The 243,793-nt window shown below is 54.0% G+C and overlaps 6 protein-coding genes across 6 annotated transcripts; 3 read left to right on the top strand and 3 right to left on the bottom strand.

Annotated features, from left to right (window-relative positions):
- Positions 1 to 558: 558 nt before the first annotated feature.
- On the bottom strand, positions 559 to 12,739 carry MCEE (methylmalonyl-CoA epimerase). The gene is made up of 3 exons (XM_056124608.1): positions 12,645 to 12,739; positions 8,917 to 9,254; positions 559 to 1,427 (listed from the first exon to the last, which is right to left on the bottom strand). Exons 1-3 carry the CDS (start codon positions 12,679 to 12,681, stop codon positions 1,275 to 1,277), a joined length of 528 nt encoding a protein of 175 aa, XP_055980583.1. The 5' UTR covers positions 12,682 to 12,739; the 3' UTR covers positions 559 to 1,274.
- Positions 12,740 to 13,855: 1,116 nt separating this feature from the next.
- MPHOSPH10 (M-phase phosphoprotein 10) lies at positions 13,856 to 24,599 on the top strand. The gene is made up of 11 exons (XM_056124432.1): positions 13,856 to 13,988; positions 15,574 to 16,258; positions 17,324 to 17,481; positions 17,923 to 18,154; positions 19,993 to 20,134; positions 21,050 to 21,117; positions 21,599 to 21,736; positions 22,236 to 22,346; positions 23,301 to 23,408; positions 23,913 to 24,143; positions 24,360 to 24,599. Exons 1-11 carry the CDS (start codon positions 13,900 to 13,902, stop codon positions 24,504 to 24,506), a joined length of 2,109 nt encoding a protein of 702 aa, XP_055980407.1. The 5' UTR covers positions 13,856 to 13,899; the 3' UTR covers positions 24,507 to 24,599.
- Positions 24,600 to 26,215: 1,616 nt separating this feature from the next.
- On the top strand, positions 26,216 to 38,436 carry FAN1 (FANCD2 and FANCI associated nuclease 1). The gene is made up of 14 exons (XM_056124348.1): positions 26,216 to 26,260; positions 26,884 to 28,194; positions 29,279 to 29,419; positions 30,327 to 30,528; positions 31,563 to 31,796; positions 32,761 to 32,892; positions 32,970 to 33,078; positions 33,836 to 33,955; positions 35,263 to 35,427; positions 36,205 to 36,355; positions 36,879 to 36,982; positions 37,450 to 37,644; positions 37,967 to 38,095; positions 38,237 to 38,436. Exons 2-14 carry the CDS (start codon positions 27,042 to 27,044, stop codon positions 38,372 to 38,374), a joined length of 2,973 nt encoding a protein of 990 aa, XP_055980323.1. The 5' UTR covers positions 26,216 to 26,260; positions 26,884 to 27,041; the 3' UTR covers positions 38,375 to 38,436.
- A 484-nt stretch (positions 38,437 to 38,920) lies between these two features.
- On the bottom strand, positions 38,921 to 69,423 carry MTMR10 (myotubularin related protein 10). The gene is made up of 16 exons (XM_056124358.1): positions 69,126 to 69,423; positions 68,810 to 68,870; positions 63,770 to 63,906; positions 62,104 to 62,176; positions 59,352 to 59,494; positions 53,025 to 53,115; positions 48,687 to 48,840; positions 47,771 to 47,858; positions 47,602 to 47,690; positions 46,597 to 46,727; positions 45,704 to 45,773; positions 44,879 to 44,949; positions 43,264 to 43,433; positions 42,407 to 42,577; positions 41,944 to 42,126; positions 38,921 to 41,533 (listed from the first exon to the last, which is right to left on the bottom strand). Exons 1-16 carry the CDS (start codon positions 69,183 to 69,185, stop codon positions 40,931 to 40,933), a joined length of 2,295 nt encoding a protein of 764 aa, XP_055980333.1. The 5' UTR covers positions 69,186 to 69,423; the 3' UTR covers positions 38,921 to 40,930.
- On the bottom strand, positions 69,413 to 135,923 carry TRPM1 (transient receptor potential cation channel subfamily M member 1). Its single transcript, XM_056124712.1, has 29 exons — positions 135,864 to 135,923; positions 126,588 to 126,667; positions 125,362 to 125,554; positions 123,175 to 123,388; positions 120,493 to 120,617; positions 119,016 to 119,187; positions 116,573 to 116,747; positions 115,419 to 115,542; positions 113,863 to 113,935; positions 113,068 to 113,168; positions 107,886 to 108,053; positions 107,384 to 107,518; positions 105,888 to 105,938; positions 103,943 to 104,083; positions 103,268 to 103,297; positions 98,344 to 98,636; positions 97,167 to 97,395; positions 95,018 to 95,137; positions 94,474 to 94,605; positions 93,155 to 93,283; positions 92,307 to 92,558; positions 90,830 to 91,022; positions 89,747 to 89,767; positions 86,903 to 87,047; positions 84,988 to 85,190; positions 83,761 to 83,893; positions 74,987 to 75,482; positions 70,316 to 70,511; positions 69,413 to 69,483 (listed from the first exon to the last, which is right to left on the bottom strand). Exons 1-29 carry the CDS (start codon positions 135,921 to 135,923, stop codon positions 69,413 to 69,415), a joined length of 4,455 nt encoding a protein of 1,484 aa, XP_055980687.1.
- Positions 135,924 to 194,813: 58,890 nt separating this feature from the next.
- Positions 194,814 to 225,895, top strand: KLF13 (KLF transcription factor 13). The gene is made up of 2 exons (XM_056124347.1): positions 194,814 to 195,882; positions 221,265 to 225,895. The coding sequence occupies exons 1-2, from the start codon at positions 195,324 to 195,326 to the stop codon at positions 221,552 to 221,554; spliced, it is 849 nt and encodes a 282-aa protein (XP_055980322.1). The 5' UTR covers positions 194,814 to 195,323; the 3' UTR covers positions 221,555 to 225,895.
- Positions 225,896 to 243,793: the final 17,898 nt, after the last annotated feature.

Below are 243,793 nucleotides of genomic sequence, written 5' to 3'. Positions count from 1 at the left end.
CTACAAGGTGTCACATCAAAATTCGGAGAGACAGGACAGCTTTGCCCATGATTGATCCAATCCAAGTCCCCAGCACCCAAGAGGGTACCAAGTCCCACCAGGAGTGATTCCAGAGCACAGAGCCAGGAGTCAGCCCTGACCAGCACTGGGCCAACCATATGAAAGTAAGGCCCTTGTCAACACCATTATTGCAACACGCACCAAGCTCCCCAACTTCCCACACCACCCCAAACAACTTGGTAGTGTATGAGCAGCTCCAAGCGGCCAGAATTCCCTGACCCTTGAGAATGCTCGGCTCAGTGTTCTCCTACTGGGCTGTGCATGCAGCTGCCTGGGCTCTGCAGCTGGGTAGTGGCTTGGGGTGGTCACTTCTCTCCAGTGCCAGGGATCAAACCTGGGGCCTCACACCTGCAAGGTGAGAACTCTCACACCTAGCTCCATCCCCGACCCATCGTGATGAGATATGCTGTACCCGACCCAACACACACACACACACACACACACACACACACACACACACGCAAGGACAATGCCTTTTGGGCAGGTAACACATTGAACTTGGCTTGAACAGGAAAGTTTATTTTCATAATGCTTGTGATTTGATAAAGCTCTTAAAGTGCTCAGAAATCTGTTTTCCCCAAAGTGGGAAATGTATGATAGACCCAAACATTCAAGTTTTATTGACTGCAATGCTACCTAAATCTTGGGGCATGGCTCTATGTCTCTGTCTGGGCATAGGACCAAGTGGACCCCCACCAAGCACTAGTGCCATGCCTGTGGCCCCAGCCTCTTGCCCCTTGATCCTCCACGATTCTGCACACCGGGAATCACTGTGCCGTGGCTCTGCAGGAGTAATCGCCCGGCGAGCCTCCCAGCTCCCCTGGTAAGCAGTGGGGGAAGTGCTGGCACCCAAGTGTCACCCCTCCATCTGCGGAGTCCCTGGTGCTCCTTTGACGCAGCAGTGTGGACCTCCAGGCCTCGAGCTGAGGAGAACTCAAAGGCTGTGGCATCTGACATGCATGGGGAGCCCGGGGGCTGAGCCAGCAGCAACCGCCCTGCCAGCAACCTCCTGCCAGCAGCAACCCCCAAGCACCAGGGTAAAACCCAAAACCCAGAACGAAACTAGTGACTTCAGATTCTTGGAGAAAAGCGAGGAGTGATATCAGGGATCGCTGGAGACGCCCACATTTTATTTTCTCACTAGGGGAGACCTCGGCATTGCTCCCGGGCCTACAGCGTCCTGTCTCTGTGCCTGTGATGGACGCAGACAGGCATCACGCCTGCTCCAGCTCCACCAGGACACCCCCACAGTCTTTGGGGTGCAGGAAGATCACGGGCTTCCCGTGGGCTCCGATTTTGGCCTCTTCACTGAGAATCCGGATCTTCTTTTTTTTCAGGTCGAGCACAGCCGCATTGATATCGTCCACCTGGAGGGAGGGAGACAGAGGGTGGTGGCTGAGCATGCCTCCACAATCACAAACCACAGCACTCACTGTGTCCAGGGAACAAGGTGCCCCCTTTCCCGAGAGGAACGACACAATGCTTAGGAATGTTCGCTGTAGGTGAAGCATTTCCTTATAACCTGAACCATAAGGCTACTGGCATTATTCTTTTCTTGTTTGATCCTGCAAGTCCCAGAGAGTCCCAGAGAGATATTGTTCACCCACAGTACAGAGACAGGGTCTCCCATATAAACGGGCTGAAAATTAAAATATAAGGGCTGGAGAGACTATGCTTATCTTGTGCATGGCTGGCTTGGGGGTTGACCGCTGGCACTGCCTAGGGAGGGAGGGAGGGAGGAAGGGAAAGAGAGAAAGAGAGAGAGATACAGGGAGAGAGAGAGACAGGGAGACAGAGAGAGAGGAAAAACATCTGCCAGAGGTGGGGGGAGGGAAAACTGGGAATACTGGTGGTGAGAAATGTACACTGGTGAAGGACTGAACAGTGTTGCCACATTAAATAACTGAAACCCAATTATGAAAACCTATGTAACTATGTATCTCACTGTTTCAGTTTAAAAAAAAATTTTTTTAAATCTAGAAAAACCCAAAAAACCCAAAACTGATTATTTTTTTCCCCAATTCACTGCAGACACAGACCAGACTGGAGCAAATGAGCGGGGCTTTCTGAGCCCTAAACACCCTGGCCATCACTTCACAGAAATGAAGATGACTCAGAATCTCTCCCAGTGCTTCTTTGCCCTAGAAAGATTCTCTGTCTGTTGCCTAGAGCAATCCTCCCCTCTGGTTTCTGTCTGAGGGGTACGTGGGTACAGTTCTGCCCTCCAAGGGCTGGTGACCCCTCCCATGGGCAGGTGCTGACCAGCCCATCTTGCTGTTCTCCCACCACCTCAGGATGGACCTGCTGGCACTTGTAGTTGTTCTTCTAGGTTCTTTTCTTGCCCTGTTGATCCCACCCCTCACCCCTAGTCTCTGGACCCCTAAGTAGGCCAGCCTCCAGAACAAGCCCATGAAGGCTGTCACGTGAGCACCGCCACAGGGAGCTCACAGGCCCCAGGATGGTCAGAGGCAGAGCAGGGGCTCCCAAGCAGGCCAACAGACATGGGACACGTTGACGCCCCGGCCCCACGCCATTAGGCGACACCCCAGCACGAGGGGGAAGACAGGGCCAGTGTCCCAAATGAAGCCCCCACTGTGACCCACTCAGACGGCCAGTGTGGGTCCCAAAAGGGCCCAGCTCCAGGACACATTTTCCTCTCTTGGCTGTGATCAGAACATGACTCAGTGTGGCCGGAGGAAGCAGGGTCCCAGGCCAGGCAAGTTCCTGTCCCTCGTGGCTCTGCTCTAATCATTCCCCTGCACACACTCTGCACCTCATCTTCTTGGGGCTCCAGGAGATGCCCTTGAGCTCACGTGACTGGCTCCATCTATGGCTGCCGGGAAGCAATTTGATTCCGAGCTCCACTCTACTCCCCGAGAATGCTGCAGACCTTCAGTGGTGGGGGTGGGGTCTCCTGAGAGCAAACTTCTCCCTGGTCTACCCAGTGCAACCCCGTATTTGCTTCCCTGTCATGATCAACCAAAGGTCTCCACCTTGGCTGCCCCCCACCCCCGAGGCCTGCAAGCTCTGGGGCAGAGATGGGGACTGAGATCAAGTTGTCATTTCCTCTCTGCGATCTATGGGTCCCCCGGTCCCGTTTGGACGCATGGATGTGTGTGTGTGTGTGTGTGTGTGCGCGCGCGCACGCACACACACACAATGTATGACCTGCCCTGTTAGCTGGGCAGGCCTAGAAGAATGATACCCTGCAGCAGCAAAACATCCAGCCTTAGACACTGGTGCCAAATCCTCTTCTCCACTATAAGGGCAGGAGGGCTTCCTGGAGGAAGGCTGCTGTAGGCAAAGGCAGGGGAGAGAGAAAACAGGTCTGGAGCATCTTAGGGTCCACACCGAAGCCAACAAAAAAGCCCCCCCAATGTTGTTGGAAGCTGGAACCACAAAGGGACCACGGAGTCTCAGTCTAAGTCTGCACGCCCGCACCCATGATAACAGCTGATAATAACTGAGCCCAGAACAGATGACGGGGTGGGGCAGAAAACGATGATGCAGAAGAATCCCACCATGCCACGGCCATTCCTTCAGTGTGGCCATGCCAACCGTCATGGGGAATGAGCACACACAACCAGGCCTCTGAGAGCCCAGGGCCATGCATGGCCCAGAGTCCCCTCAGTGCCAGCAGCAGCCTACACTGCTCAGGAGAAAAACAGCAGACAGATGCCATGTAGGACGGGCCACCATTATCACCTACCACAGATGCGACTGTGGGACAGGCCACTAATGTCACCTACCATAGGTGCCATTGCGGGACAGGTCACCAATGTCACCAACCACAGATGCGACTTCTGGACGGGCCACCAGTAATGTAAAAGATGACAAACCACAGCAGCCAGAGGTGCTGTCAAGGTAAGAGTTGGGGTGAACCCATAGAACAGGGTCCCAGGTGGGCACTGGGGCTGGCACTGGGCGGCAAAAGGGCACCTTCGGGGAGAACAAGGTCTATGGGCTAGTGGGGTCACGGGTGTCCATGGGGAGAATAGGACAATGGGGATCTCAGGGGGCTATGGAATAGTGATGACCACACAGATGAACCATTTATAACAAGTGGAATTGTCTCTTGTTTGATCGGGGGACACAACCAGCAGTGCTTATGGCTTACTCCCGGCTCTGGGCTCAGGCCTCACTCCTGGCAGGGCTCAGGGGTTCCATGGGGTCAATTGTGCGCAAGGCAGCACCTCACCCTCTGCGCTGTCTCAAGCTTCTAAGGACACACAGAATCAGCGCAACCCTGAGCCCCAACCATGAGTCCCTCATCCTGCAGACACTGATGTCACCATGCTGCTTGACTTCTCAAGGTTCGCTCTCTACTCAGGCATTGTGGTCTGGTGAGAATTATTGGCAAACCAAATTTTGTGCACCGATAATATTCCAATAAAACTTAATTAAAAATCAAGAATACAATAAAAAGGTAAAGCAAGGATGGCAAAACCTGGAGCGTGTGGGCTCGGTGATGAGGGGCGGCTGCTTGTGATGGTTTTCTATTCGCTATGTTCATGACGTTCTCACTTTTCTTCCCAAAGCTTTGATAATATCTACCCGAGATTGGACCTAAACTTTTATTTATAGAACATCCTACTCAAACACAGGTGTGCAGCACAATCTTGATACTGCATCCCAATATTTAGGCTATAGCATTTTTCATGTTCATATCCAAGAAGCATTTGAGACTTATTAGTTGTTCTGTTTTTTTTCTTGCAAATGCCTAAGTGCTATTCTCCTTGCTTCTATTGCCATAACTATTTCTCTCGTTAACTTTGACTTTAAAGACCTCTTACCATATTCCACCTTCTGTGAATGGTGGTATAAATTTTACATATTTGCTAAGAACACTCCTGATGTCTTATTGAGAAATAATAAAAACGAAATTTAAATGTCTTTTAATTCTCTGATGGCACCATCTACTTTATGACAAAAGAAACGCTTGTGGGAATGCAAAAACAATTTGACTTGGGGAATTACATCTGTCCCAGTAAGTCATAAAGATAAGTCACTAATAGCCTGAAAACCTTCAGAAAACATGTAATTTTATAATCTTTCATAGGAGAGTTGGGTGGCATCAGACAGCATGGTGAGCCCTGGATGCCATCAGCAAGAACTCTGCCATTCACTTCAACCCCTCACCAGCTCTTTATTTTCGAGGGCTGGGGGAACGTGTTAATCTGTGTCTGGGAAGTCATGTTGATCCCGCCGTCACCTGTCAATTCAAACTGACAGTGCCACAAACCAGTCACAGAGACATTTCAGAGACGTCTCCTCAAACCTTCTCTTCCCTCTCTCTGGCTGTTGGCTGCCCCAGTTGAAAGCCTCACTGAAATCTTTTTTGTTTGGGGCAAAGAGTCACACCTACTTAAGTCTTCATATGGTTCCCTGAGCCCTGCCAGGAGTGATCCCTGAGCACAGAGCCAGGAGTCAGCCATGAGCACTGCTGGGGGAAAAAAAAGCAAAAGTCTTAGAAGATGTGATTCTCAGGGACACATTTTATGAACAAGGAATAACATGTCACTTTCGTTTGGATTTATTCTAGAGGTGGGGGGTAGGCTAGCAGTGCTGAGGGGCTACTCTTGGCTCTGTGCTAGAGGATAGGCTCCCCACAGTGCTCAGGGCACCATGTGGTGCTGGGATCTAACCCCGCCCCCCCATACAAAGACTGTGAGCATCACCCAGTGTGGCTCAAACTCCCTCCTGCACCCCAAACTAATTCAGAGCATTACGGACACGTAAAAGTATTACTACCATTCTTTAAAAAAATACAGTGGACAAACCCAAGTGATGGTGGGGACACAGGGGCCCAGGCCCCCCCTCCCCCAACTCTCCCCTTCCAGATGCAGGGATGCAGGTTTCCAGATGTTGGAGCCCGGCAATGCAGTATGACTTGGGTCCTCCAGGGGGCGCCTGTGGTGTCTGGGGAGGCCAGGCCCACATCCAGTGGTGCTGGGACCAGGCACATGCTTGCAGGGGTCAAACTCTGGCCGACCACAGCCCCAGCCATCTCAGTTTTCACAGAGGCTGGTGAGTAACAATGAGGGGCAAGTTCGAGTTCATACCCACGAGAAACCACTTCCCGCACCTCCTACCACCCACCTTCATGAGGCTGGTCTATCTATCCTCTCCGTTCCCAGGCCCAACTCTGCTTCAGTCACATCACTCGACTGTCTGACTCTCCACTGAACTCCAGCTCCCGAACCTCCCTTTGAAGGCCCGGCTCTGATGTGAAGAGGAGAGCCTGGGTTCAAAGGCGGCCGAGTCACATCCATCCCAGGGGAGGGAGTGACTCGGGCAAACCCTCTAGCCCAGCCCGCACCTAGGGACCAGGGCTCACTCCGGTGCTCATTTCCCGGCCTGACACCTCTGGGGGTTGTCGTTCAGGATGGTGCCAGGCCCCGTCTGCCTGCCAAAGTCCAGGGCCAGAGGGGCCAGGTCCCGTGTGTGGGGCTCAGAGGGGAGTGATGAGAACAGAGCAGGAGGCACCCTGAAGACACGGCATCCCACTCCATGGCCCCCTGCTCACTGGCGCCCCGGGCAAGCCAGCTCTGGCTCACTGGTGCAGCTGAACAGATATCCAAGCACTAACTGGGCCCCACTGTGGCCTCAGCCTGCTGCCCCGGAAACTTCTATCCTGGGTTTCATCCAACCCACATGGCAGCATCACCTGAACACGGCAGAAAGCCCTTCCCGAGCCCCCAACAGTTAAGCCGGGGGTCACCCCAGATACTGCTGCAATAACGGGCAACATGAACAGCTGCAGCGCTGGTGTGGGGTGTGGGCCCTGGGCTTTTCCGAGGGCACAGTTTAAGTTCTCTAAACAACGGCCACGTGGCTTCAGTCAGCACCTCACGGAGGCGCGTGGAAGCCGGGCTCATCCCCACCAGAAGGCCATGTAGCTCCAGATATAGGCGCCATCCTGGCAAGCCTCTGGTCTAGCAGGCTGTTCTGGGGGGACCTTAAGAACACAGGGAGGGGCTAGAGAGACAGCACAGCAGCTTGGGCATTTGCCTTTCGGGCGCTTGCCTTTTGAGTGCCCGGCCAGGAGTGAGGCTGGATTATCATCCCTTGAGCACAGTGTCTGGGAACCGTGACAGCACACAGTCTTAAGACACCAAGGGCATTCGATACACTGCTGCCTCTGCCAGCAGGGAGGGCACCTGCCGAGCACACAGCCGACCCAGGCTCAATCCCTGGCCTACATCTGGTCCCCCAAACCCACCAGGAGAGATCCCTGAAAGCAGAGCCAAGAGTAAGCCCTGAAAGCACTGCTGGGGTGGCCCCCAAACCAAAAGATCTTTTCAAAAAGGAAATGGAAAACACCAAGCATCAGGAGAGTAAGGACACTGCAGCTCACAATGGCCAGAACCTAGGAAAGACCAAGTGTTCAAGAACAGGTGACCAGATGAACTACAGGACATCTACACAGTGGAATTCTGTGCAGCTGTTAGGAAAATTTTTGTTTTTGTTTTGGGGAGGTTTCTTTTCCTTTTCCTTTCTTCTTTTTTTTTTTTTCTTTGGCTTTCTGGGTCACAGCTGGCAATGCTCAGGGTTTACTCCTGGCTCTGCACTGAGGGATCACTCCTGGTGGTGCTCAGGGGATCCTACTGGATGCCAAAGATTGAACCCGGGTCAGCTGCGTGGAAGGTCAGCGCCCTCCCCGCTGTATTACTGCTCTGGTCCCATTAGAAAAAGTGAAGCAGGGCAGGTGCTGCAGGCAGAGCCAGGAGCTGGATGCAGATTCTAGACTCCTGGGGCTGCCTGGGGGGTGCCCACTTGTTTCTGGGGGTGCCCCCTGAAGATTCCTAGTTGGGAATGGGAAAAAAAATGAAGTCATGAAATTTGCCTATAAATGGGTGGACATGGAGAGTATCGTGCCGAGTGAAATGAGTCAGAAGGAGAGGGACAGACACAGAATGACTGCACTCGTTTGTGAAATATCAAAGAAAAAATAGTATGAAACTAATATCCAAAGTCAGGGAAAACAGGGGCCAGGACTGGTCAATAGTTGAAAGTTTGCCACAAGTGTACAAGTATGTGTGGGGTGGAGGGTAGTTAGGATAGAGAAGGGATCAGCATGATAATAATAGTCAGAAATAATTGATCTGGAGGCTGGAGCAATAGCATAGCGGGTAGGGAATTTGCCTTGCACGCGGCCGACCCGGGTTCGATTCCCAGCATCCCATAAGGTCCCCCGAGCACCACTAGGAGTGATTCCTGAGTGACGAACCAGGAGTAACCCCTGAGCATCGCCAGGTGTGACCCAAAAAGCAAAATAAAATAAAATAAAATAATAAAAAAAGCAATGTCCTTGAAAATAATTACTCTGGACAAGAACTAAATGTTGAAGGTAGATAACCTTTCAGTACCTGTATTGCAAACCACAATACCCAAAAGGAGGGAGGGAGGGAGAGAGGGAAGAAAATCGGGGGGTAGAGAGAGAGAAGGAGAGAGAGAGGTGCCTGCCATAGAGGCAGGGGGAGGGAAACTGGGGACACTGGTGGTAGGAAATGTATACTGAAGGGACTAGTGTTGGAACATTGTATGACTGAAACCCAGGGACAAGTGTTGGAACATTGTATAACTGAAACCCAATCATGAACAACTTTGTAACGGTATATCACAGTAATTCAGTTAAAAAAATTAAAATTAAAATAAATAAGTAAAACAGCAAAGAGCTGGAGATACAGCATAGTAGGTAGGGTGCCTGTCATGAATGCAGCAGGCCCCGGTTTGATCCCTGGCACCCCACCCTGGTTGGGTCCCCTGAACATCGCAGGGGTTATTCCTGAGTACAGACCCAGGAGCACCATTGGGTATGTGGACCCAGAGCCCCCCAAACACAAGAAAGAGTACCTCGATACAGACGTGGTGGATGCCCCCCACCTTGTTCTTCTGCAGGAACCCTTCGATGGGGCTGTCCGTCCCCAGCGGGTGCAGCAGCTCCATCTTGGTGTTGCCCAGGCTGACGAACACGACAGACACGCCGTGCTCAGGCAGAGGGACAGCCTCGCTCACCTCGGCGCCCAGAACATTCTGGTAAAATGCCTTGGCCTTTTCCAAGTCGGGCACGGCGATGGCAACGTGGTTGAGTCGGCCCAGCTTCCACAGGGAAGGTGCCACTTGGTGGGAGAACTGTGACGTGGAGTATGTCCTCACAGCCGGGGCAGGGGGCAGCTGTCTGCACAAGAGCCCTGGAAACCAACAGCAGGGCACAGCTGAGAGGGGCGCCTGCCCAGGAAGGGCTTCTCAGAGACAAGGCCCCATGCAGATAGTGACCGGCCTGTTTATCTTCAGCACTGCGAAGCAGGGCTCCCCGCAAATGCCTCACTCCCTTCTATTCCTTTTCTTATTTTGGGGGCTACGCCTGGTGGTGTTCAGGGAACTCTATTTGGTGCCTGGGACTGAAATCAGGTCTGCCACGTGTAAGGTAAGCACCGGACCCACTGTTCTCTCTCTCTCCGGCTCTGCCCTGATCAGCAAGATATTCCAAAGCAAACCCTGAGCTCCAACTCGACTCAGCACAAAGCCAGGCTTTCATGATAACAATTTCCACAGATGGTGAACAGAGAGATGGGCAGGGGGCACTGAGAATGACCGGCTCCAAAGACTGTGCATGGCACACAGGGGGAGTGTGAATGGTAGAACAGTTTTCTCCCTCACCCATGACTCAGCTTCTCTGTCTTCTACCTGGCAAGGTCTCACTAAAACCTTAATCAGACCCACTTTTTTTTCTTTTTGGGTCACACCCGGTGATGCTCAGGGGTTCTGGCTCTGCACTCAGGAATTACTCCTGGTGGTGCTTGGGGGACTATACGGGATGCCGGGTAACGAACCCAGGTCTGTTGCGTGCAAGGCAAACATGCTCCCTGCTATCCTCTCCCTCAAGCCCCCAGATCTGTACTTTTCAACATATATTTTAGTCAAATGATTCTCAACGAAGGGAAATCATCTCATGCAAATGCCAGGAGGGCAAACTGATGAGGATTCCCACCTAGTTTCCATTTATTTTTCTAACTCCCAAGGCTGAGGCAGATGTGCTGCCGAATGTCCAGGAACCTGTTTCATCTAGAAATGAGAAATCCCGCCCTCTGTTGCTCCCCTGCCGTGTTTCACAGCAGCTTCTCTGGGATGACAATCACAGTCATGTGGGTGGCCTGAACAGATTTCTCTAAACTAAAGCCACCGAGGGCTGGAAAGATAGTACAGGGCTTAAGGCACTTGCCGACTCGAATCGAGACCCTGAGCCCCTGAGCCACACGAGGCAGTGACCTGAGCACAGAGCTAGGTGTAAACCCTGAACACCACTGGGTGTGCCTCTGACACCCTCTAAAACAGAAAAAAGCATGATGGAACAAGAGTTCCATAGTGGCAAGCGGAAGAGCCCAACCTGATTGTTGATTCTTGTGAAAAACATTGTGGGCTGTACTTAGAACACCGGAGCTGGAACTTCTAGTTTGGCGACTTTTGGTAATGGGAAATGCTAGTGGCACTGTTTAATTTGACTGAAAACCACAGACTTTGCTGGGAAAACTCATCCTGTGGCCTGCAGGTATTGCACAAGGTGAGAAAGCACCCACACAGTCAGGCCTGGCTTCGGGGTCTGTCCCTTCGATCTCTGCACGCCCTGTGGGCCAGACCCCCTGTTCTAGCTCTCCTTTATGGAAGGGGCCGGGGTCCTGTTACTGGGGCACCAGCAGGTGTGAGGGGTCGAGTGCAGACGGCGTCCACTGCCAATCCCACATGGGCAAAGCATGCCAGAGTCAGCTCTGCGAACCCTGAGCCTCAGGGATTGGGAGGAGGCAGATTCTTCTGCCCTGTGTCCTAAAGGTTCTCAGTTGGCGGGCTCCATTAGCCTCTAGGGCACAAAGCCTGACCAAGCCAAGTATACTTCAGCAGGCTGAAGGACAGCACATGCAGAAATGGGACGCCTGAACAAAAATAAAATGACTGAGGCTGGAGTGATAGCACAGTGGGTAGGTGTTTGCCTTGCACGCGGCGACCCAGGTTCGATCTCCAGCATTCCATATGGTCCCCCGAGCACCGGGGGTAATTCCTGAGTGCAGAACCAGGAGTAACCACTGTGCATTGCCAGGTGTGACCCAAAAAGCAAAAAAAAAAAAAAAAAAAAGACTGAGAAAGGCTGACATTTTTATTTTTTAATTTCAGTTGTTTCTTTTGGGGTGGCAGGCTGGGCCATGCCAGGCAGTGCTTCAGAGCCTAAATCAGGGAGTATCAAGCAGTGAAGTGAAGTTATTAAGCCATCGCTTAACTTTCTAGTTCTGAAATTGTCCTAGTTTGGTCCTTGATTTTGAGTATCTTTGGTTTATGCTCTATGAGGAAATGTTACTGGGGGTGGGTTGGAGCCACATTCCGAGTTCCTCCTGGCAGTGCCCTGGACCACAGGACAAGCACTGTAATCCTTGAACTCTCTCTCTCTCTTTCTTTCTGACCCCCAGCATATGTTCTATGACTAATATCTATTTCCTAAGAGTTAACTTTGTTCCACATTGTTTTAGCCAAAAGCTCCTTGCAATGGTTTGTGGGCTAAGATGCTAGTCGGTTTTTATCAAGGAAAGTAGGAGAGTGCAGGAGAAAGTTAGTACCACAAATTAAGTAGCACCTGTTATTCATTTTGGGACAGCTGTTGGACCATTTTTTCATACCACCTCTTCAACCTGATGAAAAGTTGAGGCTCCTAAGACAATCACCGCACATTGCCTGTGGATCCTGGCTTAGCCCTGGAGAGTAGCACCTACTGAAGTACAGAAATTACGTGTCTGGACGGACAGTGCAGTGGCTAGGGCCATGCCTGAGGCCCAGGAGGTTTGATCCTTGGCACCATATATATTCGTCCATCCCCACCAGGAGTGGTCACTGAGTACAGAGCCAGGAGAAAGCCATGGGCACAAGCTGAATGCAACCAAAACAACATTTTTTTTTAATGGAAAGAAAAGAAATTAAGTGTCTAAGTATGCCTACAGTGATTGCAACAGACAACTTGTTCTGCTTGAGATGAGGCTTTAGGCGGACTAGGAATTCCTTTGGAGGAGAGAAACTACTTCTGAAAGCTTCATCATCCACTCGCGCCTTCCCTGAAGGTGCTAAGCAGAAGGATTTAGCACAGTTGTAGCCAGGTCTGCACGCGCTTCCAGGCACCGAGTCCCGGCGCGGGAGCAGCACCCCGACCAAGGGCGCGCGCGGGGCAGCCGCGGAAGTTTCGGCCACTCCGGCTCGCGAGGTCCAGCTCTGATTTTCCAACGGGGAGAACTCGGGGCCCTTGGGCCCGCAAGGACTCGCCCGTGGACTGACCTCCGGGGCTCCCAGGAGGACGCGGGCACTGCTGTGGCCCTGCCCGCTGCCCGGGCTCGCAGCCTGAGGCGGGGTGGGGGGGGACGCGGCGCGTCCAGCACCGGCCGCGGGCGGCTGCCTCGCCCCTGCCGCCACCACTGGGGGCCGCGGTGCAGGCCCCCTCGGGAAGTGCCCGCCGTGCCGACAGAGCTCGGGCCCGCGCGGCCGCCCCCCGCCCCAGCGGTCCGTCCCCGCGTTCTGCCCACGGGAGCCCGACGGCGCGGGATAATCACCTGCCGCACTCGCCGCCGCCTTCAGCACGCGCGCCATCTTGGAGAGCGACTCTGAACTCCTCGCCGGCCGCCGGGACAGCAAACCGCGCGGCCGAGGGGCGGGGTAACGCGCTCAGGGGGCGGGGAATGTGCTTAAGGGGCGGGGCAACCCGCTCCAGGGGCGGGGGAGTGCGCTCAAGGGGCGGGGAAACGGGCTCAAGGGGCGGGGAATGAGTTTAAGGGGCGGGGCAGCGGGCTCAAGGGGCGGGGTAACGCACTCAGGGGTCAGGGCAATGTGCTCAAGGGGCGGGGAAACGGGGCCAAGGGGCGGGGCAACACCCTCGGGGGGCGGGGAATATGCCCAAGGGGCGGGGCAGTGAGCTCAAGGGGCGGGGGAATGTGCCCTAAGGAGCGGGAAAAGGGCTCTAGGGGCGGGGCTACTTCTCAGGGGCGGGGCGAGAGAGGTCTGTCCGACGAGTGCCGGCATGCCCTTAATTTAACAACCCAAAGTGTTGAAGTCACCCGGTATCAGAAGCAGCCTCTTAACGCATGTGCCCATCACTCTCTTGAGGTTTTTGTTTTTCTTTTTTGGCTTTTGGGTCACACCCAGTGATGCTCAGGGGTTACTCCTGGCTCTAGCACTCAGGAATCACTCCTGGCGGTGCTTGGGGGACCATATGGGATGCCGGGGACCGAACCCAGATTGGCCGCGTGCAAGACAAACGCCCTACCCGTTGTGCTATCGCTCCAGCCCCCATCACCCTCTTGAGAATTCTTCAAAACTGCAAGTTTAACCATAATGTCCAAAAGGGGAGAAAGAGAGAGAGAGAGAGAGAGAGAGAGAGAGAGAGAGAATGCCAGCCATAGAGCCTTAGAGGCGGGGGTGGGGGCGTGGGGGGAACTGGGGACATTGGAAGTGGGAAATGGGCGCTGGACGGGTGGTGGAACATATGACTGAAATCCAACTTATGAACAACTTTGGAACGTGTAATGTGACTTAATAAAAAGGTAAAAATCTTAAAATGTTTTAAAAAAATGCTTGTTTGGAGAAAGTTCAAGGGCCCCTGGATCGACCGATGGCTAGTTCCGCCGTTCCGCCCCGCCCCACCCCGCCCCTGCCCGTGCGCCGCCCAGCGTCCCCGCGCTGCCGTTGGCTCTGGCGAGGGGTGGGCCCGGAACCTTTGTGCGGCGGAACCTTTGCTGCGCGGCTCGGGGTCGTGCCGGCGCGTGGCGGGGCGCGGCTTCCGGCGCCTCTTCCTGCGCGTCGGCCGCGGCGATGGCGCCGCGCGTGGTTCGGCGCCGCACCCTGGAGCGGTGCCTGGGCGAGCTGGAGCAGGCCACCGACCGGCCCGAGTGCTTCCTCACGTGAGTGCGCAGAGACCGGGGGCGGGCGCGGGAGGACGCACGCCCCCACGTTTCCTGGGCCCACGTTTCCGGCTAGCCTACGCCCCCTCGTCGCCGGTCGGAGGGTTTTGCACAGCGCGATCCCCACAGTCGCCGGGGTTTAGGAGGAAACCGAGTCCGGTTGTTAAAGCCTGGGTGCGTCCGCACTGACCCCCGCGCCCTGTCGCCCAGCTGCTTGCGAGTCGCGCAGTCGCTGGTTGCCTGCGACCTGTGACGCGACCGCCGCGCGCCCCGCAGGCCTCAGGCGTCAGGCTCCGCTCCACGCCCACGCCCCGAGTCGCCGACACGCTCGGGCCTCGCGGGAGCCGCCTCCTCCCTCGTGCCCCCCGCAGTCATTCCGACTCGCTTCTCCCTGGGAATCCCGTGGCAAGTCTCATCGGCGCTGTCCCCGAATCGGAGTAGAAGCGCCACGACTCAGCCGCAGCACTGTCTGCTGCCGCAAGGTTCCGCGGACCTCCGGATCACCCCGAACTTCTCTTCCTTTCCCGTTGGAGATCGGGGTTCCAGTCTAGGTCATCTGGCGCATTTGCTTCCCAATCCCTGGTGGTTTCTCTGGGTTTTGTAGTTTAGGGGCCACACCCATGCACAGGGCAGACTCCTGGCTCTGTGCTCAGAGATCACTCCGGGCGGTTCAGGAGGCCTGTGGGGTGCCCTGGATCCAACTCTGGGCAGCTGCTCGCAAGGCAAACCCCCTTTCCCCCTCCACTGTCTTTGGGCCCTGCTGTTTTCTTTTTAAGCGAGAATTAAAGGTAGCCCCGAGGCCAGCCTGCTCTCCCCACCTGTCCCTGCCATCCACCTCCAGTCCAGTGAAACTTTCCCCCAGACTCATCAAGCTCCCCAAAGCTCTCCCGGCTTACACGGTTCCAGATTTTGTTGTGAGCCTGTTTGTAGGCCTCACCTCAAATGTCACATCCTCAGAAACATTCTTACTCACTTGCGGTGTTGGGTGGGGGGGAGCAGAGGGAGTGCTCAAGTGGTATTCAGGACACCTGTGGTATCCCACCAGTGATTCTTGGCCAGCAGGCCTGGTGGTTCAGTGTAGGGGCCTGAGGATGTGGTGCCTGAGATCACATGGGCCACCCCAGCCATGCTCAGGCTCTCCAGGGCATCTTTTGGTGATGCTCAAGGCTCATGTTGTGCCTGGGACTGAGTTCGAGTTGGGAACAGGCTGGGCATCCACCTTAACAGCTGGATTCCCTCTGATGACCCTTGCCAGAGCCTGTTGCCCCTTGGCTCTCAGAAGGAGGGGAGCAGCGGAGAGTTTTAACAGCAGAGAATTCCAGACCAAGATTGACAGATTAACCAGCACCAGTGTGCCTGCCTCTAATCTGTGTCACAGATTCATGGATGGTTCTGAGCTTGTAAGTTGGATCTTATAACCCTCGTTACGAATTTAGTTCATGAGCAAGTGCCTGCAGTGAACTTTTTTTCCAATTTAATTTTGCACCAGGTTGGATCTGCTTTGCTTTTCTTTCAAAATGCTGTGAAAGTCTTTCCTCTCAACATCTCCATCTGACTTAACATCTTCCTCTTGCCCCCTTGCTAGGATTCGAGATGATCTGGCATCCCGCTTTACCTCTTTAACCAAAGTGCTCTACGATTTAAACAAAGCCCTGGAGAAGGGCCAGATCCACGGCAGCCCTTTGCAGAAGCTGGTGGTCACCAGTTTTGATGATGAGCAGATTTGGCAGCAGCTGGAATTGCAGAACCAGCCAATCCTGCAGTACCTGGAAGATGTCGTCAGGGCAACCATCGACGACGATGACCTTAGTCTCCTCCCTGAGGATGACAAGCAGGAGTGCCAAGAAACTGGCTCTGAAGTGGAGGCTGATGGGCCAGAGGACCCAGAACCAGGTTCGGAAGAGGAGGAGGAGCAGCATGAGGAACTGTCAGGCCTGCACGGTGAGAAGCCCCAAGGGGCCAAGAAGGCCAACAGATTGGACCTGAGCGCAGACCCAGACTTCAGCGACGAGGATTCCGATCTTGACTTTGATATCAGCAAGTTGGAACAACAGAACCAGGCGGCCAGGAAGGTGCCTGGGAAGACCCTGGAAAAGTCCGTCGTGGATGACAAGTTCTTCCGCCTGGCTGAGATGGAAGCCTTTTTAGAGAAGATAGAAAAGAAGGAGGAGCAAGGAGAGGAAGAGGGGGATGATGATGATGAGGTTGATCTTTTTGAAGATATGGATTCTGATGAAGATGAAGGGCTATTAGGAAGTCAGAGACTTAAGGTAAAATTTGGGAGAAGGAGAAAGCAAGTATTTCCTACCTCAAGGAGTTGTTTTGGTTCACACAGAGAGATTCAGAACTCACAAGGGTGGGAACCAATGCCATAGCACAGCAGGGAGGGCATTTGCCTTGCATGTGGCTTACACAGGTTTGATTCCCAGCATCCCATATGGTCCCCCCAATCACTGTCTGAAGTAATTCCTGAGTTTAGAGCCAGGAATAACCCTTGAGCATCACTGAATGTGACCCCCCTCAAAAAAAAAAAAAGCCTCACCAAGGTATAAATATGTTTAGATCATTTAAGAAAAAGAAATTAGGGACTGGAGAGATAGCACAGCAGGTAGGGCGTTTGCCTTGCATGCGGCCGACCCGGGTTTGATTCCCAGCATCCCATATGGTCCCCTGAGCACTGCCAGGAGTAACTCCTGAGTGCAGAGCCAGGAGGAACCCCTGTGCATCACCGGGTGTGACCCAAAAAGAAAAAGGAAAAAAAAAATTATTAGAAAAACAAGCCATCATTTCCTTTTTCACAAACCCTTTTTTTTTTAATTTTTAAAATTTTTTATTTTTATTAGTGAGACACTGTGAGGTACAGTTGTAGACTTACAAATTTTTGTGCTTGGGTTTCAATTATACAATGATCAAATACCCATCCCTCCACCAGTGCCCATTTCCCACCACCACGGATCCCAGTATCCCTCCCACCCCCCAGCTCCCCCATCCCACCCTTCCTCTGTGGCAGGGCACTCCCTTTTGTTCTCTCTCTCCTATTGGGTGTTGTGGTTTGCAAAAGAGGCAGTGGGTACAAAACCCTTTTTTTTAGAGCTTAAGAGTTGCAGGCAACAGATAATTTGGGGGGGGGGGAAGGCAGGGGATTGTGAATTCACTCCTTAGCCCTCAAAATAATTACTTAAGGATTCAGAATAATGTTAATTGCCTGAGTGTGTGTGTGTGTGTGTGTGTGTGTGTGTGTGTGTGTGAGAGTGTGTGATGATTCAGTGGGGTCCATCCATTTCCCCACCCCCCCCAATCCTTAGTTTAAAAGTTTTGGATTTCTTTTGTTTTAGTCAAGGAAAAGTTCCAGAAATCTGAAATACAAAGATTTCTTCGACCCAGTTGACAGTGAAGATGACCCAGCAGCTATCTGTGTAGAGGAGCAGGGTTCAGACGAGGAGGAAGATAGAACCGAAGAGGGAGAAGATGGAGAAGATAGGAGTTCAGAACCGTGAGTACTCTGGATTGTTCCGTTCTGAGCCAGAGCTTGCCCAGTCCTTTGGCAGATGAGTGCGTGTTTCAAGACGGAGTCTCTAAGACAGGGAGTTTGAAGATGTCTAGAGGAGAGAGTTGGAGTCCACGGGACATTTAAGGGTCCCCAACAAGGACCAGTGCCCCTGGGATTGCCAGTCAGAAGCTTTGATTGGTCCTTCATGCGAGTAAATACCTGGTGGGGTCATCATGGGGACCTGATTGTGTTTGGGATCGACACATGATTCTGTTCTGTTTTTCCTTGCTGATCCCTCTCGGCCCTTTCATCACTGAGTGCGTGCAGGTTTAGGGGTGTTAGCTGTTCTTAGTTCTGCGAGAGGCCTTCAGGACTTGGCCCTGCTTTCCTGTTGTCTCCCCGACATATGTCTCTCTTCCTTTCCTAAGCGCTTCCATCTTTCAGGGATGAAGATGTCGACCTGGAGGAGAGCAAAAGTGATCAACCACGCAGAGCCAGCGCAAAGAGAGTCACATTTGCTCTGCCCGAGGAGGAGGATGAGGATGAGGAGGAAGAAGAGGAGGACGAGGAAGAGGAGGAGATGGAGACAGAAACAGAGACGGAAGGCTTGGGCATCCTCAAGGGTGAGAAGGATGCCAATGAAGTGAAATCTTCTTTTGAGAAAAGACAGGAAAAGGTAACTTGGGGATCAGGGATCCTTTTTATATGTTAGCTGAGACATGGAGCCCAGCTTGCTCATGACCAATCAACCCGGGTGGCTGGGTGTCTGTGTCTGTGCGTGACATGAGTAATATGTCTTCTCTTATCAAGGAAGCAAAACTCTCAGAGCACAGTGTGGGGAGAGGCAAACGACGGCTAGTTCACAGGGCTCCGACCTGGTCTGGCGTGAAACCCCTGCTCACTGGCCTGTGCCTCAGACCTCACATGCTTTCCAGGATGTTTCATTCCTGCTCCCTTGTGCCGGCTGCCCGGGAGGACAGCTGACTCGGACTTGATTGAGTGCCACAGATTCAGTTCAGCCCTGTCTGCACATCGTTCAGAGCAGGTCTTAGACATGGAGTTCTGTTCTGCCACCTCATGCACACACATGGGCTACTTCTCTCTGTTCAGTATTTGGAAATCTCTTCATTGAATTCTTGGTCAAGGTCAAGAAGAAAATCCTCCTGGTGTGTCAGCAAGATTTGCTTAGAGCCAGTCTCCTATTTTTTCCATTTGCAGTGAAACATGTTTAACCCAAAGGTGTCTTAAAATGCATTTGGTGAATCTAGAAGTAACCTTTTAACATTAAGGATCAGACATTTTGGGGCCTGGAGCGATAGTACAGTAGGTAAGGCACTTACCTTGCTCACGCTGACCTGGGTTCCATCCCCTGCATCCCATCGGGCCCCCCCAAGCACTGCCAGAAGTAATTCTGAGCAGAGGGCCAGGAGTAAACCCTGAATGTCACTGGGTGTGGCAAAAAAAAACAAAACAGAATGGCCACAATTACAACAGTATTATGATTGCCACTGTTACTTAATCATTTTTAAGAGGATGAGATCACCACAATTATAGACAACATGAAGTTAAGTTGCAGATAAACGTCTTGCTATTTGCAAAGAACGTTGGAAAAACCAAGCAGATAATTAGGAAAACTCAGATGTTGTAGAAGGCAGCTGGGGATATCCATTGTACACTGTTGGCTTTATGCTTTTTTTACTTTTTCTTTTTTCCATTTTTTTTTGGGCTACAGGTGGTAGTGTTCAAGGGCTGCTCCCGACTCTCTTCTCAGGTGGCTCTGGGGACCAAGTCGTGCTGGGGCTTAAACTCAGACCTTTGTGCAAAGTATGCACTCAATCTGTTGAGCGCTCTCTGACCCAGTAATACTGTTCTTAAATTTTAATTACTTAATATTTATTTACTTCTAGTTTGGGGCCCATACATGCCAGTGCTCAGGCCTTAATCCTGGATCTGTGCTCAGTGATCACTCGTGGTGGGGCTCAGTGGGAGTATGTATGGTATTGAGGAAGGAACCCAGGTCAGCCAATGCACAGCCAGCTCAGTCCCCACTGTGCTGTCTCTAGGACCTCTAGGGCCCTGACAGTTGTTTTCAGAGAAAATCAGGATTCAGGTTATGGGGTTAAAGGTCTGCGTGGGGTTTGTGTTCTAATGAAAAGAAGCTGACTCCATGGGCAGTGCTCTGACGGTGCATCCTTATGGGAGCTCCTAAAGGCAACAGAGAGCAGTTTGATCCAGGTCCGCTTGGTGCTGCTGTGGGTGGGGGGTTGTGGGTCCTGGCAGCGTGTGCCCGGTGCTGCCCACTGGGGCCTTACGCTCCCCTCATCATCATCCATTCACCAGCATGGGCTGGTAGAGGGCCGAGTGTGTGCTGAGGGATCTTGCAAATGGGCAAGGGGCAACAGGTGTCTGAAGGTGATACCACATGCCTCTCCAGCTCTCTGCGTGTGCACCACCATCCACTGTTCCCCTGGGTCCGAGTCCATCCCTACAGGCCCACCTTGGTATGTCCCCCAGATGAACGAGAAGATCGCGTCTCTGGAGAAGGAGCTGTTGGAGAAGAAGCCCTGGCAGCTGCAGGGGGAAGTCACAGCCCAGAAGCGCCCAGAGAACAGCCTCCTGGAGGAGACGCTGCACTTCGACCACGCAGTCCGCATGGGTACGCGCGCGCATGCATACCTGTTTCCTCACCCTACTTCCTGTGTCCATGCATGCGCACCTGCCCATGCCCGCGTGCCCACCTCGCTGTTCCTGCCCCCTTGGTGGTTCTCTGCCCACTGAGAAAGGGGGGGACGTGCTGCTTCCTCGACTTGATTTAAAAAGCTGATGCTGAAGAGCACGGTGGGCCACACGCACAACGGTGCAGTCTCTGTGTGCGTGTGTCTGCGTATGTGTCTGTGTGTATGCGTATTTGTTTGCATGTGTCAGTATGTTTGGTATGTGTACAAGTGTCTGCATGTGTGCATACATGTGTGTCTACGTGTGCATGTATGAGTACATGTTTGTGCATGCATGTACGTGTGTGTGTGTGTGTATGTGTGTGTGTGTGTGTGTGTGTGTGTTTCTCCCTGAGTCATTGTGAGTGGCTCTAAGAAGTAGAATCTGTCCCTGACTGGCAGCCCAACCCTGATTGCTCATACCAAGTGTCCCCCATCCACGCATGGAGCCTAGCAACCAGTGCCTTTGCATTTTCTGCTGCTGTTTTGTGGATGGAAGCCGGGAGGGAGGTTTGGATTTGGAGCCCACCACACCCAGAGGTGCTGCTCATGTCGCCATGCAGTGCCTGCCGGTGAGCTGGGCTTGGCTCCTCCCAGACCTGTGCCCTCACCTCTTCCGGTCCATTTGCCCCTGGACTTAGGCGGTGACTCCAACCATTCCCTCACTGGCCCAGCCCGTTTCTTTTCCAGTACAGGATGGGAAAGGGTGACCTGGGCAGGGGTTGGAGGGTCACGCTCCTGGACAGACTCTGGTCTTGCGGTTCGCCAACAGGACCCTCTCCCCCTCCTTTTGTGGGGCGGGTGTAGTGTGGGGGTGGCTCAGAACTGGCCTCACAGTACCTGCGGTGTCCCCTCAGCACCGGTGATCACCGAGGACACAACGCTGCAGCTGGAAGATCTCATCAAGCAGCGGATCCGGGACCAGGTCAGTGAGGACTCTGTGTGGGAGCCCCAGCGTGTCAGGGCAGGGCTACTACCGTCTCCTGGCTATGGGGGTTGTGTCTGTACCAGCTCTGCACTGAGATGCCTTCCGGCCCGAACGGTGCTTTGGCAGAGCCAGAGCTGCTCTCATTGGTACCTGAGAGCAAGGCCAGCGCCATTGAACATCTCCCCTAGAGATCGGGGTACTGGCACCAGGGCCCTGGTTCCCTGAGGAGATCAGGGGACCTGGTCTATCTCCTGGCCTTGCCTGCTGTAGGCTTGGGGGCTTAGGAACTGTCCCAGTTCAATGTGGTCACACCCCACAGCCCATTGTGGATGTGGTATCTGATGTGGAAAAAGGAGGGTCAATTCCTGTAATCGTTTTTTGTTGATGAAACAACCTTATCTTGTGGACGGGGACTGAGGTGGTGTGTGCCAGGTGCTGTGCTTGGTTGGTCGGCCGCCCATATGCCTTTTCCATCCAGGCCTGGGATGACGTAATCCGGAAAGAGAAGCCGAAGGAGGACGCGTTTGAGTACAAAAAGCGTCTGACTTTGGACCACGAGAAGAGCAAGCTGAGCCTGGCTGAGATCTATGAGCAGGAGTACATCAAGCTCAATCAGGTGGGTGCCACCGGCAGGTGGTGGCTCTAGCCCCATGGGTTCTGCTGCAGCAGAGCCAGGAACCTGCAGTCACTGGGCTCACGGGCTGGTCCCCATGTGCTGGTGCGCCCTGTAGCAGGGCTGACCTGTAGCATTTGGGCAAGGGCTGGGGGTCAAACGCGAGGTGTTGAGTTTGTGATAATTTCAGTGACAGCTCCAAGTGACAGGATGTTGACATGCCCAGGATTGGCCGGCTTCCTCCTCCTCCCCAGCACCTGCAGAGGGAGTTTTTTGGTGGTGCCAGGAGAAGTTGTCCATTCTGAACAGAAGCCAGTGCCTGGCATGTGAATGAGCACATCCCAGGTGCTCTGCGTTGACCAGACTGGCCCATGTCTGTGCAGGGTCCCTGAGGTCTGCAGCCCAACCCGACCCTAGGATCAGGGACGCTGCCTGTGCACCCCGAGGACTAGGTTGTCGATGCGTCCCTGCCACCCCATCTTATGAGAACTTCTTTCCAAAGCAAAAAGCAGCAGAGGAGGAGAACCCCGAGCATGTGGAGATCCAGAAGATGATGGACGCCCTTTTCCTGAAGCTGGACGCCCTCTCCAACTTCCACTTCATTCCCAAGCCGGTAAGGGACAGCTCTTCCAAGCAGCCCAGGGCACCCTGACGCTTCTCTGTGCTTCGGGGCTGTAGGGCCACCATGGATGACGCCTGTCCCATTCCCTGCCAGTTCTGCTCCTGCTCTTCCATTCCCCTCCCCCCCGCCCCAAGCCACAGGCGGCCCTCCTACCCGATCCATTGTGTTCCAGTGGGGGGTCTGGGTCAGCCTGGCACGGAGTCAGCCACTTTTCGGGCTCAGGTCACTTGTCCTGGTACCTCAGAGCCCACGGGATGCTGTGCTGGTGCTGACAGTGGCCACTGAGCTGAGGAGGAATTGGCAACAGGAGGGTCTCTGTGACTCTGGGTGCCCACAGCTGGCTGCTCCCCTCCAGTCCTGCCCTCTGTGGGCTCCCTCTGCCCCCAACCCTGCCCTCGCCCCGCAGCCTTCTCTCAATGCCCCTCTCCTCTTCTCATCCCCCTTACCAGTCCCTGGAACCCAGGAAACCTGCTGGCTGTCCTGGGGTCCTACCCCCAGGGCCCCTGACTGTCCCCTGCTGCTTGTTGGAGTGTCACAGACCATGGGCTGACCCAGAGGTCAGAGGCCGAGCCTGGTTCCTTCCCCAGGCCTCGGGGTGGCGCTGGTGCTATGAGGTACCATCAGCCACTCCCGTCTCATGCCCCACATGTGGCCCCGTGTGAGATTACATTATACTACACATAGGTTCCTGTCAAGGGTCTACGTGACACTGGCATGTCCAGAGCCAGGTGGCAGCAGGTTATCTGCGTCCCCTCATGGCCAGCGGGGCTCAGCACCAAGGGGGCTGGTGGAAGGTCCTGAGCACTGTTGTCCTGGGGATCCCTGCCTGCCATCAGGACAGTTCCTGGTGCCGCTGGCCTGGGTTTCTGTCACTGCAGGCTCCCATTCCAGCACCTTCTCCTGGGCCTCCTGGGGCTCGATGCAAAACCAGCGTCTCTTTTCTAGCCTGTCCCTGAGATTAAGGTTGTGTCCAACTTGCCGGCCATCACCATGGAGGAGGTGGCGCCCGTGAGCGTGAGTGATGCCACCCTGCTGGCACCCGAGGAGGTCAAGGTGAGGAACCCCGGTGCAGGGCCGGTGGGGCCGTGGTCAGGCCAGTGGGTAGAGGTGTGTGGGCCCACCAATCAGCACAAGGCTAGGGCACTTGCCTTCCGTGCAGCCAAGCTGGCTCAGTATTCTGCACCCCATCATGGTCCTCCAGCCCTGCCCAATGTGGCCCCTAAAACAGAAACAGGAGAAAACGCTATTTAAAAATGCCGAGTTGGGATCTGGTGGGGATCCACTTTGGATCCAGTGAGTGGGGTCCATATCTAGCTGGTCTCTGTCCTCACCCTCCTTTCTTCTCAGGGGCCCCTTACATGACCAAGTTGGGCTTGTGTGTGACCGGATCTGGAATGGGGCATTGGGGAGGGCAGGGACCTTGCCCATGGGGGCTGCAGGCCTTGGTGCTGGCGCAGCCTCTGGGGAGAGGCTGGCCATGCTCCGTGGGACTTGCTTGGCACCATCTCCACAGTTGCTCTATCACTCACTGCTCTGTGGCTGGTTGTTTATCACCAGGAAAAGAATAAAGCCGGAGACATCAAAACAGCTGCAGAGAAAACCGCCACAGACAGGAAACGCGAGCGGCGGAAGAAGAAGCTGCAGAAGCGCCTGCGGCTGAGGGAGAAGGAGAAGCGCAGGAAAGCACTGGAGAAGACGAGACCGGAGCAGGCAGCCAAGCTGACCAAGGCGGCGGCCGTCAACAAGCTCCAACAGCTGACCAAGACCGGCAAGGCAGCACTGCTGAAGGTCAGGCCGTGGGGCTTGGGACTGGGGTTGCGGGCAGGGATGGCACCAGCACTGTCCCCTGCTGGGAGAGGCTGCCGGTGGCCCTTGTGTCCAGCCCTGCACTATTTCCCCCAGTCTGCCTGAGGTCCATTATCCCTCATTCCTCCTGGGCCCTTCTTGTGATATTCCTTGTGCTTCCTGTCCAGCAGAAACATGTGTGTGTGATTTTCATTGCAGGACGAAGGAAAAGACAAAGCCCTCAAGTCATCCCAAGCTTTCTTTTCAAAGTTACAAGATCAAGTGAAAATGCAAATCAGCGATGCCAAGAAGACAGAGAAGAAGAAGAAACGACAAGACATTTCAGTCCAGAAGCTGAAATTGTGACATCCAGGCTGCAGCGAGAGCACATGGCCATGTAGCTAGCATTGGTGTTTTCTAATAAAACTTGGGGTTTATTTATTCTGGGTCTACACCTGGCCATGCTCAGGGCTTACTCCTGGCTCTCCAATCAGGGATCACTCGTGGCTGGGCTTGAGGGACCCCCTGCAGCTGTGTCAAGCTGCACCTTGACAAGCGCCATAACCCCTACACTGTCTCTCTGGCCCTCGGAGACCCTGTCTTGGAGTGGGGCACAGGGTTCCACAGAGTTTGAGGACAGACGGCCTCTTTGGAAAGTCCTTTCAGCTTTCTTGGGGAGGGAAGAGGTGAGACCTAGTTCCCGTGACCCTTTCCACATGGTACCTTAGCCAGGGCCAGGCCCCAGCTGCCTGCATCCTGACCATCCCCCTTCCATCACCCTGGCCCTCATTCCCAGAACCTCAGGGTCTGTGCGCATGTGCACAAGCCATCCTCTCAACGTGGGAATCTAATGACCTGAACCTGAGCAAAGGCCTTGCCTGGGCTCAGCTGGGCTTCTTGTGGCTCCCTGTGGGCGTAAGAAAGGGACAGACATGGGGGGAGGGGGGGAACAGAACAGAAGGGTGGGGTGGCTGAAGGGGTAGGAGGTGGGACTAGCAGAACAGGCCTTTCTGACCTCACCCCTGCCGAGCAGCACAGTCCATGGTCCAACAGCTGAGAGCCACCAGCACTGTGAACTGGGTGATCAGTGGTCACAGTGGGAAGATGTCCTGGCCCCACACATTTCATACTGGGCTGCGGTGTGCATGCCTTAGTCCTTCATCTCTACTGGCTGAGAAGCCGTTGCTGGCTCCTGTGTGTGGACAGGATGTGGCCATGGTGTGTCGTGGGAAACCAAGCACAACACTGAGTCCAGATGCAGTGGAACAAGTTTCTGTCTATATAGGACAGATGCCCCTCGTGCCTCTGCTCACACTGATCTGTCAGGCCCTAGGCTCCCACTGACCTCAGTAAAAATGGCACTTTATAGGGTGATGACCTGTAGAGCTGTTTTGTGTGGGAGTTTTTGGGGTTTGGGTGTGTTTTTTTTTTTTTTGCCGTCTGTTTTCTTCTTTGGGGGCCACACCCAGTAGTGTTCAGGGTTCACTCCTGGCTCTGCACTGGGGATCACTCCTGCTGATGCTTAAGGAACCATATGGGATGTGGGGGATCAAGCGTGGGTCTGCCAGGTAGGAGGCAAGTGCCATTCCCACTGTGCTACTGCTCTAGCCCTTTCACTGATTTTTTTTTGTAATGTCTTAATTTGAAAAGAATATTAAATTGTGGACTTGTCTATTTTGATTGTGTGTTTATGCCTGGCTTATTTTGAAACTTCCTCACGTATGATGTTTATGTCTTCTCTGAGTTCACCTGGTTATATAAAATGGCCTCTGTTTTTGGAGCGGGTACACACCCCATGGTGGTCAGGGACCATGAGGTCCGAGGGTTCAATCGGGTCTCCCGCGTGAAAATCCAAGCCATTAGCTCCATTTTCCGGACCCTGTTTATTCTCTTGCAGACGCTTACTAAGGGGTGAGCATGCTGGAGTCCTTTCCCGGGACATCCCTGCGGGAAGCAGCCGCCCTGGGCCACCAGCAGGGGCACAGGATCCCCTCTGCGCCCGGTACTGTGCAGGGGCAGGGAATCCGGGGATCGATCGCTCGGAGCTCCGCTCGTCGGGCTGCGGCGGCCGGGCGCGCACGGGGATCGGCTGGGAACGCCTGGATGGCGCGCGGAGCGGGGTGCGGGCGCGGGGTCCCTGCGGGGCCGGGGGCGGCGGAGCGGGCGCGGGGATCCCGCGGGGCTGCGGGGGCTGACTTAGGGCCCCCGCGGGGTTGCGTGGGCGGGCGCGGGGTCCCCGCGGGGCAGGCGGGGGCGGAGGACGGAGGGGGGCACCAGACAGAAAGGGTCTCCGCAAAGCCGCGGGCGCGGGAGAAGAGCCCCGTCTCGTCCAGTTTGGGGGCGTCCGTCCCTCACTGCCAGCCTGGGTCCGGGGCTCGAGGCTCTGGGGTCTCTGCGGGCCTGGGAGGCGCGACCACGGTGGTCCCTCCACGCCTCTGGGACTTCACCTCCCGGAGAAGGCGGGGGATACGGTGGCTCTTCCCAAGCTGCGGGAATAGGATTCCCACAGTCTAAAGCGGAGGGACCATCCGGGTTCAGAGAAAAGCCTTTGGGACGCCCCTGCGAAGGGACACACCGAGACTGCGCTTGGGCGCGGCCTGGAGCCTGGCAGGGCCCCAAGTCCAGGATTCCTGCCCCCGCCCCCACATTTCTCCTGCAACTGCCAGCGCGTGGCCCCCGGCGCTCCCCTGCCCAGCCCCCTTCGCATCCAATTGTGTTCTCAGCCGCCTCTGTTCTTCCCTAGGAGCCTGCCCCAGTGCACAGCATGAAGTCACGTCGGAACCCGCCTTTCTTGCCTTGGAGCCCTTCAGCGGCCGCACCCCAGGCCCTAGCTCCCTTCCTGCAGGCGGAGACTCCGTGCCTCATCGCTGGAAACTTGCAGTTTCTCACAGACACACACGCATGGCAGAAGGGAAATCTCCCCAGAAAAAGAGACCCCGGAGAAGTTTATCCGCCAGTAAAACTAAAACAAAGGGCGCACCCTCCATTGTCTCTTTTTTTAACAATGCGCCTCCTGCCAAGTTTGCCTGCCCCGTTTGCTGCCAGATGGTGCCGAGATATGACTTAAACCAGCACCTGGACCAGGGGTGTGTGGGCACTGCTCAGCCCAGCACCGTGGACCCCGGGCATCTTGGTTCAAGGACTTCAAAGGAATCCACCGTGGATCGGAGCCATGTCACCTCCAAACAGCCCCCAGCAGAGACACTAGTGACCCCTGGCCAGAGCGAATCCCCTCCAAAGGGCATCAAACAGAAAACCAGCCCCTACTTTGATCGTGGTAACTTGACATCCCCAAACCGTGACGAGCATGGACTTCCTAGCGTGACAGTCATCCCTCTGGGCAGTCTGTCCTCCAAACTGTCCAGAAGCTACCAAAAAAACAAGAGGTGCATCTCCGAGGAAGAAGGATTTGCCCAGGACAGCCCTCCAGGTGCATCTTCCACGGCCAGGCCTTGCGCCAGGAACGAAGAGAAGAATCCAGCTTGGGAGAACAGTTCACAGAAGGAAAACCTTGCATGTGATTCTCCAGGGTACAGCTCACAGGTGACGGTTGGGGAAAGTGCAGCTGTGTCCCCAAGGCTGGTGGTGTCTCCCCACACCCCTGCCTTGAGTCCCCAGCAGGCACCTGAGTCTCTCTCCCCACATTTAAATCTTGGGACTCAGCTCCAGGCTGCTTCAGAGGGTGCTCTGGCTGAAGTGGCCAGCTCAGACAAGGTGGGGACCCAGGAAGATGTTGATGGCATGGGACCTTCAGAAGCTCAGGCGCGTCTGGAACCTTTGGAGACGGATTCTCATAGCCCTGCATCTGGCGATGCCCAAGAAGGCCCTCTGAGAGGGGACAGCAGCTGCCAGGGTGGTGTATCTGGCCCTGGCCCTTTGGAACCGGTCGATGGTGATGGGGATCTAGGTGTGGCTAGGGTCGCCCCATTGGACCAGCCTTACTACCTGCAGAGTTTCCTCCTGGTGCTGAGGACCGTGTTTGAGCATGAAGAAGACAGGACACTCTTTGACGCACATGAGCAGGCCATGGTGGCCCGGTTCCACCAACTCTCAGGTCATCTGCAACCCTTTGCTCTTTCCACCCAAGTTTTGGAGCTCCTTTCACTGTCTTGACCGGGTGACCACTAGGGGGCACTGTGGTGCCCTGGCTGGGGAGTATCTACCAGGGGGTTTGCCCTCAGCTAAAGAATTATGGGGAGGGGAAGGGGCACAGGGCGGCAGAGAGAAAGCATGGACCCCCCAGTTTGATCCTGGGCACCATGTGGGATGTCGTCCCACCGTTTCCCTAGTACCACTGGGTGTGGCCCTGGCACCCTCATGGACTCACATTAAGCTGTCTTGATCGGTTAGATCAGTGATCACCAGGCGTGTCTCCCAGGCTCCCTGAGCATTGCTTGGGAGACCACCCCCGCACTCCTCCCCCCCAAAAAATAATGGTGTTTATGATTGATAACAGCTTCTACAGTATTCCACCTTACAAGTCAGATTTGGGGTGTAACAGAAGTAGGGTGACGTGGAGAAGTGCCCTTTGCACTTTGAAAGCGTCACACCAGTCAGCTTCTGGTTGGCAGTTTCCACGCCATCTGCTCAAACATGCAAGTCAGAGAAAAGCAACTCAGGGTCTGCAGGTCTGGGGACAGCTCTCCTTCACCTCCTGTTCCCCTCACCTTAGCTTCAGGCCTCTGCCTTTGTGAACCCGAAACTTGTAAGCAAAATTACTACATTTCAAAATAGAGGGTAGAGAGCTAGTCCAGTAGGGAGGGCGCTTGCCTCGCACACGGTGGGCCTGGGTTCAGTGCCTGCCATACCATGTGGTCCTCCAAGCATCTTCAGGAGTGATCCCTGAGCACCACCGGTGTGGCCCGAAACCAAAACACAAGAGTAGTAGCTGGCCGGAGAGAGCTGAGAAGGGTGGTGGGCAGGCGCTGCCTGCTGGAGACCCAGGACCCCTCCTTGGCAACCCATGGTCCCTAGCACTGCTCGGGGTGTTCGCAGATGAAGCACGACAGAAAGATTAAGCCGGTCTTCAATTTCTGGAGCTGCCAGGTGGGGCCCCGTTTCCCGACTTACACCCTCAGCCCCCCAGGTGCTCCCTCCCTTCATTTTCACATGCTCAGCATGTCTCCCCCTTTCTGCAGCGAGTGGGCAGAAACTGTACGTGAGGCTTTTCCAGCGCAAGTTGGGCTGGCTGAAGGTGAGCAAGCTGGAGTACCGGGAGATCGCGCCCGACCTGACCCCTGTGGTCCGGGAGCTGGAGCAAGCCGGCTTCTTGCAGACAGGTAGGCGGGGGGCGGGGGTCTGTGTGTGTCTGTGCTTATCTGTGTGTATGTGCGTATGTGACTGTATTTGTGACTCTGTGTACATTACTGTGTCTGTGTGCATTTGTGTTGTGTCTGTATGTGACTGTGCATATGTAACTGTGCTTATTTGACTGTGCATATATGACTACGTACGTGACTGCATATGTGACTGTACACAACTTTCTCTGTATGTATGTGACTGCGTACATGACTGGGCATACATGACTGAGTATGTGACTGTGCACATGACTGTGTCTGTAGGCATATATAACTATGTGCCTGGGTATGTGATAGTTTGTGTGCTATGTAACTGTGTGCTTATGTGATTTATGTGTGTGCATATGTGACTATGTGCATATGTGACTATCTGTGTACATGACTCTGCTTATGTGACCATGTCTGTGTGTGACTGTTTCTGTATATGTGCGTATGTCACTGTGTGTGCATAAGACTACATGTCTGTGTGTGTACATGACTGTCTGTACATACCTCTGTGTGTGTGTGTGTGTGTGTGTGTGTGTGTGCACGTGCGCGCTGTGTGACTGTGGTTCAGTGGTTTGTGTTTGTGTGATGTGTGCTGCGTATTGTGTGAAGGTACCTGGTGTGTGCTATGTTGTCTAGGGGCCCCAGGGAGTGTTTGCTGGGGGTGAGGCTGTGCAGGAGGGTCGAGCCTGGCTCTTGGGTCCCCTGTGACAGCCTTGGGCTGTGCTTGTGTGTGACAGCTATGGGCCATGCCTGTGTGTAGCGTACATGCGACTGGTGTGCATGCATGGGGTGCCAGGGATTGAACCCAGGTCAGCTGTATGGAAGGCCAGTGCCCTGCCTGCTGAACTCTCTTTGCTTCCCCTCACCCCCCAAAAAACTACTTTAATGTTCTACTTCTTAGAATCTGAGTTGCAAGAACTCTCAGAAGTGCTTGAGCTACTTTCCCTTCCTGAACTAAAAACCTTGGCCAAGACGTTCCATCTGACGAGCCCCGGTGGGCAGAAGCAGCAGCTGGTGGATGCCTTCCTCAGGCTGGCACGGCAGCCGTCCATCTGTGCCTGGGACAAGACCCGGCCTGGAATCAGCGCAGTCATTCTCAAAAGGTTTCACTGGTCCCTATGGTGGGGGGCTGAGTTAAAAATGGTGACTGCAAGGAGCTTGCTTTGCACTTGGCTAAGCTGGGTTTGATCCCAGCACCCCGTAGGGTCCCCTGAGCCCCGCTGTTTCGAAGTGAGAATTTTTCAAGGAGTATCCATCGAGCTTGTTTCCCAAATTGAAGAAGGGGTATTCACCCGAAGGGGCTACCAGCCTGAGCGATGGTCTCAGTGCCCTGCACAGCCCAGATTCAGACCAGGCCAAGTCTGGCACCGATTCCTTATCACTTCCTGAGCAGCGTCTATGCTAGTCAATTTTCTCACTAGCTAAAGCAGCACAGTTTCAGTACAAGGAGCCAGAGGTCAGGCGGTTGTCAACTTCATTGGGTGTAACTTGTCCTTTGAAGAGGGCAGTGTGTAACAGATGTGGGTTGTTTCCAGGGCCCCTGGCCTCAGAGCATCCCACCCCACTCTGTTGGCAGCTTTCTGCTTTTCTGCTTGCATGGGTCACCTCATCTCACAGGTGTGAGCCCTGAGCGCAGAGCCAGGAGTAACCCCTCAGCACTGCCAGGTGTGGCCCTAGACAGCCATCGCCACCAAAATAATAGGACTCATTATTTTTAAAGAAACACTGCCAACACTTCTTAAAAAGTTTATAGTGGGGCCTGAGTGAAAGCATAGTGGGAGAGCGTTTGCCTTGCACGCGGTCAACCTGGGTTCGATCTCTGGCATCCCATAGGGTCCTCCGAGCACCACCAGGAGTAATTTCTGAGTGCAGAGTCTCCTGGGCATTGCTGGGTGTGACACGCCCCCACCCCCATAAAGTTTAGAGCTGTAGTTGTTTTCTTTGGAGGGGGGTTTCTGGTGGTGTTGGGACGTCTCTCCATGCTGTTTGGGGGACTGTGCCATGAGGGAGGTTCACCCAGTGTCTCTGCTAAGCCCTCCCAGCAGTTCCCCGACCCCCGCCATGGCTTCTCCTGGGCTCGCGTGAGCTGGGGTGCTGCTGTCCCGGCCACAGCAGATCTTCTGCCGTCTGTTTTCAGAGCGAAAGCGCTGGTGGGAGCGTCCTTGCGGGTATGTCAGGGCCCTCGGGCCGTGTTTGCCCGCACCCTGCTGCTCTTCTCTCCTGCCGACTCCCTGGAGGAGGAGGATTCTGCCTGTGGTGGCCAGGGGCAACTGTCCACTGTGCTGTTGGTCAACCTCGGCCGTGTGGCGTTTCCCACCTACACCGTCAGCCGGGAGACGCGGATCTTCCAGGACAGGGAGGACCTCATCCGGTGAGACCCCTAAGACTCTGCTGTCCCCGAGTCACCCTAGGCAGCCTGCACTGTAAGGCTGAGTCCTCCGTTTGGCTTGTGCTGGCCTTGGGCCCCTTTGTCCATTTGCATGATGCTTGGGATTCACACTGCACCATGTGGCCTGGACGCACACCCAGGTGCGGGCTCCGGACTGGGGAGTGATGCCGGAATTGCTGCCTGTGGACAAGGGAGGAGGAGTGGGTAGGGGACCTGGTCAAGGCCGGAGAGGGGGGTGTGGAGGACAGTGGGGAGCTTATGATATGCCAGCCCAAAGAAGGCTATGTCAGGACTGGCTGTCACTATTGCCTGTGCCCTGTGGTTGAGACCGCTGGGGAGGGGAAGGGCAGAACTGTGGAACTGAGGGAGAGATGGACACTCAGGGCCTGAGTGACCTGGAGGGGTGGGGAAGCAGGGTGATGGGGGTGCAGAAACCATTCAGGAAGCCGCGAGACACTTCCACAACTCCTGACGCTCCCTTTCTAAATTGACATGTATGTGTGTGCGTGTACTGGAATGAAGGTGTGTGTGCACTGGGACGTGTGTGTATGTGTGTGCACTGGGACGTGTGTGTGTGTGTATGTGTGTGTGCTGGGATGAATGTGTATGTGCATTGGGACGTGGAGGGAGGGAAGGTATGTGTGTGTGTGCTGGGACTTGTGTCTGTGTGTGCCTGTGCTGGGACTGTGTTGGGGAGGTGTCAGCAACATCCGTAATGAGGCACCATGGCAGAAATGAGGCGCCCCAGCAGCCCTTTCTGCCGTGACCCCCTCCTGTCCCTGCTCTGGCCTTTTCCTTTAAACCCTGCTGGTTTTTCATCAAACCTGTCAGAGACAGGATCAAAGTGATGCCCCTACTCACCCTCAGATGAGGGGCTTTGCGAGGTGGGGGTCTCCCAAGCCCAAGTGCCCGTCCTCCTGTGAGATGCTCAGTGGCCTCCCTACAGGTATGCAGCCGCTGCACACCTGCTGAGTGACGTCAGCTCTGCCATGGCCGCCGGCAGCTGGCCCACTGCGCTCCGCCTCTCCCAGCGTGCCAAGGAGGACTGGACGGCCTTGAAGGACCACCCTGCCCTCAGGTGAGGGCACGCCCTGCTGCTTCCCGGTGTCCTCACGCCGCGACCCCTGACCAGGCGTGCTGTCCTTGCTCCCACAGAGCCCATGAGCAGCTGCCCGTCTTCCTGCGCTGCTACACCGTAGGCTGGGTCTACACCCGCCTTGCGTCTCGGCGTGTGGAGATCCTGCAGCGCCTCCACATGCATGAGGTCAGTGCCAAGGTCTCGGGGATGAGCTATGAGGTGTGTCGCTGCTGCTCCGCCTTTCCACCGGCCCAGGAAGCGCCCTGTGCCAGAAGGACTGCTTAGTGGGGCAGCCTCTGTGCCTGGGACTCATTGGTCGTGAGGACAGGGATGAACCCTGAAACCCCAAGTCCCACCCCTGCAGCCTGAGCCTGGCCTCTTCCTGAACGCCAGGTGTACCTGGGGGTTCCCCACAAGTCTCTTAGCTGGAGCCAGCCCTCAGTGCCTGGATCCTGAACGTGATCGTGGACCAGGAAAGGGGTTTTAATTAGCCATGCAGTCAGCCAAGGCCACATACGGGAACCCTGGGGTCATTTTCCATGTGACAAGTGGCATTTTACAAACACTGGCTGACACCAGGGTTCCCGACCCAGGTCCACGAGCCCCAGGATGCTCCTAGGCAGGCTGCTGTGGGGAATCTGTGTCCCCTCTGATGGTGTGCTGAGGAGGAGGGCTGGTTCTTTTCCTGATGTTTCACAGAGATGAACATTATGTGTGATGGGGGGTGGGGGTGAGCTCAGTGATCAGTGTGGACCCCTGGGCTGCACAGCCCCCTGAGCACCATTGGGTACAGCCATGTGCCCCTGGCACCCCTCAGGGGAGCCCAGGCGCCCCCCCAGCATTGCACGGCTCTTGCAGCGACACTTTCTTGGGTCCCGAGCTCTGTCTGGGAGCCCCCCCAAACAAAAATGAAATGGTGAGTCACCTCCTCTGTCGCTGACAGGAAGCCGTCCAGGAGCTGCAGAGTCTCCTGGCACAGAACGTGTATTGTCCAGACAGCAGGGGCCGGTGGTGGGACCGGCTGGCTCTGAACCTGCAGCAGCACCTCAAACGTTTAGAACAGGTAGATCGGCTCTGCCCCGCCCCTCGACAGGCCCCATCCACCTTCGTGCCCCACCCCTCCCAAGCCCCCACCCTCCACAGGCTCCGCCCACCCCACAAGTCCCACCTTCTTTCCTCCCTTCCACCTGCCTCTCCATTTCACTTAAAACCTGTGGGTGCCCTAAACATCACAAAGTAAAGTGAGGCTTTTATTACAAAACAAACTTGTGGGCACGTTCTCAGTGCCTCTACCATCCTGGCATTCTTTTCCAAATGCCCCATTCTGGAGGACTGGGGAGATGCCCCCAGGCAGGGCACAGGCTTTGCAAGGGGGATCAGTCTTGGCACTGTAGCCCTGCCACCAGAGACTCCTCTGGGAGTGGCCCCCCAAACAACCTCTTTTTGTGTGGCTTTTCCACTCCAAGGGGAGTGTCAGGGCGTTGCCCAGTCCGGTGCCCACAGTCTCTGCCTCTCTCTCTGTGTGGGGAGTCAGGGTCTGGGAGTTAAGGAGGAGCAGAGGTGCCATGTGTCTGTGTGGGAAGTGGTAATAGATTCCTCCGCTAGCTGCCCTCTGCCCACACTGCTGTGAACCAGCTCCCCGCCCTGGGAAGTGGTGCTGAAAGCCCTTTTTGGGCGTCCACTTCTGGACACGAGCAGCCAGTCTCATCGCTGGCACTCTGAGGGACTCTGAGCTGGGCGGGCAGGTCTGCCCTGGCAAAGGCACTATCTCACACATATGGAGCTGCTGTGGTGAGCAGGCCAGGGGCACCTGCATCCTGTGCATGTCTGCGTCAGTCCCAGGCTCCTGCCAGCCTTGCCATGTCTCTGCCTGTTTTTCCAACAGCCCCGGAGGTAACTCTGGGTGAGGCGTGTGGTAAAAACACCAGTGGGTGTGGACCGGGATGAGCTGCCAAGTTCGCCTGGTGCCAGTGGGCTGCCAGCTGGGCAGGCTGCTGTGAGCGGAAGTGCCGGGCCACCAGGGCAGCTGGGCTGGCCAGACAGTACCAAAGGGTTCCATGCCGTGCCCGCTTTCTTCCAAGGGAGAGAAGGTTGTAGATTTGCGCCTTCCTGCCACTCTGCACACCATTTCCGCTCTGAACCTCGACTTCTCTCAGATGAGCAGGATGCAGCCAACCCCAGCCATCTCAGCCCGGGCCCCTTCCTGACCACACCAAGAATCTTACCAATTCAGTTGCTTGTGCATGGGGGCATTGGTGCCTGGGGGAACAGACGTTCCTTCCTGCCCCACACCCGCAGCCTGGGCCCCTGGGGTGAGTCCCCGGGACCAGGCTTCGTGGCACCCTGACGGTGGGACCCACCCTGGGCCAGGCTGTGGAGGTCATTGCAGCAGGCCTGGCGGACCCAGCAGTGCGGACGGGTCATCGCTTGGCACTCTGGCAGCGGGCTGCACGCCTCAAGGAGTCTTCGAGCGGCCGCAGGTTCCGACAGCAGCTTGGGCAGCTGCCAGCAGTCACTGTGCAGGATGTCAAACATGTGAGTCAGCCACACCCTTTGACCTTAAGTGCTTGGGAGCAGGATTGGAGGGGCTTCACACCAGGGGTGCTCAGGGGATTCTCCTGGCTAATGCTCAGAAATCTTCCCGGCAATGCTTGGGGTTGGGGAGAATCTGGGTGGGGCCCAGGATTGATTGAATAGCTCATTTTGCTGCCCGCCAGCCTGTGATGTCCATGATCAGGGAGCTGGAGCCATACCACAGTGGGGAGGGCACTTGCCTTGCACGCGATTGACCCAGGTTCGGTTTTTTTTTTTGTTTTTTTTTGCTTTTTGGGTCACACCCGGCAATGCACAGGGGTTACTCCGGGCTCTGCACTCAGGAGTTACTCCTGGCGGTGCTTAGGGGACCATATGGGATGCTGGGGCTCGAACCCGGGTCATCCACGTGCAAGGCAAACGCCCTACCCGCTGTGCTATCGCTCCAGCCCTGACCCGGGTTCAGTTCTTGACTCCACATACTGTCCCCTCTGCCTCTCCAAAAGTGAGCCTTGAGTGTAGCTGGGTGTGATCCACAAAGAAAAGAAGGGGGCCAAGATAGTGCAGGGTAAGGGGCTGGCCTTGCACACAGCCAGCCCTAGTTCGATCCCTGGCATCCCCTGTGGTCCCTCAAGCAATCAGGAGTGATCCCTGAGCACAGGAGCCACGAGTCAGCCCTGAGCACCACCAGGTGTGCACCCTTCATCCCCCCCAAAACGAAAAGAACACGATGCTCTAGGATTCTCTCAGGCCATGAGCTCACAGCCGCCTCTGTGTCAGGTGACCATCACGGGCCGGCTGTGCCCGCAGCGTGGGGTGGCCAAGTCGGTGTTTGTGATGGAGACGGGAGACCCTGCTGCCCCCGCCACCGTCCTGTGTTCGGTGGAGGAGCTCGCTCTGGCCTTCTACAGACGCAGCGGCTTCGACCAGGGTGAGTACAGGCTGAGGGTGCCCCCGTGCATGTTGGTGGGCATGGGTGCCCTTCCTGTGCCAAGGCCCACAGCCCCAGAAAGCAGGAATATGGGTGCTGGGTGGGACAAGGGAGTTGAGAGCCACAGGCTTCTGGGAGGCCGAGAGACCCTGCTCTCACCTACTTCAATCCATGCCTTCATTTGCTTCTGGGTAGGACTTCTGGGGGCCACTCCCAGGAATACTTCGCCAGCCAGGCCAGCGACTCAGCATGAGGAGCGTGAGGATGTGGTCGATTTGGGTCCCATTATCACCGGGATTGAACTGGGGCAGCCCACGTCCTCTCTTGGCCTGAGTCTTAGGTTTTGAGTTTGATTTCCCTGTTACTACTAAGATGTTTGCCCTCAATAGTCACAGATGTGCACAGAGAATGAGAATGGCCTCTAATAGCTTCAAGGGTGAACTGGGAGGTCGGGCAGGTTGTGGGCCGGAGCTGGCGCCGCAGGTGGCTGAGGTGGTTGTTGCTGTGCATGCCCTCATCTCAGGCATCCATGGGGAAGGCTCCACCTTCTGCACGCTCTATGGCCTCCTGCTGTGGGATGAGATCTTCATGGATGGGGTCCCAGACGTCTTCCGTAGCCCTTATCAGGTAAGGCCAGACTCCAGGATCCGCTCCGTAGGCCATGGGTCTGAACCACCCCCAAACTCACCTCTTGGGCCCTTTATGTTTTGGGGTCAGACCTAGTGGTGCTAAGGGCTCACAACTCTGCTCGGGGGCCACGTGCAGTGCCAGGATTCGAACCAAACCAGGCTCATCAGGCACCTTAACTTTGTGCAACCTCTCCAATTCCTGATTTTGGGGGGGGGGGGGGGTTGTGGGGACACACCCAGCTGTACTCGACGTCACTCCTGGAGGAGTTCAGGGCTCAGGAGACCCTATGGGCTGCCGGGGATCAGACCAATGACTGTCCTGGCCCTCAAGCTGCTTTCACTCTGGCAGTTTTCTCCTTTGAAGGAAAGGGGGCATGAGCACCCACCCACTGGGACCATAGCCAAGTGTCAGGGGTGGGGGGTCGTGTGGTCTCAGCCCTGCCCACCGCCTCCCCCATGGCACAGGCCTCCCCACTGGACCTGTGCACTGACAGCTTCTTCGCGAGCCGGGCAGCAGCCCTGGAGGCCCGGCTGGAGCAGCTGCACCGTGCCCCGGCCGAGCGCTTGCAGGCCTGGCTGGCAGCCACGTGGCAGGCCCAGGAGGGCCGGGCAGCATCGGTGGTCAGCTGGGAGCGCTTCGCATCCCTCCAGCAAGCACAGGTGAGCGCTGTGCCAGCCCGTCCGTGTGTATGAGCTGCATGTATGTGCACACGAGAATGCACGTGTTCTCTACACATGTGTACAGACACATGCGTGCAAGCCCACCCAGATGTCATTCAGGAACTTGTCAGTGTCCCCTGCCTTGACCCTTGACTAGGCCCTGGCACCCCCCAGTCCCCCTTTCTCAGTGGCTGCCGAGGCCCTGCGGGGCGGGAGTATGAGTGGGGAGGGGAATTCATGCCCCCAGGAGCCCCGTCTGTCCTTGCTGAGTTGTACCAACTGATGTCTCGGGGTGCTGACGGCTGGACTGGTGCCCTTGCAGGACCTGGTGTCCTGCCTGGGGGGCACGGTGCTGAGTGGCGTGTTCAGGCGCCTGGCGGAGGACTTCCGGCACTGCCGAGGGGGTCTGCCAGACCTGGTGGTGTGGAGCTCCCGGGACCGTCGCTGTAAGGTGAGGAGCAGGCCGGTCAGCAAGCACTGAGCAGGGGTGGACTGCACACTGCCGGTGTGACTCCCACCCCAAAAGGACCTCCGGCATCAGTGACCCCAGCACCCTTTCAGGTACATGCTAACTACGCGCCTTCTCTTCCAGTTGGTGGAAGTCAAAGGCCCCAGTGACCGGCTCTCCGCAAAGCAGATGATCTGGCTGGATGAGCTGCAGAAGTTGGGTGCGGACGTGGAGGTCTGTCATGTGACTGCAGTGGGCGCCAAGGGCCACGGGCTCACGTGAGCTGCAGGCCAGACGCTGTGGTCTACATTTGACTTCCTGTCATCAATAAAGCAGGCAGTCCCGACACAGCTGTGTCTGCTCTGTGCCACCCCAACTCACAGGGTAGGGAATGAACCTTTACTGAAGGGGGCGGAGTGGTGCTCCCACAGGTTCTGTGCACAGGGAACCACGTGGAGTGCTGGAGGTGGAGACCTTAACCACTATGTTCTCTGGCCCTCATGGCCCACCAAGGCAGCTGGCAGAGAGGATGCCAAGATTTCAGTGAAATGGGTTTCAAGGTGTGAGGTATGGGGGAGAGGGGAGCAGATGGAGTGTTTCGGACATCGACCGCTCCAGGGGACAAAAGCCCACCTTTGCTTGGACAGCACTGGTCAGGGTCAGTTAAGGCCTACCCACTGGGCCTGCTGTCCCTTCTCGGAATATAAATTGCCCCCCCACCCCACTGAAGCCCCCCTGCCACCTCCATGACCCCTGAGCTACTCCTGTGCACCCCCCACCCGGGGCAAGTACCTACTCTGGGAACTAGCCTGAGACAAGACAATGAACTGCAGATGACCCTCGCGGGATTTTATTTGCGGCCACGGTTCCTCAAATGCTCACTTGTGGCCCTTGTGCAGCCTGTGCCCCCCACGGGCCCATCCAGCTTAGGCACGAAGGTGCATCTGCATCCAGTCCGGACTTCCAGAGCTCCTGCTCGGCAGGCAGAGGGCAGATGCGTGAGTTTCCTCGCTTCGATCGCTCAAACTTCAAGCTGGGTGTCTGGGCTTTTAAAACTGGCTTCCACCACAGAATGTAAGAGCCATCCTCTTTTGCTTGGGGCCACACTCAGCGATGTTCAGGGATGATTCCTGGCTGTACTTAGGGGTCGCGCCTCGTGGGGCTCAGGAGACCTTAGGGGGTGCCATGGATGGAACCCTGGTTGTCTCTGCCTGAAGGGCTCGCTGTGCTCCCTTCTAGTCTCAACGCCATACACTTGCAGGATCCCTGCCACACTCCGGAGAGCTGGCCACAACTGGCACTGCACCTTTCACACTGTGCCCGTGACCTCATGACACAGTGATCATCCAGGCGCAGCTGCCTGGCAAAACAATGCTTATCGTACAAAAAGATGCACTCATTACTTCCCAACAGCATTAATAGTACCTGATCTTTGTGATCTTGTGCATTAAAAAAATATTTAAAAAAGCGGAAGTCATGTCTCAGGAGAGAAAAATATTTGAGAAGGAAATGATTTGCCCTCCCCCAAAATACCAAATTTACAACAATCTGTAATAATACAAAGCAGCTTCACGAAGAAGGGCCGAGGAAGACGACTGTCCAGACTGTCCCTGGCAGGCATGCTGGCCTATAAGGGCACGGGTTCCCACCAAGGGCTTTAGAATGGTTTGTGGCTCATACCATGCATGGAAACCTCCAAAGTCCTTCTCTTCAAGGCAATAGGTTTGCAATAACTTTGGATTCATGCAAGGGATGTTCCGAAGGGCCTGTGTGGGGGCTTCTGTCCCTCAAAGTCCACAGACGTTAAGATGCAGAGAAACAGCCCATTACATACAAAGGCACAGCATGGGGGAGTTTGTTTTAGAAAAGGAAGCAAGTGACATGGCAGCGCTGAAAGAAGGCAGTGTAAGAGCCCAGTAGAACACCCCCCTCCCCATCTTCCAGACAAGGAATGGGGTACATGTGGGGTGGGGCATAGGAGCTGCATGTATATAACACCCTGAAAACAAGTAGCTGAGACCAGGCTGTGCCCGTCTGTGTCTCAGCCTCCCCCTACGTTCCTGCAAGAACACCTGGGTACTCTCCTCAGCAACGCCCTGGAGCTGCACCCACCTGGGTACAGGTGCTCACTGCAGGGCCACACAGCGGGAGTGCTGCCAGGGGCTGGCATGGAGCAGGCAAATATGCCAGTATGTGCCTAGACAGCAGTGCCACCTCCCACAGGCTTGTGAGGACAGGAATGTGGTTCTGAGGACCCCTGGCTACTGCTACGACACTTGCTGTAAAAAGCTGTGTCCTCTATTGAAACAGGTTGTCCGAACACCCTGATTTAAGGAGGGGGAAAAAACCCACATTTGACTCAGGCATTGGCTCAGACATGGGCACTCGGGCCAAAGGCACTTCTGCGTTTCTACTATTACGGTGAACGCTTTAGAAGTCAAGGGCGCGTGTTCCACAAGAACAGCCACGTTATGAGCTGCAGACAGTGGCCGCTGACAAGCATGGCCTTGGAGCCCTGGGCTGTGAAGCATGTGACCGCTTCGGAGGCTTGTCTGGGGCCGGCGGTGCAGGCCTGACTGGTCCTCATTGTGCTCTAAGCTCTCCCAGCGCCTACTCTGGGGGGATGAGTCTGACTAAGGCCCAGCAGAGAACCGGGGAGTGACAAGTGACCACACACAGCCCTGTGCGCGTGCTTGTGGCAGAGCAAGGCGCAGGAGTACAGACAGGAAGCAGACAGGACATTGTGGGCTGGCAGCTCCCACCCCAAGGAAGTCTAATCGGACCTTTTAAATATTAGTGCAAATCCCAACTCTCCTGCCTGGCTGGACGCAGCGCAAATCAATCTTCGTTCGCAAGAGTTTCAGTCGATAACCAGATCTTGGCCCCGCTCAGAAACTTGCTCAGCGGTGTCCCCAAGATGCTGCGTCGGCAGAAATTGCCGATGGGAGAGAAGGGGAAGGAGGAAGAGAGGAAGTCGGGCGTCCCCGAGGCCTGCGGGCCACCACTGGCCCGGAAGTACAAGTGGCTCTGCTCCTGCCCAGCCAAGCCCAGCTCCAGGGAGCCAGCACGGGGCTGTCGAAGCGTCCTGCCCAGCATGTCCACCTCATCGGCCAGCAGAGAGAGCTTGTGGAAGGCCGTGATGAAGCCCCCGAGGTGGATCTGTGTCTCAGGGACCCAACGGAAGTAGCAGAGCTTCCAGAGTTTGATGTGGGGGGCAGCAAGGTGTGGTAGGAGAACGCCGTGCAGGTCCACAGGCCTGGAGCACCACTCGCGGAAGTACGCCTCCATCCCCTCGCTTGGCCTGTCCCTGTCAGTCTGTGGTGGTGGCGGCGGCCTGGTCCCAAGCACCAGTGAGTTCCTCCGCACCAGCGGCTCAGGGTCGCTGATGAGCCCGTTCTTAAGGGTGGCCGGCAGCCCTCTCAGTGTGGAACTGTAGCTCTTCTGGAGAGGAGACACAGGGTCAGCAGGGCCAATCTGCAGCATCCCTGAGTGGGGTGTTTACTGCTTCTGGGGCCACATGGACGGAAATGGACGAGACTGAGACTTGAGCCCACAAAGGCATCTCCCTGTCTTGGGGCTTCCCTTGCACAGAAAGATGAGACAGTGGAGACTCAGGGACAAGGAAGCCAGGGGCAGCCACTCCTTCCTGCTGGGCCTGCCTCCCCTCCCCTTTGTGGTCTTGTGGCCTCTCCCCAGCCCTATGGGGGTGCAGAATGGAAGTCAGGATGTGCCAATAAATTCCTGCAGCCAGGAAGGGCCAGGAAGACAAGCTGGTGGTGGGCACATAGCAGGGGTCTGAGCTCAGCAGAGATTGGGGTGCTGGGCCCCGGGGTGGCTGCCAGCACACTCACCTTAGTCCGCTTGAAGACCTTGGCAGCACCATTGTGCATGCAGGGCACGCGCTTTCCCACGTAGGCAGGGTTGTGGAACAGGCTGCAGTCCTTGGCCGTGAACTGCAGCGACCAGTCCCAGACCGATGGGAACTCCAGGCCCTTCTCATGGCCCAGCTGGATGTTCTTGCTGATGGCGAATTCCTGCCAAGCCAGCAGCACCTGGTCACGGTCTCCATCGCTCTAGGCTCGTCTCCGAGCTCATCCCACAGGGCCACGGGAGCAGCTCGGGAGCAGGTGAGCCGAGCACAGCCCCCTGTCCCTCCTCCTCCCACCCCTGCACGCCTGAATCTGCACTCCTCCCTACATGTGGCTGAGAGCCAAGTGTTCGGGCGGGCTACCCTAGGGACCATCACTGCCTCTCCCGGGCTCAGCCTTTTAGGAATCCCTCCACACTGGGAGTGCAAGTGACGCGGCCTCTTACCGTGCTCTGCTGCACACGCTGGTGGGGCGAGTTGAAGAGGAAAGTGCCGAACAGGGAGAGGCGGGAGCTATCCAGCACCACGGCCAGGTACGTTTCTGAGAACTCGAAGGCAGCGGGCTGCTGCTGCAGCAGCTGCCACGTGGCGTCCAAGAAGAGCAGGAACAGGGGGGACTGGCCAAGGGAGGCAGAGAGGGCACGTGAGGATGGGCAGACCCAGGCACAGCAGCAAGAGAAGGAAAAGTGCAGCCACCCTGTGTGGGTGATGCGACATGCTGCGTCCACGGCCAGGACAGGGCCAGCTGGGACTCCAAGTGCTCAGCGTGCAGCAACCGACCCACCTCAATCCCCGGCACCCCAGTGCCTGGCCCAACTGGCCAAGAACCTCTGGAGCACTGCTTAGAAGCCCTTCCTATCTCCAAAACACAACAGCCACACAGACCAATTCATGTTCAGAGCTTCTGCACTGACTTCTCGGGCTCAATCATGTCCCAAGAAGGGTAGTGGGCCAGTGGGCACTCCGCGTCCCGCCGGGGCCCTGGCACTCTGCGAGTGAAGCAGACCCTTGAACCCACCACCCACAGAGACCTGCAGAGACTCCTCCGCCTCCCCCCATGTCCTTTCCAAGGGGGATCACTCTGAATGCTAACATGTGCACCAGCTGCTGCCACGAGGACCAGAAGAGTGTCGCCTCCAGGAGGCACCAGCTCAGATGCCCCTCGGGTGATCTCAGAATGGAGCCCTACCGGCCTGCATCGTCCTCGCAAGGATAGCGACTGGGACTCTAAGCCAGCACCAAGCCCTCACCTTCCGGGCCCCGCGTGCATGAGGGTAGTAGCCATGGAGCGCTGGGCCCTCACCTCTTTCTCCGACCTCTTCAAGTGGTTGCACCGGTCGAGGAACGGATACGCAGCCATGACCCATTCCTTCTGGATCAGACTCTGGAAGCCCGTGATGGTGCGGAAATAGGGATCCAGCATCACTTGGATGAGAGAAGCCACGACACAGCTCAGGTCTCTCCCCTCCTCCTCTGTGAGGGACAGCAAAGGAAACAGTCACCACCTGGAACCAGGCTGAGAGAGGAAAGGGAAGGGGTGGGCGACTCTAGACTCTGGTGCACCCGGGTGAGGAAATTTACTGGCTTCCAGCAACTGAGCACTGTGACACTTCAGTGTGGCCAGTGGTCTCCTGGCATCAGTCACAGAAATCGAAAGAAAACTGCCACTAATATCTTGTATGAGATGTGAAAGTTTTATCAAAATAGGAACAAACCAAATCATCTCAAGGATTAAGAAATTACCCCAGGAATGCAAAGATGGCTTAGTATCTGAGGGTCAGTACGTTTCGTTACAGTCAAGAAAGGCTAAAAACAGCACAATAGTGTCACTGGGAATGAGAAATGCTTGGTGAAAATCCAATGCTCATTCTGGATGAAAAATCAGCAAACTAGACCCCAGGAGGGAAGGAAGCATCTCCCGAAACCAACAACCAGCAACAGTCTCAGCAGAGGAAGATCTGGCTTCTCTCCAGAGACCAGGACAAGCCGAGGCATCTGCCAGCCACAAAGAAATAGTGGATCTCGCCGGACAAGTAATGACCAGAGAAGAAAAAGTGATCACTGTTATTACTGAGTCGAGACTGTCTTCAAAGAGATCCGCGGGCTAATGGGGCTGGAGCGATAGCACAGCAGGTAGGGCGTTTGCCTTGCACATGGCCGACCCGGGTTCGATTCCCAGCATCCCATACGGTCCCCTGAGCACCACCAGGGGTGATTCCTGAGCACAGAGCCAGGAGTGACCCCTGTGCATTGCCAGGTGTGACCCAAAAAGCAAAAAAAAAAAAAGAGACCCGCGGGCTCAAAAGTATTCCTATCAAGATCACAGTGTGCTCTTCCGCAGATTCTGAATTTTACAGAGACACAAAGGCCTCAGCAGAGCCCAGACAATGTAGTCAGGCCAAGAGACAACAGTCTGGCACTGTCCTTCCCCCTGAAGCTTTGAAGTATCTGCCTTGCTAACAGCAGCTCCGTCTGACAGGCATAGACACTGATCTATACCCATCAGTAGCAGCACAATGCAGTCACACACTGTGCACTGTGAATGAATATAAAGCTATTGTGTCCTCCGTTTGATCTGCAAGTTAGAAATCTATTACCTGCCCAACTGTATTATTTAATTCAGGCCACTTCTTGACATCAAGCGATTTTTTCCTTCCAGTGTCACAATCCAGCGTGTGCCAGAGCCAGATTATAGTTTAATCACAGTCTGCAGCTTGAGCATATTAGACAGCTAGGTCAGGGAGAAAGGAGATTCTAGGGAACACTCTGAAGATTCAGTGAGGGCGTGAGCCACTCCAGGATGGCCAGGACCCAGCCAGAAACTGACCCCACATAGTCATGATGAATGTGACCTACGGCCACCAGGGTGACCTGTCAGCAGATGGCTGCAGGCACCAAGTGCTCAGTGATGGCCCTACCTTGAAGGACGACAGACAGACGCCTGCCTTCGAGCACATACACGAGTTCTGCTGAATGTTTAAGGAACATCCTGGACAAAGAAAGGGAGAGACACCATTACAGTCAGATTTCCAGCCCCACCCTTCTGGAGTATTAACAGTTGGCTGCCTGCTGCTGCGTTTAGGCATTACTAAAATTCCTGACATCAAAGCGGACCATTCGTGACATGGAAAATATTCTCGATGACCTTTGTAATGTCTTCAGCATTTATGAGTTTTTTAAATTTTATTTTGGTTTGGGGGCCACACCCGGTGGTGCTCAGGGCTTACTCCTGGGGCCACTCCTGGGGAGCTCAGGGAAGTATGTGGTACTGGGGATCAAACCCAGGTCAGCCACGTGCAAAATAAATGTCTACTTGCTGCACTGTCACTGTAGCCCCCAGTAATGATTTTTAATAGCTCATTGTGATTTTGTGTTTGTCTGGGGACAACATCTAGAAGTGCCCAGGGGCTTACTGTGATCAGTTCCTGGCTCTATGATCAGGAACCACTTTTGGTGGGGCTTAAGGGTGGCATGATCAAATCAGGCTGGCCATATGCAAAGCAAGTGCTCTGCCCACTGCACTATCACTCTGGCCCCTAGACGATCTCTGTACCTTGTGGGAACGCAGTCTTTTCAGTTAAGCAAATGGCCAGAGAGGGAGCAGGAAAGAGAGCGAGCTCAGAGCTTTGCCTATGGGAGCTCAGGTTTGATCTCTGGCATTACAATGTCCCCCCAGCAGCACCAGGTATGGTCCCCAACCAAAAACTACAAGATAAAAGAAAGAGGAACAAAGCTGTACAAACCTCACATATTCTAACCACCGAGTACTTTCCAGTGAAGAAAACCACTTCTCCTCAGTCTCTTCAAAAGGCTCTGTAACAAATATAGGTGTTACACAGAGAATTGCATGTTCAATGCAATCACACAGAACATACACAGAGAATGTAACAAATAGGATTTACATGCACACAGAATTGCGCATTTGATGCTATTACACAGACCATGTTTTAAGTTGTGAAAAACTCAATTTTGCAAACTATGTCAGAACTCCAGCAGGAGTCAGAATATTCAGAAACAGTAAGTCGGCACATTTGCCCTTCGTGCATGCTCAAGAAGACAGGCAGCATGGAGGTTCACCAAGTCTGTACCCCTTTCCCAGCTCCTCTGGGTGAGCTGGGAGTCCCCGGGTGCCCTGCCCTGCAGAAGCGAGGGCATGTGTCCAATCTGGTCATGCCCACCACCGCTCCCCGCCGTCTCGCTCTGAGACTGCCCTGGTTGGGAATGACCCTTCCCCGGGACATGTGCTGATTCCCTCAGGGCCCCACCTTGTCAGGTCACCCCCACCTCACCTCTGAAGCACCATAAAAGCAGGGGCACACACTTGCTCAGCCGTGGGGTACCTGAGCCCTACCCCGAGGACCCTGGGACAGTCCTCAGAACTGGCCACGCTTCTGCCATGGGCCTGCCTACTCAGGGCAATTTTGTGCTGCTGTCTGGTGCAATGGAACTCAGTGGCTCTCACACAAGCTCCATGCCCAGCCCTCGGTGGACATGCCCCAGAGACCCTCGGTGGACGCGTCTTCCTAAAGTCACCCACGCTTCCTTTCCTAAGCCCTTCGCCCCTCAGACGATAAAAGCTGTCCCACGGGTGTCCACACAGACAGGGCCCCGTCACCACCCACAGGCACAGAGTTACCATTGACACACAGGTGCTTCAGCCGCACAAAGGCCGCCTGGACATCCTGGATGCTGGGCAGGGCCTGGTCCAGGTCCGACTTGTACACGTCGCTCCTCTGGGGGTGGCTCTTTGTTACCGCGTTACAAATCCTAATGAACAGAGTCCTTTTGGCACCTCTCCTGTGTCTAGTGGCCTGGGGTGCTGAGCACAGTGGGACCCGGGGCCCCGCGAGGACTGCATGACATGGCAGAGCGGCTCCCAGGAAGAGGTCAGCACAACGGGCGCCCGAACACAGGAGCAGGCCCTGGAGGGAGGGTGGCCCTGAGGCTAGGTCGTGCAAAGGTCCTGGGCACACCTTGCCTGGTCACACATACCCAGGAAAAAGGTCAGTGGGGCCACGAGGAATGGAAGGCCGCATGTGGGGACAAGACTTGGGTGAAGGGACCCAGTGACCACTGTCAGTATACAAGAAAAAAATGAACAGAAATTATTTGAAGCCTCCTGGCTTCGCGGCACGACCACAGGCTCCCACCCGGCCCAGCTGCCCTGGGAGAAGCCCAACAGTCACACGCAGAGGGCCAACACGGCACAGCCCCAGGGACGGTGGGAAACGGGGACAGAGGCGGACGGTGGGGCCCCGGCTCAGACACTATGAGGAAGAGGAGCAGACACAGAGGCCCGGGGGCTGTAGGGGGAGAAGGACCATGGGAACACCACGGCCTTTGTGACGAGCAGGGGCTCGTGGCTCATCAGAAATGCCCACTGTCCCACAGAAGTCTGATCTATGTAAGCGTCGGGGAAGCTCTGCACGTCTGTCACAGTGGACCAGCTGCCCTTCAACAGACAGCCCGCCCCGCATTCCCGCAGCCCACCTAGTCCACCCCGGCCCAGGCCAGAGCCTCTCCCAGGAGCACCTCGGCCCAGCCCGCCACGTCAGTGTCAGTCCCAGATCCTCTCCCGGGAGCACCTCACCCCGCCCTGCCCAGAGCTTGGTGCGCTCCCGGAGCACCAAAGGCCGCTCACCGCTGGTCGATCTTCCGCCGCTGCAGCGCATCCTTGATCAGGGCCATCCGCACCAGAGCGCTGCCGTTGGCGTGGCTCCAGCTCCAGAGCTGGGGAAAGCAGAAGCTGCACTGAGCGGTCGGGGTACGGGCACCCGCACGCGCCAGGAAATGTGCGAGGCCTCACTTACAGGCGTCCTTCTTCCCACGAAGGAGTGGGCAAAGATCTTGAGGTCCTGGTCCGCTAAGGAGCTTGGCACCACGAAATACTCAGGCAAGCTGGAAGGAAAGAACGGCCGAGGTCAGAGTGGCCCACACGCAGAGAACCAACCCGCAAAGGGGGACTGGACAGGAACTTTCTCACACAGGCCAGAGGAGCCAGAGGCAGGAGGGCAGGATGCGGGGGTGCCCCCTGGTGAGCAAAGGACTGATTCGGGAACTTTTACCCCAGGAAGACATTTTTGGGGGTGAAGCCCATGGTGCTAAAGGGTTCTGGTGGGGATGAAGGGCCCAGTGCCAGGGAGGCTGAAGTCCTGATGAGGCAGCAGTGGGCAGGACAGGTGCCCAGCAACACCCCAAATGCAGTGGTGTGGAACCCCCAGAACCTGAACCAAGAATGAAGACTTGCATAGGACACACAGGAAACAGAGGGACCAGGAAAACGTGTGCGGCAGGGGACAGACCCAGGGGCTGGGCGTGGGGGTGACGGGGAGGGACAGACCTAGGGGCTGACGTGGGGGTGACAGGGAGGGACAGATCCTCCCTGTGACAGGGGTTATGTGGCTTGAATAGACCAACACAGAAGACAAAGCTGGCACCACTACTAAAGTACCAGTGCTTCCACTTCTCTCAGACCAGACCAGAAAGCAGGCTGAGGAGAAGACATGCCCATGCCTTCCCCTGGGCCCCAACCCTGAGAACCAGACCAGGGGGATGAGGATGACCAAGAAGGGCCCGGGGCCCCATGAGCGCCACTTGGGAGCCCCCGAAGGACCACGGGCACCACTCTCCCCGTTGTGCAGGGACTCAGCGTGCCCGAGTGCCCACATGAATGCAGACTCCAGCACCATGACCAGATAGATTCCGGCCACCGCAGCCTCAACTCACCAGGTGGATACCATGTAGCCCTCATTGATGGAGCACACACGCCACCCGGACGCACCCGTCCTCTTGACTTCGCGGTCCCAGTCCGAGTAGGTCTCAAACAGGGGCGTGTGCGGGCCGCTGCCACCTCCTGAGGGCACACCGTTCACTCTGTTGGCTATGACAGAGCAGAGGCACCATCAGCAACTGTGTCCACACATACACTCCTGCACTGCCACCGTGCAGGATCCCTGCTTTCCCAGGATCTCTGCCCTAGGGTCTCACCTGGCTCTGCCCGCTCCCTGGCCTACTGCCTGTGGCTCCGACACAAGGAGAATCCAGCCCTGCGCCCAACTCAAGCCCCTGCACCAGTGACCTGCTCCGGCCTATCTGTGTGCTCGAGCTCCTGCATCCCTGGATGACCCTCACCGGCCCATCTGTGTGCTGTTTTCTCCCCGGCACCTGGTGGCTCTCAGTGTAGCTCCACCTGTGGTTTCCATGGTGGGTCCAGGCACACCCCCAGGTTAAGGGGGGACAAGTCTACGTGTGTCCCTCCTTCTGCCATGGCACAAACAAGGGGCAGGCTATCCCTGTGCCCGCCACCTCTTTCTGAAGCTATCCCAACTGTCCCTGGTCTCGACTCCCTTCTCCACTGTTATTTTTTTCACACATTATGCTAACTTGGGGCTCCTCGACTCAATTTTCTCCTGATAAATCCCCAGGGGCTCTTCGCACACCCCCACATACACCCCCCTAGCCACAACCAGATGAGGACCTGAGCGGGCAGCACTGGGAGTCCTTAGCAAGAAGCCTAGAAAGAGGCAAAAGCGGCCCACAGCGACAGAGTGACCAGCTCTCACAGGGGCCACCTGGGATCACACTCCCCTGGGCACTCGCCTCTAGATGTGTGTCCCTGACATACGTTCTCAGGTGCCGCCCCCTCACCCCAATTCATCATGTGCACTTCCTGGGAATCAAACGAACCTGCAGGTTCTTCCGGGGAGTCCTCGCATCACATGACCACACACACACAGACATACGCGACATACACAAAGGTGAACACATGCACAGACATGCAAACACAAATGAACACGTGCACACAAGTGAGTACAGGCAGACACACAGATTCAAACACAGATACACACACACAGAGACACAGGCAAAAGCACACCCGCTCCTTGGTGGCACATGTCTGGGAGCTTGGGGTAAGCTTCGATGTTTTCAGGAGCGCCCTGCAGGGTCGGGACTTCTGCCACCTCTGCCCACTGCCCAACCTTTCCAAGCTTCAGGCAAGAATTGCTGAGAGCAGGGCCCAAGCACCAGGACGGCGCGGAAAGCAACTCAGGGAAGAGCAGTGTCCTGGGTCCTGAGACTGGAAGGAGATCCTGATCGGGCTCAAGGGCACTCGCGATTCAAGAGAGCTGTCCACCCGCCAACAGGATCCAGACAGTTCCCACCCGGAGCATCAGGAACTCAGAGGCGGCACACACCTGTGGAACCAGGGCCATGAAAACACGACGGTACCTCTGTGGAACCAGCTGCCACCGATACAAATAGAAAAGATGCATGTAGTCAGCTGAGCGGGCCCACGCCAGGCCAGGTCCACGGCAGACCACATGACCACCACCACAGAAGTGAACAGACGCACGCAAAGGGCTCCCTAATCCCACACGGCACCACGGCCGAGTCCAGAATCAAGTATTGGTCAGTGTGCTGAGTGAGAAGGCCTGGCCAGCAAGCTGTGTTCTCACGGCACTGCCAGGACTGAACCCAGGGCCTCTCATGCCAGGCACATGACCACCCGAGAGTGGATCCCTGTATATGAGACTTCCTTTGGACAAAATCAAGCCCGAGTTCCAACCAGACCCAAGAAACGCTTCCTGCACAGGACAGGTCATGCTTGCCTGGGCCCTGTCCACCTGCCCATCTAGGCACCAAGGCAGGGCCTCCGACCAGCTTGGACGCTTGTGCGGGGACAGTGCGCCTCAGGACTGGGCAGCAGCCAGAGTCTGGCCTTGGCACTTGTCCTTCTGAACACCTTGAAGACAGCCCCCGAGGTCTGTGGTCTGCTCTGTGAGGCTGAGGCGGTCACTATCGGGGTCCTCATGGCACAAAGTTCCCTGAGCATCGCCAGGCACAGGCCTGGAGGGAGGTGCTGGGCCCTGGTAGAGCTGCCCGCCTGCTGGCCAAGTCTCCTAGGCAGGGCCCCTCTCCAGGACCAGGGAGAAAGCCAGGACCATGGTCCCTGCTGACCCATGCCACGCTGCAGCTTTACTGGACATCTGGAACACTGCTGGGGCTGGGGGGGGGCCACTGATGCCGTGCAGCCGAGCAGGAGAGCCCAGGCTGCCCATGGCCAGCAGGAGATGCCAGGAGGAGCCTCCACCTCCCCGTCCTAGTTATACACACAGCCTCACACCTCCCTACCTGCCTGCCTGCAAAAGGACCATCTAATCCTGGCAGCTGGTCAAGGAGAAAAGTTAGGAGAGAGGCCCTGGGGCCTCACTCCCAGATGGATGATTCCGGCACGGTGTGAACATTTCATCTCCTTTGGGTCTTAAAGATGCCATTTATGCTTCTGCAAGGACACAGCATGGTGTCATCTGGGCCACACCTGCAGGCAGCTAGTGTGTGTTCTGTCCGAGCAGACAGGTGAAGGCCCTTCCCCCATCCACTCCTGGAAGGAGGACAGACCCTCCTCCCACTAATGCGGTGTGCTGCATATGCCAGTCATGAGTGATCGCTTTTATCCACCAGCTCTAAGGGACAGTGAGCCGAATGAAGCCAGTAAGAAAGCCCAGGAGTGGGGGAGATCTGGGTTGAGTCAACTCCTGCCTGACCCCCAAAATGCCCACGAGTGGATGAATACGTGAAAGGTCACCCAGCAGACACTCGGACCCCGAACACCTAAGGACCGACGTCCACAGTACCTGCAGGGACCACATTCCTACAGACCCTGGCCGTGGCCTGGAGTGAACACGGGGAGGCACGGCAGGGCCATAGACAGAGTACGCTCAGCACTTTTGGGGACTGGCTTTCCACTGCCCCCTTGCAACTTGGGTCAGGGTCTTCCTGAAGCTGACCTCGCGGGCACTGCTCTGAGCTGGGGCCCTGTTTGTGACGAAGGCTCTGCAGCCAAGTCCATCATCTGAGGACATCAGACTGCTACCAACCACGTCCCTCTCACCGCAATCCAGAAAGGCATCTCAGCAGAAGGACCAGGGCCTCCTCTGGCCGGGAGGACACTGGCAGTGGATATTTCGAGGCCACCAGACCCCAGGAAGGAAGCTGCTGACTAGAGTGACGCGGTGGACATCCCACTGTGCGTAAGTCATAGTAAGATAAGTAAGTAAGACAGTACGATTCCTTCCTCCTTCCATTTCTGCAAACTCCCTTAAGAAGAAACTTGGCTTTGGGGTCGAGAGAGAGGATGGAGGATGGGGTAAGGACACTGGCCTTGTATCCCAGCAACCCTAGTTCAAAATCCCTAACACGGCAGCATAAGGTCCCCGGTGTCCTGCCATGGTCATCTCTGTGCCCCACAGGGCATGGCCGAGCCAATTTCCCTCAGGAGCGAGCCCAGCATCCACACTGCACCAGATGTCGAGTGCTTCTGGGAAAGGGGCAGCCCCAGGACCCCGGATCTGCAGACCATCCGGCCTGCGCACGAAGTGAGGGGGTCACACTTTCAGAGCTGAGTTATTTCCATCTTGAAGGCTGTTCTGGGGCATTGGCTCTGGATCTGTAAGAGCCAAATCAGACCCAAGATGGAGGCTCTAAGAGCGGGAGCTGGTGTGAGCTCACAACTCCGCACTGGGCGACAAAAACACAGCCTCTGCCCCCTCCTTGCCCTCCCCACATTCTGGGCACAGCCTCTGCCCCCTCCTGCCCTCTCGCCACACTCTTGGTAAGGCCCCTTCCACCTGCCCAGGAGTTCCCCCCGCCCAGCCAAGGGAAGTCCTACTGGGAACCAGGGTTGGTGTCTGCCTGACTCGTCTCCTTCCCTCCACGGTCAGTGACGTCCCTTGAAAAGTGACTACTGCAGGTCTGCAGGCAAACGAACCTCCTGGAAGGGATCATTCTCTGCCGGAACCTTCCAAGATGACAAAAGGAGGGCAGGCAGGGTGGAGGGTGGGAGTGTATCTTTCCTCATCTTAAATACTAACAGCAGGAAACCCCATCTCATTCCTGAGTCTCTGCTGTGCCTTCTCAGTTTTCCCTGGTCACTGTAGCTCAGGCTTTCCTTCCCTAAGGGTTGTGGAGCAAGTAACTAGGCCATCGAGTATTTGAAAGCCGATAGATGTAAAAATAAGATTTATACAATGCATAGTTAGTCACAATAGGTAATGTTTTCATATTTACCTGAATTGTGGTATTTTTTCCCAACATATTCAAATGCAAAGAGTAGCTGGAGATCTGCTGGCTGGGAATAATGAGCTACTGCAAGGCACACCTAGGAAAGATTCTACATTTAGAATTTGATTTGAACACACTTAGTTAAACGAAATGCACAATAGGGCCTTGACTGCCAAGAGCATCATCGTGGGCCATGATTACAGACACTTAGGACATTTTCCTGTGGCCTCTGAAGGTCACCACTCACAGCTGGGCCCCCAAGGTAGTTTAAACTTTACCAAGTACATGGTAAACAGATTGCAAGGGTCTGAGTGAATTTTAACAGGAAAGCGACTTCACTGGATAAGAAGCCTGTAGAGTCTGGAGCATTCACTCCTGAAAAAGGCAGTGTGACGCCTCGCCCAAGAAATAAAGAGTTTCATTAGCGCCGGTGATTTTGGAACTCAAGAAGACTGTTCAGACCTCACGAACGGACAAAATCAACACTTAACAGAAAGCGACAATCACGTGGGAAACAAGATTGGTAAGAAACCCGGAGGTGGCCAGGTGGCACCAAAAGCCCGTTCGAATCCCAGGAAACGGGCTCCACGCCCGAGATGTCAGCACGTTGGCCAGGTTGGCCAGGTCCTCGCTATTCAGATGGGCTCCTCCAGGCAGGGAACCCGGCGGCTGTGCCCTTAAACCACACCAGCTACATGATGCAGCCTGGGAAGACCACCTGAGAGTGCTAGTAGAGCGGGAAGGGAGTCAAGGACACACAGCAGAGGCCCCCGGTTGGTCAGACAGGACTGGGGGGGGGGGGGTGCGGGGGCAACAGGAGGAAGGCCGCTTGGGGTGGATCAGCAGGAAGTGTTAGTGTATGTCAGCTTTCTAAAGCACGGTGTCCGTGTCGTGGAGTTAGAGCAGAAAACCACGGCAGAGAGTGTCTGGGCCCGGACAACCAGTGGAAGCCTCTGGAACGTGCACAGCACCGGTCTTCTCAATCCCTGCAGGACTTTCTCTGCAGGGCACTCAGGAAACAGGGTGAGGTGCTGACACCCCCAGTCCTGCCTTGCCCCAGCACTTCTAGCTGCCCAGCTCCTAGAATGCACCTTGGAAACGTCCCCTGCTCCTCCTGGTCCTGAGGCACCAAGTCAGCCCAGGACCTGCTGCCCCACTTCCAGGAATGGGTTCCCTTTTTTGTCTTGCCTGGTCATGTTATCGCAGCCACGTGACTGCAGCCACATCCTAAAGTCACTTAAGTCGCTGGGAGTCACTTCTGACACAATCCACATCACTCTAAAGGGCAAACCTTGGCTGGGACCCTGTTGTGGGCCCACCTGCCATATCCCCGGACACCTGACCGAGGTGACTCTGGCTCTGACCCTTCCTTCCCGCCAGTCTCCAGCCGAACTGCTTGAAGGGTCAGGCTGAGCTGTGGCCACACTCAGGGGGGTATGGGAAGTGGGATGCCCACATGAAGCTTGCTCAGTCCCTCGGGCAGAGGCCACATTTCACACATTCAACAGAGGCTCACAATCTCAGCTCTAGAGACACACCAGTGAACACAGATACAAATCCCCATCGACTGACACCAGACCAGACAAAGGAAGGGAGAGAAGGCTAAGGCAGGCGCTCGCGAGATAAAGGGCTTCCAGGGCAGGAGAGGGAGGCAGGCTTGGAGGTGCCCCGCCTGGGCCAACCCAACAGTCACGAGGCTGGGAAATGCTCTTAGCAGAGCTCCTCTGAGGCACACCAGTCACAGGCCTGCACACACACTGGACTTTCCAACACTTCACTGAGCGTACAAAACAGTTTACCAACAAAGCCGTGCAGGCCAGACTCCATGTAGCCAGGAGCTATCAAACTGCCCCGGCCTCATTCATTAGAGTTCCGAAATAAGCGGACACATCAGCCAGCAACTGCATTGAGAGATGATAGGAAGACAGTGACAGTGGGACAGGATGGCCCGCAGAGCGGGGGCTGGGCTGGGGCAGGGAGAAACTGCAGGGACTGATGCTACTGGCAGGAGCGTGACCAGGGCTGGGGGTCGCCTGGTCTAAGTCAGGGGGTCTCTGTGAACAAGTACAACGCGAATGCCCTTGTCATCTTCTGAGAGGAGGCGGCCAGCTGGGAGGCCTCTTTCCACATACTGCATCAAAGCTCTTCCTCCACACTTCAAGCTTCCAAGACTCAAGGACTCATAAATTTTTTTTGGCAACAGGCATTAAAAGTATTTAGAAAAACTATCTCTAAGGGACCTGCGAGAAAGCACAAAGGGCTGGGCACGAGTATCCATGCAGGAAGCCTGGGCTTCCCCCTGAGCACGGCCAGGAGCAACTCCTGAGCACTGTCAGGAATATCCCCCCAAAATCAAAACCAAACCAACACAAAACCAAAAATCAAACCAAAACAAAAAAAAACATTATTTTATTTTTACTTGGGCATCACTTTTCATTTTTTTGGGGGGTGCTCAAGGCCTACTCCTGGCTCTGTGCTCAGGGATCACTCCTGGCAGGGTTCAAGGGACCATCTTAGATTCTGGGTTCAAATCCAGGTTAGTCACATGCAAGGCAGTGACTGTCACTCCCAATTCCTCCCTCACTCTATTATGGGACCTAAGAAGCTTGGAATTAAAGACATTAAATTGTGATAAATATTTCACTGGACCAAAAACACTCAACTGCTTTGGAAGGCTTTTGGTGAGCCCAATGCTGATACTCCTCTGAGCAGAAGCCACAGCTCAGCTCGCCGAGGGTCTGTCACAGCACCACCTGTGTCAGGTACAGGGAGAACAGGCCCAGTCTTCTGGCCATGGTCGGCAAGCCACTACAGTCGCCTCACCACAAACAGGGGCAGTGAATGCTGGAGTGCAGGGCGGGAAGTGATTCATGTTCAACCAACATAAAAGGCAGAGACAAAAGGTAAGGGCTTCACTTGCCGTCACGTTACGTGTATACATACATGTATGTATATGGAAGAACTACAAAGCAATCGTGTGGGGGGCAGGGAGAGAGCTCAGTTTTGAGTAGAAGTTCATGGAAGTAATTGGTATCTCAGTTACCAGTGACCAGAGCTCAGCTCTGCACTGCGAACTTCCTTTTTCTTCATCTAGACCTTTCCCAAGGAGCCTGTTTTCCCAGGACAGCCTGAAGACGCCAAGAACAAGAGAACAAACAGCAACAAGGCAGCGGCTCAGCCACTGATTGACAGAAACAGGGAAGCGGCACCAGTCAGGGCACACAGGCTCTGCTGGAGGGGCTGTGAATGGAACGTGAAGCAACTGAGCATCCAAGAGTGTGGATTACGAAAACAGAAAGGCAGCGGCTTTCAGGACTTCAAAACAAAGCCAGGGCTCACTCGCCAGAGAACCCAGCTCCACATCTGGTCACTCTCAGACTTGGGAAACCAAAGCCTTTCCAGAGAAAACACAGCCTAGAAGATTCCAGGAGATAAAAATCAAGCGATCACTGCCCAACTGTTACTTCATTTTCAATGAAACGTTCACTTCAAAAGTGAGCTGGCTAGGGAGCTGGTTCCACAGGCCAGAGTGCACACATGGCCTTCAAGGGCCTTGATCTCAGGCACCACATGACCTGAGTGCCACCAGAAGCAGCCCTAGCATTAAGTCAGGAGAGATTCCAAGCACCACCAGGTGGGGCACACAAACAAAGACAAAGAAAGATTTAACTTTTAATTCATGAGGCAACTGAACTTTTACAATCACACATGTTAACATGCTGTCTGATACCCGTGGTCCTGGGGGAAGCGCTTCATTCTCACTGTGTTTATCTACTGACTCTTACAAGGACCACAGCCAGTAGTGCTGGGGCCCTGTGGCTCTGACAGTTCAGTGGCCAGGCCAACTGGACAGTGCCAACAGAAATGGAGGCTACTGACCACACACGGGTACGGTACTGAAGACTCTCAGAGCTGGGAATCAAACTTAGGGCCCCACATGTGCTGAGCATGTGCCTGACCAAGGAAGACCCTCCCCAAGCCTCACATGTGCTGGGCATATGCCCAAACCAAGCAAGCCCCTTCCCCAGGCCTCCCAGGTGCTGGGCATGTGCCCGACCAAGCAAGGCCCCTCCCCAGGCCTGTCTAATTCTGTTCCCTTCCATGCCCCCTTGGCCCAGCAATCTTCGAAAGATACAGAGTACTTCCTGAGAACACAGAAATGGCTTTGCTCTATTTCAGGACAGCATGAAACTTCTTTCTGCCAGAACCAGGTCTTGGGAGCAGGCGGCAGCCTCCATTGAAAAAAAGCGGCCTCATCCTTCCCAGCAACATGACGAGCCTCAAATCCTGCACGCCCAGAGCCCTTCATCCTGCTGCCCTGGTGCCTCATTTCATGGAAACACCTTTGACTACTCGGTGCTGTCACAGGATTCTCACTAAATGCTACATTTTCCCCACTACACTAAGTCCCATCTCCATATATCCAAAATGACTGGCAAGGGCTTGATCTGATCCCTGGCCTGGCTTGGTCCCTTGAGCACCATCAGGGGGTGACCCGGTGTCCCCCAGCACCACCAATCCAAATAGCAAGGCGCAGTGGGGCAAACACTGCCAAGTCCGAGGGTCACAGGCAGCGGCTTCTGGGCAACTGAGCGCCACTGGGGAGGGAAAACACCACCATCCCCAGCCCGCCAAAAAATAACCAACAGGTATCTAGATTGCTCAAGCACAGAAGCCAAACCATTGTGATTTTCAACTGCTGAGCTGAAAATCTCTATTATCAGAGAACGCTGAGAGAGATTCCTCTTCTGCTTCTGGTTTAGGCCACACCCAGCAGGACTCAAGGGACCACTCAAGCAGGAATGCAGGCTCCTGGGCTCCTGAGCTCCTGCATGCACCCTGCTGGGGATGGAGTTTCTGAAGACTACTGGGCACGGTACCCTTCTCTTGCTTGGAAACTACACCACCCGAGCACTTTCTCATGCTCCAAATGGAATGGAGTGGACAGAGAGCTTTGAGGGGTGCAACTATGAGGACGGAGCACGCGCGCAAAAGCAAACCAGATGGAGGACTTCACACACAGTACCCGACTTAATGATAGTCTACACTCTTTCTGGGGGCCAGACAAACTCAACAGCAGAGCACTTGCCTTGCATGGGTGAGGCCCTGGATCCATCCCCGGCACAGCAGAGAGGAAGAAGAGAGAGAGAGAGAGGGAGAGAGACAGGCACTTCACATTAGTAAAACACCAACTTCACCACCTATGGCGCTGGAGTGCGGACAGGGCCTGAAGAAAGGGCTCGTGGGGGGGGGGGGCAGTCACAAAGCTCCTTGAGTCCATCAAACCCACATTAAAGAGCTAGTCAGCCCTTTGCGGGGTGATCCATCCTGGGGGTCACTCGCACTTCTTCCAAGATTAGTCTCAAAGTGCTGATTCTAGCTCTACCAGCAACAGGAAGTAGGCTGCAGCCAGCCTACCTTCAGGACAGCTGGTGACTTGGGAGCCCCGGCCCTCCCCACCCCCTCCTGCTGCTACTCTGCCTTTCGGCCCCCAGGCTCATTCTGCTGAAGCCAAAAGTTCAATGAGAGGGATCTGGAGGCCAGAGAGATAGGACAGCAGGGCAGGCACGTGCCTTGCACACGCTGACCCAGGGTGGATCCTTGGCTTCCCACAGGGTCCTTTCAGCATTCATTGCCAAGAGAGATCCCTGAACAGACCTAGGCTGCCGGGCGTGGCCTCAAAACAAAACAAAACAGAACAACAAAATGAGAGGTATCTGCGCTGCCCTTCCTCCTACAGGCGAGCAAGGCAGACTGGTCATGGGAGGGCTGGCAGCTACCCTCAGGAGATTTGCACTGCCCCTTCCTCCCGCAGGCCAGCGGGTAGACTGGTCACGGACGGACTAAGAATCACTAGACCCCTCTATTACCATCCATCCGTCCCACCCACCCACCCAGGAGGGTATCTAGCTTTTTTAGTTCTGAGCACAGCTGGGTGTGCCCAAAGCCCCCCCAAAAATAAATAAAAATAAACAAAGGTACCAGAGTGTCTCAGCAGACCCTGATTACAATCCATTTTCATTCCCCCCCCCCTTTATTTTTAACCAAGAAAGAAGCAGCTGGGTCTTAAAACAAAAGATACTGATCTCCGAACAACCAGTTTTAGCATTTCAGAAGATGATTAAAACAACTGTAAAGTACAATTTAATGCAGCTCAAAACCAGGCGAAGGAAATCATCCTATTTACATTTTTTACTTATATTTCATTCAAGAAGGTTTCTGGTCACCCCTGCACCTCCAGCCCCTCAACCACGCACCTGAGAAATGGGAACTTCCACATGGAACTGCAACGGGTACATAATGAGCCAGGCGTGATAAAAACGTCAGTCTTACCTTTTTGGCACTTTCCGGACCAGATTCATCAAAGCGAAATCTGACGATTCTAAAATCTTTACAGTAGATAATTAACTCTGTTGGATTAAATTTCAGTTTCTGGTTAGGGCCTAGAACTTTCTGCTTCCTCTTGTGGTCATTCACTGAAAATTAAAAAATAAAAGTAATAGAAAATGAAATATGCCCAATTCTTCTGTGCTGCTCACTCTTCAGTTCCCTATGGCAAATACTTCCTGAGAATAGCCAGGAAGCCACCCCCCAACTGACCGCACCCCACCATCCTTCCTATTAGTCTGGAACTTGGGGAGAACCACTTCAATCTTGTTTCTGAAAATATTTTTATTTTAGGAAAGAAATGCCTAAAACCACCACCAAATAAATTTAATACTGAAATGCTAATAGGATGAATACTTAAGCCACAGTCTGCATTTCTATTTTAAAAATCATTTCTATTTAAAAAATTAAAGACTTTTCTTTCATTCAAGTTCCCAAAACCTCACGGTAATACAGCCAAAGCAAAGATAGAGACTCAAGAATCTGATCCTGCATGGAACAACAAACCCTCACAAATAGCTAAAGCAATTCTTGGGAAAAGAAAGATGGGAGGCATCACCTTCCCCAACTCCAAACTCTACTACAAAGTGGAAATAATTAAAACAGCATGGTACTAGAACAAAGGCAGAGCTGCAGACCAATGGAATAGTGCTGAATATCCTTACACACACCCTCAAATATATGACCATCTAATCTTTGATAAGGGTGCAAGAAATGTGGAGTGGAACAAGGAGAACCTCTTTAACAAATGATGCTGGCAAAACTGGACAGCTACATGCAAAAAAATGGGCTCAGACCTCTACCTAACACCATGCACAAAAGTCAGATCAAAATGAATTAAAGACCTCAATATCAGACCAGAATCCATAAGGTACATTGAAGACAAGGTTGGCAAAACTCTCCATGACATTAAAGCTAAAGGTATCTTCAAAGATTACACACCACTGACCAAGCAAGTGGAAACAGAGATAAACAAATGGAACTATCTTAAACTAAGAAGCTTCTGCACCCCAAAAGAAACAGTGACCAGAATACAAAGACAATCTACAGAATGGGAAAGGATATTCAACCAATACCCATCTGATGTGGATTGATAACAAGGATACACAAGGCAAGGTTGAACTCTACAAGAAGAAAACATCCAACCCCATCAGAAAATGGGGCGATGAAACGAACAGAAATTTTCTCAAAGAAGAAATCCAAATGGTCAAAAGGCACATGAAAAAAATGCTCTTTATCACTAATCATCAGGGAGATGCAGATAAAAAAAAAACAATGAGATATCATCTCACACCACAGAGACCGGCCGACATCCAAAAGAATAATAGCAACCGGTGTTGGCGTGGATGTGGGGAGAATACTCTCCTTCATACTGGTGGGAATGCCGACTGGTTCGGCCCTTTTGGAAAACAATATGGATGTTTCTCAAAAAGTCAGAAATTGAGCTCCCCTCCCATTTGACCAGGCAATACCACTTCTGGAAATATATCCCAGAGATCCAAAAAAGTATAGTAGAAATGACACCTGCACTTGCATGTTCATTGCAACACTGTTTACAATAGCCAGAATCTGGGAAAAAACCCGAGAGCCTGAGAACAGATGACTGGCTAAAGAAACTTTGGTACATCTACACAGTGGAATATTATGCATCTGTTAAAAAAACGAAGTCATGAAATTTGCATATAAGTGGATAAACACGGAGAGTATCATGCTAAGTGAAATGAGTCAGAAAGAGAGGGACCGACATAGAAGGACTGCATTCATTAGTGGAATATAAAGTAACAGAATGGAAAACTAACACCCCCCAAGGATAGTAGAGATAAGGACCGGGAGGATTGCTCCACAGCTTAAAAGTCAGCCTCACATGCTGGGGAAAAGGCATGTCAAATAGAGAAGGGACTACCAAGTAAAAGATGCTTGGAGGGCTCACTCGGGATGGGAGAAGTGTGCTGAAAGTAGACTATAGACCGAGCATTATGGCCACTTAATACCTGCATTGTAAACCACAACACAGAGAGAGAGAGAGTAAAAGGGAATGTGCCTGCCACAGAGGTGGGGGAAGGGGTCGCAGGGGGAGGGATACTGGGAATATCGGTGGTGGAGAATGGGCACTGGTGGAGGGATGCATACCTGATCAATGTATAACTGAAACATGAGCACGAATGTCTGTAAGTCTGTAACTGTACCTCATGGTGATTAAAAAATAAAAAAATTTAAAAAAAAATTTTGATCCCAGGCCAGTCGAGAAAGGGCACTGGCTCACTCGCTTATTCGCGTTCTCTCTCCCTCCCTCTTTCTCACACACACACACTCTGAGCTCATGTGCAAGCTACTTATTCTCTCCTGACTCTCTCAAGGACTCTTGCTCTCTCTTGTTCATATTCGCTCTCTCTTGCACATTCCCTCCCTCCCTCTACCTCTCATTCTCACCTCACTCTCTCTTACCGCTCACTCTTCTGTTTTATATTTTTTTTGGCTTTTGGGGGTCACACCTGGAGATGCTCAGGGTTTACTCCTGGCTCTGCACTCAGGAACTACTTCTGGTAATCATATGGGATGCCGGTGATGAAACCTGGGCCAACCACATGCAGGGCAAGTGCCCCCCCCTTTACTCCCCCCATCTTTCTCTCCTCTCTCTCCCCCGCTTCCCCCGTGCCCCCACCCCAGCTCTGCCCACTGTGACCCCAGTCCCACACACCTGTGACAATCTGCTCGATGCAGGTCAGAGGGACATCGTGCTCGCCGAGGAGGAGGTTTCTGTACTGGAACTTCTGTAAGAAGAGATCATGTCCTGTTAATTCTCCCTGGGGTACCAGGACCATTCTGACTCCAAGAGGCAGTTTCTGCGCCCACAGCTGTGACAACTGAGTCCCAGTGCAGTCGAGGGCGAGGAGGAGAATTCAGGTGTGTGCACGTTCCCCCACCTCCCTCTGCACACGGAGCCTTGGCACCTCATGGCACAGAGATGGCGCCACTTCAGCCCAACTCCCACACGGCACAGGGAGGCAAAGACGGGGGCATGGGCCGCTTCAGTCCAACCTCCACATGGCACAGGGTGGCAGAGATGGGGGTGCCAGGTGCTGACTCCGGCATGCCCAGAGCCAGGAAGATTACCACGCATCACGAAAAGGGGTCCCTCTCATCTGATTTCACCTTTCCTTCTCCTGGGTTCAGTGGTGCCCAGCAGACCCTGTGCTGCTGAGATCCAACCCTGAGCCCCCACGCACAGGCCAGCCCTCCAAGCAAACTCCCTGGCCCCATCGTGCTCACTGGGTGTCTGGTGCGCAGGGGGAACAGTGGGGCCACTAGGGGCTGGGGATAGAGCCCCTGGCTCCTACACAGAAAGTCTGAGGTCCGGCTGTCAAACTCATCTTTGACAAACTCATTTACAGCAGTAAATGACACTTTTTAAGGTGGAGAATAAACTACAATGAGATCCTTTGGCAAGCTGCAGAGGGTTTTTTTGGGTGGGTGGGAACATACCAGCTTTATGATCTGGAGGCCCCAGTTTTTGATCCCTGGTACCACCTGTTCTCCCCCCCAAAAAAAAATAAATAAATAAAAAACAAGACTGAAACCAGCCCCAGCACCACCAGGACTGGTCCAACACCCCCACCCTACTCATCCCCAAACCCCTCAAACTCAAAGCAGGAAACAGGGAAATCAAGAAAAAGTCCACGATTTGCAGCTACTCAAGCATGGAAAAGAACTACAAGGAGTGTTTCCCAGTAAACAGATAAAATAGCAAAAGGATCGTTAAAGAAAAATTACCAGATTTTTTTTCTTCATGCCAGCGGAACAACTGAAAAGTTGAAACCAGGCTTTGACAAGCGAGTAAAAGAATGAGCTAGTTTGAAAAACGAGTACAGGATTTACAAAGCATGTTAATACTTCTTTTTTTTTTTTTTTGCATGTTAATACTTCTAAGAAAGTTTGTGGAGATTCCATTCCTTTACAATGAGCAAAACCCCAAACTGTTGTAATTATTCATTTTTGGTTTTTGGGCCACATCCAGCAGTGCTCTGGGCTGACCTCCTAGCAGGGTCGGGGTCGTGCAAGGCCAGCACCCTGCCCACTGTCCTATGGCCCTGATCCTAGACAGTTCTCTAAGGAGGCTGGAAGACAAGCCAGTCAGGAAGGAGGTGCCCTTACTGTGGGCACCTATGAGCCGATCCCAGAGGGAGCCAAACAAGTGACCTGCCAGGCCCGGACCCCACCCCTCGGTCCAGCAGTCCCAGCCTCATTCTGACTCTCAATGGAACACAGTCTCAACACGGCTCAGCCAAGCCTGGGGAATGGCCTCCAACGCTTCTGGCCCTGTGCTCGGAACCATAACCTTTCCACTGCTCTGCCACATGACCCACCTGGAAGGGCATTGGGTCATCGGTGAGGAAGGAGATCCTGAAGTTACTGCAGACCAGCTTCCCCCACAGATCATACTGGCTCGTCTCGGCCGCGATGCATTTCCTCACAAAATTGACTTCATTGACGACAATCTCTCCTGAGAAACAAGAAGACAGTCACTTAGGGTCATAGCGAAGGCCACTCCATGGTGCTGGGTCATCTCAAAGGGCCCTTCACAATGGCCTCAGGGAAGGGGGAAGTGTTCACTCCAGTGTCACTGCAGCTCTGGGCACAGAACCAGACAGGCCCTTCCCCTGGGCATCCCCTCCAAGACACTGCCCTTAACAACCTGTCAGTGCCATCCTGCTGTCGCGCTTTCTGCAGACTGCGGGTCTGCAAGCAGACTGCTCACTGCTTCAACTGTATTAGTCAGAGAAGGTGATGCTCGCTTTGTGTATCTCCTGCTTGTAACTACTATACCACCTTAAACATTATTTATTTCTTAATACTAATAAATAAGTCAGAATCTATTATTATGGCTGTCACAGTGATCTACTGACGGGGCACCAGAACCACACCCACAGAATAGTGTGCCTGATCGACGAATATGGTGTTCCAAGTGTCCCACTGAAAATGAGGGAAGAACTGTTGTCTCCCACTGAAGTCCAAGATAGAGTAAAGCTCATAGATCACACAGTCAGGCTGAGATGGAACGGTCCATTGCCCTGTGCTCCTGAAATGGGGCCAGGTGAAACACAATGGCAAGAACAGGGTTGGCGCATGATGGTGGATGGGAAGACTTGGCTTGGACAGGGCAATGAGGTTCAGCTGCAGCACAAGTCTGACCGGGAGACCAGCTCCATTGCAGAGGAGCCATGCAGAAAATCTTGCTCTTATTGTGCACCGTGTGCTGCCCCTGCGCCACTGGGGGCCTAGCTATGGGGGCAACTAGGGCAGCTGGTGAGGGCTCTGTCCTCATGCATGCCAAACCACCAGGCCTGATGCTGGACCCAAGGGCCACAACGCTCAATTCAGTACAACCTGCAGCTTAAGGAGTTTCGATGCCGGGCAAGCTGGCACTGCCAACACCAACCATAAAGTGAAACACATTCCTAGTGGATTCTAGCCTCTTCCCTTGAAGGTGAAGCCCAGCTCAGATGCAGCCCTGTGCAATTGCAAGAGGGCCGGCAGGTAAGCAAGAAAACACAGATAAACTGATGTGGGGCTCGAACTTGTGTCTGCTACTTGAATTAAAAGTTCAAACTCTGGGCAAATGAAGCCGGATATCCTTAAACCAGGGCACCATGCCAAATCCTAACAAGCAATACTATCTCTCTGAACAATTACTTCTTGTTCACTGGGCCTGCTAACACCACAGGTGACCAGCCAAGACTCTCTTGGGCTCTGACCGCAACGACGGCTGAAACTATGCAGCCCTCGCCCTGGCCTTGACACCAATGCTGCAGGTACTCCCCCATCCCACAGATCTCCATGTGTCATTGATGCCCCACAGGTCATCAGAGCGTGACGTGAGATCAGGTAAAGCAGAGACCCTGACTGCAGGGTCCGAGTGCGGAAGGTCAGGGTGAGAGAAGCAGGGGGTGAGGAGAGGAAGGAAAGTCAGACATGGGCCTAGAATACTCTGGAAGAAAGGGCTGGAGTGAGAGCAAAGGCTAGAGGCACTCGCCTTGCATGCAGCCAGTACCACCAAAGTGATCCCTTGACTCAGAGAGCCCAAGCTGTGCGCAGTAATCACCCTGGCCCTGGGCCTGGTCCCAGCCACAACCCACATCCCAGAGGGTGTAATGCTGCTGAGGGGTCAATCTGGACCTACTGGGCGAGAGCATCAGCAGCCTGACGATGCCCTTGGGCTTTCTGATGACCCAAAGTCACCGCTATGCCTCCCACAAGACTCCAACAACTCTGGACCAAGTTTTCCAAGAAATCGTCACTGTCACTGTCCTCCCGTTGTTCATTGATCTGCTCAAGCAGGCCCAGTAACATTGTGAGACTTGTTGTTACTGCGTTTGGCATATCAAATATGTCACGGGTAGCTTGCCAGGCTTTGCCATGTGGGCAAGATACTCTCGGTAGCTTGCCGGGCTCTCCGAGAAATTAAACCACCAAAATTTAGATGTGCAGGAGCCATGCACACAAACCGCCAAGGTGGATGACACAAGCTCATTTATCAGCATTGCTCCAGAGACTCGTAAATAAATCTTGAAAGCAATCAAAAAGATGTAGCAAATCTCAGACTTTCGCACCGCTGAATAATCTGTGGCAAGTGGCGGGGGGTGGGGGTGGGGTGTCAGTGCCTACTCAACAGAGCCCCTAGCAGCCACTTGCTCCCACAATCTAAAATTGCCGCCATACCTCCAGCTGGACTCCACCATCTCAAGATGGGCCTCACTCTGACAGGTTTTGTGACAGAAATCTCAGGGTCAGGATGGGCTACCTCTCCCTCATTTCCCTGTACTTGCAAAAAAAGCCCCAGCAGTTACATCCACACCCCAAAGTTGCCACCCAGTTAAAAAGTTAAAAAAGTTACTCTACCTGTACCTTCCCTTTAAAGAACACTGAACTCCCTGAAAAAACACGATGACCTCTTAGTACCTGTGACGCAAACCATAATGCACAAAAGGAGAGAGCTAAAGAAAAAAAGTGCCTACTATAGAGTCAGGCACTGGGAGTGGGGGTTGGGTGATGGGGGGAAACTGGGGAGCTGGTGGTGGGAAATGCACACTAGTGAAGAGATGGGTATTGGAACATTGTATGGCTGAAAACCAATCAAGAACAGCTTTGTAACGGTGCATCTCAAGGTGATTCAATTAAAAAAAAAGGATCCCTTGAGCATTGCTGGGTGTGGCCCCCATATTACTCAGGGAAAAAGAAAAGAGAGGCTGGGAACAAGAACAAATGCACACACACACAAAAAAAAAAATAAAACACAGCCTGCTTGGTGCTAGTGCCATCAGCCTGCCAGCACAGGCCACCTGCACTGAGTCCCAGACAGGGAAGTGGACTCACCTGTCTCGCGGTAGGAAGGTCCCACAGAAAAGCTCTGACCACAGAGCTCCCTAAGCCCCAGAGGCCCCAGAGACAATACACTGTTCACAGAGACCGCGCCCCAACATCTGCATCTGCAGTTAAGGATGCGCTGTGCTTACCACCAACCTCAGACAGCAGTATTTGGGGGCTCTTTCCCATGGGGCACAGACCCAATGTCAGGACAGACCCAATGTCAGGGGGCTCTCCCCCACAGGGCACAGATCCAATGCTGGGGCTAGAGAAGGGCCCCTTTAGGCAGAGCCACGGAGCCCCCACCCAGAGCTTCCAGACTTCCCAGCTATCCTTCCAGACACAGGGAGCAAAGGGCACTCATGCATGCCAGGATCACTCAGTGCTCAGTCCGGGGAACCAGCATGAACAAGACCAAGGGAGAACACTCATGCCTCCCTCCATACCTGAGTTCAAACATCTTTTCAGAGTTAGCACCGACCACAGGGAACCACAGACAAATTTAAAGGCTCCTCCTTTGTTCCCTTACTACCTGGGATGGAACTACCATTGCTGCTCCTCACTTGCTCCATTACTAGCCCCATCACACAGCACTAACTACTGAACCTTGGGGGATGCTGGTGGTGGGGGGCTGCTCCAGGGGACAGCAGCTCACCTTTCATCTACCACCCCAGGCCCTCACCCCCATGATGAGTTTTAGAAAATGTCTAGATGGAGCCACACAGGCTGCTATTTAATTCCATTTCAGGTCAAAACAGGCTTTCCGAAGTATCTGTTGATCAGAGTAAACAAGTGGCTTTCCCTAATTATCATGCAATGGTTACACAACTCAAACTACCTACCAAATACCACAAAATACGATTCAAATTCTCTCTCCTCTCTCTCTCTCCCCCCCACCCAGCGGTGCTCAGGGCTTACTCCAGGCTCTGGAGTAAGGAATCTCCAGGAATCACTCCTGGCAGTGCCCAGAGGACCATAAGGGATGCCCGAGATCTAACCTATGCTGTCCTATAGCTCGGCCCCTCAAATACTACTTCCTGTGTTTTAAAATGAAACCACCTACCAGTCCCTTTCACAACCTGGAAGGAACCCCCCCAAGATAAATTTTTGTTGCAACTGAGTCTCAACTAGGGAAAAATTTTTGCTTCCAACCTCCCTCTACCAAAAAGAACAAAAAAGAGCGTAAGACATTTTGGCTGCGATGAGAAAATTCTTGGTCATAGCAACACCATGACCAAGAATTTTCCTGGGCCAAAATGTCCATCGTGCCCTCTGGGGAAACTGTTCTATTTTTCTCCTTCGATTTTTACGTAGGCACCAGGGCTACAATACTGCTAATTACCGGGTTTCAGGGACCCTGTTCCAACACCACACCCCAGACCAGTGTCGCTTCCCTCCACCACTGTCCCAACTGTCCAAACCCCAGCCCCCCCCCCCCCCACATACACACGCCCAGGGTCCGTGCCCACAGGCCATTTTGTCGCTCCCTTACTATTTCCTTATGTCTTAAACCCACAAACACATCTGCAAACACAGCGGAGACTTCCCAAACAACAACAACCCCAAACACCCAACTGCTGAAGGAATTCCAAAGTTCACCAAGCTCTGTCATTAGCCAGGAACCCGGAGGTGGTAAAGTGGCTTCTCTTACTCGGAAGGGGATGATGTGCGTATTAATCATTAAGGCCGAAGGTTGCAAGCAGACAAGAACTTTCTCTGCCCGAGCAATTAAAGATCGCTTAAAATTTAAAAAGATAATAATAAAAATAAACCTTCAGGAAAAGAAAAGGAAAAGCCGGGGTGACACTCGGGGCAGTTACGGGGCCGCGTCCGCGCCAAGGACAAGCAGCCTGAATCATTCACTCCTCGTGGCGCTTTTTCGCTGCGCTGCAACCGGCCGCTCTCCACACCCGCCGCCGGCTTTGGCGACTTCCAAGTCGATAAGAAGCTGCCAGTAAACACAAGAGCAGGCGAGCGGCCACCAAGACGGGGCGGGCAGCCGGCCCGACCCCGAAGCAGCTGGCCGCGGGGCCGCCCCGTACCTGGCAGAAGCACCGGCTCCAGTTTCTTGATCTTCGGTTCGGAATTCAGCTTGTCCTCGGGCTGAAAGAAAGAAAGCGGCGCCGGTAAATCAGACGCCCGGCCACGCCGCCGGGCACCGGGCACCGGGCACCGGGCGGGGCGGGGCGGGCATCGGCGAAGCGCGCGGCTCCAGGCGCGATGACACGGGGCGCCGACAGGCCCCTTCCCCGCGCCCAGCCCCGACGGGGGTCCCGGGCCGCTCGGCCGCGGGCTCGGGGCTCGGGGCAGCGCGGAGACCACGCCACCTCCACCACCACCACCGCGGCGCGGTCGCACCTGGGGCGGCGGCAGCAGGTAGGACCTGAAGGTGGGTCGCGGCGGCTTGAGGGAGAACATGGTGCCGCCGGCCCCGCGGCCTGCGAGCTCCGTGCGCGGCCGGCCGGGCCCGGCGGACTGGCGGGCGGGGACGCGGCCGAGCGCCCGCCCGAGCGGGGAGGAGCCGGGGCCGAGCGAGGCCGACGCGGGCGCCGCGGCCCATCCCCGGAAGGGGCCCGGCGCCCCGCCCCCCGGCCGCGCTGGAGCCCGAGCGCCCGGCTAAGGGCCGAGAACCCGCCGCCCGGGCCTCAGCGACGGCGCCGGGGGGAGCGCGGCCCGGCCGCCATCTTGGCAGAGCCGCCTCTGGGGGAGGCCTCGTCTACGGCGGCCGGGAGGGCTCGGCGCGCCCCTACGGCGGCCCGCGGGGGCCACGCGGCGCGGCGCGGAGCCCCCACCCCCGGACGGGACGCGCCCACGCGCTTTCTCTCTTGGCTGCTGGGCAGTCACCCGGCTCGCGCGCGTTTGCGGTGCCCAGGGTCACTCCTGACACTGTTCAGGGGGAATAACGATAGCGTCCACGCAGGCGCCCTCCCTGCCCTTAGGAAGTGATCCGAAGCAGCCCCCGGAGCCGGGGACTCGGCCGCCCGTTACACCGTCTGCACCCAGAGCTGGATGGTTCCGCCCCCTGAACCGAGATACGCCCCGAGTCCTGCGCAGTCTGCATTCTCCGCGGAGGATAACACTCTCTCCTGAGTGCCCACGCGTGGGGGAGATTTCTCTTCCATCTCGGGTCTGTTGTCTTTGCCCCGGGCTTGGAGTTGGTCTCCTGCTCAGCCCGCCGACTGCTTGATGGGGACTGTGAACCGCTGGCTCGGCTGGCAACCACACCCCCTGGATTAAACTGTTTAGCTGGACCGAGTCCCTCGCAGGTGGCAGCGCCTGCTGCACTGTGTCCTCGCCCCCACCCACCTAAACTCGGGAATGGGGGGGAGTAAGGGGCAGAAACCCCAGCACAGCAGAATCTTCACCGCCCCCACCCACATTGGAAGTATTAAGCAAGTTACTGGACTTTCGGGTAAACATGCCGGGAGGCAGATGAAAGAGTAAAGGGCTCCGGCGACGTGGGGGGTGGAGGGAGAGCAGAGTTTCGATAGGTTACGGATGGAATGATCTGACCTTTCTATGCGAGGATCAGATAATTTTCAGCCTACCAAGCACAAGGCATTTCTGAATTCCGAACATTTTTGAACTGGAGCAACCTTTGGTGGAAGGGGGTCGGGGGTTGTGCTGCTTCTTGCGGGTGGGAGCTGGGGGAGAGGTGCGGCTTTGCGCCGGCGCTCTGGGGTTATTCGTGCCTTCTGTATTCAGGGCACACTCTTCGTGTCGCTTCAGGAGGAGCTTGTGGCGCTGGGGAGGTCTAACGGGGTGATGTTAACGATTTAAACATCCAAAAGATGACTTTTTTTTTTCTCAAATAGTTTTTTTCCTGAAGTCAGTTTTTCTGTTGTGTCTCTGAGAACACGTTCCCCAGAACCCACAGAGGAACTTTTAAGATGTATATTTCATTGAGTTCCCAATGTGGAAAACACTGGTCCACACACAGGTTTTATTTTATTTTGGTTTTGTGCCTCACCCAGTGGTGCTCAGGGCTTAAGCTCTGTACTCAGGGATCCACCCTTGGTGGACCCCTTGGGGTGCCCAGGAATTGAACCCAGGTACTCTCTCCAGCCCAACCATTTCATAAATTCTCTGCACCGAAGGGTTTTCCACAACCCCTCATTAAATACTCTGCAAGTAATACATGGGCTTTTCTTTGTATACAAATGACAAGTGATTTGAGTTTGGCATTTAGGTTTTCTTTTGCATACGGGGTTTACAAGCATACTTAGGTAAATTATCTTCAACTTAGAATTATCTTTCATATATATGCAAACTAACCCCCACTGCAATGGCGCCTCATGGTAGAAGCTAGGAGGCTAATTGGAGGCCATTAGAAGTAGATCGCCTTGGGCTAGAGAGATGTTATAAATCCCCAACACTGCTTATGGCTCTAAGCCCCACCTGGAGTGATCCCTGAACACAGTCAAGAGTAAGCCCTGAACACAGCTGATCATGGCCCAAAAACAAAAAAAGTACCAACTAAAATAGTTGTGGTGCCAGCAGTGGAATGAACTTTAAAAAAAAAAGTGTTTTGGGGGGCCAGAGTGATAGCACAGCGGGTATGTAGGGCGTTTGGCTTGTGTGGCTGAGGCTGATTGGGGTTCAATCCCTGGCATCCCATATGGTCCCCTAAGCACCACCAGGAGTAATTCCTGAGTGCAGCCAAAAGTAACCCCTGAGCATTGCTGGGTATGACCCAAAAAGAAAAAAAAAGTGGTTTTGTATGCAGAAAGATAGCATTGTAAGACAGTTGTATTGCATATGGTTGAGCTAGGTTTGATCCCCAGCACCACATACGGTCCTCTAAGCACCACCAGGAGAGTGATCCCTTAGCACAGAGTCAGTAGTAAAACTCAAGCACAAGGACTGGAGCACATAGTCCAGTGGGTTGGGCATTTGCTTGCATGTGGCCATCCTGGGTTTGATCCCCACCAACCCATATGGTCCCCCGAGCATCGCCAGGAGTCATTCCTGAGTGCAGAGCCAGGAGTAACCCCTGAGCACTGTTGGGTGTGATCCAAAAAGCAAACAAACAAACAAACAAACAAAGACTCAAGCACAGCCAGGCGCGCCTCCCCAAAAAAGGAAGTTTTTTAAAAAAGTGTCTCTGAAACCACACCCTCTCCTGAAATATGGTCTTTTATGATGTCTATTAAGTAGGGTGGGGGAGGTGGAGAAAAAAAGTACAGGGATTAAGTGGTTTATCTTGTATAAACCAGCATTGCATGTATCCCTGAAGCAACACCAGGAATGATCCCTGAACACAGGGCCAGAAGGTCTGAGCACCCCTGGGTGTGACTCAATTATCTGTCACCCCCCCTCCTCCCCAAAAAAGAAAATTGTAGCTTCTTGAGGGAGTATTTTGGGAAAATGATAGCAGCCTAAATGTCCAGTTTCCAAGCAAAAATAGACAAAGGAAGTATAAACCAAGAACATGCAGACAACAGCTGCAATAAACCTAAGAGAAATGGTATCTCCACGATCTCCAAGAATGAAGCAAGTCAAAACCAACCTCGAGCAGTCATAGGACCTTATCAGCAAAAGGAAATCAAGGAGGCAGGGAGAGAACTCTGAGCGCTGAGAGGAATTCCCTGGGAGGCCCAGCCCCCATGGAGAGCAGAGTTTGCTGCCAATGCCAGAGCAGACTCAGGACTCAATAATCAAGTTCATGGAGCTCCTAAAATGACTTTGCTGGCTTCCTACGAGTATAGAGACCCAGACTGAGGACCAACTGCAGGGTGTGGAAGCAAAACAGCCAGAAATTTGTTGGTAACATTTCCAAGTCCAAGTTCAGTCATAGCATGTGACTAGGCTGAAATTGACCAATGGGAATGTTTAGGCCATTGAAAGTAGATCAACTTGAGCCTGAGAGATAGTATGGTGGTTCCAGGGCGCTTGCCTTGCAGAAATCCCCAGCACTACCTAGGGCCTGAAATTGACCAATGGGAGGGGTTCGTAGACTGAAATTGTTTAGAATGGGTGTTTTTAAAATTGACCAATGGGAGGGGTTAGTAGGCAGAAATTGACTGGGATGGGTGTGTTTACTAGACTAAAATTGACCAATGGGAGGGGTTACAAGATTGAAATTGACCAATGGTAACTGTTACTAGACTGAAATTGACTAGGATGGGTGTGTATTTTATAATAAAGTCATATATTTTGAGTCTTTCTTTGGTGTTGTTTTTAACAGCAACATTTTCTTTAAAACAGCATCCTTAAGTAATAGGATGATGATTTCATCTCTCTTCATTTTCTATGTTCAGCAAAATGAATCTTGATCTAGAATAACTATAGGAAAATACTAATTTTTACATTCTGAAACATAAATTATGAAAACTTTTCAAGTAGATTTTTTTTTTTGCGGGTCACACCCGGCGATGCACAGGGGTTACTCCTGCTCTTTGAACTCAGGAATTACTCCTGACAGTGCTCGGGGGACCATATGGGATGCTGGGAATCGAACCCGGGTCGGCAGCATGCAAGGCAAACGCCCTACCAGCTGTGCTATTGTTCCAGCCCCTAAATTATGAAAACTTTGAGTGCAGTTTGTATTCAGGAAGTAAGCAATCATGATAAGCTCAACAGAGAACAGTCTTGTATTCAACTCTTGATTCCCCTTGAATCAAGTTAAAGTGTGTTTAAGTTTATTTAAAATGTCATTTAACTGACTGACGAGTTTGTCAAGTTTGGGGAGGGAGCTGTGAGCTACCCGCAGCAGTGCCCAGAGCTTACTCCGAGCTCTGTGCCGGGGTTGAACCAGGGCTGTCCTCATACTAGGCAGGCGCTGACCCACTGCATTTCTCCAGTCTCGAATTTAAAGGTTTAAACCGGAGCCCCAAGCCTTGCAGTCTGGGAGGGGAGCAGCTTTTCTGTGGCTCTTGGGCAGGCAGCCTATGACCCAGCGTAGTCGTGTTCCAGCCATTGCTTAGTCCAGATACTTTGTGCTTGACCTCAGCCATGGTTTGACAACAGAGAGGTGGAGGCTGGAGTCTAAGCACGCTAACAAAGCTCTTGGTGCCCTTCCACAGTCACGATCTCCTTGCCATCAGTGGTGGCCATGTACTTTTGTTTTCATTGTGTAAAACTTTTGAAAACACTGAAATACAAAACTCCAAGGTTGGTCTCCTTGTCCACCCTAATTTAATCCACACCCCCCCCTTTCAGCCACCGCCTTTTGTTTTAACATGTTTGTTCCCGCTTTAATTTCAATTTGTCCCATCCGTGTCTCCTCCATTGAATAGCTTATTTGTAGTAGTCAAAGTCATTTCTTAGGCAATTTGGTAGCCCCAGGAAATATATTGTAGAATCTTGCATACTAATTAAGCAGCTGACCTCAATTGGAGAAACATCTCTCTCATCGGCTCCTAAGCCAACTTTAAAAAAAAAAAAGAAAGAAAGAAAGGAAAGAAACAAAAAAGCTAAAAGAATTTTTTTTAAAAAACTGTTTTCTAAATCAGCTAGCACAATATTACTTTAGTGCCTTAACACTTAGTAAGTTGTTAATTTCAAAGACTTTTTAAATGAAGATGTTTATAGAAGTGGGTGGTATTTAGCTGACTGGAAAGGCCCTGAGCCCACCTAGTGGCTGGTGAAAAAATCAAACCTCATTAGCATTCGGAAGTTTTCTCTTGTGGAAACTTCTGTTCTTCTGGGGCAATTCCAGACACCATCACTAAATTACTTGCACTGCCCGTATGCCCAGATCTGCATACTCCATCCTGAAAAGCTTGCCCGGTCCTCAGATGTCCATGTAAACTCTTGGACCTGGAAGTAAAGAAGCCCAGAGTTGGGCCAGATTTCACGGACAGTAAGTTTTCCTTCCCAAGCGGGTGTGGTGGGCACAGACAGGAAATGTTAGGGGTGAGAGTCTCGGTTTCAGACACAAAGCTCTCGGTGCTACGTGAGCGGGTGACCCGCTCCGCTGGACTCTTCCACGCGGCTATGGGGCGTGCCTTCACCCCACCCACCAGCTTTCTTCCCCGGGAATATGCAAAGCTTCTGGACTTGATGTTTCTGCGGGCCCTAGGTGCTTCCTCTGTGTGAAAATGAGCCAGTTTTGCCTCTCCCGGGGGCTGGACCAGTGTGCCTTCCATCCCATCACTTCCCACCGCAAACTGAGGGTTTGAGAAATCAAATTTGTTCTGTCCACATGTCGCCTGGGTTGGATGGAAACTCGGGGGAAGAGTTATTTCTTTTGGGGGGCTCCCAGCTTGTTGTTCCACGTCTTTAGCAGTGTTCCCTGTATTGGAACTGGCATTGCGCTCCAAAGCTGCCATGCCAGGGCCCAAGGCAAGTGGACTGTGGTCTGGGGCTGGAGTGCTGGCACTGGCCAGGGGGCTAGAAGGGTCCTTGGGGTCCAGCTGCATTTTCAGGCCCTTGTCTTCTCTGATGTGCGAGCCTGTCCCTGGAGGCATAGAATGAGGGTTCTCCTCACTCGCCTCCTCTCCACTTAAATGGTACTGGGACAGGCTGAAGCCATCAGCACTGCCCAGGCTGCTCTGCCGTTGAAGAAAAGTCACATCACACTCAGAGGCAGCTCGGGACCGCGTGGGCAGCAGGTCGGCCCGGTCGACCCCTGCCAGGCTTCCCAGCGTATCCACCGTGCGGTTCGCTAACTCTTCCAGCTGACAAAGCCGCAGGTCGACGCTCTGCAGGGCTGTTTTCATGAAATTTCCCCTTTCATTGATCTCATCCAACCTCACTGACATATTTTCAACTCTGGAAAAGACAGAGGGAGAGATTTTAATGAGGTGGAGAGTTCGCTACGATTTAAAAAAAAAAATCAAGGTAGTGCCCAGGAGACCGTCCAGCAGGTAAGTCACAAGCATTACAGGTGTGAGGGTGCTTGCCTTGCACATGGCCAATCTGGGTTCCATCCCCAAGCACCACCAGGAGTAGTTCCTGGATGCAGAGCCAAGAGCAATTACTGGCTATGGCCCAAAGTCCAGAAAGAAGAAAGAAGAGGAGGAGGAAGAGGAGGAGAAAGGAGGAAAGGGAAGAGGAAGAGGAGAAGAGGAAAAGGAAGAGGAGGAGAAAGAAGTGGAGAAGGAGGAGGAAGAGAGAAAGAAGAAGAGGAGGAGGATGAAGAGAATAAGAAGAGGAAGGCAAAGAAGAGAAGAGGGGGAGGAGGTATAGAAGAAGAAAAGAAGAAGAAGAAGAAGAAGAAGAAGAAGAAGAAGAAGAAGAAGAAGAAGAGGAGGAGGAGGAGGAGAAGAGAAGGAAGAGAAGAAGAGGAAGAGAAGAAGAGGAAGAGGAGAAGGAAGAGGAGGAGAAGGAGACAGAGAAGAAGAGGAAGAGGAGGAGGAAGAGAATCACTGAATTGGGCAGCGTGGCTTTTCTGGCAAGTGCATCTCTGGGTGAGGGCAGGCACCCTGGGGCCTGGTTCTGTTCCACTTGGACTCCCCCGAGCTTTCAGCATTCTCCAGACTTTGTCCCCTCTCTAGAAGTTTGCTTCCCTGCTTGCCAGTCCCTTATCCATATCCTTGTCCGTTCCTTCCCTGGTTTTCCTGGCCTTCTGCCCTGCCCTCTGCTCTTTGTTGTCTTCTGTTCCGTTATCTGCTGGACCCCAGCTCCCCTGGCTGCTTCACCCCTGACTGTTTCTGACCCTCCAGGGTCTGGTGCTTCCAGAACCATCTTTGCTGAGGCTGCAAACATGTCCTGGTGGCCATGCTGACAGCTGCTCAGGGCAGTGAGGGAGGCTCCAGGCTTCTATTCTTAACTCTTCTCGGGGAGAGGGCTATTTATATGCCTCTCGGAAACCACATCCTCTGAGCAGGAAGGGTCTGACTTCCTGCAAACTTGCCGCTGGGGGACGAAATGTAGGAGAAACCCCAACTTCCTTCTTTTCTAGTTTCCTCAACTAGGGTCCCCCTCGGTTCTAAAGGGACCAAACGAAGAACTTTCCACTATTCCTTCTCCACTCCTTGAGTTAGACTTGGTTTTCTCCTTGACTTCTGTGCTAACATTGTAGGGCCAAAGCAATAGGACAGTGTGTATGGCACTTACCTGGCATGTGGCCAACCCAAGATCGATCCCTAGCCCCCCATATGGTCCCCAGAGCCCCATCAAGAGTGATTCCTGAGTGCAGAGTCAAAAGTAATCCATGAATACTTCCCTATGTGACCCCCGCCACCCCCCAAATAACTCTACACTGCCCCATCAAAAGTAAGCTGGTAAGATACAAAGATGCTCCTTCTTCTTTAATCCATTATCATTTTCTGCCAACTTTCTCTCTTTAAGGTAAAAGGTAAAGGTAAAGGCCCTCCCGTTGATCGTCGACTTGCTCGAGCGTGCCCAGTAACGTCTCCATTGGAGACTTTGTTGTTACTGTGTCTGGCATATCGAATACTCTCGGCAGCTTGCTGGGCTCTCCGAGAGGGGCGGAGGAATCGAACTCGGGTCGGCCATGTTGGCCGCTTGTAAGGCGAACGCCCTACCCGCTGTGCTATCGCTCCAGAGGGGCTGGAGCGATAGCACAGCGGGTAGGGCGTTTGCCTTACAAGCGGCCAACATGGCCGACCCGAGTTCTCTCTTTACAGCCTGATTTTAATTACAGCATCGCCAGCTTCTCCACCATAATAAAGGAACTGCAATGCCATCTGCTCTTCAGGCCCCCTTAACTGGTCGACCCCGCCACCCCCACCTTGATTGCCCTATCAAGCTCTGTGCCGGGGGTATCTTTTAGGAGACCCAGACATTCTCCCACACCTACTGCCATTCCCTGGGGGCAGACAGTGCCACACGTCCACATGTGAGGCCTAGGCTTGAAACGTGTCCGATGCTCACTGCCAACTCCTGGAGAGAGCACCTTCTGTTGCATGCCTGTATTGGTTTATATTAGTCCTCCAAGTGAAGCTCAGGGGATCTAGGAGCCTCTCCCAGTCATATTCTGTCAGTCATGCTGATGTTCAGTGGTCCAAAGATGTGGTACTGCTCAGGCACTGTGGTTCTGGGGATTACTCAGGCCAAATCAGCAATGGATTACTCCTAGCTCTGTGCTCAGGGATCACTCCTGGCAAGGCTCAGGAGATTCTATGCAGTGCCAGGAACCAAACCCAGGTTGGCACATTTAAGGCAAGCATTGTAACTGCTGCACCATCACTCCAGTCCCATTTCTCTCCCAAGCTCTTAGCTTGGTCTCTCAATTGCCCCAGCTGTCACTTGTCACCTCAGGCAGTGAGCTCGAACAGAGTCGCCTGTACTCATTTGCGAAACATTCCTTCCACGTGGCCAACAGTTCAAAGAACAAAGAAGTCTGGGGAAGTTAAAAACAAGCTGACTGCGCCCGTCTTCCATGAAGCCAAGAAAGGGGACAACATAAATAATTACGATTTCTTCTGGGTGAAGTTCTTTCTGCCCAGAACTGAACTGAAGGAGGCTGTTATTCAGGTTCCCACTGAGCTGAGGCTGGGGGGGTAAGGGGGGGACAGGGCGAGGAAGTCTCCTGAAATGTCACAGGCTCACTTGACCCCCAAACAAGATGCAACTGCTTTTTTGGGGGGGAGGGGGAGGTCACACCCAGTAGTGTTCAGAACCTCCTCCGGGCTCTGCACTCAGGGATCACTACTGGCAGACTCAAGGGACCCTCTGGGGTGCCTGGGATTGAACCTGGCTCAGCCATGTGCAAGGCGAGCACCCTGCCCGCTGCCCTGCTTCTTCATCCAAGCCCTGCTTCTTTGCAGACACGCTCAGATGGTTGGAAACCAATGATAAGATCCCAGAGCTCTTGAAAAGGCAGATTCTGAAACCTTTTGCCAGGTTGGTTCCTGCTTTTATGACGATTTTGTTTTCGTTCTTTTTTTTTTTTTTGTGGTGGTGGTAGAGGGGTGATATGGGGGGATGGCAATGCTCAGGGCTTATTCCAGGCTCTGTGCTCAGGGATAACTCCTGGTGGTACTCAATGCGATGCTGATAATAAAACCCAGGTCTAGGCCAGTGCCCTCCCTGCTGTCTTGTCTCTCTGGCCCAAGAGAAGAATCTTTGCTGTGAATTAAGCCTGATCAACCAAGGGCCATTAAATACTGAAAAAGAAAACAAAACAAGGTGTGACAATTATGCAGTGAGAGGCTGACAGTATAATCTCATGCTTCCTGGTACAGGTCCCCAAGAATCTTTCCTCAAAATTGGACTTCGAGGGGTCGAGGGATAGAACAGCAGGGAGGGTACTTGCCTTGCACGCGGCCAACCTGGGTTCGATCCCTAGCACCCCATTTGGTCCCTTGCGTTCCACCAGGAGTGATTCCTGAGCACGGAGCCAGGAGTAACCCTGAACGGCACTGGGTGTGGCCCCACCTCCCGAAAAACAAACAGAAACCCCCCAGCAGCTCTATTTTTTGCAGCTCTGAAGGAAAGCAGTTATTAAAACTTGTTTTATGTACAACCATCTTTCCATGGACAACCACCATCATTCACCTGCTCAACATCTCATAAATTATACGGGGCCAGTTTCCTAATGGTGAGTTCAAGGGTAACCTTTTAATGAAGCAGCTCGATCCACTTGGGACTGAAAAGCAAACCCACATTTCACGGAACCACGGGATTTTCTGTTTGACTTCTAAGACACAGTCTAACCTGTAATCTTTTTTTTTTTTTTCAATTATCCCAGCTCTTTAGTTGAACTCCAAACTTTATATCCAGACATCTTCCTTCCCGTGGGTTTCTTCCTGCCTTTTCAGAGTAATTGCAGGGAGTGCGCCCAGAATAGACTCCGGTACTGAGGCTGACTCACGGCTGTTAGGGATGAAAGACTAAACCCAGAGCTAGACCTTAGTCTTCCTAAAAAAACAAACAAAAAATCTTGTGTTTTCTCATTCTGTCTGTTTGGGGGCCACACCTGGAAGTGTGCAGGTATTACTCCTGGTGGCTCAGGGAACCTTATGGGGTACTGGGGATTGAACCCAGGTCTGCCGTGTGCAAGGCACATGCGTTCTGACTGCATTATCGCTCCAGCCCTCCCTCATTCTTTTTTGTTTTTGTGTTTGCTTTGGGGCCATGCATGGCAATGCTGAGGACTGACTCCTGGCTCTACATTTAGGATGCCTCCTGGTGGGCTCAGGGCACTCTACAGGGATGCCGGGGATCAAACCTGGGCTGGCCGTGTGCAAGACCAGCACCCTCCCTGCTGTACTATCACTCTGTTCTTTTTATTTTATTTTTGGGCTTTTGGGGTCAAATCTGGCGATGCTCAGGGGTTACTCCTGGCTGCTCACACAGGAATTATTCTTGGTAGTGCTTAGGGGATCCTATGGGATGCCGGAGATCGACCCCAGGTCAGCCATGTGCAAGGCTGACGCCCTTCCTGTTGTTCTATCACTCTGGGCCCTACTTGCTCTTTAGAATATGCAGAATGCTGTAGTGACTAATAGCAGGTTAAGTTTAGGGCTTCCAGGCTGGGCCACCACGTGTGCATGAGTCAATATGGCTGTACTTTGGTCTCCTATCCCACGGTGATGGGTGTATGGATAAGCTCCTGCAACATGTTTTTATTGGTGGCTTGTGTTTTTGGGTTGGTTTTTGGTTTCTGGCCCGCACCTCACTCTGCGATCAGGGTGGGACTCGGAGCTCCTGCATGCCCAGCCTGTGCTCCAGCCCTCTGAGCCTGGGAGAAGTGTCAGCATTTCTCAGGCATTTGGAGAAAGTGTGTGGCCGGCCCCTGCAGAGCAGCAGGGAGGCGACGGAGACACAGGTCTGTGTGCTGACATGTTTGCAGGGTGAGACCCATGCCTCACACTACTGGCCCAGGCTGGAAAAGGAGGCGCCCAGGGAACAGCACTGGCAGGGAGGAGCAGGAAGAACTGACACCTGCAGTGTCACCCCTGATGGAGCTGGTGACTCAGCACTGGCAAAACTGGAGAATCAGCTCTTTGGCCAAGGGGACAGAAAAGAAAAGCCAACCAGGCTGGCAAGGGTGCAGGAAATGGCAGAAGCAGACACTCTGAGCACTCCAGGATGGTGTTTCTCGTGTGAGCCAGTACCCAAAGTTACGTAGAAGTAATGTGTGTTAGGGGCCAGGGAGGTTGGTGGTTGGTGGCTAATAGGTTGGTGGCTCTGAACTCCTGCCTTCCAATCATAAAGTCTTGAGTTCAACCCCTGGTGCCACCACATGGGCCCCAGGCTGGTGATACAGGCCATGCGATCTCTGACCACGCTAAAGGGGAGTGCCCCTCTTTGTGAGCCCCACGATAAAAAAAAAAAAAGGTGTGAGCCCCATGGCCTGGGCTTACTCCTGGCTCTGCACTCAGGAATAACTCCTGGCGGTGCTCAAGGGACCATATGGGATGCCCAGGATTGAACCCAGGCTGGCCGCATGCAAGGCAAACACCCTCCCATTGTACTATTGGCTCTGCCCCCAAATTCATTCATCATTTTTTAAGGAATAATTTTTCAATTACTACTATTATTATTATTTTGTTTCAGGGATAACACCCAGCAGTGCTCAGGGTTCTGTGCTCAGGGACTGCTCCTGGTGGGGTTCCAGGGACCCTATATGGTGCTGGGGATCAGCGTGCAAGGCAGCAACCTCCCCGCTGTCCTGTCTCTTCAGCCCAGAAGGAACTCATTTTATCTCCCTGCTCCCAGCCCTCTGGGTAAAGGAGGGGCGGACTGGAGAGATGGAGTCTCCTGAGCACTGCTGAGTTTGGGCCCAGGCGGCTCTGAGCACTTCCATGCTGGCCCTCAGACCCTCCTATTAAACTGTCACTGGCACTGGTCTTTGGACCCCTTAAGAAGCTCTTGGGAGAGCAGCCCAATTAAGTGTTTTTTTTTTCTTAAAGGAGGCAAAACAATCTTCTTCCACCCCCACCCCCACCTCCAACCCCCAGCTTCTTTTCCAGAAGGAGGTGTCGGAGAGCCTGAGGGACAGGAATGTGTTTCCTTCCCTCCCGGAGGTCTTGCTCAGTCAAGGGCAGGGAAAGTTGCACATTTCATTGCCAAGCCCGCTTGCATGCCTCTGACGCACGCATGGAACCCCGAGAGGAAAACGCAACCCTGGACTGACCTCCAGCTAACAGTCCTGAGCCCCAGGTGGAAGAATGGTGAAAACTCCAAGGCTTGGGAAAGGAGGAAGGGGGCGCGGGGCACAGAGCGAAACCAAGCCCAGTTCCTGTCACTCTTCGAAGACTGTGTTCCAGCTCTATTAATGCCTCACCGAAGCACAAGAATTCCAGCCTCCAGACCTCACCTTCACCAGGAAGTTATGGAATAATAGAATTGGACAGCAGGGAGAGCATTTGCCTTGCATGCAGAGTGAGGAGTCAGCCCTGAGCACCACCAGGTGTGACTCAAAACTAAAATAAAAGGGAGCTGGAGCGATAGCATAGTGGGTAGGGCCTTGCATGCAGCCGACCCAGGTTCGATTCCCAGCATCCCATATGGTCCCCTGAGCACCACCAGGAATAATTCCTGAGTGCATGATGAGCCAGGAGTAACCACTGTTACATTGCTGGGTGTGACCCAGAAAGGAAAACTAAAATAAAAGTAAAATAGAGCTCAAAAGCTTCTTCATGAGGATGACAGCAGTAAAGTAGCATCCCAGAGTTCCCTGTAAATGTACCTGCTGTAAAGGCGGAGAGTGGGCACAGCTCACGCTTCGCTTTGGGTGGTCAGATTATAAGGTGACTAAGTCATGGAGCAGAGAGAAGGCAGAGCTGTAGCTTCCAGGAGCTGCCTCTCCTGTCCTGCAGCCACAGAACAGCAACAGGGAACTGAGGGCACCGGGAGCATCTGCCCTGGCGCCTTGGCTGGCAGTGGTGGGAATCATTCTTTGGGGTGTCTGAGCAGAGACAATGATGACCTAGACATCCTTCCCCTGCCTCCAGGTCCATCTCCTTAGACCCATCCAGCTGCCTGAGAGGCTGGTGACCCTCTTTGAAATGATGCTGATTTATTACAGTCTTTAACACAAGTCCCATGAATCTTTTCTTTTTTTTTACAAGTTCATGAATCTTAGTAAGTGATAGATGATTACAAAAGGGTCCTGGTTTTAAAACCATCAGTACTTCCAGCTGAATAGCACCTGCCTATGCTTTACATTCCTTTAAAATACTTTTCTGGGAGAGCCAGAGTGATAGTACAGCGGGAAGGAAGCAGTACTATCTTTCTTGCACCAGCCTACTTGGGTTCAATCCCTGGCATCCCGTATGGTCCCCAGAGTACAGCCAGGAGTAATTCCTGAGTGCAGAGCCAGAGTAACTCCTGAGCATTACGAGGTGTACACACGCACAAAAAATTGTTTTTGCTTTGGAACTGTACCTAGTGATGCTCGGGGCTGACTCCTATCTCTGTCTCTGCTCAGGAATCACTTCTGGGAGACTCGGAGAACTAAATGGGTCACTGGGGATGGAACCTGAGTCAGGGTCATGCAAAGCAAGCAGCCTCCACACTGGACTATCTTGTTGCCACCTTGTGCTTTGCATTTCCCAGTGAAGTTTAGGAAAGGCTCCTCCTCCTGGCCCTCCCTGGCCACAGTCATTCTCTGCCTAGTTAAGTGCAGCCTGCAGCTGATATTGCTGGGCCGGGATAGAAAAGCATCTGAGAAGCCGAGCCTGGTTGAAAGGTCAGGGTTCCTGAGGTCTCTGTCCCTCTTCCCCATCTCCTGAGAGCACAGACCAGAGAGTCTTTACCTCTGAGATCGAAGAAAAACTGAAAAGACATGAGGGGGGATGAGAAAGAAGGTCAGTCCAGAGGGAAAAGTCACACAAGGCAGAGGCAGTGGAGTCACCCACCCCTGAGCTGACTGTTCTCTCCCTGAGAGCAGACTCCTGCTCTGGGGGAAGCCAGACCCATCACAGCTTTGGATTGTTTGTGTTCAGAGGCACCAGGAATAGCTGTGAGGTGTGGGGTCCTCATGCCCACGGCCAACACACCGTCGTCAGCCAAGAGCATCCACACTCTGCAGGAGAAACACACCAGACTTGCAGGCACACAGGAGGAGAACTGAAGTGGGGAGCGGGGTGTTCGAACTGCAGACTCCAGTGACAGTGGTGGCCACACCCCTCACCTCTCACAGGTGACACGGATGCGCTCATCGCTGGAGGCCTGTTGCTCATCCTCCTTCTCCTGGAAGTGCTCCTGCACGCACTGGGCCTCGAACTCCTGCAGCCGCTTCAGCTCCTCGTCACTGAGGAAGAGTTCTGTGCACAGGGGGAGAGCAGCTGCTGGCCTCCCAGAGCCCCCACAGGGGCAGTGTGGCCCGCCTTCCCACCCCAGGAGCAGGTCTCCGGGTGTGGACTGTGTGGCGAGATTGTAACAGGCAATTACCTCTTCCCACCCAGCAAGGCGCCCAAGAAACACATTAAAAATGAGAGCTGCTTGCTCTGGGGAACCTTTCTGTCCATATCTTACAGGTTCAAGTCTTCCCCACCCTCTTTTGATGAAATGGAAAGGAGGGTTGGGGGCTGGGCCACACCTGCTTGTCTCCTGGTGGTACTCTGGATCACTCCTCTGAGTGCCAGGGATCACACCCAGGTTGGCCGCCTACAAGGCAAGTACCTTCCCTACTCCACTCTCTCTGGCCCCACATTAAAATACTTTGAGGGGCCAGTGATAGTACAGCAGGGAGGGCATTTACCTTGCACAAGGTCTACCTGGGTTTGGTTCCTGGCATCCCGAAGGGTCCCCTGAGCACTGCCAGGAATGATCCCTGAGCACAGAGCCAGGAGTAAGCCCTGGGCACAACCAGGTGTGGCTCAAAAAAAAAAAAAAAACCACAACAAAACAAAAGGTTAAAAAGTAATAGTGAAATATTTTGAAAGGAACATTTCATCCGATAATTTTCAAGGAGTCTCTTGGTTGCTGTCCCTTTCATGAGTATGTTTGCAATCATGTTGATTATGGATCAGTTTGAGAAATGAGGACCAAGAGGACACAAAAAATGAGGAGGAATGGGCCAGGACCAGTAGGAGCTGGGGTAGGAAGTTATGTTTTCACATCGGAAGTGTTGGCAAGGGCTTCCAGAAGACTGTCTGCTGGGAGCGTGCTTTGGAATTTAGCCCAAGCAAGGCACAAGCAAAAACAGCACAAACTCGGGGGCCAGAGAGGAAGGACAGTGGGGGGGCCTTTGCCTTGTTTGCAGCCATGCCAGGTTCAATCCCCGGCATCCCATAGGGTCCCCCAAGCACCACCAGGAGTGATCCCTGAGTGCAGAGGCAGGAGTAACCCCTGAGAATCATTGGGTGTGACCTCCAACCCCCCTCCCCCACAGATAAAAACAAACCCCAGTGCATACTCAGCCCACGATCCTGCTCATCCCGCTCGCCTTCTCTCTTCTTCCTGCAGTGCCCACTGAGGCGCATAATGATCATGTAGAGGTGGCTGAGGATGATCATGGGCGGGGGCAGTACTGGCCGGTCATGAAAGGTCATGATCAGCTGGTAGCGCTGGAATTTCCACACCTGGTTGGATATTGATTTGACTTCGAAGAAGGTATTGCTTGAAGAAAGAATGCACAGTCAAAGTTAGTTCTATTAACTGGTACTGTGTATTCCCGGGGCAATTAGAGATGCAGTAGAAGAAGGTATACAATGAAATGACCAATTATTATTGACCCTGAGATAGCACCTCTTGGGGGGGGGGTGATCTATCATGGGGGTTATCTCTGCCCAACTGAGAGTATTTTATTCTTATCAGTAAGGAGGGCAGTGTATTGATATTACTATCTCCTGTCTTAAAAAGAAAAAATGACTAGTAAGATAATAGGCCTGAGTTCATCCTTTGCATGTGAGAGGCCCTGGTTCAAGCTCCACCACCACGTGGTCCCCCGAGCACTGCCAGGAGTGATCCTCAAGCACTTAGCTGGGAGCAGCCCCTGGGCATGACCCCCAAATGAGCAAACAGACAGAAACTCTAGTCCAACCCAGTGACCCACACTCTCAGAACATTTATTTCATAGGCTTGGAGGAATGAACTGACCTAGCCAACATTCGGAAATGTCAAAACTTTTGATTCAAACAACAAGTTGGTGACTTACTTTGGGGGGGGGGGGTGCTGAGGGAAGGGGGTAAACTGAATTGATTCATTATTGGAGTTATCTGAGTGGAAGGTACATTACTTTGGAAGATGACTAGGTACAGATCTTTTTTTCCTTTAGTTTTCAATCATGCAGCTGGGAGAAGCTGGGACTGTGCATTCAGGCGTGTTTTCTGCTACATGGGGCCTGGAGGACAAAGTGCACACTGAGCTGTTTCTCTGGCCTGGAATTTGAAATAGGTCTTCTCCAATGCCCTAGTCAGATCTAAGATTTTATATTTCTGTGAAGGATTTCCTCATCATTTTCAACATAAAAAAAGAAAGTTATTTTTGATGCATGGTCAAATTTTAACACATCACACCCAAAGAGGTGAGTTTTACAAGAACCTTGACTTCATATTATATGAAACATTATTTTGGATTGACCACCCTGACTCTGTGTTCAAGACTCCCCCAGCAGTACTCAGGGGTCAGGCAGTGCTGGGGAGCAAGCCCAGGCCTCCCAGATGCAAAGCATGTGCTACAGTCTTTTCAGACACTTCCTCGACTCAATCTTTCAAAAAAAATTTTTGGGGGGCTTTGTTTTTTTGTTTTTCATGCTACTGAATCCAGGATCACCAAAGGTGTCTGCCCCACCTACTGAACCACTTCCTGGCCTCGAAAACCATTTATTTTCTAGGTCTATTGGCCTCCTCTTCCCTAAGGAAGAAAATAATTTATATAATATTATAATTGCAATGGCTTGTAAAACAAGCATGACTTTCTTTTCTCTCTTGTTTTTCTTTTGGGTCACACCTGGCAATATTCAGGGATCACTTCTGGCAGGCTCGAGGTGCCAGGGATTAGACCCAGGTCAGCCACATGCAAGGCAAGCACCCTCCCCACTGTGCTATCTATCACCCCAGCCCCTCAACACTGCTCTCTGTGCATCTGGTCATGAATCAAAAGCAATCTCGGTCAAATAATTTCTCTGTCAGGAGAGTTACAACAAAGAAACCGTTTTCCTTGGCTTCAAGTATAGGCTCAGCTGTCCTAATTCTGAGCATGGATACATAGGAAGTGTCAACCCCTTGACTAATGAGCTGGAGGCCGGTGGGAAAAGACTGTTGGAATCTGACACCCCAAATGCTTGATTAAGACCTTGCATAAAGTCCAGATAGGGCCAGAGTATGTACTTGAAGACAGCGATGAGCAGGTTGACCAGCAGAATGTTGGCGACCAGGAGGTAGCAGGCCATGATGGCAGGAGTGAGCCAGGCACCCGGGATACAGGGTGGCAGCCTTTTGCCTTCTTCATCAAACAGGTTATCACCACAAGGAGCTGAAACAAAAGCCAATCTTTTCACTTTCTTGAAGACATACATCTGGCCAAGAAGCGTATGAAAACTGTCCATTATCACTTAAGAAGAAGGAAACACAAATCCAAACCTCACAACGAGAGTGGCCTCATCCAAAAAAAAAAAAAACCCAAAATAAAAACTAGGAAGTATTGGCGTGGATGTGTTGAAAAAGGAACCTCCATCACTGCTGGTGAGAATGTCACCAGTCCAGCCTCCACAATTTGGAGATTTCTCAGAAATGGGGCTCAGTGCTCCCATGTCACTAGCTGTGCCACTTCTAGGTGTCTCCCTCAGTGGAAGAGATCTAAGCTCAGCTACATTCATGGCCACTATGTGCAGTACCATACAATAGCCAGGATATGGAAGCAACACAGATGTCCAGCCACAGAGGAATGGGGAAAGAAGTTGTGAAACATCTGCACAATGAGAGATGAGGCAACCATGAGAAAAAAATAAAATCCTGCAGTTCATGGTGGTAACATGGATGGAACCGGAGGGTGAAATAAGCTGGAGCAGAAGGACGGATATGGGAACTTGCTTGTCTGTGTATCTAGAGCACAGATCAAAGGAAGGGAGACTCTCAAGTGCTAACCTTCCATGTGAGAATGTAGCACTGCAGCACTGTCCTCCCGTTGTTCATCGATTTGCTCCAGCGGCCCTGTAACGTTTCCATTTTGAGACTTGTTACTGTGTTTGGCATATTGAATATGTCACGGGTAGCTTGCCAGGATTTGCCGTGCGGGCAAGATACTCTCGGTAGCTTGCCGGGCTCTCCGAGAGGGGTGGAGGAATCAAACCCGGCTGGGCCGGGCTGGCTGCAAGGCAAATGCCCTACCACTGTGCTATCGCATGTGAGAATAAGACTAAGAATGCCAAGTTAGTGGGGAAACAGCAGGGGAACCAGCAGGCTGCCAGGAAGTAACAAAAATCGAGGGCCTCAGGCCGAGGCCATAGTACAGGGGGTAGCTTTTTTTGCCTTGCACACAGCCAACCTGGGTTAATCTCTGGGCACCGCAGAAGTAATTCCTACATGCAGAGCCAGGAGTTACCCCTGAGCATCACCGGGTGTGACCCAAAATAGTCAAAAGAAAAAAAAAAGAAGTGGAGGGTCTGGACCACATGGATGGGGTCACAGTCTGCACCAAAAACAACACTGTCACTCAACAAATAATATGCAGGGGTGGGAGAGAAGGAACACTGGACCAGAGTGGACATTAGGAATGGGGCAGGGGTGATGCTGGGCAATTAGGTGTGGGGGGGCATTAACTTCTTACATCAGTATCAGAAACTATTATAACCCTATAACCTGAAGCTATAATTAATGTATATTGAAGTTTGTCTTTTTTGGTGGAGGGGAAAGGTTTGCTTTCGACATCAGATGAAAATAATGGTGACACACATTTATTTCCATTTTTTCATTTCTTGTTGATTTTCATGAGCCGCTGTTTTGTTTTGTTTTGTTTTTTCCTGTGAAAAACATCAACTCATACCAAGAAGATAAGAAACTCATTACTGGGTTCAGAGACTTTTGACCTGTCCTACCTGTAAATGTGTTTCCTCTTCTTTTATTTTTAAATTTATTTATTTTTAATTTTTATTAGTGAGACAATGGGCACTGGTGGAGGGATGGGTATTTGATCATTGAATAATTGAAACTCTTCTTTCTTTTTATAAAAGTTTTTTTTTTGGTTAGGGGTTGGGGGATTATACCCGCTGATGCTCAGGACTTACTCCTGGCAGTACTCGGGGGATCATGTGGGATACTGGGGATCGACCCGGGTCGGCCACAAATAAGGCAAGCACCCTCCCAACTGTCCTGTTGCTCCAGCCAGTTTCCTCTTCTTTCTCGGAAGTTCTAAGCAAACTCTCTTTGTGCTTTTGTCTTTTCTATTAGAAATTATTATGTCTTCAAATGATTGAACTTTTTAGCTTATTGCTTTCAGTTTATTTTCCGGTAGACATTAACTTTGCAAATAACTTTGGGATTAGGTAGGAAGTAACAATCTTTCCCCTTTCCCCCAAATCTATTCATTAACTTTTCTGGATCATGTCTTACTTTATTTTTGATTTTGGCTTGTGCTCAGGGCCAGCTCTGATCTCTGGGCCTTCCCTGCAAAACAGGGTTGGCTGTGTGTAAGACAACGTCTTAACCTGTGTACTATCTCTCTGGCCCCTGGACCATTTTAAAAATAATCCTTGGGGCTGGAGACATAGTACAGCCGGCAGAGTGTTTGCCTTGCATGAGGCCAACCCAGGTTTGATCCCCAGCACCCCATACGATCCCTGATGCCTGGAGTGATCAGTGAGCACAGAGCCAGAAGTCAGCCCTGAGCATTGCTGGGTGTGGTTTTCAACGCTCTCTCTCTCTCTGTCTCTGTCTCTCTCTCTCTCTCTCTCTCTCTCTCACACACACATACACACACAATCCTTTCTTTCTCTGTTCATTTGAAATACCACTTAATTTTTTTCCTTCAGGAAATTGTCTCTGAAGAGGAAACTATTTCCTGAAAGACAGATGATCCCAATAGTGATTAATGAAGTTATAATTCTTCTCTCTTTTGACAGATTTTAACAAGCTATTGACAGCAAGAAAAAAGAGAAATAATCGAATCTCACGGACTAGAGGGAATCACAATACATACAGTTCATCAACTAGAGTCAACGAATCATGTAAACTTACGATTAATTTCCATGGCGTAGACTAGACAGTAATTGAAAAGCAGGAATTTTTTTTAGAAGTTTTAGTTGTTTTAGGAAGGAAGGAGAGAAAACAGGATGGCAGTGAAAGAGAAAGAAAACAAATGATTACCAACACAGGAACTGTCTTGCCATCAAAAAAATGCAAAGCATTAAAAAAAAATGCAAAGTATTCAAGGCCAGGGACAAGAGTCTTGTTGGGAACCAGTGATTGGGCTAGACACAATTACATACGTTATTAAAATCCAGTAAATACATATATTTTGTATATTTCTCCACCGTGTGTCAGAAGTGGTAACAAACACTCACAGTTAAAAAATACACAAAAATGAACATGAACCAGCTAGCAAAGGACCAATTTAACCATAGGGTTGACCAAGGTTACCATCCCCTTCATACCTCTACCAAGATCGCCCATGCACAAACACATACAAAATTATGCTGAATTAATCAGGCCAAGAATCAAAAAACCTACATTAATACATTAACATTCAGTATATATGTTTGTTTATCTAAGTTACTAACCACCTGGAACCACTTCTGATTCTTATAGTCTGGTTTATCAAGCTAACACTGTACGTGCAGGCTGGTGACACCTTCCCTTCACTGATCCAGATGATTGTCAGTACTGGGGGGAAATAAAAAGAACACCCCAGTTGCAAAGGCAAAATGATATTGCCATAGAAAATGTGAATGGGACTAGGGGTGCTATGGTTCCCCATCATTTCATTCTCCTGGAATAACTCTACCAGCTCTGTCTTGGCATGGAAAAGGATCTGAGTTGAAGGAAATGAGGAAATTGGCACTAGTGCTAGGTTCGCCTGATTGGCTGCCTGCCGGGCTCAGCTAAAGGGCCTCAGTATTCCAACAAGTGGATTTCAGAGAAGATATGATGTGTCTCAAAAACCGACATTCCCTAGGACGTCAGGAACGTCCCACGGATGTTGCCAGCAGTGAACTGTATGCCTATGCTGAATGAAAAATATTTTTTACTTCCAAATGAACGCCCACTCTTCCAGCCCCAGGAACTGGCCGCCGGGCTCGGCGGTAGGGAAGAGAATCTTACTATGAATTCTAGTCTTACGGTCTAGCTGATCGGCAAACACCTCCCCATAGATCATCCAGTACGGCATGTAGAATATGTTCCGAGCCAGCTTCCAGGAGGGCTCCTCATCGGGGTGCAGAATGGCCTGCCGGGCCACCCCAAAACTCATCAGCACCACCAGCATGATGACCACAAAGTACAGCATGTCGATCATCTGAGCAGAGAGAAAGCGAGGTGTGGTCGGCCAACTCCATCTGGCTCACTGTCCTGTCTTCCTCCCCAAACCCATCATTGAGTGTTTAACTAGGGTGAAGAGTGCTTGCCCCTTCTCTCCATCCCATCTGTGTGCTCTTAGTTTTTCTGTCCCACCCAATGCATAGATTGTGTTCTAGAATGTTCCTATCTTCATCATCCACTCTCCATTCCACTCTCCATCCTTCTTGCTTTTCTTCTACCATGGCCCTTAAAAAATAATCCTTCAGTGGCTGCAACTGCCCACGGAGGAAGGGAAGAATTATGGGCAAAAGATGGAAATTTTTTTGTGGGTCACACTCAGCAATGCTCAGGGGTTACTCCTGGCTTTGCACTCAGGAATTACCCCTGGCAGTGCTCAGGGGACCACGCGGGATGCTGGGAATCAAACCCGGGTCGGCCGCATGCAAGGTAAACGCCCTCCACGCTGTGCTATCGCTCCAGCCCCAAAAGATGGAAAATTCAAGGAAAATGATGGGGTAAAGGAGATTTCTAAGACAGGAACTAGCTGACTGACACATCATAGGTCATCACTCCTGATAGAATCATTCCTTGTATGAAGGCTGTGTGGACGCAGTGAACGCTGAGCTGCTCTGACGCCTCTGCTCAGAAGCTAGGACTGGCCATGCTCAGGAAACCCTACGCAGTGCTAGGATTCGAACCAGGGTTCAATCCCTACCCTCAGCTCTTGCTCTCCAGCCCTGAGCTGGTTTGATTCCCGAGTCTGAATGCCCCAGGGGGAGCACTGGGAAGGGCTCACTGGGATCAGCCAACCCTTTTCTTACACCTCTCTGCCCTCTGAAGAGTTATTCTCCACTGCTGTGGATTCCCTTCCTCTGGAACCTCTCCAAAGCTGTGGCTACCTTCAGGGGTGGAAAGAAGAGGAACAGTTTGATTTCAGTTTTAGTCAATGGCCTGTTTCCCAGCAAATGTTACCATGGCTTCGTCTCTTTTCTAATTACACAAATTGTCAGTGTCTGCCCAGGCTCAGGCTTGTGGGGGAATCTCCAAGGTTCTGTTGTCTTCTGTAGCTCCTGACTGTTAGGGAGTATCCACTGGCCTTTCTGAAGTCACCAATATCCAGAAGGACCATGTGTCTCCTAGCAAAGGCTGTTTCTCTGGTGAGGGTCCCAATGCAAAGGGAGACCCCAATGCAAAGATTACAGGAAATTGCATGGCATCCATGCCCGTGGTTTGCTCCGCCCCCTACCCGTGGCTGTGAGTTACTCTGGGGCTCAGTGCTCACCATCTTTCCGATCATCATGACGTAGGGCCCTAGGTACTTATTGACCCCAAAGATATCCAGGACTCGGATGTACCAGAAGATGATGTCCACACAATAGATCACCCGGCCATAGCCCATGTACGGCTGCTGCTGCAGGCGAAGGACCACGCCGACCAGGAATGTAGAGATGGCCACAAGATCTGTGATGTTCCAGTATTCCTGCAGCCAGACTTTGATTTTCTGGCTGAGTTTGCCTGGTTCTGACATGAGGACCTGCAAGTAAATTCCTGAGCATCACCAACCATGAGCACCAGGGGCTTGGGAGGTTGAGGCCGGCTGGAATATTCCAGGCCACCAGGTCCCCTTTCCTGCTGAGAGAGCTATCTAGAAAGGGAAATGCCACAGAATCCTCCCTACTCCTAGAGCCAGCATTTCCCAAATGCTCAGGAAATGCCTCCGAAATCACGTCCCGTTGGCTCCAATCAAAGCAGCAGCCTTTTGATTTTCTTCCCAAGTCTCTGGTCATGTGCCTGTTAGCCTGGTCCCAGAATTTAGTTGAAGAGAAACACTCCAGAGCAGAGAGCAACCCGTGTGGTCCCCACAGATGGGGCCCTACACCCTCCTCCCACTCCGTAGAGATGACGGAATTGGGCCAGGAAAATGGTTAGGCCAATATTCCCTTGTCACTGAGAGGGGAGTCAACAGGGGAACTTGATTTTGTCCTTTTTCCAGACCCAGCCATAAGTACAGGGCACATACCTCTCCCGCACTAACCCTCCCCTTCTGCTCCCCCCACCCTCCCCCCCAACGCTGCATCTGAATTGAAGTCAGTGATTAGGAGAGCTGGGAGAAGCTTTGGGGGCAAATACCTCTCGAACTTTCTCTAAGGCCAGGCTCAGGATATAGGCAATGACGATCCACTCCTGTGGACAGGGCCAGCGATCCATCCGCACCAGAATGACATAGTTGAAGAGCAGCAGGTAGGCCAGGTAGGAGATCTGGAGTAGGGAAAGAGTCATCGGCATCCGGGGAGATGCCACACACCTGCAACTGGACTTCCCAGCAGATGCAGCCCCGAAGCCCAGTGCCCATTTCCAGGTGGGCATCAGCATTGGCATCCAGCGGGTCACCATTGGCAGGGATGCTCCTGCTGACCTTCCCAGCATGGACAACAAGCTTGGAGATAGGCTGGAGGTTTGCATGCTTTGGCAAACACCAGCAGGGCACTGGCATCTCGTCTTGAATCTCCCAGTAGTGCTGGGAGAACCACGTGGTTCCAGGGACGGACCCCGGGACTCTTATATGCAGAGCCTGTGCTTTAGCCATTGGCATCGTCTTCCCATGCCTGGCATTTCTACTCCTACAGGAAGATGTCTGTTGTTGCTCTTGCACCCACAGAGAAACGTCACAGGCTGAATTCATATGCTTTGTGTGGAGGAGGTTGGGTTCCAGGCACAGAGCTGGGAGTAGCCCCGGACTACACTCGTGTGACTCAAAAAAAACAAACTCCTGTCACTATCAGGGATAGCTACTACAGGCAGGGAAGTTTTCACTGGTTTCCTTGGGAAACGTCATTGATTCCTCTAGTCTTGGATCTTTCCATTAGTGGTGGATGTCGGGTGAGAGGCAGGACCTACTGCTGTCTGTCCAGGCACATCGAGCCACCCTGATTGCCCTCCTCAATCCACTTGGATGTGCCTCTTACAGGCTGTGACCACAACAGGGTCTCTGTGTGAGAAGGAAGAAAAGGGCACAGGAAAAGGCATATTAGGGAGAGGCATTAAGGGGAAAAGGCATATGGGAGAGAAGTGTATGGGGGAGAGGCATATTGGGGAGAGGCGTATGGGGGAGAGGCATATGGGGGGAGAGGTGTAGGGGAGAGATGTAGGGGGAGAGGTGTACGTGGCCAGGACAACCCTAACTCCCTTATAGTTTTGATTTTTGGCAGTGCCAGCAATGGTGCCCAGGCCTTTCTCAGGCAAAGCTGCATTCATCCCTTGAACCATCTCTCCAGCCCTCTCCTCACACTGCTGAATAAACAACCATGGTGTATCTAGGCCCCATTATCAGCTGGAGAGCAAAATCCATTTCCATTCATTTTCACTAATCCAGGCAACTTCAATGGATGTTTAGACACTTTGCTACATTCTTGCCAAGTGGCGGAACCTCTGGAGGAGGCTGGACTCACAGTGTAGAACCAGAACTTGACAATGGGCGCGTTGTAGAATTCACATATCTTTGTTCCGATGGGAATGCTCTTCCGCTTCTTGTGCTCATTCTCTTCATCCCCCTTTCTGGAGCCAGCATCTGCATTTGCATCCTGGAAAACAGGACGCCTGGGAAGTGGGAAGTGGGACATAGTGGCCACCATCCTCACTACCCCTAGCCCTTGCAACATCTTAACCAGACAGGCAATGTGAAGACTTTGAAACAAAGATTTGGAAGGGTTCCCACATGACTAGATGGCTCTGTACTCCTGGAAGAGAAATGCTGGAGGCAGAGAGAGGACATGGACGCCCCTCCCCAGCCCTCACCCCCCCCCACACACACACACACACTAGCAGTGCTCAGAGGCAACTCCTGGCTCTGTTCAGGGGTGACCCCTCATGGTGTGTGGGAATTGGAACTGGGGTAGGCTGCATGTCAGGCAACCCCCTACACCCCGGTACTGTCTCTGGTCCTCCTTTGCAGCCTTCACAGGGTTGTAAATTGTGATCTGTGAGGCCACTGACCACATTCTCTTCTTTGTCTTTGCCATCTTCGTTTTCCTTGGCTGTTTGGTATGAGAAGTCATCAGAGGTGCGGAATTCCAAAAACAAGATGGTGGGGGGAAGAAGGATCCCCAGGATCACCTAGGAAGGGGAAGAAACAGAGATTAGATGTCAGCTCTCCACAGTTCTCCCAACTCAGCTCCACACCCATGAATCACTAATCTCTCAGCCCTGGAACATCTCTTTCTCTGCTTGGACACTCCGTGTCCCCTTCACAATGTTTCTTTGAAAGAATTTCAGGCAGCAAGCACTGTCCAAACCACTAGCAAAGGCTTTCAATGCCTAGCAAGAGGCATAGTAGAAAGCAGACTCCTTGGGACAGGCGCACTCGGGGAGCAGGGGCCTTTGCTTTGTGTGAACATATACTTAGTTCAAGTTCCAACACCGTAAGTTCCCCTCCCCCAAAACCACTGGGTGTCACCCTAAGGGCACCAAGTACTGCCAGATGTGGCCCTGATATCTCTCAGCACCCCCAGGTATGAGCAGATCACAGTGCCAAGTCCGAGCACTGAGGGCCGCGAGGGCAGACCCCAAAGGCAGTGTCTCCAACTTGCCCCCAGCACCACTGGGGTAGCCCTAGTAGGCCCCAAGCATGGAATTGTTATGTCCACAGCTCCAGGGTGAGGCCTGGGCCCCTGAAAGATTATCATGTTATATATGATATCCCTTTACCTACTTTCAACACTCGGTTCTTTCAGTATCCATATTGCAAACCATAATACCCGAGAAAGAGAGAGAGAGAGAGAGAGAGAGACAGAGAGACAGAGAGACAGAGAGACAGAGACAGAGAGACAGAGAGAGAGGTAGGGAGAGAGAGAAATAGAGACAGAGACAGAGAGAGAGAATAAAAGTGCCTGCAATAGAGGCAGGTGGTGAGGGGGTAGGAAGGAAACTGGGAACATTGGTGGTGGGAAATGTGCACTGGTGAAGGGATGGATGTCGGAACATTATATGACTGAAACCCAGTCATGAACAACTTTGTAACCGTATCTCACAGTGATAAGAAAGAAAGCATCAGTGTACTGCATTATTTAATTTAAAAAGTAAAATAAAAGACAGTAATACAGGGGCCATAGAGATAGCGCAGCGAGTAAAGGGCTTTTCCTGCAAGCCACTAACCCTGGTTCGATTCCTGGCACCCCCGATAGTCTCCCAAACTCCATTAGGAGTATCTCTGGGCACAGAATCTGGAGTAAGCCCTGAGTCTGACCCCCCCAAAACAAAACAAATAAAAAATGATACTGAGTAGACAGTCTGGAATTGACTGAAATACAAAGGTAGAGAACAAAAGGCAGATGGGCTCATAGGGAAGGACTGCCAGTAAATCACCCAAATTACACATAGTTAACAACACACAGCAAATGACTCTGGGTCATTCGATGGACACACACACAGGTAAGAGCTTTGGCAGATAGACTGAACGCTCGACGGAACTCTGACTCTGACACGCGCGTCTGTATTCCTGCTCCCTTTCTTGCTCAGGCCAGGGACTGCAATTTTCACAAGCTGAAGGTTTGTACACACCCTGCATAGAGCAGGTCAGCTAGGCATCTTTCCACTAGCACACGCTCCTTTCATGTCGCTGCCATGGTCAGGTGCTTCTCCCAATATTTCATACTTGGTCATCATTATTATATCTGTTCCAGAAACCAGTCATCTGTGCTTAATGATCTTTGATGTAATTATTATAATTGGGAGCACCACAAACTGGACCCAGAGGACATTTGGGAAAAAGTTTTTCTGGATTTTTGGGTCACACCTGGCAATGCTCAGAGTTTACTCCTGGTTCTACACTCAGGAATTATTCCTGGCAGTGCTCAAGGGACCATATGGATGCCAGGAATTGAACCCCATCAGCCACCAGCAAGGCAAATGCCCTACCCACTGTACTATTGCTCTGGAACCAGATACTTGGAATTAAACTGGTCCATGTGAGGGGTCCCCACAGCTCCCTCTTCCTCCTCCAGCTTTCCTATTACCTGAGACACAATGTTAACATGAGACCAAGTAATAACCCTGCTGTGGCCTCCAGGGTCCCAGAGAAAGGAACAGTCACCCTGTTTGAATCCAAAGTCGAGAGGTACCAATCAAGCAGTGACTGCCCACGGACCTTTAAGCCCGGGTTCTTCCGCATTCTCAGCCTCCCCATCCACATGTCTGTGAGCAGCATCTGGCTGCACGTGTGTGCAATGAAGTCCCGGTGCTTGGCGGCCACGGCCAGCTTGAGGCAGGTGGAGTTGCTCCAGTTTTTCAGTTCGTAGGTTAATAGCTTCATGGCGATCTGCTCATCATGCTTATAGGACTGGTCCAACAGTTCCACGGCCAGCTGCCCGAAGTCCCTGGGGGAAAGGAAAAGGAAGTGGAGGTGAGGCCACAGTTCTCTGTGAGTGAGCTGAGTCCATGGTAAGAGGACGGAGGACGGAGCCAAGGGACCCAGAAGCCTTGATTCCCAGGTCTTTGCAAGCAGGAAGCTTCCCAGGCCATGGTTTTCAACATCTGCATCACTGCAGACTGGCGGAAATAGGAAATGAGTTTGGGGATTATTAGAGCAGAAATGAAAAGGATGACTTACAATAATTATAGAGGAGCAGGAGTGCTAGGACAGCAGGGAGGGCACTTGCCTTGCACACAGCCCACCCAGGTTCCATCCCTGGCACTCTGAGCTCACCAGGAGTGATCCCTGAATACACAGCCAGGAGTTAACCCTAAGCACTGCTGGCTGTGGCCCAAAACAAAACAAAATAATACTTATAGATTTGGGGTCAGAGAGATAGTACGGTGGGTAAGGTGTTTGCCTAGCATGTGGCTGACTCAGGTTTGATCTCTGGAACCACATAAGGTCCCTTGAGCACTGCCAGGAGTGATTCCTGAGTGCAGAGTGAGGAGAACCCCTGGTCATTGCTGGGTGTGACAGAGAGAGAGAGAGAGAGAGAGAGAGAGAGAGAGAGAGAGAGAGAGAGGAAAGGGAGGGAGAGAGGAGAGGGGAGGAGGGAGGGAGGGAGGGAGGGAGGAAGGAAGGAAGGAAGGAAGGAAGGAAGGAAGGAAGGAAGGAAGGAAGGGAAAATCTAGATGAGAAGCTGGATTAGAAACAGCTGGATTAGGAAACCAAATTAGGAAACTAGAAATATAATAGCGATCCAGAATCTCCCCAAGACCCAAGGCACATGGACTAGGCTGATGGGTGAACATGCAGCTAACTCAGCTGCGTTTCAGTGAGAAACATTCCTCCTTCCCCCCAATGCCAGCAAATCATTTCTCCTGCTTCTTAGTTCCCCAAGGACACAAACTTGGAGTTGTTGTCCAGATCCTGGGAGATATCGTCCACCAGCTCGCTCTCCGAGGATTCATGGGCCATGGCCTTGTAGAGCTTGCAGGCCACCAGGGCCTTGGCCAGGCTTTCCTCACCACGCTGCCACAGGAAGACCGCCATGCGCTGGCGCTTCATCAGCACAGCCCACACCATCAGCTCGTGGAAGGGGAACTGGAAGCGGCTCACTGCAGGGTCATCCACGTCGATGTCCACCTCCTCCTCCTTCTTCTTCTTTTTCTTCTTCTTCCCTTTGGCAGGAGGCTCATCATCCTGAGGGGGAGACAATCACCCGTTGATGATTCTGCCCTCAATGTGCAAAAAGGCCCATTCACAACTCCCGGAAGAAAAACACTTTTATTTATTATTATTCTTGACTTTTTGGGTCACACCCTGTGATGCTCAGGGTTACTCCTGGCTCTACACTCAGGAATTACTCCTAGCAGTGCTGGGGGGACCATATGGAATGCTGAGGATCGGACACGGGTCAGACACATACAAGGAAAATGCCCTACCCACTGTACTATTGCTCTGGCCCAAGAAAAACGTCTCCATCTGAGCAGATGGAAACGGAAACGTTTCGGGACCGCCAGGATGGTCCACCTCTGGGGAGGAAATGAGGCAGAGCCCACTTCCTAACCCAAAGAGAACCCCTGTGATTGGCTGAAACTGTAACCAATTACCACTTGATACTTCATTTGCATATCACCACACCAATCATGGTTGGGCTAACCTTTCACCTACCTTGCATTTTGCTGGCCAAGAGCCAATCACGACTTGACTGGCTTCACCTAATTTGCATAACAGCCCTGCCAGGGGACCAGCTGCCTATGAGGATGTGAACTTGTAACACAATATTCAAGAGCATGTTGAGTCTGTGTCTACTGGGCTTCAGTCCTAAAATCGCCTCCCTAATAAATGCTTCTATTTTGCCTGAACAGGCTTCCTTTTCTACTCAGTATGTGACTTCTTTTTGCAAAGATGCATGTCTCTATTATGAAAGGCACCCCATCTAAAACCAAGCAAATGGAAAAGATTTATTGTGGTTTGAAGAACCTACAATCCTGAGTTGGTCATTCTTCCCACTCGCCCCGCAGAACTTTTAAATGGGGGAGAAGCTTGATAAATTCAAATAAAATCCCCTTCAAATACAAATAGCCTCGTGGCAGAGAGCCATTTCCACAGACATTTCCTCCGGGGAATTCTTCCCACGCAGCCAGCTATCAAGACGCCTCGTCAGACACAGCTGAGTCTGAGATTACCAGGAAAAGTGGAAAAGGGATGGAAAACAATGAATATCTTGGGCTTGAAGGAAGCAGATGTTGCATTCTGAATCTGCTTTGACCTTTAATGCACGTGAAACAAATGGAAGTTCAACACTCCCAATTTCCTAGGATAAGAAGGGAAGCTCTGAAAATGGTCCAGGGGCCAGGAGGCTGAAAGGTAACGACAGGGCTGCATGTACCCTCCCTATGCTCAGTCCCAGCACCACACAGCCTCCTGAGCACTGCCAGACATAGTGTGAGGAGCCCTCAAATATCACTAGGTACTACCCTAGAGACCCGAGCACTGCTGGGTGTGGTTCTGCAGGCATATCTAGGGTGACCCCAATCATCCCCTATACCACAGAGCTAGAGCAGTGCTGCATCCTTGGGCGCCCTTGCATAGAACCATCCAACCAGTTCATTGAGTATCTCTGGGAGAGGCCCTAGGGAGTTTCCTAACACCCCTCCTACAAATAAAAATAAAAATGGGACAAGTTCCAAAGAGAGATAACCACCAGGAATTTGGGGGTAACACACAAGTGTGGAAATGGGAGGGATTAGACTAGTCCAGACCTACACCTCACTCATCGCTGCATCTAGAAATGGATATTTGAGACCTTGCAAGCTGCATTCCCATGAACTGGCTTCTTTTTAAAAAATAGTTTTTCAGTGTTTGTTATTTGCAGGGTCATGTTCAGTTACGCCTAGGGCTAATTTCTGGCTCTATTCTCAGGGATCACACCTGGTTGTGCTTGGGGGGGCATAAGCAGTTCTGGGGACCAAACTAAGATCTGCCTTTTGCAAGGCAAGTGCTTTAGCCACTGAATTATCTTTCCAACCCTCAATCGCCTACTTTCACTCTTTGTTATTACTATTGCTGGCCTCCCAACCAGTGTCCAGGGGGTCCCAGGGACACCTCCACACTTATGTGGGGTCAATGCTTGACCAATCAGCAGTTCTCAGGGACCACCCACACTGTATGTGTAGGTGCTGGGGTCAGGGCATGCAGTGCCAGGGCTGACCTCAGGGCATGATTCTTGCTGGCACTCAGAGAATCTGGTTGTTCTTTTTATTGCCTCGAAAGGGCAAGTTGTGGCAGAAATGTGAAATACTTGCCCATGTGCCACAGCTAGAGTGGCAGAAACCCAGCTCTTGATGCCTAACACTGCTCAGAGTTCATGACTGTTCGATTCTTACATCATCACTCATTAACCATGTGTCTCCTGAAACTAGCATATCCTGCCTGGGTTGAAATGTGTTCACTCTCATGTTCTAGTTTTTTTTTTTTTTTGGAAGACCATATGGGGTGCTGGGGCTTGAACATGGATTGGCCACATGAAGGCAAATGTCTAAACCACATGCAAGGCAAATCTCTCCAACATTAGTAATTGAGGGACATTTGGTCTAAAGTATTTTAAATGAACATTATAGAGATTTAAAAAATAAACACAGCTTTCTGTTCAAGGGTACATTAAATAAAATAAGAATCCATAGGAGAGGATGTTTGCCTTGTAGGCAGCAAAACTGAGTTTAATCTCCATCTGGTCCCCTGAACCCCACGACGAGTGATCCCAGAGCACTGCTTGGTGTAGCCTCCAAAACAAAACAAAACGCCCAAACAAAGTACGATAAATGACTAAGAAAACATTGTGACAATAAGCCATGTCAAGCTTACCTGCAACAATAGGACATTATTAAAATGTTCCTGGCATTCAGACTGTCTTAAAATAATATCAAGATGGCTAGAAAGATAATATCCCAGCAAGAAGTGACATTTCCGTAAAATGTAAAGAGTGGCCAGGGATCATTAAGAAAAAGAGAAGGAATCTATTAAACAATCTATTAAACATTTACAACCAGAAAAAGTCTCTCAAAACTCAGAACTCAACTTGAAGAAAATTAGTAAATATGGAAGTTAATTGAGTCACACAATTACCAGGTTTCATAGATAAGTATAAGATTGTACCCAACATACCAAGAATGCCCAGCACACATAGATCATTAACAAAAACCACCCAAGCATTAAATCCCGGTTCTTTTTGAGATTTTCTGTGGCGACACATTTCAGACCTCAGATATCATGTAGTTTTAGTTCAAGGAATAACGTCAGAAATCAACAGTTGTAGGGTAACAAATGATTTTTGTGCTTTGTTGTCATTTGTGGGAAATTAGAAAAGCATCTCTAAATAACTCTTTACAGATAACTAGAAAATGTTAAAATATTTATAAATAAATGGCAAGAAAGATTTGACTTAGGATTAAAAATGAATGACCTTGCCTTTCAAATCCAATCAAAACTATAAAGTAGTTTTCCGTAGAGTATATGAAAGGAAGGAATAAAATTTATAAAAACAGATATTAGTGAAACAGGAAACGGGGGGGGGGGGGATAGTGGCCTGATAAAGCAAAAAAAAATTCTAAACAAATTATGTGGGAAAGTTTGGGTAGACCAAAAAGAATATATATTTTTTTAATTGGAAGAAGAAATGGCACAAAGGAATTGAGCTAGCTGAAAAATGAGAATATTAGGATTGGAGAGATCATATCAGAAGTAGGACACTAGCCTTGCCCACTCCAGATTGATCCCTGGCACACATATGGGTCTCCACACAGCCAGGAGTGATTCTTGAGCATGGATCAGAAGTGGCTCCTAAGCAGTGCTGGTGTGACCCCACTCTATCCCTCAAATGAAAATATTAATTTATAAAATTTAAATAAGCAGAAATTTATACCATACACTTGAAATTTTTAAATGCAGTAAACTGTTTTAGGGACTGGAGTGATAGTACAGTAGGTAAGGTGTTTGCCTTGCATGTGGCCAACCTGGGTTCTATCCCTGACACCCCATATGGTCCCCCAAGCACTGCCAAGAGTAGTTCCTAAGTGCAGAGCCAGGAGTAATCCCCAAGCATTGCCGGATGACCCAAAAACAAGTAAGTAAGTAAGTAAGTAAGTAAAGGCCCTCCCGTTGATCATCGATTTGCTCGAGCGGGCCCAGTAACGTCTCCATTGGAGACTTTGTTGTTACTGTGTTTGGCATATCGAATACGTCATGGGGAGCTTGCCAGGCTCTGCCGTGCGGGCGAGATATTCTCGGTAGCTTGTCGGGCTCTCCGAGAGGGGCGGAGGAATCGAACTCGGGTTGGCCATGTTGGCTGCGTGCAAGGCAAACGCCCTACCGCTGTGCTATCGCTCCAGCCCAAATGACCCAAAAACAAACAAACAAAAAAAAAATATTTGTCTTACAAGAAAATGTAAATGTCTCATCAAAGTAGACATTAGAAAATAAAAAGTTTCAAAGGATTCTTATAACAAAAGTTATCAAAGAGATGGCAAAAAATATGTCCATAAAAAAATAGGCCGGGGATTGAGTTATTTTACAGATGAGTTCAACCAAACCCTCGCCCAGTAGATACAGAAGCATGACAAAGAATATAAAAAGGGGGGGGAGTCTGCAAAGTTGAATATGAATAATGCAGGACTCTAGCCCAGCAATGTAGCAATCTCTGTCAACTGTGTTTCATGGAAAACAAACTTCCCCGTGAAAATGGTATGATTTTATGCTTCACCAAAACAAACAGAAAGCTGCATATATCTGACCAAGAGATCACAAAGCAGTGGAACACAAACCCTACTTACTTCCATTCCCAGAAGTTTGAGAGCCTTTGGCTGCACAAGGCAAGAAAACAATCAAGTTACTCAGAGCTGAGGGGTCTTGCTGACACATTACCGTGGTGAGAGGGGCCTGGCAATTTGCAGGAACGCAGGACTTGGGAAGGGCCATATTTGTGGCTAGGAAGCACTATGGACAGAAGCCTAAGCTTATGGAGCAGGAAAAATCAGCAGGCACAACCGTCACTCCGGGGGCACTCAGGGGGAGAACCAGGAAGGGGGGGCTCTGGACAGAGCGGACATGGTCTTGTGGGAAGCTTTGGGTTTTGTCGGGAAAGCCACAGTGAGATCAGGGGTCCTGTCTGGTTTGGGGGCAGGTTTGGGTTCTTGCAGGACCTAGAGAGCAGCTGTCAGACCATCCTGGCTGCTGTGATCACAAACTTGATGGTGCTTCTTCATGGAAGGTTAGGGTAGGGGCAGGGCAGATTGGTGAGGGCAAGGAGCTGGGCAGCAAGGGTACGAGAAGACACGCAGAGGCGCTGGGCTGGGCTGGACAGTGGACAGTGGGGAGCGGCCACTAGGCCATGAGAAGGTGTATTGCAGGGGAATGAGTTTGGTTTTGAACAGGGGCCACTGGAGAAGGATTGGAGCAACCCAGGGCCCGGCAGGCACCACCCCACCCCTGCATGCTCTCGGCTCTACCCTCTTGGGGCCAAACAGGTTGTTGTAGAGGGTCCGGAAGCTCTTTCGCGTGTAACGGCAGCGGTAGGCCCCACCCATGAGGTACTCCAGGACCAGCCCGATGTCGATAAGACTGATGTGGTAATCGGGGGGCAGGTTGCCCTGGAAAACAGGAAATTGGTCTCAGGTGTGGCTGCAAAGCTCTGGGTCATCCCTGGACCCCCAGGGAGCTGTGGGCAGGAATGTCATGGGCAGAACATGTACAGATGTCCCGTTTGTAACCGTGGATTGAGGCGAGGGTGGGGGAAGTGGGGGACAGGCAAAGCCAGGCTGTGGACAACGGGATACACATTCCCAGGGTGAGGAGCAAGAGCCCTGGAACATGCATGCATGGATGGAAGGCAAGGTTGCACTTCCTCTCCAAGGGCAGATTTGGTTGATCTGAAAGGTTCCATGATAGCTGCTTGCTCAGGAGAAGCCAGTTGGGGGGTTACAGGAGGATTTCCTACAGAAGAGACGTGGGACTCTGCGGGGCACAGCATGAGAACATAATGGAGCAACCCCCAGGATGGAGACATTAGCGAGGGTAGAAAGGGAAGTGTGATCTTTTTTATTTTTTGGTTTGGGGGCCACAACTGGTGGTGCTCAGGGTTTGTTCCTGGCTGTGCATTCAGGGATCACTCCTGGCAGTGCTCAAGTGACCTTATGGGATGCTGGGGATTGAACATAGGTCAGCCGCGTGCAAGGCACGTATTCTTCCCACTGGACTATGTCTCTGGCCCCCAGAAGTGCATTTAAAAATTATTATTAATATCTCATTGCTCGATAATATTCTGAACTTTGATGGGTTCAGCCTTTTGCCTCCTCCTATGCATAAGATTTGGTCCACCCACCTCTAGCGGTCCAGCCCAGCAGAGACAGTTTCTAATGAACTCTCTGCATGTGAGCATTGTATCTCCCCACTTCCTCCTGGTTCCAATAAGACCTTCTTAACCACCACTAGCTATGTGGTGTGATTGGGAGAGGGTGAACAGTCAGCGGGTGGTAGAGAGAAAGGCAGTATGTCTACGCCTGTATGCGCACACATGTATATGCACATGTGCGTGTGTACATTTCATGCATGTGTGTGTGCATGTGGGTGCGTATCTCGCCCCAGAGCAGCTGACTCAGCCCCACATCCCTGCACCATTGATGGCTTTCTGAATGTCACTAGTCACTGGGGTCCCTCTGGTGGTGATCCCACCAGTCAGATGTCTTCTCCTTGCTTTGGGAATGGCCACGTCCCCCAAAGGTATATGCTCAGCCCCTGTGGAGACTGTGGGGGGGTTCAAGCATAGAGCTGAGATATCAGCTCTGCTCTTGGGGGACCACCTATTCCCCAGGCAATAGTGCAAGACTCCCAACAGCATGCCCAGCTCCTCTGGGGCATCGAAAAAGATTCCTGGGAAAAGGGGGCATTCTAGGAAGGATCAGAGATTGTGGGGAGCAAGGAACCAAGGGGAGGGGCATAGTTTACGCACTGTGGAACAGCCTCGGGAGGGAGGGAGACCAGTGGGGTACAAGTTTCTGGGAAGAAGGCTCTGGGTTTGATCCCCAGAACCCAATACAGTTCCCTTAGCCCTGGCAGGAATCAGGCCGAGAGCAGTCAGGAGTAAGCCCTGAGCACTGCTGGGTGTAGCCTCAAAGCAAACAAACAAAAAGGTTATTGAAAGGTACCCAGAGGTGGGGGTCAGAGTGACAGAACAGTGGGGCGGGTGTTTGCTTGCATGCAGTCGACCGGGTTCTATCCTGTCATCCCATTTGATCTCCTGAGCACTGCCAGGAGTGCAGAGCCAGGACTGAGCCCCGAGCATCACCGGGTATGACCCAAGAGAGCAAAAAACAACAACAACTAAATACATAAATAAATGTTAAATGTTAAAATAACCGTTACCCAGAGGTAACGGTTACAGAACAAAAGACTGACCTTTTTCACATCCCTCACCAGCAAATGGAGAGTGTTTGGTGGTCCCAGTCTCTGAAAGTAAAATTAAAGGTGTTCTTTAGAGGTTGGTGCATGGGTGAAGGTATATGGCTTGCAGGCACTAACCCTGTCTAATGCTTCACACTAATGTTCAGTGTCTAAGCTTGATTCCAGCCCTGCACTGTGTGCTCCCCTGAGTCACTGCAGGGTGGGGCAGAAAAGAAAAGAAAAGAAAGGTGTTTTACACTTCTTTCAGAGAGAACTTCTACCCCACTCTCTAGAGTGAGTGAGTTTTTGGTTTTTTAGAGGGGGCACACCAAAAAAAAAAAAACCCTGATAGTGCACCAGGTGGTGCTCAGGGATGACTCCTGGCTCTGTGCTCAGGGAGCACTCCTGGAAGGGCTTGGGTGATAAATGGGGTGCCAGGGATGGAATCCAGGTTAGCTGAATACCACGCAAATACCCACCTGCTGTCCTATCACTCTGGTACCTCAACCTGTTCCTTTGTAAGACCAGAAAAGAGGCATCAGCCACAATTTAAAAATAGGCTAAATCCTTTCTACTGGATTATTTTACAAAAAGCAGCTCTGATGTATAATATTTGAAATTCACCAACCCAGCTGTAACAAGCAACTGGGGACCATTTCTTCCATGTAAGGTTTTAGAGGAAGGAAATGATCCTTCTCAAAAGTCACATGGTATTAGTACACCTGGAGAGAGTATTGTTATTCTAACACAGCAGAACTGCAGGAAACTTGGTTCTATATCTTTTTATTTAAGCTACATTAAAAAGTAGGGATCCCAGGGTTTGAAGAACTGTTGTCCCACCCCACTAATTTTGCTCTGCTAATGACTTAGGAAACCAGATTCCCTCAGTTATAAGCTCCTATAACACTTCTGAGATAAGAGTGTGTGTGTGTGTGCGTGGGGGGGGGGGGGTGACATTAGTGGACAGAGGTTGATGTTGGCATTGGGCGTAGGATTGGGGCATTGTATACCTGAAGCCGTTATTGACAGTATTTTAAACCATGGCACGCAAAAAAAATGGAGGGGAAAAAGTAGACAAGAGAAAGAAAAGGAAGGAAGGAAGGAAGGAAGGAAGGAAGGAAGGAAGGAGATAGCAAAGGAAGAAAGTAAGGGAGGGAGAGAGGGAAGGAAAGGAAGGAAGGAAAGAAGGAAAAAGAAGGAAAGAAGGTAGAAGGAATGAAGAAAAAGGAAGGAAGGAGGGAAGGGAGAAAGAGAAAGGAAGGAAGGGAGGGAGGGAGGGGGGGAGGGAGGGAAGGAAGGAAGGAAGGGAAAACATGAGAACCAGATGCTATAATGTCAGCTTGCCCAGGGGGACCACACCCGGTGACTGCTCAGGGCTCATTCCTGAGCCCCCCATACACACACACACACACACACACACACACACACACACACACATGCACGCATGCAGGCTCACGTGTAATGGACCTAGGAGATGGCCACGTGAGGCGACCCTCCTCCGGGACACTCACCGTGTTGTAAAGCTCTTCCAGCCGCGGAATGGTAAGGAAATGGTGCATGTTCACCCCGTTTTCAATCAGGAGCTTCACAAAGTCCACCCGATCCAAGACTAATGCGTCCAGCATGGCTTGTTCCAGAGCATTCACCTGCACAGCCAGTAGGGGGAGTGCCCGAGTGGTTGCGAATGTGGGGGAATGTTCTAGAACATTCTGAGCAACATTCAGAGTCAGCTCAGTGGAATGGAGCTCATGCTTTGCCTAAGGAAGCCCACATTAGATGTCCTGGGTCCCCCAAACACTATGTGGGCATGACTGAGTACTGAGCCAGAAGTAGCCCCCAGCACGCTTGGATGTGACCACCCCCCCCCCCCTCAAATCAGCCAAACCAAAGTCTTCTGGACATGGACCTTTTGCTTCTGTCTGGAATTAATGAGTCCCATCTCCCTTCTCCATTGGTTGCAGATGGGTCCCTGTGTGTCCCACCGGTGCAGCCCCCAAATGGAGCTCCCCCTACCCAATTCAGCAGCTCGATCTTGCGGGGGTCTGTCTCCTCCTCAGCTTCCTCCTTGCCTTTCCCTTTCTTCTTTCCTTTCCCTTTGGCTCTGCCCGCCTTGGCTGCAGCAGGGAGCTTCTTCTCCTCCGGGATCTTGCTCTCTGCAGGCGGGGCCAGGCTGCCCAGCGGCTGTAGGCAGCAACAGGCAGTGGTGGGATGAGGGATGGATAGACACTGTGCCCCAAATGGGTCCCCTCCCACTCGAATGTGGTGCACACACCAAGCACACATGTGCATGCAGATACCACACACAGGCTTGCAGAGCACTGTGTACATATGAGCATAATACACATGTGTGCGCACACACAGAAACATGCATGCATGCACACACAGACACATAGTCACACACTCATGCACTCACATACACATATGTGCACACACACACACCGATACACACATGTGTACAAACACACTCAGCATTGTCTTAGCTGTGTGCGGAGAAAAGCACTAGTACCAAACATGTGGTTATGTGCTTGGTGAAGTAATTTTTAAAAAATTGCTTTTGGGCCACCCCCAGGGGTGTTCAGGGCTTTCTCCTGGCTCTGCGCTTAGGGATCACTCCAGGTGAGGCTCAGGGGATTTATGGGGTGCCGGGAATTGAACATAGGTCAGCTCCATGCAAAGCAAGCACTCTATCCTCTGTTCTCTCTCTCTGGTCCCCTTGATGAAGCATCTTTAAGTGCGTCAAGTGACTGACTTTTTCATTTTTTTTTTCAAATTTAACAGGTCTCTCAACCGGTTCTCAGGGGCCTGAAGATCTCTTCCTGGTGATCGTTGGCCAACAGGGATCAAAGTTCTGGCCAGTGATGGGGACCATCAGGGTCACCCAAGCAGTATCTGGAAGCCTCCAGAACATTATTTTGTCATGCTGGGGTCCCTGAGGGGTGGCGATGCTTAAGGGGTCCAGACAGCTCTGTGCTCAAATCTATGTCCCCTGCCTGTGTAACAAACCCCTAGGAGCTGCGCAACAGCCTCTGGCTTCTGACAGGTATGTTAGCCCAGGGGAAACCATGTAGAGGTGAAGTCAAAGGTCCCAGAGCAATGTCTGTAGCTGCTGATTGGAGGAAAATCTCAGGACGAGGCCAGAGGTGACAAGCCAGTCACAGAGGTCAGTTGGGATAGAAATGGGAAATAGTTCAAATAATCTTTTGAGATTCCTTCTTTAGCTCATAAGTTCCTTAGAAGTATGAGGAATAAACATCAGAGAAAAATTCCTGAAGCTTTGGGAGGTATTAATTTCGTTTAATTATTATTCTCTTTTGTGAAGCAAGGATGTTTTTATTGAAACTTATTTACAGCAACATGAGGGAAGAGAGAGTCTGAAGAAGTACATGTTCCAGAGGGAATAGAGAGTAGAAATGAGCAAGCAAAGAAACATAAAGATAAGTCAGAGAGATGCGTGTTCAAGGGAGAACACGGCTCGAGGAGAGGGTCTGGGTATTAACGTAAAAAAAATGACAAAATAAAAACAATTAGAAGGCTTGCTCCAATCCTCCTTGTATCTCTGCATGCATGTGAAAGAGGATGACTCATTCATTTCTGCTTTCAATTTTATTATTCCGGTTTGCAGTTTTACCAAGGGCAGGCCTCACACATACGGATGAAGGCCAAATGAATAGTTTTTGTTCTGGAAAGTCAACAGACATTTCTTTCTGTGTCCAAAAGTCTCAACAAGGCTGGCCAAGGCTTTGGATTTTTGGTTTTAAAGTGGAAGCTGTCTCTGGGTCGGAATCCTGGGTGCCCAGATTATATTCACCTTATTTTCCTTCAAAAATTGTTAGTTCAACATTTTAAGACTCAGTCTTGGGAATTTTCAGTGTGTGCGTGTGCATGTGTGTGTGCGTGTACGTGTGTGCGTGTGTGTGTGTGTGTGTCTGTGTCTGTGGGTCTGTGTCTCTGTGTGACTCTCTCTCTTCATCATTGTTGTTGTTGTTATTTTGGGCCACACCCAGTGTCGCTCAGGGCTTACTCCTGGCTCTGCACTCAGGGATCATTCCCGGCAGTGCTGGGGGACCATATGGGGTGCTGGGGATCTAATCTGGGTCAGCCATGTGCGAGGCAAGAGCCCTCCCCACTGTTCTATTGCTCTGGCCCTCTCCTCATAGCTGTTAGGTTTTTAATTACTTCTTGTAGTTGTCATTTTTGTACTTGATAATAAAAAATATAGTTAGAAAGCATTTTATAAGAAATATTGTTAATTGGGCTGGAGAGATAGCACAGTGGGTAGGTTCGATTCCCAGCATCCCATATGGTCCCCTGAGCACCGCCAGGGGTGACTCCTGAGTGCAGAGCCTGGAGTAACCCCTGTGCATCGCCAGGTGTGACCCAAAAAAGAAAAAAAGAAAAAGAAAGAAATATTGTTAACCCAACTGGATATTTATTCCTCAGGCTGCAATTCTCAACTCCTTCTTGTTAAACACTCTTCATCTCTCCATTAGTTTGAGAATTCAGGGGCAGGCCTAGTACAACAGGAATCATTGGCCTTGCATGCAGCGTATGGAGGTTCCATCCCCAAGGGGTCCCCTGAGCCCCGCCAGGAGTGATTCCTGAGCAGAGAGTCAGTACCCCCAAGCACGCTGGGTGTGGGGTCAAGACAAAGCACAACTGAAAGTCAGCAAACCTCCACAAGCACTGTGCAAACACCCCCAACTGATGTGTGACCCCAGATGAATGCCATCGCCTGGCATGTGTGACCCATCGCTGCAGTGACAGTAGCGACAACAGTAATGAGCGCAGCAACAACACTGGGAAGGTGAATTAAAATTTATTCAGGGGACATGGGAATAGTCCAGTGGTTAGGGCCCATGCCTTGCATGCAGCAAACCCTGGTTTTATCCCTCGTACTACCTGGTTTCTTGAGCACTACCAGGTGAGTCCTGGTGGCCCCTTGAACATCGCTGAGGTGGCCTGGGTAACCTCTGCCTCCTTGGTCTTTTGCATTGAACTGCAGTTCAGTTGGCAGAAAATCACCAGGAAGGCTCCCCGCCCCCAGTCTGAACAAATAAATAAAAATATATTCATTTAAAATAAAAATTCTAGGGCTGGAGTGATAGCACAGTGGGTAGGGCATTTGCCTTGCACGCAGTCGACCTGGGTTCGATTCCCAGCATCCCATATGGTCCCCCGAGCACCACAAGAATAATTCCTGAGTGCATGAGCCAGGAGTGACCCTTGTGCATTGCTGGGTGTGACCCAAAAAGCAAAAATAAATAAATAAAATTAAAATTCTAAAAGCCAGAGATATGGAATGGGAGTCCAAACACTTGGCTTGCTTACTATGAGTGCTAGACTCTCATTCCATTCCTGACCTCCCATATGGTCCCCTGAGCACGGCCGGGAGTGATCCCTGGGCAGAGAGTCAGGAGTAGCTCCTGAGAACCCCCACGTGTGCCCCTCTAAAAAAAAATAAACAATAACTGTGATTTCTGGGGAGCTAGTTCAAAACACTGGAGGGTATGGTACACACATGAAAAACCTGGATTTGATCCCCGAGCACTGAGCTATGAGTATCCCTGAGCAGCATGGGGTGTGGCCCCAAAACAACAATAACTACAACATATACATAGATGCAACTGCTGACTATCAAAGCAGACGGGGGGGGGGGGGCGGGAGGTGGGGAACGGATGACAGATAGAGCGAAACTGATTTCTGAAACAAACAGCAAAATGACAGAGTCTGGAAATGAGAACACAGAGGGTGAATCTCGGGGACTGACATTTTGCTGGGCTAGAATGGATTCTAGAGGGGAAGTTAGAAGAACGTGAAGGCTGCAATTCTCAAAGGAACAGGAGGAGATTTCCTGCAGAGGAAGGTCATGAGCACAAAGGAACAGGCAGACTGAGCCAGGCGCGGGATGCACGAGGGGTCCGGACTCTCAAAGCTTCTTGCTGCCCTTCGGGCTTTGCAACACAAAACATGTGCATGTGACATTTCTCAGCTGCAAAGCTGAAGGGCAGACGTCAGACTCCACGGGAGAGAAAACAGTGGCTCATTCATGACTGAGAGTCAGATGACAAGTCGGACCTTTGTATGGGCAGCCCTTTCACCAGTGACATGCTCTGTTGAGCGAATTTCAGGACGATGCGTTCTAGCAAAATGCAGAAGAGCCAAGTGCAGGAAGACACGGGCCTGACTCAGGGGCCAAGGGAGGAATCGTCTAATCGGCTCTTGCATGACCCGCAGTTGGAGCATCCGAGAGATGGTGATGCTCAGAAGATTCTTCAGGGGGCTGGGATGGCTCAAAGGGCTGGAACAGAAGATTTGCTAGTGGAAGTCCTGGGCTCTGTCTCCAGCTCCTTATGGCACCTAGATTTGACCCACTACAGTCCCACCAGGAGTGATCCCTAAGCACAGAGTCAGGAGTAAGCCCTGAGAGCCAACTGCTGTGGCTCAAAAACAGACAGATACACTCCAAGCACTGTCTGTTGGATATGTGGAGAGAGAGAGAGAGAGAGAGAGAGAGAGAGAGAGAGAGACAGAGAGAGAGAGACAGAGACAGAGACAGAGACAGAGAATTCTTCAAGAAAGGATATGCAACTCAATAAGTAGATGGAATAGTGTTTGCAAAGGAAATGAAGAGAGTCCTGTGACCAGAGAGATAGTACAGCAGGTAGAATGTTTGCCTTGCACACAGCTAGCCCAGGTTTGATCTCCAGCCTCCTCATGCACCACCTGGGGGGTAATTCCTGAGTGCAAAGCCAAGAGTAAGCCCTGAGGATTAGGTGTGGCTCTCAACCTTCCTTTCCTTCCTACCCCCCCCCCCCCACCTCCAAGAAAAGAGAAGAAAGATAATCCATTAAAAAGGAATGCAAGGAACAGGAGCGAGCAATATAACAGTGAGGAGGGTGTTCGTTTTGTACGTGGCTAACCCAGGTTCAATCCCCAGCACCTCATATTGTCCCCGGAGCTCACCGGGAGTAATCTCTGAGTGCGGAGCCCTGAAGAATAAGCCCTAAGCACCACCAGGTGTGGTCCCAAAACCAAAATAAACAAATAAATAAAATAAAAGTCATCTCTCTCCCCCAGGTAAGGGTGGTGAGAACTATTCACGAGGTTCACAGGGGAGTGAGAAAAATCTGGACTTTGCGACATGTTACAAGGGAATCTGTCCAAAGTCAGGAGAAACAGAAAAACACTCTGTCACCGGCCAGTGCGGCCCGAAGACGAAGATCTGATTCTGCGCTATGTCCACACGGTTCCAAGCCAGCGCCAGGCCCAGCTGGTCCGGAGCAGATGCGTTTGTTCCTGCAAAGATGGGAGATGAAGCATTTCTCATGCGGCCTGAGGCAGCTCCATCCTTCCGATTGCATTGGCCACCTGGCATGATGTTGGCCCCCTGGCATGACGTTGGCTCCCTGCCTCTGCCCTTGCCTCTGAGTAACACTCAGGGGCCCCAAACCAAACACCCCGTATTCTCAGAGAATATCTGTGAAGTACCATCTTCTCACTGGGCTGCCAAGTGTGCAGAGGAGAAGCCCAGGGAATGTGAGGGGGGCCCATCTGCAGGAGGGCAGAAGCTCAGAGGCAAGGGGGCCTGCCCCCCAATATCTTCCATCTACAATGACACCCAGTCCCATCCCTGCCTCATTGTCCAGGATCCTCCCTGAGAGGCTTTGATGCTGCAGGGACATCAGCATGGTGGGTGGAGGCCATACTTGGGCCCCAGGGACATGAACATTGGTGGGAGGGCAGTGCAGAGAGTGAACAACTGGTCCCACACACCCCAATTCCGTCTCCAGCCATCCTAGCCCACCAGCACCCAGAAAAAACACCCCTCCCTCAATCTCTCTTGGCTCCATCACCCTGGGAGAAAAATTACGGGTGTGTGCGAGCATGCATACACACACACACACACACACACACACACACACACACACACATCTATTCCCATACACCAAGGCCCAGGCTGGGCCAGCAAGGAAGGGTCCTGTCCACTCACCTTTGAGTAGGGCAGTGAGAATGGCCATTTCCATGTCTGCCTGCCCCTCAGAGCCCATCCTGAACACTGTGATCTGAGAACAGGGTGAGAGACTGAGTCAGCTGAGGCTTTTCCTAAAGTGCAGGGTCAGACTCCAGGGTGGGATGTTGCATCCAGCCAGGACCTTGAGGCATTACTGCTTCCCCGCATCCTCCTCCCTTGCTCCTTCCTGACTTGATCCCTTGCCTGATTCCTCCCCAGTGCTAACACACATTCTCCAGCCCAAGAGCCTCCAGCACCCACATTCCAATAACTAAATTGGGGGCAGGGGCTGAAGAGAGTACAGTGGGGAAGGCACTTGCCTTGCACGCTGCTTTGATCCCCAGCATCCCATAGGGTCCCCAAGCACCACCAGGTGTAATTCCTGAGTGCAGAGCCAGGAGTAAGCCCTGAGCATCGCCAGGTGTGGCCCCCAAGCAAACACCAAAAACCAACCAACCAACCAATATCTAAATTGCTCTCAGAGGGGCAGAATCACTCCTGTGCACACAAGCATTTCCCTCTATCATCATCGCAGATTTTATGTCCAGTTTGGGAACACCATTATGTGGAAGTTTTTTTTTTAAATATCTGCCATCAATTGATCACTCTGGATAAGAGCAGAGGAACTGAGTGTTGAAAGTAGATAAAAGGATATACCTGGCAACCTTTCAGTATCTGTATTGCAAACCATAATGCCCAAAAGGAGAAGGAAAGGGAAAGAGGTGGAGGGGATACTTGGTGGGGGCAGGAGGGAAACTGGGGACAATGGTGATTGGTGATGGAAAATGTACGCTGGTGAAGGGACAGGTATTGGAACATGATATGACTGAAATCTAATTGTGAACAACTTTGTAACTGTGATTCAATAATAAATAAATAAATAAATAAATATTAAAAGAAAATCTGCCATCATTACTAAGAAACAGGGTACAATGATAACACCAGGGTGACATATTTGGTGAAATACAGTACAGGCAGTAGATGTTGAAGAGACTGGCGAATGCAAGGGGAAGCCCCAGAAGGGGCTGGGCATGGGGCTGGAGCTGACTCTGTGGAAAGTGAAGCCAGAGTGCAGAGAATGCAGTGCATGAGACGGTGGCTGTCTCTGGCCTTCCTTAAGTGCTTGAATGGAGAATTGGTGTGACATGGCATGATGTCACCCACATTTACTAAGATCTGAAAGCTCCCGGCATCTCATTTCTGTGGTTTATTCTGTTTCTGTGCCATCAACCAGCTTGTTACTGCCCTGCAAACTTATCCCAGAGAGGAATCACTGTGCTCTGCAGAGGGCAGAGTCTGGAAGCAGACCTGGGTCTCCAGGTATAGCTTGTCTAGAAATTAACTCAAGATGCTTATCAGAGCCAAAACAGTAACAGAGCAGGGAAGGCTCTTGCCTGCAGGTGGCCAATCCCAAGTGCCAATCCCTTGCACCCTATGTGGTCCCCCGAGTGCCATCAGGAGTGATCCTGAGCACAGAGCCAGAAGTCATCCCTGACTTCTGGTAAGCCCCCACCCCACCAATTTAAGACACTTACCAGCTCTTTCTTTTTCATGCACTCCAGTATAATGGTGAACAGCTGGTGCGATTGTGTCTTGGTGTAATTAAATGTTTTCTGGATGGTAACTAGAAGCTGATCTTTGAGGGATTCATTGATGACTCTGTTCACAGGAAATGCAAAAGAGAAAACAAGAGTTGAGTTGGAGGGCACTCCACCTGCATGTTTGATCGATCTGAGGCTTCACTGGGGAGGGCCTCCCAGGAGACAGTAGAATCCTGCTTAAAGCTCAGGTCACATTGGTTCTGAATCACAGGGAAGAAGAAATTTAAAGGAAGAACTGTGCCCATGCAGAGAAAGGATCTCCTAAGAAATCGAATGAGCTCACACTCAGTAGAGTAGCCAGGATACGAAACAACCCCAGTGCCCACCAACAGATTAAGTTGTGGTCTATATACACAATAAAAGACTATGCAGCTATAGAAGTGAGGAAACCTTGGGCTGGAGAAAGCCCAGTGGGGAACGCACTTGCCTTGCACGTGGCTGGTCTGTGTTTGCTCCCCCGTAACCCACCTGGTCCCCCAAGCACCACCAGAAATCAGCCCTGAGTACCACTGCTGTGGCCCAAACCATTTTGGGGAGGGCAGTTAAGATGTTCCCTCTGTGAGAATCGAGCTTCCATAGCACCCAGAATTTCCTCTAGTGGGCATCTACCCCATGGGTTGAAAACTACTAAGAAAAGTTATCTCACTCCGATGGTTATGGCAGCATTATTCGCAATAGCCAAAATCTGGGAACAACCCAAGCATCCGAGAATAGATGACTGGATAAGACACTTGGGACGGGAGTTGACACAGCCCCAAGAAAAGACATAAGCATGCCATTTGCTTCTATGTGGACAGATCCAGAGGGGAACGACTGAAGGAGAGGCACAGACACGGAATGAGCTCTCATAAGTGGGCTCTAGCAAAGTTTCTCAAAGGAACAGAACCTGAGAGCTGGTCTCCTGAGCTGAGCTGACCATGAGTGGGGAGCGGTAGCATGGAGGAACTGTTTTTAGGCGAGCTCTGAGACCTCGGGGGGAGGGTGTGGGGTCAGATGTCACACACAAGAACCCCTGTTGATCACGCAAGAACCCAAGAACCCACAGCAACTGAAGTACAAACCAAGTTTTCAATGCGTGAGAAGCCTACCCGCCTTCCTCACAGTACTTGTGTGCAAAAGACAGGATGTCTGAGGCGCGTCCACTGCCATCGCAAACCACCACGGGGATTGGAGGGTCTTCTCGGAGATATTCCAACACAATGGAGACTACGTTGGGACCCCCTTCCACCACAAGGCCCACCACAGGTACACCCTGTCCCAGTCCTGCAACACAAAGCAACATGGACCTCAGCTCAAGGTCCTAGCACTCAGCCAAATCTCTGAAACATGGTGGAGAGTGTGGGGTCATTGGTGGTGCTCCCTGCTCTCTGTGCTCCTCAAGAGACTCCAGGGAAATCCCAACACGGGGTGACCTTTTTCATTCTTTTATGCCACTTTTAAGTGGCTTCCTCTGAAATTCCAGAACCAAAGCATTGAGGCATTCAGTTACATGTTTGATCAGAGACCAGACCAGATGTTCAGGGTACATGGGCCACTTCACGTTGAGGTGGGAGAGATATTGGGTGTAGCCATTTGCTGGGGAAACACCTTCCTTGGGGTCCTGCCCCAGAGTCTGGGGTTCCCTAATCGCTGACCCCAGAAACAGGGTGTTGAACACAGGAGAAAACCTCAGCTCCATTTCTAGGGTGCCGGCCTTTGACGTTGGGCTCACCAGCCAAGCTGCCAGCAGCCCAGGTGACCATCAGCACAAAGTGAACCTCAGGGTCCCTAGTCATGTGCTAAAGAAGCAGCAGGCACACCATTGAAGAATGATTCAACTTTCCAAGGTTTGGTAAATTCTAAGTGGCTTGCAGGCATAGTTGGTTGAAACTGGGTAGTGTTACTGCCTTCAGATAAAACCTACTAGTACATGTTAGCAAGGGTCTCAATCCAGGGAATTCAAAGTTTCTGCTTTGCTTCCACCATTCATGTCAAAAATGAGAAATTCTCGGATATTTAAGCCACTTGGCTGTCTCCTACCAGAATAATTTCAACTAGTTGCATTTTACCAAACAGGTCCTGAGGGTATGCTTGGTGCTAGGTCATGGTAGGGAGTGGGCCAGACTGGGGATTTCTAATTCAAATAAGGTGTGGATGTTCTCCAAACTCAGCAAGAAGGTGGCCAAATGAACTTCTTTTGCACACAACGCTGTGGACTGCCTTCTGCTCTGTTTAAGGTCCGAAGGTCCAGGCCTTGAGGAGTGACCAGTAGGCAACCCTTTGCAGTCCCTGCCCCACTCAGAGCCCCAGGCAAAGGATGACAAAGGGAAGCCCACAAGTCACGTGGCAGGTGAAGGCAGGCATGTGAACAAACACTCACTGAGGAGAACAAACATGTCAGCACACAGAAAACCCCCACAGCATCATACGGAGGCCAGTCCCCGCTCTGACACTTGTGCTATTCCCAACATTATAGTCCCTTTCATTCTATTTCCTAATAACCATTTTCCAGACATGGTCTGTTTTTCATGGTCCAATCATAGCAGTAAAAACAGAAAATACTCGGGGCTGGAGCGATAGCACAGCGGGTAGGGCATTTGCCTTGCATGCGGCCAACCCATGTTCAATTCCCAGTATCCCATGTGGTCCCCCGAGCACTACCAGGAGTAATTCCTGAGTGCAATAAGCCAGGAGGAACCCCTCTGCATTGCCAGGTGTGACCCAGAAAGAAAAAAAAAAACACAGAAAATACTCCTGAAGACATTTAGCAACTGGCATTAAGAATCACTACAGGGCTGGAGAGATGGTGCAAAGGTTAAAGTGATGGTCTTGCATGCAGCCAACCCAGGCTCTATCCCAACCTCTACATTTGTGCCCCTAAGCACTGTCAGGGGTCACTCCTGAGCACTGAGCCAGGAATAGCCCCTAAGCACCACCAGGAGGTGGCCCAACCACCTGTACCCCACAAAAGTGTGAGCTATAAAACACATTCCAAAGAAACTGGTTATTTTCATTCTAACCAGTCATTACCATTTCCCTGCTGAAACATTTTTTCAAAATAAAATAAAACTAGGGCTGGAGCAGTAGTATAGCAACTAGGGCATTTGTCTCGCATACAGCCAATCCAGGTTCTATCCTCGGCACCCCATATGGTCCCCCAAACCTGTCAGGAGTGATCTCTGAGCATAGAATCAGGAGTAAGCTCTGAGCATTGTGAGGTGTGGCTCAAAAAAATATTTTTTAATTAGACAGTTAATTATAGGAAACAATAACCATTGGTGACAAAGGTCATCCCCATTGGCCTGCGAGATTGACTGGGCTGTTTCTCTATCAGCTATTCCTCAGAAACTTTGGGAGCATCACCCCAACCTCATTCAAGGAATACCACTGGGTCTTGACACAGGCTCAAGGCTCTTGGTGGACCACCTGTGTTTGAGCTAAACTTGAAACTTCCAGGTCCCGCCTCTGACACTCTTGGGCAGTTTCCTCTTCCGGTTTGGTTTTCTGGCCACAGAGGCACTGCCGACACCCGTGGCCTTGGCCAGAACTTACTCGTGTTGATCTTCTGCAGGGAAATGTGCTTCTCCAGCTGCCTCCGCAGCTTTGTCTCGGCCCCGTATTTGCCCAGTGTGCCGTTGTCGGCCAGGATGAAGTGCGTGTGGAAGTTGTTGAGTAACGCAAGCTTGCTGAGGGGATTGGACATGGTCTGGTACACTCTGGCCACCTGGCAAAAGGCACGGCATAAACGGAAGATGCAGGACCGAGGCCCAGACTCACAGTGGAAGTAAGGACAGGACACGGATATGGATCGTCTGTTTCACCCAGCTATGCCCTTAACCTGATCTCCCGGGGCTAGAGAGACAGTGCAGAGCCAAGGCACTTGCTCTGCATGTGACTAACCCTAGTTTGATTCGCAACACCACACAGAGCCAGAAATAGCCCCCGAACATGATGGGATGTGACCCCCTAGCCCCCACAAATTATAAAAAAAACTAACCCCCCCCAAAAGTTAACCTTTAAATTTAGTTTTAAATTAAGAAAATTAAAAACAATGCCAGAGAGATAGCACAGGGCTTAAGAAGCTTGTCTTATACACTGCTGACCTCAGTTCAATCCCCTGCACCACACCTGGTCTGCCATATGGTCTGCCAGGAATAATCCCCTGAGCATAGAGCCAGGACTTAAGCCCCAAGTACAGCTTGGTGTGGCCTAAATCCTCTCTTCCAATAAAACAAACATCAAAAATGTTTTCTTTAATATCACAAAGAGGGGTTCAGAGAGATAGTACAGAGGGGAGGGTGCTTACCTTATGCACAAGGGATTTCATTTTGATCCCTAACACCCCATGTGGTCCCCTGAGCCTTTCAGGAGTGATCCCTGGGGTCAGGGCCAGGAGTAAGCCCCAAGCACTGCTCAAAAGACAAAACCAAACCAAACCAAAACCAAAAACCAGACCAGCTATTGATCTCCAGAGAATGGCTAGAAGCAAAAACACCCAGTCCTCAAAGTCCAGATAAAAAAGACAACTCCATTTATTTTTATTTTATTTTGTTGTATTTGGCTTTGCAGCCACACCCTGTGGTGCTTGGGGCTTACTCCCAGCTCTGTGCTCACAGATCACACCTGGCGGGTCTCAGGGACCATGTGGGGTGCCAGGGATTGAACCCGGGTCGGTCTTGTGCAAGGCAAACTCCCTCCCCGCTGGACTATCTCTGGGGCTCAAGGACAATCCTGTCTTAGGAGAGTTTCCAGATGATGGAGTTGGAGGAGTGACAGGCAGAGTGGATCAGAAGTACGGGGTAAAGGCGGTCTGTGGTGGGAATTGGCTATAGATGTTCACAGGTCCTGCAAAGGCTCTCTCTGCATCTGTCTACCTAGAGGTCAGTCTCCTGGTCAAAACACTGATGCCATCTTGGAGGAAAGGGCAGGGGGCCCCATCAGAGGATTTCTTACACCTGCAGGTAATGCTCCCTTCATCTCTGCAGACATTCGTGGCAAACACTTGCCGCTGTTGGAGAGGAACACTCACCCCCTTCCCTATCAGATCTTCCTTGTTTTCCACCATGCCCCATGGGGCAATCCCAACGGCACACACGCGGCCTCGAGACTTGGAGGAATGGTCCTTCAGGGCGTCTCCCACATGCCGGATGACACCTGCCAACAGCATGAGTCAGACTTTTAGATCCTGCCAGGTCCCAGTGTGTGGGACACCAGCCTTAAATACAGACCCTGAAATCCTGAAGAAGAAGAAAAGGTTGTTATGGAGAGAGCAACTTAGAGGTTTGCACAGACTGACAGGGACGTCCCACAGATAGCCCTGCACGGGAAGTTCTACTAAGAGGAGAGCAGGCCGCGGACTTGAGCTCATCTGCCCCTGTCGTCCTGTACCCACAGCTGCGCTAATGAGATTCCTTTATTCTTTGTATGAACTCGAGGCAGGAGGGGTATGGAGGTTGAATCCAATCAAAAGGCCGATAAAGGCTCTGTTCTGAGCTGGCAAGGCCAGCTTGCCACTTGGATACACCACATGTCTGATTCTTTCTTTGTCCACAGGATGGAGCCAGGGGTGCTGCCCTGGCCAGATTTGGGGGTGATACTCTACCAAACCCTGGTACCACTCTCCATGAGCCTTAGGGTCCCCTTTTCCACCCTCCTGCTTTCTCTACAAAAGAGTATGAAGATATAAAAATATCCACCTGGGGCCTGGGATCCTACAGTGATCATCTACCCAGTCAGGGTCAATTTCCAGCCCACCTGATCTTCTGAGCAATGCCAAATTTGGCCCCGGAGATCCCCCAAGCACTGCAAGGGTGACCACGGTCATCCTTGGCATGAAAGAAGCTCAACACTACCACAACATCATCGGGGCTTGGCTCTGGATTGATGCAATTGGTAGAGAATCACCAAGGGGTGCACAAGCCCCACCCACCATACCGACTTCCTAAGCAGTGCTGGGAAAGCCTCACCCTCTTGTTTTCGTCTCTGGGGCTGAAATAATAGTACAGCAGGGAAGGCATTTGCCATACACTTGGCCAATCTGGGTTCAATCCCCGGCATCCCATATGGTCCCCCGAGCACCGCCAGGAGTAATTCCTGAGTGCAGAGCCAGGAGTAACCCCTGAGCATCATCAGGTATGACCCAAAAAGCCAAGCAAAAACAATTTTTTTTCTTCCCTAAAAGAGAATGCTAGGCTGGGAGATAGCTTTTATGGGGAGGCTCCAACTTTGATCCCCACCACCACCTGGTCCCCAGAGCACTGTGGAGTGAGCTCCTGGTGGCCCCAGAACCTCTTTTTTTTTAATATTTTTTTTTTTTTGCTTTTTGGGTCACACCTGGCGATGCAAAGGGGTTACTCCTGGCTCTGCACTCAGGAGTTACTCCTGGCGGTGCTCAGGGGACCATATGGGATGCTGGGAATCGAACCTGGGTCGGCCGCGTGCAAGGCAAACGCCCTACCCGCTATGCTATCTCTCCAGCCCCGGCCCCAGAACCTTTACATGTGGACATGGTCATTCTGGACCACAGGGTTGAGAAGTATTTTTTTTTTTTTGCTTTTTGGGTCACACCCGGTGATGCTCAGGGATTACTCCTGGCTCATGCACTCAGTAATCACTCCTGGCGGTGCTTGGGGGACCATATGGGATGCTGGGAATCGAACCCGGGTCGGCCATTTTGGCTGCGTGCAAGGCAAACGCCCTACCTGCTGTGCTATTGCTCCAGCCCCTGAGAAGTATTTCTGAGAAAGGGCTAGAGTGATAGTTCAGGGGAGAGGGCATTTGCCTTTTATGTGGCTGACACTGGTTCGATTCCCAGCGTACCATATGGTGCCCTGAGCACCGCCAGGAGTGATTCCTAAACCAGGACTAATCCCTGAGCAACGCCAGGTATGACCCAAAAAGAAAAAAAAAAGTATTGCTGGGATGCTGCCCAGACCCCCTGAGCACTGCTTGGAAGGACCTCGCCATCACCACCATGCCACAAACCTGCCAATAAAAACCTGAAAAGAGCACTAAGTCTGAGCCCTTTTGCTAGTCGTGTGGCATCAAAGCAATTGCTTCAGCAAGGTTGGGCTGCTGTGCCCATTGGCAGCTCTTGGCTGTTCTCAACTAACATTGGTGACCTGGCACGTGCCTTCCCCTCTCTGTAACTCAGCCTCCTCTCCCAGGTGACGGAAAAGAGTTGATCTCCAGAGTCCCTGAAAATGACGCTCGTGGGGGCCAGAGAGATAGTACTGTGGTTAGAGTGCTTGCCTTGCATACGGCCACCCAGGGTTCAATCCATAGCATCCTATATGGTACCCAGGGCCCCACCAGGGGTCATCCCTGAGCACCACTGGGTGGAGCTCAAAAACAAGTGAAGCTTGAGGGTCTAAATTAAGGAAAGAAAAGCACTGAGGGCCGGAAATATTGACCTTCCTTTCTTGCTCCCAAACCAAGCTACCTAATGAGCTTCCATCACAAACATGATAAGGACACATTAGTCTTCATTTTTGTTTTGTTTGGGAGGGCACACACCATGTTGAGGAGGCTGTTCCTCAGGAGTGCTCAAGAGTGACCCTTAATAGTGCTCAGAGAGGCGTAAATGGGGGGGGGGAGGCAGGGATGCAGCCACACACAAGGCAAGCACCATCCCTCCTGTACTGTCTCTCCGCCTCCGTGCTTTGAGCTTTATTCGAAAGTTGTGATGGGGAGTGACAGGGGCCATTCTTACCTGTGCTGACGCCCCCCGTGAAGATCCAGGCGCTTGTGGTCATGGCAGCTTTGATCAAGCCTTTCCCGAATACCTGCTTCAGCTTGGGCTGCATCTCGAAGTTCTGGAGACCACCATGCACCGAGATCAAGAGTTTGGGGAGGTCCAGGTGCCATTCCTTCACCATAAGATGAAGCAGCGAATCTGGCTTGGTGTCGCAGGACACGCGGATGTACTGCGAGAGAACAAGATGCTTGCTCGGCCCCCATCTGTAGCGTTGGTTGTTTTTGGTTTTGTGTTTTTGTTTTTGTTTTGTTTTTTGAGCTACATCTGGTAGCCCTCACAAGCTTCCTCCTGGCTCTGTGCTGAAGGATCACTGACTAGGACCGGAGTGATAGCACAGCCGGGAGGGCGTTTGCCTTGCAGACAGTTGACCTGGCTTTAGTCCCTGACATCCCATATGGTCCCCTGAGTAGCATTGGGAGTAACTCCTGAGTACAGAGCCAGGAGTTACCCCTGAGCATCGCCGGGTGTGACCCCAAAAGCCAAAAGAAATCCCTAAAAAAGAATCACTCATATAAGATTTGGGGGATGCTATGGGGTGCCAGGGTAAATGCCCTGCTGCTGTACTATCATTGCAGCCCCGACTCGATTGGGTTCTAATGTGGAAGGGGGACAGGGCAGCTGCTCCTGTCCAGGGGTAGCAGCCTGGAGTTTACTCCCTTGGGTTCAGAGGTTCCCTGTGTAAGTCTATGGGTGAGCTGTGGGAGAGAACTTTGGCAGTTCTGGACGATTCTGGGAATCAAAATATAGGATGGCCAGTTTCGCTGAATTTTCTATCAACAGATGCAAAATGTAAGTTAAAAAATAAGATTAAAAAAAATTCAGGGGCTGGAGCGATAGCACAGCGGGTAGGGCGTTTGCCTTGCACGCAGCCAACACGGCCGATACAGGTTCGATTCCCAGCATCCCATATGGTCCCCCGAGCACTGCCAGGAGTGATTCCTGAGTGCATGAGCCAGGAGTAACCCCTGAGCATCGCCGGGTGTGACCCAAAAAGCAAAAAAAAAAAAAAATTTAGAGAGGACGGAGAGATAGTACAATGGGTAGGAGTTTGTCTTGCACATGGCTGACCTGAGTTTGATCTCCATCATCTTATAGGGTCCCCTGAGCACTGCCAGGAGTGATTCCTGAGTGCAGAGACAGGAGCAACCCCTGAACACCCCTGAAAAAAAAAAAACAAAATAAGACCCAAACTAGTTTCTGGTTGATCTGAACTAGCTTCCAGTACAACTGGTTCTGTATTTTCTTTCTCTTTTTTTTTCTTTTTGGGCCACACCCAGAGATGCTCAGGGGTTACTACTGACTCTGTGCTCAGGAATTATTCCTGACAGTGCTTGGGGACCCTATGGGATGCTGGGGATCAAACCTGGGTCGGTCACATGCACGGCAAATGCCCTCCCCACTGTGCTATTGCTCCGGCCTCAGTCCTATATTTTCTGATGACTCTTATCTCAGAGGAATCAGTTGGGAAGGGGCTCAGAAACTTTGGGAGAAGTTGCTACCAGTGTAGGACATGGGGCTTCCCCTCAAGGTTTTACCTTTTCGGGAGGGAATGGCCTTTGTATGTTAACCTTAATCCTATCTCAGCCCCTGGATGTCACTTCTTTGACTGTATGTCCACATGTCAATGCCAGGCTAGAAGACCATACCGTGTGTTGTTCAGACCACAAGTGGATTTGCTTTGCCAGCACAGTCAAATAAAATAGTAAAAGAAATGGTCTGACTGGGGGCTGGAGAGATAGTACAGTGGGTAGGGAGCTTGCCTTGCACACAGTCGACCCAGGTTCAATCCCCACCACCACATATGGCCCTCCAAGCCCCGCCAGGAGTGATCCTTGAGCTCAGAACCAGGAGTCATCCCTGAGCACAGCCAAGTGTGGCACCAAATCCCTCCAAAATAATAAAATGAAATTTAAAATAATAAAGAAAAGCAACCAAAGAATGATCCTTAAAGAACGAACCCCAAAGGAGAGTGGGGGTTTCTCACACCAACCTCTGCAGGGCTGGATCCAGGCACTGGGAGGTTGGAAATGTGGCCCAGCTTCCAAGCCCTTCATTTCCAAACTCCCCAGAAAGACAGAGGGCCCCTCCATGAAAGAAAAGAAATCTGGGGGTGCTGCGGGCTCGCACCTCCCTCCCTCTCACCAGGGCCTTGTTGCAAGAGCCGCCTCCCTGGAACTCGAGCAGGCCATACGAGTCGGTCGGGACCCTCTGCGTGTGCTTGCCCACAGTCCACTTCTCGGGTTGGGCCTCGGCCTGCGTGCCTTCGTCATCCTTGCTGGCAGTGACACTCGGCAGAGGCGGGACATGCTGGTGAGTGAGCTGGCCACAGCAGCACCTACACATGGGGACAGGCAAAGCCAATCTTTGAGGAACATGGTTCTCAGCTCTTCCAGGGGTCCCCTGGATCAGTGCCTGGACCCTGGGCAGGGGTGGAATAACCCTGGATAACCCAACTTCCGTGCATCCAGGTAGGCCCTGCTAAAGCTCTTTGGGGATCCATGTGGGTCTGCATCCAGTCAGCTGGATTTTAGTGAGCTGGATTTTATTCTAGCTCAGGCCCACAATTGCAGTGACTCAAGTGATGCTGCCATTGGACACACTTCTTTCATCTCATCCCCAGAATCTACCTTTTGTTCTACCCCTCCGCCCTTCTCCTGCCTGGTGATCTTGATTCTTCACCAGGGAGGTGCTTCCGTGGGTGACACTGGGATTAGGAGTCACCCCATGGAACACGAAAGACCTTTGGGCTTCGAGACAACAGCACTGAGACAACAACAGGGAGAGATGTGGGGTGCTGGTATGGGGAGTTGGGGACATATGAGGGCAAACCCTCCAGAACCAGGACAGCCTGTGTGCTCCATACCCGCCGTCCTGCCTGGGAACCCTGCCCACTGGGAGACTGCATGCGCAGACAGACCCCTGTACCCCGCACCCCTCTGCTCCACCTCAGAGAGGAGTTATCAAGACCAAATTCCCTCCAGTCGCCTCCACGGCTTCCAGGGGCCTCTGCTTGGCCGATGGAGCACTCCTTTTCTTGGAGGTGAATCATTTTGTATACAAAATCGGTCCTTGGTGAAGTTTCAGAAAGTTGACACAGACACCCTGACATTGACAGCAGTGAAATATTCACTGTCCCCAAAGACATGAAACTGGGGAAAGGAGTCAGAGCAACAGCACAGTGGGAAGGGCGTTTGCCTTGCATGCAGCAGACCCAGGTTCAAAAATATCCCATAGGATCCCCCATGTGCCGTCAGGCGTAATTCCTGAGTGTAGAGCCAGAAGTAAGCCCTGAGCATCACCGGGTGTGGTCTCAAAACCCAACCCCTCCACACCCCGTAACAAAAGACTGTTTGTGGCTTCCACCTTACCTGTTGGGATCCTTAGTGCTGGGAATTACAAAGACACATTCCCGTTTGCAGAAGGTTTTTTCTAGCCAAGCTTTCTGACTCTGGAAGGTTGGAGGGTGGGGGTGGAGTAAGGGAGTAGAAATTAGACCAATGTACTTCCAAGAACCTTCAGAATTTATCTTTTTATTAAAAGGTGCATTTATTTACTCATCATCACCATCAGACTATTGCAGTTGGTGATAAGCAGCCTGCATACAAAAACAAAGTCATTAAAATCCTTTGCTAAGGGTCCAGAGAGATAGTACAGTCAGTAGGGGGCTGGCCTTGCATGCAGCTGACCCAGGCTCAATCCCCAGCACCTGTGTGAGCCCTGAGCCCCACCAGGAGTGACCCCTAAGCACAGAGCCAAGAGTCAGCTCTGAGCATCAACATGTGTGGCCCCCAAACAGAAACAAAACAAAAAGGAGACTGGCCTTGCACACAGCCAGCTCCTTACTGATCCCCAATGCCACATAGGGCACCCCCTTCCCACCCCGAACACTACCAGGAATGATCCCTAAGCACCACCAGGAATTTTTATTTTGTGAAAAATAAATATTAAAATAAAAGAATAAGAGCAAAAAGGCAGGCTAGGCGTTGACTGGTCAGAGTCCTCTGCTGGTCATCAATGGCCAACTAGGTTCTGGGTGCCATTGACATCCAGGACATGTGGACCAGAGGCATAATACAGCAGGGAGAGTGCTGGCCTTACATGTAGTTCACCTGGGTTCGATCCCAGGTATCCCATAAGGCCCTCAGTGCCTGCCAAGAGTGATCCCTGAGGACAGAGCCAGGGTTAAGACCTGAGTACCCACCAGGTGTGATCCCAAGAACAAACAAAAATTCAAGTCACAAAAGCATTGAATGAAGATTTCTAATGTCACACACACACACACACACACATTACAGAACATTTTGAAATTACTTTTCAACTGAAGCAAAAGCGAATTTTCTGAAAATATGAACGAAGATCATTCATGACTAGGAAAAAAATTCGGCTTTGTGCTCGCTCAGAACTAAGGCGGCGGCACTCAGAATGCTGGCGTGTCCAGTTCCTCCCTTCGCACCCACCAACTCAGCAAACAAGAAGCAGTTGCAAAGGGCCAAGCCAAACACAACTCCAGTCTTCTCCCAGAAATAACCAGCAAGACAGAAAGACTTGCAGCCAACATGTTCCACATTAGTTGATGTTTCCAGAGACATTTTCTGGGGCCTAAAACACTCTCTGGAGAGTGTCAATGGGCACCTCGAATATCATGGCAAAGACTAGGAGTGAAAATGCTGTTTGATTATTTGCTGGGTTTTTTGTTTAGTGGGAACTCCCAAATAGTGCTCAGACAGCCCTGGGAACCCCACCAGCCATTCCCAGTCAACTGGCCCAATGCTTCAATGCAAACATCTGAGAATGTGGTACTTTGGGGGTTCTGTGGACGGATTGGGGGTCCTTCAAGGCCACACTCTGCAGTGTGTGGGCTAGGCAGGGTTGCACCCGGGCATGTGTCCTAACTGTTGTCTGTTCTCTCTCCTAACCCTGTTAGGTAAACATCTGTTACCCAGAAACATCTCCAAATATTCCCTCTGCAAAACCAGCTCCCATTTATTAAAGTCCAGGGCAAGAGAAGCTCCTGTCTCTTCAGTCCTCCCTGAATATTCCATCCCAAGCCTATTGGCTGCATTCTCTTCCCCTCTCCCCACACCTTCGCTCTCAGTTCCTGTCCTCAGCCAACACTGTCACAATTCCAGCAAATATTTTCATCCCCACCCCCTGTCCCCACTATTTCTGCTAAATTGGGCTAACAGGTACATATTTTTAAAAGGATATAACATTTGGCAACAGAAGGAAACTGTATTGGTTATTAAAAAGCATCTGAGTAAAAGAAGCGTGACAAAGGAATAAAAACACAGCACCTAAGGGCTTTATCCAGAAATAACAAGGGATAGTATTTTGATGGGTGCTCTCTGGGCCCAGAGCCATAGGACAGTAGGTAAGGCCTTGCCTTGCCCATGGCCAACCTGTGTTAGATCCCCAGCACCCCTTAAGATCCCTCCAGCACCTCCGAGAGTGATCCCTGAGCACGGAGCCAGGAATAAGCCCTAAGGACCGTTGGTGTGACCCAAAAGCAAAAATATATAAATAAGTAGAAAAGAATCAGCCCAGGCTCTTTCTGTGAATAGCTGAGGGGTATGTATTTCTCTGTCCTGTGTATCTGTCTGTGTGTGTCTGTGTATGTGTGGGCAATGGACAATATGATCATTCTCCACACTGTCATTTGATTTCTGACCGTTGCTTTCAAAGTAACCCTACGATAGCCAGCACTTGTCTTGCTTGCCACAGACCCTGGTTCCAACCCGAGCACTGTCCATAGCCCCTGAGCAATTCTGGATGTGCCCAACTCTCTTCCCTGCCCCCCACGAAAAAAATGATGGCATCTATTTCCTGCTATGCCCAGACTGTGGGTCTCCCACAGAAACATGACACCCGTGGATTCAACCCACCTAAGGCCTATTTCCTACCACTCCTAGAGCTGAGTTGCTGGGTGTGGAGGCTGCATCTCCAGACTGCTCCCACACCCGATCCCCACTTCCACAGGCAGAGAAGCAACTGCTTCCCACCTCCCTCCCAGTCCTGGGAACAGGAACTTTCCCCTGAGGTTTAAAATTAGAACATGGGCAGTAGCGATGGTACCGCAGGTTGGGCATTTGCCTTGCACGCGGCTGACCGGGGTTCGATCCCCAGCATCCCATATGGTCCCCCAAGCACTGCCAGGAGTAATTCCTGAGTGCAGACTCAGGAGTAACTCCTGAGCAATGCTGGGCGTGACCCAAAAAGCAAAACAGAATAATAATAATAATAATAAAATAAGAGCAAAGGGGCTGAAGACACAGTACAGGGGGAAAGGTGTTTGGCTTGCACGCAGTTGATCTGAGTTCGATCCTCAGCACCACACATGGTCCCCCAAGCACCATCAGGAGTGATCCCTGATCAGGAGTGATCACTGAGTGCAGAGCCAGGAGTAATCCCTGAGCACTGCCAGGGGTAGTCCACAAACCGGTCAATCAATCAATTAATTAATTTTTTAAGTATTGCTAAAGTATCAGCTGGCATGAAGGACAGAAACCCAGCCCTATGTGTGAGACCTCATATTTGATCCCTAGCACCCCGTGAACCCCTGAGAACCCCAAGCACAGCCCTGGGAACCCCTAGTGTGGCTGACCCAAGCCCATCACCTCTCTGTGAGAGTATCAGTTGAGCCTTCTAGATCTGTTGACTGAGAAGCAATGGAACTGGATGTCAGGTCCCCTGAGCACTGCTTGGGAGCCCGTGTGCCCTCCCAAATCAGCTAGAGGCTGTAGAGACTTGTTGAGGGGCTGAGCACATGTTTTGCTATGCCTGAGACCCTCCTGCATCCCCAGCATCATGCACGGTCCCCTGAGCACTGCTGGCAGTGACCTCCCCCCAAGCAGAGAAGCCCTTGAGCAATACTGGGTGCAACCCCCAAGCCCAAAATCAAGCCCCAGTATATGAGCCAGCCAAGGCCATCATGCACAAACCCTTGATTTCTGCATACCCACACTTTCTGGGGTTCCAGAAAGCAAAAAAAAGGAGGTCGGGACCCCCAAATGATGGGAGGGGGTGGAGACGAACCCTGTGGGGCAGGGGCAGGATCTCTCACCCACCCTACATGCTGCTTGGAGGAATCTGGGGTGCGGGTGGCCTGGGGACGTCCCTGTGAGCTGTTGTACAGGACCTACCTGCCCAGATGCAGCCAGAGAAGGCCCAGGAAACAGGAGCAGCACCTGGATACAGCCCCACCTAAGCTCCCCACCAGCTGCAACTTACCTGCTGCCACAGCAATACAAGAATAGCCGTCTCCCTCCTCCTCCGCCTCCTCCTCCTCCTCCTCCTCCCCCTCCACCTCTTCCTTCTCTCCTTCCTGGGCAGCAGGGCACTAGCCAAAGACCCCCCCTTTTAGCGGAGGATTTCCCCCACCCTTTCAGCAGAGAAACGCCCCTGAACAGCATGTGAGTGTCTGTGCTCAGCCTCGTGACTCGGTGAGGCAAAGGCCCTGTGATCTGACTTCCAGGCCAACGCGGTGGAAACCAGCCCCCTGGAACTCCAGTCTGCTCGACATTGGGGGGTGGGAGGGGCTCCATAAAAGAGGCCCCTAGAGGGTGAGAGATGGGTCCACTCCCACATTCCCTTTGAAGGGGGCCGGCGGCAGGGCCAGCCTGGCTCCCCAAGTGGGACAGGGACAGAGAGATTCTTTCAGAAGCCCCTCCTCGGGCAGGGGGGCTGTGCCCCAGGCGATGAGGCATGCATCACCCCTGATTCCTTTTCAGATCATTTGAGAGTGCCCCAGAGGTCACGGTGGCCTCATGAGTGCCACATGACTCTCTCCCACTGCATCCCTGCAAACCAGGGTTGGAACAGCCTGAGAGGCCCATAGTCACCCCCAAAACACTGACAATGGGTGGTGTTGGGGACTTTTCTTTTCTACTTACATTCTTTCTTTCTACCTCATTCCTTGATATTGTTTTGTTTGTTTGTCTCAAGGCCACACCCAGTGATGCTCAGGGCTTACTCTGGCTCTTCACTCCGGAATCACTCTGGCAGTGCTTAGGGGACCCTAGGGGATGCCGGATATCGAACCCAAACTGGCCAAGTGTAAGGCAAACGCCCTTTCTGCTGTACTGTCACTCTGGCCCCATTCCTGGATTTTTTGCACTTAACTTCTCTCCACTTCTCCTAGGGGCTACTTAGTTATTCTTCATTTCTTTTTGTGGCCAGGGAGCACTAATCCTTTGCTGAATGCACGCAAGTTGATTCAGCCAATGGACGGCGGCCTACTGGCAGACTTCACACGTGGCAGAACAACAGAAGCTTTGCCACGTGCCCTTCTGCATTTTTTCCAGTAATCTTCAAGCCAGATTCCTAGAACTGAGTTTGTAGGGGCTAATGGCCACATGGGCAATTTTGTTAAGAGCAAAACACTTCTAACACAGAGATATTTTGCGTTTCCATCAGCATTTTGGACTGTTCTTCCTTCTCTTCAATGTCACCAACAGAATATATGGTCAGAGGCTGGAGATACAGTACAATGGATAGGGAGGGCTCTCGCCTTGCATGTGCCTGACCTGGGTTCTATCCCTGGAATCCCATAAGGTCCTCCAAGCACTGGCAGAAGTGATCCCTGAGTGCAGAGTCAGGAGTGAACCCTGAGCATCACCGGATCTGACCCAAAAAATAAAACAAACAAACAAACAAAAAAGAGGAGGGTGAGATATATGGTTAAACTTCAAGGTGTTTGCAAGAAGACTCTTCTGAGCAAACTATGGGGTCTTAGCATGTTGTTCGACAGCTTCTGGGCGGCTCCTGTCTAGTTTTTATGATTGGGTAATACTATTAATGTAGGAAAAGTTGGGAAATGTCCCCTGTCTTCTATTTCCTGTAAGAGTTTGTGAAGCGTGGACAGAATTCTTCTTTCCAAATTTGATGAAATTGACCACATTTTGGTAGAATCCCGAGAGAGACCATCTGGGGCTTCCATTGTGGGAAGTCTACATATTAATCATTGCATCTTACTTTTTCTCCATCAATTCCAAGTGTTATGTTTCTTCTTGAGTCCGTTGTAATCAATTGTGACTTTCCAGGAACTTAACATCTGGGCCTTCAGTATGTCGAATACAGTTGTTGTGACATTCTCTTAGAATCTTTCATATTTCTAAAATATCAGTAGGGTTGCTTCCTCTTCCATTCTTCATTCCAATCATTTGAGTTAGATTCTCTTTTTTCATGGTCTAACTAAAGGTTTTTTAATGAAGTTGATCTTTCCAGAGAACTGACTTTCAATTTTATCCATTTCTGTTATTTTTCTAATATTTCTTTTATTTATAATTTCAACCCTAGTCTTAAGATTAGTTTCATCACTTTTCTCTATTTTTCAAACCTTGAAGGGGAGAGCTAGAGAGATCATACAGGGCTTAGGGCAATTGCTTTCCATGCCACTGATCCTGGTATCCTGTATGGTCCATTGAGCAGCACCAGAAGTAACCCCTGAGCATCACTGGGTGTAACCCCAAAATAAAAAATAAAAATAAAAATAAAATCAGAACAAGGTGGGACTGGAGTGATAGCACAGCAGGTAGGGCATTTGCCTTGCACACGGCCAACCCAGGTTTGATTCCCAGCATCCCATATGGTCCCCCAAGTATCACCAGGAGTAATTCCTGTGTGCATGAGCCAGGAGTACCCCTGTGCATCGCCAGGTGTGACCCGAAAAGAAAAAAAATAAGAAGAAGAACAAGGCATGGGTTGGACAGTCAGTACTGCGAACCAGATGCTGGCCTTGCAGTGACTCGGGTTCCATCCCTTGCACCAAATAAGGTCCCCAGAGTCCCACCAGGAGTGATCTCTGAGCACAGAGTCAGGAGAAAGCTCTGAGCATTGCCAGGTGAGGCCCACAGCAAACCAGACTAAAAACCTCCCATAGCTGACATTGTGTGGGATCCATGGCCACTGCCCAGGTGAGCTGCTTTCCCACTTGAATGTCCCTGCCTGGCCCCAGCCCTGTCATAACTGGCTGTGGTCCCCAAAACCCAACAAACAAAGCAATTAAATGCAGAACAGATGAGGGAAACCCAATCACATTTTCCACCTCCCACACGGATACTTCAGGCTATTCCTGAAAGAGGGGCCTCGTGAGGGAGCTCCAGGGACCCCAGAATTCATCTTTCTTAGGGGTTTTGTGTTGTTTCTTTGGGGGCATGGGTAGGACCACTCCTGGCGGTGTTCAGGGCTGATTCATGCTCAGTGCTCAGGGATCATGCCTGGTGGGGTCCAAGGGCACTGTGTGATGCCGGGGATCAAACCAGGTCTGCTGCGTGCCAGGCAAGCATGCTCCCCACTGGACTATTGCTCTAGCCTTGGGTTTTGGGTTTGGGGCTCAGTCTGTGATCACAGGACCCCATGCTGGTCAGTCACACAGGCCCAAGGTGGTAGAAGGAGTTTTTGACGCCCCCCCCCCTTAGATGACATATGGCAGCGGGTGCTTTTTCCTAAGGGTGCGGGTGGAGAGAGCTGATGTTTGAGCCAACAGGTTACAAGACAAGGAACTGGCAAGGAGCGAGCAATGCCGAAGGAGGGCAGGTCCGAACCGGTGCCCTGGACCCTGGCGGGCAGTGGGGGCACTTCCTCTGACTCCTCACAGCCTGGTTCCCTCCGCACCCCCGCCAAGTATGTTCTCTTTCATTCTCCATCAACAATTTTATTGCCCAGCTTGAGGGCTGTTGTAGTGGTGGGGAAAATGTTGCCATTAGACTCGCAACCTGCCAAGACCTCATCTGCTCCCTGAGAACGAGAGCACCCCATTCCTAGCCATTTCCAGAGTGCGCCCGCTGAAACCGGGCGCACATGTGAGTGAGAGGCTTTGTTTGAGTTTAGTTTGGGGGATACAGTGCTCAGGGATGCCTCCTGGCTCTGTGCTCAGGGATCACTCCTGGCTCTATGCTCTGGGCTCACTCATGGCTCTGAACTCCAGGCTAACTCCTGGCTCTGTGCTCAGTGTTGACTCCTGGCTCTGTGTTCAGGGCTCACTCCTGGCTCTGTGTTCAGGGCTCACTCCTGGCTCTGTGCTCAGGGCTCACTCTTGGCCAGGATCCCCAGCAGATTGAAACCAGGTTAGCCCAATGCAAGGCAAGCAACTTCTCACTGCTTCAGCCCCTGGTTTTCTGTCTGGAGCCAAGTTCAAGGGCTCTGTTCCCAGGGACAGCGATTTCTCAGCCCTGCAGGCAGGATCAGCAGACTCTGCGCACAGACCAGGCCAAGCCCAGGGACCCTGGTGGTCAGTGGGTCCTTCTAAGTGTGGCTCTCGCATCTCAGAAGCATGGGAAGCTCTTTGGGGGAGATGAGGAGGGCCCCTGGATTTGGCCAAAGGCCCTGCGAATGTGAGTGTAAGAGTGTGAGTGTTGGAATGTGAGAGTGTGAGTGTGAGAGTGAGAATATGTGAGTGTGTGTGGATTCACTCTAGACCTGGGTGGCTGCTGACCCTTTAAGCGAGTTGACTGGGGTGAAGGGGTGTCCTTTGCAGGGACCCTCCCCTTCCACTTCTCCTCCTTCATGATTCCAGGCACTGCCTGGAGCTGTACCCTGGCATCAAGCCAGTGTGATCCCAAAACTGAGGAGAGAGGGATGAGAGGGGATGAGAGGGGAGGGATGGGAAGGGGAGAGGGGGGAGGGGAAGAATGATGGAGAAGGGTGTGTCATTTAAGGTCCCCCCGGGTACCCAGGGCCACCCTTCCCAGCATCCTGGCAAGCAGGACTGGGGACAAATGGGGCCAGAGTTCCAGAGTTTGGGGGGACCCTAGAGTGTGTGCAGGGGCACCACATCCCCTTCCACGCACTGCTCCTTCTGGGAACAGAGCAGCACCCACCCCCACCCCCATCCTGGAGGTATTCCAGGGCCTCAGCCGACCCCTGAGCCCCTCTGCAGCTCCCACAAAGGTGCAAGAGAGGGGCTGGAGAAACAGAACAGTGGGGAGGGTTTTGCACACAATGAACTGGGTTCCATCCCCAGCACCCGATATGGTCCCTTGAGCCCTACCAGGAGTGAGCCCTGAGCACAGAGCCAGGAGTGATCCCTGAACCCAGAGCCAGGAGTGATCCATGAACTCAGAGCCAGGAGTGAGCCCTGAACTCAGAGCCAGGACTGAGCCCTGAACACAGAGCAAGGACTGAGCCCTGAGTAGTGCTAGGCACGGCTCCAAAACAAAGACAAACCCCCAAAATTCAATTAATTAAAGGGGGGGTGCAGGCAATAGTGCAGGAATGAAGGCGCTACCTGGCGCACAGGTGACCCCTCATCAACCTGGCACTAAAGGAGGTTCCCAAGTATGGCCAAGTGTAGCCTAGAGACCCCCAGCACCGCCAAAAATGCCCAGGGAGTCCCCTGTCCCGAGTTCTCATCTTCAATCACAGACCTGGTTAGCAGAGAACCAGTGGGAGGGCCCCCCTCTGCCTGGTCACCCCGGAGAGCTGTCCCTGGAGCTGTTGGGTCCACTGAGGCAAGTATGCCAGGAGCCAGCTGAGACGTCTGGCCACACCCCTCCTGCGCCAGCCCCCCCACTGCCCTCGGGAAGGTGGGACCCCTCTCCCAGACCTGCATCAGGCACAGAGGAAGGAGAGGGTCCCGGGAGGGTCTGATGGCCCTGCCCACCTCTGCCCCTCCAGCCCGTCCATCCTCGCCTCCCAGAATCACTGACCTTCTGAGAGCCCGAAGAGGCCGCGCTGCGGAGTGAGCCGCGCTTGAAGGAGCTGCTCATGGTCTCAGAGACCCCCACGCTCCTGCCCCGCTCCTACTGCTCTAGGCTCTGCCACAACATCTGGAATCCGCCTTAATCCCCCCAACACACCCCCAGGGTTTAGGGGGTTGGGGCGCAGATTTAGCAAAGGGAGATTGAGCGCAAATCCACTTTGAAAAAATGGTTTCCAGGGTCAGTCAGTGTGGGTGGGGGTCAGAGCCGTAGGACGGTGGGGAGGCCGCTTCCCTTGCACGTGGCTGACTCGGGTTCAATCCCCCGTAAGCCCGATGGTCCCCTGAGCACTGCCAGCCGTGATTCCTGAGCGAAGAGTCAGGAGTAACCCACGAGCATTGCCGAGTGTGACCCAAAACAAACTATTGTGGGGAACTCAGGCATTGCAAAAGGGGTCTTGCAGAAATCCCACCGATGGGTGCCAGAGCCCCTTGACTGACACCTGGAGTCCACTGAGTGGCCCCCCTGCCCTGCCCCACGGTCATGTCAGAGCCCAGCATGGGGAGACACAGCAGAATCTGGGGTCTGAGAGATAGGACAGTGGGGAAGGCGTTTGCCTTGCACACAGCCAACCCGGATTCCATTCTGGTTCTCCGAGCACCTCCAGGAAGAATTTCTGAGTGAAGAGCCAGGGGTAACCTGTGAGCCCTGCTCAGTGTGGCCAAAAAGGGCAAAAAAAAAATGTGGGGGAACACATGGGCCAGAGCAATAGTACAGTGGGAATCTACTGTACTATCCAGCTTGCCTTGCATGTCACTAACCCTGGGTGTGATTCCTGCACACCCCAGAGGGTTCCCGGAGCACCACCAGGAGTGATGGCTGAGCACAGAGTCAGGAAGGATCTCTGAGCATCACCGGGTGTGGACCCTCTAGTTATCCCCCTGAAAATACGAGCTCTAATGGCTGGGGAAGAGGGCTCAAAGTCCCAGGGTCCATGCTTTGCGTGGTGGAGCCTAGGTTTGACCCTGCATGGTCCCCAGGTACCACTATGTATGCCCTCGCCCCAAACACAACAAGTCTAGAGAGTATCTGACTGCGGGTCCAGTGAGCAGGGGTCAGGCCCGGACCCAGGCTCGGCCAGCAGAGGGTTCACCTGAGTCCAGGAATCTATTCTGAAAAGAAATAACCATTGAGGAAACCAGCCCTTGTGGGTACAACTCTGGTGAGAAGCGGTCCCCAATACTTCCCATCCCCTCTGTTCTCCCTTCCTACTGTGACCCCATTTCCACCGGGCAGGTGCCGTCTGCCCCAGGACAGAGCTGTGAACTTGCTGGGGGGAGTGACGGCGGTGGTGTGGAGCAGGCGTTTCCAACCCCCCATTCCTCCCCAAAAATGCACTTTTCCTGGAGTCTCTGGGGACAAGTCAGCTTCTTTCGACTAGTTTGCTGCTGTGGGTGTGGTGCACCCACACAAATCAAGGCGAGCGTGGCCAGGATTCCACCACCTTCCAACGTGCCAAGAGCTGCTGCCTCTCCAGAAGCCCCGAGTTCCATCCCCGGCATTGCATGAGCCCCTCATCACAGGACCGCTCAATACCACCAGGTACGGCCCAGGGAGGGCCACAGAGAAGGGGGACAGGGCAGGCAGCGATTATTTTAGGAAACGAGGAAAGAGCAAAGCCGATCTCACAAACCCCGAACAGCTAAAAGTACTAACTGCGCTAAGCCCAAACGCCATTACTCTGGTCCATTGCAGGCTTAAGTGTCCTGGATTTGGGCGCACCCTAAGTCAGGATTAGAAGCAGGGAGCAGGAGCGGCCAGGCCAGGGGTAGCCCCCAGTGAAAAGTGGAGATCATCCTCTGGATGAAAGCAGCAGAGGCTGGGTGGAATGTGCACTTCTATCATACCCAGGCCCATCTGTGCTCAGGACAACCCCACCCTGGAGTTGTTCCCGTGTGCCCAGGGCGGGGACTCCTGGTTCTGCCAGGGAGCACTCGGGCATGTGGCTGGAAGAACCTGGGGGTTGCTCAGCTAGAGTAAAAGCCCCCCAGTAGGAAGACATGCCCTGCAAGATGGGGAGTGGCCCCGGTTCCACATCTGGGGTCTCACTATCCCCAGTGAGGCTGCTCAGCTCCTGGGACTGAGCTGGTACAGTGTGGAGACACGCATCATTTCAGTTCCTGTGAATGTCCAAAATGCTCAAGGGAGAGCATGTGGCTGGTGGGGGGTGGAGAGGAGACGCCCATAAATTCATCAGAGTGGGGAGGCATTTTGCCATCATTCTGTGTAGTGGGTCCAGTTGTTCCCTCCTTAGGGAGGGCCAGAACCGGACCACAGACCAGATGCTCCTCAGCATGTCCCCTGCATCAGACACTTGGCTTTGCTGGGAACCCACGGCAGGACCACCTTTGGGTGTTCCCTGGCTCCTACCTTCCCTCTCCTCAGCGCCCACAGGAGCAGGAGGAAGTTCCTCCACCCTGTGGCCCGGGCTCTAAGGTGGGAGAAGGGACCTGAGGCTGGAAAGGCAAGAAACTCACTGGGTCCATCACTGATGAAGGTGGTCTCCCAGGGGCAGCTGGTGGAGGTCCGAGTCCAGAACCACTGAGAGTGGAAATGACCATGCTGGAATAAACTATGGGAATTTATTTACAAGGAGGGCACAGCTGGCAGTGCTCAGGGCTTCCTCCTGACTCTGCACTCAGAGATCACTTCTGGTGGGGCTTGGGGGACCCTATAGGGTGCTGGGAATTGAACCCAGGTCAGTCACATAACAAGGCAAATGCCCTTCCTGCTGTACTATTGCTCTGTCCCCAACACTGCGTCTATTAGCTGTGGGTTTTCTATGTACCAAGAACCTTTGTCATACCAAGGTCCTTTAACATCTTTATTCCTTTCTGAATGGTTTATGATGAAGACTGCTGTCAAATGCTGTTTATCTGAGGCCAGAGTGATAGGACAGTGGGTAGGGTCCTTGCCTTGAACATAGTTAACCCGGATTCAATCCCTGGCACCGCGTGCGGTTCCCTGTGTACCACCAGGAGTAATCCCTGAGCGCAGAGCCAGGAGTCAGCCATGAGCATTGCCAGATGTGACCCAAAGCCAAAACCTACCTAAGCAGCAATAAAACCGTTCATTTGTCTCAGTCTTCACCAATCAGCCTATAGAAGGGGGTGACCCTTCTGTAGGAGACAGCAGATTGTGGCCCAGCACCACACCTTAACACTCAACCCGGGGAACACCACAATTGAGATGCGGAGGACCTGGCATCACAAGCCCCAGTCAACTGGATTCTCCCAGTCTTTTCCCAGGTTTTCTCATGGAGTCGGTGTCAGGAACACCGTAGTCTGTTGCGCCCTCTGGTGTCCTTATGTGGTACTGCAGCCTCCCTGGCATTGCGACAAACTGCTTGTGGTTCTGTCTAATACTTTCCCATGAGACAGAACCAGGGCAACTCCCCAAAGCCAGGACTCTGGCGCCTGTTTCTCTCTCTCTCTCTCTCTCTCTCTCTCTCTCTCTCTCTCTCTCTCTCTCTCTCTCTCTCTCTGCATACCCTTCTGTTCGTCCTGGGGCACTCCCCCACTGTTTTCTGGGGGCCTCATATAGAGGGCTGGGTTCTAAGTTCTTGTGAAGCAGCTGTCTCGCTAATGGAATTGAAGTCTCAGGCTTCTGGCTCTGTTTTGCTAAGGTCCCTTCCCAGGGGAGCACCTTTTGTAAGTAAAGTTTTACTGAAACTCAGTCATATTCATTGGTCTGCAAATCATCGTCTGGCCAAAGCTGAATGGTTTACACAGAGATTCTGTGGCCCACAAAACCCAAGAGACGAACTGCTGTATGAGGGAGGGGGGAGCGTGTTTGGATGCCACACCCAGCAGTGCTCCAGAATCCAGCCAGACTTAAACGGCAAGTGTCTTAACTTCTGTGCCATCTCTGACTCCTGGACTGCTTAGCTATTTATGGAAGAATGTGTGTGAACCTCTGTACAAAAGTGAAGGCTGATTTGTCTTTTAGGTACATTATAGGAAATATGACTAACAGACTTCCACATGAAAAAGGTGATTGGGGCGCTGGACAAATAGTACAATGGGGAGGGTACTTGCCTTGCACATGACTGACGGAACCCCATATGGTCCCCAAACCTGCCAGGGTTAATCCCTGAGCACAGAGACAGGAGTAAGCCCTGAGCATGGCTGGGTCGGCTCCCCACCCCCAAAAAAGTAATCAAAAGGTCTGAAGAGATAGCTCTCGGTTGCATACAGCTGAACTTGGATTTGATCATCAAGACCCCATATGATCCCCTGAGCCCTACTAGGAGTGATTTCTAAGCACAGAGCCAGGAGTAAGACTTAAGGTGTGAGGGAAGAAAGAAAGAAAGGAAGAAAGAAAGAAAGAAAGAAAGAAAGAAAGAGAGAAAAGAAAGAGAAGGAAGAGGAAGCAAGGAAGGAAGGAAGGAAGGAAGGAAGGAAGGAAGGAAGGAAGGACGGACACAGCCCTTGGTAAGGAGCACTGTGGCCAAATGCTCGAGCACCCACCTTCATGTCTGACCCTCAGGGACCCCAGCTGAGCTGTGTGAGGTCCTGGCATACAAGAGCCACAGTTATCATGGCAGCGACAATGAGGTTGGCCCAGTAAAGTACTGAAACATGTCTAATATGAAACAAACACATGCATCAAAATCATGCCTAGACAAAACCGAGCCACACCTCTGACCCCCTTTGGAAAGTCTATTTCCTGGAAGTGGGCAGGGAGGCAGCACCCGCCCTCTGTGTGGGAGCTGAGCACAGTCCCATGGTTGAGAAGCCTGATCCACAGCACGATCCTTAATGGAGACCAGGAAAGGCCTGATCGCATTTCTGAAAAGACTGATGGTCGGGTAGAAAACTGCTCGAATCCCTAGGTTAATTTTAACATCCTCAGAAGAGATACAACCAGACCGTGCTCATCTTCCTACGAGCATCGCCTAGGAAACGTGTCCAGAAATGTCCACTGTAATGCAATGCGTTCATGATGTAATGAGCCTGGTCCATAAAGGAACACTAGGAGCCGGGAAGCACATTTAACAGCACAGACTGCAGACACCACCCTCTCACACCTGTGGAGCAGCGGAAGTCCTTCCATTAAGCTTGGAGAGAGCCCGAAAGAAGCAGAGATGAGAGGCGCAGCACTAAGTCTGCCGCAAGAGAGCTTGAATGAGGGGAGCTTGCGGGTTCGATCCCCAGTGGCCCGCAGCCCGCCAGTCACCTTGGATGTCACTTGGTGGCCCCAATACCTCCAGCATGAGTGACATCATGATGCTTGGCCCAAAGCAAGCCTGCCCCATAGGGAAACCTCCTCCTAACACACATACACACATACACTCACACACTCTGCGGAGATCAAGTAGTGGGTACTTACGTAGGGCCCAACTTGCTCTACTGTCATTCCAACCCCCAGAACACACACATACACACACACTCTCACATGTGCACAAACACACACACGCACATACATACTCACACATACGCCCCCCACTCCCAGCCGTACCAAGGGTGGTCACTGAGCCCAGAGACAGAAGTAAGATCTGGGCACTGCTGGGTGTGTTCCCCAAAACAAAGCAAAAAGGACTTGTGCCTGAGAGACAGTACAGGAGCTAAGGCACTTGTCTTATATGCGGTCATCCCTCGCTGAAATTTTAAGCACTACACATAGTCCCCCTGAGCCCTAGAGTACTTGCTCTGCAGGTGGGAGGCCCTGAGCTTGATCCCCAGCATCACACAACACACACACACACACACACTCATGCACACACGTACACACACTCAAAAGTAAAAACAGTATGTGGGCTTATTTGGATCCTGATTCAAACGCAAATTGCAGTAATAGTAAACCATAAATATTAATGTGCCAATTGTGTGACCTCAGCTACTGACTGCACATTGTCGATATTAACATATGTCGCTCATTAGATAGGCTGGGATCATGGAATTGCTACATATTGCAAAGGAGAGAGGCCTTAACTCGTAGGAGTATTCCTGGACTGGACTCCGGCATGTCAGCCCTTGAATAAACTCCCTTGTTTCTAGAAATTGAACATTTCTGTTTTGTTTTGGTTTTTGGTTTTTGTTCCGTACATTTGTGGTGCCAGGGACCAAACCTGGGTGGGCGTGTGCAAGGCAAATGCCATACCTGCCGTACTGTCATTCCAACCCCCAGAAACATACATACATACACACTCATGTGTGCACACACACACGTGCACACAGACTCAGTCACATATACATGTACATACTCCCACACACAGGCACACACACACGTGCACACACAGGCACACACTCATACATATTCACATGCATACACTCACACTCACCCCCACACACTCACATCACATTCTCACACACACACTCATGCACACACACTCATACAAACTCACACTCATGCACACTCACACTTACACACACTCACACTCACACACACACACTCACACTCTGATTCTACTCCTCAGCTCCCTGACTTGTTTTGGCTGCGGGACATGAGCAAAGTGATGCAAGCAGAGGCTTGAAACCCTGGACACATCAGGGCTTGCTCTCTCTGGCCCTGGAGCTCCTGGAATTCCGCCAGGGGGAACGGGCCTGGCTGGACTGCCCAGCCCCCCTTGATGGTCTGCGGGCCCATGTCACACACACACAGGGCCATCAAAGACCAGAGAGACCCAGCCCGCGGCCACAGCCCGCGCCAGAGCAAAGCAGCAGAAGAACCAGCCCACTGAGCCCAGCCGAGCTCTAGGCCCCAGGCCTGTGAGCTGACACCCAGGGCTGGGCCAAGCCCCAGGGCAACGGGGGTGGGGAGCAGGGGTAGACTCGCTTCCAGACAGGACAGGCTGAGGGAGGAGGCAGGTGGAGGCAACATGCCAACACAAGATGGGGAGCTGCTGAAGAGGAGGTGAGAGTTTTCCCTATCTTGGCTTCTGGAAGTTTCCCTTAAAAAAAAAAAGTCAAGAGAAGGAAGGAAGGAAGGGAGGGAGGGAGGGAGGGGAGGGAAGGAAAATCAGTTTTCTCTACAAAGAGCAATTAAGGCTCAGAGATGGACTGGAGTCTACAAAGTTGCACAGCCTGGTTATACACAAGTTCAAGGCAGAGCAGAAAGCCCTTAAGGCCTGGGCCAGGCCCTTTTCAGCTTGCTGCGAGCCCAGACACAGTCCAGCATCCTAGAAGCCCTCAAGGGAAGTTCCACGGCGGGTCTTGTGTGTTGGAAAAAGGGGAGCCCTTTCATGGTAGACGGTTTTCACCCATGGGAATTTGAGGTTCTCCAAGCCCTCCCTTCTGCCCCGGGCGCTGTGGAGCCCCAGAAGTCACGTCTGTTTTCAAAGGTGTGCAGCGCCTATGTGGGGGCGAGGCAAGGAGCGCAGGACCGCCACGAGCAAGGGCCAAGGCGCGCTCCCACACATGCACGACGGCCAGAACAACCATTAGTCATCAAACGGGAGAGTGACGCGCGGCAATTACTGTCTGGGCCCCCCAGACCTCTGCGCTTCTTTTAATCAGATGTTACTCCCTTGAACCCACAGGCGCATGGGAGCGTAAACAGAGATTAAAGGGGTGCACTTGCGAAGATTTCTTCCAGCACCCATTAGCCAATGGCTATTTCGCCGGCAACTTCGGGACCTCAGAACTCAGGAAGGAAGATTCTGGAAGGTGATAACTGGGCTGGAGACCAAAAAAAAAAAAAATTGAGAAAAACAGAGCTGAACTTGGCTGAGCTTCTCACCACCACTTGTGAGCCAGCCCCCCACTCCACCTTCCCCGGCTCTGTCTGTCTTTCCTGGTTGGCCTGATCCTTAAGCCAAAGCCAGCACAGGGGGGAGGCGATCACCCAGGGAGGGAAGAAATTCAGCCTTGCAGAGAAGTGTAATATGCAAGGGAACCCCCGTTCTCCTTCCTCACCCAGCCCCAGGACCCCTGTCCAACCCCATCCCCTACAGCTCCTGCATCTTTCTGATTTAATTGTCATTTATTTCACCAGTGAAATTATCAAATAGAGGAGTTCTAGAGGTGGATTTGGGGGTTTGGGGGGGGGAGGGGGAGGGTTGGGGGCCACACCTGGCGGTGTGCAGAGCTTGCTCCTGGTTCTGCACTCAGGAATCACTCCTGGTAGGCTCAGAGGGCCCTAGGGGGTGCTGGGGACTGAACTTCTGTCAGCTGCATGCAAGGCAAATGCCCTGCCCCCTGCACTAGCCCTCCAGTCCCATGGAGTCCAGGGTTTAAGAATGTTTGTTTGTTTGTTTGTTTTTGGGCCCCTGCAGGTGGTGCTCAGAGCTCACTCCTAATGGGACTTGGGGGACCCTGTGGGGTGCTGGGCATTGAACAAGGTGATCATCTTTACCCGCTGTGTATCTCTCCCACCCAGCGATTCTTTTCACTCCGGCAGGCACCCAGATCTGGTGGGTCAAGGGTTGGGATGCAACCTAGCCCATGTGGAGGAGTCTGGGGGGCCCGTCCACCCTCATGGCACCCAGAGGGCCACCAGGCATGCAGGCCCAGGAAGCAGCATCTAGCTGGCTTGACCAGAGTACAAGGGCCACTGAAGATGGTAAAAAATGGCATTTTGGGGGCCAGAGAGAGGGAGAGAGAGAGAGAACAATGGGGAAGTGCTTTGCTTTGCATGAGACTGACCCAGATTAAATCTCCAGCACCCAACCCCTGCCAGGAGCGACCCCTGAGTGCAGAACCAGGAGTAAGCCCTGAGCACCTCTGGGCGTGGCCCCCAAACAAAACAAAACAAAGATCACTTTCCACCAAATTCCTCTTCCAAGTCTCTGCTTACCTGCTTGCATTCAATTGCCCTTTTGGTGGACATGTAGAGTGGCCAGATGCTGTTCACTGGGGCTCCCACTGTCAGCCCTCAACCTCGGGTCTCCTGAGACTTGTCCTCGGACACCCTCCCCCGCCACCACACACACACACACAGATACACACAGACACACACAGACCCACAGACATAGATACAGAGACACAGACACAGACACACACACACACACACACACAGGTCCATAGGTTTCGAGGAACAGCCCCAGCCCAGCCACTGGGCCCTCCTGGGCTCCCATTTTCCAGGCAAGGCTCAGCTGGGCCGGAGGCCCACAGGGGTGAGGGCAGGCAGTGAGAGAGGCTGTCTGGTGAAGGGCCAGCCGTGGCAGACAGAAGAAAGATCCAGAAAGCATCTGTGAGCAGGGAAATCTGTGAAAAGGTGCTGATGGGTCTAGAGAAACAGTCTGGCCTGGGCAGAAGCAGCAAAGCCAAGGATGGAGAGAGCAATACCCTCTCCCCCCCCACACACACACAACATCCCCCAGCCCCCCCCCCAACACAGGACTGTGGCCCAGGAGAGGAGGAGTTGGTGGTGTAGGACACCCACTCTCACCCCTGTAAGGGTCTGGGGATCGATAGCAGCTGGGCATGTGGCAACCACAGGGTAAGGCCAGGAGCCATCCGGGACCCGACCCTGGGGTCAGCCCCACCCACGTGGGGGTCTCAGGTCTCTGCTTGGACGGGCTCCGCGTGCAGAGGCCCGCCGCCGACACCAGGGGGCAGACTGGGGGCGCCCCGACTCAGGGGGCCCAGGAGGTGCCAGCCGCAGGGACCCACCCGTGCGCCCCCCACTTTCCCGCCGCGGGCCTCATCGTGTCCCCAGGCCCCGCTCCTCAGTCTCCCGTGACCCTGAGCCCAGAGGACCTGGGAGACGGAAGGGGGGGCAGTCCCTGCGCTGACCCACTTTCTCCCCCCTCCCCCTCCCCCTCCCGGCAGAGAATGAATGAGAATTAACGCGAATTAACGCGCAGGGGAGGAGTGAGTGTGGGTGCGGGAAGCGGAGGGCGCGGCCCCACCCACCCCTGCCAGGGTGGGGACCCAGCGGGGTGAAGGGGAGGACGAAGAGGAGGAGGGGGAGAAAACTGGGGCAGGGAAAGGGAAGGGAGGGGGAGGGGAGGCAGAGAAAGAGGGGAGGAGGAAGAAGAGGAGGGAGGAAGGGAGGGAGGGAGGGAGGGAGGGAGGGAGGGGTGGGAACCCCCGCCCCGGCCCCGACACCCCGCACCGGACTACCAGCCGGGGCGGAAATCTTGAAATGGGTAAATGGCGGAGGGTCCCGGGGCTGCGTCTCGTCACCCGCACCCCAGGGCCCCTTTCTCAGCGGGCCCCCTCTTCCCTCGCAGCGCAGCCCCAGGATGCATTTTCACGGGAGCACAGGCTCAGCCGCGACTGTCTGCTGGGGCCATCTGGCCTCAGCCTCATTCAGCACCCCCGGGAGGAGGGGCCCCGGGGCCAGATGGCACCGGGGAGCTGGGACGCGCCCCTCCCCTGCTGCGGCGCCCTCTGGCCTCTCCCCGGGCGTTCAGGCAGAGGGGGTCCACGCTGTCCAGCCCCACTCTGCCCACTGGGCTGGGTCCCGCCCCCGCGAGTTACTCCTTGTCGGCAGAAATTAAAGGGATGCATCCGCAGACCCGTCCAACCTTGCCCCTCTCCCTGAGCAGCCCCACCTGTAGCTGACCCTGTGGGTGGCCGGTGACTGCTGGGCACGCGGCAGCCTCCGCGGAGAGGCAGGAGACAGGCTTTGCACAGCGCAGTGGGAAGGTGTGAAGACTGCACCAGGCTGAGGGCGGGGAGAAACTCCCAGATGGTCACTGTGTGCCCTGCTGCGGCCAGCCTATCTGTCTTTCAGAGCCTGAGGCACCCAAGGGTGTCTGCCCCCACCCCTAGGCCCCACAGCAGCCTCTGGGCTCCAGTGTTACATGTACAGAAGGAGATAAGGCAGGGCTGGGCTCCCGGCCGACGGGGATCACAAGGTTAGTGTGCTCCCCACAGGGCTCCCCAAGCACCACCACCAGGCCCCATCATCTCTGTACCCACTACTTCACAACCTGTTCTTTCTTTAAAAAAAAAAAATCTATATTTGGTTTTCCCACAGCTATGGCTGTGACGGTCTCCGGGGCAAGAGGCTCTATCAGACATGAGCTCACCACTTCCTTTTCTTTTTTCGATTTAGTTTGTTGTTGTTGATATTGCTTGTTGTTTTAGTTTTTGGGTCACACCTGACAGTGCGAGGCTTATTCCGGGTTCTGTGCTCAGGGATCACTCCTGGTGGGCTCAGGAGGCCCTATGGGTGCTGGGGATCGAACTCAGGTCAGCCAAGTGCAAGGCAAACACCCTCCCTGCTGTCCTAGGGTTCCAGCCTAGAGTTGGCCGCTTTCTGACCTGCTGGCCTGGCTGCTGATCAGTTCCTTCTCAACCCTCAGTGCTCCTTTGTTGGGGGGGGGTCTCCCCAGGTCTGCTCCATCCCCCAGAACTTGGAAACCCTCTCAGCATCCTCTCAGCAATTAGGCGGAAGGCTCAATGTGTGGTTTGCAGGTGGATATGCCCTGCTCAGGCCCTGCAGGGCTGGGGGTTCCCAGTGGTACTGGGTGCTCGGGGGACTCCGGGGCTACCCCCAGCAGCTCAGGGAACAGAACTGCACTGGGCCAGAGGAGGGGAGGTGCCTCAGCCCCGCCCATCTCTCTCTCCATCCTCTCTTAATCACCCTCTCTATCACGTCTCTTTTTCTTTGTCTTTTCTTTCTTTTCCATCCTTCCTTCATTCCTTTCTTTTAAACTTTCTTCGGGGATAGTACAGTGGAGAGGGTGTTTGTCTTGCATGCTGCCAACCTGGGTTTGATCCCCAGCATCCCATATGGTCCCCCGAGCACCACCAGGAGTAATTCCTGAGTGCAGAGCCAGGAGTAACCCCTGAGCATCACTGGGTGTGACCCAAAAAAAACCCCAAAATTAAAAAATAAACTTTCTTTTTTTCTTCCCCCCATTTTCATTCATTCATTCTTTCTTTCTTTTCCTTTCCCTCCCTCCATCCCTTTTTTTTTCTTTTTGTGTCACACCTGGCGATGCTCAGGGGTTACTCCTGGCTCTGCACTCAGGAATTACTCCTGGTGGTGCTCAGGGGACCATATGGGATGCTGGGGATCAAACCCAGGTTGGCAGCATGCAAGACAAACACCCTCTCCACTGTACTCCTCCTTACTCCTAGCTCTGCACTCAGGAATTACTCCTGGCGGTGCTCAGGGGACCATATATGGGATGCTGGGAATTGAACGGGGGTCAGCCACGTGCAAGGCAAATGCCCTACCTGCTGTGCTATCACTCCAGCCTCCTCTTTCTTTTTCTTTACCTCCCTCTGTCTTTCTTTCTCTTTCCCTCCCTCCATTTCTTTCTTTATTTCCTTCTTTCCTTCCTTTCTGCTTTTGTGTTTGGGGCCACACCTGGCACTACTCAGGGCTTACTCCTGGTTCTGTGCTCAGGAATCACTCCTGAGGGACTGGGGAGACCATATAGGATGCTGGGGGTTGGACACCATGTGCAAGACAATTGCCCTTCCCACTGTCCTACTGCTCTGGCCCCAAGTTCTGTCCACTGGAGCCCTCTGAGGAGATTGCTCAAACTTAGCTTTCTGTCTTTTTCTGATGCCCACATTACCTTGTTTTCTCCAGAGTATTGTCTGGGTCTTGTTAGGAAAATGCATTTTCTTCATCTCTTTGAGGATTTATGGCTGTGAGATTCCATTTGGAAATGCAAGTCAGATCATGGAGGACAGTGTAGATCCCTGGAGTGCCTGAGCCCTTTGGAGGTGCCCACAAAGTTGGAATGATGTGACGGGCACACCCAGACACATTTCTCTCCTGGACTCTGCGGGATTCTGTCTGCAGATATGTGACGTGTGACGTCCTAGCAGACTGACATCCGAAATGAATCTCAGACTCCAGCTGTCTAAAAAGTCAGGCATCACTGAAGTTTTCCAAAATTGCAAGACAATGTCACTCTTCTTACTAAAAGAGCTATTTTGAGCAAAATAGAACTATTTTCATAAATGTTAGGCTATTTGTGTCCCTGAAATACTTGAAATTTCAAATACTTGAAAGTTTTTCATCTCCATTTTAACTCCCATTACAGTGACCAGCAATCGGCTTAGATTAAAGAAAATCTATTGAATCAATTAAAGAAAATCCTCAGGGGGCCAGAGAGAAGGGACAGTGGGTAGGGTATTTGCCTTCCACACAGCTGCGTTTGATCCCTGACACCCCAAAGGGCCACCCTTGCCCCAGTGCCTCCAGGAGTGATCCCTGAGGGCAAAGCAAGAGAAAGCTCTGAGCATCACAGCTGCAGCCCAAAAGAATGAAGGAAAGAAGGAAGGAAGGAATGAAGGAAGGAAGGAAGGAAGCAAAAATTCTCCTGCTGCAGTGAATGTAGCAATAAACTAAGCACAGGCTTTTCATGTGGATCTAAAACATTAGGTGGTCCCCTGAGCATCACCAGGAGTGACCCCAAGCACAGATCTGGGAGTAGCCCCTGGGTACCAGAGATGTGGCCCCAAAACCAACCTAACAAAAATAAGAGGCTGGGGCCCTCGGATATTGTGAAGAAGATAAGGGTCCAACCCAGCAGATTCTTGGTTTTGTCTTGGCAGTGCTGGATCTGGGGCAGGGTCTGGGGTATAGTCCGAGGTAGTCTGGGGTACAGTATGTGTATGGTCTGGGGTATAGGGTCTGGGGTAAGTCTTGGGTACTAAGTCTGGTGTATCGGGTCTGGGGTAGGGTCTGGGGTAGGGTCTGGGGTAGGGCCTGGGGTACAGGGTCTGGGGTTGTCTTGGCAGTGTTGGGCATGGATTCAGGACCTCCCATGCTCCCAGCTCAGCTCTGACCCCAAGCCGTGCACGAGGTATATTTAAAGAAATTTTGTTTGTTTGTTTGGGGGCCACACCTGATGGTGCTCAGATCTCACTCCTGGATCTGTGCTCAGGGATCACTCCTTGTGGTGCTCAGGAGACCCTATGGGGTGCTGGGGATTGAATGTAAGATGAGTACCCTCTCCACTGTCCAATCACTCCAGCCCCTCTTTTTTCACTTACCGGGCAATTTCAGGAAACCTAGAAGGGAGTGGGGGCGTAGCAGTGGAGAAATACCTGTATGTGATTAAGAAGTCACTTTGAACACTGTGGCTGAATTAATGAACTAGTCAGGGAGTGAGTAACAGTCCAGTCGGGCATGGTGTCCACATAACTCTTCCTTGCACACAGGGTGAGACAGAGGGGCAGTCAGGGGATCCTGGATTCTGATTGCCCCCTTTGCTGTCCAAAAGTTCCCCCCACTGGGTGGAAACTCAACAGTGGGGTGTGGGGTGCATCCAGGGGGGGCCCACATTCTGTTGGTGCTGCTGCTTCTCCCAGGGCTTCATTTAGGGTTGAAACCTCAGAGACAAAACTGTTGGAAGAAGAGAAGAGGGTGTGTGGGCGTTTAGGGAGACAGCTGAGCAGTTTGGGGGGCCTTGGAGCAGAAGAGACCTCCTTTAGGAGTTGGGGGGAGTCACAGGGTAGATTGGGGTGTGGATGTTGATAGGTTCCCCTAGGAGTTCAAAGATTCTGCTTCTGGGGCTGGAGCAATAGTCAAGCGGGTAAAGCCTGGCATGCAGCTAGACCTGGGTTCGATCCCTGGCATTCCATAGAGTTCCCTGAGCACCACCAGGAATAATTCCTGAGTGCAGAGTCAGGAGTAACCCCTGAACACTGCTGGGTGTTACCAAAGAAAATAATAAATAAAAGATCCTGCTTCCTTCCTCAAGCCCAGCAGCAGAGCCGCCAGTAGAACCCAGGCCATGCCACCGGATGCTCTTGGGTACCCTGTCCCAGCAACCCTGGATAGTCTTTTTTCAGATTCATGTGTTTATTTGATCTGGCTTTGAAATATCTCTATGCAGCTGAAATAATTCCTGGTGACCACTTCCTGAGCTTCAGGGGAAGCTTAGCTGAGCCCCTCAAAAGGGACGGGCAGGACCCCTGGGGGTGCAAGGGGAGGGTGGGGGGCGTCCCCCACACAAACCAGCTGTGCTATTCAGGAAAAGCAGACTCCAGGCGCATTTGTGAACCAGCAGGTGTAGACATCAGCCACATGCCTGGGACATGGCCTGGACATTCACCTTTGTGGTTTACAGGACACTTTGACCTTAATCCACACCCTTTAGGGCCAGCCTGCTGGAACCCACAATAGGGAGAAGAAAGTTTTCTGGGAAGGATTTTTGTTTGATTCTTTGGGCCACACTCGGAAATGCTCAGGGCTTACTCCTGACTGCACTCAGGGATCACTCTTGGTTGTGCTCAGGGGACCCTATGGGATGTGGGGGATCGAACCCAGGTTGGACACATGCAAGGCAAATGCCCAACCCACTGTGCTATGGCTCCAAACCCTCTTTCTGAGAAGCACTGCGCTCTGAGTCAGATATTCAGAAACCGCAGTTCCAGTGTGCATGTGTATGTGAACCACGTGGCTGATGGTGTTGGCCCTCAGCCCAGTGCCTTGGACCTACACCCTCCAAAGCACCAGCCCATGCCCACAGAGGTGACACTTGTCATGGGAGCATGCCTCCCCTGTGCCAGAGGCTGTCTTAGCATTGCCCCATTTTATTTCTTGTATTTTGGGTGTGGGACCCGTACCTGGCAGTGTTTGGGGAACCATGCAAGGTCAGGAGTGGAACCCGGGCCCCAGCAAGCCAAGTCTCTGTCTCAGTCTCTCTCTGTCTCTGTCTCTCAAGCCAGATGCAAGTCTGAATCTCTCTCTCTCTTTCCCCCTTCCTCCCTCCCTCCCTCCCTCCCTCCTCTTTCTCTCTTCCTCCACCTTGCTCTCTCTCCCCCAGATAGAGTTGAGGGGTCATATTTCCTACCTCTCCCCCATGGGCTCAGGGCACCACCCAGGTACTTGGCCAGGAGGAGGTGGCGCACCCCCTACTGGCCTGGAGTCCAGCTGCCCAGCTCAGCCCTGGCACCCTGCAGAGTGGGTGCCCTGTTCTGGCTCCTGCCTCATGTCTGGACTCTCTCGACCACCCTCCTGCCACTCCTGCTTGGTGCCCAGATGGTGCCCTGCTCCCCTGGATAGAGGTACCCCCAACCACCCTCCTGCCACTCCTGCTTCATGCCCAGATGGTGCCCTGCTCCCCTGGACAGAGGTACCCCCGTCCTACATATGAGCTGATGCTCACAGTCTCAAAACAGTGCCCTGAACAGGCGAGCTCTGTTTGCGGATGCACCAGCCTCCGCAGGTGGGTCCTGCACTGAGTGGCCACTCCACATGGGCTGCAGAACCATGAGGGGGAAGAGGAAAGAGAGTGGAAAGAAAGAGAAGGGGAAAGAGGGGGAAGAAGAGAATGTGGCAGCAGTGAGTACAGGTGATGGGAGTGTTCATGGGGCACTTTCAGCCTCCCTGCTGGGGCGGGCAGTGTCCTGGAGACCCATATGCTAGTATGTCCCCACCCACTGTCCCTCACATTTTCCTTGCACCTCCCTGGGCTGCCAGAGGCTGGCCTGGGCCCTGGGCTGGAGCTGGAGGGGTTGGTATCAGCAGAAGACAAGGATGTCTTGCCCTTGAATTTGACCTTGAGCACAAACTCGAAAGCTGGGCACCAGACACCTCTCTAGGTGGTGAGTTTTCCAGTTTCCTGGAGACACTTTGAGACCTGCTGTGCCTTAACCAGGGGCTGCTAGGAACGGATGTCAACCGCACAGTGGGACGAGTCTAGGAGCTCAGGCAGCTCCCATTGGAAATGTCCAGGGGATAGATTTCATCTCAGTCGGCTAGGGGAGGGTCATTCCCTAGCCAGTGCTGGCAAAAAAGAATAAAACCAAATGCCCAGTTAGTATCTGTACCAGAATCAATCCCAAAGGCATCCAGATGGAGCAAAGATTTTGATGTAAAAAGATGGAAGCCATAAAAATACCAGAAGAAAACCAGAAGCAAAATTGTGATTCTCAGAGTGAGACTGACTTTTCGATTCTGTTACACAGCCCAAGGCCGCATGATTGATGAATTCTAGCAAACAGGGACCAAACAGTTCTGCGTGGCAGGAAACAGTATGTGTAAGTTCAAGAGGCAACTGATAAATAGAATCAAATGATAGCTCCACCCTAAAACAGAATTATTGCGCATTTATTAAAAAACAGCAAGGTGTATTTATATCTATGGCCAAACAAGAACATCAGGTCTATAATAATAGGTGAAATGTATGTCCCAGACTCATGGCTGCTATAAATCAGTGAGAAAACAATCTAATAATTGAATTGAAACCTGGCCATGGCTAGAAATTCTCCATGGTGGGGGCCAAAGAGTTAGTACAGTGGGTAGGGCATTTCTTTGCATGCAGTCGACCTTGATTAGACCTGGCACCCCATATGGTCCTGCAAGCCTGCCAGGAGTAATTCCTGAGTGTAGAGCCAGAAGTAAACCCTGATCATTGCCAGGTGTATCCCAAAAACAAAGGAAGGAAGGAAGGAAGGAAGGAAGGAAGGAAGGAAGGAAGAAAGGAAGGAAGAGATAAATTCTCTACAGGAAAGGGAAAGGCTGTAAACATTTGTAAATGCACTTATGGAACTTCAATATGAAAAATGCAAACTGGACATTCAGAGAAACTCCCCTCCACCTTTTAGAAGGACAATGTGGGTTGTGACTATCCAGGAAGCCAAAGCGATAAGCTTACAGTGTGATCTTGTCATGTGAGTTCGAATGAAAATTGGTGCCAGGGATCAAAACCAGGTCAACCACATTTAAGGCAAGCGCACTACCCACTGTGCTATCTCTTTGGCCCTCGGGAAGTACATTATCAGATTCCATCAAGAAGTGCATTGCTGGGGCTGGAGTGATAGTACAGCGGGTAGGGCATTTGCCTGTCACATGGCCGACCCGAGTTTGAGTCCCAATATCCCATATGGTCCCCTGAGCATTGAAAAAAAAAAAAAAGAAGAAGAAGTTCATTGCTGGACTCCAGTGAGAAGGTTCCCTCAGTCAAGGCCATGGCTGCCAGGATCTGCATTCTCCCTCCCTCCCTCCCTCTCTTTCTCCCTCCCTCCTTTCCTCTCTCCCTCCCCCTTCCCTCTCTCTCCCTTCCTCCCTCCCTCCCTCCCTCCTTCCTTCCTTCCTTCCTTCCTTCCTTCCTTCCTTCCTTCCTTCTTCCTCTCTCCCCCGTACTTGAACCTTTGCACTGCACCATTGGTCCAACTGTCTACTACAAACTGTCATTGAGGGGCTGGACTCCCTGGAGAGGATGAGGGGGGAGGGGGGAGCAAGGAAAGAATAGAATCCAGCACCTTCCTCTGATCCATAAATGAAGTTGCACCCATGTGGGGTGGGGGGAGTAGAGTCCATGGCTCCCTGGAGCCAGGGATCAGGGCATGCAGTTCTGGGATCCCCCCACAACTGGGCCCCCCTGGCCTGCCCCTTCCTATGTGCTGCGTCCATCTGGTGATCCTGACTGAGACAGCAGGTCTGGGGCCGGATGCTTGATAATACCTGGGAGCTGCTGGGGCTGCAGAGATGTGGGGAGCTGGTGTCTGGGTGAGCTACAGCCTTGGAACAAATGGACACAGGGTCCGACACCACACGGCTCTCTGGCTCAGGAATCCTCTCTGGCTCAGGAATCGGGGACCATGGTCTGGAAACTCCCAGGATGTGGCCAGGCGCAAGTACCAGGGTAGTGAGGATGAGTTTGCGTTCCCGGTCAGGAGAGAGGAGAGGATGGACGCTAGTCCCGCTGCTGCGGAGACACGATCACGTGCCCGGTACCGCTGGGAAAGGGGGTGCTCGGGAAGGCTGTGAATGGGGGGCGTGGCTTGGCGGAGGCCCAGCAGCACCTAATTCCTGGTTGTCACTAGTCTCGGTGAGGCCTCAGACCACTCATTTGCGTGAGGGCTAATATTAGCTCGAGCGATGTGCGGAGAATCGACTTTTGCTCACCAAATGTGGTTCATACGGCGGGGAGAGCGCCAACAAGTCGGAGCCCCCAGAGTTAGGGAATCAAATAAATAAGCCCGTGGCGACACCTCCCGCTCCCTTGGCGCCGCAGAAGCGCCCAGCAGCAGCGTTTAATTTTAGCCGCACCATCTGCAGCGGGAAATCAGGGGGAGCATCATCACTGGCTTTCAGGATTTTCACCAAGTCAGAACGATTTGCTAAAAATACGCGCTACTGGATCCGCAAGGCCCCCTGATGAGGCGAGGTTCCCTCCCTGCAGGCTGGGGGTGCAGTGGGGGTCCGGGGCTCTTTCTTTAGCAGCTTTTGTGTCCTGACCTCTCTAGGAGAGTGTCCGGGGTACAGGTAAGACTGGGCACCAACCAGCCATGTAGGCTTCGGGGTCCCTGGCTTGGATGGAAGGGATCATCGGGGAAGTGCCCAGGATCAGGGTGTCTGAGGCCCTGGTACCCTGCACAGCCCCCCAAGACCAAACCTCTCCCCCACAACACATACTTACCAGACAAAAGTGCATCCGCCAACTCACTTCTTTTCCACGAAGGACCATCTAGATCTGACTGCTCAAGATTTAACTGAGTTAAAGTGAATTCTGCAGAGCCAACAAGAGCACCAGAGACGGTGAGACCAGCAACAAAAGTCAAGGGGACCATTATGTTGTTCCAACCTGATCTAGAGGTACAGTTGGTCTTCAGAAAACCTTTCGCATGAGAAGCCTTGTAAAGTGTGCAACCTGAACCACCGGCCAGGGCACCTTGGGATTCCCATGGGTATAACTGTTGAAGTCAGAATAGCCCCTGTATTGCTGGATGCAGTGACGCCTCCCTGAGCTAATCGGGATGAACGTGACCGGGGCTGCCTCTGGGTTTTCTTGGGCCCTGCTGAGTTTATGTGAATTTGTAAAATTTTAGGTTCGTAATTTGGGAACTGTACATTCTTTGGCACTTCCATAAAGAGCTCAATATTGATTGGGGTCAGGGCTGGAGTGAGAGGACAGCAGGGAGGGCATTTGTCTTGCATGTGGCCAACCCAGGTTTGCTCCCTGGTACCCTATATGGTTCCCTGAGCCTGCCAGGAGTGATCCCTGAGCACAAAGCCAGGAGTCAGCCCTAACCATGAACACTGCCAGGTGTGGCCAAAAAATAAGTAAAAGATTTATTGGGGTAGGGAGAGGGTGGTCAATGAGGATTCAGAACATCCTACCTCACCTCAAACAGGAACTCTCCTCTCCTTTGTGTGTGTGTGTGGGGGGGGGGCACACCAGATAGTGCTGAGTCTGTGCTAAGAAATCACTCCTGGCTACTTCAGGGGCCCATAGGGGGTTCTGGGGAACAAACCCAGGTTGACTACACACAAGACAAAGGCTCTCTCTTTCTTTATCTCTCCCTTCCTCTCTCTATCCATCCTTCTCCCCTCCTTCCTTTCTCTGTCTCTCTCAATCTCTTTTCCTCCCTTTCTCTCCCCCTCTCCCCACCTCCCCTCCTCTCATTCTCCTCCTTCCCTTATCTGTTGCCCTTTTGTGCAAGAGTGGCTTTGGGGAAAGGACCCTATATAGGCAAACTCACCTAAAGGAATGTTTCTGCTGGAGGGGAGGTTTTTCCAGCGAGAGCATGAGCTGAGAAAGTTCCTTACTGGGGGATGGTGTTAAAGGGCGTGTGGAGGACAGCTCAGAAGGAGGAGTGAAGATCTCAGCCCGGACTCGAGAGGATGTGCTGAAACCAGGCCAGCAAGGTCTGAAATGGCCCGGAAATGGGGCTGGAGTGATAGGACAGCTGGGAGGGTATTTGCCTTGCATGCGGTTGATCCAGGTTCGATCCCCGACATCCCATGGGGTCCCTGAACACCACCAGGAGTAATTCCTGAGTGCAGAGCCAGCAGTAACCCCTGAGCATCGCTGTATGTGACCCTAAAAGCAAAAATAAAATAAAATAAAGTGGCCCGGACAGCCCCGGGTGGGGCCAAGAGGGTGAGACTAGGTTTCAGTACAAAACAGGTGCAGGCAGTCGGAGTAAAGGATTCTGGGCCTTGTTCTGGCTGGCAGAAGCTCATGCTTTAACAAACATGGGATTTGGGGGCAGAGGGCTAGCTGGGTGAAGGGCATCAAAGGTCATGGGAACGTGGCTTATAGCATATCCATGTGTGCTGCATGGTACTTTTGAAAGTAGCTCAGGGAGCAAGCTTCACAATTTGATTCCAAACAGGCTTGACATATGGGGTGCTCAGGCTGGATCCCCAGTATCACGTGGTACTTGAGCACTGCTAGACACTACTACTGAGCACTGAGTCAGGAGTAGCCCCCAAGGACCACCCCCAACACACACAAGGTTTTCATCTCAAGGGTAACAAATTAGGGTAACAAAAGAGGGATAGGACAGCACGGAGGGTGCTGGCCTTGCATGTAACCTACCCGAGTTCAATCCCCGGCATCCCATATGGTGCCTTGAGTCCTGCCAGGAGATATCTCTGAGCATAGAGCCAGGAGTAAGCTCTGAGCACTGCCAGGTATGGCCACCCATCCACCAGGGGGAAAAATTGTAATAAACTATGGTGATGGGTGCTAGATAGATTTGTTGCTGTGCTCATGTTAAAATGTATATCACTGTATCACTGTACCACTGTCATCCCATTGTTCATCGATGGGCACCAGTAACGTCACCATTCACCCCAGCCCTGAGATTTTAGCAGCCTCTCCTTACTCGTCTTTCCCAATGCTGCCATATTGGAGCCTCTTTTAGGGTCAGGGGAATGAGACCCGTTATTGTTACTGTTTCTGGCATTTTATATTCATTTCTATCAAACTGTTATTTTATATACCTGAATCTAAGACAACACATTCCCTTTTTTTTTTCTGCCCGCCTTGCAGCTTGTGTCGTTTGTCCCTTGCAGAGAGGACCATAGCTCTGCTTCCAGCTTCCGTGTATCAGGCTGAAGGTTCAAGCAGCTGCCTCTGGCCTCAGAGCTGTGCCAGGGGTGAAGGCTCTCCCGGCAAGTCCTGGCCTGCAGCCCGCAGCCACGGGGGTGCAGGCTGACGCATTTGCCAGCAGCATCCCAGATTCCCCTTCCTGCACAGTCCCAAAAGTCAGGTCCAGGGAGGGGAGGCCTGTGATTTTGCTTAGAGTGAGGTCATTTGTACCCATGCCACAATCTGGAGCCCCAGATTCTCCCCAAAACCCCTCAAGGTCTCCCTAGGTTTTGGTTCACACCTGTTGCAAAACCAGACCTTGTTCCTGGCTTGTGGACTTTATCTAGATTCACAGGATTATGGCCCCACTCTCGCCCTCCCTCCAACTCCCTCCTTCCTCCCCTCCCTCTCTCTTCCTCCCTCTCTCTCCTTCCCTCTCTCCCTCCCTGTCTCTTCCTCTTCCTTCCTCTCCCTCTCCTGCCCTCTTTCCCTCACTCTCTCACTCTCTTCCCCTCCCCCCTCTGTCTCTTTGTCCTTTCTCTGCTTCTCTCCCCCTCTCTTCCTCTCTGTCCCCCTCTCTCCCTGCTTCTCTCCCTCTCTTCCTCTCTTTGTCTCTCTCCCTCTCCCTCTTCCCTCTCTCCTTCTCTCTCTCCCACTCTCTCTTTCTCTCTCCGTCTCTCTTTCTCTGTCTCTTTGTCTCTGTGTTGGGTACAGTAGGATGTGCTCAGGGGACCCTACAGTGCCAGGGAAGGAACCAGGGTGCCCCGCACCTGAAGCATCTCTCCAGCCTGAGCTCCAGGACCTTTTAAGACCTTGCACCTCCTCTGGGCCAGCCCTCCCCCAGCACAACCTTTGCTCCTGGGCTGCAGGCACCGGCAGCCAGGCAGCCAGGCAGCTGGGCAGCCGTGACTCAGCAGAAGAGGCCTTTGCCTGGGCACCGGGAGGCGTGGCCACTGGGCCAGGAGCCCAGAAGCTCTGGAGCAGAAACCACGAGAGGGCACAGCACTGGGACGAAGTGGAGGTGTCCACGACAGCGGCCCCTGGGGGAATGGGGGGATGGCTATCCCACCTCTCCTGGGGAGCCCAGTCCCATGCCAGGGGGCTCAGGGGCCCTGCCAGGTAAGTGAGCAGGAGAGGAAGGCCGCTTGTCCAGGAACTTCAGGTGTCCTCTCCTCCACCCCCACGAGGGAGCCTGGAGTCAGCCAGGTGTGTTGAGTTCCCTGGGTTCCCACGCAGGTTCTTGCAGACGCTCCCGGTGTCAACCAGAGACTCTCAGAGCCGGTAGGTGGATAGACCTGATCTAGCTGAGACTGTGGGGCAAGGTCAAGGTGACAGCCATGGGCCTGGTCAGCCTCGGACCCCCGAGGGCAAAGGCCAAGGGCAAGGTCACTCTCGACCCCACCTAGATGCAGGACCGCAAAGGCAGAGCCACCCAGCTTCTCTCCCTCTTGCTGAGTTCAGGTTTCCATAGAGACCTGATTACATGATTGATGGAGTCACGAGCCACTGATAAATGATCGCAACCTCTAGCCCCGCCCCCCCAGAAGTCTGGGAATGGGATTGGACATTTCAACCCTCTGATCCCATGGTTGGTCTCCTGGCGACCAGCACCATCCTCAGGGGCTAGCCCTGAAGGGACCCCATTAACCTTTCACAAGAGGAGCCTCTAACAAAAGACATCTTTTCTGAGTCATTGTTAAATGACCTAGAAACACCTAGAAGATTCTAGAAGTGCCTAGAAAATTCTAGAAACACTTAGAAATTTAAAAGGGTTTGGGGAGGTAGGAGCCAGGAACTCTGTGTAAAGACCAATCTATATGAAAAATATATGGCTTTTTTGTCCTTTGAATGTATCTACATATATATCTGTCCATGTAATATGTAGTATATATATATACATGTGTATGTGTGTATACATGCTACATATGTATAATGTCAAACAACAAACACTGTCCTCCAGTTGGTCATCGATTTGCTCGAGCAGGCCCAGTAACATCTCCATTTTGAGACTTGCTGTTAGTGTGTTTGGCATATTGAATATGCCACGGGGAGCTTGCCAGCATTTGCTGTGCAGGCGAGATACTCTCGGTAGCTTACTGGGCTCTCCAAGAGGGGCGGAGGAATCAAACCCGGGCTGGCTGTGTGCAAGGCAAAAGCCCTACTGCTGTGCTAGGGCTTGCATGCGGCCTTGCATGCGGCCGACCTGGGTTCGATTCCCAGCATCCCATATGGTCCCCTGAGCACCACCAGGAGTAATTCCTGAGTGCAGAACCAGGAGTAACCCCTGTGCATTACAGGGTGTGATCCAAAAAGTCATGGTCACGGTCCTCCCATTATTCATCAATTTGCTCAAGCAGGCCCAGTAACATCTCCATCATGAGACTTGTTGTTACTGTGTTTGACATATTGAGTACGTCACGGGTAGCTTGCCAGGCTTTGCCGTGCGGGTAAAATACTCTCAATAGCTTGCTGGGCTCTCCGAGAGGGGTAGAGGAATCGAACCCGGCTCAGCTGGTCTGGCTGTGCACAAGGTAAATGCCCTACCACTGTGCTATCGCTCCAGCCCAGAATGTATAATGTACATGTGTATATACATACTACATATACATGCATATGTAAAGATGTATACATGTGTATATATGTACATATGTATATGTGTACATACTACATATGTGTATATTTATATAGCTGGGACCTCCTAAGAAGAGCTCAGGAGAGCCTGGAGGTCATTCCAGGTGATACACAGCTAACGAGGCCAGGTGGTTCAATGCCAGCCTCTGAGATTCTGGTGCCACTTGGGATCTGCAGTGCTGGGCACTGCCAGGGCCACCCCAGTGGAACTCAGGGCACATCATGGCCATATCTGGTGGGAACAAATTAATTGTCTTTGAACTGGCCAATGAAGAAATGAAACATGTTAAACCCACCCAGTGGATATGATTTCGCTATAGAAAGGAGTGAAAGTCCCATCTGTGCCCCAGCTTTGGAAGTGTCATGAAAGAAGGCAGTCACAAAGGCCACACACAGTGTCACACTATTGATCAGAAATTTCCAGAATAGAGATTTTAAAATATATAGATTCAGTTTCCAGGTACTGAAGAGAGTGTGGTGCGGGCAGTGATTGCTGAGGAATGGGGGGTTCTTCGGGGGATGAAACCTGTGTTCCCACATTGCTTGCTAATTTGTGGTGGTCTGGCTCCAAGGAGACTGAATCCATGTTAAATGGGTGAATCTGGGCTCCACACACTGAGAGAGGGTGAATGAGAGAGAACTGAATGTAGAAGGGGAAAGATCATGAGAGGAAGAGAGAGGGAAGGTGGGAAAGCAGGAATGAAAGAGATAATGACCACCCCAAACCAGCGCCATCCACCAAAAAGAGAAAAATATGAGAATTCTGAGCACTTTGTAGGGTTGGAGGGGAGCTGCAGTCTGGGCTGCAGGAGGAGGGCAGGCAGAGCTGGGAGCTGTCACTTTGGGCAAAAGTTGTATGACTCAAACCCAACATATGGGCTCCGACAGCCAGAGGCTCCACTGCTGGGAATCTACCCGACAGAAATGCAGTCTGTCTCCCAGAGAAACAGCCCCCGGTCCTGAACCAAATCTCTTTCTGCCACCTGAAACTACCCCAATGCTCATCCATCTCAGATTAGCCGAGAACATACTTCAATCTACGTAAGAGACCCGAGCATCAGAAGCAGGAGCCATTGGCAAATGAACGAGACCTCAGTGATGAAGATTCTGTGGGTCCAGGTGGAGGAAAGATGGTGATGCTACAGAAGAAGTGAAAAATTTAATTGGGGCTGGGGTCCGGGGGGGAGAACAGAGGGCTTGGAGGGATTCCAGAGGACATGGGGATGCTGGCCATGTTCTCAATCTGAAAGCTCAGATTGGCAAATTCAAGAGTTGATGACACCAACCTCTTAAGTGCCCCCAGCCCCCATTCTTCTAGGCCAGCTGCCTCTGTAGCTCTCTGGGATGCTGTCTGGGACCGGCTTTTTGGGGGGGGAGGAGGGGCACAGCCAGCAGTGCTCAGGGCTTACTCCTGGCTCTACACTCAGGAATCACCGCTGGTGGTGTTCAGGAGACCACAAGGGATGCCAAGGATAGAACCCTGGTCAGGTGTCACGATCAAGATCATCCTGTTGTTAGTCGATTGTCTCGAGCAGGCACCAGTAACGTCTCCATCGTCCTAGCCCTGAGATTTTAAAGTGCCATATTCAAGGCCCTTTCAGGGTTAGGAGAATGAGATCCATCATTGTTACTGGTATTTGGCATATTGGGTATGCCACGGGGAGTTTGCCAGACTCTGCCATGTGGGCAGATTACATTCAGTAGCCTGCCAGGTTGTCCAAAGTAAGAATGAGATAAGATGTCGTGCGGTCGCATTTGCGGCCGCACGCTTCCAGGAGCTAGATTTTATAGTCTCTGGGTCTTGGCCATTGATGGGATTACACGGCGCTGGGGGTCAGTTGGTGGGTGTGACCCCTGCCTACTGGAAGATGGAGGATCTGGGTGGAGGATGCTCAACCTCGATCCGAGCAGGCTTGGAGATCTCAGACCCAGATCAGGTGTAGGCAAGGCAAATGCCTCCCGCTGCCCTATCTCCCAACTCCACCAACTTCTTCATCCATTCATCCTTAACTGGGCATGTGGGTTGTTTCCAGATCTTGGCTATTGTACTGAGAGCACCAGTGAACATAGATGTGTGCATGTGCTTCCAAATTCATGTTCTTGTGTTTGGGGGGACCAATGCCAAGAAGTGGAGTCACTGGGTCTTATGGGAGTTACATTCCTGTTTTGGGGAGAAAACTCCTATATTGATTTCTGTAGAGATTGAAGTAAATGACATTTTCACCAGCAGTGGGTGAGGGGTCCTTTCTCACCACAGCCCCACCAACAAGTGCTGTTCCCAGGCTTTGTGATATGTGCCATCTCTCTCTGGTAGGAGATGGTGTCTTGAGGTTGTTTTGGCTAATGGGAATTATGTACATGGGAGAACGGACTATTGGGGGGAGAAAATTAGTATTGGAAGAAGGAAGAGGAGGGGAAGAAGAAGGAGGAGGAGGAAGAAGGACAGGGAGAGGGAGCAGGAGAGGAAGAAGAAGGAGGAGGAGAAGGGGGGGTAGGAGGAGGAGGAGGAAAAGAAGAGGAAGAAAAGGAAGAATAAGGAAGAGGGGGAGAAAAGGAGGAGGGGAAGAAGAAAGAGGAAGAGGAGGTGGAGGAGGAGGAGGAGGGAATGGAGAAAGAGGAGGAGGAGGAGGAAAATAAGAGGAAGAATAAGGAGGAGGAGGAGGGAGTAGGGTGCCCAGCCTCAGCTCGCCATCAGCCTGTCCAGGCACTAGGCAAAGCTGCGGTGTGTCTGCTCTCCACACCCCTATTCCTGGTGCCCCTCAGGGAGGCCCTGAGCTCAGTGCCATCTGCCACCTGTCCTCAGGGGTTCCTTTGACAATTAGGGGTTTAGGGCAGATTTTTCATGGGGCGGGGAGTTTGTGAGAAAGAGGACAGAATCTCGGGTATGGGTCCAGGACTGGAGACCCCTTCCCTGCTGGTCAGCACAATCAGAATTCTCCTCACCCTTGCTCAGGAATGAGGGGCTGCTTCCAGAGAGAGTAACGCATTTTTTGTTTTTGTTTGGGCGTCACACCCAGGAGAGCTCAGGGCTCGCACCTGGAAGTTTGGGTGAATCATATGTGGACTGAGCCCAGGTCAGCTGTGTGCTCAAGATGCCCTGCCCTGCCCACTGCACTATCTCGCCTGCCCCCAGAGCGTTGCTCATTTGACAGAGGCCAACTTGGGGGCAGGCCTAGGCCATCGTTTGCGCAGTGGGAGTAGAGCATGTGTCTGACTGACAGAGAAAGAAGCTTCGTGGCCAGGAGGGGTGGGGGATGGGGTGCTGTTTCCCACAATGCCCTGCCCCCACCCCCCCAGCAGCTTTGCACCCCACCCCGGGCTCTTGAAAGCCCCACTGCGGTTTTCTCTGAGTTCCTCTTTCACTTCAAGCTTGCTAGCACTTTGCAAAAGACCTGAGTGATAGAAGGGCATTTTTTTGGTTGTTTCTGTTTTTCTTTTTTTGAAGGAACAGGTGTTCATTTGCGGTTGCTCTTGCTCAAGAAGCTCTGGCCTGAGGACCAGAACTGTGGGGTATGAGCACTGTGCCCTGAGCACCCATGAGCGTGCCCACCTGGGTTGTATGTGTCTCTCCCAGAAAGGGGTGGGCCTTTCCTGGCCTCAACTACGTCTTGGCATGGCTTGGCTTGGCTTGAGCTGGGAAATTCCTGATGCCATTTGAGGGGACCCATTGGCCTGATTCAGAGACCCAGAAAAGCCTCCTGAGCCCCCCAGGTGGCCAGACACTGCCACCCCCATCTCTGCAGCTCTGGTCTCCCCTAGTGCTTCCCTGGTGCAGATCTGGGGTTTCTGTTGTGAGAAAGTCTCAGGCCTGACCTCCCTGTCCCCTCTGCTCCCACCCCCCAACTCTAACTGTCCACCAGGTCCTTGCGGGGTCCCTCATGCGCCTCGCTCCTGGGCCTCTGACCTCCGTTCCTCTTGGCACCCTCCCAGTGCTGACCTGCCAGCCCTGGCAAGAAGCTCAGCTTCTGCAAAGGCAGCTGAACTGAAACCCCACTCTGCTTTGGGGCCCAGCTAATTCCTGATCTCCTTCCCACACTCCGCTCCCAAGGGACCAGGCAGAGGGCTGGTGTGGGCGGGATCGGGGCACAGACAGGGTCACCCTATGCAGGGGCTGGCAGGACAGACCTCCCTGGCACCCCTGGTGCCTCGCTGAGTTGTCCGGGTCCCATGTTCAGTTCCGAGATTGCCTTCAGGAATCACACGCCCTTAACACACAGAGGCTCCCCCAAGCCCGGTGGTTGTGTTCTGGACACTCTTAAGGACAGAGAGGCAGAGCTTGGACCCTTTCAGTGCTGTGGCTGGAGGAGGGAGAGGTGGGTCCTGAGCTTGCAACCCCTCGGGAAGGAATGGGGCAACTTCAGTGTTCTGGGAAGGGGCCCCTTGAATGCCACTGTGGGGACCTGGGGGAATGGGGGTGAGGAAAGGTAGACTATCAAAGTCCCCAGGGAGAAGGAGTTTGTAAGGAAGAGGTTTCGTCTGACTGGCCAAGGAGTAGCACAGTAACAAAGTGCTGACAAAGTAGCAAAGTACCCACAGTATTTCACAAAGTAACAAAAATCAAAAACTAGCACAAAGGAACTGACAAATGTGCAGAGTAACAAACTAACTTACAAAGTGACAAAGTACCTCACAAAGTAATGAGGTACTTCATAAAGTATCTCACAAAAGTAACAAAGTATCTCACAAAGCATCTACAAGAACTGACAAGGGTACATAGTTAAAAAGTAATGTACAAAGTCACTTACAAAGTAACAAAGTAAATCACAGAGTAACAAAGTAATTCACAAAGTAACTGACAAAGTCACTTACAAAGTAATAAAGTCACTACAAAGTAACTCACAAAGCAACTTACACAGCAACAAAGTCAGGTGTGAAGTAACTTGCACATAGTTGCTCAGTAACCCTGAACCCAAAACCTAGCTGAACACAGCTAAGTGCTCCCTGACCCTGGACAGCCTGTCCTTGCCCCCTTCCTTCTCTGTCCTTTCTACACTCTCAGCCAGAATGATGACAGAGAGAGGGTGACAGAGACCTGTCTGGGCTTGCACAAAGGCAGCTGAAATGCCATTGTGTCCAGCTTGGGCTGCCATGCCTTGGGGAAAAGGGGTGCAGGAGACAGGAAAACCCAGGCCAGGGAGCCACCCCTGGAAATCTCAGGAATCAGAACCTGGGCCCTGGTCAGGGAGGCTCTAGCTTTCGCTGGTTCCAGAGACTTCTCTGACCTTCTTCTCAGGGGACAGCTGGTACCCAGGGTCCTGTGATGTAGCAGGAAGGCCCCACTCTGGGGTGCAGGGTTGCATCAGGGACTAGGGGGAGCCATTTCCTGTCTGATGTGTGTATGTATGTGTGTGTGAATGTAAGTGCATATGTGTGTGCAAGTGTGTGGCCATGCGTGTGTGCTGCGTGTGCATGCATGTATGTGTGTATGTGTTTATGCATGCATGTGTGGGCATGCATGTGTATGTACGTGTGTGGCTGAGTATGTGTGCATGACTGCATGTATGTGCATGATGGTGTGTGCATAATTTGACTGTGCATGTGTCTATGTGTGTGACTGTGTATGTTTGCATGTGTGTGTGTCCACCACTTGGAGATCAGAGGGAAGGGTTCTTTATACATACAAGACAGAGGGTGGGGGCTGTGGTGACCTCTCCCTCCAGTCTCTGAAATGATTCCCCTGGTGTCATGCACCTGGTGGGGTTCCCCTGGGGGAGGCAAAAGCGTCATGGGGGCAACCAAAGGGGATGAAAGACAGGAAAAGGAAAGGGCGGGGCTGGCTTCCAGGAAACTGGGACATGGGGGCGAAAGGGGGGGGCGGCCCAGGCCTGGGGCTTCTAGTTGAGACTCTGATCGGTGTCTGTGCCAGGGCTATGCATGCTGCTTGGCACTGCCCCTCTAATCTTTCCAGAACTCTCTTCCACAGACAGCGATTCTCTCCTCCACCCAGGAGCCTTTTGGGGTAAAGGGGTTTCTCATGACTCCCCGACTAAGCAGGCTCAGAGCATCAGGATCCACGCACAGCCCCCCTCCGCCCGGGCAAGTCCCCCTACCCCGGCCTGTGCTGAGCAGCCAGGCACACAACTCTGGGCTGAGAAATGAAAATGTTGCTTCACCCCAGAAGAAACCAAAGACTCCCCAGCTGTGCCTGGCAGAGCAGGAACATAAGAGGGATTGTGGGGTGGGACTGTCACGAGTCCCCAGAGACCCCACGAGGCACGCTGTGGCGCAGCAGGCCCACCAGAGCATGTCGCCCTCTCTGGTCCCTGGCCACTTGGCACTGTGTGGCTGGGATTCGGGGAGTCCCTCATCTCCACCGTCACACTTTGGGGCTTGGCACCCTCTTTTGTCTCCCAACCCAGCCTGAGGGTTTTAGAGGTGCCCCACAGCCCCCCTCCTCCATGTGAGTCTCACCTCAAGGCTTCAGAGAGAGGCGGGCTTCCACTGGTTGTAGGAAGCTGCATCTCCATGATCCATGGATGAGGATGAGAAAGAGCCCCCCAAGGTCCAGGAGTACCCCAGACCCCTTCTCTCCCCACACCAGCATCCACTTCCCTTGAGAGCCCAGGTTCTCCCCTCACCCCTCCCCGGTTCTCTAGTGAAAAGCTGGGGTGCAGGAGAAGCCCTAAGTGCAGCCCCCGAGAGTTGAGGAGTCTTGTCCCCACACAGCTAGTATACTCCCAGCACAGGTCCAGCACCCCCACAGGCAAAGGAACCTGCATCTCAGCCCAGTGCTCTATCCTTGGGACTGTTTATTTAATTTAAAATATTGGGAGGTAAAAAAAAATTTAAAAAAATAAAATAATAAAATATTGGGGGGTGTCAGAGCAGTACAGCAGGAACGGCATTTGCCTTGCTCACCGCCAACGTGGGTCCGATTCTTGGTGTCCGATAGGGTCCCCTGAGCCCCACCAGGAGTGACCCCTAAGAACAGAGCCAGGAGGAAGCCCTGAACACAGCCGGGGGTGGCCCAAGGACCAAAAAAGAAAAAATGAAAGAAAAGAAAAGACAGTCTGTGGGGCAGAAGATAGCTCACAGGATGGGGTACATGCAAGCTTGACCCCTAACCCAGGACCTCCATAGCGCAGCTGACCCCAAACTCTTGAAACAAGCCTTGAGATTCTCAGAACCTCCTGATGCCGCCAGTCTTTACAGGAGTGGCCCCTGAGCACCACTCGGGGTGGCCAACAAATTGAAAATCCAAACCAAACCAAAAATTCAGAGCTCGACAAGTGCAGAGACCAGGAACGGGAAGCAAATGCCTTTACTGAGATTGCGGACAAGGCGATCCCCGACTTTCTTCCCTTCACCCCCCCCACAACATCCTCAACCCTAAGTGAGTCAGAAGCTGCCAGATGTGGAGCAGGACCCCCCAGGGCCGGCCACCTCCTTCCCACGAACCCCCCCCCCCTTCCATGACCATAGGAAGGAGCCCAGCATGCCCCCTGGAGGTAGGGGCGGGACTCCCCTGGGTTCACTCCAGATTTCTGTGCCTCCTGTACACAGCCCTGATGGGGAAACCCACTGGGAACCCAGACACAGCCCTCTGCAGCCCCCCCCCGAGTCCCCTTCCACGCCGCCCCCACTGAGGTCCAGATGTAGCCCAGACATGGCCTCACCCGTGGCCAGTGCCAACTCCGAAGTGACTTAGTAGGCACCTGGGCATGCTGTGGGATTTCTTTCCCTGAAGGGTGCCCAGAGCTAGTGGGGGGGGGGGGGGGAGGGACACACAGAGGCGCAGACAGCTGAGCTCCCCTCTCCTGTCTGCAGCTCAGGGGGCCCTGGGGGCCATGTGCGCTGTTTGTTTGGGTGAAGGCCCAGCCGGGTATTTCTAGGGCCCCTCACCCACAGGCAGGCGGGGCACAGAGCTGTGGGGAGCAACAGCTGGTCCCGGCTCCTGATGACTCAGGCAGGGGCAGCTCCCCCGCCCCACCCCACCCCCGCCATCCTGGGGGAGCTGCCTCCCCATAATCCCCCTCCCCTAGAGGTGAGGGAACACAGGGCGATTGTAGAGGATCATGCGCTGGGGACATGAAAACAGCCTTTGTCTGGACTCCCGGCCACCCTGGCCTCGAGTCCCCAGAGAAACATTACACTGGCACATCAATTATTCAGATTTTACCAGGGAGGGGCGCGGCAGCCCGCCCCCCAGCCACCCCCTTGCGGGGATGCCTTGGCTGTGGGTGGTGGCAGGAGGAGAGAGGGCAGGGGAGGTACCCAGCTCAGAGCTGACCCCACTCCATTCCGGGCTTGGCTTTGCTGGCAGTGGGGGCGTCTGCCTCGCAGGGCACTCACACCCCACCTGCTCTCCCAGGAGGCTCGCTCGTTCCTCTGAGACCCCTCCCCGTGCCAGCTCCTGCTACACCACCCCTCCAACATGGTCCTTGCTCATGGCCACCGTGTCACCCCAACTCAGAAATGTGTGATGTTGCAGCCCTCCCTCCCCACCCCCGTGCTGAGGACTGTCCCTACAGGCTTTGCAGAGACACTTCCCCAGCCGCCTCCACCTCAGCCTTCCTCTTTGTTGTGACAACCAGAAGTCACGTGGATGCCCAGTGGAGCGCACAGTTAGACACGCACACACACATGTGTATACTCACATGCATGTCCACGCACACACACTCATGCCTGAGCACACGCACACACATACACACAGACACACACTCACATTGGCACATGCATATTCACACACACACACACACACACACACACACACACACACACACCTTGGCATTCACACATGCTTGGCTGGGGTGTGACTGCTTGCTGCTTGGCTTGCAGGTGTGGCCAAGGTGCACATGGCTGGCACACACATTCACACAGCCTCTCCAGCTCTTTATCTGTTGGGGTGCTCACACACTAGCTCACAGGGGCTGCATCCCAGACCCAACCTCTTTTGATTGGGGCGCCAACAGGGGTGGCACCCAAGAGTTGGGACGCTCACGTGGTCAGAAATCACTTGCTGGGTTGGAATACTATGCAGCTATTAGAAAAGACGAAGTCATGAAATTTGCATACAAGTGGTTCTACATGGAAAGTATCATGCTAAGTGAAATGAGTTAGAAAGAAAGGGACAGACATAAAAAGATTGCATTCATCTGTGGAATATAAAGTAACAAAATAGGAGACTAACAGTCAAGAATAGTCAAGGTAAGTACCAGGAAGTTTGCTCCATGGCTTGGAGGCCAGCCGCACATACTAGGGAAAAAGGCACCTCAGATAGAGAAGGCAACACCAAGTAAAGGGTGTTGGGAGGATCCTCCCAGGAGGGGAGATGCATGCTGAAAGTAGACTATAGACCGAACATGATTGCCACTCAATACCTCTTTTGCAAACCACAATACCTAAAAGGAGAGAGAGAACAAAAGGGAATGCCCTGCCACAGAGGCGGGGTGGGATGGGGGGATGGGAGGTAGGAGGGATACTGGGATCCGTGGTGGTGGAAAATGGGCACTGGTGGAGGGATGGGCACTCTATCATTGTATAACTGAAACCCAAGCACAAAAATTTGTAAGTCTACAACTGTACCTCATGGTGTTTCACTAATAAATATTTTAAAAAGAAAATAAAGATAAACACAGAGGATTGGGAATGCCCTGATGGAATTGGGTGTGCCTTGGGAGCACTGTGGAGGGAGTAACTCAATAAACCTAAGCTCCCTGTGGGGGGAGAAAGACAAACCATGTTACTTCTTAAAAAAGAAAGAAAGAAAGAAAGAAAGAAAGAAAGAAAGAAAGAAATCACTTGCTGGGGCTGGGGTGATAACACAGCGGGTAGGGCATTTGCCTTGCACGAGGCCAACCCGGGTTCAATTCCCAGCATCCCATATGGTCCCCAGAGCACCGCTAGGAGTAATTTCTGAGTGCAGAGCCAGGAGTAACCCCTGAGCATTGTTGGGTATGACCCAAAAAGAAAAAAAAACACAAAGAAATCACTTGCTGCTTTGGGGATGCCAGAGGGCGGAGTGCCCACCTCTGTGAGGTCAAAGCCTCAGCCCCACAAGCTTTAGCCAACACACCATGGACCAGCCCCAGGGAGAGTCATCATTCCATTTTGAAGATGAGAGGTTGGGGCGATGGCCATGACTCCGAGGACTGGAGCATGTGATTTCCATGCAGGGACTCAAGTTCAAGACCCAAAATGTGGTTTTCCTTGAGAATCACCAGGGGAGAAGCCCTGAGCACAGAGGTGAGAGTCCTCCCAAGCTCCATCAGATATGACTCCCCCGGCACCTCCCAAAATAAAATAAATAAAAGACTCTAACTCTCCTTGCTCATGCCTTTTTGGCCCATGGAGTGTGAAGGAGTATTTTAGCTTGCACTGTTGGAAGCCATCCAGATGGCTTCGTCTCTGATTTCCCCCACAGTCCCCCTGTGCTCCGAGGAAGCCCAGCCCTTTCACATCCCCTGAGACTTGCTGAAGGACCTGAGGTAGGTGGCCTGTTCAATATCAAGTCAAGGGGCTGGGGTCATAGGACAGTGGGGAGGGCATTTGCCTTGCATGCAGCCAACTTGGGCTCGATCCCCGGCATCCCATAGGATGCCCCAAACACCACCAGGAGTGATCCCTGAGTGCAGGGCCAGGAATAAGCCCTGAGCATCGCCAGGTATGATCCCTATCTCACACACGGTCAAGCTAATGGTGTTCCAGCTGTCTGGATTTGCTGTTCTGTGTGCCAGGGACACAGATATTTAGATAGAAAGGTAAATTTGCCTTCCTATCCCATTTTAGGGGGTACAGAACTCCCCAGCCAGCTCAGGGGAAGGGAGAGGTGCCACGCCCAGCAATAATTGGCCAACCAGGCTGGGTGGGTCTGTGCTGGGGCCACCAAGGTCATCTGGCAGGACTCGGAGGTGCCAGGATCAAACTCAGGGCTTCCTGCATGACACACATGAGTGTCGGCCCCTTTATGCCATCTCCCCGGCCCTTGGGCATCTCTCCTCCCAGAAGCTCTGTCTTTGCCACCTGTGCTTGGAAGGTCTCCTGGGGATATAAGCACAGTTGAGGGAGGCCAGTCTGCTCAGCCGCTCCAACGTATCTTGGCACAGAAAGGTACTCTTCTCTCTCTCTTTCTGTCTCTGTCACTGTCTCTCTCTCTCTGTCTCTCTCTCTCTCTGTCTCTCTCTCTCCCTCTCTATTCCCCCCCCCCCCATACTTATGCCTTCTTGACCTTGGAACGTGAAAGATCAAATTCCAGCCTTTCTTTCTTTCTTTCTTTCTTTCTTTCCTTTCTTTCCTTCTTTCTTTCTCTTTCTTTCCTTCCTTCCTTCTTCCTTCCTTCCTCCCTTCCTTTCTTTCTTTTTTTGCTTTTTGGGTCACACCCAATGATGTTCAGGCTCTGCACTCAGGAACTACTCTTGGCGGTGCTCAGGAGACCATGTGGGATGCTGGGGACTGAACCTGGGTCGGCCATGTGCAAATACTCGCTATTCAAGCCAAAGCAACTAAGCAAGAAAAAACATTTGGATTGAGGGCCAGAGAGGTAGTATGATGGGGTAAGTGCCAGCTTCCACACAGTTGACTCAGGTTCAATCCTTGGTGCCTGTATAGTCCCCCAGACCCTGCTAGGATGGACCCCTGAGCGCAGAGCCAAGAGCAAGCCCATCACGCTCATCCCACCCCCCAATAGCAATATGAGTACATCTGCTGCTCCTCTGTGTCTGGCTCAGTGTCACCCTCCCAGATACCGTCAGCATCACCGAAACACAAGAGCCCCGTGCCGAACCCTGAGCCCCTTTCAGCCCAGGTGCCCCCCTCTTCAAGTTGGAATGTCTCAGCTCACCCAAAGGCCAGTCTCTGTCTCTGCAGCTGAGGGCCTGCGCTGCTCTCTGTGGGGGGCCCTCCTGCAGTGGGTTTCAGCTAACGCCCACGGGTGGGTGGGCGAGTGGCCAGGTAGATTGCAGAGCTCAGGTTAAAGGATCACATTCCTGCCCGGCCTGGATTTCAACACTGAAAATAGTCGCTTTGAGTTCTCTCCTTTTTCAGTTTGCAACTTGTTTATGGTGGGAGGGCTGGTCTGCATCCAGCTGTGCTGTCACATATAGACAGTCCATGTATTTCCATTGAAATTCCAGAATTTTCTCTCCTTGCTTGCTTTCGTTGTCTTTCTATCATTCTTTTCTCTCTCATTCTTTTTCTTTCCCTTCTTCTGTCCTTCCTTCCCTCCCTTTCTTTCTTCCTTTTTCTTTCCCTTGCTTCTTTCCTTTACTTCCTTTCCTTCTTTCCCTTCTTCTTCCTTTCCTTCTTCCTTCCTTCATTCTTTTCTTCTTTCCTCCCTCCCTCTCTTCCTTCCTTCCTTCCTTCCCTTCCCTTCCTTTTTTCCTTCCTTTCTTTCCTTTCCTTCTTTCTTTCTTTCTTTCTTTCTTTCTTTCTTTCTTTCTTTCTTTCTTTCTTTCTCTATCTTTCACCCAGCTGTGCTCAGGGTTTACTCCTGACTCTGTGCTCAGGAGTCACTCCTGGCAGGGCTAAGAGCACCGTATGTGATGCTGGAGTCTGTGGTGACTGCATATAAGGCAAACACCTCACCCACTCTACTATCTCTCCAATTCCTAAGAAGCTTTTGTGTAGAGCTCAGTAAAGATAAAACCCTCAAAATTTAAAATAAAAAAAAGAAATGTTCACAGGTTGCCTTGCCTGAACCAATTGTGATTTGATCCCTAGCACCACCTATGGAGTGATCCCTGAGCAGAGCCAGGAGCAAGCCCTGAGCACCAGCTGGGATGGGCTCCTCTTTACCCCTCCCCACACCAAATAGGGCCGGGAATATAGCACAGTAGGTGCTGGGTTCTCCCCTGTCACCTCTCTCTCTCCCTCTCTCTCTCCCTCTCTCTTTCCCTCTCTCTCTATCCCTCTCCCTCTACCTCTCTCTCCCTCCCTCTCTTCCTTTCTCTCTCCCTCTCTCCCTGTTTCTGTTTCTCTGAGAGTCTCTCTGCCTGTCTCTCTGTTTTTCTATGTCTCTGTCTCTATTTCTCTAACTGTATCTATCTCTCTTTCACTATTTCTCTTTCTGTCCGTCTCTTTGTCTCTGTGTCATTCTCTGTGTGTGTCTCTGTCTCTGTCTCTGTCTCTATCTGTCTGTCTGTCTCTCTCTCCTCTATACTGGGACCAGGGAATGTCCTCACATGGCAGAGCACATGCTGGCCTGTGTGAGGCCCCGGTTTGACCCCTAGGCCTCCTTAGGAGCAGCAGTACAGCAGCTAAACCCACAAGGCCCACATTCCTCTGGCATGGAGCTTCCCACCCTAATCAGCACATTCACACTGCCCAGCCCCTCACCCTGTCCACCTGCAAAAATTCTTGTTTGCTTGTTTTTTGGAGGGCTGTCCCTGCACATCAGTGGCTAGGAACTGGGGGTGGCCCCAAGAACTCTATGGTGCTGGGGACCAAGCCCCAGGTCCCTGCATGCAAGCATGTGCTCTTGTTCCTTGACTGTCTGCCACCCCCAGATCTACTGTGAACTTCCTGGATGGGACAGGTGTGAGGGGAGTCTGGGGACAGCTTTCCTATGACACCCATCTGTGACCAAGACACGGCGCCAACCAGCTGGCCTGAACTGGGGTGACCCCATTCATGAGGTACTGAGAGGACTATCTGGAAAGGTCCAAAGGTCAAAATTAGAAATGGGGGTGTCGGGGGGGGACTCTTGTTTTCAGGCATTCCCTAAGAATCAAAATGGCTCCATCCTCAAGTCTGCACCACTCACACCCAAATCCCCAAACCCGGGAGGCTGGAGACCCCCCCTATTGCCCCAGGTGGAGCCACTCCTGTGTGCTCAGCTAAGATGCATTTCAATGAAAGAGTGAAGCAGCAAGTGAAATAAAAGCCCCAAATTAAAGGAAACCAGAAACAGACTACCATCACCAGAGCTGACTCCTGGCTTGGTGCTCAGAAATTACTCCAGATGGAGGCTCGGGATGTGCTGCTGCCAGGGATCAAACCCAGGTTCCCCGCGTGCAAGTTGAGCTCCCTACATGCTATGCTCTCGCTCTGGGCCCCTAGAAAGATGTTTTTGAAAGACACATTGTAAACAATGCTTACAAAGACAGGCTGATGACCCTAGGAAGCCTTGGACAAAGGGAAGTTGTTGTGAAAAGAATTTAATTTGAGGCCGGAGCGATAGTTCAGTGAGTAGGGTGTTTGCCTTGTACCTGGCCAACCCAGGTTCTATCCCCAGCACCCCATATGGTCCCCTGAGCACAACCAGGAGTAATTCCAGAGTGCAGAGCCAGGAATAACCCCTGAGCATCACTGGATGTAACCCCACTGTCACTGTGCTCCGGTTGTTCATCAGTTTGCCCAAGCGGGCCCAGTTAATTAATGTCTCCATTGTGAGACTTGCTACTGTGTTTGGCATATCGAATATGTCACAGGTAGCTTGCCAGGCTTTTGCCATGCGGGCGAGATACTCTTGGTCACTTGCTGGGCTCTCCGAGAGGGGCGGAGGAACACCAAAAGCCAATAAATAAAAATTTTAAACTTATTTTCCAAAAAGAATTTAATTATTTAAATTGAATCTACTTAAGGCAGGGGAAGGAAGCGAGGTGTCAGTCAATTCCTCCTGGGGTGGGGTGATTTCTGAAGGCAGAACCCTTGGGCTAGGGCAGGGACCCTGTCCATGTCTACTAGGAATAACCCTTTCTTCGGCGCCCCCCACCCAGCCATCAGAACCGGGTGGATTTTCGTTCAGATTTCATCTTCAGCTCTGACCTGGTCACAGCTGGTTACCAAAGGATTCCGCCATGGACTCATGGTGGGGGGGGAGGGGGAAGAGGGATTTTTTTTTTTATTTCATAAAGTCTTTGCTTTCAGCCATATTTGAGATTGGCCCACGAGATGTGTGGGCTAGTATGAAAAGTGTTAATTGATCTCCAGGGAGAGTCTGTTTTCCTGATTCAGAAACAGAATACCACGTGGTCCCCGGAGACTGGGGAACAGCAGTCAGGTCCCCCCCCACAGCTGCCTGACAGGAAATATGTTGTTTGGGGGCCATGGAGATGGTTTGAAGGACGCGGGAGACCCTGGTTTCAATCCTGGGCATAGTTTGGTCTCCTGAGCACTGAGCTGGTAGTGTCCCCCAGACAAACCAGACAAACCCACAAGAACTGTATGGAGGTTTTTCTCCACTGGAGAAGCTCACACATGACTCTGTTGTTATTGTTTTGGGGCTACACCTGGCAGGACTCAGGTCTTACTTCTGGCTCTGTGTTCAAGGCTCATTTCTGGTGGTCTCAGAGGACCATATAAGGTGCAGGGATCAAACCCAGGTCCAGCATGAGTGAGGCCAGCACCTTTCCTGCCCAATCTCTCTGTCCCTTGAGCACACATTTCTCTCCCTTTCTCTCCCTTTACATTTCTCTAATTTTCTTTCCATAGAAACTATTTTATGGGATCGGAGAGCTAGCACAACAGGTAGGGCACTTACCTTGCATGTGCTGACCTGGGCTTGATCCTCAGCACCACATATGGTCCCCCCCCATAACTGCCAGGAGTGATTTCTGAGTGCAGAGCCAGTAGAACGTCCTGAACATTGCCAGATGTGCCCCCCCACCACCTAAAAATGAGTATGTTACTTCGAAAGAAAGAAAGAAAGAAAGAAAGAAAGAAAGAAAGAAAGAAAGAAAGAAAGAAAGAAGCAAACTCGACTGGCTTGCAGCCAGCATTGCTGGGGCATGAGGGAGCACTGCTTGGGGGAGGCACTAGAGAAATGACCCCTGACTTTGGAGGTGCATTGCAGGGGGCTGAGTGTGACATGAAGTTGAACCCAGAGTCTGTGGAAGGCTCAGTGGGGGCAGGCTGGGTGCAGGAAGACAGACCCCCTCATGGCTGCCCATACAGAAAGGCGAGGAGGCATGTGCCAGGCAGCGGGAAGCTCCCAGCCTCAGCCTTCCTCCCTTGGCTAGCTAAAGAGGCTCCCTCTCGCTTGACAGAGCTCGAGGGGCACGGAGACCATTGATCCCCACGAGACTCTTCGATCCGAGAGCAGGACCTTACCCACCCCTAAGCTCTGACCTTATCCCTAAGCACTCTCCTCTGGCTCTGGTCTCTGTCCTAGGCAGGAATGGTCAGAAGCCCTGTCTAGGTGCAAAGGAGCCGGAGGGTGGGAGTTGCGACTGTCCAGCCAGGTGGAGGAGCGGAGTCCAGGATCAAAATAGGCTTCACACAGCAAGGAGAGTAGGTAGACCATGGCAAACCTACTGGGCTGGACCGCGAGGGCTGTGGTAGCTTGTGATGCAGGGCCGGAGAGAGGAGGGCACTCCTGTGCAGCACAGGCCAAGACCCCCATCACCCCCGACACTGCATAGCGCCCCTACCACCGCCAGGGGTCGCTCCTGAGCAGACCCAGGAGTAGCCGCTGAGCACAGCTGGGTGTGGCCCGAACAAAGCCTGGAGGAGAGATGGGGCGTGGGTCAACCCAAGAGGGGTCTGTGTACTTTGTGCACGTGGGAGGAGGGGTCTGGAGGACCTGGGGTGAAGCGGAGTATGGGGGCGTCTATGCATAGTCTCGGAGGAGCACTGGAAGGAGAGGCTGAGCACAAGCGCCTCCAGCCCAGACAGCGCCGCTACTGGACGGCTGGGGCTGCACACTGGGAAGGAACAACTGCTCCAGGGGACCTAGGACTTGTTCTGGTCCCCTCCAGCCACGTGCTCTTAGCCTGCAGCCCAGGGGTGCAGTCCCAACCTCCCCTCAACTCAGATCCTTCCCTGGAACTAGTGGCCCAGGGAGTACGCCCCAGCAGGAAGACCCCTTCCTACTCAGGTAGATGCCAGGTCAAGGCTGCCAAAGCTCTGGGTGGGCATGTCCCAGGCCCACTGACCGTGTCCCCACCACAAAGGGTACAGCTAGAGGAAGGTTCTGGAATGGGGATTCCTCTGGCTAACCCTGAAGGTGACTCCATCCCCAGGATATGATTTAGGGAGAGGGCAGCAGACACTGGAGACCCCCTGGGCCGGCCTTGGCCCAGAGGGCCCCGGACACAGAATGAGGCTTCATTTTCATAGGCTTTTGGGGTCTTGACAAAGTTTCCCTTTTCTTGTTTTTGGGACATATCTGGTGGTGCTCAGGGCTGACTCCTGGCTCTGTGCTTAGGGATCACTCCAGGCAGGGCTCAGAGATCTGTAGGCTGCTGAGGATCAAACACACTGAACAAGTCTTAGGTTCAGAGGCGGGAGTGACAGGACAGCAGGGAGGATACTTGCCTTGCGGGAGGCCAACCCAGGTCCCCATAGGTCGCCTAAGCCCCACCAGGAGTGATAGCTGAGGGCAGAGTCAGGAGTAAACCCTGAGCATCACCAGGTGTGTCCCCAAGACCAAAATAAATAAGTAAAACCAAAAGTCTTGGGCTTGGGGCTGGAGCAATAGCACAGCGGGGAGGGCATTTGCCTTGCACAAGGCCAACCCGGGTTTGATTCCCAGCATCCCATATGGTCCCCTGAGCACTACCAGGGGTGATTCCTGAGTGCAGGGCCAGGAGTAACCTCTGTGCATCCCCAGCTGTGACCCAAAAAGCCCCCCCCCCAAAAAAAAAGTCTTGGGCTCTGATAGAGACTAGATTCCAGGGGCTGGAACACGCCCTTTGCATGCGAGACCCCAGGGTTAGACCCTGCTCTGAATTCCTCCCTTACTCACCCCCGCCCCCAGCACCACCTGGAGTGACCTCAAGCACTGGACAGGGAGCAGCTCCCCCAGCACCCCTGGGTGTTTGTTGCTCAGCAACGGTCAGCAAATGCCTGGGCATTGAGGGTTTCCTTCTGCTCCCCGGCACTCCCTCCCCCCCATGTCTGCTGCAGGGCTCAGATAGCAGGCTGCAGCCTCGGTGGCAGCCAAGTGGCCACGCCCCACTGGCACCCTCAGCCATCACGTGCCAGCCTTCCAGGCCAGGCCACAATGCAGCTTTGTACGACAGCTGGCCCGGGCACACACGCGTGTCTGGGCCACTCTGGCAGACAGGGGTGCCAGGTGGGGCACGGTGTATCCTATCCAGCCCCCACGCCCAGGCCAGGCTCTCCAGGAAACACCTGGTGACTGCAGGCAGCCCTGGGGACCCCCGGGGGCAGCCTGGGAGGGATGTGGGCGCTTTCAGTACTGGCATCAGCAAAGGAGCACCCTGCCTCCCCCAGGATTCTCAATCTGACACTCATTGGACAAGCACAGTCGTGTAATCCCCACAAAGCTGAAGGTTTCTCCCTCTCTCTCTCTCTCTCTCTCTCTCTCTCTCTCACTCTCTCTCTCCATCTCTCTCCATATATATATATCTCTCTCTATCACTTCTTTCCAGAAAGAGACTCAGACACCCCTTTCTCATGGAATAATTCCAGGCACAATCATTCCATGAAAAATAATGGGACTTAGTGGACCCAAATCAGATCCCAAAGTGGGTCCCAATCAAAGGCTAGCAGCCATCTCTCCAGGCTCTTCTTTTAATAGTTTTTTTGGTTTTTTTGTTTGTGGTTCCAGGGGCAGGAGAGACAGTACAGTGAGGAATCTTGATTGTCTCCTCCCCTTAGGGTCCCCTGAGCCTTGCCAGGAGTGATCCCTGAGTACAGAGTCAGGAGGAAGCCCCCAGTACAGTTTTGTTTGGTGTGGCCCCAAACAAAAAACCCAATGAGTCCATTAGGAGCAGAGAGAACTCAGTGACGTCACCATATGTGAGAGGCCCAGAATTCAGTCATGGTACCGGATGGTGCCCCTGCACTGCCTGGAGGGACCTCCAAGTGCAGAAACAGGTGTAGGCCTGAGTGCAGCCATGGGGGCTCTCAACCCTGACATTCTTTCATCACAAGCCTGCGTTCAATCCTGGGTGCTGCATGAGTCTACCCTAAGCATCACTGAGTCCCCCTGGGCCCGAGCACTGCTGCACTGATGCTTCTGACCTAGGGTCTAACTGTCATTGGAAGAACTCCCAGAATCCCTGAGTACTGCTTTGGAGCACTTCCTGCCCTACCCCACCCTGAAGAAAGAAACAAAGATGGAACCTGCAGTTTACAGCGCACAGCAAAGTGGAAAGTCCCTGTTGGACAGGGAGATGCTTGAAAGGGCTGGAGCATGTGCAAGCACTTTATGTGTGGGAGGCCCAAATTCCAAACCCAGTACCCCATGGCTTCCTGAGCACCACCCCAAATAAAGGTGCCCTTGTCTCTGGTGCTGAGGGCCTGGACATGGGGAGGGGTGGGGGACAGGACTGGGCAGGGTTGCCAGGCAAAGAGAAAGAGCCAAAATTCTCCTAGCCGAATGCCCATGCTGGGTTGTGTCCGGGCCATTGAGGCCCAGAGAAGACCAACGACTGTCCCCAGAGCTATCCAACGCCCCCAGAACCCATATGAGCGCCACTCCAGGCAATGTTCCTGATAAAGGAAATGTGATCGCCGACAGCATTCACCCTAAAACACATCGAATCTTGCAGTGACAGGTGCTAAACTTCTCACAATATTTCTGTCTTTGTGTTGGGCAGATATTCTTGGTTTGCTCCAAGACATAAGTGATTTTTTAAAGTTGTTATAGAGCGTAAACAAGTCTGTACGCCAAACGTGACTGTGGACAATTCTGCCCTTGACTCGTGCCCAGAGCAGGATTTAGGCCAGCACTTAGGGCCAATCTGGCTGGCAGAGGGGCAATCAAACCCAACTCCTCCTGGTCAGGGTGCAGGTGGGTGATCGTAAGTCTCAGCATGCCCCACGCTTCCATTTCTACTTCATTTTCTCTTGTCCTTGGGGTGCTCTCCAGACAGTGCTCAGTGACCATGTGGTGCTGGGGACTGAACCCAGTTCTCCTACATCCAAAGCCTGACCTCAGCACATTGAACATCACTCAAGCCTTGACTTTACTTGGAAAAGGTGTGTTTAAAAGAACTCCACTGGAGGCCAGAGAGATAGGACATCAGGTAAGGTGCTTGCCTTGCATGCAGTTGACCCAGTTCAACCTCCGTTACCCCATTTGGTGCCCTAAGTCCTCTCAAGAGCAATCCCTGAGGGCAGAGCCCTAAGCACCACCAGTGTGGCCTCTAAATCAAAAATTAAAGATAAATAAAAATGAATCAATAACTAATAAAAGTTATTATTGCATGGAGCCAGAGATGTAAGCGTGGGTTATGGTGCTTATCTTGCAAATGTGCCATCAACTCTGCTTTGATCCCCGGCACCACATACTGTCCCTCAAGTCCTGCCAGGAGTGATCCCTGAGCACAGAGGCAGGAGTAGCCCCTGCACACTCCAGGGCATGGCCCCCAAGCCCACCAAACCAGCAAGCAAGCAAACAGAAAGGTCCTGTGCCAGCAGGAGCACTGTTTGCATGCAGGAGGCCTGATTTCTATCCCTGACACCGCATTCTCACTGAGCACTGAGCTGGGAGTGTGGCCCCAAACTAGCCCTGTACCCCCACCCTGTCAGCCCTCCCAGGACACAGCTTGAGAGCTGAGCTCTCGGTCTCCCTCTCCCACCCTAGGGTCTTCATTCCTGTCCCTGGAGCAAGGTGGGGGCTGCAGGGTGTCAAGGAGAGAGGTGTGAGTGCAGGGGTCTTGGAGGGTTGATTAGAACAGAGGGGGTGGGTGGGGCCAGAAAGGCCACAGCCTGGCCCCAAAAGAGCCAAAGACAACCTCCCCAAAGCCCTGGCTTTGTCTCATGCCCTCCCAGGTCCCAGTTTTCCCCAGAGACCCCAAACCCGTGCCTATGACCACCCCCGTACTCATTGACAAAGCTAGCCTCAGCAGGAAATGGAACTTGGAGGCCATGTCCTGAGGTCAGAGGTCAGCAGCTTACACTTCCCCAAAGGGTTCAATTGGGAAGGTGCCCCTGGGTGTCTGAGACCTCTGGCCACGGGCCATGTCTGGTTTCCTGCTGCTCCAGTTCAGAGAGCAAGGGGGGTGCAGTGCGCGGGGGCGGGGTGCCTCCCTGGGGAACTGAGGGTCAGTGAGTAGAAGCTTTGCAAAGTTTCACAGCAGAAGAGTCAGGAGTGTGGGAAAGCTGAGGGCACATGGTGGGGTGTCCTGTGTGGGTTCAAGTGGGACCCAAAAATATGCTCAAAGGAAGTGTCATCAGTCTCTTTGTCCCAGCTAGGACCACAGGAGAGACAGTCTGGGCGGAGGGGAAAGGGCACCCCACAACAACCATGACAGGGCAGAGCCTTGGGGACTGCGACCAGCAGCAGGAGCTCTGGGACAGAGGCCTGGGGTGACTGAGGGGCTGGGGGGACAGAGGGGCTGGGGTGGCACAGGCACTACAACCCTGGGGGAGCTGCGCCACTTCCTGTGTGTGCCAGGCCCCAGCTGACAATTACAACTGCACTTGTTGCTATGGCGACTGGCCATGTCTTCCAGCTCCCTGAGCTGAGCGGCCCCTGTCCCCAGCCAGTGGTTTCTGCAGGACAGAATCACATGTGCACGTATGGGAGAGCATGTGCACATGTGTGTTCAAGCATGTATCTGTGTGCACATATGAGTCATTTGCACATGTGTGCATACATGTGGCATGTGTCTGTGTATGTGTTCACTGTTGATGCACATGTATGCATTGTGGGCATGTGTACGTGTGTAGCATGTGCTCACATGTGTATGTGGCTGCATGCAGAGGTTTGTACCATGCTTCTTGTGTGCACTGTCATGCGTGTGTTCATTGTGGGCATGTGCGTGGGTGGTGTGTTGACATAGGTGCATGTACATGCACATATGTGTACACGTGTGCACGTGTGTGTCATGTTTCCATGGCAGGCAGTCAGCCTGACCTCCTGCACCACAGCCCTGCCTGACACCCCTGCCTTCCTCTCTGGGGATCCAGACGGCTGGGCTGTGCAGGGCACCATTGTCCCTCCCCACCCTGAGCCCCAGAGAAGCAGACCTGTTATTTTGGGGTGTGCCACGTGCAGGAACAAGCAGGTCTTTCCCATTGCCAGCAGCACCCCAGCCAGGGAAGCAGAAGCATTCTTTTTTTTTTCATTTTTGGTTTTAGGACTCTGCAGCAGTGCTCAGGGGTCCCTGTGGTGCCAGGGATGGGACCAGAGCCTGCTCTCAGACTCTATGCCACTCTCCGCTTCTAACCACCATGGGGGTGCCCAAGGCATCGTCTGCCCCCCCTTCTTTTCTCGGGTGCGTTGCCTCCTGACTGGAAGGGAACCCGCCAGAGACAGGGCCTGGCCCTGGCAAGGCCCAGGAAGGGGCCCAGCCCCTCTGGGGGAGCCTAGGGCAAGATGGGCCTCAGGCCACCCTGGAGCCGGCCTCATCTGCATCACAAAATAGCATGTGGCCGAGGGCTCCCGGAGCCTCCTCATTGTTTGCATGACAAAGACGCTCCCCAGAGCCCACTGCAGTCCCTGGGCCTTTATGGAACCTTGGGGGCCCAGCACCAGGCCATCTCAGGGATTGTCCCCACACAGGTCATTCCTGCACCCCATGGCCACACAGCAGAAAAAAGCCACTTTATCAGGCCAGTGGCAGTTGCTCCTGGAAAGTCTGCCCAGGCCCCGGGCTCCTTGGTGCCAAGGCCCAAGGCCGCTGCGGCCCTGCCCGGTCATACCCCAAGGGCAGGGGAGGGGCCGTGAAACGTGGTGTGAGGGACACCTGGTGACTGGGGGTGAGCTGGTCTGTGTCCGGGGATCCAGTCATTTCATTATCTGGGCTTTGGAGCCATACTCCGGGTTCAGGGCTCATCCCTGACTGTGCCCCGGGGTTCCTACCCAGGTCAGCTGAATCCCATGCTGCCCCCCAATCACGGTGTGGCCAGGAAAGGTCTGGTTTTCTGGGGAAGCCATGACTTCTCCCAGAGAATTCTCAGGCTGAGGTACTCAGTCTCCTTCTAGTGCCCACAGAGGTGCTGAGATCAGATGGGAGAAGGGAGCACCCTCTGGGAAGGCCAGTGGCCCCCATGTCTTATTAGGGAGGACTGCTAATGTCTGAGCAACTGTTGGCCGGAATATTTCACAGCTCAAACCAACCTCCCTTCCTTCCTCCCTTCCTTTCTTTCTTCCTTTCTACCTTTCCTTCCATCCTTCTTTCTCTCACCTTCCTTCCTTTTCTTTCTTCCTTTCTTTTTCTTTTTCTTTCTTTCTTCCCCTCCCCCCTACTTTTTGGGCCACACCCACCCAGTATTGCTCAGGGGTTAACTCCTGGCTCTGCACTCAGAAATTACTCCTGGCATGCTCGGGGGACCATGTGGAATGCTGGGGATTGAACCTGAGTTGGCCATGTGCAAGGCAAATGTTCTCCTCATTGTACTATTACCCTGGCCCCCCCAAAACATTTTTAAATGGGTATTTGTAAGCAGAAGTTGGCCCCAGCCTAGGCCCTGGGTGTGGTCATAGTGTGGTCTTCAGTGCCTCTCAGACCTAGGGGCCCCTAAACTCCTTTGGACTTTACTTCTGTGGACACACCTTCCACAGTAGGGACCCTGTTATTATGATTTTCCCTAACTTTAACACCCATCATTAGGTCCCACCTCCCACAACCATCTCTCTGGACTTGGGGGACCCAGTTCAGTTAGTTGCACATGACCATTGCAGGCAAAGAAAATGAACTCAGACCTCTCTCTAACCCCAGGAATAAAAGTCAGATCAAAATGGATTAAAGACCTCAACGTCATATCTAAATCCATAATGTACATGGAGGAAAACATAGGCAGAGCCATGACACCAACACTAAAGGCATTTTTTTTTTCTTTTTGGGTCACACCTGGCGATGCACAGGAGTTACTCCTGGCTTTGCACTCAGGAGTTATTCCTGGCGGTGCTCAGGGGACCATATGGGATGCTGGGAATCGAACCCGGGTCTGCTATCTCTCCAGCCCCTAAAGGCATCTTTAAAGATGAAACACCACTGACCAAGCAAGTGGAAGCAAAGATAAACAAATGGGATTACATTAAGCTAAGAAGCTTCTGCACCTCAAAAGAAATGGTGACAAAGATACAGAGACAAACCACAGAATAGTAAAAATTATTTACCCAATACCCAATTTACCCAATAAGGGGTTAATATATAAGATATGAAAGTACTGGTAGAACTTTACAAGAAAAAACCTCCAATAAGATAAAAAAAATGGGGAGAAGAAATTAACAGATACTTCCTCAAAAAAGAAATACAGGGGCCAGAGTGATAGTGCAGCGGGTAGGGCATTTGCCTTGCATGCAGCCAACCCAAGTTCAATCCCCAGCATCCCATATGGTCCCCCAAGCACCACCAAGAGTAATTGCTGTGAGTGAAGAGCCAGGAGGAACCCCTGAGCATCGCTAGGTATGACCCAAAAAAAGAAAAAAAAGAAAAGAAAAGAAAGGAAAAGAAATACAAATGGAAAGAAAAAGAAATACAAATGTTCTACATCACTAATCATTAGGGACATGCAAATCAAAACTACAATGAGAAGTCATCTCAGATAACAGAGACTGGAGCATATCAAAAAAGAATAAGAATAACCGGTGCTGGCACAGATGTGGGGAGAAAGGGACTCTTCTTCATTGTTGGTGGGAATGCTGACTGGTCCAGCCTTTTTGGAAAACAATATGCACATTTCTCAAAAAACTAGAAATTGAGCTTCCATATGACCTAGTGATACCACTTCTGGGAATATGCCACAGGGGTACAAAAGCACACAGCAGAAATGACATCTATGCATGTATGTTCATTGTAGAACTGTTCACAATAGCCAGAATCTGAAAACAACCTGAGTGCCTGAGAACAGATGATTGGTTAAAGAAACTATGATACATCTGCACAATGGAATACTATATAGCTGTTAGGGAAAAAATGAAGTCATGAAATTTTCTTATAAATGGATGGACATGGAGAGTATCATGCTAAGTGAAATGAGTCAGAAGAAAAGGGACAAACAGAATGATTGCACTCATCTGTGGGATATTAAAAAACATAGTATGAGACTAACACTCAAGGAAAGTAGAAACAAGGGCCAGGATGATTGGCCCACAGTTGGAAGCCTGCCTCAAAGGCTGGGAGAGAGGGCAGTTGGGATAGAGAAGGGACCACTATTTGGAGGGAGTGCTCTGGATGGAAGATGTATGCTGAAAGTGGCATGATGGCTTTTCAGTATCTGTATTGCAAACCAAAATGCCCAAAAGAGGGGGGGGGGAGAGAGAGAGAGAGAGAGAGAGAGAGAGAGAGAGAGAGAGAGAGAGGAGTGTGTGCCATAGAGGAAGGCTGGGCAGGGGGTGGGGTAGCAGGAGGGATCCTGGTGCCATTGGTGGTAGGAAATGTACACTGGTGGAGGGATGGGTGTTGGAACATTGTATGACTAAAACCTGAACATAAAAGCTTTGTAACTGTATATCTCACAGTGATTCCATTGAGGAAAAAAAAAAAAGCCTGGGTTCTTGGTCCCCCAAGGCCAGGCAGATGGAGGCTGTTGGCTAGCTATCACCCCCTCTTGCAGAGAAGGTGGATTATCTCCTCCTGATAACCCCTGCCTTCTAAAGGACAGTTTTGGGGTGGGAAAGCTCTCTTTTATCTTATCTCTAAGAAAGGATGGAAGGGTGGGGACAGGGACCAGGGACTGGGCACGCGAGGATAGCTCTGCAGCTTGAAGTAGCTGTGGGTGTGCCAGGTTTTGTGCCTTTGATGGGATCCAGCTTTATCTGTTTAGAGCCAGGCAAAGCAGCAGCAGGCTGAGCTAGATACAATGCACCCAGGCCCTGCCGCCTACCAGCCTGTGCCTAGGAGGGCAGGCGCCAGGGAAGCCTGAAGGGGGGACATTCAGGGCAAGCCCATGATCTATTAAAATGTTCAGAACCTTTGTCTACGTATCATCTAACTCAGTCCCAAGAGCAGAGCTGGCTCTGGGAGTTTGTCGAGGAGCAGATCCTTACTGGGGGACAATATAGGCCAAGGTGTTCCCTGACAGCTGACACTAACTTGTTTTTCAATGGCTTGGGGTAAAAATAGATAAACAGAGGAAGAGAGATAAAGGTGGCAGAGGCTCACCATGGAGTGAGTCTGGTGGAGGGCGTTGGTTGAAGCTGGTTCTGGAGATGGTTGGAAAGTCACAAAATGAGAAACACAGGAGCCATTTGGCATTCTGAGGGCCATGAGGGTGGCTGGGGGGCCTGGGATTCACCATGGATCTCTGTCCATGAGTCACTTCATGGCCCTTCTGCTACCTTTTCCAGGTGTCCCACGCGGGTCAAGTATTGTGTGAAGTCCATCCCTGAGACCAGGTATGTAATCCAAGAGGTGGTAAAGGTCAAGCAACTGTGTCTCCAAGCCTTCCTGAGACCCTCCCCTCTATAGGAACTCCCTACTTCTAGATGCTTTTAGGTGCTTCTAGCTTCTAGATGTTTCCAGATGCATGTAGATGCTTGTAGATGCTCTTATCTCTCTCCCCTTGCACCAGCATGGGGATCTAGAAAAATCCTGGAACTCCCCCTGGGGAAGATGCTAAACAGACCAAAGCTCAGAGGTGCTCCCGGAACCACCTTCAGAGATGTCTGTTGTGGGGGCCCAAGCAACAGTATAATGGGTAGGTCATTTGCCTTGCATATGACTGATCCCCAGCATCCCATATGGTCCCCTGAACACCACCAGGGGTAATTTCTGAGTGCAGAGCCAGAAGTAACCCCTGAGCATCGCCGAGTGTGACCCCAAAAGCCAAAAACGAAACAAAACAGCAAAATCCCCAGAAACATCTGTCCACCTGTCAGATCTCTTTCTGTTCCTGGATTACCTTTTGTCCCTGGAGGCTCTAGCATCTCCTGGATGAGGGAGAAACAGTATGGAAGGATGGGACAGAGACAAGGGTCGACTTCCAAGCTGAGCTTCACCCAGACACTCCATCAGGCCGTACTTTCCTGAAACCCCCGTAGTGCATGTGTATCTCAGGCTTAAGTGTCCAGGTCAGCTGGGTCAGTTCTCCCCATCCCAGGATTGAAAGACATCATTTATCTCTGAACCTCCAGCCAGCCCCGTCTAGGTCTCTGCAGACTGTATTCGATCCAGGAGTTGCCAAGCCCAAAACTCCAAACACAATGGTCTAAAGCCACCATCATGGCCTTATCTGTGAGTTAAGGATTTGAAGGGGAACCAGCAGTGATGATTCATTTCTGTATGCCCTGCACTGAGAGGCCTAAAGTTGGGGGTATAGGAGGGCGTAAGTGCCTGGGAGAAGTATCACCGCCAAGCCGCCATCCAGTCTCTAACCACTCAGATTCAATCCCAGGGGAGTCAAAAGATTTGTAGCCATCTTGGGAATGGCAACAGTGTTGCAATTGTGCATCTTGAGGCATTGCAACATTGTAAAGACTTCTGCTTTAAAGGCTCCTGCCCCCTGATCCTGAGCTGAGGTCTGGCTTGTTCTGGCAGGTATTGCAGGCCTCCTGGAGGGACATCATGACCTCTGTGCCTCAGGGACCTGTCTATGTCACCAGCCTAAACTAGAGCTGCTGTAAACTGGATGGGTGATGCCTTTCCCAGAGCGCTGCAGGTGGGCGGCTCAGACTTCCTGTCCCAGCCTCAGCTGCTTCACTGTAGCACCTGGGTAGATCCAGGTCTCTAACGGAAGATCTTTGAGAGCAGAGTGGAGATTGCCTTACTGGGGCACCTGCTTCCTGAGGCCCTGCTAGGGGTGATGGCAGGGAGCTGACCCAGATCCAGGACCCTCATCACCTATCAGCCCCAACCCTGACCACTTGAAGCTCGCAGTCAGTGTCTTTTCTGCGGTGGGGAGGACTATTTCTGAACTTTCAGGAAATGACTTCTGAGTCGGCCTTGCTGCTGTTCTTGGGTTACCTGGAATGAGATGGAAACAAACGCGCTTTTAACCTCTCCTTCCTTTTCCTTGGAGAGAAACCTTTCTTCTTTTATTTTTTTCCCCTCTCCTTTTTCTTGGAATATCAATAGCCCTGTTTCTGCGGCTTTCTGCTTTTCTTATGAAGGAAGTTTTCAACCTAGGCCAAATCCCAGAGAGATTCAATTCAAAGAGGCTCGTGTAGAAAGAACCTACTAATGCTACTCTTAGAAAATGTTTTTAAAAATCAAATAGATGAACTGTAAAGACCTACTGACTGTGCTCAGCACACTATAGAAAACGCAAAGTACAGAAATTCAGCTGAGGGGCCAGAGCCATAGTACAGCAGGTAGGGCGCTTGCCTTGCACACAACTGAGCTGGATTTTATCCCCAGTATCCCATATGGTGACGCCTTCAGGGTCAGGGGAATGAGACCCATTGTAATTACCGGTTTTGGCATATCGAATACACAACGGATAGCTTGCAAGGCTCTGCCGTGCGGGCGGAATACTCTCAGTAGTTTGCCAGGCTCTCCGAGAGGGATAGAGGCTTTTGGGGCAGCCTCTAATCGCCCTTGCAGGTGTTACCATGGTTCAAACCATATTTGAACCCTATCCCAAGCACCCCAGGAGTGATTTCTGAGTGCAGAGCCAAGAGTAACCCTTGAACTTTGCCAAGTGTGACCCCATCACTCCCCCAAAAAAGCCAAAAGAAAAAATAAAAGAAAGAAATTCAACTGAACATACCAAGATGAGAACAATGCTTTTGGTTTTTGTTTTTATGTCACACCTGACTCTGTGCTCACGGCTCATTCCTGGAAGAGCCCAGAGGACCCTATGGAGTGCTGGGGATTGAACCCAGGTTGACCACATGCAAGGCAAGTGCTTTATCCCCTACACTATTGCTCCAGCCTTGGTTTTAGTTTTTGAGCCACACCAGGAATTCTCAGGGGCTACTCTTTGCTCTGTACTGGGAGATTCACTCCTGGAAGTGCTCCAGTGACCATGCAGTGCTGGAGATCAAACCAGCCCTCATGCATTCGAAGCCTGGGTGTAGCACTCCCACGGTCCACACCTGCCTTCCCCTGCAACTGACTTGAGCCCATCCTGGGAGCTCATCCTGGGGGAGTCAGAGAAGACTTAAGCAGATCTGTTTATGCCTGTGATTTTACGATGCCCAAGTGATACTGTCCCACACCCCCTTCAGCACCAACAAAGAACAGGGCCCCAGGTATGTCTTACCAACTTTCTCATCCTTCAGTGCTTGCCAAAATCCTCAGTGCAACCACCCCCCACCCCAACTTAGAGTCTTACCCTACATTGTTTGCAAATCCTCCCAATCCCATTAATCGGAATTCTCATTAGGAAGGACTCCTCAGAGAGCCCCAAATACACAGGCCCTGCCTTTATTTGATTGACTTGATAAATCCCTGCATTAATTAGCTAGTTTGGGATGGAGCAGGGATGGGGCACTGTCCTGAGGTGGGAGGGAGAATTTGGTCAACTTCAGGAAGTGTGTGTGTGTGTGTGTGTGTGTGTGTGTGTGTGTGTGCTCCTCCCTCTTTTTCTCTCCTCCCTCCTCTCCCTCTGCCCAGGCTTGATTTTCTCATCTGTAAAATAGGAAGGAAAGGCAATTCCTTCCAGATGCATCCCAATGTCCCAGAGGCCCTATGGTAATCCATGTGTCCTGGAGGTTTATGTCATTATCCCAGGTTTGGCAGGAATCTCAGTGTCACAGCCCATGGATGACTTGTGTGATATTTGGCCCTGAGCATCCTCTGAGAAGACCTTGAAGATGCCAATGGCAGTTTACCCACACAGGAGAGTGGAGTGGGGGGGACCCACAGAAACTAAGAGGTTCATTATTCAGGGGATTAGGAACCCTCTCAGGTGGCCAGGAAGGAAGGTGGGATCCAAAGTAGTGGTCATGTGGAAGTGGGAGACCATCTGCTCCAGCAAGGCAAGGACTGACCTCCCCCCAACCCATTTTCTGATACATACACTTTCTGTCAATTTCTCATTTTGCTTGTTGGTTGGTTTCTTTGGCCACATCTGGCTGTAACTCATGGCTTTCTCCTTATTCCTGCACTCAGGGATCACTCCTGATGGGGCTCAGGAGACCCTATGGGGTCCCAGGAATTGAACCTGGGTCACGCATATGTGGGGCAAGGGTCCTCTTGATTGTATTATCTCTCTGGACACCAAGTTTTGAGTGTGTCTTTGCCCCTGAAACAATCTGGAATCTAACAGAAAGGATAAGAAGCTCCAAGGATGTGTCCAGGAACCATGCAGCTACTGGGAAGGCAACAGCACAAGTAAGAAGTTAATTAAATGGGCTGGAGTTACAGTGCAGTGGATAGAACCTGGGTTCTCCCCTCAGCATCCTGTGTTACTTGAGCCCACCAGGAGTAATTCCTGAGAACAGAGCCAGAAGTAACCCCTTAGCATCGCCGGGGTTATGGTGATGGACTGGTGTGGTCCCAAAACCAAACCAAACCAAAACAAAAAACAGCAACAACAACAACAAGAAGTTCCCTTCAGGATAGTGGATAATATCTGTCCAGCTGGACTTGGGGGTCCAGGAGTGCTGTCAGCTGGGCTTCCCCTCCCCTCTCCTTTCTATTTATTGGGTTTTGGGGTTTTTCTATTTCTTTCCACTATGCTTTGGGGTTCTATATTGGGACAGACAACTTACCTTTCCCTTTGACATTGAGGCCATCCCCAGGGACCCATCCCACAGTTTGTGCGTGTGTGTGTAGGGGGGTGGGGGGGCAGCAAGGCCATATCAAGGATTGAACTTGACCTTCAATAAGCTGGGCTTGTGCTCTAACCCTACAGTATCTCTCTGGCCCCAGACAACTCGTCTATAGGTCATAGGTCCCTGGACAAAGACAAACACAAGGATTGGTTTCTCCTCTGCTGGCCTGGGCAGGGGACAGGACCCAAAGGGCTTCAGCCTCCATACCAGCACTGCACAGCCCCCAGAACTGCATGGCCCCCAAGCACGGCACGACCCCCAGCGCTGCACAGCCCTCAACACTGCACAGTCAACAATACTGCATGGCCTCCAGCATTGCATGGCCCCCAGCACTGCATGCCCCCGGCACTGCACAGTTCCGAACACTGCATGGCCCCTGGTACTGCACAGTCCCCAGCACTTCATAGTCTGGAGCGCTGCACGGTCCCTAGCACTGCATGGTTCTGAGCACTGGTGGGTGTAGCTTGGGCATCCCATGAACTCCACGAGGAGTTGCTTGAGGCTGCTGGGTACTTCCGGGGAGCCACCACTTCTGTAATAACTAATCTAGTAAGAGCCAGCCCGCTGAGTCCCTGGTAAAAGACCTGAGCCCTGAACAGGGCCCCTACAGAAGCTCCCTCACTTGAGCCTTTTCAACCTCACACTTCAGCCTCCCCGCCTCTGCTCTCAAGAACCAGTGTGGGGACCAGATGCTGTATGTGTGAGGATCAGCTGTAGCCATGCACTCCCAGCTCTCTGCAGGAGCCACCAGCCTAGGTGCCCGTAGGAAAGGCCCAGAAAGGAAAAGTGGAGACTGATGGGGTGTGGGTCATCCTGCTGGCTCGGTCTGTTCCAAGGGCCTGAGGTCAGGGTCAATAGCTCCTGGGACTGGGGCCAGAGTGATCGAACAGCAAGTAGGGAGCTGGCCTTGCACATGGCCAACCTGGCTTTGATATCTGACACATTCCCCTTACACACTCCCCAGCAGGAGTGACTCCCGAGTTCAGAGCCAAGAGTGAGCCCTGCATTGGCAGGGTAGCTCCTGGGAATTTGCTGGATTCTGCACCAACCACAGCCTGGCTGGGGGTCTTCTCTCTGTCTCTTCTGCTGGGAACAGAACTTGGTACTAGGCGCAGGCAAGACACTTGCTCCCCTGAATCCCTGATGATTTATTCCATCCCCCAGTGTTTTTCTCCCATAATTTTGTTTGTTTCATTATTTGATCAATGAACACTCTGGACGACCCTTAATTTTAAAAATTATTCTTTTATGGGGTGTAGTAACACATGATAGCACTTTTTGGTGCTCCTGGCTCTGTGCTCAGGGCTTGTTCCCTGCAGTGCACGGGGAGGAGGCTCAGGTTGAACCCTGACCTTTGGCCTAAACACGTGCTCACACAGATGAGCTCCCTCTGGTTCTGGCTGTTTCTTTCAGTTTCGGTTTTGTTTTTGTGGGGGAACCACGCCTGGCAGTGTTTGGACTTACTCCTGGCGCTGCGCTCAGGGGTCACTCCTGGTGGGTCTCAAGGGTTCATATGGGGTGCTAGGGATCAAACCCAGGTCGGCCTCACCTGCTGTTCTGTTTCCCAGCTGATTCTAGATGCCCTCTCCATGGATTTTGGAACTTCACTTACGGAAGCTAGTGATTCACCTTTATATTGTATTCTCATCTGTTCCCTCCAAGTACTTTTTTAGAAAAAAAAATCTACCCAGGGGCCAACTCAGCACAACACCCAGCACCCCCCATTCCACCTGTATTCAGAGCTGCCTCGTGCTTCCCATTTCAGAACCTTCTGGAGCTTCCCAGTTGTGTCCTTGGCTCACTATCTTGGCTCATAGTTTGCTCAGGTCCACTGGGTACTGGGGCTTCAAAACTCACACATGGTGGCTTTCTTCCTTTGGTCTTCCCCAGCCCTGCCCAATTCCAACAAACATGCTCTTATGGTAGGACGATCCCGAAGGGACGGGGTCATGCAGCCCCCCACCCCTTCTGCAGCTTCACTCAATGTTGTCCACACCCCCTTTACTCTCCAGCCCCAGCTTTAGACCCCCCAGTTTTTCCTTTCTCTTCTCCTTCATGTGAGCTACCTACCTCATTTTCCACCCCTCCTCTCATCCCTCCCTTATACCGGAACCACTTCTGTCAAAATTCCACCAGAAGGGGCCAGGGTGATAGTATAGTGGGTATGGCGCTTGCTTTACAAGCAGCCAACTCGGCTTCGATCCCTGAGACCCATCAAGAGTGCCCCTGAATGCAGTCAGTAAGCCCCAAGCACCACTGGGTGTGGCCCAAAAGCCAAAACCAAATTCGTTGGGAGCAAGGGCAATGGAGATGTGTCTTTCCAAGGCAAAGAACTTTATCTCCGCGGTGGAGAGAGAGCATGGGGCAAAGACAGGTGTGACTGGCCCTCGGCCCATTCCTGGCGCTAAATGATCCTAGGAGCCCCATACCGCCGCCCCCCACCCCCCAACAGCACAGAGCAGGGACTAAGCCTGGAGAAATTGCTAAGGCAGAGGGTCCTGGCCACAGCTACCTTCCTGGGCAGGTCGTGGACGCCTTGCGGTGGGGGTGGGAAGTGTCCATGCAGAGGCCCCTCAGTCATCACCTGCTACCTCGGATGGGGAGACTCAGCAGACAGTATGAGGGGGGTTGGGGGAAGTCTGCAGAAGCTGGGCAGGGTCCGGCAGGCTGGAGCACGGGAAGGTCCAGCTCCAGACACGTGGCCAGCGCTGGAGGCATATTCTGAGTCAGTGTTTGGTCAGATCACACTTCTCTGAAATGTCATAAACACAATCTGTGGCGGACGGGCAAGATCCTGCCCTGCAGGAGACCCTGGGAGTGGAGCCCACCAAGAGACAGAGGCAGACAGAGGGGCCCCTGGGTCGGTACACCACCCCCGCCCCAGGGCACCAGCTTCTCCGCGGGTGGGAAATCGAGGCTTTTCTGTCGCCTCCCAGGCGCTCACACACGTGCGTGCGGGGGGTGGGGGTGGGGGGGCCCGGAGCTCACGGATGGCTGAGAGTGGGAGTGTGTGAGTTGACGGTGGTGGTGTGGGGTGTTTCCCACCGGACCTGGCAACGCAGGGAAGAGAAGCAGCTCTGAATTAGGTGCTCGGATGCCTCGGCCCCACCCAACCTTCCTCTCGCTCCTCAGGGGCCATGGACCGTCTCCAGGACTCAGGCTACTGAGTTCGGACGCACGGCTCGCGAGAAGGGGCTCCGGGGGCGGCGGGGCAGGGCGCGGCGTGGGGAAGGAGGGTGGGGGCCGGGGCGCCCCCGAGAGTCAAGGGCAAGTCGGGGCGGGGAGAGCACGGGCCGGGCGCAGCGGAGCGTTTCCTCCGGGAGGCCCCGACAGCGGGTGGGTGGGGCGCGGTGGGCGGGGTCGCGGCCCTGGGGGCGCGGGGCGCCTCCCCGAGCGCGAGGGGTGGGGGGAGCGCGGTAGCCGCTGGGAGAAGTTGGCAGCCGGCCGGGGGCGGGAGGGGGGAGGAAGGGGCCCCGTGTTCCCGGAGCGCCGGCGCCGCCCGCCCCAGCACGTAGTTCAGTCCTGCGAGCGCAGGGGCGCGGCCAGGGCGCCCACCAGCACGGGCCCGACCCGGCCCGGACCTCCGGTTCTCGGAGCGCAGCCCCGCGGGGCGCGGAGAGGCCCGCAGCCCGGCGAACGGCCACGGCGGACACGCCTCCTTTCCGGGCGAACCTCGCGCTGGAAGGACTGAGCGCCGCGGAGACGCGCCCGGCCGGGGCGCACCCGCCCACCGCGCCCCTCGCGGGCGGGGCTGCGGGGACAAAGGGGCGCCGGGCGCACGCCGGCCTCCACCCCAGCAGGGTCGGCGACTCCGACGCCACAAAAGCTCCAGCAGGAAAAAAAAAAACGCCCCGCGGGGTCCCCCGCTGCGGGGGAGGGGGCGGGAGCGGCCCCCGGGGCCACGCCCCGGCCCGCCGCCCTCGGACGCCGTGCGTCATCGTGCCTGGCTCCCGACTCCGCCTCCCGCCCCGCCTCCGAGCGGCCGAGGGGACACGCCCATTGGAGCGCGCCAGTCCCGAGGCGTGGCAGGCTGCTCTGGTGGCTCTGATTGGCCTGGCGGTTCCCCTACGGACCAATGGAGTCCGGGGCTCCTTCAGGCCACGCCTCCAACTCCGCCTCCGCTCTCGGGCGCGGGCGCGCGACCCGCTTCAGGCCGCCGGTGCGCGCGCCGGGTCCCCGCCCCCCTCGGCGCGCGCAGCTCCCCGCGGCCGCCGCCGCCGCCTGTAACCTGCGCCGCCAGGATGTGGCTGGGGGCTGACGTCGGGTCCAGATGTGGCCCCGGCCCCGCCCACCCCTGGGGCCGGGCCGCCCACACCGAGCCGCGGCGCGCACGGCGGCGGTCCCGCCTGCCACAATGCGCGGCGAGGCTGCGGCCGTCCGGATCGTCGCCGTGGGGCATCCTTAGCACCGGCCGCCCGTGACGCGGCGCGCGGCGGACACTCACGCGCCCGCGCCCCCCATGCGCGCAGCCCCCCGCGGCCGGCCCGGCGGGCGCCTCGCCGACGCGGAGCCGCGCGGGTGACGGCAAAGGCGGCTGCGCGCCCGGCCCAGCCCGCGGAGAGGACGCGCCGCGCCCCCGCCCCCCGTCCGCTCCCGGGAGGAGGCCGCGCGCGGGTGCGGATGCGCCGCTGACGACTCGCCTGGCCGAGCAGTGTCGCCGGCCCCGCCGGCCCGCGCCCCCCGCAGCATGGCAGCCGCTGCCTACATCGACCACTTCGCGGCCGAGTGCCTCGTGTCCATGTCCACCCACGCGGTCGTGCACGGGCCGCGGGAGGGGCCGGAGCCCAGACCCGAGGGCGCGGCCGCCGCCGCCGCGGTCGCCGCCACGCTGCCCCGCGCCGACGAGCGCCGCGACGGCAAGGACAGCGGGTCGCTGTTCGTGGTGGCGCGGATCCTGGCGGAGCTCAACCAGCAAGCGCCGGCGGCCGGCCCAGCGGAGCGCAGGGAAGGCGCCGCGGCCCGCAAGGCGAGGACCCCTTGCCGCCTGCCGCCCGCGCCGCCCCCCGCGCCGGAGCCCGCGGAACCCGGAGCGCCCCGGAGCCCCGAGCACGGCGAGCCGGAGCCCGAGCTGGAGCCTGGGCCCGCGGGGGGCAGCGGCGAGCCCGGCCTCAGACAAAGGGGCCGGCGGGGCCGCAGTCGCGCCGACCTCGAGTCCCCGCCGAGGAAGCACAAGTGCCACTACGCGGGCTGCGAGAAAGTTTACGGGAAATCCTCGCACCTCAAGGCGCACCTGAGAACTCACACAGGTCAGTGGGGCGCCCCGGGCGCGCCGACGGGGACTCCGGCGCCCCCCGGCCCCCGCCCCGCGCGCGCGCCCCGGGGAGCAAGAGCCGGCGGGCCAGCGGCGATCGGGCCGAGTCGGGCCGGGCCTCGCCGGGCCTCGCCCCGCGCCCCCGGGCACTGCTGCGGTGCGGTGCGCCCCGCCAGGCGGGTCCCGGCGCTCCGAGCCGGCGCCCGCCCGGCGACCGCGCCCCCGTGGGCACGCCCCCTCCCCGGGCGCGCTCGGGCGGGGCCGCGGGGGCGGATGTCGTCATCGGGGCCCGGGGCGGGGACCCCGCGGGGGCCCGGGGGGCGGCGCGGGCAGGTGCGGGCGCGCGGGGCGTGGGGGGGTGGGGTCGGGGCGGCTGCGGGGGTCGCCGGTGCGTCTCGGTCTGTGCCCCGGCCGGGTCGGGCCGGGCCGGGTCGGGCCAGGCCTGGCTGGGCCGGGCGAAGTTCACGCGGGGACAGGACGCGCGCCCGGCCATTCGGCACATTCTTCGCTCTCGCCTTCCTGTAATTTTTCCAGCCGCTCTAAGGTTCAATTTGTCGAAACCGGAGCCAGAGGCGCGCGGCGCGGGGGCCGGTCCGGGTTGTCAGCCCGCCGGCGGCCCTTTGTGGGAGCCGCGCCCATCCGGCCGGCGGGGGCGCGCCCGCGCCCAGGGGGCTCCCCGGGACTGGGGGAGCGGCGCGCCCCGGAGCCCGGCCCGGCTCCGCGCGCTCGACGGCACCTGCGCGTGCCGGGCCCTTGCCCCCAGACCCTCCGGTGTCCCTCCCAACTGCCCCGTGCGTGGGCTAGGAGCTCTGAGCTGACTCGTGCCGGGCTTTCGGTGCTTTGGGCTCGTTCCTTAGATGCGAAGGCGAAGGTACAGAGACCGTTTCAGCGGGGGTGTGGGGAGGCGGGGTCCACCTTTCTCTACCCGACTCGTCGGTTCTTGCAATGTGCTCATGTGCATACTCGCCGCCTGTCCCCGAGATTCCAGACCCGAAAGTTGTCACCGTGTCACCTTATGCCCCGAGGCGCGCACGTGTGAAAGTTCATCGGCGGATGTAAAAGGCTCAGACACACCCGAGCCTTCCTGACCTAGAGGGACGCCTCCACCCCAACTCGTCCCTGCTAAGTGAAAGCTGAGAGCGTCCCCGGGCCCGCGGGTCCCCGAGGCTATCCCCTGGGAGCCCTTCCCGCGCTCAAAGACGTGGCCGCGCCTAACCACGTGGCAGTTGGTGGGACCATTCCTAGGACTTTCGGGGTGTGTGACCCCAGGAGAGGGGGGCACTGAAGGAGGGGTGTGGCCCAGCGCTCATAGGGGCGGGGCGGGCCAGGATCCACCCGGTAGATCCGGACCTGGGGCCGCGGCTGGGCTTGAAGGCCCCGCGCAGGCGTGCGGAGAGCGAGGGCGGGGAGCGGTTCTTGCACTTACTCGCTGCTGTACCACCCCGCAGCGGGGGCGGGGAGGTAGTGGTCGCGGATCGCGGCGGGGCGGAGCATGAGCCTTGGGCGCCAACCCGTTCCCCGCCCCACCCCCGTGGGGAGGTCGTCCGCGGACCCCTAGATCCTCACCCTGGATCACCCAGGGTGAGGACAGTAGCCAGGCGAACTGGACCCTACACAGCCGCGCCGGTGGGAGGGTCGAACCAAACTCGCTGAAGCAGGTTACCGGATCGCTGGCCGCGGGACCTGCCGCTTTCCAGGCGCCAGAGGCTGAGCCGTTGCCCCGCTGGCGACTGTGAGGAGGGAACACAAGGGGACCTGAGTCTCCCAGCACCTGCCCGTCGGAGAGGGGCCGGTCAGAGGCTCCTGGGCCTGAGGTTTGGTTTGTGAGTCCCCAGGCACTTTGCAAGTCAGCCAGAGGCTCCGAAAATACCCGATGCGGTGGGCTGAGCTCCCATGCGCCCTCTAGTCTGGGGGTGGCCAGAGAGTGGTTCTCGGACCTTGGCTGACCCCAGCCTCCACCTGAGATTGGGCATTGACTCAGGCTCTCTCCCGGCACCTGTGCTGCTGCTGGTTCTGTGCACTCAGCACAGTAAGACCTGGCTTCACCAGGAGGGCGACAGTTAGGTTTCCGGGCACCTGGGAAGGCTCAGGAACACAAGCTGCTTGTGTGTGTGTGTGCATGTGTATGTGTGACTGTGTGAATGTGTGTGGGTGTGTGAAAATGTGTGTATGTGGGTGTGTGAATGTGAGAATTTGTGGGAGTGTGTGTGGGTGAGAATGTGAGTGTGAGTGGGTGTGTGAATATGAGTGTGTGAACGTGTGTATATTTGGGTGGGTGTGAATGTGTGTGAATATGTGTATATATGTGTGAATGTGTTTATGTCGGTGTGGATGTGTGTTTGAATGTGTGAGTGTGGGAGGTGTATGGGAGGTGTGAGAGTGAATATGTGTGTATGTGTATGTATGTGGGTGGGTGTGAGTGTGTGTGAATGTGTGAGTGTGAGTGCTAGTGCGTGTATGTGATGTGGAGTGTGTACATATGTGCGTGGTATGTGTATGTGGGTGTGTGTGTGATTGGGGGTATGTGCATGTGTGACTGTATGTGTGAGACCATGTGTATGTTTGTGGCAGTATGCGTGGGTGTGTATGCATGTGGAGGTGTGACTGTGTGAGAGCATGCGTATGTGGTGTGCATGTGTGGGTATGTTCATGTATGGATATGTGAGTGTCTCTGTTGGGGGTGTGGGTGTATGTGTGGGCATGTGAGTGTATGTGATGTGTATGTGTGTGCATGTGTGTCTGGGTGTGTGAGTGGCACTGTAGATGTCTGAGAGGGAGCATGTCCTTGGGGGGGCGTACACTCAAGATGTGGCGGGGGATCCCGGTTTCCTGCCTGCTGGTTAGCTGTGGGTGGTCACCCTGGGCCGTGTGTCACATTTAGGTCAGCGCCGCTGCTCAGCAAATGCTGCCTAGAACAAAGGCCCCCGACGATTCTGTGTTGCTTGATGCTCCACGAGGCCAAGGCTGGTGCAGGCCTCCTGCTGCCCCACCTAACCTGGGAGTGCCCCTTTTGTGGGGCGCTGACCACGAACAGTGGCTGCATGGGAGCTTTTGAGGCTCCAAGAAGGCAAGTGTGTGTAGGGGTCGCAGCTGGTATCCACATGCCCATGCCTGATCCCTGAGACCAGAGCCCGCGGGGCGCCCGCTGCCCAGGGCAGGCCATGTGTGTGGACAGAGGCCTGTCTCTGATTGCTCTGCGTGTATCACGGTATCTGGCTCCCAGTCCAGGGGTCCAAGCCTCTGCCCACAGTGGCCCAACCACCCCTCGAGCCGACCCTGCTACCCTAGACTGATTTGGAGTCCTGGAGATGCCATTTCCTGCAGTCGTTGGGGTGGGGTGAGTCTTTTCTCCCGGAGCTGGGGCGTGACTGTGGGGTCCCCGCCCCTTGCGGGAGCTCCGGGTTTCCCAGCAGGTGCTCCCGCCCTGCTGCCCAGGCTCGGGGTAGAGCCAGGCTGGCAGAGGGCCAGCGCTTTGTCCCGGACACATCCAGGCCACCCTGCCAGCGGCTCCCGCCCCTGCTCCCCCATACGCCTGACCGCCAGGGTTGTGAAACTCCTCAAACAATGCAGAAGTGTGCGGACCCGCGTGCCAGCTGCCCTTCCCCCCCCTCCAGCTTAGACCCCCTGGGGCTGGCTTTGCTGGGTGCTATCGCTGACGCCCATGCAGGCTCCTAGGACCAAACCTGGGGCCTCAGGCTTGCTAGGTCAGCCTTCCCCACCCCCATACCCCCATCTTGTTGCTGTGACTTTTCTGGCTGTGCCATGCTCCTGGGTGGCCTGGAGCCCCTCCCCTAGTAGAGGCACTGACTCCCGGGTGGGGGGCAGAAGAGCCTGTCTGAGGACTGAACCCTCATTGATACCCATGGGGTCCCAAACAGTGAGAGCTGGGGCCATTCCTGGGGTCTCAGTGCTAGGACCAAAGATGCAGAGCTGGGGATGAAGTGGGCTGGACATTCACCCTTGGCCTGTGCTCTTGACCCAGCCTGAGACACACCTGTGATTATTATTTGGGTTTTTTTAGGGGGGCCATACCCTGCTGCGCTCAAAGCTTACTTCTGGCTCTGAACTTAGGGATGACTCCTATGGTACTTGGGGGACCATACAGGGATGTTGGGGATCAAACCTAGGAGGGGCTGTGTGCAAGGCAAACCCCTTCCCCCACTGTCCTATCACTCTACCCAGTTTTTATTTTATTTTGAGGGGCGGGAACACCCAGCAATGCTCAGGGCTTACTCCTGGCTCTACACTCAGGGGTCACTCCTGGCAGTGCTCGAGGAACCATATGGGATGCCGGGAATCAAACCCGGTCAGCTGCATTCAAGGCAAGTGCCCTCCTTGCTGTGCTATTGCTCCAGCCGCTGTTTTTCTTTCATTAAAAAAAAATTGTATGTATGTTTTATTTAGAGGCCGTCCCCAGTGGGCACATGCCTGGAGTTGGTGTTGGGGTGCTGGGGGTGAGTTAATCAGACCTGGGCCCCTCCATGCAAATCCGACCTCCAGTTGGGTTTTGTTGGGTGGGTTTGGTTTTGGTTTCAGGTTGTCGGGCCTGCACCTGTCAGTGCTCAGGGACTATTCCTGGCTCTGTCTCAGGAATGATCCCTGGTGACACTCAGGAGACCCTATGCAGTGCTGGGGACTGGAACCAGGGTCAGTGCTGCCCTTGTCCCATCTCCTGGGCCTAGAGCACATGTATGAAGAAGACACCGAGATCTTGGCCCCCATGGACAGGCATCTGTGGCAGCTGTGCCCTGTCTGCTCTTCAGCTTTTGCTCTTGATTGCAAGTGTTTATTTTGTTTTTTGCTTTTTTTTTTGCTTTTTCCAGTTCTCATTTTTTGCACATTCAAAAGCACAGCCATGAAACTGTGTCCAACAGCCCCTGCCAAACTGCAGCCAGGAGCTCTCAGGCCAGCTTGAGGGGCCTGGGGGCACCGCCAGTGAGTCCCCCAGAGTAACAGGCTTGGCTAGGTGGGCCAGATGTGTGGGAGTTGGCAGGGGAAGGGCAGAGGGATGGCTGGAAGCCTGGGAGGAAAGGCAGCGATGATGTGAGAGCCTTGAATATCCGGGGAACCCCACAGGAGCCCCACAAGAGCAGACAGAAGAGGCTGCAATGGAAAGACAGTGGGGAGGGTGCTGGCCTTGCATGTGGTCAACCCAGATTGGATCCCCAGCACCCTGTAGTGTCTCCGGATACTCAGAGGCTCCTGAGTGCAGAGCCAGGAGTAGACCCTGAGCACTCCTGGGTGTGGCCCCCAAATGAACAAAGCAGACAACAGCAGGACACTCTTGGGGTGTGCTCGTCACCCCAAAGAGCGTGCTGTCTTGGAGCCATATTCAGGTGGGGAAACCGAGGCCCAGGTGAGGTCAGGGTCACGCAGTGGCTGAGGGTCACGCAGGGTCACGCCTGGCATGCCATCTCCTGCCCCCTCTGCTTGCCTTCCCCCTGCCACATTCTCTCAGAGCTGTGCCCGGCCCTTCCCCAGACCCCCTTGTGAGTCGTGCCCAGGAACTCAGAGGTGGACCCCCTTCCATTCCCTGGCTCAGCCCCGGCACCTTGCGTGCTGCCCTCGGCTTGTAGCCACCCAGGCCTGGACCCGCAATCTGGACAGGTCAGATCATGTCCTGGCACTGGCCTCCAGCTCCTACTACTCTGGGGCCAACATTTGGTGGGAGCAGATTCGTGCAGGGGGGCGGGGGTGGAGAGAGATTGCTGGGGGCTTCCCAGGAGCCCTTGGGCATGTGGCCCCAGTCATCCCACTGCTGGGTGACGTGTTAGGTCCCAGACAATGGGACACTGGATGGTGCAGGATCTCTAGGGGGAGGGGCAGGATCCCCTGGCCACATGAGGCTCCATGGGGGAGGGGCGGGGCTGTGCTGGGCTGAGCTGAGCTGTCAGAGGACACCCCACACCCTGAGTCTGAGGTGCTCTCCTCGCCAGGCAGCTTCCACACTCTCCTTTTACTTTCGGCCTGTCTCCCTGATCAGTATTTATAGCCAGCTGAGGAGGAGGCTTGGGGCCGTCCCCCAGCCCGTCCTGACTGTGACCACAGGTGACCCTTCTCTAGGCTGGGTTGGGCTGGACACTCTTTTTTTTGGGGGGAGGGGTCACACCCAGTGATACACAGGGATTACTCCTGGCTCTGCAATCAGGAATCACTCCTGGCGGTGCTCCGAGGACCACATGAGAAGCTGGGAATCAAACCCGGGTCGACCCGCGTGCAAGGCAAATGCCCTTCCCGCTGTGCTGTCGCTCCAGCCTGTGGGCTGGATACTCTTAAGGTCCAGTAGGCACTGCCCCAGCTTTCAGAGAGAAATGAAACTGAGGCCAGGATGTGTGTGTGTGTGTGTGTGTGTGAGTGTGCACATATGTATGTGTGTGCATGCACATGTGAATGTGTGTGCATGTGTATGTTTATGTATGTGTGCATGTCTGCCATGTGTGCGTGCATGTGAGTGCGTATGCATGCATACACATGTGTATGTCTGTGCATGCCCATGTGTATGTATGTGTGTTGTATTGTGCATGTGTGTGCATGCATATGTGCACATGTGTATATATGTGCACGTACATATGTATGTGTGTGCATATGTGTGTGTGCGTGCATGTGTGTGTTTGTGGAGTAGGCCTGTAACCCTTGCATGTGGGACTGGGGGGGTGACCCTTTCAAGCCAGATGAACCCACTGTTTCCAGCAGAGTTCTACGCCCCAACGCTGACTTCTGCTTCCTCTCTGGGCCCTAGAGCCCCTGCAGATGGGGATAAACTTGAAAATGTTCTCAGACTTCTGTCCAGCTGGCGGTTGGGGAGATGCAACTGGGGGGTCCCCTGAGGGAGCTTGGAGGTCTTGGATGCTGCATGTGCCCGTAGGTTGGAGTCTTTGCCGTTTTCTTTGGGGCTGGGGTCCAAGCACTGCTCAGGGTCTTGGGGCTACTCTGAGTGGCTCCCTACCTGAATCTTTGTCACCAGGGCCTCACCTGGGGATGGGGGACCTGTGTAGGGCCCAGATCCAGCTCGAGGCCCAACCCATCAAGGCTATGCCCATCCTTGAACACCCCTCCCCAAGCCTGCAAGCAGTAACTTTTGACATTTTGGGGGGCAGTGCATAGTCAGTGGTGCTCAGGGCTGGCTCATGGCTCTGTGCTCAGGGATCACTCCTGGCGGGGCACAGGGGACCATATAGGGTGTGCAAGGCCAGCACCCTCCCCCGCTGTCCTGTCCCCCTGGCACCTGACTTTCGACTCTTACTGGCAGCGATCAGATACAAGGCAGGGAAACTGTTCCCCAGAGAGATTGAGTACTGGCATGCGGGCCTCACGCCTGCTCCTCACATGGCCTGCGCTGCTGTTTGCGGGTGACCCATGCATCTGTGTCCATCTTGGGTGCCCCCGCCCCTGCCCTGCGTGACTCTCACTTGGTAGGAGGTCTAGGATTCTCTGGAGAGAAGCTTGAGCACCCACCCTGCTGCTGCCCTCTCCCGTCCCCCCAGCACTGCCAGCTGTCAGGCATTGGTTTTGTGATCTGTCTGTGGACGCCACTGTCTTTCCCTCAATCCAGCGAACAGAGGGCACCCTTGCGTGGGGCTTTGTTTGGGGGTGTGTGTGTGGAGGGGGATCTGTTTATTGTTCTCTTTTATTGAAGTTCATCGCACAAAAATACTTGCTCACCAGGAACTTGGCCACGCTCCGTGGCCACCAGCCAGTCTGCCCCAAGGTGACCTGTTTGGGAAAGCACTGAGGCTTGGCGCCTCCGATTAAATGTCCCCGGGCCGCTGCCACCGGGCGTGGCCTGCCCTGCTTGGGTAGGGGGATCTGCTGTTCTGCTGTGGATGCCTCTGTGTCCCGGAAGGAGATGGAAACTGTGGCCCTCAGGCCTCCTGGACACTCCTGGGGGCAGGACACACTCAGAAGATTGGGGCCGGAGGCTGTCTACACCAGGGGCAGTGCCCAGAGAGGAATGGAGGAACGGAGGAACGGCCTGGTCAGGGCCAGGGTGAAGTTTATGGAGCTCAGGGTCAAGTGCAGGCCCGCCTCCACCACGAAGGCCTCACATCTCCAACTCCCAACTCGGCGGGTTGATAGAACGCCCACTTTATTTTTAACGTTTCAAACATTTCAAAATGCCACACCCGACTCTATGCTGGTGTCTCTCCCTACCTTGCCTGGGGTCATACCCAAACCTCCTGTATGCAAAGTCTAAGTGCTCCATACACCCGCCCTATCCGCTCACCTGGAAATAAAGGCGGTGGGAGCGGCCAAGAGAACTTAGTGAGGCCGGAAGGCGATGCACAAATCAACTAGGGGTGCCTAAGAGGGAGTGGGGGTGGGGAGGCTAGCGTTTGTTCTGGATTCTTGTCCAGGTGCCCAGAGCCAGGACTGGAATGACAGGGCCTTGGAGAACTGAAGGCTGGCACAACCAATGCACCCCAGACCTCTGACCCGCGGCAGACACAGTCCACTTTCAGGGAAACAACACAGCCTTGCGGGTAGTTGGCACTTCTGCCCTGTGGGTGTCTGCCCACTGCTAGCCGAGCTCCAGACATACCCTCCACCCCCAGCTCTCCTGCCTGTGAGGACGGGCCCTGGTGGGGTGGCCTCGAGGCTCCCAGGGCCTTTTCTGAGTCTCTTTCTCTGCTGCTGGCCTGGAAGACCAACTTTGTCCCAGGCCGAACTCATAGCTCTCCCCGCTCAGTCTACCCTCGGAGCCTGGCGGGCTTGGCAAGGAGCCCTATTTATCCCCAAGCCACTCTGGCCTGCATGTGGCCAGGCACCCAGATTTCTGTCAGGCCCTGGGGTCCCGTGGCAAAGCCCATCAGCTTCCTGCAGGTGCCCATGGGAGCCTTTCCCCGGCAGCGGGGTGGGGCAGCTTGAGGGCCTCTCGTGGTCTCTTCTCCCTGTCTCCCTCTCCTCCTCCCCCAGAATCAGTTGGGGCACTTACCTTCCCACGCAGTCCTGCCACTGGCCGCTTGGCTCTGCACATGCCTGTGTACATTATGTGTATACATATGCTGTTTACACATGTGTCTGTGTTTATGTGCAGTACACGTCATTGTATACATGCCAGTATGTGTGTATGGTGCATGCACACATGTTTATGTTCCTGTATACATGTATTTGTGTGTGTACCTATGTGTATTTGTACATGTGTGTTTCTCTGTATGTCTGTTTATGTCCCACACATAGACATGCACATACAGACATACACGCATATAGGGGCATGCACAGACATGCAGGGACATGCAGAGATGTACAGGCGTAGAATCACACGTATGCGGGGCCAGAGCGATAGTGCAGGGAGTTAAAGCCCTTACCTTACACACAGCCAGCCCAGGTTTGATCCTCAGCATCCCCTGTGGTCCTCCAAGACCACCAGGAGTGATTCCTGAGTGTCAGCCGGGAGTGATCCCTAAGCATCACTGAATGTGGTCCAGAAAACAACATTGAGAAATATGTGTTTACGTGTCTGTATGTGTGTCCCCGTATGTGAGCATGTGTCCCTATGGGTGTGTCTCCCTGTGTGTATCCTTGTGTGTGCCTGCCCCTGTGTTGTGTTCCTGTGTGTGCGTGTTCGTGTGTGTATGTGTCCTGTCTGTGTCTGTGTCCCTGTGTGGGTCAGTGTGTATATTTGTCCCTGCGTGTGTCTCCTTGTGTATGTGTGTCTGTCTGTGTGTCCCTGTGTGTGTCTGTCTGTGTGTGTCCCTGTGTCTGTGTCCCTGCGCGTATCCCTGTGTGTGCATGTTCCTTTGTATGTGTCCCTTTGTGTGTGTGTGTTCGTGTGTGTCTCTGTGTCTGTGTGTGCCTCTGTAGCCCTGTGTACATGGGTGCTCAGTATGCCCATTTGGGGGTTCAGTAGTGTGAGAGCCCTTGCTCAGCCTGAAGCCCCTGTGCCCCTGGCAGGTCCTCAGCAGCCAAGGCTCGCGTTTCTAGGATGGGCCTTTGGTCCCTTTCTCTGGCTTTAATTAGCGCAGTGACTAAGACTCTGCAAAGCCTGACCCAGTTCCTGCATTTCCTTAATAAACATTGTGATTTCCTTTCGAGGAGGTGATTCATTGATCCGTGGGGGCCATGGGGGCCTGGGGAGGGAGGCCCCCTACTGACAGTTGGCACCCAGGGTGCTGCTGGCTGTGGGACTTGTAGGTCCACAGGGAGTGGGATGGTCCCCCTCACGGCGCAGGTTATACCCACTGGATGGAGCATTGAGTCTCTGGGCCCAGACACCCCCCACCCCCGACACACCTCCCAGGTCCTGGGGGCCATAGGGTTGCTGGTAGGGGACGCCCTCTCTGGGAGAAACATGTGGGCATCCCTGCCATGGACCTCCCAACACTGCTCTGGGACAGCTCCTCTCCATACAGCCCCAGTGGGTCCCTTCCAACTGGCCCCTCGTCTCTGTTGCCTTCAGGTGGGGCTGTAGCGTCACCTCCCAGCACACCCCTGGGGTTTGCTACCTTCAGGCGGGGTGAAGCTAGAGTCATGTTTGGGGGGTGCTGGGCACACAGGGTGTGTGAGGGGTGTGCATGTGTGTCTGCATACATGTGTCTGCACTGTGGGTGTCTGTGTGGCAGCTGTGTGCTGCATATGCACGTGTGTGCATTGTATGGGGGGCATGTGTGTGGCTGCCTGGCAGTGTGCATGAGGCATGCATGGGGCATGCATGCTGTGGGTGCGTTTGTGGGGAGCAGTGCTGCTGGCAGGCAGCTCGGAGGACAGACGGCGCTCGACTGGCGCTCGACTGGTCCTCGTTGAAGAAGGAGTGAAACCCCACACCCCTCGCTGTTGGAGGCCACAGGGGCTGCTGGCGGCCGGGGCACCATCTCGGCCCTCCGCTCAGGCCACTCAGGGGTACACCTGGCCAGACCCTGGAAGGAGCGGCCACAGCTGCGCTGGTGCTGAAGGTCAGATGGCCGCCACCGTGCCCAGGCACAGCTGCCACCATGCCCTCCCCCAGCTCTTCTGTGGTGGTAACACGTGACAGCACCCGTCCTGTTCAGCCACCACACCTGATTGGAAGACTTGGGGTTCCTGAGTAGGCCATCTTGTGGGCCCTCCCCCAGCTCTGCGCCCTGAGACCAGGTGCAAAGGCCACCATGGGCCACTCACCGCACCCCGCTGCCCCCCAACCTCCTTTCCCAGGACTGGAGTGGAGCTAAGGCTAGCTGCATACTGGGATCTGCCCTCTGCCCTCGCCCTGCAGTTGGGTGTGGGTGTGTGTGCAGTGAGAGCCGTGTGCAGGGCAGGAGCATGTGCACTGGGGGCTGTGTGCAGGGAGGGAGTGTGTGCAGGGTGGGACCATGTATAGGGTGGAAGCCTGTGCATTGGAGGCCGTGTGCAGGGGTACGGACAGGGAGAGCTGGCCCTGGGAGTTAGGGCCTGCCTCTTGGGCCATGTTTGGGGGGTGTAGCAGCCCAGCAGGATTCTCTGGTCTGACCCTGTGTCTGTAGTGGTGGGGCCTGGGGCTAGGTCACACCCAGGTGCCCCTTCTGCCAGGTGCACCCAGGCTGCTCTGCCACCACCCCTGGCCTTGGCAATGCTCAGGGTCATGCCTAGCTCTGGACGTGAGGACCACTCTTGGCGGGGCACAGGGACTTGCTCGGGATCAGACCTAGTTCTCCCGTTCTTCTGTGACTCTGAAAACTCCTGGCAGGCATAGCCCAGCCAGCTTCCCTTCTCTGTCTAGGGTTCTGTCTGCACCCCCAAATACACATACCCCTGCCAGATGGGTGCCAGAGGGTTGGAGCCAGAGTCCCTTGAATCCGGGACCCCTGGATCTGGTCCCTGTAATGCCTGACTGAGGGACTCCTGGGTACCCGGAGTTGGGGGACCTGTCACCGACCCTCCTTGAGTCAGACTTCCTGCTTTAGCCCGTCCTGCCACAGAATTGGTGGTCTCATGATCTGGCCCTGGGCCACGTCGCCTGCCCTGGAAAGGCAGGGCCTGTGGTGGCCTGGGTGTGGGCAGAGACTCCCCCACAGCTGCCCCAGAGGCCTGGGTCTGGCAGGTGTGGGTGGGCCCCACTGGTCTCTGCTCTCAGCTCCCTTCCCTGCTCCAGCCCCCTGCGGCCGGGAGAGCGGGCACTGTCCTCGGCTGACCTCGGATTCCTGGCCTCGATTGTTGGCCAGTCGCTAATTTTAGCTTCTGATCATTTCCACCCTTATCCTCCCCCCCAAAGGGAGACACAGGCCCAGAATAGCTGGCGGGAAGGGGGGCCGTGCCCCGTGGTCATGGTTCCCACAGCGGTCTGGCTGCCTGCGGGTCAGCCTGCCCCTTCCTGGGGGGGGTCCTCGGCAGGCCCCGGGGAGCCCAACGCCACCCTTCCCGGAGGGAGGCGGGTCCTGCCCCCAGCTCTGCTCAGCTCAGCAGGCAACTTCCGGAAACAGCACCCCAGACGGGAGTTCCCCTGGCGCCCGAGTCAGTTCCAGGCTGTATGGTCTGGGGTCCTCTGGGGTGGCCAGTACCCCTGGAACCCTAAGCTGGGCCAAGGCAGACTGTATCCCATGTTCACACTCTGCCCCCATCTCAAAACGAGGGGCAGAGACCCACAACCCTCATCCCCGCCACCCACACAGGTCTTCAGGGGAATCTACAAACCCTTCCCCATAAAGACTGGCTCCATGCACATTGGAAATGAAAGTATGGGGTGTGGTCCCGGGACTCAAGTGGCCCTGATTGGACTTGGATTCTTTGGGGGCAGCATCTGCCACCACCTCAGAGGACTCCAAGACTTCCCCCCAGGGTCCCGGGCACAGAGGGTAGCCCACAGGGCTCAGGCATCACAGGAGTTGGGCAAGGGGGTGGTCTGGGGAGCAACTGGCCCCACACCTTGGAGGGCTACCCCTCTCCCGGCTCCAAGGGGCAACCCCAGTGTGATAAAGTCTGGAAGAACGTTCCATTTTTGTCTTTCTGGCCATCCATGATGGGCTCAGGGTTTACTTCTGACTCTGTGCTCAGGGGACTCTGTGGGATGCCAGGGATCGAACTTGGGTTGGCCGTATGCAAGACAAATGCCCTTCTGGCTATACTATTGCTCCACCTCTACTGTACTCTAGCCCCCAGCGGGGGCTGTTTTTATGGGGTCTTGCATCTTGTCTGACTTTTGGTCTTTGGCTGGACTGGTGCTGAGGCCTCGTGATTGGTGGCCAGGCTGGCCCTAGGCCATGTCGACCCCACACCTGCCTTTTCTGGCCTGTCTGGGCTCTGCCCAGCTGACTTCTTCCCAGGGCCTGGGGCCTGGGCCTCGGACAGGCTTCTCTGTCCCATGGACTTGGGGCTGGTGGAAAATGTAGCTGGGCGTTTTCTTAGGTGTTTCTTTTCCATTGTCCTGCATGTGTTTCTTTGCTCTGGTTTTCTCTGTGTTCTCTAGTCTGTTGAGAATCATTGGCGGGGATGGGGGGTGGGGGCAGGGAAACAAGTCCCCAGCAGTGCTCGGGGGTCAGGGGATGGGACCTGACCCTTCCCTGTTCAGCTCTCCATGCTCTCTCCCCGGCCACGTTCCCTGCTGTGTCCTCACTGCACGCTTGGGTTGGGGGTTCCTGCCATTCCTGCTGCTCAGGTACTGTGGGGCATGGCCAGCTCAGCCCCTGCGTGTCTGCACTCCTCATACTATAACCCTTCTGGTGCCTTAAGCGCCCTGTGGGCGGGGGGAGGGGGTGTCAGGTGTGTGGCTGGCTCAGGATCCAGGTTTGGGTCCCTGCTGGAGAGGTGCCTCGGAGCTGGCACTCAGGCCCCCATTCACTGTGGATCAGGGAAGTGGTCCCACACCAGCCTCCTGGGGTCCTCATCCAGAGCCACCGTAAGGGGTCTTGGGTGGGTGCAGGGAAGGTCGAGGCTCCCGGGAGGCGGGGACAGCACCGGCCCCCTGCCCCCTGCTCCTGGGCCTCTGAGGAACATCAGCAGACCAGACTGGCAGCAACTCTCTTCTCTAGTCCCCCTCTGCTGCTGTTTCCTTTTGTTGTTTAGGTTTTGCTCCACATCCGGTAGCGCTCAGGGGTTCCTTTGGCAGTGCTGGGGTGCTGATGTAGGACCCAGGTCAGCTGCATACAACGCCGACACCTTGCCCATTGTACTGTCACTCCAGCCCCTGCTGTTTTTCTGGGGCGGGGGCTCAGGATAACCACAGCTTACCCCTTGCGCTCAAGCCACCGAGCCCTCTGCTGGTCCCTATCTGTGGACCTTTGGTCCAGCTCAGAGGCACAGCACAAGAGCCCCACCCTGCTGGCCGGGCCCACCTCATCCAGGCCCCAGTCCCTGCTAGCCAGTGTCCCCCTTTTGTTCTTGTCCCCGAGAGGTTATTCTGGTCATAGGCTGGGGACTGCAGTGCTCTCGGGCTGCCCGAGGGGGACACAGTGCTGGTAGGAGCAGGGCAGAGACAAGACTCCACTCAGTACCTCTTACTCTCCTGAGCTGGCTGGAGGCATTGATGGGATGGGACCAGGCAGAGGGGCCCCATAGCAGCCACAGTCGGGGCACAGGGCCAGTCCAAGCTGTAGGGGAGCAGGGAAGGGAGCATCCCACCACCCCTGTGTGGCTGCAGCTGGAAGAGTCGGGTTCCCCCAACACTGACCATCACCCCCACAGTCCTGGAGCTTGGTCCTCAGCTGGACCAGCGGGCAGAGGACTACCGTGGCTCACTCCAGCCTCCCATATGGGCATCTCCCTCTCTCACTTGCCCTTCGCCCAGTGCATGGGGCAGCCGCCACGTGGGGGTGTAGGAGTGTCCATCTTGGACTGGCTGCCCAGCTGTGCTGCTCACTGCCCTGCCGGTTTGCAGGCGTCTGGTGTTTTTCTCGTGACTGGGCCCGGAGAGATGACTGTGGTCAGGTGCCTCCTGCCAGTGGACACGGCGTCTCCAGGGACCAGTGCCGCCGCCCCTGGGGGCTTCTCCCGCCCAGCACATCAGGCCTCCAAGCACCTCTTTCTTTTTTTTGCTTTTTGGGTCACACCCAGTGATTCACAGGGGTTACTCCTAGCTCTGCACTCAGGAATTCTCCTGGCAGTGCTCAGGGGACCATATAGATGCTGGGAATTGAATGTGGGTTGCCCACGTGCAAGGCAAATGCCCTACTGGCTGTGCTATTGTTCCAGCCTCCTCCAAGCACCTCTTGGCTAAAAAAGCTGGTGGGGTTAGAATGGGGTCCCAGAACCAAGACCCCAGGAATTGCCTAAGCAGTACTGCGCCTGCCTTCCACACTGTCAGCAAGCACCCCAGGGCCTGGGTCAGCCACCCTGCACCTCTGACTGTGGACTCAGTCTAAAAGCAGAGAGGAGAAGCTGGAACAATGGTGCAACGGGGAAGGTACTTGTCTTGCACACAGCAGACCCAGCTCCAGTCCTCGGCCCCCCATCCCCTGCGCTCAACAGGTGTGACCCCTGAGCAGAGAGCCAAGAATAAGCCACCAGGTGTGGTCCCAAACAAAACAAGCCACAGCAAACACAAAGAGGGAGAGCAGTGTGTGGGGGCTGCGCCGATGTGCCCCTGTGTCCCAGTGCTGTGTCTGTGCCTCCTGTCCACGCGCCTGGGCCCTCCTCGTCCCACCTCCACCCAGGGAAGTGTGAGAAGCTGGACTCCAAGTCCCCGGGAGCACCCGCTGCTCCCCGCCTCCGCCCGGCATTATCATTCCCACGCTCCAGTCTGGCACCTTGCAGCTCTGCAGGAGGCGGGGATGGCGGGGTGCCTCTGTGCAGCCCCCCAGTGTCCATTGTTCCCAACACCGCTGCCATTGGTAGAGTCCAGGTCTGGCCCAGGGCACTTCAGACCCGCCCCCCGCCCCGCCCCTCAGCGTGGTACCCCCAGTCGGTGCTCCCGTGCCCTTCAGGGTTCCAGGGAGGGTTATTCTTATCAAGGCTGCAAGTGAGCATTTGTATGGGGGGTGGGGCGGGGAGGGGGTAACTGCGGACAAAGCTTCTCTTGCTGGGTGGGCTCTGAAGCGCAGCCTGGCCCATGCAGTGCCCAAGAACCAACTTTCTTGTGTTTTGTTTTTTGGTCCATACACAGCCATGCTCAGGGCTGACTCCTGTCTACACTCAGGGATCACTCCTGGCGGGGTTTGGGGACCCTATGGGCTGCCAGGGATCGAACCTGGACCAGCTGAATGCAAGGCCAGTGCCCGCCTGGCTGTTCTGTTGCTCTGGGAACTTTCTAGGCAGCTGTAGACTCAGTTGTGGGAGCTGGGAGCTACTGCATGTCCCACCCGGCATTGGGTGTGGTTAGTGGCTATACCTTCGTCTGCCTCCCGGGAAGATGGTGCCCAGCACCCTGTGCCCTGGTGCAGTGGCAAAGGACAGTGAGCACCTTTACAGATCTCTGCTGTCTACTTGGCTTTGGTCAAGTTTAGATCTTTTAAAACAAAAAATATTTTGGCTTCCAGGCAGGTGGTGCTCAGAGGATTGTGGGGCCCCTCCCGCTAGTTCTCAGCCTACCAAATTGGAAAGTGCTTCGCTGCTCAGACGGTGCAGTGTTGGGCACCTCCAGAGCCACCGCAGTCAGTGCTGGGGAGCAGAAAGGGTATGTGGCCCCTGGAATTGACCAGGGCCCAGCTCACACAAGGCTGCATCCTCACTCTCCTTCCTCCCTTTTGTGGCCTTGGTTGCTGTGGAGATGAGTGGGGAACTCACTCATTTACTCAGGGGGTTGCAGGCTTCAGCTGTGGTACCAGGCCACAGAGCTGCCAGGATCTTCTGTGGCATGTGCCGTGGGCATTGGGGATCACACTCGTGGCCTTATGCTTGCAGGGACTTCTGACTTCTGCCACAGAACCACACCTCTGCCCGTCACTTTTTTTTTTTTTTGAAGATGGAAAAAGATTCTTCCATATTCTGACTGGGAGCACATTTCTTCTTTCTTTTTTTTGGGGGGGGGGTCACATCCAATATTGCACAGGGGTTACTCCTGGCTCATGCACTCACGAATTACTCCTGGTGGTGCTCAATGCTGGAAATCGAACCTGGGTCGGCCGCATGCAAGGAAAATACCCTACCCGCTGTGCTCTCGCTACAGCCCCACACATTTCTTTTTTGACCTGGTCTAAAATACTTGTGTTGAGTGAGTGAGCCAGCGTAACTGGCCTCTAAGCCCCTGACCTTGCTCTGTCCACAGGGCTGCAGGAAGCTGCTGGAAGGGTCTCTGCAGTGGGCCCCAGGGTCAGGTGCAGGAAGATGGGGCACCCTCCGCAAGCTCCAGGCTCCTTTCCAGGTGGCTGCTGATAACAGCCCTGTCTGGGGACAGAAGAGTCCAGAGCGGAGGAGCTTTTGGGGGCACAAGCAGGCACACGTCTCCATGCAGAGTCCCTTCAGGAGAAGTAAAGGGCCCATGTGAGCGGGACAGACAGAAGGTGCCTACTGGCTCCCCTTTCCCGACATCAGGCTGGGCCATGGGGTTCCCTCCAGGCTGTTGAGGAAGGGGGAGCACAGAGTGTGGCTTCCATTTTTCTCCTGGCAGGGACCTGGTCTGCCCACTTTGTTAGGGACCTTTTCTAGGCAGCCCTGACCCACAGTGGCTGGGCAGCTGGGGAGGGGTGGACTCAGGAATTGGTGGGCAGGTCTTCCCACTCCCCCACCGCCCAATTCCCAGGTTCCTTCAGGGTTCAACGTTGCTAACTTAGTGACTTGTGTAAGCCACACTGTGCTATGCAGGGCCCCACAGGACAGTCCCTGGGGAGGTCCCCAGACCCTTCCTGGATAGCCTCAGACTGGCCAATCTTTCTAGAACAGGTCTGTCAGCAGCCAGCCAGCTGCCCTGCCTCCTTTGTTCAAATTCTGTGGCTGCGCAAGGCCGCACCCGAGAGTGGACATGGGGGTCACACTCTTTGCCGCCTCCTATGTTTCTCTGTGGAAAGCCGGGTGCTTGGTGCCCCTGCGGCTGGCCAGGTTCGGATGCAGGGACTGGAGTCACCCTGCCAACCCCTTCTGGGCCCCATCCCAGGCCCCCTGGATCCAAGTGTCCCCCTTCACCGTCGCTCCCAGGGCTCAGGCACAGGTCATCTATGCCCAGGCCCCTGCTGGTCACCAGGCAGGGAGCCCCTCTCCAAGGCTGCGGGTGTCTCCAGGAAGTGGGGAGTCATAGGACCAAGGTCTATAGGATGTGTGTGGACTGGTGGTCCCTGTCCTCTCCCTTGGGACCTGCGGTGCGGCCATGGCACCATCCTCCTGGGTGGACCCTTCTGTGGGTGTAGGGTCACTGCCACCTTCAGTTTCACCCTGTCCTTCTGTACTGGTCTCAGGGTGACACCCCCCCCCCACCTCATCTCAGGTGTGAGCCCCCCCCCTCCCGCCCAGCCCAGACAGGCTCACGGCCATGAGGCCCACCCAGGAGGCAGGGGTAAGGAAATGAGAAGGGAAGGGGGACAGGAAGAGGAAGTGGGGTAGGAGGGTTGGTTGCCAAAGACGTGAGGTGGGGGAGCGGGCAGCAGGGGAGGAGGGGTCCGTCCCTCATGCCTTGCCCCTTCCTGGTGCTGCAGCTCCCTGAGTCCCAGGCTGACCTTGAATCTGCCCTTGGGGTGGGGGCCAGGCAGGGTGCTTGGGCTTGTCCTGAGGGGAAGCAGCTGGGCCTGCCTGGTGCCACCCAGACGTCACAGCCCGGCCTGGCTAAGGCTGTTCCGGCCGTGCCCACCCTGCTCCCTGTCCTGGCTGCAGGGACTGGAGCGTGCCTTGCCTTCAGTCGGGGAGCAGGAGGGAGGCAGGGCTGGCTGCCAGCACCTGCCCCGGCTCCGGCCGCTCCGCAGCAGATGGTGGCACGCGGGTGGACAAAGTGACTTTTATGTCCGGGGGCTGGGATTGGGAGCCTGAGCACTGGGCGGCTGGCCTGGCCCCTGCCTGCATTCCTCACGCTGTCCGGGGGGCCCTTATCAGCCTGTCTGCTTGGGACCTGGGGCTCCCACCCCCCGTGCTTTCTAGAAAGGCAGATAGCCCACTCTGGCTATTTCGGACCTTCCCATACTCCAGGAAGGCCCCCTCCCCCATTTGGGGGCAAAAGAGAAAGGGGCATCGGGACCCAGCAGGAACACATGCCAGCCACTGTATTTAAATTCGCATTTTTGGTGGCAAGTGTTTCCCAGTTGACTTTGGTCTTTAATTGAAAAAAAAAATTATTTTACAATTTAAAACAATTTAAAAAATTGTTTTCCTGGGGCCAGGAGATAGTGCAGTGGTTAGGGTGCATTGCTCATGGTGTGTGCCTGACAGTTAAATTTTTGGCACTACATGGTCCCTGAGCACCACCGGATGACCAGGAGGCACCCAGCACCCTCAAGGCCTCCTGCTGGCTGAGAATCACCTAGGATGGTGGTCTCCGGACCTCCTGAGCACTGCTTGGGAACTTCGGGATGGGTATTTCCCAGGCAGTGCTCAGGAGGCCTGGGGGCCATTCCTGATGATAATCAGCCAATGGGGTGGGTAGTCCAGAGCTGGGGATCTTCAGGGCCACACCCAAAGGTTTGTGGGCCCAGACCCAGGTGGGCCCTTGCATGTGACCCTCTGCCGGCTCCCTGGCTTCCCTGTCGAGCCCGACCCCTGACTCCGTGACGGCTGCACCTGAGGTTGTTTTCGATCTTGTTTTGGGGCCACACCTGTGCCACTGAGAGTGTGTTTCTGCCTCTGTCTCAGGGATCAGCCCTGGCGGGGCCAAATGGGGTGCTGGGAACCTAACCTGGGGTGGGCCTCGTGCAGGGCCAGAGGTCCTCCCTGCAGTCCTGTCTTGTTGGCCCCATCAGCTGGGGTTTTGTGACCAGCATGATCAGGCCCCTTCTCTAGAGGGGTTTGTCCTTCCATCCGTCGTGAGGTCACCCTGACAGGTAGACAGTGGGATCTTGGGAGTGTGGGGGGTTGTGGCCTGTGTTCTCATGGGGGAGGATGGCTGACGGCGGGCCCCCACCCCCCATTGTTTCCGGTTCTCAGCTGTGGTTATAAGTGGGGCTCAGTTCCAGGGTTGCTGGCTCCCCCCTGCCCCTTCTCTCTGCTCCTCCCTTCCGTGTGGCCCCCCTCTTTCCCATTCCCCTTCTGGGGCTGCACATCTGCTCATCCTCCCTTCCTGGCTTCCACACAGGGTTCCAGACCCCCCCCCCCCAGTCCCCAGTGGCCTCAACCCCCCTCGCTTCCCCCACATCTCGCTTCCCCTGTGCACTGGAGGAGCCCTCCCCCCACCCAGCCCACCTCTGTTCGCGTGAGATGGAGTCTCTGCCCTGGGAGCAGTGGAGGGCTGCTTGCTCAAAGGTAGTTTTGGACCCGCCACCCCCACCACTCGCGGTTCCCACCCTGGGAGGATCGGCTTCCGGCATATCAGCTACCATGACAGCTTGTGGGAACCCGGGTGGGTGGGGGGGCGTGCCCCATCTTTCTGCAACCTTCAGCTGCTGTGTAGACTGGAGACCTGGCACCCTATTCCTGAACAAAGGGGATCAGTAGCAAAAATCCCTCCATGACGGTCTCCGGTTGGTGTCCCCGGAGAGATACAGGCACTCATGTGTGGCCTCTGCACATATGCGTTCACACGCACACATACACATAATGCACACATGCACAGGCATGCACATGGTTCTCCCCCACACCCACAGACACGTGCACATGCGCACACATACACCCCACTCCCCCCCCCCACACACACAGACTCACGCATGCACAGGCTGGCTGAGTCGCCATCTGGGGCGGCCGCACCACCTCCTTCCTCCCGTGTCCTGGCAGCCCAGCTGGCGCGAGAGCACTGGAAAATGAGCGAGTGTGCTCAGGCTGCCTGCCTGTGGCCTGCTGTGGGGCCGCTGCTGGCCATAGCATGCACTGCTCGAACCCCAGGTGGTAGGCGTTCGTCCCCTCCCCAGTCCTGAAAGTCAGGCAGAAATGTCCGGGTGGGGCGTCTCCCTGCTCCCTCTAGCTGCAGGCAGCCAATGCAGGGTTCCAGCCCTAGGGCCCTTCCAGGGCAGACCACCACACTGCCCGGCTTCCCTTGCCCAGGAAGGCGCACAGGGACAGAAAATCCTGGGACGTAAGGGTCGGCGCCAGCGGCCACATGGCAGAGCTGTCCAGGGACAGGCCGCCCCCAGCCCCCAGCTCCGCTTAGTCCAGCCCGACACCCGCTCCCTGAGATCTGCGCTGCAGACTTGGGGCAGGACCCTGAACCCCTGTTAAGCCGCCACTCTCCCGGGCGCACCCCCGCCACGCTCCCTTGCACGTGTCGCCCCCCCCCCCCCCGCCTTCGGTAACCGCGAATCGAGGCGCCCCCCCATCCCCCGCCGCGCGCGCCCTGACCCCGCAGCGGCCCCCCAGGCCGCGTGCGAGGCCGCTGCTGCGGCAGGTGGGGCGACGGGCCGGGGCCCCGGGGGAGGCCAGCCCGGCTCTACGCCCCGCCTCTCGCAGGGAACACTCCGTCCCCGCCCGGCCTGCGGCTTGGGCAAGAGGCGCGTGTGGGACGCCGTGTTCCCTGATAAGATGAGGCAATCCCGCCCCGCCGCCTCGCTGCGGCGCCAGGGAACATTTATGTAACCGCCGCCGCCCCCAGCGCTGCCCTGCGCGCGCCCCGCCTCCCGGCGGTGCCGCCCAATCCCCGCCTCCGGACAACCCCGCCCGGCCCCGCCTCCCAACGGCGCTGCCCAATCCCCGCCTCCGGGCCACTCCGCCCGGCCCCGCCTCCCGACTGCCTCGCGCAATCCCGCCTCCGGACAACCCCGCCTAATACCCCGCCTCCGGAGAGCCCCGCCCAATCCCGACGTCTCCGGCTAACACAGGCCCCGCCTCCACATAACCCCGCCCGATCCCCTCGTTTCCAGTGAACACGGGTCCCCGCGGCCCCGCCCCCGGCCCTGTGGCTCTGCGGGCCCCGCCCCCAGTTACTGCCTGGCTGCGCCTCCCGCCGCGCTGCTCGCCCCAGCCCCGCACCCCTCGACTCTGTCGCTCACTGTGCGCTCCGCCCCGCAGTCACCAAGCACCTGCCTCACTGCGCAACAGCCCCAGCACCCGCCGCTCCGCTAGACTTGCTCCCACCCCGTCTCTCCGCGCTGCCCCACCCAACCGCCAACTGGCCCCTTCATTGTGGGTCCCCGCTCCGCGCTGCCCACCCCTCCCGGGCGCCCAGAGCCTTACGTGGCCCCCCTCCCCCACACACGTGCACTCTTGGGAGTGTGGTGGGCTCACCGCGTCCTCAGCTTTCGCTCTTGCTGCCTGGCACCCTCAGCCTCCACTGCCCCTCCCCAGCCTCTCGGTCCCCCAGCCCCCCAGCCGCCCTCCCAGGCAGCTCCCCCTCTCCCTTCTGCCCCGGTACCTCCTCTCCCGCGTTGCAGACCGGGGATTCCCGGCACCCCATATGGTCCCCTGAGCACAGGCAGGTGTGTGACCCAAAAACAACGAAAAAAACGTTTTTGGCTCACCTCTGCCCCCCACTTCCGCTGAGACACCCCTCTGGCCCTCTGCCATCTGAGGAAAGTGGGAACTGCAGGAGATCTTGGGGTGCCTGCAGAGGGGCTGGGGCACTCCTGCCCCAGGGAATACCACCACTCGCACCTCCTCCACTGTGGGAGAGGGATGGAGGGCTCTTTGCAGACCTTGGCTTCGCTAGGCCCTGGGGCACCCATGTGTACCCGAAGCCTTTGTGAGCACCCTTCTGTTAGGAGAACCAGCTTGTCCGTGGTGCCTGGAGGAAGAGCTGGGCAGGCAGGCCCGAGGCTGTGTGGTGCTACTGGCAGCCCTGAAAGTGTGTGGGCAACTAAGCTGCATGAGCCCCATCACCAGGAACTCGTTGGGGACCTCCCTGCCAGCGTGTGCCCCCCCCCCCCCCAGCGCCTCTGCTTCTCCCCGGGCAGTCCTTCCTCTCCTCCTGGCTCTCCCTTATCTGTGCTCTGTGCCCACTCATAGGCTGTCCGGCTCAGTCACATGGCCCTTGACAATGACAATGACCGTGTCTGACTGTGGCCTCTCCCGTGACAATGCGGGGCGGGTCCTGTCTGCCTCCAGTCCCAGTGTCCCCAGGCATGCATCAGGTTGCCCTGGGAGCTTGCCAGGTGGCACAACTGGGCTGTCCCCGCTGCCTGGCACCACCCCCACCCCATCCCCTCCAGAGGCCACACTGATGAAGGATTTCCCTTCATTGTCCGAGCTCTCCCTCCTGAGTTGGTAGATAATTTATTTAGTACATAATAGGCTGTTTTATTATTTATTATTCATTTATTATTTGAATTCTGTCCTTGAATATACATGTGTCTCTTATCTCATTTAACTATTCCCGTGGGCTGCCCCCTGTCTCATACATAAAAATCCACATTCCCTCCCCCGTCTCATACATAAAAATCCACATTCTCTCCCGCTATCTTGTACATAAAAATTGACATTCCCTCCCCCTATCTCACACAGAAAAATCTACATTCCCTCCCCTTAACTCATGCATAACACTCCCCACGCCCTCCAGAGACCGTGTATTGGGGGGAATGGACTGTAGTCTCTTTAATTCTATGCTTAGTTTTAATTTTATTTTTTAGCCTTTCAGGGAGGGGGTGGGGTGGTAGACTATCTCGATGGTGCTTGGGGCTACCTTCAGCTCTGTGCCCCACACTCACAGCTGTGCTGGGGGGGGGGTGTCCACCCACACTCCATGGCAGATTCTGAGCACTGTTACCTTGTGTGGATTTGGTGGGGGGGTTCTCCATGAGCACAGCTGAGTGAGGCTGGCATCTGGGGTGAGGATCGATCGGGCTGTACTTCACCTGGTCTGAAACCTGTGCCGGGCCCAGAGCACCTGCCCAGTCAGTTCACTCCAGCTCCCTCTCCTGGCTCTGTGCTCAGGGCTCCTGGCCACGCTCAGAGAGCCATGTCAGGTACTGGGTATCGAACCTGGGCTGACTGCATGCGAGGGAAGTGTCTTCCCCACTGTTCTGTCACTTCCAGCCTGTCTCCTGAGTTTTTCCTGGACTTGCCAGTTGGTCTCGTATTCCCTCTTTCCAGACAAGAATGTGGTTTGCCCTGTCCCCATATCTGCCCAGTCCCCAGGGCTGGTCACTCTCTGGCACTTGGTGGGGGCTGCGTTTTGCCGCCTGTGGTGGCCCGTTCCCCCCCAGCACCAACAGCCACCCAGACTCCTGGGGCTCCTCCCGTGCTGGTGTCCACCCCTGCTGTTCTGTGTGGGGGCACTGCTGACCGCGTCTCCCTGGGACTCAGAGGGCTCCGGGATCCAAGCCAGGGCCCTCAGGAGCCGCCACTCTCCTCTCTGTGCCAACTCATCCCCTCTCCCTGCCTTCCTCCCAGTGACCGCGCCTCCGCCCCCCCACTTTTCAGAAACTGTGGTGGTTGGTTCCGCAGCGATGACGTCTCAGAGATGGACCAGTCCCCCTTTCTGCCACCCCACCCCCTCCTCTTCATGGGGTAGCTTCCCTGGGCAATGTGCAACTTTCCTCTGGGGTCCTCCTCAGCTTCTCGACCAAGTTCCTTCTGCAACCTGTTCTCAGGAGAAGCAGAGGGGGAACCATATCCCCCCATTGCCCCCCTCTTCTTTTTTTTTCTTTTTGGGGCCACACCCAGCAGTGATCAGGGGTCTCTCCTGGTCAGCTTGGGGAACCTATGGGGTGCCAGGATGGAACCTGGGTCAAGGCAAACACCCCCCCCCCACACACACACACACTGTCCTGTTGCTCCCAGCACCTCTTCTGTGTCCCCTGCGGCTTCCTTTGCCTCTGCCGCAGCCTTCTCCTGCCCCTCCTTTCAGTCCCTGCTGGGGTATCTGTGGATGTCCAGGCTGAGGACCTAGCAGTGTGGGGGGCCACCTCCTGCCCCAGGACCGAGAACAGGTGGAGCTCCGGGCTCTGAGTTGCCTGCCAGACTGGCTGCCGGCACATCCCTGGCTTCTGTGGGGAGGGGCGAACAGGGGAGTTACTGGCTGGCACCGATCTCCCTGACTGCTCTCTTCTGGGGCTTTGTCCTCAGTGGCCTATCTCTGCTCCGTGCACCACGCAGGGCCCTCTGCACGGGACCCTCTCAGGCCACGGAACTGACTGTTGACTTGTCCTGCTACAGTGGCAGGGGGTGGGGGGGTCACCGGGTGGCAGCAGGGAACCAAGTGGTAGCAAGGGACAGGCTGGACTCATGGCTGCCTTGGGGCCCTACAGGGGCCACAGGCTCTGGAGTGGCCGCAATGGGGCTGGGGCTGGAGTATGCTCCCGGGTTCCCCACTTTCATCCCTGCTCCTGGCCCTGATGCCCTGGGATGGCCCTGCCTGCATGCCTGGTATCGCTGGGGACATGTCTTCCTGGGCCATAGCTGCTGGAGGCTGCGTGTGTCGGGGGAATGGGGTGGGGGAGGGGCGGCTCGCATCCACACTTGCAGTGTGGGTGGCACTGGGGCCCGGGGCGCGGAGTGAGGGAGGGCCTAGGTGTCTATTTGGCCAGCGCTGACCCTGTGCTCGCTGTCCTCCCCATGCAGGTGAGCGACCGTTCGCCTGCAGCTGGCAGGACTGCCACAAGAAGTTCGCCCGCTCAGACGAGCTGGCGCGCCACTACCGCACGCACACGGGCGAGAAGAAGTTCAGCTGCCCCATCTGCGACAAGCGGTTCATGCGCAGTGACCACCTGACCAAGCACGCCCGCCGTCACGCCAACTTCCACCCCAGCATGCTGCAGCGGCGCGCGGGGGGCTCCCGCACGGGCTCGCTTAGTGACTACAGCCGCTCGGATGCCAGCAGCCCCACCATCAGCCCGGCCAGCTCACCCTGAGCCCCGGGCCCCCCACGACAGCCATGACCAGCCGCTCTCACCTCCCCCACCTCTGTCACCCATGTCTCCTTTTGTGATACGGAAGGCCAGAAGCGCCGCCGGCGTCCGCCTGCGGGCGGCCACGTGGAAACCCGATTTTCTTCACCTCAGGTGTCTGTCTGTCGATTTGTAAAAAAGAAAATGGATTTTAAAAAAAAAAAGAAAAAGAAACAGACCCAACCCCAGACAGAAAGAAAAGACGCCCTCAACTCCATTGCACAAGGGATGAGCCCGAAGGTGAGATTCTGAGGCGCTGAACCCCCTTTCTCAGGGATGGACCTACCTGCGCCTCGAGCTCTGCGGGGACCCCCTTCCTGCCGCCTTACTCTGTACATAGATTTGCACTTGGAGTTCGGGGCCGGGCGTTGACCGGGCGCAGCAGGAGGACGTGGCCGCACATTGGCACCCCGGTGAGCCTGGCTCCCCGCCTGTGGGTCAGCCCAGCAGCCGTATCATTGGCCACCAAGGTCATCTGTGCTTCCAGGGCTAACGCCAAAGCTGAGTCCTGCGTCCTCCTGTCAGGTGGGCCCAGGGTCCCCGCTGCCCGTGCCCCCCAGGGATGCCTTAAGCCAGGCAGGGCCAAGGGGCCCTCACTGCCTCCAGGAGCCTCGTCCTGGGCACCGTCGTGGCCATGTGGGCAGAAACCAGCCCCTGCCGCAGCTAGAGGGACTGCCTCAACTGCTGACCGTCGGGGGCCGTCCCCTGACGGGGACAGAGCCCCATGCTTCCTGCCCTGGACAAGGTGTGGCTGCACGTGCCCCCTCCTGGAGACGGGACTTGGAATTCTCGGGGGCTGGTGCGGAGGGGGGCGCAGCAATGTCCTGTTCCAGGTGGCCCAGCCTGGACGTCTCAGTGGCTCGCTCCCCCCACACGGAAGCAGTGGGGACTGCCCTCCACCACCCGGTCCTGGCTCCGAGCTTGCAAACCCAGGCTTTGCAGTCTCCAGACTCCTCCCTTTCCCTCTTGCCTGGGGACGTACGTGCCCCCCACCCCTCCGCCCCCCCCTTCCCCCTGCCCAGGGCCTGCAGAGCATGAGGGCGTCAGGGTGAGGGGCTGCGACGTGAGGCCGGTTTGCTCGCGTCTCCCCTGCAGTTTCCGGAGAGTGCATGCCCCCAGGAGCGTGCTCTGTGCGTGCGTGTGTGCGTGTGCGCGTGTGCGTGTGTGTTTCTGTGGGAGCAGGGGCCAGACTAAGAGGTCTTGCAGCAGCCTCTGCTCGTTGTTGGACGAGATTAACCACCTTCGGGACCTCAGATGGCCGTGGACGGGTTTCTGGGCCCAGAGTGCCTTGGTTGTGGGCTTCCTGCCTCCCAGTTCCCCTCTCCCCGGCTGGGGTGTGGTTGCTGGGGGACCCCTGTCAACAGTGGGGCTGGGGTAGGGGTGGGCTCTGCCAAGGGCCGCCACTGGGGGCAGCCTGATGGGTGTCCAGTGGATGGGGGGGTGGCTGGAACTGTGGGGGAGGAACCCCCCCCACCCTACCTGGGCACTGGCTGGTGAGCCCTGTTCCTGTAACACACACTGTGGAGTCCTTGGCAGGCAGTGTCCTGGTGCCTGGTGGGCACGATCTCTTGGGGGGTCATCCAGTCCCAAAGCGAGCCCCGTACAGGCCCTTGGAGGACCCCCCATAAATTGTTTCGGTGTGAGGGCAGCGAGCCCCACTCTGGACACAGTTCATGTCTCAGGAACTCACATTCCAGGTTCGGGAATTTTATTCCAAAGTCTTTTGGTGCATTCGGTGCCCTCGGGCCCCCGAAGGCAGGGTGAGGGAGCTGTGATGTGGGTCCTGCGTGTGGAGGGGCGCTGCCCAGGGCTGTCCCTGGGAGCGCCATGCTGTTCCTTGCCACCTGGAAGGAGGCTGGCGGGTCTGTCCTCCCCGTAGGAAGAGCAAAGGGCCCATCCTGGAATAAAAGACTAGCTGGTTTGTTTTAGAGGTGGGGTGGGGGTGGGGGGTGGGGGGGCAGAGAAGTGGGGATTTGCTGTTTTCCAAAGAGAGCACTTAATTTAATTTTTCCTCGGAATGACCCAGGGATGGAAAGGTTAAGTTGCCTTAAACCGAAGGATGCAGGCATCGGCTATTTTCTTTTGGCAGATGAGTGTCTTCATTCCCAAAGTGGTTTCTCTTTGAACGCCAGGGTTCCGGCCCTGCTCTCACTGCTGGAGGGCACCCCAGGGTGGCTCCCAGATCCGGGCTAACACTCCTGGGGGCGGTCCCCACATCTCAGGCTGAGGTTGACATGGGCAAGCATCTCATTGGGGCCTGTGGGGTGCACGTGGAGGAGAGACTGCTGTGCTCCACAGAGCAGGTTGGGGGCAGCTGAAATTTTCCTCTTCAGAGGTAGGAAGTCTTCCACTGGGTCAGTTTCGGGTCCGTTTCACCTCTCTGGCTGCTACCGCAGTTGAGAAAGGCACTGGACTCTACAATGGAAGTAGACAGGCAAATCTTCCTTTGGGCAGAGCTCAGAACAAAGGTGCCCCTGCCCCCCAAATTAAAAGCGCCTCTAGGTGACCCTGGATTCAGCTAGGAGGGGTGCTGTCCTTCCACTTACATCTCAAAGGGGGGGATGAAAACCCCTCTGTGTCAGCCATATCAGGGCTAGGGTGTGGGCCCTGGAAGGCAGCTGGGACAGAGCCCCTGGTGCCCCAGGAGTGGGGGAGGGGAAGTGCAGCCTTCAGCCCAGCACCCGGGTTTTAGGATCCCCACCCCCACCTCCCCACGGCACTGAGCCCATCTGGCTGATGGTGCCACCTCTAGGTGCAAACATGACGGGCAAGGGACCCCGTCCCGGGACAGACCAGCAAGGGCTCACTCAGTTGGGGGCTGCCCGGGGGTCCTAGGCAAGTGGTAGTGCCCAGGGAGAGCATCTCAGTGTTGCAGACCAGCTGCCCAAACTGGGCACTGTGCCGTGAGCACTAGCCACCCCCAGCGCTCCAGCCGGCCCTGCTCCAGGACCTGGCACCCAGTGATCGCAGCCCTTGGCAGCTGCCATGGAATTTCTCTCCCCGTTTTCTAAACCTACCCAGCTGGGGGCCTGGGAGGAGGCTTAAGGTGCGAGAGACCCTGGCTAGCCCCCACCAACACCACCTCCCCGCCCCTCGCTCACAGCCTTGGACATGTTTGCAAGCCCGACCTCCCCTCCACCCCGAAGATCCCACCTCTGATACTGGGGTTAAGCTCCCCCCAGTGAAACCAAGGAAGGGTGGACTGATCCCCATGAAGGAGCCGTTGCTTTTCCTGGATCCCCGGCTCCGTCTCAGGGGTCCGTCCTAGACAATTCCCGAGGGCTATGGGTGAGGACCCCCCCTCCAGCTTACTACTGACACCCACTGCGGGGAGCCCGGGGTCCACACTGGCCTTCTCCGGACCCTCCTTCTCCGTATCAGGTTTGCAATGCAGCCCCCCTTCCGTTTCCTAGTCCCCCTAGCCCCTCCCCGACCCCGCATCTCCCTTCTCAAACAGCTTTAGAACCACCTTGAATGGGGTGGGAGAGAAGTGCCCAGGGCAACCGACATTCCCTGGGGGGCCGGGGGACTCCTGGTGACTGGCCCCTGCACACTCGGGGACATGCGGCTTCAGGGAGCTGTGAGTCTGGGTGAGGGTGGTCACCCCACCGAGCACAGGGGGATTCTACGGGAAGCCAGGGGGCTGCCTTCCAGCATGGCCCAGACACGTGGGGGGCAGGCTGCCTGTCTAGGCATGTGGGTGGGAGACAGGAAGCCCCCTGGCCACACCCTGGTGGGTCCCTGTGTGCCAAGTGCCAGGGATCCTGAGGGCATCTGCCAGCAGGAGGCACTCCTGAGCAGCTATGCATTGGCCAGCTGGGCCCACTAACTACGTATGGTTGTATGCATTAGGGTCCTCCCCCAGACCCCCACAAGTGACCCCTTCTTCCCTGTCCAAAGCCATTGATGGAACTTCTCTGGAATCATTTGCCAAAACCCCGAGGCAGAAAACAAGGGTCCAAGATCATTTTCATCAAGCTCGTTTCCTTTCTCGTAGGAAGTTTTTTGTTGAAAATTTTTTTTTTTTAAACCAGCACCATGCCCTGCTCAGAAAGGCCACATTTCAGCTTGGATCACTACAGTGAAGTATTACCATGTACAGCCCCCACCCCCAACCCCCTCTTCTGGCCTTGGCTTGCTCGGATCAGACTTTGTATGTATTTTGTACGGCGTAGATTCTATATTGTAATGACGTCCTATGCAAAAAGAGAAAAAAAAACTTAACGTAATTGTAAATTTTATTGTTTTAACGTGTATGCATGTTTAGTGACGTTTACATTTTGAAATAAAATTTATGATTCATTATTGGATAGACCAAAGCTGGTTCCTTTGGGATCAGGGCTGCATGCCTGGTATGTGTGGGACCCCAGTTTTATCACCAGCACCGAGTGACACCCCGACTCTGCCCTGGCAGTTCCCAGCCCGTTGGCCTGAGGAGGGCAGGCTCAGTCTCATGGCAGGAACAAGACCTTTGCAGGTGGGTGTCTGAGAGGCATGCACACGCAGGGAGGGGTGGCACTATACCCTTGAGTGGACTCATCCATAAAGCACTGGGACCTCAATAAACACTGATTTTTGTGAGGCACAGTTGACAGTGCTCGGTGGCTACTCCTGAGTCAGGAACACTTTCAGTGGTGCTCAGGACCCTGCCACTTGGCCCTGATGAAATAATATGAAAGATGATTTTGTGGGGGGGGGGGAGGGGGGACTTTTTGTTGTGTTTTTTTTTGTTAGGGGGCCCACACCCAGTGATGCTCAAGGGTTACTCCTGGCTCTGCACTGAGGAATCACTCCTGGTGCTGCTCAGGGAACCAGAACGGGATCGAACTTGTGTCAGCCACATGCAAGGGAAGTGTCCTCCCGGCTGTCCTGTTGCTTCAGCTTCGAAAAGATGATTTTATTTTCCCCCAAAGTGGCACCTGCGGCATCAGGCACATGCAGTCAAGCGCACCACACCTTCTCTGTTGTCAGTGAGAGGGTGAGAAGGGCCTCAGGCACTCTCGTACTGAGCTAGAGGAGAGGGACAGTTCTCAGTCAGACTTGTCTGCAGCCTGCATCTGCTCGGTCCCTGGCACTTCACTGACCCCTAAGCACCGCCAGGGGTCACTTCTGAGCACAGCCTGGAGTGATGCCTGAACATCACTTGCTGTGGTCCAAACCTCCCCTACCCCCAGGTTAAAAAATCAAAGATTGGGTGAACAGGTATACTTAGCAGCTGCTTCAAATCCTGACACATTTTAGTTTGCTCCCTACTGGAAATCCAAATTTGTGCCCCTTTTTTGGTGGGGGCCACAACCTGGTGGTGCTCAGAAGTTATTATTCTTGGCTGTGTGCTCAGGAGTGACCACTGGTGGTGCTCGGGGGACCCCCATGTGGTGCAGGGTATCAAACCGGGGTGATCCCCATGCAAGGCAAGCCCCCTGCCCCCATTACTATCTCTCCACCCCGCAACTTAATTATATTCACGCTTTTCTCCGCAGCTTTCTACTTCCTATGAATGAAACACAGGGAGTCTTCACCTACACCCCAGACTGAGCCCAGCCTCCCCCTGATCCCAGGCCTTGTGCTCTTGGCCTCAGCCCCAGGACCGCTGTTAGGCACCCTGGACCGCAGAGCATCCAAGTGCCAACGTAGACTGACTGTTTAGCTCGCCACCTCACTTTGCTGGAGGCATCCTCCGGCCTCTCTCCCCGGAAGGATGTGTGGGACATGTGCCTATGTTTCTGTGTCCTGGAAGGTGTGAAATAACTTCCAGCTGCCCCATTCCTTGACAGCTAATTTGGCCTTGAAGAGCTACCTCCGCGGGCACTGCAACCATCCTTCTTTGCAGCAAACACCGTACTTCGATTCTGCTGGAAACCGTTCAAGCTTGTCTTAGTTTGGTTGCTCTGCACTCTTTTACTGGGGAGGGGGGCACACCTGGCGATGCCCAGGAATCACTCCTGGCAGTGCTGGGAGACCATATGAGATGCTGAGGATCGAATCCGGGTTGGCCCAGTGCAAGGCAAGTGCCCTCCTCCCTGTCCTATCGCTCCAGCCTTTCAAATCTGAGCTTTGCACAAGCAAGGCCAGTAGTGCTCTGTCATGGGGCTACAGCCCCCTCAGACCCTGGCCACATCTTCAGACCCTGGCTATACCCCTTGTCCTTGTTGAAGCCATCCCTGCCACTCCTATGCCAGGACAGGAAATTGTTCAGGAGCAACAATACTGCGAACTTTGATTTTTCTTGGGGGGCCACACCCAGTGGAGCTTGGGGCTCACTGTGACAGTGCTTGAGGAACATATGGGGGCCAGAAATTGGACTTTGGCCAACTGTGTACCAGAAAAGTGCCTTTCATGATGTTCTACCTCTCCAGCCTCCTAACTTGGTTCTACTGTGCCTTGCAGGCACAGCTCTCCTTCCCCAAAATGAATTGGGGTTTCATGACACCCCCAAAATCGAGTGAATAGCAGACAGCCTTTCTTGAATGGCCCACGTCCCCTCCTCTGTCTGAACCCCACGTTGGAAGGAAAGTGTGGGTGGTTCAGATGCACAAAACATGTATGGTACGGACCCCAGCAGGGGGGCTGCAGAATACCCCACACCCCGAGATCCAAACCATGTGTGCGACTCACTTCACCTTGGCCACCTCTGTAGGTGGCTGGGATTGAGGGGGTAATTTGCAGCATCTCCCAGGGTGGCGTGGAAGCATCTGCCTTGCACGCGGCTGTCCCGGGTTTGATCCCTGGCATCCCATAATCGTCCCCTGAGCATTGCCAGGGAATGATCTCTGAGCACAGAGCCAGGAGTAACCCCTGAGCACTGCCAGGCATGCCCCCCAAACAAAAACAAATATAAAACAAAAATATGTTTTCCAGTTTTCCCTTTCCTCCCCTCTGTGTTGCTGTTTTGAGGAGCAGACAGGGGTCTTGGGGGGACTCATGCTTGTTTGTGGGGCTCTCAGGGGCCACACACTGCTTTAGGCTTCAGGAACACAAACACCGTGTCCAGAATGGCTCTGGGCACATGTGGTGGTGCCAGGGATTCAAACTCTCAACCTCACACTTGCAAGGCTGGGACTCTGCCTCAGAGCCACGAGAGGCCTCCGATACCATCCATCCTTGATCACAGTCCTTCGCCTAGTATTTTTGTCTGTTTTGGTTTTTTGAGTCACACCCCAGCGGTGCTCAGAGGATACTGCTGACTCTGCACTCAGGAATGACTCCTGGCGGTGCTCAGAGAACCTTATAGGATGCCGGGGATCGAACCTAGGTTGGCTGTGTGCAAAGCAGACACCCTACCCGTTGTACTGCTGTGCAACTCTAGTCCCCTTGACCCAGTACTTTTGTTTGTTTTGGAGGCCACACCCAGCAGTGCTCAGGATTTACTCCTGGCTCTGTGCTCAGGGATCAGCCCTTAGCGGGGCTCAGGGGACCCTATGAAGTGCTGGGGGTGGAACCTGGGTCAGCCCCCGCCAGATTCGGCATCTTTGTCACAGGCTCCCTTGGCAGGTGACAGTCTGGAGATAGGTTTGAGGACCGCAGTCTCCTCGCATTTCTGCACACTGTCCCCTCCGCTGGCCTCAACTCGGGGCGGGAAAGCCCCTCAGTGGCGGTTCTCCCCAGCCTGGATTCTCCCCAGCTCAGCCATCTCCTGGGCCTGGGCCTGTAATTAGCCTAATGAGGCACTGATGCACTCAGGTCTGTGCCTGGCCAGCCGGCCCTCGCCAGATCTATGGGATCAGGCCTTGCCTGAACAGGCCCCACCGCAAGGCGCCCTCTGCTTGGTGGGGCTGTATTGGGTTCTCTCATGGCTCCTGCCCCATGTTTGCTGCGGGGGTCCCAGTTCTCCTGGGAGCTCCTTCTCCCCCCGGGTACCCAGCAGACAGCCGCATCCCAATCCAATCAGCTGGGCCGCACTGATTCATGCTTTTGGTTGGTTTGTTCTGGGACCACACCTGGTGGTGTGATTACTCCTGGCTCTGTGCTCAGGGACCACTCCTGGCGGGGCTCTGGAGACCATACAGGGTTCTGGGGATCAAACCAGCTTCCCTGGTCTCTGTACCCATTGTGGACTTCACTCTGAGCCCTCTCTGCCCCCCACACCACATCTCAGGGGCACCTTGGGAACCAGGGGTCCCTTAGCTCACTCAGGACCCAACTCCCTGAAGGTGCAGGGCAAAGGGGGAACTGGAGGCTGGTCCCTTCAGACAGACAGACAGGTACCCCAGGGCCAGGTAAGGGGCTGGAAGTGCTGGGCCAGCGGTTGTCCACTAACCTTCACCCAACCTCCTAGCTCCTGGTAGTTGCCTGCTCTGGATGGGAGCTGAGCCCTCGGCAACTCTCCCCTGGGGTCTGCCTTGGGGATTCCTGGGGGTTGCCGAGTGTCCCCATCCCTGCCCTGTTTGAAGGTGTCCAGCCTCTGACCTCATGCCCTCCATTGGTGCTGGGCTCCCTCTGGGAACAACAAAAGCCTGAACCCCACCCTTTGGAGGAACTGGGGGGGGGACTCACCTGATAAGTGTCAGCACCCCTGTGTCCTCCGGGCCAAAGATGCAGCAGAAAGGGCTAATCCCCTGCTCCCCGCCAGCCTCAGGGTGCGGGCTCTATGCTCCCACAGTTCTGCTTGAGGTTCAAGGCCCGGCCTGGGCCTGCCCGGCCTCCCTGGCAGCCATCCACAGAGCAGGTGTGGACGATGAGCCCGAGGTGAATCAACTGCCCCTCTGGGTGGGCGTGTGGGGGGTGCAGGGACCCACACTCGGCCCCTCTCTTTAGACACATCCTGGCTGACCCTCGCTACTGGGGGGTTCCCTCTGAGCTGCATGTCTGCCCAGGCCCCCCTCCCATGGGGTGGCACCAGAGGTCCAGGCGTTCTTAAACCCGCAGAGACCCCGCTGCAGTGAGTTCCCTCCACCCCGCACTCCAGACGCCACCAGCCCCCCACCCATTGTTCTCTGTCAGTCACCCCCCATCCTTCCCCTTCCTGACTTCTTTCTTTCCTGTTCATGTTATTTTTAATTTTTTTGACGTTTCGGCCCTGATGTTTTGAACACCCAGCAGTTCTCAGGGCTGACTCCTGGCTCTGCACTCAGGGATCAAGCCTGGTGGTGGTCAAGGGATCCTATGGGATGCCAGGGATCAAACCGGGGCCAGTCGTGCGCAAGGCAAACACCCTCCCACTGGACTATTGCTCTGGTCCCACTTATTGGGCGTTTTAATAGGGTGCGGCAGGCAGGCACCCTCCAGAGGCCACTGTGAGTCACCTCAAGCCTTCCCAGGAGGGCGAGGCTGGCTGAGCAAACAGATGTGAGAGTCTCACCCGGCCAGCGGGCGCCCTGTTCCCAGTGAAGAGGCAGCTGAGGAAAGCAGGCTCTGCCCGAGCGGGCCTTGAACCCCTGGGCTGGCTGTGTTGGGAGTTCCAGAGAGAACAGAGGGGATGGGCGGGACCCGGAGTCAGAGGGAGCCGCCATCAGGAAGAGGATGGCCTAGAGAGGACGGATCGAAGATCTAGGCAAAGGCTAGAGATTCCAAAGCAGACTGAGCAGAAGCCAGCGTGTCATCCAGTGGGGAGGGCTCCTTGTACATGGCTGACCAGTGTTTGGTCTCTGGCACCATCCTGAGCCCTTCCAGAAGTGACTCCTGAGCACAGAGCCAGGTGGAAGCCCTGAGCACTGCTGAGCGTGGCCCCGAAACTAAACACAAGGAATTTCAAAACAGTGATCAGAAAGTATTAGTTTCTGTGTGGAAATCTTGAAAGTCTGTGACACCCTCCCCTCCCTTCCTCCCCTCCCCTTGGGCTCTGAAAGGCCCAAGCCCGGACTATGGACTCACTCGGCTTCGAACAGAAGGCGACCCCAGTGGTGGGGGCAAGAACTAGCTTTTCAGCCAACGGTGAGGGGACAGAGGGTCAGCCATGTGGGAAAACATGTAGGCTGGGGAAAGCCCAGAAACTCTTCCAAAGATGCTCTTTAGGACAGGTCACGGCCTGGCTGCCCTATGAGGCCATTCTATTGAGGGCGATTAGCCAGACACAGGAAGATAAATAGATCTGCAGGGACAGAAAGGAGAATATGACCTTCGGCAGGGCCGTGGGAGGGAAGCAGGAATTACTGCTCGATGGGAGGAACTTTCCTTTTGGGGATGTGGAAAAGTCCTGGGTGCTTCGTTGTCATCGCGGGGGTAAACTTAAGGCCACTGAACACAACAGTGATGGAAGTGACTTCTATGGTCATACCTGCATCCAGCTGCATAAAACCTGGATTCCAACCCCAGCACTACACAGGGCCCAGGACTTCTGGGTATACCCCTGGTGCCCTCCCCCCAACCCCTGCCCCCGTCTGCGAGAGGTGTGGGGGACTGATCATGAATGAGACGCCTCCTCAGTTCTGTTAGCACTGCTGGGGGAGGGGTGTCCTATACAAGATGCCTTAAAGGGTCAGAGACAGGACAGCAGGGAGGGCATTGGCCTTGCATGTAACTGACCCGGGTTCGATCTCCAGCATGCCACAGGGGCCCCCGGCTACCCCCAGGAATGATCCCTGAGTGTAGAGCCAGGAGTAAACAGAACCTTTATAATTTCAACATGTATGTGTGCATGTGTGTGAGCCCGTGTGTGTTCATATGTGTGTATGTGCACGTGTGCATGTGCATGTGTGTGTTCATGTGTGTGCACATATATTTATATTTTTGTGTGCGCTGTTCATATGTATGTGCACGTGCACGTGTGTGCATGTGTACATGTGCACACACATGTGCTCATATAAGTGCACATGTATTCATGTTTTTGTGTGTACATGTTCATGTGTGTACACGTGCATGTGTGTGCACGTGCATGCACACGTGTGCTCATGTGTGTACACGTTTATATTTGTGTGTGCATGTTCGTGTGTGTGAGTGCATATGTATCCTAATCACAAAGGAAAACAAGCGAGGGCCTGAGAAAGCCAGTTCCACAACACGCGAGGGCGCTGGCAGGGAAGGGACGTGGAGACTTTGCCCTGCTGCTTTTGTTCATCGCCTGACCTCCCCCCAGCAGCCCTCATCCTCCTGAGCCCTCCCATTATGCTCTGTACCCCCTCCCAGGCAGACGTGGCCTCTGATCGGCAGCTGGGCCTGGCCTGATGCTCGCTGGTGCGTGTTTGCTCCGTTCTCGTGCACGAGGCCCTTTTCACCGGAGGCCGATCAAGCAGTTTCCACTCTGACCTTGCTGTGTGCTTTGCTAGCTCTAAAATTTTTTTGGAGGAGGAGGGGTGGGGGATCTAAGCCACACTCCGAGGGGGCCTGGAGACCTGACATGCAGCTGAGCTGGTTGCTTCCATGCTCAGACCCGTGGACGCAAAGGTGCTTGGGCTCTGCAGTGCTGGGGACCACCAAGGCCACCACGGGGGGCTGAGTACGGACCTGGGCTGCAGGCGGACACAAAGCAGGTGCTGTGCCCCCAGGCCTGATCCCTGGGCGGTTCAGTGTACACATACCCCTGGACTTGCTCTGTGACACATGGGTTCTGGGGTCTGAGCATAGTGGTGGGGTGGGCGCATGCCGCCGACTTGGGTTCAATCCCCACAAATCCCAGGTGGTCTACGTAGCACTACCAGGAGTGTTTCCCGAGTGCAGAGCCAGGAGTATATTCTGAGCGCCACCTGGTGTGGCCACAAACAAACAAAATAGAGAGCTTTTGGAATGGGGGGCCTGCGGGGGGACACCTGCTTGGGGGACGTGACCTGGCCTGAGAGTCTGGACTAGTGAGAGGTGGCCAGGAAATTGCAGGCTCCCATCTGGCCAGTAGGAGTCCCTGCAGACTGGCCATGTCCACGAGCCCTTCTCTCTGCAGCCAGCCGTTGGGGCCTCCTTTAGATGCAGGAACATTGCCCCTCCACCTTCCCAGCCCAGACCTCTGCCCACCTCTGCCCGCCCTGGATCTGGTCCTTCTTTGAGCACAGTGCAGTGGGGCCTCTGCAGGAAAGGCACCCCCAGCCTTACCTGCTGGCAGTCCTGCCTCTTGCGCCATTCTTCAGGAGCTGAACACCCCCGGCTCCCCTTCCCTACAGGTGGTGGGCAATTTCTTCTCCAGGAAAAACCCGAGTGGGGTTCCCTGAGCTATGCAGGTCCTTGCAGGGGCAGCTGGAGGCCATGGGCTGTTACTGCAGTGACCTGGGGGCTGCCTCTGCTTCCACCACCTGCAGGGGGCGCTGCCTGCCACATGCCCATGCTCAGGCACCATCCAGGGTGCAGCCCCAGTCCCAACAGGACACCCAGCCCCTCTCGCCTGGCTTCTTCTGGACACCTGCTGTAGGCGGGGAAGATCCAGTGAGGCCTTAGGGAGGCAGAGAACGCAGAGAGAACAGATCCTGCTCCTGAGAGCGGCCACCCTGTCGAAGTTGCTGGTAATTGGATGCTCTGCCTGTTCCACCCCCAGGCTGGGAGGTGGCACAAAGTAGGCGGGTAGCTGCCAACAGGGCCAGTGCCCACTGCAGCCTGGGACAGGGCTGGACGGGCCGGGGAGAGACAGGATGTGGACAGAGGCCACGGAAGGGTGGGGATCAGATGGCAGACACCAAGCAGGGGGCGCCCAGCCCGGCCTGGGCATCTGAATCAGGGAAAACTGTGCTCACAGCCGCTGCTTCAGGCTTCAGACTGGGTTGGTGTTGGTTAGAAGCACAGGGCCAGAGCGGAGGGCACTTGCCTGGCAGGAGGCCAACCTGGGTTTCATCCCCGGCATCCCATAGGGTCCCCTGAACACTGCCAGGAGTGATCCCTGAGCCAGGAGGAAGCCTTGAGCACCGCTGGGTGTGGCCCAAAGACAAAACAAAAACAAACAAACCCCAAGCATGTTTGTGGATGAGTGACCGGGGAGAGAGAGGGCGGGCGTCCTGGGCATGGGGCGTCCCAGAGTCGTCAGGGCACAGCTGATCGGGGAGGTTGACCAAGCAGCTGCCACCACAGGATGAGCAGCTGGGACACAGTCTTGGTCCTGTGGGCATGGCCCCCCGCACCCCCGCCTGGGCTCCCGCTGACTGCCTTCCTGCGGGTCTTCTCTGGCTGGCGTGTCTAGACATGAGGAACATAGACAGGGGGGCAGCGGGCGGGGGGGGGGGGGGCGGCCAAGGCCAGGTCTGAGATCTTGTTCCAAACCACAGCTGGGGCGGCTGCTTGGAAAATCTTCCTTTCTGCGCGCCAGGAGTGCTTGGGCCCTTTGAATCACCGGCCACATCCTTCCTGTGTTTCACCCGCCTGCAGTCTCTTGTCGCTTCTGTTCAGTTTGCGTGTCTGTTTGGGGACATGGTGGGCGGGAGGACGGAGCTGCTCTGTGGGGCTAGGTCGCGAAAGCGAACAATCTGGGCTTTTTTTTTTTTTTAATTTTTTGCAAACTCGAAGCTTCTGCTTCCGTTTTTTTGTTTTTTTTTGGGGGGGTGGGGCGGGGTGGGTTGGGTGGGTTTGGGCCAGGCCCACTGTGCTCAGGGCTCAGTCCTGTCTCTGCACTCAGGGATCACTCCTGGCAGGGTTCAGGGGACGCTATGGGATGCCAGGGACTGAACCTGGGTTGGTCGCCTGCCAACCCTCTCCTCTGTAGTATCACTCTGGCCCTAAAGTTGTTTCTGGAAGTCTGGAGTCACACCCAGCAGTGCTCAGGGGCTCCTCCTGGCTCAGTGATGGGGGGATCACTCTCGGGGATGGTGAGGGAACAGGAGGTCCCCTGGGTCGACCGTGGGTGTCCTACAGGCAAAGTCTGTTTTTAGCCATTTGAGCACCTGCCTACGGGTCTGAGAAGGAAGAAGAGGACCCTGAGGGCCATGTGGGCCCCTTCCCGTGACACCTGCCTGACACATCTCACGAGCAGGGGAGCTGGGGACTGGCCAAGGTCTCTGCCCCTCAGACTTTATGCTTGAACTGTCCCCCATTTCCGGCCACACCAAGGCCCAGGGGCTTCCCCCAGCCTCTACACTTAGGGATCGCTCCTGGTGTGGCTGTGCAGGGCGGAGAACCCGGGTTGGCTGTGTGTAAGGCAAGAGCCCTTCCTGCTGCACCATTGCTCTGGCCCTCCTTACTTTTCCTTTGGGCTAACAGGACACAAATGAGCTTCTGGAAACTTCTGGGGCTGAGGCCCATTCAGTCCAGTTTACATGAATGCTCCCGACGCACAGGGGCCTGTGTCTACAGACATGCGTGCATGAATGTATATTGTGCATGTGTGCGTGGACATGTGCGCAGTTATAGATGATTCACTTTTCACAAAAACACACTCACCCTGCTGAAGAGACATGGCATCCCGAGGGTTCCACCCCGGACACGAAGGCTGAACCCAGTGTCGGGCTGGAAGTGACTTCTGGGCACCACTGGGTGTGGCTCCCAAGCAACAAACAGGAAAAAGCATTCTCAGGAATGGGCAGGCCCCACGGGCAGGCCCTCAGAGGTGGCTGGCTTCAGGGGTATCTTTGGAGTGGGGTGCAGGCAGGCTTTAGCTCTCTCTTGTTGTCCTTTCTCCGTTCTCTCCTCTCTGTCTTTCTCCCCTTTCTCTGTCTCGGTGTGTCTCTTTGTCTCTGTGTCTCCTCTCTGTCTCTCTCCTTTCTCCCTCTTGCCCGCCCTGCACCAGCAGACGGAGCCACTGGGACAATGGCGCCCCCTAGTGTTTGGCTCCATTTCTGTGTGCCCCCCGCCCGGCCTGTGCTCCCCGCAGGATTTTTTGGGTGCTGGTCATTCCTGACCCCGACACCTGCCTTACCCTTTTTTGGCTTGTATATTTTAGGCCACATCTGGTGATGCTTGGGGCTTACTCTTCTTTTTTTTTTTCCTTTTGGGTCACACCCGGCGATGCACAGGGATTACTCCTGGCTCTGCACTCAGGAATTACTTCTGGCGGTGCTCAAGGGACCATATGGGATGCTGGGAATCAAACCCGGATTGGCTGCGTGCAAGGCAAACGCCCTACCCGCTGTGCTATCGCTCCAGCCCCTGGGGCTTACTCTTGACTCGGCACTCAGGAATTACTCCTGGTTGGTACTCGGAGAACCATATGGGGTGCTGGGGATCAAACTCTGGTCAGTTGCATGAAGGCAAATGCCTTACTCACTGTCCTGTCGCTCTGGCTCCACTCCCAGCAGTCCTTGCCAGTCAGGCTGCTCGAAAAAATCCTTGGGCCTGAGGACCTGAGGACCCGGTGCTTTGCTCGGACCATGCGGTATCGGGGATCATCAGGGCTCCCCCCAGCGGGGCTCAGGGCTCCCTAGAGCCACCTCGCAATGCTGAGGAGCAGGTGACATGGTGCGGGGCTTGAATGGGGTCTGGTGTGTGCAGAGCTCATGCCTTACCTCCCGCCTTGTCTCCTGGCTCGAGGGATGCCGTATAGGAAGAAAATGAGGAATGTGACAGATGGCATTTCCCAAGATACAACCACCGTGTCTTCCGTCCCACCCCCTCTGGCAGTGTGAGTGGCCACCTGCATCAGCATGTGCCTGTCGGCTGCAGCTGCATCGCCACGCAAAGCCAGGCTGAGCGCTTCTAGGCAGACCTGCTCTGAGGAGCAAGCCCCTCAACCTCCAGGGCAGGACTGGACAGTGGGGAGGGTGCTTGCCTTGCATGTGGCAACCTGGGTTCGATCATAGGATTGATTGACCCAGCACCTCATAGGATTCCCCGAGCTCTCCAGAAGTGAGCCCTCATCGTAGAGCTAGGAATAAGCCCTGAGTACCGCCAGTACCCAAAAGATCCAGCCCCCCAAATGTCAGTGAGTTGATGGTTTAGGGTGTGCCAGTCCTTGGCCTCCTTGGTCATCCCCAGAGGATGCTGAGGCACAAACAGGGGCCACAATGTCAAGTGGGTAGTGAAGAGGGGAAAAAAGGGGGAGGGGGAAGGGATCTTAGGGTGGAAAGATTCAGTCTCACCAATAAAGAAGCTAAACTTTAAGACGGGATAAACTTCACTCCCAGTGTGTCTGCCTGGAGGTGGCGGTGCCTCAGGCCATGCAGAGAGACAGGTCAGAGATCTGCCCTGTGCTGGAGGAGGCCTTTAGGGCCATGCCCGGGGGCCACATGATGCTAGGGATCACCCAAGGGGCAGGCTGCATGCACCCCAAGCTCTGGACCAGCTCCTGGGCCCTGTGCACTTCTCTTGAAATAAACCGTGATTTCTTCCTTTGCAACCTGCTTACTGGATTTCTGTCATTGATATTTAAAATCCATTCACAGCCTGAGAAAAATATAGGGAAAGTGGGCTGAGGCCGGAGTATAGCTCTGAACCCCACATGACCACGGCACCCCCCACCCCCACCCCAGCCATGCTCACGCGCTCCAGGAGTTTCCTGTTTATCTGCCCAGGGTTCCAGACAGACTCAAACTCCGGCCCATCCCGATTCCTGGGCAGCTGCCAGAACCCAGGAAGAGAAACCCCCTCAGATGCTTCGAGGAAGAGCAGAACCTCCACCCTCTGCCCTCCACCATGCCCCCCCCCCCATATGACCACATGTACATCCACAGTCCAACCACAGACAGACACACAGACTCTACAGGGAGAAGCAAAGCCATGGAGACAGGCAGATACACTTGGAGACACAAACACAGAAACACACACACTCAGATGCAAACACACAGAAACATATACAGAGACACACACACACAGGAACACACATAAAGACACAGAGACACAGACACACACACTCAGACACAGATGCATAAACACACACAGGCACACACACAAAGACACGCAGACAGACACACACAGATACAGACACACAGAGATACTCTCACAGACACATACAAACACAGACATCTAGAAGACATACACAGATGTGCATATACCCTCACACATGGGCAGACAGACACACAGACGTGCAGGAGACTAGCGTAAACCAGCTTTCCTTTAGGGTGCAGTGCCCAGAGCGAACCATCTGCTGACGTGGGTGCTGTCAAGCTCAGATGTCAGATCACAAATCTCAGCCCCAGAGAACTCCAGAACCCTCAGGGCACAGATCAAACTTTGAAAGAACTAACCGGCTACAAGGAGGAAACCAGGGTGGCGCCCCGGCCACCAGGGGCAGCACTGGGCCAGCGGCCGCAGCAGCTGTACGCAACGCAGCGGCAACAGGTGGGTGAATGGAACAGAATCTCCCTACGCGCTGGGTGCTGGGTGAAAGCTCCAGAACCTGGCTGGAGCAACAGCACAGCGAGTTGGGCGTTTGCCTTGCAAGCGGCCAAACCGAGTTTGATCCTCGGCATTCCATATGGTCCCCTGAGCACCGCCGGGAGTAATTCCCGAGTACAGAACCAGGAGTAACCCCTGAGCATCACTGGGTGTGGCCCCAAAAGCAAAGTAAATAAGTCCCCCCAAAAGAGAGAAATATCCAGAACCAGCTGTGCACTGGGCACTGGGTAAAATCGCTGGAGCTAGGCATGCACTTGGTGCTAGGTGAAACGAGAGCCAGAGCCAGCTGTGCACTGGGTGCTGGGTGAAACGAGAGCCAGAGCCAGCTGTGCACTGGGTGCTGGGTGAAACGAGAGTACTAGAATCAATTTCTGCATTAGGTAGAAATGTAGAAATACTGACAGGGCTTGTGGCATTTGTGGTGCACGCAGCTGACCCAGATTTGGTCTCCAGCACTGCTTGATTCCCACCCACCTCCTGGGCACTCCCTGGGTTCTCCTTGGGAAATGGGGTGACGCCCTCCAGACTCAGTTTTAGCTGGACTGATAGCACAGCGGGTAGGGTGTTTGTCTTGCACGTGGCCGACTGGGGTTCGACTCCTCCGCCCTTGTTGGAGAGCCCGGCATGCTACCAAGAGTATCCCGCCTGCACGGCAAAGCCTGGCAAGCTACCCGTGACGTACTTGATATGTCAAAAAATCACAATGGTGACCGCTTGAGCAAATCGATGAACAATGGGAGGACAGTGCTAAGAACAATGGGAGGACAGTGCTACAGTGCTAAGAACCCTGAGAGACCGTCTAAGTTTTGGGAGTGTTATGTGTGTGTGGTGGTGCTGGCAGGGAGGTGAGAGAAGGGGTGATGTTGCAAAAAGCTTGTCAGTGGAGATGGAAGGAGAGGGGCTGGCCTGGGCATCCTGGTGGAGCCGGGGGGCTTTGCCCTCCCAGAAATTCCCACGGGTCCAGTGCTGACCTTGCTCCTCCCTCACCAAGCAGTAAGACTCTGCAGCCTGCAGGTGTGTGGGGGGGCGTCTCCATCTCATCCCCCCTGCCGTGACTCCCTTGGTGACTGTCACCTTCAGTCATGAGCTGGTCAGCTGCCCAGTGCAGAGGTGGTGTGGCTGGTGCGCCTCAGTGTACCCCCAGATCTAGTACCCCCAGGAACTTCTCACCTCCATGGTTGTGATACTTTCAAAGTGGGGTCAGGAGTCAAAGCAGCGGTACAGAGGGAAGGGCACTGGCTTGGCATGCAGCTGAGCTGGGTTCGATCCCTGGCACCCCATAGAGTTCCCCAAACCCCACCAGGAGTGCAGGGTTAGGAGTAATCCCTGAACACCACCAAATGTGGCCCAAAAGCAACCAAAAAAATCAAAGTAATGGGTCAATCACCCCCAAAGAATTGCCACCCTTCCCTCCCCTCCCCTCCCCTCTCCTCCCCTCCCCTCTCTGTCCCTTCCCTTCCTTTTTCGCCCTTCCCCTTTCTTCCCCTCCCCTCCCCTTCCTGTCCCTTTCCCTTCCCTCCCCTCCCCGTCCCTTTCTTCCCCTCCCCTCCCCTCCAGTTCCCTACTCTCCTTTTCCCTTCCCTTCCCTTCCCTTCCCTTCCCTTCCCTTCCCTTCCCTTCCCTTCCCTTCCCTTTCTCTTTCTCAGGGAAAGTGGAGGAGGAGCTGGTAAGAACTCTCTCTCTCTCTCTCTCTCTCTCTCTCTCCCCCCACCCCACCACCACCAAGCAGCCCTAAATTAAACTGAAAAGTCAATTTCGCTGCCTCTGCTGCAGACAGCAGCGACGTTTTATTTTAGCTCACAGACACCATCTTTAAATAGTCTCACTCCACAAAGGACTGGGAGGAGAACAGGAGGGTCAGTGAAGGGAAATGGCCCCTCTGGCGATGCTAGTGCTCCCTGTGCCAGTGCTCCCGCTCCACAGCTTCACCCAGAGAGAGGCGGGACAGGCAGTGGTGCATGACCCCAAGGGTGTGGGAGAGGATGTGCCCCTGGGGCCCCGGGCGGTGGGAGGGCATCTCTGAGGACTGTGGAAAAGGCGGGAACTGCTGCAGGATGGCGTCTCCCATTGCTATGAGGTCTAGGGACAGACAGAAAGAATCCAAAGGGGCTGGAGCGATAGGACAGCAGGGAGGACGTTTGCCTTGCATGTGGCTGACTCAGGTTTGATCCCTGCATGATATCCTATGGTCCTCCGAACACTGCCAAGAGTATTACTGAGCACTGAAACAAGAGTAACCTCTGAGCACTGCTGGGTGTGACCCTCAAGCCAAAAAATATACATATAGTTTCAGGGGTAGGGGGCTGGGGAGACAGATCAGTGGGCTAAGATGCAACAGGTCGAGGTTCCCCCCAGCACCCCATGATTCCTCAATCCCACCAGGAGGAACCCTTGAGCACTGAGCCAGGAGAACCTCCTGAACACCTCCAGGGATGGCCCCAAACCAATCAGAATCAGAACATCCACGTATAACTTTGGATTCCCTCCAAACCCGATTATCACCTTGTTTTATTAATTATTTTTGTGCTCAGGGTTTATTCCTGGCTCTGCACTCAGGGATCACTCCTGGCGGGGGTTGGGGGGAATCACCCGGGGTGCACGTGAAAGGCAAATCATGATACAGCAGCAACAACTGAAAACGAGAGTAAACCAGGCTCGGAGGACATGGCTGACCTTCAGTCCCTGGCATAGGTGGGTGCCGGCCCCGCCCACCCACACAACCGCGCATGCGCGGACTGAGCATCCATCCCCTCCGGGAGGTGCTGTGGCAGGTGGTTCAGACTCGGGCCATGTGGTCCCTCCATCACCACCTCCAGGAGATTCTGAGACCAGATGGCCGAGGAGGCTGACTTCCAGATGGTTCTCTGTAATGCCCTGGACCCAGCTGAGAGGGGGCCGAGAGAGCATTTCAAGCCCACTTTGGAGGGTCCTGAAAGAAGGTGGATACGGAGGATTGGGGAGCACCGTGTTTGAGCAGAAGAGTTACCCCTTTTTCTGAACTGAAAGGCCAGTAGATGGGCAGTAGGGCATCTTAGCGGGGATGCCCAGATGAGGTGACCAGCCCCTCCCTGCACTGTCCCACTTTTCTGCCTCCAGGATTTGGATCACTGTTAGACCTTTACGACGGTCATTTCTAGATGGCGGTCACTACCGGTCTCTAGTGGGGGGCCGTGGTTTGGGGACCATCTCTTCCCCGGCTACCCAGACTGGGACCCACCAAGAGGACAAACCTGCCCTCAGGGAGGAAATCGAATATGCAGGTACCACTTGCAGGAAATGTCAATGACCTCCGCGGGAGAATTCAGGAGCCCTTGGAAACTTCTGGAAATCAGACCAGTGATATTCCACCTGTCCCCAAAAGGAAGCGGTTGCATCAGAAAGTGCTCTGTCCTCCTTTGCCCACAAGCCACTTCCTTCTCCCAGGTCAGCGGAGGACACTGGGCTGCCCGTTGGCCCCCATGCAAGCAGCGCGGCAGTTGCCGACAGCTCCTGTCCAGTCTGATTAGGACGCTTGGACAGAAGGCTGGCCGGCGCCCAGGGGCACTACGCAGGGCAGCCGAGTCCTTCAGGAGCTAGCGCCAGCCACCAGGGGGCGCGCTGACGCCTAACACTGTCTAGGGGCTGGCAGGGGTTGGCCGCTCTCATCTTGGAAAGGGTAATTGTGAGCGCGGTGGACACGCAGGGGCGGTGGCCTCATCTATCAAAGCACCTGGTGACCACGTGAAAAAAAGAGAAGTGCTATCCAAGTTTTGAAAATGTGAGGTGGCTTTTTTTTTAATTTAAAGGGTTCTGGAATTCTCATGAGCACAGATTCATTTACTTGTTTGTTTTGGGGCCACACCCAGTGATGGTCAGGGTTTATTCCTGGTTTTGCACTCAGGAATCACTCCTGATGATGTTCAGGGGACCATATAGGATGAAGGAGATCGATACTGGGTCAGCAGTAGCATACAGGGCAGCTGTTTTAATGTACAAAAATCAGAAAAAAAGTCAAGTCTATTTTTTGTGAGCTCCTGGGCCCTGGGCTGGGTTTTGAAATGATTAGTTTGTTTCGTCCAGAGGCAGTCTCCTGCCCTTTGGCATCTGCATGCGAAGTATCACTTCCTGTGGTCTCAAACCTGTCCCAGGACATGGAGAAGCAGTTGGAGAAACTGCCACAATCCCTCTCTCCATGAAATTTTTTTTGGGGGTGTCACATCTGGCAATGCGCAGGGTTTCCTCCTGGTTCTGCACTAAGGGATCACTCCTGGTGGGGCTCTCAGGGGTGCCAGAGACGCACCCTCTCCACTGTACTGTCTCTCTGGCCTACGAGATGTTAAAAAAAGTGGCCCCCCAGTAACAAAACCCCAGAAATGTGAGGGGGTGTCAGGGATGTGTTAATGACCATAGAAAGTCGAGACCAACTTTTGGACTGTCAACTCAGAACTTTCCCACGTTTTTTCATATTCTACCATATTTCATCAGAGAGCTGCGCCACCATCTGTGCTCCCCCAATTTTAAAACAAGAAATACCGGCACAATTTAAAACAAACTTCACATAATAATGGTCTCGCCCATGTATTTTCCGTTTTTGCAAACAACAACAACAACAACAACAAACAAAACTCAAACCGAAACGAAAAACTCCCAAACCGCCGAAATCCTAGCCTAAAATCTTCCATGACTATGCGCTGGAACTTGGCGCTGGAGTGGCTCAGAGGAACGAGGCGGCCCTTACATGGAACTGGAACCCAGGACGCAAAAGTTGACCAGCTGTGGGAGAACTGAAAAGCTCAAAGACTCACAGCAGATATGCAAATTAGTTTATTGTCATTCTCCAAACAAGTTAAAAAAAACCCTCCCTGTAATATTTTCCTGTTTACTGATGTTTGTTGCTCTTCACCTGGGAGGGCACGGATTCTTTCTGCAGGAGGGAGATGGTCTCCCTGCATTGTCTGAGGGTAACCCTGAAAGCAAAGTTGGATATGGGATCCTTTTAAAGGGGGCTGGGGAGGGGGCGCATCTGGAACTGGAGGCTCACCCAGGCAGGAAAGGGTTCTTTTGCTAGTAAGGATTCCGCCCATCTTACTGGCTTCTTGGCAACAAGATTAG

This window comes from Sorex fumeus, unplaced genomic scaffold (genome assembly GCF_029834395.1).
Source record: "Sorex fumeus unplaced genomic scaffold, SorFum_2.1 ptg000051l, whole genome shotgun sequence".
NCBI lineage: Eukaryota > Metazoa > Chordata > Mammalia > Eulipotyphla > Soricidae > Sorex > Sorex fumeus.
This window is presented reverse-complemented; position numbering and strand designations above follow the sequence as displayed.

Bases quoted from the DNA above. Each gene is read 5' to 3' on its own strand.
- KLF13 (XM_056124347.1), top strand. From the start codon at position 195,324: ATGGCAGCCGCTGCCTACATCGACCACTTCGCGGCCGAGTGCCTCGTG. The intron at 195,883-221,264 runs GTCAGTGGGGCG...CTCCCCATGCAG, and splicing joins GCACCTGAGAACTCACACAG to GTGAGCGACCGTTCGCCTGC.
- TRPM1 (XM_056124712.1), bottom strand. From the start codon at position 135,923: ATGAGCAGCTCCTTCAAGCGCGGCTCACTCCGCAGCGCGGCCTCTTCG. The intron at 103,298-103,942 runs GTAGAGCCGAGA...TGCCTTGTGCAG, and splicing joins ACCTGTTTGGCCCCAAGAGG to CCAAAGGCTCTCAAACTTCT. The intron at 93,284-94,473 runs GTGAGTCCAGCC...TCCCTACTCCAG, and splicing joins TCAAGTTCTGGTTCTACACT to ATCTCCTACCTGGCCTACCT.
- MPHOSPH10 (XM_056124432.1), top strand. From the start codon at position 13,900: ATGGCGCCGCGCGTGGTTCGGCGCCGCACCCTGGAGCGGTGCCTGGGC. The intron at 16,259-17,323 runs GTAAAATTTGGG...CTTTTGTTTTAG, and splicing joins TAGGAAGTCAGAGACTTAAG to TCAAGGAAAAGTTCCAGAAA. The intron at 18,155-19,992 runs GTAACTTGGGGA...TATGTCCCCCAG, and splicing joins TTGAGAAAAGACAGGAAAAG to ATGAACGAGAAGATCGCGTC.
- MTMR10 (XM_056124358.1), bottom strand. From the start codon at position 69,185: ATGTTCTCCCTCAAGCCGCCGCGACCCACCTTCAGGTCCTACCTGCTG. The intron at 47,859-48,686 runs GTGAGTTGAGGC...CTTTCCTTCCAG, and splicing joins GGCTACATGGTATCCACCTG to CTTGCCTGAGTATTTCGTGG. The intron at 43,434-44,878 runs GTAGGGCCATCA...TGTCCCTCACAG, and splicing joins TCTGTCTGTCGTCCTTCAAG to AGGAGGAGGGGAGAGACCTG.
- FAN1 (XM_056124348.1), top strand. From the start codon at position 27,042: ATGGCAGAAGGGAAATCTCCCCAGAAAAAGAGACCCCGGAGAAGTTTA. The intron at 29,420-30,326 runs GTAGGCGGGGGG...TCTACTTCTTAG, and splicing joins AGCCGGCTTCTTGCAGACAG to AATCTGAGTTGCAAGAACTC. The intron at 33,079-33,835 runs GTCAGTGCCAAG...TGTCGCTGACAG, and splicing joins AGCGCCTCCACATGCATGAG to GAAGCCGTCCAGGAGCTGCA.
- MCEE (XM_056124608.1), bottom strand. From the start codon at position 12,681: ATGGCGCGCGTGCTGAAGGCGGCGGCGAGTGCGGCAG. The intron at 9,255-12,644 runs GTGATTATCCCG...GTTGGTTTCCAG, and splicing joins GGCGGCGGCGAGTGCGGCAG to GGCTCTTGTGCAGACAGCTG. The intron at 1,428-8,916 runs GTACTCTTTCTT...CCCTCCCTCCAG, and splicing joins TCCACCACGTCTGTATCGAG to GTGGACGATATCAATGCGGC.